Source organism: Patella vulgata, chromosome 1 (genome assembly GCF_932274485.2).
Source record: "Patella vulgata chromosome 1, xgPatVulg1.2, whole genome shotgun sequence".
Lineage (NCBI taxonomy): Eukaryota > Metazoa > Mollusca > Gastropoda > Patellidae > Patella > Patella vulgata.
The window spans coordinates 87643292-87908175 of NC_065879.2; the positions used below are offsets into that span (position 1 = coordinate 87643292).

At 37.8% G+C, this 264884-nt stretch overlaps 7 protein-coding genes and 4 long non-coding RNA genes across 19 annotated transcripts; 4 read left to right on the top strand and 7 right to left on the bottom strand.

Annotated features, from left to right (window-relative positions):
* Positions 1 to 20148: 20148 nt before the first annotated feature.
* Positions 20149 to 24920, top strand: LOC126817661 (uncharacterized). Its single transcript, XR_007679108.1, has 3 exons — positions 20149 to 20270; positions 23378 to 23463; positions 24814 to 24920. It is a non-coding gene; the product is annotated as an uncharacterized LOC126817661 (long non-coding RNA).
* A 5339-nt stretch (positions 24921 to 30259) lies between these two features.
* LOC126816953 (uncharacterized) lies at positions 30260 to 37120 on the bottom strand. Its single transcript, XR_007678703.2, has 4 exons — positions 37017 to 37120; positions 32093 to 32225; positions 31025 to 31157; positions 30260 to 30340 (listed from the first exon to the last, which is right to left on the bottom strand). It is a non-coding gene; the product is annotated as an uncharacterized LOC126816953 (long non-coding RNA).
* Positions 37121 to 37141: 21 nt separating this feature from the next.
* On the bottom strand, positions 37142 to 38395 carry LOC126817008 (uncharacterized). 2 transcript variants are annotated; one of them, XR_007678736.2, is made up of 4 exons: positions 38328 to 38395; positions 37995 to 38031; positions 37405 to 37593; positions 37142 to 37280 (listed from the first exon to the last, which is right to left on the bottom strand). It is a non-coding gene; the product is annotated as an uncharacterized LOC126817008 (long non-coding RNA). The 2 variants fall into 2 exon arrangements; XR_007678762.2 differs by lacking the exons at positions 37995 to 38031; positions 38328 to 38395 and adding an exon at positions 37747 to 37818.
* A 2634-nt stretch (positions 38396 to 41029) lies between these two features.
* On the top strand, positions 41030 to 74962 carry LOC126811332 (GTPase IMAP family member 9). Of its 2 annotated transcripts, XM_050536884.2 has the most exons (4): positions 41030 to 41154; positions 46273 to 46302; positions 71449 to 71736; positions 72536 to 74962. In XM_050536884.2, exons 2-4 carry the CDS (start codon positions 46281 to 46283, stop codon positions 73849 to 73851), a joined length of 1626 nt encoding a protein of 541 aa, XP_050392841.1. In that variant the 5' UTR covers positions 41030 to 41154; positions 46273 to 46280; the 3' UTR covers positions 73852 to 74962. The 2 variants fall into 2 exon arrangements, with proteins under 2 accessions (XP_050392841.1, XP_050392925.1); XM_050536968.2 differs by lacking the exons at positions 71449 to 71736; positions 72536 to 74962 and adding an exon at positions 51568 to 55847 and having other exon boundaries at positions 41037 to 41154.
* Positions 74963 to 83020: 8058 nt separating this feature from the next.
* LOC126810630 (zinc finger protein ZFP2) lies at positions 83021 to 90466 on the bottom strand. The gene is made up of 3 exons (XM_050535846.2): positions 90432 to 90466; positions 88624 to 88730; positions 83021 to 88109 (listed from the first exon to the last, which is right to left on the bottom strand). The coding sequence occupies exon 3, from the start codon at positions 88082 to 88084 to the stop codon at positions 86090 to 86092; it is 1995 nt and encodes a 664-aa protein (XP_050391803.1). The 5' UTR covers positions 88085 to 88109; positions 88624 to 88730; positions 90432 to 90466; the 3' UTR covers positions 83021 to 86089.
* A 2193-nt stretch (positions 90467 to 92659) lies between these two features.
* LOC126832686 (zinc finger protein 665) lies at positions 92660 to 99069 on the bottom strand. Its single transcript, XM_056099381.1, has 2 exons — positions 98941 to 99069; positions 92660 to 96752 (listed from the first exon to the last, which is right to left on the bottom strand). The coding sequence occupies exon 2, from the start codon at positions 96035 to 96037 to the stop codon at positions 93380 to 93382; it is 2658 nt and encodes an 885-aa protein (XP_055955356.1). The 5' UTR covers positions 96038 to 96752; positions 98941 to 99069; the 3' UTR covers positions 92660 to 93379.
* Positions 99070 to 111796: 12727 nt separating this feature from the next.
* Positions 111797 to 216112, bottom strand: LOC126815438 (GTPase IMAP family member 7). Of its 5 annotated transcripts, XR_008785864.1 has the most exons (4): positions 117496 to 117649; positions 113990 to 114081; positions 112356 to 113388; positions 111797 to 112309 (listed from the first exon to the last, which is right to left on the bottom strand). XR_008785864.1 is itself a non-coding variant. In XM_050541323.2 (3 exons), exons 2-3 carry the CDS (start codon positions 114012 to 114014, stop codon positions 112457 to 112459), a joined length of 957 nt encoding a protein of 318 aa, XP_050397280.1. In that variant the 5' UTR covers positions 114015 to 114081; positions 216094 to 216112; the 3' UTR covers positions 111799 to 112456. The 5 variants fall into 5 exon arrangements, 4 of the variants coding, with proteins under 4 accessions (XP_050397280.1, XP_050397138.1, XP_050397209.1 ...); XM_050541323.2 differs by lacking the exon at positions 117496 to 117649 and adding an exon at positions 216094 to 216112 and having other exon boundaries at positions 111799 to 113388; XM_050541181.2 differs by lacking the exon at positions 117496 to 117649 and adding an exon at positions 116539 to 116557 and having other exon boundaries at positions 111799 to 113388.
* Positions 143089 to 168385, bottom strand: LOC126815119 (GTPase IMAP family member 9). Its single transcript, XM_050540700.2, has 3 exons — positions 168254 to 168385; positions 145039 to 145121; positions 143089 to 144393 (listed from the first exon to the last, which is right to left on the bottom strand). The coding sequence occupies exons 2-3, from the start codon at positions 145061 to 145063 to the stop codon at positions 143444 to 143446; spliced, it is 975 nt and encodes a 324-aa protein (XP_050396657.1). The 5' UTR covers positions 145064 to 145121; positions 168254 to 168385; the 3' UTR covers positions 143089 to 143443.
* LOC126832597 (GTPase IMAP family member 4-like) lies at positions 194452 to 195508 on the top strand (the record flags this gene model as incomplete). Its single annotated transcript, XM_050563479.1, has 1 exon — positions 194452 to 195508. A coding segment is annotated over one exon (966 nt), but the record flags the coding sequence as incomplete, so codon positions are not given.
* Positions 198448 to 201677, bottom strand: LOC130010560 (GTPase IMAP family member 4-like). Its single transcript, XM_056098287.1, has 2 exons — positions 201625 to 201677; positions 198448 to 200461 (listed from the first exon to the last, which is right to left on the bottom strand). The coding sequence occupies exons 1-2, from the start codon at positions 201644 to 201646 to the stop codon at positions 199479 to 199481; spliced, it is 1005 nt and encodes a 334-aa protein (XP_055954262.1). The 5' UTR covers positions 201647 to 201677; the 3' UTR covers positions 198448 to 199478.
* Positions 203893 to 213951, top strand: LOC126816450 (uncharacterized). 3 transcript variants are annotated; one of them, XR_007678388.2, is made up of 8 exons: positions 206355 to 206505; positions 206635 to 206796; positions 206916 to 207104; positions 207229 to 207504; positions 210226 to 210316; positions 211612 to 211736; positions 211997 to 212084; positions 213230 to 213951. It is a non-coding gene; the product is annotated as an uncharacterized LOC126816450 (long non-coding RNA). The 3 variants fall into 3 exon arrangements; XR_007678400.2 differs by lacking the exons at positions 206355 to 206505; positions 213230 to 213951 and adding an exon at positions 203893 to 204529 and having other exon boundaries at positions 211997 to 212345; XR_008785868.1 differs by lacking the exon at positions 213230 to 213951 and having other exon boundaries at positions 211997 to 212342.
* Positions 216113 to 264884: the final 48772 nt, after the last annotated feature.

A 264884-nucleotide genomic window follows, 5' to 3' on the forward strand; every position in this document is an offset into this window, starting at 1 on the left:
GTAATTGAGTCAGCTGGCGTGGTTTCAAATCCCTGGTTGTACGTGACAAGGAGTAGGGTCGCCTGTCGAACCTCGTGGGTTTTCTCCGGGTCCTCCGGTTTCCGCCCACTGATAAAGACCCCTACGCGCAAGCGAATTCTTGAAATAAAATTGGACCATGTGTTAGTTCCGAAATGGCCTAGTTTCTGTCGAGTGGACATTAAAACCATCTCTCTCTCTCTCTCTCTCTCTCTCTTATTAAATATTCCGGATACATGACCTGCAATGGTCTTCTGCAATGAATAAAATGTTCTTTTTTTTATGCCCGAGCAGTAGAGCATGACAAAATTGTATTTTCCCACGAAAATACTGACTGCTTTCTGATTAACATCTATAATGTATGCGGGATATGCATTGTGTTGTATTTCTCGTAACCGTGTTAGGTGGGGGCAATTCAGAGACCGAACTATAGCTATGCAAATAACTTGTATAGATAATAAAACAAAATATCACGCTTGAACAAACATTAAGATACATTATGGGTGATTCGATAACGAGTTGACAGTTTTCACTATAATAGTTAAAAACTAGATAATGTAAAGGCAATTTGCTGAAAATTTCATTCAAATTGATCCACTATGAACCGAGAACTAAGCGATTGAAATTTCCGCCTAGCCTCGATCATCATTACTAAAGTCAGTACGATAAACAGCATATTCTCGATTATCCATTTAATCGTTAAATCGTGAAGGAAAGTTATGCAATAAATCGACTGATAATCAACTAAAGATCGCAGGCTAGCGATGCCATCTAGAGTTGATTATGGTCTGGATAGGTTAATTAATGTCTAATTAATAATTTAGACAACATTTCAGGCCCAAAGAAAGACCTGCAATAGGCAGATTTTGCTCTTGCATAATGTATGTTTAATATGATTAATAATGACATCATTATTAATGTGACGTCATAATGTATGTTTACAAGAGACAGTTGTATAAGACTGGCTATAACATTTACTTTGCCATATAGTGAAATTAAACAGAAATCAAGAACTAAGCTTATCGGACGACCTTCAGCTTTACGAACTAGCGAGAGAAAGGGAGAGATGTCAGAAACAGTCATAGACTATTTACAAGCCCTAAACGTCCCATACACGTTCAGTAAAACCATCAATATTATTGACCCAATATATTGACTCGATATTGACTCAATAATATTGATGGGAATTGCCCACACACGATTTAATATTTCCATCAATAATTTCATCATTTTTTTGTCATTTTTCAAAATGGATGCAACGGTCACTGTTGCGCTACTCATGGCAGTTGACGCAGAAGAACCGCGATAAAAACGATGGAATGAAAATATTGACGCAATTATTGACAGATTCTCCACACACGATCAATATTGTCATTCAATAAATTGACCGTCCGTCAATATATTGATGAACCATCAATAAAAATCAAAATTGTTTTGATCCGTCAATATATTGACGCAATGATGGTTATTGACAATATTTTACATCGATATAGCCCACATACGTTCAATATTATTGAGTCAATTTGACTCAATAAAATTGGGTGGATCAATTTGATTGAAATTTTCAGCAAATTGCCTTTACATTATCTAGTTTTCAACTATTACAACGAGAACTGCCATCTCTTTATCTAACCTCCCATAATGTATCTTTAATTATTTCATCAATTTTTCGGGAATTGTAATTTTTTTTTTGTGCGAGGGGGTCACGGTGGCTAAGTGGGTAAGACGCTGGCTCGCTAGCCTGGAGGTCGGGTGTTCGATCCCTGCATTGGCCGAGAACGTTCATCCAGATTTTCCGGCGTGGTCCCCCTTTGTCAGTGATACAGGACGGAGTGCCTGACAAGGACAGCTGTCTAGTCGTTCGGATGGGACGAAAAACCGAGGTACCGTGTATACATTGGCGTGCACGTAAAAGATCCCTTGACAGTTGGAATTAGATATAAGAGTAGGCCATAGTGCCGCTGTCCAGGCAAAATTTCCCTCTTAGCACACTGTATGGCGTATGCCCCGTCTTCATTAGCCCAGTTCGGAGTAGAACAGTGGGACGTTAAATCCCATTTTATTTCATTTCATTTCTAAATTCAAGATTATGTACGGATATGCATATACGTCGTGTATCTGTCCATGTAAGTTGATATGCAAACGTTATCAGGAAGTAGACATTTAATGTTTGTCAAAACAAGATACATTGATTGATAAATAATAAATTGTTTACCCCCCGGTTTAATGCAAATTGTATAATCTTTTCTGACACTTAAAGGGGAAATAGAGCTTTGGTTATATTTTCGCTATAAATCGATAAAATCACTCAAATTCCTCACGTATACGACGATATCCTAGTCTTTTTTTTATGTCATTTGTGTTCAATCGACCTTATTTGACCACTCAATTAGCCAATCAACAAATTCTTTTCTTTGGAGATGTTGATAGAGAGAGAGGGGGGGGGGGGTATACTGTTTAATCTAATTTCCATAATTCTTTAAAAGTAGGCGAAACCCGGAAGACACGGCGAAAACCCACGAGATTGGACAGTTGACCCTACTCTCCAAAATGCACCGTTTTTACACTTTTAAATAGGTAGTGAATGGCAATGGTTCCGAATTTTAAGCTACAATAACTTAAAATTGTTCGTTCTCTTAAACTCAAATTTGCAAATAGACGATAATGACACTTGAGAGACTGAAAGTAGGAGATTGCCCATAAAGTTGATAGCAAATGAAAGGAAATGAAATGAAATGGGGTTTAACGTCCTACTGTTCTGCTCCGAACTAGGCTAACGAAGACGTTCATACGCCATACAGTGTGCCATGAGGGAAATTTTGCCCAGACAGCGGCACTACGGTCTACTCTTATATCGAATTCCAACTGTCAAGGGATCTTTTACGTGCACGCCAATGTGTACACGGGGCCTCGGTTTTTCGTTCCATCCGAACGACTAGACGGCTGTTCTTGTCAGGCCCTCCGCCCTGCATCACTGACAAGGGGGGTACGGATACACGCAGGAAAATCTGGATGAACTTCCTCGGCCAATGCAAGGATCGAACACCTCCAGGCTAGCGTGCCAGTGTCAAAAGTAAAAAGGACATTGCCGTCTTATCCTTCCTATTTTTTTCTCAAATGTGTAACTCTATCATCGCCTACAGTACAAAAATATCATCATACTTTCACACTATTTTAAGAAAAGGCTTTGATGGCATTTTGAAATGTGTATTATTGACTTAGCAATAGGGAATGCGTTCGCAATAGGGAATGTGTTTGCAATAGTAACTGCTGTTAAAACAAAATTTATAACGTATGTAGGCACCACGAGGAGCCCCAGAGAAAACAGCTGTCAATCTCCAATGAGAACACAGACAAAAAATCTTTTAAAACCACTGATAACATGAATAATTTAAATATCTTGACAGTTGCTGACAACATCACTGTAATCAATGCTAGCTGCGGCTACTATGACATATGTGGTTGTTTCTCGGCTACAGAGAGAGAGAGAAAGAGAGAGAGAGAAAAACCTAGGTCAGTTCGGGACTAACACGTGTTTCAATTTCATTTCAATAGTTCGCTCGCACTTAGCAGTGGGAGGAAACTGACGGAGAAAACCCACGAGGTTGGACTGGAGACGCTACCCATATTCACGCACAAGCTGCGAATCGAAACCATACCTTTTGACTCAACGGCACGCGATAGGCCATTTGGCCATCCAACCGCCTCGGTTACACAGAGATCCGACAGAGAACATTTCGGGATTGTTTCTCCGACACAATGAGATGTAACAATGGTCATAGGCGTACGAGCAAGGGGGGCAGCTGCCCCCCACCCCCCTAACTTTCGGGCAAACTGACTTTTCTGGCAGATGGGTAAAGTGAAAAAAAAATTTTATTTCATCTACTTGGCAAAATAAAGTGCCCGAAATCTAATAAAACACTAATTTTACGGGCTGGAATAGCAGTAAGACGCGTTTGCGGCCGTCAAATATTCCGAAAATTTTCTTGGGGGGTCCTTACAAGGTCAGCTTCGCTTCCTCGCCTCTCGAAGAAAACCAGCGCCGCTGTCTGTAAACCTGAAATTTTTTCGGGCATTTCTAGTTTTGCTTCCCTGTCACCGAGCCCTAATAAAACACTAATTTTACTTATCTTTTAATTGAATACCACGAATTTGTACTGAGTTGACTATGGATTAAAACATTTTGTCTGGAGCCACTCTACTTTGTGAGACATTTTTCGGGTATCGATTATTATTTGTGAATGCAACTGCAACAGTCTGATTGAATGGTTGGAATTCAAAATGGGATTTAGGGTACAAAACCATTGGATACTGTTGGAGTTGCTTACACGGGCTAGAATAGCAGAAAACGCATATTCGGTGGTTAAATTTTCAAAATTTTCTCCGGGAGGGTGAGGCCTCCATACTGCGCGACAATTGATTGGTTGTTTGGAATTCGGGTCAGCCAGGTGGGCTATATTGGACCAAATTGAAGTTGCTGTATTCACAGACTGGAATAGCAGGAAAACGCGTTTGCGGCAGTTAAATTTTCAAAATTTTCTGCTAACGGTCCCGTCTTCGTGTACTGTAAACGATTGATCTTTTGATTGGAATTCGAGTCAGCCATCTTAATTAGGCTATAATAGACCACTTTGTTCAAGGACTGAAATAGCAGGAAAACGTGTTTGCAGCCGTCAAATATTCCAAAATTTTCTTGGGGGGGGGGGGGGGGCGGGTCCCTTGCAAGGTAAGCTCTGCTTCTTGGCCTCTCGAGGAAGACCGACGCCGCTGTCTGTAAACCCGAAATTTTTTCGGCCATTTCGGGTTCTGCCCCCCTAACTGTCATCGAGCCCGTACGCCTATGACAATGGTCAATATTCGAATCTAGATTCGTTTTGAAGCGAATTATATTTCTGACTAAATTTGAAGTTCTCCACCACGCCCCCGTTCTTTACTACATTAAGGATACGGTTAAAAGACCAAGAGGATTAGTGCACGATTTCTAAAGTCATTAAATATTAAATGTAAATAACGGAAATCCCATAGTGTGTCTGGCCTTCAATGATTGAAATGAATTCATATCACATTTAGGTTGCGTGAAAAACACAAAAAGTTATTTATGATCAAACTAGTCTTCGGCGATAGTTTCATATATTGTCTGTGGAAAGTAATGATTTGCTTGGATTTAAAGTAGTCAAGTCTCTAACTCAGTATCATCCACAGTCTTCGTCATTACAAACACGACTTATTGGTCAGTTTAAATCAACATTGATGTTGTTATCTTACCGTGAAAAGATGGGCTTCTGGTATCCAATATTTAAGACACACTACAACTTTTAAAGTAGCGAAGTCTCTAACTCAATATCATCCAAAATCTTCGACATTGAAAACACGAATTATTTGTCAATTTAAATCAACATTGATGTTGTGATCTTACGGAGAAAAGATGGGCTTCTGATATCCATTAATTAAGACAAAATAAAAATTTTAGCGTTGGTACACGAATCGTGTACCATGGTGCATTTCAGCGCTATTTTTAATGAGGGACTCGTAGAAAGAGGCTAGATATATTCCACAAGTCATGTCAAACGGTGACGTCATATTCTTATCTGAAGAGCATGAATATAACTGATTAGATATTGCAGTAAAAACAGAAACAATTGAATGTAAATCAGTTTATATACATTCATATCACATTAGTATATGCGTTGCGACCCATTTTTGTCCATTCCTAGGTACCAAAGAATAGCGATTACGCTCCTTTAAATATTTGCTGTAGAAATGTGTACTCGTGTATTATGATCGTCATTATCTCCGCCCGACACTCTGGCTTTCTTTCTATTACCAATGTAACCCAATAACCTTTAATATAATCTCATCTTCTGTCTTGATATCATTGACTTCATAAATCAGTCAAAATTGTTCATTGCAACCCACCATAATTCTAATAGACATTGATGCCAAGTAGCCCCAGTAACGCAGTGGATGTCGTCGAATACTGGTGATAGCACCAGTTTTATTGAGTACACTAAGTGTGGTTGCTATTTGTTAATTTATTGAGTGTAAAAGAAATCTCTACTTCAGACAGAAAAACAATAGAAATGAAATGAAATGTTGTTTAACGTCCTACTGTTTTGCTCCTAAACTGGGCTAATGAAGACGGGCATATGCCATACAGTGTGCTATGAGGGAAATTTTGCCCGAGCAGCGGCACTACGGCCTACTCTTATATCAAATTCCAACTGCCAAGGGATCGTTTACGTGCACGCCAAAGTGTACACGGGACCTCGGTTTTTCGTCCCATTCGAACTAGACAGCTGTCCTTGTCAGGCCCTCCGTCCTGCATCACTGACAACCGCGCCGGAAAATCTGGATGAACTTTCTCGGCCAATGCAGGGATCGAACACCCGACCTCCAGGCTAGCGAGCCAGCGTCTTACCCACTTAGCCACCGTGATCCCCTGCACACCTTGTAATCTTGTGATGAATTACGTCTGTAAGTTTCCCAATAATAATAATAATTAGTGGTTGTTCTATTTTTAAAACCTTATTAGCGTCATAGAGACTGTAATTTTTAACAGATTTGTTTTTTTTTCAAATTTGGCGTGGAACTTTGTGATTATGAGAGGACGAATCTCACCTATATCCAGCGTTACGCGATCTTCTGTTTTGATGCTTTAAACTGACAATTCGTGAGAATTGTAATATTTTTGTCAAAAAGGGCGATAGAAGGTATATATATATTTTTTTCCATTCAGAGGGAAAATATGGAATCTGCTGTCACAGTAACCGGTATAACCGGGTGTTTCTTGAACTCATCTTATGTTTTATGTCAGCTTGTTGATCAGGCACACATCATCACCTGCTAAACAATGATGTCTGCTTCTTCATGTGTTGTTCGAAGATCTGTCCTGGTTATAACTATACCACCATTGCTAATCTCAACCGGGACAGCGTCCCCACCTATTAATACCTATTTTTGGTTCCTGGTGTATTAATGATGGACTGATTCATCTTCAATTAGACCCCCCCCCCCCCGGTTCCCTTCAAATTTAATCTTTTTCCAAGGTATGTATATATAAGTATGTCAGAAAATTATTTACATATTTAAAAAGATCAAAGAACGTACTTTTAAGTGATTGCTGTATTTCCGTATTAAGACCCGTATTTTTTTACTTTAAATACCCCTACCCTCGACATTTAATAGGGTTTGTACCACCCTACTTTGATCGTTTTTTAAGATAAGTAAATATGAATGTGCCAGGCAATTATTTACATATTTGAAGAGAGCAACGAACAAGCTTTTCAGTGATATATAACACCATGACTGGAATTTCGTATTAAGACCCGTATTTTTACATTGATTAACCCCCCCCCCCCCCAACACAAACACACACACACACTCCCATAATCATAGTAATAGAGTTTAGTACCACCGAAATTTGATTGTTTTTAATTTATTTACATATTTGAAGAGAGCAATGAACAAGCTCTTCAGTTATATGTAACATCATGGCTGGAATTAGGTATTATGACCCATATTTGAACTTTAAATACCCCTACCCCCCTCCATAATCATAGTAATAGAGTTTAGCACCACCCAAATTTGATCGTTTTGTAAGGTAAGTAAATATGAATGTGCCAGAAAATTATTTACATATTTAAAGAGGGCAATCAACAAGCTTTTCAATGATGTGTAACATCATGGCTGGAATTTCGTACTAAGACCCGTATTTTGACATTGAATACATCTACCCACCTTCATAATAGAGTTTAGTACCACCCAAATCTGATCGTTTTCTAAGGTAAATAAATATGAATGTGCCAGAAAATTATTTACATATTTAAAGAGACCAATACACAAGCTGTTCAGTGATATGTAACATCATGGCTGTAACATCTAGCTTCTCTCTAGATATAGTTTGGTTTGGTAAAATAATCGCTCCCAATCGCCGCTAAAGGGTTAAGAGGCCATATTAGCCGCCATGTTGGATTTTACTATCATCTAATCACACCACAACATAATCAATGATTCCGGTGTATTCCTTGACCCCAAAAACGTACGGTTAGACACCAACATTATCACCCTAGATTAAATACTATGGGAGTTATAGGGGATAAATTGAATTGGCGGCCATCTTGGACGCCATCGTGAATTTCTCAAAACGCTCAAGGGTGACCGATGTTCACCCGGCAGATTCTGAAAGAGGACACTCTGGGCTACTAAAATCAATCTTAAAAAAAACTTTGTATACAATTTCCAGGTTCGCTCGAATTATTGGGTTTGGCGACCGGACTATTATGTCTTACTTAAAGAAAGATACATTATGGGAGATTCGATAACGAGTTGGCAGTTCTCACTATAATAGTTAAAAACTAGATACTGTAAAGGCAATTTGCTGAGAATTTCATTCAAATTGATCCACTATGAACCGAGAACTAACCTTAAATTTCTGCCTAGCCTCGGTCAACATTACTAAAGTCGGTACGATAAATAGCATAGCCTCGATTATCCAGTTAATCGTTAATTCGAGAAGGAAAGTTATGCAGTAAAGCGGCTCACAAATCACAATCCACTTAAGATCGCAGGCTAGCTATGCCATCTAGAGTTGATTATGGTCTGGATAAGTTAATTAATGTCTAATTAATAATTTAGATAACATTTCAGGCCCAAAGAAAGACCTGCAATAGACAGATTTAGCTCTTGCATAATGTATGTTTAACTTTGGTCGACATGCAAGTTTTCCTTTCGGTTAGCTATTGGTCGTGGCTATATTTTTGTTTTGACAAAACTACAATGTGGCTATATTGTCATTTTACAACTCTACAGATTACAACTCAATCTGTTTCATAGAGGATTACGAAAGTCTTCTAATGTTATCTCTGACACTGTAGAAGATGACTGCCTTCAACACCTGACGTCATATCACGCAGCGTCAATCGTTGGCTCAATGGCGCGTGCATTGTTTACGTAAGACTTTACTGGTCCGGGCAGAATGGCGCATTTTACCCATTTTAATACCCATTTACACAAAATAGGAAATAATGTTACCTACAAATACTTCAAACGTCTTTATTTTATTTTTTCTAATACATAAAAAAAATGTTTTAGAATTTAATTTGTCGGAGGAAAAAAGTTAATATTTGTGGCTCATTAAGTCGCATCAATGTCATCCTTATTAGTGATTGTAGCGGTCTAACGAATATTCACTGGTAATCAGTGTGACTGCAACCCTTTACCTTGGCCGAGAAAGTTCATCCAGATTTTCCGGCGTGGTTCCCCCTTGTCAGTGATGCAGGACGGGGGGCCTGACAAGGACAACTATCTAGTCGTTCGGATGGGACGAAAGACCGAGGTCCCGTGTACACATTGGCGTGCACGTAAAAGATCCCTTGACAGTTGGAATTCGATATAAGAGTAGGCCATAGCAAAATTTCCCTCATAGCACGCTGTATGGCGTATGCCCGTCTTCATTAGCCCAGTTCGGATCAAAACAGCAGGACGTTAAACACCATTTCATTTCATTTACAACCCTTTACCGATTTATGTTATTTTACAATAGTATAACACGCTTACTCTATTGTCGGTTACATTTCTGTATCAGTATCATTGAAAATAATTAAGATCTCTATTGATCTTCAAAAAGATCGGCTAATATTTCAGTGATATGTACATGGCACATATCAAAGAATTGAAACGTATTCCCCTACCCCCGCCTCCTCTCTGGTACTGCGTAGAATTCTTTATGAATTCTTTTTATTTTGCCATTGGCAATGCAAAAATGAACCGTGTTGGTTTTCTTTACTTACGCCCTAGATTACATATAAAGATATTAAAAAATAACCGTAATTATTTTTGTTTCCGGGAGTAAGTTCAATATTTTGTTCGATAAGGAACTGGCCGCTCTTTTTATAAAAATTAAAAATTAGATAATGCAAAATGAATATTGAGAAAATTTCATTCAAATTACTCTATTCTGAGCGAAGTTATCATTGTGTGTAGTTTTGACAAGATGGGTACAGTGATTGTTTATTATCGTAACCACGTTACTGGTATATTCGAGACTTAGCTTCTCCATTTTTTAAAATTAATTCAGTAAATGGCCGAACCGTTCTAATCTACTTAAAATCGGAGCCACCCCCGATGGCCCACTTGTCTACGATATCACCTATGGTGGAAGTGGACGTAAAACTCTAGAAACGAACGATGCACTAGAGAGTTGAATGTCTAATTAATAGTTTATAAAACATTTAAGGCCTAAAGAAAGGCCTGTAATAGACAAATTTATCTCTATCCTTAAACACTCATGGTTAAATGCTATTTCCAATTCTCCCATTTCTTGGGCGATATTTGTAAATTTGATTTGTCATTACATTTCATTTGCCTTACAAATGTAAGTATAATGTAAGTCTTAAACAAAAAGGCCCCGAGTTCACAAAGCATTCTCAGACTTTAGTTAAAGGAGCTAAATTGCTAATATTTGGAACCTAGAAATTGACACAAATGGGTAGCAACGCATATAATAATGTAATCTGATTGTATATAAACTGATTTACATTCAATTGTTTCCGTTTTTACTCTAATTTCAAATCAGTTATGTCCAGCGAAATATGGCATGAGTCTCAACCGAAGGACTGGGGTGGGGGTGGTGAAAGGAATAGTATCTAGTTGATCGGATGAGATGAAACCCGAGCTTTCGCGTACACGTTGCCGTTAACTTAAGGAATCCTTTCGAATTGGAATTCGAAATATGTGTAGGTCGTAGCGCCGCTATCTGGGCAAAATTTCCCTCGTAGCATAATGTCGAACATAAGGCCAGTTTCACTGGCCCGATTGGTGCATAGCAGTAGGACGTTAAATCCCATTTCAATTCATTTATCACCCGTATGACTTCACACGATGGGTAGATCGTCAACCGTGACATGGGAGATAATGTGACTTTAAAGAATAAGCTGTAGAGTTGCGTCCCTTACATTGTAACTCGTACGGACACATATGATAAATTCCTTTTATTGGTGTAGTCTCTCTGACTTTTGTTGTTTTTTTTTTTGGGGGGGGGGGGTGGCCGAATGGTTAGCGCATGCGCGTTGTATCATAAAGTCTGTCATTGAGTCAACTGGCGTGGTTTCGGTTGTACGTGACAAGGAGTAGAGCCGCCTGACCATACTTCGTGGGTTTTCTCCGGGTCCTCCCACTGTTAACGAAGCCTACGCGCAAGCGAGTAATATTGAAAGAAAACTGAACCATATGATAGTCCCGAAATGACATTCTTAGAATGTTACATAATAATAATAATAATAACTCTTTTGCGATGAATAAGTTATTAATTTCTAAATCATCAATAAAAGAGAACTAAATTTTATTTACTTGTACTATACACAACTAAAGACAGTTGTTTATGTAACTGTAAGGGGGTTGGGTGGCTGAATGGTTAGCACGTGCGCGCTGTACCATAAAGTCTGTCATTGAGTCAACTGGCGTGGTTTCGAATCCCCGGTTGTACGTGGCAAGAAGTAGGGTCGCCTGTCCAACCTCGTGGGTTTTCTCCGGGTCCTCCGGTTTCCTCCCACTGCTAAAGACCCCTACGCGCAAGCGAATTATTGAAATAAAATTAAAACCATGTGTTAGTCCCGAAATGACCTAGTTTGTGTCGAGTGGACGTTAAACCCCATTTCTCTCTCTTTATGTAACTGTAACTCGTGGCTTACTGTACTCCAAACAATTAGAGGGTTCGAGTCTTAAGATTTATATTTAATTGCCTAACTATAGACTCTCTGAATTTAAATTCGCTGTTAAATTGGACACATTCAAGAACGCAATATTTTTTTTATACAACTTTTACAAAGTACAATTGTGTGCCCAAATTTTCCCAGCATTTGGTGCCCAAAATGGGGGGAGGGGGCGGCCCTCATACGCCTATGGACCTATCTGGGGGTGGGGTAATAGTTGATTTTTTAATGCTGAGTGGGCCGACGTTTTGATGACTCACCCCCCCTGCAAAATATGTTCGTGCGCCCCTGCTAGGAGCTAAAAATCGAAGAATACGAGTCCAGAAATCAACGTACTTTAGTAATATGGTCTTTGCAACCATATTGTATCTTTAACGAATTCTTAGGTTCACATCTTGTTTAGAGTTAAATGAAATTGACTGCTGTGTTTACATATAAAAACAGTGATAATTTGTTAAAAACACGGGTTATGTCCTGTCCATTGTCAAAATATCTATCAAATACAATTTTGTTTATGTCACGTGTTTGGTAGATCAAATAAGGTAATGTTCTCCTCTCGGTCTTTGGGGTATGGGGATGTTTATTCCATATTTGGGAAGGAACTTAACACCAAGGTCAGTTTATGACATAAAAGAATAAAAGAAGATGTAGAGCGAAATTCAGGAGAGATCACCCGGTTTGTCAGAGCAGCCATCAAAGCTATATACAAGTTATAGAGAACGAGGAACATTGATGCAAAGCGGTTTTAAAGCGACCCATACACGTTCAATAAAACCATCAATATTATTGACTCAATATTTTGACTCAATAATATTGACGGGAATTGCCCACACGATTCAATATTTCCATCAATAATTTCATCATTTTTTGGTCATTTTTCAAAATGGATGCCATGTTTACTCTTCGAAGGTTTACGATGGAATGAAAATATTGACGCAATTATTGACAGGTTCTTCACACACGATCAATATTGTCATGCAATAAATTGACCGTCCGTCAATATATTGATGAACCATCAATAAAAATCAAAATGGTTTTGATCCATCAATATATTGACGCAATGATGGTTATTAACAATATTTTACATCAATATAGCCCACACACGTTCAATATTATTGAGTCAATATATATTGACGGAATTATTGAACTTGTATGAAGTATGGGTTCAAAGGTATCTTGACCCCTCCTCCTAGTAGCACCACAAGTTGTAACTAAAATATTGCCGCTAAAGAGGATTTTAATGCGTTTTCTTGATACACTTTCTCCTCTGAATAACAAAAAAAAAGAGAAAAAAGAACAAGCCAACAGTGAGGCTGATGTCCCCATCCGAAATCACCAAATAAATAGATGACACATATTAATTAATCGCACATCTATTTTTTTCAAAAATATCGAGCAATCAAACTGATTATCAACTATACACTAAGGTTCATCACTCTCTATCATATAGAATCAAAGTTATCTTGTCCCAAAGCATCGACCAAGGAAATTGCTTATCTCTGCTTAGCTTTAGCTCGATATGTTAACCATTGAATTCGGTCAAGACGAACATCAACATCAAGTTAGAAGCAGAGTTGTTATGTTCCAAAGTCTTGACCAATCAAAATGCTTATTGCTCCTTAGCCTAAGCAGATAATTCTCATCATCGAACTTAGGCAAGGTATTGATGTAATGAAACTATACACCAAGTTTCATCACTCTCACTTAATTAGAACTAAAGTTATCGTGTCCCAAGGCATCAACCAATCAAATCGCTTATCTCTGCTTACCCTAAGCAGAAAATGCTCATCTTCGAACTCCATCAAGGCAGTGACCTAATAAACACCTACACCAAGTTTGAACATTCTAGGTCAATTAGAAGGAGAGTATTGTGTCCCAAAAAGTGTGACGGACAGACAGACAGACAGACGAACCCATTTTAATAGTCCCCTGCTTTCTTCGAAAGGCGGGGGACAAAAAAAGAAACACGGATGCTAGCGGAAAGTACGAAGCGGCATCACCGGATGTAACTAAAATATTACGGCTAAAGAGGATTTTAATGCATTTTCTTGATACACTTTCTCCTCTGAATAACAAAAAAAACCCACACATAAAGCCTAGTGCGATCAGACGATTTGTTTTCGCTTCTTGAAGCAATGAGCCATGTTTACTTAATACCATCTTCATTAGCCCAGCCACTAAACCCTGGGTCCAAACACGGGGTTTCCACAAATTCAAATCATCTGCCCTTGACGTAGGTTGCTTCAACGAACCAATCAAAAACAGTTTGCATACCAGTCTTAGCGTGGTTATTGTTTACTATTACAGTACATCAGCTCGAGTATTGGGAAGTTTGCATGAAATTAATGTAAAAGAAGTGACATGCGCACAAAACATTCAGTGTTAGCACGTGCGTGCTGTATCATAAGGTCTGTCATTGTGTCAACTGGCGTGATTTCGAATCCCCGGTTGTGCGTGACAAGGAGTAGGGTCGCCTGTCCAACCTCGTGGGTTTTCCCCGGGTCCTCCGGTTTCCACCCACTACTAAAGACCCCTACGCGCAAGCGACTTATATAAATTAAATTGAACCATGTGTTTGTGTCGATGGGACGTTAAACCCCATTTCTCTCTCTCTTTTGATTAGACCTAATCCCACTCATACAATGCCTCCAATTACTAGTATCTGACCAAAAGTCGTGTCGACAACCACAAATTACAACATAACAAAATCATTCGCCGTTCAATGTAAAAGTATATAATGACAGTTGCGGCTATATTACGTCATAATGCGCGAAAGTTATCAATCTGTTTAACAGAGGTCTTGAATAGCGGGCCAGCGAATATTCACTGCTGATCAGTGTGGAATTTTATATTGCTGAATTTACTAGCGCATACATATTGCAGAATCTTCCAGAAAAACTAATTGTGTGACAAACGAGACTATCCCAACTAGCTACAAACATTGGGTAATCGCCACATTTGGAATGTTTTTATCATCTGTTGGAGAGAGAGAGAGAGAGTGAGAGAGAGATGGGGTTTAACGTCCACTCGACACAAACTAGGTCATTTCGGGACTAACATATGGTTCAATTTTATTTTCATAATGCGCTTGCGCGTAGGGGTCTTTAGCAGTGGGAGAAAACTCACGAAGTTGGACAGACGACCCTACTCCTTGTCACGTACAACCGGGGATTCGAAACCACGCCAGTTGACTCAATGACAGACTTTATGATACAGCACGCACGTGCTAACCATTCAGCCATCCCCCCCCCCCCCGCACAGCAGACAAGCAATATTTTCTAATACATCTAATCAACTTAATCCTTTAGTGGCATTTAATCAACTGTTTTATGTTTGTGTGACCTTATGGTTTGTATTAGACAAACTGAGATAGTAAAGGGTGCACGTAATATTTCCCTCGTTTCGATGGAAAGAGGGAAATTATTGTTTTATGTGTTGAACACTCGGAAGATTCGGTTATTCTACATCTACCCTCGGCTGTGTGACGGTAAGTGATATGCACCTACGCCTATTCAATGGCGATGCGACACTGGTTTACTTATTAGGAAAACTTGCCGCTATTAAAAAGAAGTAATCAAAATTATGTCGTTCGTTTGAAATATTTGTATGATATTGATAAAACATTCTTTATTCAAAGGCGTATTCATGGGCAATGCCGTTGGTAATCCGGGAACTTGAAAGTACAATAAGGTCTATGGTCATACAGCCGAGGCTAGAGGTAGGGTATGGAATCTGCTGAGGTTTGCCGAGTGATGAGTATAAATCACTGACAAGTAATCTTCGTCACGTGATAAAGTAGTTCATTCTTCTAGCCTTACTCTAGTCTCTATCATCCAGAAAAATATTCTACGATGTTGAAGACTAGGAGGTTCTGGGTGACCGAGACTAGCCTTACTCGAGTTGTCAAAAACAACAATGGACGACGTAACCAGGGACGCTATAACCAACGAAGTTCAAACAGACATCAAATTGGAATCAACAAGGTTTACTCAACGACCTAACAGAGCTTATCAATTCCATAGTGTATTTAGTAATATAGAACTGTATATATCCATCAGTGACATGAATATTTCTTTTCATTAAAAGTACACAGCATTCCATAATGTGCATACAACCTGACATATCTCTTTTGGCCACAGATCACTAATGATTACCCCATTGACTTTAATGTTAATTCTCGTCTTTTAGACCGGCTCTAACCTTTTCCAAAATTATGAGAGGGGTTCACTAGTCCGCGGGGTCACCAGTCCGCTGCTATTACAAATACTATATTATTATTATTATTACAGCATATTTATAGTGCACCCTTTCATATAACATGTTCAGGGGCACTTTACAAAGTGACAATGTAAATCACACATAAACAACAAGATTATGGGCATGTTAACGATTGTATACAGAGTCAGTTAAAAGCCTGATTAAATAAATGTGTTTTAAGTTGTTTTTTAAAAGAATACAGAGATGTACAACATCTTAAACTAAATGGTAGATTATTGCATAAAACAGGTGCTTGATAACTAAAAGAGCGCTGACCATAGGAGACTAGTTGAACAGTTTTGGGCTTTAAAAGTAGTTATCTGATGTACGTAATGTTCGACCAGGTGTATAAAGTTCTAAAAGATCTGAGAGGTAAACAGGAGCTAAATTATTTAAACATTTAAAAGTAAGTAATAAAATCTTAAAATCAATTCGATATTTAACAGGTAACCAGTGTAAATTATATAAAACAGGAGTTATGTGGTCACATTTCTTAGTTAAAGTAACAAGTCTAGCCGCAGTATTCTGTACTTTTTGTAATTTATCTATAAGCTTTAAAGGTAAACCAACTAAAAGTGAATTAAAGTTATCTAATCGAGAAGTGACCAGAGAATTAACAAGTGACTTAGTGGCCTCTACAGTTACACATTTACGTATTTTACCTATATTTCTAATATTAAAATAGCACAATTTAGAAATATTATTTACTTGAGCTCCCATAAGCATAAAACTATCAAAGATGGCGCCAATATTACGAGCAGAATAAGATGAAAATATATCACAATTACCAATTACAACAGGGGGTTTATCTTGTGCAGATTTACTTAATTGATGCCTTGAGCCTAATAACAAATATTCGGTTTTATCATCATTCAATTTTAGAAAGTTCTTTGACATCCATTTTCTAATTTCACTAATACAGTTCTCAAGTTGCAATTTTGATAAATTGAAAGAAGATGGACAATTAGGTGTAAATGAAATATATAATTGAGTATCATCGGCATACAAATGAAAGCTGAGACCATATTTTCTGACAATATCTCCTAATGGTGACGTATAGAGGGTAAATAAAATCGGACTAAGAACAGAACCTTGGGGAACCCCAGATGACAAAACAGATTCAGACGACGATTTGCAATTAACTAAAATACACTGTTTTCTACCCACAAGATAGCTCTCTAAAAGATTTAATGCAGAGCCATGTGGGTATCAATAAACCTAACCCAACCCTAGCCCTAATAATAGATATTGGTGGACTAATGAACCCGCTGACTAGTGCACCCGCGGAATAGTGAGCATTCCCCCAAATTATCGTTGGATGAACGCTTTCTACCGCATATGGAGCAACATGTGGCAACCTTTTGTTCAAATAATAGCTGATGATTCACAAACGACAGATATAAAAACGCGAAGAATGGAATGAAGCAGCAGTAAATGACTGTCGTTCAATTTGGACTGTTCAAGTATTTCACCGAAAATAATTAATTCGAAATGGCAAGATTTTGTTTTTTTATTTTTATAAAAATTGAATATAAATCAATCAAGTTACATTAATATCTGCTGTTAAACTTCCAAATAATATAGCTATATAGAGAATCTATTACGAGTCTTTTTTGATATCAACAAATAACAACACAAGTTGATAAACTAACAAACCAGCGGCTGCCAGGCAGGATACGCCCACATTTTCGAGAGATGGATAGAGAACAAGCTAAAAAGAAAGTGATTTTTCGTACAATCAGGGGCCATAATTCTGGAAGTTACGGTCCGATATGCGCGAACATCGAAAGGAACCGAGATCTTTGGGTTATCTATATATATATATTTGTGACTGTCGTTTGTCTGTCTGTCTGTCTGTTCGGGGTTGGCGGCTACACTAGGTCTGCCCCGAGTCTGAAATTTGGGGTAAAGGGGTAGCTCGGACCGGGGAGTAACATAGGCCAGGTGGCGTTAGTCTACCACTTCCGGTTTCGGAGTTATGACCCCCGAGCGAAGCCGGTCTGTTCGGGGTTGGCGGCTACACTAGGTCTGCCCCGAGTCTGAAATTTGGGGTATAGGGGTAGCTCGGACCGGGGAGTAACATAGGCCAGATGGCGTTAGTCTACCACTTCCGGTTTCGGAGTTATGACCCCCGAGCGAAGCCGGGTATCTGTCTGTTCGGGGTTAGCGGCTACACTAGGTCTGCCCCGGGTCTGAACTTTGGGGTATAGGGGTAGCTCGGACCGGGGAGTAACATAGGCCAGGTGGCGTTAGTCTACCACTTCCAGTTTCGGAGTTATGACCCCCGAGCGAAGCCGGTCTGTTCGGGGTTGGCGGCTACACTAGGTCTGCCCCGAGTCTGAAATTTGGGGTATAGGGGTAGCCCGGACCGGGGAGTAACATAGGCCAGGTGGCGTTAGTCTACCACTTCCGGTTTCGGAGTTATGTTCGGGGTTGGCGGCTACACTAGGTCTGCCCCGAGTCTGAAATTTGGGGTATAGGGGTAGCCCGGACCGGGGAGTAACATAGGCCAGGTGGCGTTAGTCTACCACTTCCGGTTTCGGAGTTATGACCCCCGAGCGAAGCCGGGTATCCTGCTAGTAAACTTATATTTCAAGTTTCAACAAAATCGGATGAAAATTGTGACCTCTATAGGGTCCACAACCTTGATATACCATATTTTTACGCTATTTGAGAACGAACGGCGGCCATTTTCACGAAATTCGAACTCAGCCGTCCTTAGGGTTTAACGGTGATATAATAATAGGTTTTTTTTTTAAATCGGATAAAAATTATGACCTCTATATGGCCCACAAGCTAAAAACGCGATTTTTCGTACAATCGGGGGCCATAATTCAGGAAGTTACGTTCCGATATGCACGAATATCGAAAGAAACCGAGATCTGTGGGTTATAATCATACATTTCAAGTTTAAACTAAATCGGATAAAAAGTGTGACCTCTACAGTGTTCACAAGCTAAAACGTGATTTTTCGTACAATCAGGGGCCATAATCCATGAAGTTACAGTCCGATACATGCCAATATCGACAGGAACCGAGATCTTATGGTGATAAACCTATATTTCAAGTTTCATTGAAATCGGATAAAAATTGTGACCTGTAGTCTGTTCACAAACAATTGTGGACGGATGGACAGGGGCGACGACAATGTACGTCCACATGAACATGTGGGCGTATAAAAACGAGGCTCTGCCGATTTTTTTTTTTTACTTTATCAACGAGTGTTGATATTTTTTTATATCAAAAATGACGAGTAGGAGATTTTATTTATCACCCAATCCTTTCTTACGTGCACAAATAAATAAATATAATTCTTTGCTATAGACTTCACTTTTACTGAACCTGATTACATTACGGCGTAGTGATACATCATTTTTTGGCAGCAATTCAATCATTGCAAAGTCTTTTATATTGATCCAGTGTTTCCATCAAAGTCAATTAAATAAAAATAATTCATTTTTAATAAAAAAAAAAGAAATGCTTTTTATATAAAATGAACTGTTCTTTGAAAATACAAAGAAGTAGTTCCTTTTTAATTGACCAAGGAACTGACCAATCAAAGTCATGTAAAGCGATATCTCCTAAGGATATGAAATTTATCACACAAGCGATAACTACTGTAGAATGTATTATTGGGTGATAAATAGCTATTAGTGTCTTGCTCTCGGTGTTTAAACCACGCTTAATCATACTATTACGATTCTCGGGGAAATGCTTGTTCACGGTAAAATAATAAATTCCCAGAGAATTGCGTCTTGTGTTGGTGATTTTTACGACACGATGACTCAATTCTATTTGTGAATTAAAGAGATCAAAGGTCAACGTATGAATGGGGGGTAAATTATTTCAAGTTATCAAATCACATTCCCCAAACTTTATGACAATTTATATTATTTTGTATGCATAGGCATCTGAGCCAAGGGGGTGGGTGGAGGTTATGGGGAGCAACGTATGAATGGGGGGGGGGGGGTGCACATTATTTCAAGTTAGCAAAATCACATTCCTCCGGTGACGTACTAGGACCTCCCAAGTATAGTGTAGGCAGAGCAAACTCTGGGCACTTATTTCGAGATGATAGGGGTTGGGGCGGGGTCTGCGCCAGGATATGTTTGACTTTCTTGTCATAAACTGACCAACACACCATTAAAATAGTTTTCCTTCATGGGAGACACAGTGCTTCAAGTGAGTAAGACGTTGACTCGCTAACCTGGAGGTTACGTGTTCGATCCCTGCGTTGGCAGAGAAAGTTTCCCTTGCCAGTGGTGCTGGAGCCTCCTCCGAAGGCGGGTAGGTAGACCAAATTTAAGATACTTCAGGGGGGGGGGAATGTTTGGTTCTGTGGCACATGACGTATATCTGAGCCATGGCATACCATACATTGACACTTGGTTGAAGGATTAGGAGTTGAACAAGTCCCGAAAATTAAAACAAGAACTTATAACGACCTACACAACACCACAAGTTAGGTGTCTCTATGTGTTAAATGTTGAAACAACACAAAACTTGTGTTAAAATTTGTCAAAAAACACAAACTTGTGTGAAAATCTACACAAAACTTGTGTTGAAATTTCTGAAACTTATGTTGAAATTTCTGAAACTTGTGTGGTTTCATACAAACTTGTGTATACCATCAACAAAAACTTGTGTTGTATTTTCCCCCAATTCTTATCCAGTATAGCAACCTTTCCCATTCAGCAAAACTCCTTTTGCTCTGTTTAACCTGTAAAGTTTGATAAATGAAGTAACAATAATTATTTTTGTTAAATTATTATTTATTCATAAAATGATAGGAAAAATTAAATTAATACCACCAAATCAAAACTAAATAGACATTTGGAATGTTAACAGGAAAACAGAAATAATATTAATAAAATTGTGTTATATAATGACAAAATCCCCCCCCCCCCCCATCACAAAATATAAATTAGGTATTTGAATTTTTGTTTACCCTAAAACAAGTACTGAGAATATAAAGACATGTACACAGTATCCCTACCCCATACCCGAAAAATACATAATTCAAATACATCTAAATTTAATAACATCCAAACCAAGGACTTATAGAGAAATTGTGCACTAAATTGAATTACTTTCAAAAATTGAAATGTACTACAAAGTCATGTTACAAGTTATTTGTGAAGCATCTAGAAATAACTAGCATACACAGAAAAGTAACAAAAGAAAAATGCACTATTTTGCAGGAGTAATAAAATGATGTAGAACCCGTTCCTCATTAAAAAAAAAGACAAAACAAAATGAATATTTTGTACATAGAAGGAGCAAGATTAAAATATAAAAATATCAGAGAAAATGTCAAATATTAAATAATATGTACAAAATATTTATATAAAATTACAAGTCATAAGCGGGGGGGGGGGGGGGGCACAGTGAGTATAGGGCTTTGGCAGAGAAATTTCAACTAGATTTCCCAGTATAGTTCCTCCATGTAAGTAGTGTAGGGCATGGCATAGGGACAATAAACCTAGGTCTCATATATACATTGCCATGCATTTTAAAGAGAAAGCGAGAAATGCGGTTTAGCGTCCACTCAACACAAGCTGGGTCAATTGGGTACAAGCCCTGATCAAAACCATCCCCACTGCGTTCACTTTAAAGAACCTGTGACAATTGAATTATTTGACTCAATGACAGACCTTCTGATCCAATGTGCGCGTGTTAACCATTCGCCCCCCCCCCCCGGTTCCGTTAAAAGAACCCTTAACAGTTGAAATATTTGATATAAGAGTAGGTTGTAGGACAGAAGTAATAACACAGAAAACTAGGATATTAAAACCTATTTGATCTCATAAGCAATGTAAAGGTTTTTTTTTGTAATTCTGTAATATTTGATCTAGGGACTCTCTGGAATCTAATGGTAGTCTAACGAATTCTCACTAGTATGATAGTTTTGTAGCTGTGGGTTTTGGACGTTCAATTATCTAATTGGTCAAATATCATGTAAATAAGTATAGAGATTGGTCAAACAAGCCGAATGATACAATCGTAATTTTCCGTCACGTGTTCTCTCTGTGGTATTTTATAGACACATGTAACTCTTTTTTATATAACAATTACAGACTAAGTTGATTTAGTACAATTCTACATATCTGGGAATCTACCAACTTGCCAAAGATATTAATTAATGAAATATATTGCCACCATTAATTTCAAGAGCAAAAATTCTAGCAATATTATTACACTTTCCGGGGATCCTCTCTATTTATATTATTACCATTTTTGTGTGTTGTGTTATATTAATTCTGCATAAACCCGGATTTGTTGTTGGTATTTGTTGTATAGGTAATATTACTGGTGCTAGGTAATTTCGGGACTAACATTTAAGGTTCAATTTCTTAAGAGATTGGATAGGCGACCCTTTTCCAAGTCACATATTTGCATATAAAGAAAGTACAGGCTTAAATATCACTAGAAAAAAAAAACTGGATTCCTTTAAACCAAAATGGGCATGCACAGAACAAAAATTTAAATTAAGGGTATCACAAATTGGCGGTCGAACTGTGACAGGGGTGCTACAGCCTACGAATTCCAACTACCAACCAAGGGATCGATTACAATTTACGTGCATGCCAATGTGTACACGGGATCTTGCTTTTTTGTTCCCTCGAAACAACTAGGCAGCTGTCCTTGTCAGGCCCTCCACCCTGCACAGCACCCCTGACAAGGGGAAACCACGCCAGAAAGTCTAGATGAGCTTTCTCGGTTGACACTGGCTAGCGAGCCAGCGCCTTACCCACTCAGCCACAATGGCTCTCTTCTAATTACTGTGATTAGTGTTCAATTCTAATAGAAAAGATTGTCATTATGGTATTTTAGAATCTCATTATTGGCATAATATATCCTGGTTGTGCTGATGTGACATAAAACTCAATTCCATTTCAGTTTAGTATAGTAAAACTCTGCACGTACATGTACATAAACATTGCATGTGCATGATGATGGTGAGTTTGCTCCGGATCTTGGCCGAGAAACTTCACTAGGATTTTCCGACATGTTATCTCCCTGTCAATGGTGCAGGCTGACATATGTCCATTTGTTTGAATTCAACAAAAAACTAAGGTTCCATATACAAATTGCTGTGCACGTAAAAGACCCCCTGGCAGTTGAAATTCGATATAAGAATAGGCCTTAGCGCCACGTTACCGGGCAAAATTTCCCTTAAAGCACACTGTATGACATATACCCATCTTCATTAGCCAATTCGGAGCAGAGATGCAGGACGTTAAACCCCCATTCCATTTCATTTTTTATCTCATCTTTGACAAAGCAAACCAACACACCACAAATAGGCCTACAATATAATTAAATTAACACTTTCATTTTTTAACTGTCTAGTCAATTTAAGTCAACTAATACATGGTTTGTTTTTTTTTCAGCTAACCAAATTGGAAAGATCCAGACAGTTGGAAATAGATATTCTTGTGGAAACTTTTTCTCGCAGACCTTGATAATAAGGCAAAATGTAAGTACCATACAGGAACTGGCTCTATACACTTGGTAATCTAGTTGTCCCCCGGCTTTCGAAGAAAGCAGGAGGCTATTAAAATGGGTTCGTCTGTCTGTTTAATTGAGCTAGAATGTTCAAACTTGGTGTTGGTGTTTTTTAGGTCAATACCTTGATGGAATTTAAAGATGAGCATTTTCTGCTGAGGGTAAGCAGAGATAAGCAATTTGATTGGTTGATGCTTTGGGACACGATAATATTAGTTCTAATTAAGTGAGAGTGATGAAACTTGGTGTATAGTTTCATTACATCAATACCTTGACTAAGTTCGATAATGAACTTTTTCTGCTTAGGGTAAGCAAAGTGATAAGCAATTTGATTGGCCGAGATTTTGGAACACAATAACTCTCCTAATTGAGCTAAAATGTTCAAACTTGGTGTAGGTGTTTATTAGGTCAATGTCTTGATGGGGTTCAAAGATGGGCATTTTCTGCTTATGGTAAGTAGAGATAAGTAATTTGATTGGTTGATGCTTTGGGACACGATAACTTTGGTTCTAAATTAAGTGAGAGTGATGAAACTCAGAATATAGATTCATTATACCATTACCTTGACTAAATTAGATGGTGAGAATTGTCTGCTTAAGCTAAGGAGGGGTAAGCAATTTGATTGGTCAAGACTGTCGAACATAACAACTCTGCTTTTAATTGAGGTAGAATGTTTAAACTTGATGTAGATGTTCATTAGGTGAATGTCTTGTCCGAGTTCAATGATTAACATTTCGAGCTAATGCTAGGCAGGGCTAATCAATTTCATTGGTCGATGCTTTGGGACAAGATAATCGTGATTCTACCTGAACATTAAGTGATGAAACTTAATGTATAGTTTGATTGCTCGATACTTTTGAAAACAAATAAATGTGCGATTAATTAACGTGTCATTTCGGCGGGGGACATAGCCTCCTATTGGCTTGTTTTTCTTCTTATCTTATGGCCATGCCTAGTATTCTGCTATTTCAAGTGTAGGGATTCTAGATTTGGAGACATAATACATGTTTGATCTGGATGAATAGCTGCCCTATTATTTGACTTCAATCCCAAATTTCAAGACATTTGTTCTGACTTCTGACCCATTTGAGCATAATAATCTGCCTGGGTCTGTAACTGGACAAAACATGATATATTTTATGCAAAGCTGTAACAAAATAGAGACTCAGTCTCGATGTGGCAAAATAAATTGTTTATTTATACATTGTGACATTTGGAATGTTGATAGAAAAAGTTAATTCCAATACTAATAAAATTGTGTTATATATTGACAATCCCTGCATAAGTTATAAAATGATGGAATTCATTCCTTATTTTTCAGAATCTTGGAAGAGTATAATGATGTATGATAACAACGAGAGAACCCAACCACACCTTTTGAATATTACACCATCAATTTAATTCTGGAAAAGAATGCATTTGAACCAATTTTTTTTTTTTTTTTTTGGGGGGGGGAGGGGGGGGAGGGTTAATGTTAAATATATCTGAACACAACTATATTTTAATTCTCTCCAGAAATTTGTGTATAATATAGAAGGTAACATTTAGTCAGAAATCATAAAGTATCTAATAGGCATTTCTGAAAACAAAATGTAGATCAAATATTACAGAATTACAAAAAACCCTTTACATTGCTTATGAGATCAAATAGATTTTAATATCCTAGTTTTCTGTGTTATTACTTCTGTCCTACAACCTACTCTTATATCAAATATTTCAACTGTTAAGGGTTCTTTTAACGGAACCCGGGAGGGGGGGGGGGGCGAATGGTTAACACGCGCACATTGGATCAGAAGGTCTGTCATTGAGTCAAATAATTCAATTGTCACAGGTTCTTTAAAGTGAACGCAGTGGGGGTGGTTTTGATCAGGGCTTGTACCCAATTGACCCAGCTTGTGTTGAGTGGACGCTAAACCGCATTTCTCGCTTTCTCTTTAAAATGCATGGCAATGTATATATGAGACCTAGGTTTATTGTCCCTATGCCATGCCCTACACTACTTACATGGAGGAACTATACTGGGAAATCTAGTTGAAATTTCTCTGCCAAAGCCCTATACTCACTGTGCCCCCCCCCCCGCTTATGACTTGTAATTTTATATAAATATTTTGTACATATTATTTAATATTTGACAATTTCTCTGATATTTTTATATTTTAATCTTGCTCCTTCTATGTACAAAATATTCATTTTGTTTTGTCTTTTTTTTTAATGAGGAACGGGTTCTACATCATTTTATTACTCCTGCAAAATAGTGCATTTTTCTTTTGTTACTTTTCTGTGTATGCTAGTTATTTCTAGATGCTTCACAAATCACTTGTAACATGACTTTGTAGTACATTTCAATTTTTGAAAGTAATTCAATTTAGTGCACAATTTCTCTATTAGTCCTTGGTTTGGATGTTATTAAATTTAGATGTATTTGAATTATGTATTTTTCGGGTGTGGGGTAGGGATACTGTGTACATGTCTTTATATTCTCAGTACTTGTTTTAGGGTAAACAAAAATTTAAATACCTAATTTATATTTTGTGATGGGGGGGGGGATTTTGTCATTATATAACACAATTTTATTAATATTATTTCTGTTTTCCTGTTAACATTCCAAATGTCTATTTAGTTTTGATTTGGTGGTATTAATTTAATTTTTCCTATCATTTTATGAATAAATAATAATTTAACAAAAATAATTATTGTTACTTCATTTATCAAACTTTACAGGTTAAACAGAGCAAAAGGAGTTTTGCTGAATGGGAAAGGTTGCTATACTGGATAAGAATTGGGGGAAAATACAACACAAGTTTTTGTTGATGGTATACACAAGTTTGTATGAAACCACACAAGTTTCAGAAATTTCAACATAAGTTTCAGAAATTTCAACACAAGTTTTGTGTAGATTTTCACACAAGTTTGTGTTTTTTGACAAATTTTAACACAAGTTTTGTGTTGTTTCAACATTTAACACATAGAGACACCTAACTTGTGGTGTTTTCAACACAAGTTTGTGTTGTTTCAACACAAGTTTTTTTTATGTGTAGGTCGTTATAAGTTCTTGTTTTAATTTTCGGGACTTGTTCAACTCCTAATCCTTCAACCAAGTGTCAATGTATGGTATGCCATGGCTCAGATATACGTCATATGCCACAGAACCAAACATTCCCCCCCTGAAGTATCTTAAATTTGGTCTACCTACCCGCCTTCGGAGGAGGCTCCAGCACCACTGGCAAGGGAAACTTTCTCTGCCAACGCAGGGATCGAACACGTAACCTCCAGGTTAGCGAGTCAACGTCTTACTCACTTGAAGCACTGTGTCTCCCATGAAGGAAAACTATTTTAATGGTGTGTTGGTAAGTTTATGACAAGAAAGTCAAACATATCCTGGCGCAGACCCCGCCCCAACCCCTATCATCTCGAAATAAGTGCCCAGAGTTTGCTCTGCCTACACTATACTTGGGAGGTCCTAGTACGTCACCGGAGGAATGTGATTTTGCTAACTTGAAATAATGTGCCCCCCCCCCCCCATTCATACGTTGCTCCCCATAACCTCCACCCACCCCCTTGGCTCATATGCCTATGCATACAAAATAATATAAATTGTCATAAAGTTTGGGGAATGTGATTTGATAACTTGGAATAATTTACCCCACATTCATACGTTGAACTTTGATCTCTTTAATTCACAAATAGAATTGAGTCATCGTGTCGCAAAATCACCAACACAAGACGCAATTCTCTGGGAATTTATTATTTTACCGTGAACAAGCATTTATCGGCGATAACACGTAGATTGACATGATTTACGGTGTCGACGTGCTATAAACGACATTCACCCTTTCATTTATTTAGGTCAATACTGCCAGTTTATGAAGAGAAGACATATTTTTTTTTTATCAGAGCGGAGTATAAACGCAATACTCTTTCGCTCTCTGTTAATTCTACGGAAGCGTAATAGGGCCATTAATTTATTCTTTTCTAAATTTTAAAGCCTGTAAGTCAATAACTTGAAAATTCCGGGTAGTAAAAGGCCATACAAGAAAGATAATACGCCCACACAGCAGCCTTGACACAAATATAGGCTACCAGAAATGAAACGGATAAAAGTAACTAGTAACTTCAAGTTAGTATCTTGAAAATTCAAGTTAGTATCTTGAAAATTCAAGTTAGTATCTTGAAAATTCAAGTTAGTAACTTGAAAATTCAAGTTAGTAACTTGAATTTCAAGTTAGTATCTTGAAAATTCAAGTTAGTATCTTGAAAATTCAAGTTAGTAACTTGAAAATTCAAGTTGAAAATAGAATAATAAAAAAAAAATATGTGGCCCTATTACGCTTCCGTAGAATTCACACTACTTGCTTAGAGGTCCAGTATCCCATCTATTGAATTTCACTTTTAACTAAAATCTAACTTTTATTAAGTGCAAACAATATTAATTGACATTACTCATTTCTTTCAACTATAGTTGAATGTTGATTTGACAACCGTCGTAAACAACTTTTTATAAAATCAGTTTCAATAGAATATTTGGCAGGTAACTTTTAACCCGGATGTTCCAGGTTTTTTGGGAAAAGTGTTCATTAATGTACATAAATTTTAAACAAAACACTAATTGTAGGTAAATAAGATTGAGATGTTTTACGTATTTGTGAATTAAATTATCACAGAGCGTTAATTTATCAAGCCACCAGGTAGTCGTTCCCCTTTTTTATTGAAGTACACTGAAAAAAAACTTGTGTTTAACAACACAAACTTGTGTTGAAACAACACAAACTTGTGTTAAATGTTGAAACAACACAAGACTTGTGTTAAAATTAACCAAACAACACAAACTTGTGTTGAAACTTGTGTGAAAATCTACACAATACTTGTGTTGAAATTTCTGAAACTTGTGTTGAAATTTCTGAAACTTGTGTTGAAATTTCTGAAACTCGTGTGGTTTCATAAAAACTTGTGTATAATCTTTCCCATGCAGCCCCCCACCCCTTTTGCTCTGTTTAACCTGTAAAGTTTGATAAATGAGGTAACAATAATTTTATTTGTTAAATTATCATTTATTCATAAAATGATAGGAAAAAGTAAATTAACACCACCAAATCAAAACTAAATAGACATCATTTGAAATGTTAACAGAAAAACAGAGATATTATTCTAATACTAATAAAAATTTTGTTATACTTTGACCCCCTCCCCCCCACATCACAAAATTCAAAATAGCTATTTAATTTTTTCTTTACCCGAAAACAAGAACTGAGAAAAGAAAGATCCCTACCCCATACCCCAAAAATATATAATTCAAATATATCTAAATTTAATAACATCCAAACCAAGCCCTAATTAGATTAATTATGCACTAAATTGAAATACTTTCAGAAACTGAAAATTGCTACAAAGTCATATTACAAGTGATTTGTGAGGCATCTAGAAATAACTATCATACACAGAAAACTAACAAAAGAAAAATGCACTATTTTGCAGGAGTAATAAAATGATGTAGAACCTTTTCATCAAACAAAATGAATATTTTGTACATAAAAGGAGCAAAGCATCAAGATTACAGGATTGAAAAATAAAAAAATATCAGAGAAAATCGCAAACATTAAATAATATGTACAAAATATATATAAATAATCACAAGTCAAAAGCAAGGAGGAGCCACTGTGGTTCAGTGAGTGCATTGGCCGATAAATTTCAACTGGATTTTCCGACATAGTTCCCACACGTCAGTAGTGTAGGACATGGCAAGGGATAATTGGGTATACGCCCAGAATTGAAACTACCCCCACTGCGTTTACTTTAAAGAACCCTTGACAATTGAATTATCTGACTCAATGACAGACCCTTCTGATCCAATGTGCGTGTGTTAACCATTCGGCCCTCCTGGGTTCCCGTTAAACAACCCTTGACAGATGAAATATTTGATATAAGAGTAGATTGTAGGGCAGAATCAATCACCATAATAACACAGAAAAGTAGGATATTAAACCCTATTTCATTTCATAAGCAAGGGAAAGTCACCTTAATGTAGGTCAAGGTTTTTTGTAATTCTGGGTATATTTGATCTACATTTGGTTTCTAGACTATGCCTATTAAATACTTTATGATTTCCGACCAAATTCTAAGTGATTTATATGTCACTTTACATTCTATATTATACATAAATTTCTGTAGAGAATTAAAATCTAATTGTGTTTGGGATGAATATTTAACAGTAAAAACAAAAAAAAATATTCAAAAATTGGGTCAAATGCATTCTTTTCCAGAATTATAAAATAAATTGATGCCTGGGATCTCTTGTTATCATACATCAAATAATCTTCCAGCCTAAAAAATAAAAAGTAGGCAATAAGAATACTTTCTTACTATTTATGGTTCACAATGTTTAAATAAACAATTTATTTTGCCACATCTAGACTGAGTCTCTATTTTGTTTCATCTTTGGGTAACACTTATTGTGTCTTGTCCAGTAACAGACCCAGGCAGATTATTATATTTTATTTCCATCGACAACAAATTGGATATTACCTATTAAAATCTATTTGAAAAGTAAAATATTGTCCATTTTTATACTGCTATTTACTGTAAAAATACACATAGGGTCTATCACAACTTGAAGAAAATCAATGGATGTGATTGTCAAAAATCAAGAATGCCAAGACTTGAATAGGAGAGTCCTAGGCATTGCCCCAAGAAGAATAACTAGATTACCAATCAAGTGTATAGAACTAGTTGATGATTAAAAATACAAATATGTATGTTACTTACATTTTACCTGATTATCAAGCCCTGTGAGAAAAAGTTTCCATAATATGAATAGGCATTTCCAACTGTCTTGATCTTTCTGATGTAGTTAACTGAGAAAAAAAACATACTATGTTTTAGTTGACTTAAATCGATTCAATATTTAAATAGACGAAAGTTTTAATTTAATTAAATTGTATTGTAATGTGTTGGTTTGCTTTGTCACAGATGAGACAAAATGAAAAAAATGAAATGAAATGGGGTTTGGCGTCCTACTGTTCAGCTTCGACTGGGCTAATGAGGTTGGGCATATACCATACAGTGTGCCACGAGAGAAATTTTGCCGGGTACCGTGACCCTAAGGCCTACTCTTGTATCAAATTCTAACTGCCAGGGGCTCTTTTACATGCACGCCAATGTGTACACGGGACCACGTTTTTTTGTTCAATCTGAACGACCAGACAGCTGTCCTTGTAAGGCCCCCCGTACTGCATCGTCTTACTGCAAACCCGCGACCTTAAAATATGCAAACCAGTGTCTAACCCACTTGGTCACCATGGGTCCCCACAGAGGAGATAGTCATATCTACATGTATCTGGACATAAGTAAGATTCTGTCTGTGCACATACATGTAAGTGTACAGTTTTACTATACTAAACTGAATTTTAAATTTCAAAATATTAAAATGAAATCGAGGTTTATGTCAGCTCCAACCGGGCTATATTGTGCCAAACACATTATGGTGAGATTCTAAAATACCACAACAACAATCTTTTCTATTAGAATTGAACACTCACCCTCCAAAAACACCTATGAGAAATCATAGGTGCTCAAATCACCATTTCTTCAGCTCTTTCTTTTCCCATATTTGGGTTTTTTGACTTATTTTATTATATGATCTTTGATTTGCTATGGCATCTAATATGGAAACTGAAAAATATGAATATGTGACATGTAATTAACTGTTTAAGATACCTTACCATATACAAACTGTGTGATATCTAAAACCATTTTAATGCCGAAGATCTTACCTAAACCGTGAAAATCTGTTTTAATAACCCTTGTTTGTCATGTGACTGGAGAGTCACAGTAATTAAAAGAGAGTCGTGTGGCTTAGTGTGTAAAGCACTGGCTTGCTACTCGGGAGGTTGCGGGTTCGCTCCCAGTGTTGACCGAGAAAGCTCATTTGGATTTTTCAGCATGGATTCCCTGTCTAGTCGTCATGGTGGCTAAGTGGGTAAGACGCTGGCTCGCTAGCCTGGAGGTCGGGTGTTCGATCCCTGCATTGGCCGAGAAAGTTCACCCAGATTTTCCGGCGTGGTTTCCTCTTGTTAGTGATGCAGGACGGAGGGCCTGACAAGGACAGCTGTCTAGTCATTCAGATTGAACAAAAAAACGTGGTCCCGTGTACACATTGGTGTGCATGTAAAAGATCCCCTGGCAGTTAGAATTTGATACAAGACAAGGCCTTAAGGTCACGGTACCCGGCAAAATTTCTCTCGTAGCACACTGTATGGCATATGCCCAACTTCATTAGCCCAGTCCTCCGTACTGCAATGTCTTACTGCAAACCCGCGACCTTAAAATATGCGAGCCAGTGTCTAACCCACTTGGCCACCGTGGTCCCCCACAGATGAGACTGTCATATCTACATGTATCTGGACATAAGTAAGATTCTGTTTGTGCACATACATGTACGTGTACAAATTTACTATAATAAACTGAATTTTAAATTTCAAAACAATAAAATGAAATGGAGGTTTATGTCACAACAGCTCCAACCGGGATATATTGTGCCAAACACATTATGGTGAGATTCTAAAATACCATAACAACAATCTTTTCTATTAGAATTGAACACTCACCCTCCAAAAACACCTATGAGAAAGCATAGGTGCTCAAATCACCATTTCTTCAGCTCTTTCTTTTTCCATATTTGGGTTTTTTGACTTATTTTATTATATGATCTTTGATTTGCTATGGCATCTAATATGGAAACTGAAAAATATGAATATGTGACATGTAATAAACTGTTTAAGATACCTTACCATATACAAACTGTGTGATATCTAAAACCATTTGAATCCCGAAGATCTTACCCAAGCCTTGAAAATCTGTTTAAATAACCCTTGTTTGTCATGTGACTGGACTGTCACAGTAATTAGAAGAGAGTCATGTGGCTTAGTGTGTAAGGCACTGGCTTGGTACCCGGGAGGTTGCGGGTTCGCTCCCAGTGTTGACCGAGAAAGCTCATTTGAATTTTTCAGCATGGATTCCATGCCTAGTCGTCATGGTGGCTAAGTGGGTAAGACGCTGGCTCGCTAGCCTGGAGGTCGGGTGTTCGATCCCTGCATTGGCCGAGAAAGTTCACCCAGATTTCCCGGCGTGGTTCCCCCTTGTCAGTGATGCAGGACGGAGGGCCTGACAAGGACAGCTGTCTAGTCATTCGGATGAAATGAAAAAACGAGGTCCCGTGTACACGTTGGCGTGCACGTAAAAGATCCCTTGACAGTTGGAATTCGATACACCGCAGTGCCGCTGTCCGGGCAAAATTTCCCTCATAGCACACTGTGTGGTGTATGCCTGTCTTCATTAGCCCAGTTCGGAGCAAAACAGTAGGACGTTAAACCCCATTTCATTTCATTTCTAGTCGTTTCAATGGAACACAAAACCTGAGGTCCCATTGGCGTGCATTTAAGCCGATAGTATGGTAGTTGGAATTTGTTGGCTGTAGCACCCGTGTCACAGTTCGACTGCTAGTTTGCGATACCCACTCGATATGAATGAGTGGTGATTGGCTAATGAATTCTAAAATCAGACGAATGCTTCGGCGAAGCGGACACACCACTCAAATACAATTCGGCCAAATATATCAAACATGTTTGATTCGGGCGTATGTCAGTGGATAAACTAGGTGAAGTTTAGCGCCAATTGATTCAGCCAAATCCTTTGGCTAGTTTATCCAGCACTGACGATTTAAGTTTGTACTTTCTTTATATGCAAATATCACATTTGAAAGAGGCTGTAAGCCTACTTTCTTTATATGCAAATATCTTATTTGAAATAGGCCATTATTATGTGATTCCCCACTTGAATGTGACTAGGAATAGGGTCGCCTGTCCAGCCTTGTGGTTTTCTCCGGGTCCTCCGGTTTCCTCCCTTTCCTAAATACCCCTAGGGTGTATTCGAAACAGTGTTCCGGTGCAGAGAACGGACGGAGAATGGGTTCTTGTCGGACTTGAGCAGTCTGGAATGCGTTCACGAACACATTCCCGTTCTCAAATCCCACACTACCTCATAGCTGGTGTGAGGGAGAACAAACATGGTCGACGTATCGATAACTGCTGAGAAAACAGCATCATGGGTGCATTTATTAATTTAAAAGTTTAATAACGTTCGAAAATTGGATGTAGTATGTGGCCAGTATAACATCAAGTAAGTTAGGTTGCCAGGCAACGAAACATATGCCCACAGCAGTTTAATCGTTTGCGCAGTCAACAGGGATTGTCGCATATTCATTCTTTTGTAGGTAATGTGGGCATTTACAAGAAAATTTCATACAAGATTATAATTTTCGTCGTTTGTGGGTTTACAAAGGTCGACGCATCGATAACTGCTGAGAAAACAGCATCATGGGTGCATTTATTAATTTAGAAGTTTAATACCGTTCGAAAATTGGATGTAGTATGTGGCCAGTATAACATGAAGTAAGTTACGTTGCCAGGCAACGAAACATATGCCCACAGCAGTTTAATCGTTTGCGCAGTCAACAGGGATTGTCGCATATTCATTCTTTTGTAGGTAATGTGGGCATTTACAAGAAAATTTCATACAAGATTATAATTTTTGTCGTTTGTGGGTTTACAAAGGTTCTACAAACTGAAACAAGGGCCTTAATTGTTGAAATTTGACAGATTTTTTTGTTTTGTGTTTTACTAATTTAAATAATGCATACAATTTTCATACAAATCGGATGATAATTTTGTTGTTCGTGCGTTCACAAGGTTCGAAAAAGTGAAACAAGGGCCACAACTCTAGACATAATTCACAGAAATCGCAGAAATTTAATAGACGTCTTCGTTTCACTAATTTAAAAGATTTAAATGAATTTCACAAAGTGAAACAAGGGCCATAACTCCAGAAGAAACTAACAGAAATTATTGAAATTAAATAGGATTCATCTCATTAAAATAAACAACATATCAATTTTAAAATAATCAGTTCTGTAGACGACGGACAAACCTACGGACGAGGGCGTATCAAAAGGTGATGTAATCGTCATCCAAAGAATTGAAAAGGAGTAAAACGGTGTCATAATTTATCAAAATTATGCTTAATAGCGAAGTAAATACTAAACAAGTTATCGTAACAGATTGTATGAATTTAATTCATCTTGTTACCATGGATACCGTTCTCTCATGTTCGAGACTCATGAAAGTGTTTTCATGTTCTTCAGCCGTTCTCGAACCTGCGCAAACACTGTTTCTAATACACTCCTACGGTACGCGCAAGCAAATCATTCAAATAAAATTGAACAATATTAGCCTCGAAATTACCTAGCGCCAGTAAGTATAAAGGATCTATCCGACAAACACTAACAACAACTCTAGGTTGATTACATGTCATTTGGGACTCACGTCATTTGGGACTCAAAAAAATATGACCACGACATTTGGGACTCCGGTATACGTCGTTTGGGACTCGGGTTAACGACGTTTGGGACTCGGGATAATTTATTAGAAATAGGCCAATTCAAACAAAACACGAAAGAAAATATTTATTAACATGAAACACGTGGTTAGTTAAAGGCTCAACCAAACGATAAAACATTAGTTGCACTTACGGTTCTTTGATAATCATCGTTTCTCATAAAAGTTTTATATTTATTTAAAACGAATAATATGCTGATGAATTTATTTGAAAATGACCTACACAAAAAACCAAATAAATATTTACACGACATGCAATCTTAAATAAAGCTATTTCACGTACAAAGACCTACAATAAAATCCAGGTGAATTGGGAAAAATATTCATGTATTTTCTTATTGAAGAGTAGCTATTTCAATTTGTAAATGCCCAGTCATCTTAGACAAATAATAATTCCAACTTCAAACCATACTATGAATAATTGTATTTTTCCACTTGCATAATAATAAAAACTTGACTTTTATTATTTTATTTCTTCAGGCCAAGAACATGGAAAATTGGTAATTGCCTTGTATCACTGCTAACTATAAGGCACAGGGAGCCTTGGGCAGAAATGATAATAATATGGTTCTCAGATATGTTACTGTGTACAGACTGAACAAAAAATATATATACACTATTACATGTACATTATATCATTGGCAATAATAAGATCCAATTTTAGTTTTTAGTTACACACTGTTAACCACCAATAGATGAAAATAAATCATAAAATGTATTCAGCTCGACGTAAGACTTAAATAAATAGATACAGTTGGTTTAACTTGAACAGAAGTTTTAATTATCTATGCTGCATATATGCATATATCACCTTGCAGCTGAATCACATTACATATCTTTTTAGTTGATGTTCATATCGTCTTATGTATTTGTCAACATCAATGTGACCTTGTTCTATGTCACATTAGCCTATTCACGTTACCACGAATTTACTCACCACACCTTCGCATAGTTATGAATTTATTGTTTCACTTGACTAAATAAATATTTTGTAGGAATGTATGCTTTTATAGATTGGACACTTGTTTGCAATATCATTGTCGGTGGAAACTGGCACTATACCTAAAGAATGACTGAACAAATAGCGGAGACGGGGTTTCAGCCGGCTGATTTAAATTATATCTTTAAATACAGTAAAGCTTGAAATATGTCAGTTTTCCCTCTTTAGAATGTTTTTGTAAATAAGTTTTTATTGTAGTTTCCGTGGCGTATTCCCAATAAGCGTTAGAAACAAAGATATACACCCTTAATCCCGGTGCCGATAAATGTTGGGTTGTGTGGAACATGCTAACAAATCTCAGGTACGATATATGTTTGATTCTGGTTGAGAACAGCATGAGAGCAACATGATTGTTTTCATTGGAGATGAGACGCAAATATTCAAAGGGGTCAGACAAACTCTAAACCAACCGCGTTCCCTTCACTGAGTCCCTTCAAAGGAGGCCCTGTCTGTCTACCTGTGGAATAACATGCATTTGTATCTGTTAAATTTGTGTGGTAGACAGATTGATATTATTTATATAACGTCTTACCCCAAACAAATTGCAAAAGAAACCATGAAGTTTCTGAGAGCGATATTTCGTAATTAGTGTGCTTTAATGGTGGGAGAATAAATAATTAAATTTTTCAAACACAAACTGGTCATATATAAAATAGCATTTTCTGACAAGACCAGCGATAATCTCGCAAGATATGACTTTTACTATGTCTATTAAATGGTTTTCGACGTCTCTTCAAGGTCACCGTCTTGCGCCAAAGTCGTGAAACGCACCGTCGGGGGATTTGTTGGGGCCTGTCTCCCCCAGGAAAATTTCTAGAAATTTCAAGTCGGTCTTGCCTGGCAGTGAATACGGCAACCTGAAAGTGGTCGATTTTAATGTAGACATCTGAACTCCAATCAACAAATCAATCAACCAGGCTGTTGTCGTTGCATTCACATGACACCAGACGTGTCACCGATGAAACAAATATGCCTGAAACAAATGTCCTGTTAGTGCGACCCATTTGTGACAATTTCAAGGTCCCAAATAATAGTCCTTTTTTACTATTAATAGTAATTCAATCAGTAAGTGCTATTTACCTTATAATAGTCGTCTTGGCTTTTACCCGACATTACACAAAACACCAATGGTAACTGTCGGGTGGTCTCTCCAGTCTTAATGAAGGCGTGTATGGAAAACAGCTTGTTCACCACCGGAAAAGTTGCATCCATATACCAAGTTTTTGCGCGTGCGAGTAGTTGCATCTGTCTATCAGTACAAAAAATGTGATGGCGCCTTTCCCCAACTTTTACTCTTTTTTGATAAAATCCCGGTGCACTATGATCGATGAAATCTTCGTCAAGCTAAAACAAAAAATAAATAAAAAAGTACATTTAAGTACATGTTAATAAATAAATATAATTGTACATTTAATTACATGTTAATAAATTCTTATATACATGGGTATTTAATTGCATGAGTACTTACGCTTGACGACACGTCAGTGGGATCTTTTGGTCGCAGAGTCTGTCGGGTTCTTTATAGCGACCTTACAAGTGCTGCAATGGGTGGTCTGCTATGAATGGGTTCTTCTGCAGAACCGACACTGGATAAAACTCTCTCCGCTATTGAGGAACATGCCTTGGTAAAAACATTTCCTTTGGCTTCATGCTTTGCCTGTAATGATAAGATAAAACATATTAAACTACAAATATATTATTGGTTTATTTATATTTTATTTATTTATTTATATATTAAATTCATTTATTATTATCGAGTTAACTAGGTTAACTAGAGTTAATTATGCAGAATTAATATAACACAACATACACAGATGGCAATAGAATGAGACAGTGTTCAGAAAAAGGGCGGAAGAAGACTACCTGTCCTACTTGATTCTAGGACCAATTTAATACAAGGAAATGAATGGCATAGTTTGTGTCAAGTGAATTTAGTGAACTTTAAACCCCATTTACTCGCCCTCTCTCTACAGAGATAAATACTTTTCGTGTTACATACAATAACAATTATTGGCCATTATTAAAAAAATATATTAAAAGGAAATGAAATTCTGTTACCTGTTTTTCTTTGTGTAGTACATGCTAACATCAATGACTGGGAAAAAAAATAACGAAACTGTAGAGAAACTTCTGAATCATTGAAAGTCTAATATTAGGCCTACACATTGATGACATTGATATAAAAAAAAAGGCTGATTTGTTTGTTGGTGTTTTTTTCTTTTACAGAAATAAGATTACATTTCAACTAAACAACTAACACAAAAGTTAGTATCTAGCTATAGTCCATGTCTGGATATACATTTCTCCTTTTGCCCGAACGTCTATAAAAATCAAAGATGGCGGCCAATAATTGCAACCGGGTATTACTATAAAATCAAGACAGATTCTTACCTGCTGGTCCTAGTCGGGGGTTTCTTGCAATTATAAGTATTTGAACAACGGTGTAGCGCCGATTAGCTAAAAATAATTAAGCACGATTTCAGAAAAATTAAGACAGATTCATTAGATTTCTGAATTAGCGGAACACTTTTAGAACACATCAAAAAAATTTTCTTTGTGGCGCCATTATATAAATAGACTTCCGGTGCAGTCAGTGGCAGTAGTTCTAAATCTGACTGTTTTAAACGAAACGAATTATTATATACATAGAAGCAATATATACATGCTAAATTAAATACACGGTTTTATTTTTTGTAAAAATTTACAAACCTGCGGTCTGGTATTCTATGTGACCATTATAATTTTTTTTAAAATATCACGGCTAAAGCACCCTGTTGATGCTAACTTCACTACATCTATCTAACTGAATGTCGCTGATATAATATCAAAGAAAGAATTTGTCGCAATGACTAAAGTATAGATACTTCTTCTTAGTTAGTTGTATTTTACGTCCGCTTCCACCGAAGTGATATCGCAGACAAAAAGTATAGATAACTTGGAGAACCATTATATCAATAAGTCGATTATGAGATACACGTGGATGATCAATTAAATTTGATTGGTTACTTTTCAGTTAACCAATACTGTCCAATTTCGATTACATCAACCAATTACATTATTAAGAGTTTTACTCATTTTTTTTGTTCATTGTACATTGAATCAATTTTCGAAAACACCAGGGTGCTGAAAATCACATGTACACTATATATTCATTTGATCTATCAGTTTATTGGGTCAATAAAAAAAGACAGACATTTTAACTTTACAGACAACTTAACATCAATTAACATTCAAGTCTGTCTGGCAATTGTCTGATTAATTGGTACTCACACCCTTCCAGTGAAGAACAGCATGTGATTTTCGAGATGTGAATTAAGCCCTTTATTACTTTTCTTAAAACTTGACGACTCCCGAATTCAGACTTTGTATGGAGTTTTTTTTTAAAAAAGAAAACAAATCTTGGAAGGTACACATTACTTGTGTTAATGATATGAAAAAAACACAAGATTTTATAAATCGACACAAGTTTGTGTTAATGCAATGCAAAACAACACATAACTTGTGTAGATTAGTTTTAACACAAGTACTTGTGTGATCCAACACAAGTGTTTTTTCAGTGTATAATTAATGTAAAATATAATTCACTTAGTTTGACGATCGACATAAACAGCTTTTCTAACGTAATGTCATAAAAACAATCAAAGCAACATTTGTCTCCATATTTTAACCAATGATGTTCAATATTTGTTCTACAGCTGTCTTGTTGCCTTAATATGGCTTTCTTGTCATCATTAAAATAGTTTTCCTTCATGGGAGCCACGGTAGCTCAACAAGTAAGGCGTTGGCTCGCTAACCCGGAGGTTCCGTGTTCGATCCCCGCGTTAGTCGCGAAAGTTCCCCTTGTCAGTGTTGCAGGCAGAGACGTGCTGTAGCCTCCAAAGGCAGGTAGGCAGAGCAAACTTAGGGCACTTCGGGGGGATTTGGTTGGTTCTGTGGCACATGTTAGAATCGATTTGACGTATATGGCATACAGTACATTGACACTTGGTTGGAGGATTATGATTAAGTCCTATAAGATCTGAACATAAACATAGTTAGCAACAATCGAGAACTAAACAAATTAAGGGCACGGAAGGGAGGGCACATACCCACGCACACTATAGGCTTTATTGAGAAATTGTTAATATTTTAATAAGAACTACAAAATTAACAGCAATAATTTAAATCGATAAACTATATATATATATATATATATATTATGTACACACATATATATATATATATATTATGTACATAATATGTTTAAATGTTCGTCCACTTTCACGTCTGTTTTGTCAAAATGTCCGTATATAAATGTCTATGTCTGTCTGTCTAAATGTTCGTCCATATTCATGTCTGTTTGTCAATATCTGTGATTGTCCCTACTAGCACCTCATTACTTTGCACTTGTTATATCATGTCTCGTCCTCCTATTTATTGTCTTCTGTACATATATATATATATAAATCTAACTATCCTTTAATTTTTTCCACTATTCACATTGTAAATATTTTCAGTATGTATATATAACATGTAATTGTCTGCGATATCACTTCGATGGAAGCGGATGTTTAATAAAGCTATTTCACACACACACCACGCCACTTGACTCAATAACAGAGCTTAATATGATACAACGCGCAGGCGTTACTTGGGTGGATTTAGAGACATAAGAACTTTTACATGAAGATTCTATCAAACGAAGAATTTCCCGGGTTCCCGTTGTCATTGGTGCGCGGGGGTGGGGGGAGGGGGGCTGGCAAGGGATGAAACGAAAAACCGAGGTCCCGTCTACACATTGGCGTGTACGTAAAAGAACCTGTGGCAGTAAGAGTTCGAAATAAAGAGTAGGCCATAGCACGCTGTATGGCGTAAACCCAGTGGGACGTTAAACCCCATTTCATATCCTTTTGATCTCCAGTTTTATCTGCTTAGTTACAAATGGTCTATCACAAAACCCTGCGACCCGTGACGTGTCAAAACATGTACGGTGAGTTGTGGGCATGTATTCGTGGAAAACTTCAGAACCAGTTCAGGTTTAAAATATGTCCTGGTGGAAACCTCACCTGCATAACACGCCCCGATTGAATTGCATTTAAAGAAAACACGTGATCGACACCCGTTATATTGCGCTGTGCGCGTTCTCATATTCTCAGTCCCGCTGTCTGTCTGATCAAGTAAGACCACCGTCTGCCAGAACAAGGTTAAATTCAGTTGAATAATAGCCGTTATCACTCAAGTAAGTTTAATTCAAAATATATTATCGATATTTGCGAAATGAGCTCCAAGGGTTGGGTCCAATCTCGTACCCCGCCTAAAGTCAGAGGTACCTCCCTAGAATTTTAAAAGAATCAGAAGCTCTGGGGCATTATGTCTGCTCATTTATCTGCCTCCACGTATAGGCACTGTCTAGCTTAAGCTAAGCAGTTGTCCCAGGGCTCCGTGGTTTAGGATTTCACGCGGTTCATGGCAAAAAGATTAAAAGATGAAAGTTCCACTGATTGGTCGTGCGGCGCGATGGGTGGTGAGTCATACTAACCCTATACTGCCTGTCTACAATTAGCTCTGCTTGAGAACAGTGACTAAGCTAGTTGACCGGGAATTTTGAGAAGTATTTATTCTGCTTCCATTTAATGAAGTTGAAAAAGTTTATTTAGTCTTTGTGTGTATGATAGATGTGAAACGGAGTAGAACCGCATTATGAAACAGTATACTAATTATTGGATATGGCGGTCATTTAGGGCAGAGATCTATTCTCGAAGTATGGGGTAGATGATCTCTGTGTGCAGAATGTGGGTGAGTCTGCGATCCCTGGAAACCGGTATCGTAGGCTATAAAGTAATCTATTCGTAGCGGTAGGGGAACAGCGATTCTAGCCTGGCCCAAGAACCCCGCCTGCTTAAACTGAAGTTTGTGTGCAGGGTTCGAATTAGTGAAGTATGGCCAAAACAGCGACGATGCATCATAAGTTGATTTCCGCGACGTTATCTCGATAAATGTAGAAGAAAAAATTACACTTGGCCCAAACCCCATTTATCTCTGGACATGCGGCTGAAATATAGTCTATAAAACCTTATTGAAGACATATTTATTTAGACGTTATGTTTAGTGGTGCATGGTATTGGACTTTTATTGTACAGAACTGAATCACAAGCGCTATGAGCATACTCTGCGTGGACTAGTGCTATATAAATGACATTATTATCATTATTTATTATTATTAATATGTAAAGGAGTTTATTTTGCCGCGTACAAGCATTTCTCCGAGAAATATGTGAGCGCAATATTAATAGCTAGAGGTAGGCTAATACTATCAGATCTGTAACTGTATCTCTCTGCCATAGAAAAGTACAGGGTGGTTTTTGGTATTAAATTTCTGCTTTGTGTGTGGCTTTACAACACTTTTTATGCGCCCACATTTTTATGTGGACGTATGTTATTTTCGCCCCTGTCATTCCAGACGTCCGTCCGTCCACAATTTGTTTGTAGAAACTCTACAGGTCACAATTTTATAATGAAACAAAGAAGCCTATTCAATTTCAGCAATTTCCAATAATTACTTTTAAAATTAAAAATGAATTTACAAAATTAAAAACTATTAAAAGCTATTCTACAAAATCCAAAATTAAAATTATTCTACAAAATTAAAAATAGAAATTAGAAATTACTTTTCAAAATTAAAAATACATATAGCAAATCGAAAAAGCAAAAAATATAGTTCGTATTTAAGTTTTTGTACGTATTTGAACTTCCGTAGAATAATGTGATCCAAATATCTAATATTTAAGACACGATGAACATTTTATAATCAGTATACATATATTATATGGTTTCCGACGCCATTTATAATGAACGCAGAAAAAATATCCTGTAAGAGAATGCGGAAGTAATTAGAAATGGCTGATTCACAAACGACAAATATAAAAACGTGAAGAATGGACTAAAGCAGGATTAAACGATTGTCGTTGAGTTTGGACTATTCGCCTATTTCACCGAACATAATTGATTAGAAATTACAATATATTTATAAAAAAAAAAAAAAAAAAAAAAATGAATATAAATCCATTAATATGTACTTAAGACACATTTTTGTCTATATAGTTCCAAAGAATAGAGCCATAGGCTCTTTAAAGTAGCTAAATCTCGAACTCAATATCATCCAAAGTCTTCCACATTGAAAACACGAATTATTTGTCCATTTACATTAACATTGATGTTGTGATCTTACCGGGTAAAGATGGCTTCTGATATCCAATATTCAAGACAAAATAAACATTTTACCATTGGTACACGAATCAGCGGCATTTGTAACAAGGGACTCAAAGAACGATCAGGCTAGCCATATTCGAGATTCGAGAAGTCATGTCAAAAGATGACGACGTATTCTTTTCTTGAGAGCATGCGCAATAAATAATATCGGTGTAGACTGGAATAAACAGACGTTAGAGATTGCCATTCGAATGAGACTGGTGTATTTCGTCGAACATAACTGATTATATATTACAGTAAAAACAAAAAAGATTGAATGTAAATCAGTTTATATACATTCATATTACATTATTATATGAGTTGCGACCCATTTGTGTCAATTTCTAGGTCCCAAATATAAGCGATTTAGCTCCTTTAAGGCCGCGTTCTCGTTCATGAAAGCACAATTAATCATAGTGTTACGATTCTCGGGGAAATGCTTGTTCACGGTAAAATAAATTCCCAGAGAATTGCGTCGCGTGTTTTTGATGTTTACAACACGATGACCCAATTTAAGTTATAAATTAAACAGATCAAAACTCAACGTATAAATAGATATGAATTGGGAGGCCAATTATTTCAAGTTGGCAATATCACATTCCACAAAACTATACTTTATAACAATGTATATTATTTTGTATGTATGGGCTAGGGGAGTGGGGTGGGCAGCTGACCTCCGCCCCCACTAACTGACCCACGTCCCCGCTCGGGTTCAGCCGGGTAATGTGTAGAGCTCGAATTAAGATAAAGGGAGACCATAACGGCGACGATGCATCACAAGCTGAGTTCTCTCTACAGATACGGCTTAAATAGTTTATAAAGAATAACGATGGCAGACTTATTTATATACGTCCACGTGTTATCTCTAGAAATCTGCCGTTTTGTGTGTTCTCTCCTTGCAAAACTTTGGCGTATCGGACCATAACTTCCTAGATTACGACCCCTGATTGTCCGAAAAATCGCCTTATTATATAACATGGCAACCGCTTGTTTTCAGATTTTAAAAACCGCTCAAACATATCACCGTTACACCATAAGGACGGTTGAGTTTGAAATCGGAACGAAACTGCCCGATATAATGGCAGCTCCCTGTACGCAATTAGTGTAAAACTAAATACGAAGGTTTTGGTCCCTCAAGAGGTCACAATACCTTGACTAAGTTCGATAATGAGCATTTTCTGCTGAGGGTAAGTAGTCGAGCGATAAGCAATTGGCCGAGACTTTGGAACACAATAATTTTCCTTCTAATTGAACTAGAATGTTCAAACGTGGTGTAGATGTTTATTAGGTCAATGTCTTGAGGGATTTGGAAGATGAGAATTTGCTGCTTAGGGTAAGCAGAGATTTTGCAATTTGATTGGTTAATGCTTGGTGTATGGTTTTATTACATCAATACCTTGACTTAGTTCGATAATGAACATTTTCTGCTGAGGGTAAGTAGAGCGATAAGCAATATGAATGGTCGAGTCCATGGAACATAATAACTCTCCTTCTACTTGAGCTAGAATGTTCAAACTTGGTGTAGGCATTTGGTGAATGCCTGGATGAAGTTCGATGATGAACATTGTCTGCTTACGGTAAGCAGAGATAAGCAATCTGATTGGTTGATGCTTTGGGGCACGATAACGTTGGTTATAATTAAGTGAGAGTGATGAAACTCCCTAGTATAGATTCATTTTAGCATTACCTTGATTAAGTTCGATGATGAGAATTTTCTGCCAAGACTAAGGGGCGATAAGCAATTTGATTGGTCAAGACTTTGGAACATAACAACCCTGCTTCTAATTGAAGTAGAATGTCTTGACTGATTTCAATAATTAACATTTCGAGCTAAAGCTAAGCTAAGCAGAGCTAAGTAATTCCATTGGTCGATGTTTTGGGACAACATAACTTTGATAGAGAGTGATAAAACTTAGTGTATAGTTGATAATCAGTTTGATTGTTCGATACTTTTGAAAAAAAAAATGTGCGTTTAATTAATATGGGGATTTGGGGATTTCGGCGGGGGACATCAGCCTCACTGTTGGCTTGTTTAATTTTGATGTAACTTAAAATGTTTTTATCCGAAAGATCTCGGTTCTTTTCGATATTCGTGCATATCTGACCGTAACCTCCTGGGTTATGGCCCCTGATTGTATGAAAAATCGCGTTGATAGCTTGTGGACCCACTGGATGTCCCAATTTTTATTTGATTAAAAAAACGAAAAAAAAAAAAAAAACGTTCGGATGTTGTGATAATTGGACCATTAAATGTCCTGATAAAATTACAGCTCCCCGTTATGCAAATAGTGTTCAAGCATGTAATGCCAAGGTTGTGGAGCCTATAAAGGTTACAATTTTTATTCGATTTTGATAAAACTTATATTGGCGCATATCGGACCGTAACGTAAACGCCACAATAACGCGTAGATGGACAACGTGCTATAAACTTGGCATAAAAAGAATTTTTGTTCCCCGCCTTTCGAAGAAAGCAGTGGACTATTAAAATTGGTTCGTCCGTCTGTCTGTCCGTCCGTCCGTCACACTTTTTGGGACACAATAACTCTCTTTCTAATTGAGCTACAATGTTCAAACTTGGTGTAGGTGTTTATTAGGTGCCTTGATGGAGTTCGAAGATGAACATTTTCTGCTTAGGGTAAGCAGAGATAAGCAATTTGATCGGTTGATGCTTTAGTTCTAATTGAGTGAGAGTGATCTGATTGGTTGATGGTTTGAGGCACGATAACTTTGGTTATAATGAAGTGAGAGCGATGAAACTCCGAATATAGATTCATTATATCATTACCTTGACTAAGTTCGATTGTGAGAATTTTCTGCTTAGGCTAAGGAGCGATAAGCAGTTTGATTGGTCAAGACTTTGTAAACTGTTTTTGATTGGTTCGTAGAATCAAGCTACGATCAAGGGCAAATAATTTGAATACGTGAATATCCCATGGATGAACCCGGTGTATAGAGGAGTAGAACGGTATGAGACCGCTGAGGATGAATTTCAGTCAACGCTTTTTTAACTTTAATTCATCGGTGGATTTATATTGCCCATACATAACTGTATATACAGGTCACAATTCTATGGAATACAAGTAACCCAATATTTTTTCTCTTCTTATAGGGATAAACATGGCTACCAATCTCCTGAATGGTGAGTATTTTAATATCGTATTAAACTTGGGGGTTGTATGACCTAATAGTTAACACCTGCTCGTTAGATCATAAGGCCTGCCATTGGGTCAAGTGGCGTATATTCGATTTCCCGCTTGCGCGTGACAATAAGTGGGGTCGCTTTTCAACCTCGTGGGTTTTCTCCGGGGTTCCTACCACTGCTTAAGACCACTACGCGGAAGCGAATGATTGAAATATAATTGAACCATATTTTAGTCCCGAAATGATCTAGTTTATGTGGACGTTAAACCCCATTTCTCTCCCTCTCTATAGTAAACTTACTACTGAACTTGGTATTGCTACGAAATAAAGTGTTTCGACCCATATTAATACATTACTTAACATTGTGTATTCTTCTTTCGTGTGTTTCTCCTCGTGTATCGGTAAAGTAAAATCCGTTATGCAATTGAATATCAACATTTTCAACTTGGCACCTATCACATGTTGAAAGAGACCAACCAAAGCTGTCACAGGGACGGGAATAAAGTTTGCCAGATTTTGACAACCACATGTTATAATAAAAACAAGTCACAATAAGTTCGGGCGTTTGAGTTTGAGCAACGGAAATTCAACTAACATTTGTATTGAAACAAATTATTACCGGTTTACCGGTGGGGGTGCTGGCTGAGAAGTTCATCGGGATTTTCTGAGGTGGCTCCCCCTTGTCGGTGGTGTAGGGTCCCATTTACACATTGGCCTGCATATTAAAGAATAGACCCATTGGCAGTTGGAATTTGAAATAAGAGCAGGCCCTAGCGCCGCTATCCGGGTAGAATATCCCTCATTGCACGTCGTATGGCCTATACCCGTCTTCATTAGCCCAGTCGGAACAGAACCCAATTTCATTTCTTAGTATTGAAACAACGGACAGCCGGTTAACTATAATTCAAGAAAACTTTTCGATCTTTGAAACTTATTATACGGTAACCCCCCCCCCCCCCACACACACACACAAAATTAGAAGTTAAGCTATCTATTTCAAACCTTATTTCTTAACAATTGCCCGAGGAAAGTTTTGTAAATAACAACGCTATAAAATGATCAATTCAGTGACATTGGGGGTTGTATAAAAATAAGATTAAATCTAGTCTGCAATAAAACGAAAAGAGAGTGTTACATATAGTGAGTATTGTGAGATAATCGGAGAAGAAATGTCCTCATCGAGTCAAACCAATATGGCGCGTGATATACTTAATTTGTATATATTGTAGTATGCCAGACAAGATAATATGAGAAATTTAAATCCATTCAAGCGCCTGTGGACAAAAAATACCCCAATAGCTTTCAAACATTAAAAAAGGGACTCACTGCACAGCGAAGCTGATTAGATTCTATATATAAGAAAAAGACTCACTGCACGGCTATAGGCCGATTGGATTCTGTATGTGACATATATGGCGATGACTTTCATTATTTCTTGGAGAAATATCATTATTTTGTGAAAATTAATTGAAAGAATACTCCAAAATATTTCAAACATAAGAAAAAGACTGACTGGACAACGAGGTCGATTGGAGTCTATGTGATGTAGGTTGGCGAATATCTCTATTTCGTGAATATAACAGATGATATTCTTAAACATGCATTATGCAAGAGCTAAATCTGTCTATTGCAGGTCTTTCTTTAGGCATGAAATGTTTTCTAAATTATTAATTAAGACATTAATTGTTAAAGGTTTTCGATGCAGGCTCTGTCTGACATGGTATTTTTAATTTCGGAAATAACGGTTTTACTAATTGGTCCAGCAATTTCGTCGAGATCTGCCAAAATTTCGGTTAATGTTTAATGTAGTTTGTGCAGATTTATCAGCCATTTCACGAAGACCAAGAATAAGTGGGGTATGTGTCCAGTCAATTGGAACCAAATTTTGTATGGCATTTTTCGCTGACTAAGGTTTCCGAAACATGTTATAAGGATACATCGACGGGCTGACATGGTATTCTTTAAACTGTAGATTTTAATGGAATGTAATTAGATTTTAGTCCCGCGACAGCCAAACATGCGGTTACAACCGCTGCTACGTTATCATTCGAAACGTTAAGATTTTTAAGTTCCATTACCAAATTTAGCATTCTGGGGGTGTATCTTTGATTTTCCAAATCCTACAAAAATACTTCGTTTTTCTTAAAAGGTTTGGACTTGCAACTATTTTTTTTACCTGCCAATTGTTTTTTTTTTATTTTCATTATTAGCCTATATGCGAATCATTTCTTTTCTAGTCTTTTCTAAGTCGATCTTTTAATTGGGCGATTGTTCTTTTATGACACTTTGACAATCGCCGCAAATACCTATTTTTCCTACATAAATCAGTCAATGTCGAATCGGCAGATGCCCATTCCTCTTTATTTATGAAATTAATTTTACTAGTATCTGCCGATGATGTATCGTCCGCTATCCCGGGGGAAAATGGGGTGTCAAGAAAATCGTCGCATGATCTTGTAGATTTATTGGACTTAGCCTTACTTTTACCCAATTTCCTAGTCTTTGTCTTCAGTCTGACCAGTCTAATTTGAATGTCTTTGTCACCAAAGATCACACAGTCGTCATGTAAAGCAGTAGTTGTCGAGAATTGATTAACAATGCCTGGTATAGGCCTATTTGTGATTAGTGCCATATGTAGTTTGGTTACAGTGCTCAAATCATAAGGGTACTTGTCCAATCCAATGCTTGTTACCAAATCATCCGGACGCCATCTTGCAGGGCTCAGTATCAGATCTAGAAAAAGTCCGTCCATCAACGCTTAAGGCCACAAAATAATTAAATAAGATACTCTAAAAATAATTTACAAGTTACCGAAAAAGTCTGGAAAATAAAGACTACAAATAAAAATTTTGTTTCGGTTATTTTCCGGTCTTAAATATTACTGCCATGCGAGGATGAACCCTATCGATATTTTTAATAGATTTTTTTTCATATTTGGGGGTTCGTCGATATTCACAATCCGCAGCCGTCCGTACCTGAGTTATCCTGGTGGAAGCAATGGGGTCATAAGAGGATGAACCCTAGAGATTATATTTATTCAAGGAACCTAGATCCTTAATATCAAATTTGTTCAACATCTAAATTTTCCTTTATGATAAGCTGCAGTTGTGATAAAACAGCGTTCAGGACGTATTCAACACTTTGTGACCCCACGAACTTTCAGAAAGCTGCTAGTGGGCTTATATCTTTAAGCTGGCAACGCTTTGGTTACAAGTTGTATAATTCGCCTACATTCATACAAAAGGAGAATATGAGGTTTAGTATCCTACTGTTCTCTTCCGGGGAACCACGGTGGCTAGGTGGTTAAGACGCTGGCTCTCTAGCCTGGAGGTAGGTTGTTCGATCCCTGCATTGGCCGAGAAAGTTCATCGAGATTTTCCGACGTGGTTTCCTCTTGTCAGTGGGGCAGAACGGAGGGTCTGACAAGGACAGCTGTCTAGTCCTTTGGATGAGACGAAAAACCGAGGTCCCGTGTTTAATTTTGAATGCACGTAAAAGATCCCCTGGCAGTTGGAATTCGATATAAGAGTAGGCGATAGTGCCACTGCCCGGGCAAAATTTCCCTCATAGCACACTGTATGGACTAAAAAAATTATTTCAAGAATCCGCTTGCATGTAGCGGTCTTTGGCTGTAGAAGGAAGCCAGGGGACAAAGAGAAAACCCAAGGGGTTGGACAGGCGACACGAAGAGGCGGTAGATCGAAAATAATGTATAAGTATGTTATTCCATGTCAAGTGGGCCAGGGGTGGGAAATCGAGCCTGTCGAAAAAATCTGGAAAAAATATGTTATTGTACATGTAAAAACTAGAAACTGTGCATTTCATGATTGCAGATCTGTTATCTACACAAAAGATTCTCTAATACTACCAAAGTTGAGCTGTATATTTACACTAGAAAAGTAAAAATAAGATATTTGAAGCTCGAGTAAATTATTGATACATGTTTTGTTTCGAAAACTTATCCGTAACTCTTGAAACTCATATGCCCGTATCGCGGTCAAAATTCAAGCTACAGACTATAAATTTTGCACAGTTTCTAGTTTTGACATCGACAATAACATATATTTTTCCGGATTTTTTCGAGGGGGATCGATTTCCCAAATTTCTGAAAATTGACCCACTTGACATGGAATGACCCTATACCAAGGTTGTGGACCCTCTAGAGGTCATAATTCCTATCCGATTTTAATTAAGCTTAAAATATATGTTTCTATCCCAAAGAGTCGGTTTCTTTCAATACTTGCGCGAATCGACCCCGGGTTGTATGAAAAATTGCTTTTTTTAAATCTTATTTTATTGCCCATTACTTGCAAAATGTAGGCGTATCTTGCATGGCAACCGTTGAATCTTTTTTGTCATACCACAAATAGAATTCGGATCAATTGAAAAATTGTTAATAGAATAACTGACTATATATATATTATAAACTGTATATTTTTGTCATATCAAAATTATAACTGATATCAGTCGAGTACTATAGTGAAGAACTCACCCGACTTAAGCATGAAAGATCAAACAACTCTTTATTTTGTGTTCTTAATTCGTTATTTGTCGGCGTATTTCGACATTTATACACTAAAATTATAATTTGTATAAGAGCTGTTTGGTCTTCCATACTTAAGACCTGGACAAGGTTTATTCCTCGTTATGGCTTATGCAAATCTACCAGCTGGTTTGAAAAGAAAAGCTTTAACCCGTAGTTTAATCAATAGACCAAATAGGGTATCGACTTCTGACTAGCTGAACAATCTATTTACGGCTGTTAGTTTAGGAAAGAATCATAAGAAGTTATTACCTGCTGAGCTTTAAACTTATCGTGGCCGGATATCCTGACTTACCTGTCAGGGGTGTAGTTTACGAAATGAAATGAAATGGGGTTTAACGTCCTAATGTTCTGCTTCAACTGGGCTAATGAAGGACAAACGCCATACAGAGAGCTATGGGGACATTTTCCCGGACAGTGGCACTACGGCATAGTTTTGTTTTGAATTCTAACTACCAAGGAATTTTTTCGTGCTCGTCAATCTGTACACGCGGCCTCGATTTTTGTTAACTTCTCCACGCCGGAAAATCCAAGTTAAGTCTCTCGGCGAACATCAGTTGCGAACCCGAGACCTCCCTTGTATAATTCATATGAGACATTAGGATGGTATCCAAGATTATCGCATTCGACTTTGAAATCGTGTGCAATTGTAAAGGGGGTATAAAGCTAATTGAATTTAATTGTCGTTTAGCATCGATGTTACTTTATTCTTTATTGCAGAAATGAGAATTGTAATGGTTGGTAAGACTGGTGTGGGCAAAAGTGAGCTTGGTAATAGTTTATTGGGGCAAAAGCATTTTAAATCTCAGGGTTTTGCTGGATCAGTTACATCTAAATGTAAATTTGGAACTCGGAAGCTTTCGCACGGAATGAAACTGGTTGTAGTAGACACACCTGGAATTTTCGATACAAGAAAATCGAACAAAGATACATCCATGGAGATAGTTCGCTGCTTTGGTTTGTCGTCTCCGGGTCCCCACATCTTTTTCTTTGTCTTGAGGATTGGTAGATATACACAAGAAGAACGGGACACCATCGTAAATCTTAAAAATATCTTTGGAGAGCAGGTGATGAAATTTGTGATTGTTATTTTTACCGGCAAAGACACCCTCGAACACTCCGATAACACATTAGACGAGTATATAGGTAGCGACGAAAACTTACAAACGCTGTTGATTGAGTGTAAAGGTCGTTGTAAAGCAATAAATAATTGGGCTGACAAGAAGCATCTCAGCATGGATGTTGACGCTATAATGGATTTGGTTCAATGTACGATTGCAGTCAACGGCGGTAATCATTACACAGGAGAAATGTACGCCGTCGCGGAAAAGGCCCTCAAAGAACGATTAGAACAGCTAGAAGCTGAAAAAAATAAAGAAAAGCTTGCACTCGAAAGACGAAAACAAGAAATCGAGGAGGAAAATAAGGCACAAAAACAACGACTTGAGAAAGAAATGAAAATGAAGCGTGCACAACTGGAAAAGGAGCAGAAAGAGAGGGAAAGGAAGGCCAGAGAAGACCACGAGAAAAAGCAACGTGAGCTTGTGACTGAAGCAGAGCGACTCCATCAGTTACGCATTGAAGACGATAGGAAGGCAAAACTCCAGCAGGACATTCTACTCCAAGAAAAGGAGAAATTGGAAGAAGAAAAAGAAGCCGAAAGACGCCGATCTGAACAAAAGCGACGAGAAATGGCACAAGAGCAAGAAAGGTTACGCAAAGAGGAAGAAAGAAGGCGTATTGAACAAGAGGAGGTAGAAGAGAAGAAACGATTGGAAGAAGAAGAAAGAGCACAATTGGAAGAAGAGCGGCAAGAGAGATTAAGGGAATTTGAAGAGCGGCGACAAGAACAAGAACGAATCCTTAAAGAAGAAGAGAAAAAATGGGAAGAAATGAAAGATTCGCGTGAGCGCCTCCGACAGGAGCTTGAAAACAATGATGGGGTTTTGAACAAAATAAAAAATTTCTTTGTCAGCGGATGGAAACGCTTCGTTTCATTATTTGGTTATTAACATAGCAAACCCATAATCAACTCTCGGATGGTCGTAATATTTAATGGAAGGAAACACGATCGCTATTTAACAATTTAATTTAGAAATGGATTAGCGAGACTTAGTTATCGTAACATCGGTCGAGTTTATATATACGCTATCCTTATGAAAACTTTCAACATTAATAACTTCGCCCATAATAATTTGAATGGAATTTTCAAGATATTCCTTTTCATTATCTGTCAGCTCTATATCTAAATCTTATAAAATGTATCTTTACAAATCAATTTATGGTAATTTACATACATTGTAAGATCGCTTCTCATGTTTTTTTTTGTTTTATTTAATAAAACTTGTAAACTTATTTTCTTTTAATATGGCTCTAATCTTTTGAACCTTAAAATATACGAAATACGGCCTAACAGCATATATTAATGTAATATGAATGTATATAAAGTGATTTATATTAAAAAAAAATTTATACGACCACATTTTCATGTGGACGTATATTGTCGTCGCCCCTGTCCGTCCGTCCGTCCACAATTGTTTGTGGACACTCTACAGGTCACAATTCTTATCCGATTTTGACGAAACTTGAAATATAGGTTTATCTCCAAAAGATCTCGGCTGCTTTCGATATTGGCATGTATCGGATCGAAACTTCATGGATTATGGCCTCTGTTTGTACGAAAAATCACGTTTTTAGCTTGTGGACTATAGAGGTCACAATTTTTATCCGATTTTGTTGAAACTTTAAATGTAAGTTTATAACCCAAAGATCTCGATTCCTCTCGATATTCGCGCATATCGGACCATAACTTCCTGAATTATGGCCCCTGATTGTACGAAAAATCGCGTTTTTAGCTTGTGGACCCTATAGAGGTCATAAGTTTAATCCGATTTAAAAAAAAACGTATTATTATATCACCGTTACACCCTAAGGACGACTGAGTTCGAATTTCGTGAAAATCGGCCCAAAATTGACAGACAAAATGGCCGCCGTTCGTTCTCAAATAGCGTAAAAATATGGTATATCAAGGTTGTGAACCCTATAGAGGTCACAATTTTTAGCCGGTTTTGTTGAAACTTGAAATGTTAGTTTATAACCCAAAGATCTCGGTTCCTTTCGATATTCGCGTATATTGGAACGTAACTTCCTGAATTATGGCCCCTGATTGTGGACCCTATAGAGGTCATAATTTTTATCCGATTTAAAAAACCGTATTATTATATCACCGTTACACCATAAGGACGACTGAGTTCGAATTTCGTAGAAATCGACCAAAAATTGACAGACAAAATGGCCGCCGTTCGTTCTCAAATAGCGTAAAAATATGGTATATCAAGGGTTTGGACCCTATAGAGGTCACAATTTTCATCCGATTTTGTTGAAACTTGAAATGTAAGTTTATAACCAAAGATCTCAGTTCCTTTCGATATTCGCGCATATCGAATTGTAATTTCCTGAATTATGGCCCTTGATTGTAGGAAAAATCACTTTCTTGTTAGCTTGTTCTCTATCCATCTCTCGAAAATGTGGGCGTATCCTTCCTGGCAGCCGCTGGTTATAAAAATATTCTAATTTCTAAACAATTATGTTCGGTGAAATACGCGAGCAGTCCAAATTAAACGGACACCTTTTACGTCTACCAAGCCCATTCTACACGTTTTTTAATATCATTTTGTCGTTTGTCAAGCAGCCATTAATAATTACTTCGACATTGTCTTGTAGGATATGTTTTTCTTTGCTCATTACAAATGGCACCCAAAATTACAGAATACACGATCCGTGTACTGATTATAAAAATTTTCATTGTGTCTTAAATATTGGATATTAGGATCCCACATTTTCACTGCAAGATAACATCTTGAATATTGACTGAAATAGACTGATATTGAATTTCAATTCGTGTTTTTAATTTCGAATATCATTGAAAATACCAAGTTAGAGATTTAGCTCCTTTAATAGGTGTACTTAATTTAACCATCGTGTAGACTTGTTATTGCATAACGGGGCGTTCCTTGATTGAAAGAGTAGATTGTCCGCTCTTCGATGGTTTTACAATTTAATTAATCAGATGTTTTTTTTATCTCGTTTTTCGTTTTATGTTCCATATTTTATGGGTCTCAATTTTAAATAACATCTAACAAGTTTTATCATCGTCTCCTTTCTTTTTTCTGGCCGATAAAAACACAGATTTTTCAACAATTATTTTCTGTATCAACCAGCTTTATGCATATTTCTTTATTCGCTTTTGTAGCAATCTTCTAATTAAAAAATAGTACATACTTTAGAAGTCGAATTTTTGCCCTAGAAAGATATGATCGCCGTTCTCTGGGAGCCATGTTGGCCTAGTATGACGTCGGCACAGGATGACGTTGGCTCAGTGTGTGTGAGAGAGGGAGAGAGAGAGAGAGTTTACCGTTTACACAACACAAACTAGGTCATTTCGGGACTAATGGTTCAATTTTATTTCAATTATGCGTTTGCGCATAGGGGTCTTTAGCTGTGGGGGAAAACCGGGCGTCCGGAGAAAAACCAAACCAAGCCACTTTACCCAATGACTGACCTTATAATCTAACACGCACGCGTTAACTATTCGACAGTCCAAGCCCCTCAAGTTTGATGGAAAGGGAATACAAGGTGGCAATATATCAGATCCAATAACTCTCTGAAACGCCGACGGGGCTCCGTTATAGGCTCCCTAATACGCTCACCAACAACGTTCCTCGTATCTGCTCCAAAATATTTGTCACAAATGTCCGCAAATATGTTAAAAAATCGAATGGAAACCAACCGTAACTATATTTTCTCCATTTCTGCCAAGATATAGCAGTGACTGACAATCACTGAAACTTGTACTGGCACTGAATGCCGGATTAACCATTAGGCAAATAAGGCACGTGTCATAGGCCCAGCCAAAAATCCAAGCCACAAAAAAATATAGTAAACACTTTTTGATAATTATCAGGTGATGACCAATATGCTTCCCTTTATTTTTATGTTAATAAATGGCATCGTTCTTCATCCATTGAAGGCTATTCATTTAACGGTCTTCCTTTTATCTGTTAACCCAAAATATCTGTATTTTCAGGACACCTATCGACATGTGCCTTTGGGCCAGCGGAGCCTTATTCTGGCACTGCTCCCTGCACACATAATGGACCTTAGGTCCAAGGACACACACGGCGATATAGCTGAATACCCAAACATGAAATGAAATGGGATTTACACCGGCTGGGCTAATGAAGACGGTATTGACTAAACAAACACGGCTTGTTGCTTCAAGAAGCAAAAAATTGAATAATAACTCAAATTGCTTGGATATCTATAACGAATATACATGTAATAATGTGAAAAACAATCTTAACAATATATTGACTCATGAAGTAGAGGGGATCACGATGGCTAAGTGGGTAAGACGCTGGCTCGCTAGCCTGGAGGTCGGGTGTTCGATCCCTGCATTGGCCGAGAAAGTTCATCAAGATTTTCCGACGTGGTTCTCCCTTGTCAGTGATGCAGGATGGAGGGTCTGACAAGGACAGCTGTCTAATCGTTCGGATGGGACGAAAAACAGAGGTCCCGTGTACACATTGACGTGCACGTTAAAGATCCCTTGACAGTTGGAGTTCGATATAAGAGAAGGCCGTAGTGCCACTGTCCGGGCAAAATTTCCCTCATAGCACACTGTATGGCATATGCCCGTCTTCATTAGCCCAGTTTGGAACAGAACAGTAGGACGTTAAACCTATTACATTTCATTTTCATGAAGTAGAAGGTATTCAATTAAGAACTAAAATAAATTGTTACGGTTTTGGCGAAAAAAAATACAAAACACTTTCTAAATTTAGAAAAACGAAGGAGTCAAAAAAACAACTATTAATAGATTAATTATAAACGGAAATACATCAGAGAGAGAGAGAGAGAGCAAAGAGCTGGTATGTGGTTTAAAGTCCACTCGACACAAACTAGGTCATTTCGGGACTAAAATATGGTTTAATTTTATTTCAATAATTCGCTTGCGCGTAAGGGTCTTTAGCAGTGGGAGGAAACCGGAGGACCCGGAGAAAACCCACGAGGTTGGACATCAGTTACAGACAGACAATGCATTTTAAATGAAGTTCGGTCTTTTTATGAAAATCTATATTGAGAAATGTAAATCATCTAACATAAACAATTATGATACATTTGACTACGAATATCTTCCAAAACTAGATATTGACCAGGCAGAAACATTAGAATATGACATAAGTAATGACGAATGTAAAAACGCAATATCATGTATTAAAAAGAATAAATCTCCAGGAAATGACGGTCTAAGTATTGAGTTCTACGAAGCATTCTGGCCAAATATAAATAAATATGTCTTAGCATCTTTTAAATACAGTTTCGAAAACAATAAACTATCTACCTCTCAAAGAGAGTCATTAATTAAACTATTACCTAAACCCAATAAGGACAAAACCAATTTGGCAAATTGGTGACCCATAACTAGGGTGCCCCAAGCTAAAAAAAATCGCGAAAACTATTTATGACACTCCATCTTAATAAACAACAACCCTAGATGATCCTTTATTATAAACTGTCAAGAAACTACCTGCGTGTATATTTCACAATATATCCATTCGACTGTACGTTAAAATACACTACTTTTGTGCACCAGCGGCGAACATATTCATTTTGGGGTTTGGAGGCAGAATACCATTAAATTTCACTATGTTCGTCTATTTATAGCAATTCTCTCTTTTCTCCCCTTTTGCATGCCCATTTTTGTTGATTTTTTGGTCTAGAATGGACGAAGAGGGTTCGAATAAACATTTTCTGCCAGGTTTTGGTAAATATTCATGATTTTGAGGCGGAATGATAACAGGGTTATCAGGTTGGCGACGGCGATACGTACGTCAACTAGTTACATGTTTTTAGTATGCTTCTTCAAGTTTGTGTATCTCAAAATTTTGGTGGTCAACCTCATACAAATTTTAGTGCAAAGACATGACCATTTGTTCCTCTGTCTGTTGTGAAAAGCATTCAGCCCAACGAAAATTTGGGGAAAAGTTGGAGGTGGGCAAAGAGGCCACAATTAACATTGAAGTCAATGGGGAAATTAATGGTGGTCTGCCTCCGTTTCAATGTTAACGGAGTTATGTTTTCTTGTTCATTTAAAATTATAGATTTCTTTTCCGAAATGCATGAACAACCACTACCATTCCGGACTATTCGTTTAAATTGTCATTTGCTATGTGACGAAATCTGCTCCATGAGACGCTTGAATTTCAGATCTCCGAGCATGCGCAACACAGCTCAGTTTTTGGATCAGCCATTCCCGTGTACGTATGTGTGCAGTCCAATTTAAATGTATTTACGTTTTTGTAGATATATTAGAACAATCTATTTATATTTTCTGTATACCCATAGGTCTATTTATATTGGTATTTATGTTAATATGCTTTTGTAAATTTATATTTGATGTCCCATTTAAGAAATAATGTTCGGAAGTATGTTTATTGATGAAAAGTTTCATGGAATAATTAGAGTATTAAATAAATAATGACAGACTATTTTAATCAATCTAAATGAAAAATATGCAATAGCTGATCAAGTTATGTACAGATTTGAGATGGACATTGACATTTTGAAGTTGGGTTTGAGTAAGTGAATACAAACTAGAAGATACATAATTAAGAACAAATTCAATTTCGGGATCACGATCCTTCTTGTATGATAACATTTACACAAGAATAAATATGCTGCTTATATTAATATGTATTTCCTATAACTTTATATAGGGACTGAAAGCGATCGATAACATTAACAAAAACACATCTCATCGTGACCAATGCCTTCTAAATCAACATGCCTGTATGTTAGATCTTCTTTCGTAACAGTATGTCGTCTAATACATATGTACAGTATAACATCTGTCTTGGCAGATGTTTTTTTTTATAAAAAAGTCAATATTATCATGTCAGCTATTATACGACAGAAATACAGGTTTTCCCAAAGATAAATAGGTTAAAAACTAAGGTAATCAGCGCAGGTGTATTCACTTTATCAAACCATGCATAACTCAAATCTTAGCCAAAAACACGATCTGTTGCAACATTTCACAAACCGATTGATAATAAATAATACATAGTCATTATTTACCAAACACAGATATGTAATTTAGAACTAATCTGTAATAAACATATATTCTCAATTGTTCCCCTTGGGACAAAATAAAAAGTTTACTTTTACATAGAGTATGTCAAAGGCAACTTTTCAAACACGATAACAAAGCTAATGTACAGTAGTAGGCGTACTTTGTAAAATAAATTGCCACCCGAAAATTAACCGATTGGTTTAAAGAAAACAGTTATTTAAATAATGATTTGTTAAAATACTATGAGAAGTGTCGGAATGTCGGTCTGCTGGGACGTCTGGATTGACAAATAAATTAGAAACGAAGAATAAAGAAATTGTATTTTTTATAACCGCTAAAAAGGGGCATTGAAAATTTAATCTGGTTAGGTAGGATCAGCCAGGTCAATTAATTTTTGTAAATTTTCTTTTAAAACTGGAATCGAGTGTTCCTTACCGGCCACAGAAAAACAAAATATAGACTTATTGGAAACTTGCTGATTTAAAACATACCTACGAAACCAGAGCTGTGCCTTCAGTGCCTCTTTCATTTCCCTATCTGTAAATTGTAAAAGTCCATTTTCCATACCCTCTTTATTTTTCCAAAGAACCACCCCGACAATTTCTGTTGTTAGGCGCTCTTTTTTCCTAATCTCACGTTCCCCTTTTCTATTAATTCATTCTTTTTCGCAAAAAGAACCGCTAGCTTTTTTCTTTCGATTTCTTCCCGTCTTTGCCTAAATTTAGAAAGTTGATTTTTAGTTATCGTTCGAGCATCCTTTAAGACCAAATTACGTTATCAGGTGAAAGATTTTTAGCCATTCATCAGATTTATTCATTTTATATAAAATGGACGCTTAGTTGCCAAAAATATTAGACGAGGGCGTGATCCTCATTAATCTATCGAGATGACTGAACACGGTTTCTGGTAATTTGTTTTGAGGCATGGCAGAACTCGAACACGAAGGATTAAAGTCATCTCGATACTCAAGTAAAATTTTTGCAACTCGGCAAAGAGGACTTCCAAAACATGGATCAGGGTTGAATTAAAAGTTAAATCAGAATTAAATTTCGTCAGGTTAGCAAGGACCGAATCGTTTTCAATTTTCAAATATTCGGGTTTTCGAAAAAATCATGTAATTTCTAATAAATAGTTTTCATGTCAAGTGCATTAATGCCGCTTTCTAAGATGTGCCACAGTGGAGCTGTAATTAATTTATCTATCAAGCCCAAAGCCTGGCACTCAATATGAAATAACGGAATTTTAATATCTAAAAATATGCTTTGGGTCAATCTATTTTCTGTTCCAAAATCACTAAGAAAATTTGTTATATGCTTGGCCATATAATTTACAATTGCGGCATTGTGGAAAATTATATTAAACCGGTTACCATGAAATGGCGTTAGCGGTAATTTTAAAATCCCAAGGGACTTGAGATACAACTGAAAAGGTAAATAACAACCCGACTTTTCATCCCCACCCTGTGTAAAGGCTTTACAGATGGTCCAAATCAATCGAAAACACCCAGGTTCGTTTGGCAGAAATGACGAAGCGGTTTTAAACGTTTGGGCCGAATACTTTTTAAAATACATTTCCTCAAATTTCTTCAATTCAGACACACTTTTATCGGCCAAACCAGTTAGTAGATGAAGACCGCAAAAGAAATGATTTATATTTAGGTGAATATTTCGCTCTGAATCTGATAAATCTGACCAGTTTTCTACTAATTTATAACAAATATTGCCTCTGTACTGTGTAAATAACGTGTTTTCGGTACTGGCTCTGTCTGACACTGTCTTTCTAATTTGGAAAATTACAGATTTGCCCAGCTATATCATCCAGGTCTGCCAAAATTTCATTAAAAGTTGTAAGAGTAGTTTGCGCAGATTTATCAGTCTTATATTTCGAAGACCAATAATAATTGGCGTATGAGTCGAGTCAGCAGTTATTGCATATGTACCGAATTTAGAGCCACATTTTGTAGTTTCATCCGTATATAAAGTGGTGTTTTTCGCTGACTTTAGTGTTTCCGAAACATGTTTTAAAGATACACCGACGCGCTCACATGATATTCTTTGAACTGTATAATTTTTTGTTGGAGTATAATTAGATTTGAGTCCCGCGACAGCCAAACATGCGGTTATAACCGCGTCGACGTTCCTATCGGAAACGTTGAAAATTTTTAGTTGCGTGACCAAATTATGGCATTCTGGAGTGTATCTTTGATTTTCGACATCATACAAAATTACTTCTTCCCCACGAGGTTGGGACTTACAACCAGTTTTTTTATTTGCCAAAACTTTATTATTATTTGCCTTCGCGCGAATAAATTCTTTTGAGGTCTTCCTTAGTCGATTTGTTAAACGGAAAATTGTTTTTTTTATATCTATTGATCCTACTTACTAAATTCCTATTTTTCCTATTTAACTTGGTCATAGTCGCACCGGCATATGTCTATGTCCCTTTATTTATTAAATGTATCGTGCTGGTATCAGCCGGTGGTGTCTTGTCCACTATCCCTGGGGAAAAAGGGGCTGTCGAGATACTCGTCATATAATTTTAAAGATTTATTACAATTCTTTATATGTTTACCCAGCTTTCTAGTCTTTGTCTTCAGTCTGACCAGCCCACCTCGAATACCGTTGTCACCAAACGTCACGCTGTCGTCATGTGAAGCATTAATTATAGACTGGTGCTCTGTATTGGTCGGAAATTTATTAATGATACCAAGATCATAATGTTCGCCCAAACCAATGCTGGATAGTAATTCATCGTTGGACGTCATGTCTGCTAACTGAATCGATTGACAACAAATTAAAAAGAGTCCGTCGGTCAATTCCTAAACAAAATAAAAAGATTTGTTTTCCCTTAACCTTAAAGCCAATATTTTCGAACAGTAAATCTGGTCAATCGAGACTACCCTTCGTTTCGATTAATTCCCGGTACAGCGGTAGCAAATGTAAAATACGAAACAATTTGTTAAATTTCCTAACTTGGCAAAAACTCGTCTTGGGCAATTCAACGACGATTTCACGATCCTTGCAAAATTAAAAGCAAAATACCGGTTGTACTCTTATCTTGCCCAACACACGTTATTGGGAGATGTGAAATCGCCGAAACTAAACGAAAGCACTCTGTTAATAAATAGCGAATTGAAAAATAAAAACGACAATAACTTTTAGAATTTTTAACGTAGTTAGCAATCCAATAATATTGAAAGACAAACGCGTGATGAAAATAATTTTAACATGTCTTTATATACCATTTGATGTTGTGACAATACCACGTGCATGGTTCATGTATTGTGAATATTTGCTCCGAGCACGTGCTCCCAGTGTGCCCGAGCCTGTTTCGTCATCATTGAGACATTCGTCTTTGCACAGTCAACACCTCTCCAGGTAAGACCAAATTTCTTAGAGGCTAAATTGGATTGCTCGGGGCACCCTACCATAACTCTAACAAATGTCGATGTAAAAATATTAAGTAAAGTTCTTTCTAATCGTATCAAACCTTCCCTAAATCACCTCATACATCCAAATCAAGCTGCATTTGTCCCTGGTCGGCATATACAAGAAAATATCCGCATTAAAGACGTTAGTATTCATTTAGCAAAACAAAAACGAATTACAGGATTATTATTAGCTTTAGATTTTCAAAAAGCCTTCGACAGAATATCACATAAATTTATGGTGCGCACTTTAACTATTTTTGGCTTTAAAAAGAATTATCTACGATGGATAGAGACTCTATATTCTGACATAACAGGTTATATCATTAATAACGTCTTTACAACACCAACATTTCAAATTAAAAGAGGAGTGAGACAAAGAGACCTAATGTCTAGCAATCTGTTCATTTTAGTTATAGAAATTCTATTTCACAATATACGTTTAAATAGAGAAATAAAAGGAATGATATTCGCAAAAGCAGAAATAAAATTAGCCGCATTTCCAGATGACTTGAGAGCTTAACTAAAAGACAGCGAGACATTTATTTAAAATAATAAAACTTTACAATAAAATATCTGGTTTAGAAATAAACATTAAAATCCAAAATCATGAACTTGAACTTCTCAAGTAACAACACCGCACACGGTTTAAACAATACTGGTTTTTCACATTGTTCAGACGAAATTAAAATTTGTGGCATTTTTTTCTCGAACAATCAATGTTCATCAACACTAAAAAACTTCCAGGTAAAAACTGATGAAATTATAAAGATACTAAATATTTGGAAACAGCGAAATCTAAGCCTCGTGGGCAAAATACAAATCATTAAAACATTTTGCCTATCGAAAATAATCTTTCCCATAATGTCAATAGAAACTTCAGAAAAAATTAAGAATCAATTTAATACATTAATTTATAAATTTCTCTGGAACGGTAGTGACAAAATTAAAAGAAATGTTATAACACAAAATGTTGAAAACGGCGGCCTAAACATGATAGACTTCAACGCATTTCTAAAATGTCGAAGTATCTTTGGATCAAAAAACTAACATCAGATGCGCAAACATGGAAAATACCCTTTCGATACATTTTGGAAAAATGTAATGGTGAAATACTACCAATGTGCAATTACGAAAAAAATATTCCAATATCTTCTCCATTTTATAAACAAATTTTAATCATTGGCACGATATATTTACAACACATATTGATTACCTAATACCATTTAATAATCAGGTCAGATGGAATAACAAACACATTAAAATTAATAAATCATCAATATATAATAATACATTTAAGAATAATGATGTAACATTTGTCACAGATATTATAAATATAAGAAATAATGCAAATAATTTAATTATTAGAAGCTTAAAGTCATCAATTAAATCTGTATCTAAAAATATATTATATATAGCAATCAACAAGTCATAAATGACCTAGAAACTCCAAACCCTAATCTATCTGATTATTTAACAAAAGTAACTGAAACGATTTATAATAAAGATCTATCAAAAGTAAAGATTTCTACAACACATTAATCTTAATTAAACTTAAAAAAGCGACATCAATAGAAAATATTTTGTTACTCATGTATTGAGGATGTTAACCGCCTATTCTACCTATGTACCCACTCCCAAAATATCTGGCAAGAAACCATCAGTATATTAAAAGACTATAACATCGACTTTAAACCAAAACCAATCGATATACACCGTGGACTTTTATAAACAAGATGATCACAATTATATTCAATTGCCAACACTATCTGTCACACTTCTAAACCACATAATAATATTAACAAAATTCTATATATATAAATGTAAACTAAAACATACCATACCAAATAAAAAAGAATATACATAATCAACATTAAAAAACTAGAACTAGAATCTGGAAATATTCATTTTCATGAAAACTGGAGAACACAATCAGAATAAAACCTCCTATATACAAGTAATACTATAACAACCGCAAAATATCTTATAATATCGAAAACATACATTGTTGTACACAAATTTAAAGATACAATTCCATTCAAAATAGATACTTCTTATTACGTATTAACATAAAATATATATTTTGAAATATGTATTTTGTATATTTTTAAGATTTTTGAAATATCTAGTATGTACATGTATTATAATATAAATATCCGAAATGTATGCCATACTACTAAAATATTTGAAATATACTATTCAAAAAAAGTAGGGGATATTTGATTTTTAAGTGTTATTAAAGTCACCTAATGAAACTGACGAAGAAACAAATGACAAAATGAAATGAAGTTCACATTCATCGATTTATTCCAAATGATCGTTAGACTAAGTAAGGCACCGACTGACCATTATAAGGGTAAAATGATACCCGGGGTCAAACAGCAAAGTTACCACAGCATCACAACCAAGTCAGTAACGGGTAAATCCTCCTCTGTTTGCCAAACAAGCATTGATCCGACGTGACATACTCCTAATGAGACGTCTAAGGTCATTTTGGTCCAGATTGTCCCATTCCTGTTGCAACGCAGCAGCAAGTTCTTGGACATTGGCAGGACGTTCTTGACGTTGACGTAACCTCTGTCCAAGCATGTCCCAGACATGCTCGATGGGGGAGAGGTCGGGACTCAGTGCTGGCCAAGGTAATGTGGTGATGTTCTGTTGTTGGAGGTAACCTGTAACGATCCTGGCCCTGTGACATCTTGCGTTGTCATCCTGGAAGATGAAACGGCGGCCATGACGTCGTGCGAACGGCACAACATGGACTGCCAAGATGTTGTCCCGGTAGTACTGGCCTGTAACACGCCCTGCAACAACATGTAAAGGCGTTCTTCCAGCAACAGTGATGCCTCCCCACACCATAACAGAACCACCCCCAAATCGATCATGTCTGATGACGTTAACGTCTTGGAAGCGCTCGTTTCGACGACGCCACACCCTCCTACGTCTGTCCAAAAAATCAACAGTGAACCTTGACTCATCTGAAAACATCACATTGCTCCATCGTCGATTATCCCAGTGTTGACGATCCCTACACCAACGACGTCTTGCCTGAATGTGATGATCTCTCAAACAAGGGATCACGCGAGGACGTCGGGCGCGAAGGTGACCCCTATGCAGTCGATTCCGAATCGTCTGGCCACTCACTCTCACACCAGTGTCTGTTTGAAGACGAGCGCTGATCTGATTTGCTGTGATGACACGATTTCTCAAGGCACGGATAAATCGATCCTGGGCTTGAGTTGTCGACCTGAGCGTGGTCTGTCCTATACAGATTGTGTATCACGGTATCTGGACCATAGCCTGCTTATGACAGACTGAGAAACATTCATCGTCCGCGCCACAACCGCCTGTGTTGTGCCGATCTGTAGCATGCCAAGGGCACGTAACCTTTCATTTTGGGTAAGCCGACGCATATCAAAATTTGTTTTCTGGTCACCAAAACAATTAAACTGATGTTTCCACCCTGGAATTCAATGCCACAATGACTGTAACATTCAAAGTCAGAGTCGTGCAAATCTTGGGTTGGACCCCCATGATGATCCCAAGCATCACCTGCATTCCATGCGGTAGCTATTGGTGCGTTTGGGCGTCACATGTAACTGGAAATGTTTCTTCTGTTAGGTTCTATAGTGACTTTTTTCGTAGTCATTTGCATATTTTAGTATTATGCCCCCAAAATCAAATATCCCCTACTTTTTTTGAATAGTATATGTATCGAAGCGAAAATAATTCGTCTGTGCGTGCTAGACTTTATGCCTCAATGAACGATCTCGGCAAATAAACATTTCCATCCGAAACTCAGTCGTGTATCGTATTTAAACGATTTCATGATTTTAAAAGTAAACTCCCACATTTGGGATGTAAAATCAAACAAGTTCGCAGCATTTCATTGTAAACTTTTCTTCATTCGAGTTCTCAACTTAAACATGTGGACGAAGAAATATCTCCGCAAATAGGCTACGCTCGATATTTACAATCGTGCTACTGCAATAGATATGTATTAAAGTATTTTTTTAAAATTCTGTCAAGTATCGCGTTCACAACATTTCAAAACGAGCGGTTGCCATCAATCTGATTAAATTACAGATCTATATTTCCTTTCGTTTTTTATACTTTCGATAGCCTACACTACAGGAGAACGCTAGTTCTGACAAGTTGTACTCGAAAGTCGTACCAGTGGCCTTTGATCCTATGACGTCAGACATTGATTAATCAATCAGCATTGGCGTTTCTAGTGGTTTACCTACAGTTCCGGCCGTGGCAGGCCAAGTGTAACACTATCTTAGTGATAACAGAGATCAGTTTAGTAAATATAGGATTTATTTACATCAGGTATATAACATAACTACATCAATACTACAGAAACTAGACTATACTGGAACTAGACTACATCGAGGACTAGACTACGACAGGAACACATCTAACAATATTAAATCCACCATTCCGCCCCTCTGCCAAGGCAGCGTCCGAACTCGGGTTAGTCCATGCACTCGTCCAAGCCTCTCATCTCCGCTCGTCTGTGGTCGTCTTTAGTTGTCTTCCTAACTGTCAGTAAACTCCTCATTATATACCTTCGGACACATACACATACATGCAATTGTCTCTTTTATCTCGCCACGGCAGGCTTACTGACCAGTACGCATATCCTTTGAAGTAACGCGGAGCTTGTACACAGAGCATATGTAGCTTGTAAAGGACATATTGAATTAATTAAATGTTTAATTACAACACAGACAATCGTGACTTAAGAACAGTGCATACAGAGTTTAAAGGTCAATATTATATATATTATCAAGAAGCATGGCTGGAGGTCAATAAGTTCAATTTGATAAAAGTTATTGATCACTTTGTTACACAAGAAGTCGCCGTAACAGACTGTTTCATTGGCTTATTCCTCACATCATCCAGAACACATCAATGATAAGAACTCTTCCAGGTCCTAGTGTAGTAAAGACAAGTAAAACGAAATTTCGAACTATAAAAAACGAAACGAAATAGGATCTGTGTTTTAATCAGATTAGGTTGCCATGCAAGATACAACTACATTTTGCAAGAGATGAACAGAGAACAAACTAAAAATGCGATGTTTAAGTACATAGTCATTATCGAATATCGAACGGAATTGAGATCTTTGGTTTATAAACATAGGCTACTTTGTAAGTTCCATCAAAATCGAATAACAATTGAGACCTCCAGAAGGCCCTTAGGCTAAAATTGAGATTTTTCGAAAATCACGGGCCATAATCCATGAAGTTACGGTCCGATACATGCCAATATCGAAAGGAACCGAGATCTTTGGGATATCAACCCATAGGCCCCATTTCAAGTTTCGTTAATTCGGATAAACATTGTGACCTGTAGAGTGTTCACAAACAAATGTGAACGGGTGGACATGGCGACGACAATATACGTCCACATGAGCGTATAAAAGGACTAAATCAAGTTACATTTAATTTCATTTCAATTCATTTCCCTTGACGACGATGTATATCGTGACGTCATTTCCTTTGACGACGATCAGATGTCAAGTTTATCTCCAATCTTTTTATTAGAATTCCTTGATTGAAAATACCTGGGCCCTGTTTCACAAAAACTTTTACTAAAATCACTAAAATAGATTTTAACTAAAATCAAACTGAAATTTTAAATTTTATGCGTTTCACGAAGATCGATTGTAACTTAAAATGCAATTTTAATAGATTTTAGTTAAAATTGCTTGCGCTCGCGCAGTGCACACTTCCGGTGGGGGCACTTAGGGTGTAAGCATACACGCCTCGGAACTGAAAACTTTTGCCAGGTTGAACTAACCGTTACACTACCAATGAGGAGTGTTTCATACGTTGTAACAATGTCTGCACATGGTCAGACAGTCGTAGAGAGATGAAATAAATAAGTTTATTGCGTGTTATTCGTTTTGAAATGTATCAGTTGGTTGGCCTTGAACTTGCATGTCGCTATCGTGACCTTTGCATTTGATTTACTCGCAGGCTTCAATGGAAATAATGCGTATCGATAAACTAAGAAAGCCAAAACGTAATTATTTCTATGTCTTTTGCTCAATAGATTGTCAACTCACAATTATACGATCATAGGTGTCATTCTCACACTTAAAACTCATTTACACAGGAAATAATAACACAATTACCTCCCTTGTTTTCTATTCTCCACCATGGAGTAGCTTTTTTCAAACGTTTGAAAATGAAGATGGAAATGATATTTTTGCCAATTTCTGAACTGGCAATAGTGAATTATAGGATTAAAAGGATTATTCTTTAACAAGGTAGGACTGTTTATGGATACCATCTATTTTCCGGCTTTATTTTAATAAATTCTAAAGATATAACTTAAAAAAATGAAATTTCCGCTTTAAGCTTTCCATGCAACACTGTGTCTTAAACATGATCCGTCGTCGTCCTCGGCTTTGTTAAAAAAAAAATTTTAAAACACATTTATATAATGTTCTAGTCGTGAGGGTGGGAGATTGAGAGGGACCTCGGAAATGAAATTGGTTAGGGCCTTTCTTTATCTAATTCAGCAGCGTAGCTCCCCTGTGAATATAGGCCTACTTTATAAATAACACATTTATGTTACCATTGAGACATAATATTTGATTAGCGCCCATGGTATATTTTGCAGAAATCAGAATTGTTATGGTGGGGAAGACTGGAGTTGGCAAAAGTGAGCTTGGTAATAGTTTATTGGGCTGTAAACATTTCCAACCACATGCTCTAGCTGGATCTGGTACATCTTTATGTAAATTTGGAACAAGAATGTTTCAGGATGGAAGAAAGGTGATAGTTGTGGATACTCCTGGGACTTTTGACACGCGGGAATCGGACTGGCGAAATCTTCCAGAGATAATTCGCTGTGTGGAATTATCGTCACCGGGACCCCACGTGTTTTTATTTGTTGTGAGAATTGGTAGATATACAAAAGAGGAACAGGACGCAATTGACAGCCTTCGGGCGTTTTTCGGAGAACATATTCTAAGTTACGTAGTTGTTGTTTTTACATGTAAAGATGTCTTAGTTCATGAACACATGACCTTAAATCAGTTTATCGCCAGTAACACTGAACTGGGAACACTGTTGGCCAATTGCAACTGTCGCTACGCTGCCATTAGCAACTGGGATGATGAAATAGATCGCAACAACGATGTAGAAGCCATATTTGATCTGATTCAATGTACGATACGGAACAACGAAGGAGATTATTATACGTTAGACATCAACGATTATTAAACCACTTAAAACATTAGTACAAATGAATTAATAAATATGTAATGTCAAGGAGTTTTAAATCAACACGTGTCAAAATACCCTGTGATGCCGATTTACCAAAATATTTTGTAACATGGACGGAAAATCTCCTTTTGTTCTTTTCGTTGAATAAGCAGATTGTTTCCCTTAGAGTCTAGTAGATTAGCTAGGGCTTAATCGTGCAATAACTAGACATGTTCAATGTTATTGCACTCTTTTGCTGGTTTATTGCACTCTTTTGGGGTGGGTTTTCTGTGCAATAACAACAAGCATGTTGAGCAGGTGTCAATGTTACAAGTGATTTATAGCACGCTTCATTCGTTAACAGGTTTAGCATCTCAGCCTACGGCCTCGATGTTTAAACCTGTTAACTCATCAAAGCCGTGCTATGCATATAACTTATAGAATTTTCATATAGCGCATCAAACAATATATACTTTTACTAAAAAAAATATAGGTGGATAGAGAACAAGTTTAAAAAAAACCCAAACGCGAGTTTTCGTACTATCATGGGCAATAATCCAGGAAGTTATGGTCTGAAATCAGAGGCGTAGCCGTAAAATATATATTGGGGGGGGGGGGGGGCGCAAAATGAAATGAAATGAAATGGGGTTTAACGTTCTACTGTTCTGCTCCTATACTGGGCTAATGAAGACGGAGAGAGAAATGGGGTTTAACGTCCACTTGACACAAACTAGGTCATTTCGGGACTAACATATGGTTTAATTTTATTTCAATAATTCGCCTGCGCGTAGGGGTCTTTAGCAGTGGGAGGAAAACCGGAGGACCCGGAGAAAACCCACGAGGTTGGACAGGCGACCCTACTCTTGGCCACGTACAACCGGGGATTCGAAACCACGCCAGTTGACTCAATGACAGATTTTATGGTACAGCGCGCACGTGCTAACCATTCAACCCCCCCTAATGAAGACGGGCATACGGATACAGAGTGCTATGAAGGAAATTTTGCCCGGGCAGCGGCACTATCGCCTACTCTTATAAGGAATTCCAACTGCCAAGGGATCTTTTACCTTCATTCCAATTTATACACGGGACCTTGGTTTATTGTCTCATCCGAAGGACTAGACAGCTGTCCTTGTCAGGCCCTCCGTTCTGCACCACTGACAAGGGGAAACCACGTCGGAAAATCTGGATGAACTTTCTCGGTCAATGTAGGGATCGAACATCCGACCTCCAGGCTAGCGAGCCACCGTCTTACCTACCTAGCCACCGTGACTCCTAGGGGTTCGCAAATGAAATTATATAAAATGTTGACAATGTGTGACACCGGAGGCAGGAGGCTGCGCAACAGTCGATGTAGCGCGATAGGGAGAGTGTGGGAGGGCCATCTAGTCAATCAACTACCATGTCCAAAAGACTTAAACCGCTGTGGGCCTTTAGACGGTAAACACAAAAATTGGTCTTTGCTCTGGCCCTGGGGATTGGGCATGGAACAATAATATATACATATGTACAACCTTGTTAATAAAATGATTGGTCACGCCGAATTTGAACAAAGTCTGTTAATACTTGCGACCTGTAGAAAATTTACAGTCAAAATATTAACAAAAATGGGCGTGGGCCGCGTGACTCTGCCTCTGCCAGTTAAGCATGCACCAAGAACAACAGGGGTCATCCTTATGGTACCCTATAAGGAAGTAGTAAATGAGTAGTAAACTAGGAGATTCGGGTTCCATAAATCTACCAGGATCCCAGAATCATTTGCTTCTTTGTTCTTACAGGTAATTAATTAATATCAATTTTTGTTTTAACATTTAAAGCAACCTCAAGAGGGCGCATGCCTGATAGAGAGTACAACAAGATCCAAGACCATTATAATGTACTTGTTAAGAACATACGGGAACCGGATTCTTTGATTGATTCTTTAAAGTCTAAAGGAGTTTTAAATGACAATGACGTAGAAGAAATTCGAAGACCACTTGGTACCGAGAACAGAATGAGAAAACTGTTGGATACGTTGATGGGGTGTTGTGCAGGGGGTTTTCAACCATTTGTCAACTCCTTACGAGAAAACCGTCTGCATTCTATGGCTGATAAACTTCAACCACGTAAGTTTCATTTGTTTTAAATATATCCTATTCGATACACTAAAACCATACTAGATCCGTTCTATACAAGCGCGGATTCCGTAATTTTGGGACGGAGATCCAACAAAATAGGGCACAATTGCTACACAGCGAGCGGAGATATACGAAAATTTGTTTCGAATTTGTACCCATAGATGTGACAGATTTATAGTAAATATATCGTTATCTCTTCTATAATCACATTTTTTAATATGTGTGGATAAAAAAAAACAGTTTTAAGGCGTTGTAAGTCCCGTGTTCGATCCTCGTAATGACAGAAAGTTCAACGGGGTTTTCCAGTGTGGTCCCCTCTTGTCAGGGGTGCAGTACAGAGGGCCGAGCAAGGGATAATGTGTAGTCGTTCGGATGGAACGATAACTCGAGGTCAAGAGTACACACTGGTGTGAACGCAAAAGATTTCTTGACAGTTGGAATTCGATATAATTGCGGGTCGTAGCGCCGCTGTCCGGGCAAAATTTCATAAAGACCATTTCATGGAGTAAGATCCGTTTCATTAGCCCAGTCAGTGCAGAAAGTTAGGGCATTGAACCCCATTTCATTTCACTGTTGGAATGAACTGTAGGGTGAACAAAACCCCGCCCCTTCTTATATAATTGCTCCTATTTGTTCAAACGAACCCCTATGATATTTTTCGAATGATTTGATATTACATTCATACAAATTACCACCTTTTAAGTACATTTTAAATTCTGTATACAGTGCATGACTGTGGAAAGGAAAGCTATTGCTTTTACTAAATGGCATGGCATATCTCTTGCAGAAATACGGATTGTTTTGGTGGGTAAAACTGGTGTTGGAAAAAGTCTACTAGGAAACAGGCTGCTGAAGAAAAAGGCTTTTGAATCTAGAGGACTTGCCAATTCCGAAACGTCAAAATGTAAATACGGAGAAACAGTACTTCAGGACAACACTAATCTTCTCGTTGTCGACACACCAGGTATGTTTGACACTAGCAAGTCCAATGAAGAAACCATTAAAGAACTTACTCAGTGTGTTGGTTTGTCTGTCCCTGGACCCCACCTCTTCTTCTTTGTCTTGAAGGCGTGTGCTAGATTCACAGAAGAAGAACAGAAGACAATCGAAGCTCTCAAAAAAGTTTTTGGTGCTGATGTTATGAGCTATGTTATGGTGATTTTCACATGTAAAGATTCGCTGGTACATGATAAGATGCCAATAGGATGCTACATTGATAGTAGTGATGAGCTGAAGAGAACAATTGAAGACTGTCATGGTCGGTTTGCCGTCATTGATAATTGGGGAGCAAGTCATGAAGCCGATACTGCCCAAATTATGGAACTAGCTTACAAAACTATATCGGAAAATCAGAACAAATTTTATACGACAGAGATGTTCAGAGAAGCAGAAGAAGCCATGAAGGAGAGAGTGCGAGTTTTGGAAGAAGAAAAACGACAGAAAGAGATAAAACTCGAAAAGCAAAGAAAACGCATTGAAGAAGAGAGGTCACAGAAGACACAAGAACTCGAGAAGCAGAGGGAATATCAACTTAATCAATTTTTAAAAGATATAAAGACAAAAGATGAACAGTTGGCGCTATTAAGGGAACAGCTCGACACACGTCATGCCAAATCAACTGAAGAGCTTCAACGGATAGATGAGGAAAGAGCATCTCGAGTGGAAAAAGATCAAGAAAAGCTCCTGTGTCTGGAGATGGAAAATGAAAATATAAGTCGACAACGTAATGAAGAGTTGCAAAATATCAAAACAGAAGAACAGCAGTTCGAGGCTCTGAAAGTGAAAGAAGAAAAACTAACACGCAAATGGGATAACGAGAAGAAGATAAACGAAGCCATGCTGCGGGAAGAGGCGGAAAAAACAAAGCTCGAAAAAGAGAAAATCGAGAAAGAATTTGAGGAGAAGATAAAAGAATTGGAAGAAGATCTTCTAAGTAAAAAGGCAGAAATCGAAAAAGGTATGAAGACGCTTCGAGAACAGCATCTGGATTATCGACAAATAGTCAGAGAAGAAATAGAAAACGGTAACAATTTAGGAATACTTGAAAAATTCTTCAAACAAATTGGCCGGTATTTTAGATTACTCTTTGGTATGGACGAATAACAATGCAAATGATTTAAATTACGTTTTGCCCAGATTTTATACAGGAATATTGATTGTCTTGAATAAAATGTTTTGTTATAGACCTTTCCGGTAATTGAGTTGTCTCCCCGTATAGTGGACGCGGTCTAATCGGCTAAAAATTTCCGGTATATCTGTGTGGTTAGATCATCTAACTTAGATCTATTTCAGAAGGCCTCCGGCAGATTTCCTCAAGGCCACGAGATATAAACCGGGCTAGCGCTAACTCTAACCCAAGATCTAGCACTAAGCCTTTAGCCTAACCCACAAACCTCGGCAACAATCACGGGCCCCAATCATGTTTACATCTCGTGTGCATGTGAAATAAATCTAACTAAAATATACAAAACGATGGCGAACAAAGAATGCAGCCATTTGGATCAATATACGTCCATAATCCAGTGTTATGGTCCGACATGCCTTAATATAAAAAGAAACCAAGATCTTTGGGATATAGACATACTTTTTAAGTTTCATCAAAATCAGACAAAAATTGTAACCTCTAGGGTGTCCACAGGTCAAAGACACGATTTTTCGTACAACCAGGTGCCAAATTCATGAGGTTACGATCCGATATGTACCAATATCGAAAGAAACCAAGATCACTCTACTTGCTATAGTCATGCTCCTGAAGCAACGACCAAGACTTCACAGTATCTAGACGTACTACACTTATAGCTGCGTTATCTTCCTTTACCGCATACTTATAGCTACGTTATCTGCTTTTACCGCAGACTTATAGCTAGGTTATCTTCCTGTACCGCAGACTTATAGCTACGTTATCATCCTTTACCACAGACGCGTGAAACGTACGTGGCGTTCAATCAGCAGTTGTGACACAAACACGCTTAAAACAAACATGGCGACCTCCACGGAAACCTTGACACTAAACGAACCTTGAATTTGCAACTCGATTATCACAGGTAGACATTTTAGCTGGAAAGTGCGAGACTTGGTATTCGTGATGATCGTGGAATCTGATAAGCTCCTGGGCCGGGTCAATACCCAATCGAAATTGGTGCCGAAATTACGTGAAGGCCTTGATAAGATGTATGGAGATAAAGCTAGACGAAGCCTTCTATTGAAGATGAGGTATACTATGCTTTTACACTATTTGCGTACAGGGATCGGTTATTTTGTCGGACAGTTTTGGTCCGATTTTCACCAAATTCGAACTCAATCGTCATTATGATTTCACGGAGATGTACATGTATCGGAACAGTTTTAAAAATTGTGATCTCTAAAGGGTCCACAAGCAAAATTTGGGGATACTCGAGACTGTGTTTTATTCTCGCAACAACAGTAGCAATGAAAATCGAGAAAATGCTATTCTTCATACGTTCGTAAATTATAATAATAATAATAATAATAATAATAAAACCTTTATTTAATGAGGCAACTTATTTAGTTTGCAAAAAAACTAATCTTCCATAAGTCCCTCCTAAGCTACAAAGACATATATACATGTAATATTAGGATAAATTCAAAATCATTTGAAATGCAATAGCATTTTAAAGTGGAAAGTTTGGGATTCGCTCATAATAAAGTAATTTGACTGAAATTTCCTATAGTTTAATTTTTCATTATCTATTTTTTAACTATTATAGCAATAACTTTCAGCCCTTTTTCTAAATCTTATATAATGCATCTTTAAAAATGTTGTTTCAAAAATATTTTCTCGTTTAGTTAGATCTTTGACTTGATATATTGGAAGTATATTAGCAAACCCCTGGCACTCAATTTAATATAATGGGATGGCGTTTTTTAGGAATATGGTGATACTGAAACACCAAAGGTTTGAAGAATTGAAGAATTCAAGTTGATGCAAATAATCAATGGATGCATTCGTCAGTGCTCAAAAATGACTTGAAAATAATGATATAGAAGACATATTTTCGATAGTTTCACCGCTCCTTTACCAGCTGTTTCCAGAAGTTTATTTCTGACATTCTGGTTATCAGGATGATCTCCTGAAATCCATTCATTCATATTCAGCAATTAGCTATGCCTGACTAGTCAGGCGCGGGGGGGGGGGGGGCATATTCCCGGGGGCGACACTTCTCGGAGGTCGAGGCAAATTATCAAATTGCATACCAGAAATAAGGATCAAATGGAGAGTTGAATGGGAAATAAACATAAAAAGTTTACATATAAGTTGATTTGATAAATAGTTATTTAGATAAAGTGTTAAAAGTATAAAAAAATGTTTTTTTTTAAATTTCTTTAATCATAGAAAATCAACTGAGCACAGGCTCTGAACATAGCAGTTACAGTATGCACGGGGGTTGGGGGATGGAAGCGTCACTGAAACTTTTGCCCTGGAGCGGCGTCCCCGAAACTCTTGCCCTGGAGCGGCGTCCCCGAAACTCTTGCCCTGGGGCACTACATTGGCTTGTGGGGACCCTGACAATTACCCAGTATTTACCGTATTGCACACGAACAGACTCTTTATTCTCAGTTCACAGTTACCTCGTGTCCACCCTAGGGTATCATTTCTAAATCTAAAAAAAACCTGTTTTTATTTGAAACGTTTTACAGTAAGCAATTTGTAGAGCCATATCATCTGTTGCTATCAATAGTGGATCTAGAAACCCTTAATAGTGGGGCGGGGACGTTCAAAATCTATAGCATCATACACAATCCCACCCCGCTATCAATAGCGGATCTAGAAACTATCAGTTCAAAATGGCAATATGATCTATCTTAAGCCTGATTCCTTGATTATACCACTATAAACAGGTATTAATTTGCTGATTAACCCTGGTACAGTGTATATTGTGGTTTCCCCTTGTCAGTGATGCAGGACATGGGGCCTGACAAGGACAGCTGTCTAGTTGTGAGGATGGGATGGAAAACCGAGGTCTCGTGTACACATTGGCGTGCACATAAAAGATCCCTTGGCAGTTGGAATTCGATACAAGCGTAGGCCGTAGTGCCGCTGCCCGGGCAAAATTTCCCTCATAGCACACTGTATAGCGTATGCCCGTGTTCATTAGCCCAGTTTAGGAGCAGAACAGTAGGACGTTAAACCTCATTTCATTTCATTTACAGTGTATATTATTTAACTTAAGTCTGTCATTTATTTGCCTTGTACTATACAATTATCTTCACATGTATTTTTGGAAATTGATTTTATAAATTATTAAGCCAATAAACTTATTTTTTAAAAAAAAAAGAAACTGTGATACAATCCCAACCTGCAATGAATTTTATCAAACTTTGTGAACCTTGTTGCCAGTGGTGAAGCCAGGATGTTTGTTGAGGGGTTGGATGGTTGGGTGGGGAGGGGTGGATAGGGTTTGGATTCCCAAGGCATACTGCATGAGCAGTCTGAAGGGGATTCCTGTGAGAATTTAGAAAATTGGAGTCAATTTCCTGGCATTTGAGGTCATTGCTTGTGAATGAGAGGATCAGAAATGGGACGGAATCTCAAGATCTGTCTGTCTATTCTGCCTGTTTTGTTAGTTGACAGAACATGTGTACAGTCCTTCACCCGACGACCCTCTCACTAGTGGTACTACTAACTGGGCGGTTCACTATAACCGTGAATATTATATTGATGAGATAGCAGAAGACCACAGAGGAGTGAAAGAATCGAATGATGTAGGTGCGAAAAAGCTTCAGATAGCAAGGCATAACATGTAATATACTGAGCTTTTAATTTTATAGAACTGGAGATGAGGGGAGGGGGCAATGTCGCCATGAAGACGCCCCCACCAACTGGCTACATCACTGCTTAGGGGCATTTACTCGGTCTCGTTCGGGGGTGGGGGGGGGTGAGTGCAGGGTTGCCATGATACCATGTCACTGACAATTGGAAGAGGGTCACACATACCATCAACATAATCTGCATCATTTCAATTTGGTTCTGGATATTCCAGACTTGGCTTGGCTTATTCATTTTAAATTAAATTGGCTGAACGTTCTAATCTACTTAAAATCGGAGCCATCTGATGGCCTATTGAGTTAATAATGGTTTGTCATTGAACTAAATAAAAGTATACCCGTGTCGGCCGTGTGCCAATCTCTGGGCTGTTGTCACTCCCACCTTTGAACAAATGAGATGCTGATGGATATTATATACCCCATTGAATTGAATTGAATTGAAATGAGGTTTAACGTCCTACTGTTTTGCTCCGAACTGGGCTAATGAAGACGGGTATACGCCATACAGTGTGCTATGAGGGACATTTTGCCTGGACAGCGGCACTGCGGCCTACTCTTATATCAATTTGCAACTGCCAAGGGATCTTTTACGTGCACGCCAATGTGTACACGGGACCTCAGTTTTTCGTATTATCCGAATGACTAGACAGCTTTCCTTGTCAGGCCCTCCGTCCTGCATCACTGATAAGGGGGAACTACATCAGAAAATCTGGATGAACTTTCTCGGCCAATGCAGGGATCGAACACCCGACCTCCAGGCTAGCGAGCCAGCGTCTTACCCATTTAGCCACCGTCACCGCCCATTGAATTGAATATGGAAGCTTTGCACAACTGTTCATATTTTAACATATTAAATTTGTGTTTGTTTTTAGCAAATATTTTCAAAACGACAAATAAAAACAAATATTTTGTTGTGTTTTTCAATGTAATACATGCATATCATTAAGTACATACAATTCATAAATCAACAATTACAATTATTAACATAATCTAAATTTGTTTGTATATATAATAATGAAACAATTATTTTGTCTGGGGAGAGATACATAGCAACACATGGTTGGTTAAAGTAGCCAAGTCTCGAACTCAATATCTTCCAAAGTCTTTGACATGGAAAACACGAATTATTTGTCAATCTAAATCAACATTGATGTTGTGATCTTACCGGGAAAAGATGGGCTTCTGATATCCAATATGTAAGACAAAATAAACATAATGCGTTTCAGAGCCATTTGTAACAGGGGACTCGAAGAATGAGGCTAGACATATTCTACAAGTGACAAACGGTGACCTCATACTCTTATCTGGAGAGCATGCGCAATAAATACTACAGGTGTAGACTGAAATAACCAGACACTAGGGGTGTATTTGAAACAGTGTTCCAGTGCAGAGAACGGACGGAGAATGGGTTCTTGTCGGACTTGAGCAGCCTGGAATGCGTTTGCGAACACATTCCCGTTCTCAAATACCACACAACCTCATTAGCTGGTGTGAGACGAGAACAAACATGGTGGACGCGTCGATAACTGCCAAGAAAACAGCATCATGGGTGCATTTATTAATTTAAAAGTTTAATACCGTTCGAAAATTGTGGTCAGTATAACATCAAGTAAGATAGGTTGGCAGGCAACACAACACACACCCACAGCAGTTAAATCGTCCGCGCGGTCAACAGGGATTGTCGCATATTCATTCTTTTGTAGGTAATTGGGGCATTTACAAGAAAATTTCATACAAGATTATAATTTTCGTCGTTTGTGGGTTTACAAAGGTTCTACAAAATGAAACAAGGGCCTTAATTGTTGAAATTTGACAGATTTTTTTTGTTTTTTGTTTTATTAATTTAAATAATGTATACAAATTTCATACAGATCGGATGATAATTTTGTTGTTCGCGCATTCACAAGGTTCGACAAAGTGAAACAAGGGCCACAACTCTAGACGTAATTCACTGAAATTGCAGAAATTTAATAGGCGTCTTCGTTTCACTAATTTAAATGATGCAAATGAATTTCACAAAGTGAAATAAGGGCCATAACTCCAGAAGAAACTAACGGAAATTATTGAAATTAAATAGGCTTCATCTCACTAAAATAACAACATATCAATTTCAAAACAATCAGGTCTATAGACGACGGACGAGGGCGACGACAATATGCGACCACATTTCCATGTGGGCATATCAAAAGGCGATGTAATCGTCACCGAAAGAATTGAAAATGAGTAAAACAGGATCATAATTTATCAAAATTATGCTTAATAACGAAGTCAGTACTAAACAAGTTATCGTAACAGATTGTATAAATTTAATTCATCTTTTTACCATGGATACCGTTCGAGACTCCTGAAAGTGTTCTTATGTTCTTCCGCCGTTCTCGAACACTCTAGAGATTGCCATTCGATTGAGACTTTCGCCGTACATAACTGATTTGAAATTACAGTAAAAACAGAAATGATTGAATGTATGTAAATAAGTTCATATAATATTAGATTATTATATAAGTTGAGACCCATTTTTCTCGATTTCTAGGTCCCAAATATTAGCGATTTAGCTCCTTTAAAACACCATTTCCCAAAACAGTGTGAGTGATATGACTATTATAACCTTTCCTTTTACAGACTAGATGAGATGAAATGAAATGGGGTTTATCGACATATTGTTCTGCTCCAACTGGGCTAATGAAGATGGGCATACGCCATACAGTGTGCTATGAGGGAAATTTTGCCCGGGCAGAGGCTCTATGGCCTACTCTTTATATTGAATTCCAACTGCCAAGGGATCTTTTTGGTGCGCATCAGTTTGTACACAGGATCTCGGTTTTTCGACCCAACTGAACGACTAGACAGCTGTTTTTGTCCGGCCCTCTATCATGCACCACTGACAATGGAAAACCACGGCGGAAAGTCCCGATGAACTTTCTCGGACAATACAGAGATCGAACACGCGACCCCCAGTCTTACCCACCATGGTTCGCACACAAGGCTAGATGCTAGAAAATGAAATGGGGTTTAATATCGGTGGTACAGGACAACATCTAATCATAGAAAATCAACTGAGCACAGGCTCTGAACATAGCAGTTACAGTATGCACGGGGGTGGGGGGATGGAAGCGTCACTGAAACTTTTGCCCTGGAGCGGCGTCCCCGAAACTCTTGCCCTGGAGCGGCGTCCCCGAAACTCTTGCCCTGGGGCACTACATTGGCTTGTGGGGACCCTGACAATTACCCAGTATTTACCGTATTGCACACGAACAGACTCTTTATTCTCAGTTCACAGTTACCTCGTGTCCACCCCAGGGTATCATTTCTAAATCTAAAAAAACCCTGTTTTTATTTGAAACGTTTTACAGTAAGCAATTTGTAGAGCCATATCATCTGTTGCTATCAATAGTGGATCTAGAAACCCTTAATAGTGGGGCGGGGACGTTCAAAATCTATAGCATCATACACAATCCCACCCCGCTATCAATAGCGGATCTAGAAACCCTTAATAGGGAGGCGGGGTGTTCAAAATCTACAGCGCCATACACAATCCCACCCAGCTATCAGTAGCGGATCTAGAAACTATCAGTTCAAAATGGCAATATGATCTATCTTAAGCCTGATTCCTTGATAATACCACTATAAACAGGTATTAATTTGCTGATTAACCCTGGTACAGTGTATATTGTGGTTTCGCCTTGTCAGTGATGCAGGACATGGGGCCTGACAAGGACAGCTGTCTAGTTGTGAGGATGGGATGGAAAACCGAGGTCTCGTGTACACATTGGCGTGCACATAAAAGATCCCTTGGCAGTTGGAATTCGATACAAGAGTAGGCCGTAGTGCCGCTGCCCGGGCAAAATTTCCCTCATAGCACACTGTATAGCGTATGCCCGTGTTCATAGGCCCAGTTTAGGAGCAGAACAGTAGGACGTTAAACCTCATTTCATTTCATTTACAGTGTATATTATATTACTTAAGTCTGTCATTTATTTGCCTTGTACTATACAATTATCTTCACATGTATTTTTGGAAATTGATTTTATGAATTATTAAGCCAAAAAACTTATTTTTTAAAAAAAAAAGAAACTGTGATAAAATCCCAACCTGCAATGAATTTTATCAAACTTTGTGAACCTTGTTGCCAGTGGTGAAGCCAGGATGTTTGTTGAGGGGTTGGATGGTTGGGTGGGGAGGGGTGGATAGGGTTTGGATTCCCAAGGCATACTGCATGAGCAGTCTGAAGGGGATTCCTGTGAGAATTTAGAAAATTGGAGTCAATTTCCTGGCATTTGAGGTCATTGCTTGTGAATGAGAGGATCAGAAATGGGACGGAATCTCAAGATCTGTCTGTCTATTCTGCCTGTTTTGTTAGTTGACAGAACATGTGTACAGTCCTTCACCCGACGACCCTCTCACTAGTGGTACTACTAACTGGGCGGTTCACTATAACCGTGAATATTATATTGATGAGATAGCAGAAGACCACAGAGGAGTGAAAGAATCGAATGATGTAGGTGCGAAAAAGCTTCAGATAGCAACGCATAACATGTAATATACTGAGCTTTTAATTTTATAGAACTGGAGATGAGGGGAGGGGGCAATGTCGCCATGGAGACCCCCCCCACCAACTGGCTACATCACTGCTTAGGGGCATTTACTCGGCCTCGTTCGGGGGTGGGGGGGGGGGTGAGTGCAGGGTTGCCATGATACCATGTCACTGACAATTGGAAGAGGGTCACACATACCATCAACATAATCTGCATCATTTCAATTTGGTTCTGGATATTCCAGACTTGGCTTGGCTTATTCATTTTAAATTAAATTGGCCGAACCGGTCTAATCTACTTAAAATCGGAGCCATCTGATGGCCTATTGAGTTAATTATGGTTTGTCATTGAACTAAATAAAAGTATACCCGTGTCGGCCGTGTGCCAATCTCTGGGCTGTTGTCACTCCCACCTTTGAACAAATGAGATGCAGATGAATACTATATACCCATTGAATTGAATTGAATTGAATTGAAATGAGGTTTAACGTCCTACTGTTTTGCTCCGAACTGGGCTAATGAAGACGGGTATACGCCATACAGTGTGCTATGAGGGACATTTTGCCTGGACAGCGGCACTGCGGCCTACTCTTATATCAAATTGCAACTGTCAAGGGATCTTTTACGTGCACGCCAATGTGTACACGGGACCTCAGTTTTTCGTATTATCCGAATGACTAGACAGCTTTCCTTGTCAGGCCCTCCGTCCTGCATCACTGATAAGGGGGAACCACACCAGAAAATCTGGATGAACTTTCTCGGCCAATGCAGGGATCGAACACCCGACCTCCAGGCTAGCGAGCCAGCGTCTTACCCATTTAGCCACCGTGACCGCCCATTGAATTGAATATGGAAGCTTTGCACAACTGTTCATATTTTAACATATTAAATATGTGTTTGTTTTTAGCAAATATTTTCAAAACGACAAATAAAAACAAATATTTTGTTGTGTTTTTCAATGTAATACATGCATATCATTAAGTACATACAATTCATAAATCAACAATTACAATTATTAACATAATCTAAATTTGTTTGTATATATAATAATGAAACAATTATTTTGTCTGGGGAGAGATACATAGCAACACATGGTTGGTTAAAGTAGCCAAGTCTCGAACTCAATATCTTCCAAAGTCTTTGACATGGAAAACACAAATTATTTGTCAATCTAAATCAACATTGATGTTGTGATCTTACCGGGAAAAGATGGGCTTCTGATATCCAATATGTAAGACAAAATAAACATAATGCGTTTCAGAGCCATTTGTAACAGGGGACTCGAAGAATGAGGCTAGACATATTCTACAAGTGACAAACGGTGACCTCATACTCTTATCTGGAGAGCATACGCAATAAATACTACAGGTGTAGACTGAAATAACCAGACACTAGGGGTGTATTTGAAACAGTGTTCCAGTGCAGAGAACGGACGGAGAATGGGTTCTTGTCGGACTTGAGCAGCCTGGAATGCGTTCGCGAACACATTCCCGTTCTCAAATACCACACAACCTCATTAGCTGGTGTGAGACGAGAACAAACATGGTAGACGCGTCGATAACTGCCAAGAAAACAGCATCATGGGTGCATTTATTAATTTAAAAGTTTAATACCGTTCGAAAATTGTGGTCAGTATAACATCAAGTAAGATAGGTGGGCAGGCAACACAACACACGCCCACAGCAGTTAAATCGTCCGTGCGGTCAACAGGGATTGTCGCATATTCATTCTTTTGTAGGTAATTGGGGCATTTACAACAAAATTTCATACAAGATTATAATTTTCGTCGTTTGTGGGTTTACAAAGGTTCTACAAACTGAAACAAGGGCCTTAATTGTTGAAATTTGACAGATTTTTTTGTTTTTTGTTTTATTAATTTAAATAATGCATACAAATTTCATACAGATCGGATGATAATTTTGTTGTTCGCGCGTTCACAAGGTTCGACAAAGTGAAACAAGGGCCACAACTCTAGACGTAATTCACTGAAATTGCAGAAATTTAATAGGCGTCTTCGTTTCACTAATTTAAATGATGCAAATGAATTTCACAAAGTGAAACAAGGGCCATAACTCCAGAAGAAACTAACGGAAATTATTGAAATTAAATAGGCTTCATCTCACTAAAATAAACAACATATCAATTTCCAAACAATCGGGTCTGTAGACGACGGAGACGACAATATGCGACCACATTTCCATGTTGGCGTATCAAAAAGCGATGTAATCGTCACCGAAAGAATTGAAAAGGAGTAAAACGGAGTCATAATTTATCAAAATTATGCTTAATAACGAAGTCAGTACTAAACAAGTTATCGTAACAGATTGTAAAAATTTAATTCATCTTGTTACCATGGATACCGTTCTCTCATGTTCGAGACTCCTGAAAGTGTTCTTATGTTCTTCCATCGTTCTCGAACCTGCACTGTTTCGAATACACTCTAGAGATTGCCATTGGATTGAGACTTTCGCCGTACATAACTGATTTGAAATTACAGAAAAAACAGAAATGATTGAATGTAAATCAGTTCATATATATATAAATATTAGATTATTATATACGTTGAGACACATTTTTGTCGATTTTTAGGTCCCAAATGTTAGCGATTTAGCTCCTTTAAAACACCATTTCCCAAAACATTGCGAGTGATATGACTATTATAACCTTTCCTTTTACAGACTAGATGAGATGAAATGAAATTGAGTTTAACGTCCTACTGTTCTGCTCCAACTGGGGTAATGAAGACGGGTATACGCCGTACAGTGTGCTATGAGGGAAATTTTGCCCAGGCAGCGGTACTACGGCCTACTCTTATATTGAATTCCAACTGCCAAGGGATCTTTTTCAGTGCACACCAGTGTGTACATGGGACCTCGGTTTTTCGACCCAACTAAACAACTAGACAGCTGTCTTTGTCAGGCCCTCCATCCGGCACCACTGACAATGGGAAACCATGTCGGACAATACAGGGATCGAACACGCCCCCCCCCCCCCCCAGTCTAACCCACTTAGCCACCATGGTTCGCACACAAGGCTAGATGCTAGAAATGAAATTTAATATCAGTGGTACAGGACAACATCTAGTTTTTCTGATGGGACAAAAACTGAGATTCCTTGTACATGTTGCCATTCACGTAAAAAAGAGAGAGAGAGAAATGGGGTTTAACGTCCACTCGACACAAACTAGGTCATTTCGGAACTAACATATGGTTCAATTTTATTTCCATAATTCGCTTGCGCGTAGGGGTCTTTAGCAGTGGGAGGAAACCGGAGGACCCAGAGAAAACCCACGAGGTTGGACAGACGACCCTACTCCTTGTCACGTACAACCATGGATTCGAAACCATGCCAGTTGACTCAATGACAGACTTAATGATACAGCGTGCACGTGCTAACTACTAAACCATCCAAACCCCTTCACGTAAAACAACCATTGACAATTGGAATTGGAGCTACGGTGGCTAGGTGGTTAAGAGGCTGGCTCACTAGCCTGGAGGTCGGGTGTTCGATCCCTGCATTGGCTGAGAAAGTTCATCCAGATTTTCCGGCGTGGCTCCCCCTTGTCAGTAATGCAGGACGGAGGGTCTGACAAGGACAGCTGTATAGTCCTTCGGATGAGACGAAAAACCGAGGTCCTGTGTATACATTGGAATGCGCGTAAAAGATCCCTCGGCAGTTGGAATTCGATATAAGAGTAGGCGTAGTGCCGCTGCCTGGGCAAAATTTCTCTCATAGCACACTGTATGGCGTATGCCCGTCTTCATTAGCCCAGTCTAGGAGCAGAACAGTAGGACGTTAAACCCCATTTCATTTCATTTCATTTCGACAATTGGAATTCGATATACTGTAAGAGTAGGCCATAGTGCCACTGCCCGGGCAAAATTTCCCCTCATAGCACTTTGTATGGCATATGCTCCTTTGTATGGTTAAGCCCATTTCATTCCAGCAATTATTCTCGCGTAACTAATAACATAAATGCAAAACTGGAGACAATTTTCTTAATATTTACAGTCTATTTACCCTTCATGGCAAAACAGCCGAGGGTTCAATTTTTGGAATAGCAACTAAACATGTATGATTCTGCAAATCAGCATCTTGCGAGAAAGACTTCAAACACAAATTACATTTATATGTTTTTTCTTTGGTATGTATCTTCATGTGTTCTCGTAAGATTATACTCTGGGCAAACGCCACGTTACAGACGGTGCACTTATACGGTTTCTCGCCGGTATGCGTTCGAACATGCTCTTGTAAAGTGTAACTTCGCGTGTACGATTTCTGACATATATCACATTTGAAGAGTTTCTTTTCCAGATGTACGACCTTGTGCGCTTTTAGCGTACTTTTCTGGGTGAAAAATTTATGACAGATATCACATTCGTGTGGCTTTTCACCGGTATGAATTCTTGCGTGTTCTTTAAGACTATGTCCCTTCTTGAAGGTCTTAAAGCACACGTCGCATTCAAAGGGTTTTTCACCGGTGTGATTTCGCATGTGTAGTGTCAGTCCCGAACTCTGCGCGAACGATTTTCCACACACCCCGCACTCGTAAGGCTTCTCGCCCGTGTGCGTTCTGATGTGCATAAGCAAATTGGGCTTAAGTCGAAATGGTCTGTCACAAACATCGCACTTAAAGGGTTTTTCACCTGTATGTATACGAGCGTGAATCTCAAGTTTTTTCTTACTTGGAAACGAGTGATTACACACGCCACATTTAAAGGGGTTGTCGCGTGTATGAATCTTATTATGTCTTTGCAAATCGGCGCTACGAACAAATCCCTTGTTGCAGATTTTACATACAAAGGCTTTGTCACCGGAATGAGTCTTGCTGTGGATATTCAGACCAGCGCTTGTGTTGAACCACTTTTCACAAACTGTGCAATTATATGTTTTTTCTCCTGTGTGAACCCGTAGATGTTCCTGTAAACCACTGCTCAGTCTAAAAGCTTCATTACAGACACCGCAAATAAATGGTTTTTCTTCGCTGTGGATTGTCATATGCCGCTGTAGACAGAGATTGTCACGGAAAGTTCTATTACAAACTTCGCAGGACACCGGGTTGGGTTTTTTCGGAATTTTGAGATGGATTTTAAGATGTGCTTGAAGTCCTATTGGATTACTAAATGATTTACTGCAAACTCCACATTTATAACCAGAAGACCCTTGACCCAGATCTTGTAGCAGATCTTTATTATTAGTTACAACCCCGTCGTCCATCTCCACTTCATCATCACTCATCAAGTCCTCCTCACTTTCACCATCTCCTAGGGGTATCTCATCATCTTCAAGTTCATCATTAGTTTTATGTCGATCTCGAATATCATTAGTTTGGAGCTCATGCTTATCTTCATCATCGCTCATTAAGTCCTCATCACTTTCACCATCTCCTTGGGGAATCTCATCATCTTCAAGTCCGTCATTAGTTTTATGTTTATCCCTAGTTTTTTCCCAATTAATGGAGTCATCATTAGTTCCATGATTAACACTTTCCTCGTCACTTGTCGCGTCACCATCACTGTTCAATTCGTCGTCACTCGCTTCATCTTCCTGTGGAATCTCGTCATCTTCAAGTTCATCATTAGTCTTATGTCTATCTTTTATATCATTAGATCCAAGCACTTGCTTAGTTTCGTCATCACTGATCAATTCGTCATCACTCTCTTCACCTGCCGGGGGAATTTCATCATCTTCAAGTTCATCATTAGTCTTACGTCGGTCTCGTATATCATTAGATCCAAGTTCATGCTTAGCATTTTTAGATTCTCGAATTTCTTGTTCCATGTCGCTATCATCAAAATCTTCTTCATCATCATATTCACTGTCTCCATCGCCCTGTAAATTTGCAATCTGGTTTCCTTCTTGTCGCCATCTACCTCCCATAACCTGATGAATTTGGTTGTTAGTTTTCTTTCGCTCCCGACAAATTTTTCTATGTTCCTCTAACTCAGAGTCTTTCTGGAATTTTGCAGCACATACAACACATTGATGTACTAATTTCGTATAACCCATCCTCTCCATTTTAGTATCTTTGCATCACCAAAATCTGTAAAATAAAATTTCAAATAAACCATGCATGAAAATGTGTTTGAAATATCAATCATTAAGATACTATTTTTGTTAAGTGAAAAATTAAAATAAAACAAAGCTTAGCAACATCAGGGTTTGGGTGGCTGAAAGGTCTTTCATTAGGTCAAATTTTGTGGTTTTGATTCGTTTCAAGGAGTAGGTTCGTCTTTCAAACCTTGTGGGTTTTCTCTGGGCCCTCTGGTTTCCTCATACAATTAAGACACCCTACGTGCAATCGAATTATTGTAATAAAATTAAACCATATGTTAGTCCCAAAATGTCCTGGTTTGTGCAGAGTAGACATTAAACCCAATTTCTCTTTTTAGCCGACAACGTAGAAAGCCCATACAAATAGGGCATACAATGTACATATAACAAAACACACTTTAAAGAAAATAATGAAATGCATGGGGTTCAATGATCTAAATTTCTGCTATGACTGGGCTAATAAAGACGGTCCAAGAAAGCTAACACATAAAAAAGCAACTGACCTTCAAAAAAAAATGATCTACATACAATACAGAGAGCTGTGTTAAGTCTTCAAATACTGGCCTGGGTAAGTTGAGGTGAGTGTAATATACTGCAGAAATCAGATGATCTGAAATAGGAAATGAAATGAAATGGTGTTTTAACCGTCCTACTGTTCTACTCCGACTGGGCTAAGGCTGACCTTAAAAATATCTTTGTTTCACCAAACCCGACCCACAATCGAGGAGAAGGGTCGGTAGGTCGGTTTTTTTTTCAGATTTTTTTTTAAAGTCAGAGAAATCAATACAGAAAACTTATTAGCTGTATACTACAGATTCATTAATTTTGTTTAATGAATTTGGGGTCTGACGTAAAGAGTAACGAACTGAAAGTTTTTATTAAACTTAAGAGCTAATTTGACAGCTTAATAATTTTCCGGGTGGAAACATTCGTCTTCTTTATTGGCAAACAAATCAATGACATCGGGATTTTTCGTGATGCCCGACTCGCACACGATTAGCCACGAACTTGAAGTGTGAAACTCCTTCAACACGTTTTTAACGATAGTGCGCGTTGTGCTTTCATTTTTCTCGAAAACGGATATTGAAAATATCGTCGTCATGTTTAAAACTATGCACCACAGACATAGAGGCAGAATTATTTCGTGGGAATGGACGTGTATTCGTCTGCAACCATTTTGTTGAGAAGCGACACCTATGACGCTTTCGTCTTGATCAACCAGTTTCAATAATGAATCAAACCATAGCCATAGTATAGGGAAATAACTCTCATGATATATTTCAGGTTGACACGCAAAATAAAATAAAAAGATCGTGGAAAAGTGCAATAAAATAATTTAAGTCGGGGGTGGTTTTAGTTAGTCGGTCGCGTTAGGCGAAACAAAGATATTTTTAAGGTCAGCCTAATGAAGACGGGCATACGCCATACAGTGTGCTATGAGGGAAATTTTGCCGGGCAGCGGCACTATCGCCTACTCTTATATCAAATTCCAACTGCCAAGGGATCTTTTACGTGCATTCCAATGTATACACAGGACCTCAGTTTTTTGTATCATCCGAAGGACTAGACAGCTGTCCTTGTCAGACCATCTGAAATAGGATAACCAAAAATAAATCACTAAAATTTTTCAAATTATGTGGTAAGGTAGATAACCCTACTATAAAATAATCATCTAAATAAAGCACAGGTTACACCACTCGAACACCCAAATTAACCAACATCTCCTCTCAGGACTAACATATGGCAGGCTACAATTTTATTTCAATAATTCTCTTGCATGTACATAGCTCGATGAGTAGTTGGAGGAAGCCAGCGGACCCAGAGAAAACATGCGCTTGGGCAGGCAACCTTGTCCTTACCCCTTGTCATGTATAAACTTGAGATTGAAAGCATGCCACTGACTCAAATCATACTCCAATGTGAATAGCACATGTTTGATTGACCAAATGACCACCCTCTTATTCACAGTTTGATGAATAACGATCCTCTGATGAGCATAAGTAAGATTCCTTTTTTAACCCTTTAGGTGGAAACAGTCATTAACGGGTAGGGCCGTGGGGCAATTTACCCTGGCCAATACCGGTAGCACCTGCATGCAAGTCACGTGAGGGCCAGACCAGCTGGCTGGACTTCTTTGTTTTTTTGGAACAATTTCCAGTACAGTATAACAAATAAAACTCTGCATTGAAGACTGCAACAAACGTCTAAGTATTTAAGAAAAGGTTTAACTATTCTGTCTTGACAAAATTCTCATGTTTTGGGTCCATATAAGATACAAATAAAAGTTATTATCATTTATAAATTATTCTACCTTCAATAAGACGCCATGACAGTTTTAGACTTCCGGGTAAACTTCGGGCGTATAAGTTATGAATGGCAATGGACCTTGTTTTGTTGTTTTATCATTTTCAATACGGCAATATTTTTTTGTTGTTAATTACTTTCAATACTGCTATCTTTCCAGTCTCAGCAACACTTTGAAATAAACTACCATCAGAAAGTTAAAGTCATTAAACTTTTTGTAGCAGTTTAGCACGTTAAAAGTGCACTATTATTATTATTATTATTATTGTGTGTCTTGTCGGCGGTAATGGGTGTTTCGTGTAGGCGTATGTGTTGCTGTTCTCGTGCACTTATTGGGGTGATTTTATCACTGTATCACAGACACAATTCTCTTAAAAACAGCTCCTTTCTTTCAAATTAGAAGACTCCTCCCATTCTTGTTTTTGTACCTTGTCATAGTAATTATAGGGTTCAAACTCGAAATTATAGCATGGTGCCTAGATAAGGAATCATGTAGTATCCAGTGTGCTGAGAGAGAGAGAGAAATGGGGTTTAACGTCCACTCGACACAAACTAGGTCATTTCGGGACTAACATGGTTTAATTTTATATCAATAATTCGCTTACTCGTAGTGGTTTTTAGCAGTGGGAGGAAACCGGAGGACCCGGAGAAAACCCCTGAGGTCACGTAAAACCGGGGATGCGAAACCATGCAAGTTGACTCAATGACAGGCCTTATGATACAGTGCGCACATGCTAACCATTCGGCCATCCAACCCCCCATCCAGTGGGGGGGTTGGAAGCTCCAATTTTGGCACACAATAAACCTATTCCAACTTGTCACAATATGCTGAAGTGTGTCCAGGAATTTGAGCAACGGTAGGGGAGGGGGTTTAGAGCATAGGATTAGAGCAGAGTAGGATGAAATGGGGGGGTGGGGGGTGGGGGGTGGGGGGTGTTGACTGAACTGCAGTCAGGGGATCCCAGTTAATTCTAAAAAATATTGGCACCATAAATAAATATGTCATTTATTATGTTATATATGTTTGTGCCATTGTGCCATATAAATCTATCTGTCTACCATACTGCCATACAAATTGTATTTTTAATATTAAGACATTGGCCCCAGTGACAGATCAATACATAATGGCTGGGATGTTCAAATTGACTGGGTAGCAGCCAGGGCCCCAAATTAGTTCTAAAATAACTTTTGTACCAAAATAAATCTGTCATTTATATTATGTTTGTACCAAATAAATCTATACACCATACTGATGGGGGGGGGGGGGTTGGATGGCTAAATGGTTAGCGTGTGCGCGCTGTATCATAAAGTCTGTCATTGAGTCATCAGGCGTGGTTTCGATTCCCCGGTTGTACGTGACAAGGAGTAGGGTCGTCTGTCCAACCTCCTACTGCTAAAGACCCCTACGCACAAGTGAATTATTGAAATAAAATTAAACCATATGTTAGTCCCGAAATGACCTAGTTTGTGTCGAGTGGACATTAAACCCCATCTCTCTCTCTCTCTCTCGCATACTGATATACAACTTGCATTTGTGTGAGTGTGAGTGAATAGGCTCCTTTTTCACTGTTGATGCAAGGGACCCAATGACGTATTCAGCCAAGGGCTCAATGTGCAAGCATAATCTAGCCCTAGATGAGAGTGAAGGGAGATCAAAACAGTGACAATGCTTCATACGTTTGTTTGTTCAACATTATTTTGTTGAAAGTAGGACAAAATAAATGATCTGTGCATAGGATTATCTCCCTTGTCAGTGGTGCAGGACTTAGGGCCTGACAAGGTTTCCGCGTACAGTGGCATGCACATAAAAGTCCATTGGCAGTTGGAATTCGATAAAGAGTAGACCATAGCACCGTAAATTTGTCAAAATTTCCCTTCTAACACATTAAATGGCATATGCCCATCTTCATTAGCCCAGTTGGAGTAGAACAGTAGGGCGTTTCATTTCATTTCATTTGTTTTGCACATAGGGGGTTAGGGGACCTTTTCTCGCCCCAGGTACAGAAACGATTTAGAATTTTTGCAAACCTTAGTGGTGTTTTGGGGCTATAGAACTAAAAACTGGTGGTTTTCACTTGGCCCCACTGATTCTTTTATTTCTTTACAAAGCACTGGGAAAATTGGCAAATTTTGTTCAACAGTGGGAAATCCCCCCCCCCCCCATCCCCCAACACCCTCTACCTACTGTACTAACAGATGCCCCGCTGCCCCCCATTGTAGAGATAATACAGGAAATACAAATTCTATAAATTATATTTTAATCAAAGGTAATTATACATATAGCCACTAACATTATCTTGTTACAAAACGGAGGGCCTGACAAGGACAGATGTCTAGTTGTTCGGATGGTACGAAAAACCGAGGTCCTGTGTACACATTGACATGCACGTAAAAGATATCTTAACAGTTGGAATTCGATATAACAGTAGGCCGTAGTGCCGCTATCCGGGCAAAATTTCCCTCATAGTACACTGTATGGCGTATGTCCGTCTTCATTAGCCCAGTTCGGAGCAGAACAGTAGGACGTTAAACTCCATTTCATTTACAAAATTGATTGATAATCTGTACTTAAATGAAATGAATGTCTGACATTAAAGATACCTTATTCAAGAGCTTTTATTAATTAGACATTTATTAACAAAACAAGACCATAATCAACTCTTGATGATATCGGATACTCAAGATTTTAACTACATGTAGATTAGAATGGTTCGGCCATTTAATGATTTAATTTTAAAATGAGAAAGCGAGGCTAAACCTTGAATATACCAGTACCCCAGTAACGATAATACACGATTGATACACACATCTTGTCAAAACTGCAAACAATGATAACTTTGCTCAGAATAAAGTAATTTGAATGAAATTTTCAATATATTAATTTTTCATTATCTATATTATAACTATTATAGCAAAAACGACCAGCTCTTTATCTAAATCTTATATAACGCATCTTTAAACCTGAACCGATGTGTGTGAATGTACAGGCCAGCATGTGTGGGATCTCAGATCACACGGTCTGCCAAACGCTTCGTTACAAATTTTACACTTATGAGGTTTTTCGCCCGTGTGCGTTCTGACGTGTTCCTGAAGGTTATAGCTACGTGTGTAGGCTTTCCCACAAATATCACACTTGTAGAGTTTGCCGTCGACATGAACGGTCGCGTGAGCCTGTAGTGTACTCAATTGCGTAAATGATTTACCACAAACATCACATTTATGGGGTTTTTCACCAGTGTGAATTCTGAGATGCTCCTTTAAGCCAATACTCTGTTTGAAAGCTTTGTAACAAAAATGGCACTTATAGGGTCTCTCGCCGGTGTGATCCCTCATGTGCAGAGTTAACCCTCCACTCTGAGCGAAGGATTTACTACAGACGTTGCACTTGTAGGGTTTTTCTCCGGTGTGAATTCTCATGTGTATCTGTAGACTTGATGGAGCCTGTAGAACCTTATGACAAATATCGCATTCATATCTCTTCTCATGGATTTTAACGTGATCCTCTAGTTCGCTCTTCTCAGTGAAAGATTTGCTACAACCAAGACATTTAAAAGGCTGCCCTTCGGTATGGCTTTCATTTCCCGGAGTACCCGAAACACTGGAATCATGTTGGTCCGCAATCAAAGCATGATGGAGTCGGATATGATGCTGTAGACTGCTCTTTTCACTGTAAGTCTTAGAACAAACATCACATTTAAAAGGTTTCTCACCCGAGTGAAGAACCCGATGCCTCTGTAGATGAAAGTTTCGTCCAAAGGCTCGACCACAAACTTCACAAATATACGATTTTTCTCCTGTGTGTATTTTGCTATGATTGCATAGCCCAGTACTAAATCGAAACATCTGACCACAGATGCTACAAATATAGGGTTTTTCCCCCGTATGCGTTCGCATATGTTTTTGAAGGGTGCTGCTGATCCTAAAGGCCTGATTACACACACTGCAAATATGGGGTTTTTCTCCTGTGTGAATACTCATGTGTTTTTGTAGACCGTTTTTAGAACTAAATGTTTGCCCGCAGAAATCACACAAGGGCCTAACAGGCATGGGGTTATTATCATTTAAATGAGTTTTTTTATGAGTTTGTAAATCAGATAAAGTTTTGAATGATTTACTACAAACATCACATTTCTTTTCAAAATGGCTCTTTTTGTTTTCTAATTCGGTGTCGTCACTAAATGATTTACTACAAACATCATATTTATTTTCAAGATGGCCTGATAAGTCTGATTTACTACAAACATCATATTTATTTTCAAGACGGCTCTTTTTGTGTTTTAATAATTCCGTATGATTGCTAAATGTATCACATTTATTCTTAAGATGGCTCTGTTTATGTTCTAATAATTCTGTGTGATTGCTAAATGATTTACTACAAACATCACATTTATTTTCAAGATGGCTCTTTTTGTGTTCTAAAAGTTCCGTGTGATCACTATATGATTTACTACAAACATCACATTTATGAACATTCTCCTTAATATGGATCTGTTTATGGGTCAGCATTTCTAACGGATCGCTAAATCCCTGCCAACAAACATCACACTTAAAAAGTCTTTCTCCTGAATGGCTTTGCTTATGAATGAGCAGATTCAGTGGAGTACAAAACGATGATGAGCACTCGTCACATTTAAACAGCATCACTCCGGTATGGATTTGTCTGTGGGTCAACAATTCCAACGGATTACTGAACGAATCACCACAAAAATCACATTTGAATGGTTTATCTTCTTCGTGGGTTTCTTCGTGGGTTTTCAAATCGGTTAAACTACTAAATGACTTAGTACACACATTACATTGAAAAGGAATCTGTAGAATGTGATCCCGTTTGTGTACTTGTAGTTCCAGTGGATTATCGAATGATTTATTACAAACATCACATTTATAGTGTGAAGAATTGTTTAAACTGTATTCAGAATTTTTTGTAATTCTTTTTGGATCATTAGTTCCTTTCTCCTCTCTTACTTTATTAGTGAAAGTTCTTCGTCTTTTACATGAAATTGTTTTGTAATCAATAAGTTCATCATTAGTCTTTAAGCTTTCTTGGAGGTGAATAGTTTCTTTGTATTCGTCATCAGTTTCTGAGCTTCCATGAAGAATTTCTTGTTCAGTATCTTCATAATCTATTGCTTCGTCATTAATGTTCTCGAGTGAATTCCCAGCATTTCTTCTAATACATATGTAACTTGCTTCATTTTCGAATGAATCATTCAACTGATCCATGTGGGGTTCTTCACAATCAGTGGTCTCATCTTCCTGTAGAGCCACATCACTAGTTTGTTGGTTGTGGTGATCCATGTGCTGTACTTCATAATCAGTGGTGTCACCTTCCTGTAGAGGCACATCATTAGTTTGTTGGTTGTGGTGATCCATGTGGGGTTCTTCACAATCAGTGGTCTCATCTTCTTGTAGATCCACATCACTAGTTTGTTGGTTGTGGTGATCCATGCGCATTTCTTCACAATCAGTGGTCTCATCTTCCTGTAGAGCTACATCACTAGTTTGTTGGTTGTGGTGATCCATGTGGGGATCTTCACAATCAGTGGTGTCATCTTCCTCTAGAGACACATCACTAGTTTGTTGGTTGTGGTGTATAGTATCATCATGGTCCATCTTATTTTTTTGCTCAGAAGAAATATAGTGCTCAGTTTGCTGGCAATCTGGTTAAAACACAGATCCTATTTCGTTTCGTTTTTATAGTTCAAAATTTTATTTAACTTGTCTTTACTACACTAGGATCTGGAAGAGTTGTGGGTAAACCATTAGAAACGTCAATGCTTATTAAATAATCAATGTCTGACTTCATAGGGTCAAAAGCCGCTCGTTTATCAGATGTTGATGTAGTGTAGGCCATTGAAAATATAAAAAAAAAACGAAACAAAATATAGATCTGTATTTTAATCCGATTGAGTTTGCTAGTTGTGTATTGTACGGATCAAATGTATTGAATTATGATCCTCGAGCTGACTGTCTTGTACCAATCAATAAATCGCTTGTCTTGATGGGTCTTTAGCAGTGGGAAGAAACCGGAGCAAAACCCACGAATGGTTTGTCTTTGTACAAAACACTGATGAACAACTTTAACGCCTTCTATATTTTGTAACAGGATCAGATCTACAGACTCAGTGTATAGTTTATTGTAACTTTGTAAAAACTGAAAGGAACGGAACCATTTTTGGACTGATATTTCCCTTTCACTGATATTAGAGATAGACCTTTCACAATATGAGATCTCTGGTATTGTTCTTCAGTTGTAATGATGTTTCAGAAGGTAAGTATATCCATGTACTAACTTTGATGCTGTTTTGTGGACATTACTTCTGTTCATCTGAAAGATACAAAAGTTTACATATAAAATATTACAAATGTTACGGCAAGTTTTTGGCGTGAGGTGCATGGAACTGTGGGTAATCCACAAGAAACATCAATGCTGATTGGTAAATCAAATGTCTGACATCATAGGGTCAAAAGCCGCTCGTATGACCTCCCACTAAAACTGAAATGAAATGAGGTTTAACGTCCTACTGTTCTGCTCCGAAACGGGCTAATAACAACAAGCATACGCCATACAGTGTGTATGAAGGAAATTTTGCCAGGACAGCGGCGCTATGGCCTACTCTTATATCGAATTCCAACTGTCAAAGGATCTTTTACGTGCACGCCAATGTGTACACAGGATCTCGGTTTTTCGTCCCATCCGAACGACTAGACAGCTGTCATTGTCAGACCCTTCGTCCTGCATCACTGACAAGGGGGATCCACGACGGAAAATCTGGATCGAACTCCCGTCCTCCAGGCAAGCGAATCAGCATCTTACCCACTTAGCCACCATGACCCCCCCCCCCCCCACCGCCCATTACAACTGGTCAGATCTTCATGTAGTATTTGGAATTAGAGTAAAATCGAAATGTAAATCAGTTTATATAAGTCATATAACATTATTACATGTATAAACGTTCCGACCCATTTGTGTCAATTTCTAGGTCCCAAATATTACAGATTTAGCTCCTTTAACCCCTTAACTGTGTAATTAATTTGACGTTAACTACCAATATCCAATATTTAGACACAATTAACATTTTAAAATCAGTAGGCCAACGCTCGAGAGACATCGTGTATCAGTACCGGTGGTACTCTAAAGATGTAATTGTATGGTTTCGAGCGCCATTTGTAGGCCCAATAAACAAATAAAAGAGAGTTAGAGAGAAATGGGAGAGAGAGAGAAATGGGGTTTAACATCGACTCGATACAAACTAGGTCATTTCGAGACTAACACATGGTTCAATTTTATTTCAATAATTTGCTTTGCGCGTAGGGGTCTTTAGCATTTGGAGGAAACTGGAGGACCCGGAGAAAACCAATTGGATTCACCAATACAATTTTAACGTCTCCTCGACACACACTAGGTCATTTCGGAACTTACACATGGTTCAATTTTATTTCAATAATTTTTTTGCGCGTAGGGGTCTTTAGCAGAGGGAGGAAACTGGAGGACCCGGAGAAAACCCATGAGGTTGGACAGGCAACCCTACTCCTTGTCACGTACAACTGTGGATTCGAAACCACACCAGTTGACTCAATGACAGACCTTATGGATTATGATACAGTGCGCACGTGCTAACCATTCGGCCACTAGGTCACTTTATCAAATTTTTGGGCTGACCTGTATTTCATCAACATGATTATTAAACATTACAATAATTTTTTAAATAAATGTATATAAATCAAATTAATCTACGTTCATATTACATTAATATGCGATGTGCTTTTACACCCATTTAAGGTTCCAAATATTCAAGTCAGTTGGACAAACAACTGTGATCTTGGATTCCGTAAAAATAAAAGTTATATTAATTATTATACTGCCTGGGCTGAAACAACTGCCTTAACATCCAAGTAGGCAGAAATGACTCGAGCCAAACCAACGCCTCCTCCCTCTTCGACTCTTCCAGATAACTAGGTTAAACATGATTGATGTTCAGTAGCTCGATGTAAGCAAACCACGATTTTTTGAGAGAGAAAGGTTAGGCTATATAGCTTGATCTGAAATTGGTTCCCTCGTTCAAGAAAGTAATGGGATGGCAATTCCGGGTATGTCACTAAGTTTTAGGTGTTTTAATTAAAAATTGAAGAAATGGCAAGCAATTTTCCTGTCGTAGGCCTACTCGGAGTGTCACCTGGAACAGACACTACAGTAGGCCTACCGGTAAAGATGAATTCCAAATTTTAGTAGATACTTCAATTTTCATTTGCTAAGCACTAAAATCAATCTAATATTATCCAATCAAATTACTAAAATTTAGATTTTATCTTAGTTAAAATTTGGTGAAACAGGCCTCTGGATCACAACTTCGACAAATTGCAATGCAACGAATGAATGATTTACTGCACCAGTTCCCTACTCCCTTCATTTTTTTTCCCAGTCTTAGACGCCTTCAAATCGTGTTGGATTCATTTATATGACACTTTCAAATTCTTTAGGTCACCATGCAAATAATAAATCTATTTTCATATACCTGTTCTCTTTATGTTGTCCAAGAAACGAACCCTATGTATCGTTCTTATTTTTTTCTTCATTTCAGACGCCATGACAGTTCAGCAATGGCTAGATTCGGGCGTTTCAATTTATTTCCGATTAGAATGAAACTTGTTATTCCCAGGTAGCAATGTGCTTTCCACTTTGAAATCTATTGAGAAATTGACATGGATCTAAATTGTTATTCCCGACGTGTGTGAAAGCCTTCTTCTAACGCTGTTTTAGTTCAAATTAATGCCTTCTGCACGCGACGTCACATACGTTTAGACAGATTTTGTTATTAATATGTAGCCCATATTTTCATTCATATTTATATTGTAAATGTATTTTCGTATATCCGCCTTAACGCGTGTTGTCGCTGACTCGTTGTCTATTGGCTGCATGTGCTTATGATTGGCAGGAACAATAGGTGTGTCTTATATCACGCGATCTTGGGTATATAGTACCTTGTCTTGCCCGTAGCAGTGGGTGTTAGCAGAGGTAAGACCGAGACCATTTCTCCAGTCGATTTCACTGACGAGTTTGACCCCGACTTATAGGGAGCGATGCAGCTGAGAGCCCTTATAGGGGCGTTATAGAGAGCCCGAAAAGGAGCGTTAAGATTATAGAGCTCTGAGGAGAGATCCATTTTGAGAGCCGTTGCTAGGAGTGCGATTCGAGAGCACGACAAGCTTGAGACGGAGTTGGCCGTGTATACTTAGAGTATAATAAAGAGAGTTGCTGATTAATCAGGTGTTAGTCTTTCTAAGCCAGCTGCTTGGTTGACTACTCCCACACCTCTATCGTAGTGAACCCTCAACGGAACTAACGGATAGAGCCGGGCCCATTCTACCACAGTAATCCGCTCTATCCAGAGATCTGGTTCACTATATACAGAAGTTTTCTGCTGGCAGAGGTGGGATACAGATTGACAAACCCCGAGACGGATCCAGATAGAAAACCCGGGATACAGATCAGCTACTCATTTTTTGTGTTGGCTCAAATGTAGAATCCATAGAAGAGCCAAAGATCCAGTTCACTACAATACCAACTTGTACATCATACATGTACATTGAATTTAAAGGACAATATTGGTGCCAGTCATTATCACATATGTGATAGAACTGGTTAAACACGTTCCAAATATTATTTTATTTTAAATATAAAATTACAAAGATTTAAATAAAAAATTCATAAAATTAACAGCCAAACATTATATGCACCAATGCGCTACCCGACGAGGTAACGGGTCGCTAGGCTGTTAATTTTATTACCTTTAAAAACAATATTTATTACATAGAAAATGTAAAAAAGGTAATATAATGTATACGTTGTTGTCAACGCTAAATACTTTATTATATTATAGTCAGGTCAAAATACAGTTTAACCCACAAAAGGTTTCTCTGGTAAGGTTTAGTGTACTTTATAACATACTAAAAGTTTACCAAAGTAGGACCCCCGGAAAAGTGGGGTTTTTTTTAATATGGCGTCAACTCAAATTTGATGATCTTGGTGTCTTTCCCTGGGTTTTTGGGGGCAAAGAACACATTAAGATCATTAAAAATGACGTTGGCCTATCATGCTAAAAGTGACCGCTAACACCTCCAAATGACCGCAAGTCCATCGTTTTAATAATAATAATAATAATAATAATATAATTAATAATAAAAATTACGACCCATTTAGTGTTTTGGGTTGGGTTTTTTGTTTTTTTTTTTTGTTTTTTTTTGGGGGGGGGGGGCTTTTTTTTTGGGGGGGGGGGGGTGTTTTTTACTGCATTGCATGACATTCTAATTTTGGAAAGAGGTTGGTTCGCCTGTCCAAAGTCGTGAGTTTTCTCCGGGTCCTCTGGTTTCCTCCTACTGCTAAAGATTCCTACGCGCAAGCGAATTATTGAAATAAAATTGAATCTCTAAGAAAAACATCAGAATAAAAACGATTCAATTTCATTCAGTATTTACAAAGATATAGCACAATAGGAATCCCTTGGATGGTACGAAAACCTGATGCACCGTGTGCACATTGGCGTGTGCGTTAAAAGGACCCTTGACAGTTGGAATTTGATATAAGAAATATCATTGTGCTACTGCACTTTCACAATTCCACTCATAGCACACCGTATGGCGCATGTCCGTATTCATTAGCCCTATCGGAACAGAGCAGTAGGACGATAAACCCAAATTCAATTCATATCGCTGGACAGCTACAATTTACCTTTATAGGTGACAGTGTCAGACTGGCGGGCTACAGTTCAGGACCTCAAGATCTAGGGGCGTCTCAATTTTCTTGAAGTAACGACTGTGAGTTTTACAACATCTAGCCGTTGCTACATTTGTCTGAAATTCCCGAACTTATAGGCACGTTAGCTCCCTTTACCGCAGACACGTGAACAATAGCACAGTGTCCAGTCAAAGCTCGTGACACAAACACACTTAAATCAAACACGGCGACTTTCACAGAAACCTTTACATTGAAAGAACCTTGAACTTTACAACTCGATTATCCGAGGTAGACATTTTAGCTGAAAAGCGCGAGACTTTATATTCGCAATGGTATTTTCTATCGAGGAATCTGAAAGGCCACCAGCTTGGTCAGTAGCCAATCGAAATTAGTAACACAATATTCAGTGTATTACGTAAAGGGCTTGATAAGATGTACAGAGTTAAAGTGAGATCAAGCCTTCTATTGAAGATGGGGCGTCTCTGGCCAAGGTATATAATATTAAGCCTTTCTTACACACACTGTACATCGTCATCATCATCAACAAAGACAAAAAATACTTTCAGCATCCCCTAGTCATGACGTTAGAGGATATTGGGATGGCGGTGGTTTGGAAGGGTCCATGTACATACATGGAATAGCATTAGATCCCTCTTTATCTAAATTGTGGACTTCTAAGAAATGATGGCGTTAGAAATATATAATCGGATAAATAATAGATCGCCGAAATAGTTCTAGAACTCCAAACTTGGTTATAAATCTTGAATCGGATACAAATCGAGCTGAAACCTGGGTTAAACGTCTAACTGTAAATCACACTGTTGTCTATGACGTCGCATATGGTGCCTATGCACGTGTGCAGCTTGTTTCCTTTTACGCTGTTCTATTTCTTGTCTTCTCAGTTCTTTTTCTCTCTCGAGTTGTCTCCCTCTTTCTAGTTCTGCTTCTATTTCCTTTGCTCTTTGTTCAAGCTCCAGTTCCCTTCTGCGAATCTCTTGATCGACTTTCACCTTTTCCTCCTCATCTTGTTGTTTGATTTTGGATTGCATGGCCTCGTTTGCTTTGTTGATCATTTCTTCAGTGTAATGAGCGCGGTTATTCTTGTGTATAGTTTAATTGGCTAAAAACTCTCTCTCTCTCTCTCTCTCTCTCTCTCTCCCTCTCTCTCCCCCCCTCTCTCTCTCTCGCGGGTGGGTAACGGAAGGGTTTCGAGGGAGCACAGTATTGCCATCAGGACAAAGACAATATGATGACATTGTTTCGAAATTCGAGGGAACTTATTCAGAAGAGAGGATAGGAAATTAAATGAGATTATGGATACCATTATACGTTGCGAATGAAATGGGGTTTATTTGTCTTCACCGACTGGGTTAATGAAAACAGGGGGCGCAATGACACGGTTTGCAAATGAAATACATGCAGTGTTTAATTAACGTCCTACTATTCTGCCCCGTCTGGGCTAATGGCTACGGGCATACGCCACATAGTGTGCTATGAGGGAAATTTTGTCCGCGCAGCGGCGCTACGGCCTACTCTTATATCGAATTCCATCTACCAGGATTTTTTTTTACGTGCACGCCAATGTGCACATGGGTTCTCTGTTTTTCGTCCCACTCGAACGACTATACACTGTCCTTTGCAAAGCCCTCCTTCCTGCACAACCGACAAGGGGTAACCACGCCGGAAAATACCGATGTACTTTCCCGGTCAACGCAGGGATCGAGTCAACGTCTTACTCACTGAGCCACCGTGGACTCTGCCAAGCTTTGTGTCATGGGATTAGTGTTTGTGCTGCCTTCAGTTTTTGCGTCCACTCTCAAATGGAAACAATCAATGTTTTCGATGCGGATTTCAGTGCTCTGACCAAGTAGCCCAGGTATGCTACAAATCGACTCTTTTTACGTTCGGCACAGCCTTAAAAATACCCCCAGCCTCCCCGACCTCTTAAATGACATAAATCTGGGTTTTTGTGCACATACAGACTCTTGCACCTCGTGTATAATTAGAATTCACCATGCCCCTGTCTTGAAATGATTTCAAGGAACAGCTTCTAGCCATGCAGATCGATCAACAAATTTAGATTCCTTGTAGACGGTTGGAATTTGATGAAGTGTGGGCAAAAATAAATTATTTTTCAAATATGTATAATCACTGTAAAACTATTCAAAGTTTGTATAGTTTATAGCCTGTATTGAATTGTTTCAATAGCATTTAGTAATTAGACTGGAATATACAGGTCACAATTCTATGGAATACAATTACTGCTTATTACTGAACGACGTTTCGACTAGGCTTCTCTATTCATTATTAAGCAATGATAGGATGTGAAAATATAATAAGAAAATATATACATGTACACAACAATACTTGGTTAATGTTGACCTACCACATCGATCATTTAAATATACATTATGTAAGATTTAGATAAAGAGCTGGTCATTCTTGCTATAATAGTTATATTAAAGATACATTATGTAAGATTTAGATAAAGAGCTGGTCATTCTTGCTATAATAGTTATATTAAAGATACATTATGTAAGATTTAGATAAAGAGCTAGCCATTCCTGCTATAATAGTTCCCAAATAGATAATGTAAAATGAATAATTTGAAAATTTCATTCAAATTACTCTATTGCGAGCGAAGATGTTAGCCTTTGAAGGTTTGTGAAGACGTGTGCAATGATTTCAACCACCGTACTGGTTGTTCGAAGATAAGTCTCGCTCTTCCATTTTTAGCTTAAATCAAAATATGTCTGAACCGTTCTAATTTATTTAATACCGGAGAAATCCGATGCCAGTGAGAGTTGATTATGGCCTGGATAAGTTAATTAATGTCTAATTAATAATTTAGAAAACATTTCTGGTCTAAAGAAAGACCTGCAATAAACAGATTTAACTCTTGCATAATGTATGTTTAAAAAGCAAAATATAAGCCTAAATATTAAAGATACATTATGAAAGATTACATAAAGAGCTGGCAGTTCTCACCAGAATAGTTAAAAACTAGATAATGTAAAGGGTATACGCTGAAAATTTCGGTCCATTGCTTCACTTTGAACCGAGATATTAGCGATTGATTTTTAGACCTAGCCTCGATCACTATTACTAAAGTCGGTACGATAAAAAAACATAGTCTCGATTATCCAGTTTTGGATTAAATCATCAATGAGCGTTGAGCAGTAGATCGGATTCAAATCCAATGAAACTCGAACAGATAAGATGACATCGAGAGTTGATGATTGTCTTTTCATGTTAATAGATGTCTAATTAATAGTTTATAACATTTAAGGCCTAAAGAAAGACCGGCAATATGCAGATTTAGCTCTTACATAACGTAGAACAACACTTGCTAGACTGATCTAGACTGTAGAACAACACTTGCTAGACTGATCTAGACTGATCTAGACTGATCTAGCTATTTTGTTTATTTTTCAGAAATACAAGAGCAGAAAATTTAAAATAATGATTAACAAAAAATCAAGATTAAAAAATGTCAATTTTTTCTGTTGGTGTCTTCAATGCTCACAATTTCGAACAAATTTACTAACAGTAATAGAAACAAAAGGATTGCATGGGCTCCTGCTTTTGGTGGGCCTTTGCTCTTGGCGGGACCTTAGTCTTCAGTCTGATCAGATTAGGATACTACGGCAATAAGTGTCATGTGCAATTTTCGAATTTGCGATTGCTTTCCATTGGGCGTGGTCATCATCCTCATAGGCGTACGAACAATCGGGCAATCTGATTATTGGGGCAGACGGATAACAAAAACAAACGTTATGATTTCATCTTGTTGGCAAAATAAAGTGCCCGAAATCTAATAAAACACTAATTTTATTTACCGCAAATTTTTACTGAACTGACTATGGATTAAAACATTTTGTCTGGAAACGCTTTACTTTACGCGACACTTTTCGGGCATCGTTTATTATTTGTGAATGCAGCTGCGTCAGTCTGATTGGTAGGTTGGGAATTCAAATCGGCATAGAGTGGGATCTAGGTTGCAAAACGATTGGAAAATTTGAAGTTACTGCTATTCCAGCCCAATACCCTATGGTAGACTATGCAGGACCACATTGAAGCTGCTGTATTCACGAGCTGGAATAGCAGTTAAATTTGCGGCAGTTAAATTTTTTAAATTTTCTCCCGACGGTCGGGTCTCCGTTGACTGTAAACTGTTGATTTGAATTCGATTTCACCACCTAAGGTAGGCTGTATTAGATCACTTTGAAATTGTTGTATTCACGGGCTGGAACAGGAGGAAAATGCGTTTGCGGTCTTCAAATTTTCCAAATTTTCTAGGGAGGGGGGTCCCAACACGTTAAGCTTCAATCCTCCGCCTTTTGACCTGAATATTTTGGGATATTTGAGGTTCTGACCTCCTAACATTTATCGAGCCCATACGCCTATGACCATCCTGAACCTAAATGTCGTCGTTATTGTATATTACATTGTGGTTCTTCATGACGCACGTATCTAACTCTCGTCTGGCAAACGGTTGTAACTACTCTAACCCGTCGCGGGCGTCCCAATTGCATTCCCCGAATCGCCTGTTCTAGCGCCAATTCTCTTGAACGATTCTCCCGTTGTTCCAGCTCCAATTCTCTTCTGCGAAGCTCTTGCTCCGCTTTCAATTTTTCCGCCGCCTCTTGTCGTAGTCGGGATTGCACGGCCTCATTGGCTGTTTCAAACATTTCTCCGGAGTAATGCGTACCGCTATTCCCTTGTATGGTTTGCTTGACTAATTGAATGACAGATGACACATCAGCTTGAAGAGAGTAAGGATCAGCCCTGTTATTGATGCTGGCTATTCTGTCTTTGCATTGGTGGATTACTGATCTCAGCTGTTCTGGGCTGTTCTTAATATGTTCACGAAGAGTCATATCCTCGTAATCAAGTGCATCCTTACCCGTGAATACCACAATTACATATCTCATCACGTGTTCGCCGAAAAGATCTTTGAGATGTTGAATGGTTTTCATCTCTTCTTGGGTATATCGACCAATCTTCAAAACCAAGACAAAGATGTGAGGACCTGGTGACGACAGAGCGATGCATCTTGCAACCTCTTTTGATGTTTCAGTGACGTCATTGCGTGTATCGAATATTCCGGGTGTATCTACTACATCCAATTTGCTTCCATCTTGAAGTCGCCTCGATCCCAATTGACAGGAGCTGGTTACGGAAGTAGCGTAACTGTTTGACTCAAAAACCCTTTTCTGTAGCAAACTGTTTCCCAAAGCACTCTTTCCAGTGCCAGTCTTTCCAACCAAAACCATTCGAATTTCTGCAAGTAGAAGACAAACCAAATGATGGTCTTTGTTGTGTCGATTTGGAGAATGAAGTTATCTCCCCTTAACAAATTGTGTCACTGTTTGTATAATTGGATGTGTATATTGGCCATGGGTGTATTGGCCTTACTGATAACGTGATGTGGCAGACATTCTTTTTTTGATTTGGTACCCTTTATGTAGTCTAGGTATGCTTTTGTATCTGATGGGGCGGGGTGGGGCGGGCGGGGCGGGGCGGGGGGGGGGGGGAAACGAGTCAGATCATAAGATCCACCATTGACTTAAGTGGCGTGGTTATGATTTTCCCGCTTGTACGTGACAAGGAGTAGGGTCACCTGTCTGGGACCTCATGTTTCCTTTCACAGATCAAGACCCCTACACACAAGGAATTATTGATATAAAAGTGTACCATATGTTAGTCCCAAAATTCCCAATTTAAAACCCTCTAAAGGTCAAGAACTTACTACGTATATAATATAACCCCCACGAATATGTGAACGAGAGGACATCACTGTTCATTTAAAGGGACTATCCCGATATGAAAAGAGTCTCAAAAATAAAAGTCCGAGTACGAATGGAATTTAAGCACCAAAATATAGAGGAATTGTGTATGTATCTTGTCTCAAAATTTCAACTTGTCTCAAAATTTTGGACGTGAATGTCAAAAATGCTTATCCGGACTCGTAACCCTTTTAAGATTTTAGGTCAATTTGGGTGACCTGATAATCTATTTAGAGGTCTATACAGAGCATGACCCATGTGCTGTACTTGATGAGGAAAGGTAAATTTCACCTACACATTATTTTTATGATACAACTTGGCACACCGGTCTTCATTTCCAGATGAAGACTGGCGGGTTTAAGTTGTTTGAAAACGTATCACAAATATTGAGTTAGTTGCTAAGCCTTTAGGTAGAGGATTTTCACACAAAATTAAGCAGTTTTATTCTCCCAAAAATTATCGGGATTGGCCCTTTAATGATTAAAAGAACAAGTTTGATACACCGACGGTTTAAGGGGTCGCGGTAGCTAAGTGGGTAAGACGCTGGCTCGCTAGTCTGGAGTTCGGGTGTTCGATCCCTGCATTGGCCGAGAAAATGCATCCAGATTTTCCAGCGTGCTTTCCCCTTGTCAGTAATGCAGGCCGGAGGGCCTGACAAGGACAGCTGTCTAGTCGTTCGGATGGGACAAAAACCGAGGTCCCGTGTACACATTGGCGTGCCCATAAAAGATCCCTTGACAGTTGGAATTCGATATAAAAGTAGACCGTTGTGCAACTGTCCGGGCAAAATTTCCCTCATAGCATTAGGAATGGCGTATGCCCGTCTTCATTATCCCAGTTCGGGGCAGGAGAGTAGGGCGTTAAACCCCATTTCATTTCATTTCATTTCCAACGGTTTTATATTAAATTAAAATAAAATACTTACCGGACATGATCGGGTCGGCGTTTTATTCTTTGCTTTTAAAGTTTCTAATTCGTTGTCGTTGTTGAGTACCTAAAGAGAAACGAACGATGACAATAGTTGCGTAATTTATGTACAAATGTAAAACCGATTGGTTATTATATGTATGGACTTTATAATACTATTATTTGGTCCATCGTTATACCATTAAAAATATAAAGCTTTTGTGTTGATTTTAGAGCCACTCACTGTTTGAAGTCATCGTTTAAATTTGCCAGACGCGCGTAAACGAGATCTACGAGAGGTTGCAGCAAGTTCCACAAAAGCAGGTTTTTGTTTTGGTGGGGCGGTACGGTTTCCTAACCAAAAAGTAGTGTTGGTTGGTTAATCAAATCCGATGTTTGACTTGTTTTTCTTAGGTAAACATACAAGGAGAAACGACACCATAAAATCCGGAGAAACTTTCTCGACGAACACTTGGGGCGAACCAGAGACTTACTGGTTAGACTACCAGCATCTTACTCACTGAGCCATCGCGGCTCCACTGGGGTACATGTATATGGTTATATGTCGTTTGTCACTTATCAGGACATTAAAAAATCTAAAGATTCATTCCCACATGGGGGGTTGGATGGCTTAGTGGTTAGCACGTGCACGCTGTATCATTAAGTCTGTCATTGAGTCAACTGGCGTGGTTTCGAATCCCCGGTTGTACGTGACAAGGAGTAGGGTCGCCTGTCCAACCTCGTGGGTTTTCTGCGGGTCCTCCGGTTTCCTCCCACTGCTAAAGACCCCTATGCGCAAGCGAATTATGGAAATAAAATTGAACCATGTTAGTCCCGAAATGACCTAGTTTGTGTCGAGTGGACGTTAAACCCCATTTCTCCCTTTCTCTCTCCCCCTCTCTCTCTCTCCCTCTCTCTCATTCCCACATATATTACCTGAAACAAATTACAAAAACTAAATATATAAATGTTACCTGGCTAGATAGATATAATATAACGTTTTCAAGTCGACGCACTTACAATCGTTGAGTCATGGTTTTAAAAAAATAATCCCACTTGATCACGGGTGCGAATACATAACAAAGAATGTACAGTTATGTTAATTTCGTGTGTCTATTGTTGATTCAATTTATTGGGAAAAACAAATTCTCTGGGAATACCCATTACATGGAAAAAACCCCAAAGTATTGATTACATTATTCATAAAGGATTATCTCACCTATTGTGTTGTTGTAATTTACAAGCTTACGTCACATTTTGGTACACAGCATGGGCAATTGTTGAACATCATAAAATATTTGAATTCTTATATGTTCTAATATATACACAGCCATATCTCAACTTCCATGCACAGGTATACCTAACAATCTGCACTCAACCATTTCACAAACATCGTAACTTTTATCTATTTGGTTTCGTGTGTATTTTTTTCTAACACTTGTTTTCACATTTAAGCTGCCGATAGATTTGTTTAGACGAACTATCAATTTTTACACGGGACGTGAGTTTTTCGTCCCATCCGTAGACGTACGCTTTTTAATCCCAGCTGGTAGCCACGATGGCTCATTAAGGAAGACGTCAGCTAGTTAACGTCTAGCTTGTAAATCCCAGACTTAAGAGAAAAGTATATAGACAAATACTATTGAAAAAGAAACATTAAACATGCATTATGCAAGAGCTAAATCTGCCTATTGCAGGCCTTTCTTTAAGCCTGAAATGTTTTCTAAAGTATTAATTAGACATTAATTAACTGGTTCAGGCCTTAATCAACTCTCGATGGCATCAGATTTCTCCGATATTAAATAGATTAGAATGGTTCAGCGATACTTTGATTTAATCAAATATGGAGGACCGAGACTTAGCTTCGATCAACCAGTACGGTGGTTGAAATTATTGCACACGTCTGTCAAACCTTCAAAGACTAATATCTTCGCTTGCAATAGAGTAATTTGAATGAAATTTTCAAATTATTCATTTTACATCATCTACTTTCGAACTATTATAGCAAGAATGACTAGTTCTTTATCTAAATCTTACATAATGTATCTTTAATCTTTAAATTCATTGAACTGCTGAATAATGAAAATTGTATATTGTTAAATATTTTAGGAAAATTTGTAAATTTTGTAATGAAATCTCGCTTATAGAGATATCCTACATAATTGTACATATCCGCCATCACTACTTTATTGTTTTGTAAAACCGATAATACTATGTATTTGGTAATAAACAATTACTACAATCTGGAGATCCTGTGCTCGATCCTGGCGTTGATCGAGAACGTCCCGCTGGATTTTCCGGCGTGGTACCTCCTTGCCAGTGGTGCAGGACGGTGGGCCTGGCAAGGGACAATGTATAGCCGTTCGGATAGGACTAAACACCGATGTCCCGCGTACAGATTGGCGTACACGTAAAAGAACCATTGCCATTTAGAATTCGAAAGAAGAGTAGGTCGTCGTAGCAGACTGTATTCCGTCTGTCTGTATTCATTATCAGTGGGTAAGACGCTGGCTCGCTAGCCTAGAGGTCGGGTGTTCAATCCCTGTATTGGCCGAGAAAGTTCATCCAGATTTTCCGGCGTGGTTCCCCCTTGTCAGTGATGCAGGACGGAGGGCTGACAAGAACAGCTGTCTAGTCTTTCGGATGAGACGAAAAACTGAGGTCCCGTGTATACATTGGAATGCACGTAAAAGATCCCTTGGCAGTTGGAATTCGATATAAGAGTAGGCCATAGTGCCGCTGTCCGGGCAAAATTTCCCTCATAGCACACTGTATGGCGTATGCCCGTCTTCAAGAGCCCAGCATAGGAGCAGAACAGTAGGACGTTAAACCTCATTTCATTTCATTTCATTTCATTTCATTTCATTATCAGTCGATGCAGAAAATAGGACATTAAAGAAGCTAAACCTGTTACTCAATATTTTTCACAATATTCGAAATTAAAAACACGAATTTGAATTCAATATTGGTCAATTTCAATCAATATTGATGTTGATATCTTACGAGACATTGAGAATTGTATAATCAGTACAAGGGTCGTGTATTCCATGGTTTCGGGTGCCATTTGTAACTAAATATCCTATAAATGAAATGAAATGAAACGGGGTCTAACGTCCTACTGTCATATCCTATACGACAAGACGGAAGCAATTAATATGGACCCAGCAGGCGCAGACGACTGTACTGTTCACGTATTTAACCGAACATAATTGATTACAAATTACAATATGTTTTAAGAAATTGAATATAAATCACTTTATATACACTCATATTTCATTAATACGTGCTTTTAAACCCAATTTCGTCTACTGTAAGCTTCCAAAGAATCCAGACAATGCGACCTTTAATCTCATTTTCTTTCATATGAACTGTTTTATTAATGTGTGTTAAAATGTTTTTGTGATCTCAATCTGATTAAAATACAGATCTATATTTCGTTTCGTTGTTTTTTTATACTTTCGATGACCTACAGTAGTAAAGACAAGTAAAACGAAATTTTGAACTATAGAAACGAAACGAAGTAGGATCTGCGTTTTAACCAGATTGCACTTTTACAATATTGTAGTTGGCAAGGCATTCCTATATCGCTAATTGACCCATCAAGCCTTTAAATAGTTACGACGATAAATGAAAAGATATATCTTGTTTGTTGTTCAGATGTTTATATTCTTGTTTAACAATACATCAACATAAATTACAGCAGAACATAAATAATAATGTAACGTATTGATGAGTTAACAATATTGGTACAAATTCTTAATGTTTGATAAGTTAACAATATTAATAAAAATTCTTAATGTTTGATAAGTTAACAATATTGGTACACATTCTTACTGATTGATAAGTTAACAATATTGGTACAAATTCTTACTGATTGATAAGTTAACAATATTAATACAAATTCTTAATGTTTGATAAGTTAACAATATTGGTACAAATTCTTACTGATTGATAAGTTAACAATATTAATACAAATTCTTAATGTTTGATAAGTTAACAATATTGGTACAAATTCTTACTGATTGATAAGTTAACAATATTAGTACAAATTCTTACTGATTGATAAGTTAACAATATTAGTACAAATTCTTAATGTTTGATAAGTTAACAATATTGGTACAAATTCTTACTGATTGATAAGTTAACAATATTAATAAAAATTCTTAATGTTTGATAAGTTAACAATATTGGTACACATTCTTACTGATTGATAAGTTAACAATATTAATACAAATTCTTAATGTTTGATAAGTTAACAATATTGGTACAAATTCTTAGTGATTGAAAAGTTACAAATTCTTAGTGATTGATAAGCTACAATATGGATATGAGAATTGCAATTAAAGTTTTGTCTCCAAAAACAGGTACATTAACTTGGTCCTTAGGAATGTGACCTGAAGCTGATCTCCTAAGGACGGCTTGTAACAAGGTTCTCCTCTGGACTGACTACTTGGGTTGTACACAAGAATCTCTTGTAGTCTAACCAGTGAAACCAGTGGCAGTGTGCGGATTAGCGAGACATATTTATTGAAATCATAAAGAGATTCGGTCATTTTGACATAAAGCGAAACTGTTTATGGACCGTATACAAATCATGTCTTATTAACTGATAGTACACCGGGAAGCAACAGCAGTGACAGCGCCAACAATCGCAGTTCCAATAGCCTTGAACAGTGTTGTAAGAAAGCCATCCGACGACTCCATCTCTTCTCGCACTTGTTGACGAGGATTAGAATTCCTCAATGCCGCCATCTCAGCCACTAGTCTCTGCCTTTCATTTTCATACTGCTGTGTTTGTTTTGTAGCAGTCTCCTCTAGTTCTTTCTCTCGTCGTTCAAGTGCATCATATCTCTTTTTGAGCTCTCTTTCCTTTCGCTTTTTTTCTTCGTCAATCAACCTCATTTTTTCTTTGAGTGCCTCCTCTGCCGCTCTGTACATTTCTCCTGTATAGTGAGTTCCGCCATTTTGGTTTATGGTTTTACGAACCATCTTAATTATGCTATCAACATCTGCTTGAACTTCTTCGGCCACTCTAGAATAATTGTCTATGGTGACGCAACGTGAGCCACATTTCCGAATTAAAGCGTTGAGTTTCGGTGGAACCTTTTGCAGAAAATTCTCGAACGTAAGCCCATCGTGTGATAGATTGTCTTTACCAGTGAAGACGATTACAACATGGTTGATGACGTCCTCTCCAAAGATAGCCACTAGATGATCTATGGTTTTCAGTTCCTCATCGGTGAATCGGCCGATTCTGAGGACAAAGAAAAAGACGTGTGGACCAGGGGACGACATGCCAATGCACCGTACTATTTCCATCGTCGTTTCCTCGTTACTTTTTCTGGTGTCAAAAATCCCTGATGTGTCGATAATGCAGATCTCGGTGCCATCACGAAGCTTGCCTTTCCCAAATTTACATTTAGACGTCACGGACGTTCCAGTAGCACTCGATGCAAAGTGTTTTTTTCGCAGTAAGCTATTCCCTAACGCGCTTTTTCCCACACCCGTTTTACCGACCATAACCATTCTAATTTCTGAAATGAAAATGGAAATTATAATTATAATTTCTAAGTTTTTTATATATCCATTTTTAAATTTGATATATGCAGATACCAATAATATTAGGAAACTACATATTCAAAAAACAATGTACCTGTCAATGAACTTTGTCTTAACGAGGGGGGGGGGGGCACGTGGCTAAGTGGGTAAGACGATGGCTCGCTAGCCTGGAGGTCGGGTGTTCGATCCCTGCATTGGCCGAGAAAGTTTATCCAGATTCTTGCACGTGACAAGAAGTAGGGTCGCCTGTCCAACCTCGCGGGTTTTCTCCGGGTCCTCCCACTGCTAAAGACCCCTACGCGCAAGCGAATTATTGAAATAAAATTAAACCATATGTTAGTCCCGAAATGACCTTGTTTGTGTCGAGTGGACGTTAAATCCCAACTCTCCCTCTCTCTCTCTCTCTCTCTCTCTCTCTCTCTATTTCAAATATTTTATAAGATTCCGTGAGGACTGCCAGCGATGTTGTACCCACCCCCAAGCATAGATTGACAGAACACCATGATGACTGAAAGTAGTTTTGATTAAAATGTAGTGTAATATCACGAAATATAAACCTAACAAAATTACACCTACCATTTTTTATACTGGATTCCGCCATAATTCTTTAAACTGCCTTACAACTAATAAATCTATATCAATGTATTCGTATGGGTTGATAGTAAACTCTGTAATAAATGTTATTGAATTAGTAAAATATTTAAAGCCATAGAGAAAATTATAAAGGTCAGGTTTGTGTCGAGCCATAATTTGGAAAATAGGCTGCTTATGAATCTCTAAACTATTATAGGTCAAATTCTAAGTGTGTTGTCGCATACCATTTGGTAGAGGAATGTGTTGTCTTTCAGGAAATGTAATCATTTTCCTGGCACATTAGTGTCTGCAGGGTGGGTTGTGGCGTGTGGGGGGGGGGGGCGTACCTTGGGGCGGTGTTTGTGCGGGATGCTGTCATTTGCGACAGCGTAAGGCTATATGAAAAATCAAATTCCAAGTGTGGTATCATGTACCGTTTGGGGGAGAAATTTATTATTGTTCATAAAATGTAAACATTTTCCTGGCACAATAATATCTACAGGGTAATCTTTATACATGTATTCCATAAATTGTTGTATTTACACAGACTTCCGACTGCCATCCTAATATATTGTAGTTTAATTTTCTAAATAAGACATTGTTCCTGACCATGTTTAATGGTTTATTACTTTATGTACATTATATGAATTGTAAAAATTTTAGTACAAACAGTACTTAATCTTACTTGCATTATTTTGGGAGATGTTTTATAATATATGTTCTAGACATAACTATAGAAACAGTTGATGCATGGATTGAACAAGAGAAAGCAGAATCCAACTTTATCATAGGGCAACATTTAACAAATTAAATATAGTAATTATCAAATTGTTAACATTAACTTTATCATATATATAACAGCATAATATACTGTTTAAATATAATGGTCGTACACAACTCTTTGGATTATTTTATTTGCAAAATAAAGTCTGATTTCTGAAATAGATATTATAGGTAAAATTAATTATATTTATGATGTGTTCGTTAAAAAAGTATTAACATTAGTGTTACTTTGCTCTTATTTTTTTTAACAAATTTTCACAAGTTGATTTCCTTTATTTTGTTAATGTAGAATGGTAATGAACTGCTCTTTTCATTTTCTTTGTTTTATTTGTTTCGTTTGAATTTGATTTATCAGTTTAGTTTTTGATTGTTTAATTTTTGTTAATGAAGTTGATTCTTTTAAACTTCGTTTTTATTTTTGAACTCTACTTGGTGTAGGTGTTCATCAGGTAATACCTCGACTGAGTTCAATATAGAGATTAGCCGGTTGATTTGTTGGATATAAACCTTTGAATAATAGCGCCTAACAGGCAGCTGTGTTTAATTATGTTCTCCTGATTTTGATTGTTTTTGTGTGTTTGAAGTATATGTTTGTGATATGCGCTTAGAAACACTTCACGTGTAATGAAGCGCTATATAAATCGAACAATAATAATAATAATAATAGAGAAAACGACCAGCCCTTTGTCTTAATCTTACACGATGCATCTTTAAATTCGATTACGATGAACAATACTGGATATTGACGCAAGTAGCGTGGACTATTTTTAGAATGTAGGCGTGGCTTCTAATAAGCATGCTGGAGTGTTTTAAATTTGCATGTTTTGTTTCTCTGTTGGAGGAGCCATGGTGGCTAAGCGAGTAAGACGCTGGCTCGCTAACCTGGAGGTCGGGTGTTCGATCCCTGCATTGGCAGAGAAAGTTCATCCAGATTTTCCAGCGTGGTTTCCTCTTGTCAGTGATGCAGGACGGAGGGCCTGACAAGGACAGCTGTCTAGTCGTCTAATGGGACGAAAAATCGAGCACGTAAAATATCCCTTAGCAGTTGGAATTCGATATAAGAGTAGGTCGTAGTGCCGCTGCCCGGGCAAAATTTCCCTCATAGCACACTGTATGGCGTATGCCCGTCTTCATTGGCCCAGCTTAGGAGCAGAACAGTAGGACGTTAAACCCCATTTCATTTCATTTCTAAATTTAAGTAGCAGTCAACTTACTATATGCTTATTGTGGGTTAATTGATAAACTGCAGATGTCAACGACGGTAAATAACTGTACAGCTGCCAAACACTCGAATGAAATCGCCAGCTGGAGACAGGTTATTATTCTGTAGAATACTATTTCTCCAAAAATGACTCTTACTAGAAAAATCTTTTTATGAAAATATCCTTCTCATACCCTTTTTTTATATCTCCTATTCGTCATACTTACGTAACATGGCTTTTCTGGAGAATACTATTTCTCCAAAATCAAAGTTATTTGTTATGAGCGAATAGCTTTCACGAACACGCCCCCAACGTCATGTACCTGTATTAAAGGGCTAATCCCTATAATATTTTGGAGAATAAAACTGCTTAATTTTGTGTTAAAATGCCTTAAAATCCTCTACCTAAGTGCCGAGCAACTAACTCAATATTACATACGTTTTCAAACAACTTAAACCCGCCAGTTTTCATCTGGAAATGGAGATCGGTGTCGCAAGCTGTATTATGCGGTGTCTGGATAAAACCAGACATTTTTTTAATAAAAAAAAATGTGTAGTTAAAATTTACCTTTCGTTATCAAGTACACCACATGGGTCATTCACTATATAGACCTCTCAAGAAACGGAAATCGATTATCAGTTCACCCAACGAAAAAATTGACCCGAAATCTTAAAAGGGTTACGTGTCCGTATAAGCAGTTTTAACGTTCACGTCCAAACGACTCAATATTTTGAGCTGAAATTTGGAGACAAGGTACAAGCCTCGTTCTTTGAGACCCTTACCACAAATGGCACTGAAACGCATTATGGTACACGATTCTCCTCATACCATAACACGGGTCGGTTCAGAAAAGTATGAAGCCGATCCCCATTTCATATCATTATATTTCGTTACTTATTAAAGATGCATTATGTAAGATTCTGGACTGTTATGATAAATACATAGATACGTACTCGTAAATGGTAGCTCTTCACGTGAGTCCTGATTTATATTCAGGTGACACGTGTAATGAAGATGGAAACTAATAAATAATTTCCGCCATCATGACATAAACACTTAGTAAATCTGAAGGTCCTCGCTGTGATCTAAGCTCGATATCAGATTCTCCAGAGGAACTTTCTCGTCCAACAGGGGATTGAACCCGGGACTCAGCGCCGATTAACCTTGTGGGGGGGGGGGGGGGGCAGGACATACCAACTGTGCGGGGGCCCCATTGTTGTTTGTTCAAATTGTTCGTACTGATCGCGGATCGTACTAGTATGTACTCCACCCCCTTGAGTGTATCGGGCCCCCAATATCCCTTACTGCCCGGGGCTCCAATCCTCGCCCCCTTAGCCCAGGAACTGGTTGGCTCCGTCCGGGATGAAATATTAATATGACCCAGAATTTTTTTTTTTGGGGGGGGGGGGGCCTGAAAGGGGGCGCAGGATCCGGTACTGCCGGGACCTCTAAGTTATCCAGTCAGCGTTTTACTCTCTGAAACACCGCGGTTTTAAATTCAATGAAATGAAATAGTCAACTTACGTTTTATGCTTATTGTGGGTTGATAAACTGCAGAAGGCAACGAGGGCAACTAACTGTGTGGCCGGTGAAAACGGGAATGACAAGTTATTATACTAGTATGCGTCATATGTTGTTATGTTATTTGGCATGATTAGACTACGCCCCCAACGTCACGTGTTATAATGCAGGTGTCTTTATAAACAACTCAATGGGACAGACAAATGACTATTTCTAGAAAAATCCTTTTATGAAATGGGTAGAATACAGCTCAAGGTCTCCCTGCACATCAAATTCGATATAAGAGTAGGCCGTAGCGCCACTGCCCGGACAAAATTTCCCCCATAGCACACTGTATGGCGTATGCCCGTCTTCATTAGCCCAGGTTAGGTGCAGAACAGTAGGACGTTAAACCCTATTTAATTTCATTTCAATTTATCCGTGGGTTTGTCTTATCGGTTTTGTTTACGTGTGGTGCGGTCCTATTGACTGTTGGCGTGTGTTGGCCAGAATTACACAAGAAGCGACACGATGATAAAACTTATCAGATGTTATTTAAAATTTAGTCCGATAAAATACAGAACATAAAACGAAAAACGAGTTAGAAAAACATTTGATTAATCAAATTGTAAAACTAGTCTACTCTTCAAGCAAAGTTACTTGCCACTATGCAATAACAACGAGTCTTTGTACACATATTGTTGAATTGATTAGTACAGTGGTTCTCAGCCCTTTTTTGCCAACCGCACACCTTGAAACACATGTATACATAGCGGCACACCTGGCTAAATATATATGAAAAATATTTGAATTTTTCAAAATAAAAACATGGCAAGTCAGACGGCATACAACCGTAGGCAGAGACTAGTCATAGACACATATAGAATGACTCAAACTTAATAATGAAAAACATAACTATGAACTTATAAGTAAACAACAGTTAATACTCAATTGAGATCACCTGGTTTTTCACATTTTCTTAGTGAGCCGTTCAAATTTTCGGCCAAGCCTCGCTCACCATTAATTACTAAGTCGGCAGGATAAAAAAAACATAGTCTCTATTATCCATTTCATGATTTAATTATATGAATGGAAGGCAAACAGCAAATCGGAACCTAATCCAATAAACATCGCCATGGAGAGTTGATTATGGGCTGGATAAGTTAATTAATGTCTAATTAATAATTTAGATAACATTTCAGGCCCAAAGAAAGACCTGCAATAGGCGAATATAGCTTTTGCATAATGTATGTTTAATGATTAATACAATGACATCATTATTAATGTGACGTCATAATGTATGTTTGAATAAGCATCTTATTCAAATAATGAACGGAAGCCTCCCCATGCACTGACAAAGAATTTGTTTACTTTGTTGACAAACCGATCGTTATTTTCAAGCTCACGACGGAGGCACTCACGCGAATCTTGCAATGTTTGCTCTTCTTCTTTAATTATTCGTTCTTTTTCTTTTCGCTGCTTTTCAAACTCCATTAGTCTCTCGTGTCGCTCTTCTTCCAATTTTGTCATTTCTTCTTCGAATCGTCTCTTCTCTTTTAGTTCCTCTTGTTCAATACGCCTTCTTTCTTCCTCTTCGCGTAACCTCTCTTCCTCCTGTGCCATTTATCGTCGCTTTTGTTCAAGTCGTTGTCTTTCAGTTTCTATTTTGTCTTCCAATTTCTCTTTTTCTTGGAGTAGTGTGTCCTGCTGGAGTTTTGCCTTCGTATCTTCTTCAATGCGTAATTGACGGCAGGCGCTCTACTCCAGCTGCATTTTTTCGTGCTCTTCTCCGGCCTTCCTTTCCCTCTCATTCTGCTCTTTTTCCAATTGTGTACGCTTCCGTTTCATTTCTTCCTCAAGTCGTCGTTTTTGTGCCTTATTTTCCTCCTCGATTTCATCTTTCGAGTGCAAGCTTTTCCTTATTTTTTTTCAGCTTCTAACTGATCTAATCGTTCTTTGAGGGCTTTTTCCGCGACGGAGTACTTTTTTCCTGTGTAATGGTTACCCCAGTTGTCTGTAATCGTACATTGAACCAAAGCCATTATAGTGTCAACATCGTTGCTAAGACGCAGCTGGTCAGCCCAGTTGTTTATTGCTTTACGTCGACCACCACACTCAACCAACAGAGTTTGTAATTCTTTGCTGCTGGGACAGAGAAATGACTATTTCTAGAAAAAATATTTTATGAAATGGGTAGAATACAGCTCAAGGTCTCCCTTTTCATTCTGCGCATAGATATCCATTTACTTATTCATACTTCGAGAATAGATCTCTGCCCTAAATGGCCGCCATATCAACAATTGGTATACCCTTCTTAGAGCGGCATTTAGCAATTGACATACGTAATACACACAAAAAATATAATATGGAACACAATTACTATTTTAATTAAAGTGACGTTTCGTTGAGGGTTCTCTCAACGTTTTGAAGCAAATTAGTATACTGTTTTTTAAAGCGCCCCTTCCCTGGTTCAGATTTGTTATACACAACAAGACAAATTAAACGTTTTCAGAATTTATATTTCTAAAAATTCTCGAAATATATTTTGTGTTTTTCGACTAAATCGTCGATTTAGGACTTAAATGTCGGTCAACTAGCTTAGTGGCTGTGCTCAAGTGTTCGCTCCCTGCATTGGCCGAGAAACTTCATCCAGATTTTCCGGCGTGGATTCCCCTTGTCAGTGATGCAGGACGGAGAGCCGGAGAAGGACAGCTGTCTATTCGTTCGGATGGCACGAAAAAACGAGGTCTTGAAATGGTTTCAACGGACAGCATCTAGCCATGCGGATCGGTAAACAAATTTAGGTTCCTTGTAGACGTCGACGGACAAACTGACTAACCTTGCATGGCTGGTATTTGATGAAGTATAGGCGGTAATTATCGTTCAAAATAGGAGCAAGTCACTGTACTACTATTCCAAGTTTGTGTAGTCTAAATATTAAGAAAGAACAACACTTTCTAGTCTGATCTATCTATGTTGTTTATTTTTAGAAATACAAAAGCAGAGCAGAAAACTTAAAATAGTGTTTAACAGAAAATAAAGAAAAAAAAAATGTCAATTTTTCCTGTTGGTGACAGAACTACACCTCACCCCCTACCCCTTGAATTCTGTAGCAATATTGTCGTTGCGACATTGTTTTCAATTTATAGGCAAGGAATAGAGAATAAGATGGCATTTTATGGTATTAATTAATGATTTGGCAAGTTAGTAGATTCAAACATATTCACATATAAATACTTAAATCAAAATGAGTGAACGAATGACATTGTTATATAAAAAAGGGTTATAGAACCAAAACATAGCTGGTTCTATATGTCAACAACATGATAACAGATAGCTCATGGGAAGTTTCTCCAGTGAATTTCCATTTAACCATATAAGGGTGGGTTTCGACGCCATGTGACTTAATTAACCAATAGCTATAATTATTTACATCATATTTGACCAATTAGATAATTGAACGTCGAAAACGTACAGCTACAAAACTATCATACTTATGAGAATTCGTTAGATAACAGACAGATTCTGGAAGGGAAAAGATGTAAACATTTCTATTAAGCAGACTCGCCCATATCGAGTCTGGCTGGCTAGGGTTTGAGAATGACTTTAGTATTGTAATCTATACTATGCTTATATGTATTCAGATTGATATATAAAATGTAAAAACGAACTGTTGCATTGTTATAACTACTGAGAAGACAAACGTCTTAAGAAAACAGTAAGAAGTAAATAAACAACGTGAAGCAGAAGTAGAGACAGCTAGAGACAAATTCTAGACGATCACAAGGCTACTAATATATATAGTAAGAAAAGACGCATGGGTCGTACGCAGGATTTGGCGACCGGAATCAATGGCCCGCTTTCCACGTCTAACAGAAAGACTCATGGTAATACAATTCCACGCTCACCTTCCGTACAATTTATTACAGTAAAATAAACAAAAGTGTCGCATGGGCCCCTGCTCTAATCAGATTTAGAATAATACGGTACTGGATGTCTTGTGTAATTTTCGAATTTGCCATGGCTTTCCATTGTGATTGGTCATCATCCAGTACCTATACGTGTTATTATAGTATATTACACGTCGATTCATCGCGTTCATTGGGGCATTCTATGCCCTGAAACCCAAATCGCATTCTCCCGATCTCTTGTTCATGCTGCATTTGCATTTGGCGAATAAATTGTTTAAGCAGCAATTGCCTTCTGAGACTCTCTTGTTCCGCCTGTTCCGCTTTCAGTTTTTCCGCCGCTTCTTGTCGTAGTCGGGATTGTACGGCCTCGTTGGTTGTTTTAAACAGTTCTCCGGTGTAATGCGTACCGCTATTATCTTTTATGGTTTGCCTGGCTAACTGAATGATATTTGACACATCAGCTTGAAGACAGCCTGATTCAGCCCTGTTATTGATGCTTACTACCCTGTCTTTGCATTGGTCGATTACTGATCTCAGCTCTTCTGGACTGTTCCTAATATGTTCACGGAGAGTCATATTGTCGAATTCAAGCGATTCTTTACCAGTGAATACCACAATTACATAGCTCATCACGCGTTCGCCGAACAGATCTTTGAGATGCTGAATGGTTTCCATCTCTTCTTGGGTATATCGACCAATCTTCAAAACGAAGACAAAGATGTGAGGGCCCGGTGACGACAGAACGATAGACCTTGCAACTTCTTTTAATGTCTTAGTGATGTTAGTGTGTTTTCGTGTATCGAATATTCCTGGTGTATCCACGACAACTAACTTGCTTCCATCTCGAAGTCGCCTCTCTTCTAATTGACAGGAGGTGGTTAAAGACTTCCCAAATGTGTTCGACGCGAAAACATTTTTATCCAACAAACTATTTCCCAACGAGCTCTTTCCATTGCCGGTCTTTCCAACCAAAACCATTCGAATTTCTGCAAGTAGAAATAAACTAAAGTGATGGTCTTTGTCGTATTGCATTCGATTTCTTAAAATTTGAATATTTTGACGTATTATGCCATCGCCACTGCCTGTCTGTGTGCCCGCGCGTTTGTTCACATTTTGTTTGTGGATAATCTCTACATGTTACAGTTTTTATCCGATTTAGCTTTATTTAACGTCTGGACCACCGAAGTGATATCGCCGATAGAAAGGTTCAATATATTGATTTGAAAAGATTTATAAATCATTGCGTCAGCTTATGCGTTTGATAGTCGGATTCGGTTTGTTACACAATCTGATTAAAATACAGATCTATATTTCGTTTCGTTTTTTTTATACTTTCGATGGCCTACACTACTTTAAGATCTGACAAGTTATAGCGATAGGTCACGTCAGGGGTCAAAAGACCGACTTATGACCCTATGACGTCAGACATTTGATTAACCAATCAGCATTGATGTTGCTAGTGGATTACCCACAGTTCCGTGCAAAACACGCCCAAAGCTCGCCGTAACAGACCATTTCATTGGCTTATCCCCGACACCATTCAGAACACGAGTTAAATAACAACTCTTCCAGATCCAAGTGCAGTAAAGACGAGTAAAACGAAATTTTGGACTATAAAAACGAAACGAAATAGGATCTGTGTTTTAACCAGATTGGTTTGTTACATAATTCCCATCCGTCGGGTTTTTGGGTAGAAATCATGGAATAAGCTTTATTTTGTAGGCTTTGATGTTTGATTACAAAAAAAAATGTTGACATTTTTTCTGAGTAGGTCTTCATAGTATGGGAGGCCATTATTTGAGGGTAGCCATTTTGCGATAATATTCCAACTTATTTTATTATTTTCACCTTATTTATAATGTTATGGACATATCAACTGTGATTTGGCAATGTATTAATATTGGCAGGGTTCATGACTATACTTCAGATTGTTTTCCATCATTTCAGTATGATATTTCCATTTGGCGGGAAAATCGGACAATGTGCTGATTTCGATTAAGTAGTAGTGCTTGGTGTCAATATATACTATTCAAAAAAAGTAGGGGATATTTGATTTTTAAGTGTTATTAAAGTCACCTAATGAAACTGACGAAGAAACAAATGACAAAATGAAATGAAGTTCACATTCATCGATTTATTCCAAATGATCGTTAGACTAAGTAAGGCACAGACTGACCATTATAACGGTAAAATGATACCCGGGGTCAAACAGCAAAGTTACCACAGCATCACAACCAAGTCAGTAACGGGTAAATCCTCCTCTGTTTGCCAAACAAGCATTGATCCGACGTGGCATACTCCTAATGAGACGTCTAAGGTCATTTGGGTCCAGATTGTCCCATTCCTGTTGCAACGCAGCAGCAAGTTCTTGGACATTGGCAGGACGTTGTTGACGTTGACGTAACCTCTGTCCAAGCATGTCCCAGACATGCTCGATGGGGGAGAGGTCGGGACTCAGTGCTGGCCAAGGTAATGTGGTGATGTTCTGTTGTTGGAGGTAACCTGTAACGATCCTGGCCCTGTGACATCTTGCGTTGTCATCCTGGAAGATGAAACGGCGGCCATGACGTCGTGCGAACGGCACAACATGGACTGCCAAGATGTTGTCCCGGTAGTACTGGCCTGTAACACGCCCTGCAACAACATGTAAAGCCGTTCTTCCAGCAACAGTGATGCCTCCCCACACCATAACAGAACCACCCCCAAATCGATCATGTCTGATGACGTTAACGTCTTGGAAGCGCTCGTTTCGACGACGCCACACCCTCCTACGTCTGTCCAAAAAATCAACAGTGAACCTTGACTCATCTGAAAACATCACATTGCTCCAGCGTCGATTATCCCAGTGTTGACGATCCCTACACCAACGACGTCTTGCCTGAATGTGATGATCTCTCAAACAAGGGATCACGCGAGGACGTCGGGCGCGAAGGTGACCCCTGTGCAGTCGATTCCGAATCGTCTGGCCACTCACTCTCACACCAGTGTCTGCTTGAAGACGAGCGCTGATCTGATTTGCTGTGATGACACGATTTCTCAAGGCCAAGGTACGGATAAATCGATCCTGGGCTTGAGTTGTCGCCCTTGGTCGACCTGAGCGTGGTCTGTCCTGTACAGATTGTGTATCACGGTATCTGGACCATAGCCTGCTTATGACAGACTGAGAAACATTCATCGTCCGCGCCACAACCGCCTGTGTTGTGCCGATCTGTAGCATGCCAAGGGCACGTAACCTTTCATTTTGGGTAAGCCGACGCATATCAAAATTTGTTTTCTGGTCACTAAAACAATTAAACTGATGTTTCCACCCTGGAATTCAATGCCACAATGACTGTAACATTCAAAGTCAGAGTCGTGCAAATCTTGGGTTGGACCCCCATGATGATCCCAAGCATCACCTGCATTCCATGTGGTAGCTATTGGTGCGTTTGGGCGTCACATGTAACTGGAAATGTTTCTTCTGTTAGGTTCTATAGTGACTTTATTCGTAGTCATTTGCATATTTTAGTATTATGCCCCCAAAATCAAATATCCCCTACTTTTTTTGAATAGTATATATGTTTTCGGTGCCACAGATTCCATTCCTGACATTTACAACCTTATAAAATGATCACATGTTCATATACTTAGCATATTACCAAGATGGCGGGAAAATAAGACGATGTGCTGATATAGATGAAGTAGCCGTCGTTGGTGTCAATATATGTTTTCAAGGGCACATAATCCATTTCGGTCAGGAACAACTGTGTAAAATGATTATTTTGCACATTAACACTATGACGGCCATTTTTGGCGGGAAGATGGAACGATGTGCGGATATTGATTAAGTAGTCGTCTATGGTACCAGGATATATTTTTTGGGGAGCAGATCCCATTTTTGCCGTTTACAACTGTGTAAAATTATCACATGTTCACATATTTAGCATATTTCCAATATAGCTTTCATGTCGGGCGTCAAAATGGGACGATGTGCTGATTTTGATTACGTAGACGCGTTTTTGTGTCAATATTTGTTTTTCGGGGGCGCAGATTCGATTTCTGCCATTTACAACTGCGTGAAATGGTGGTATGTTCACACATTCAGCATATTTTTGTTTGTGGCAGGACGTTTTCTAAACACATTACTGTAAAGGTTTCTGAATCCAATGCTGCTATGTATAAGCTTGTAGCATGTTCCTGGAAACCTGTGCCGAGTTCACCCATTAGGTATATTATCCAACAATGTAGTAGTTGAACTCCAGCACAATATCATTCCACATGTTCGTTCTACATTCATCTTGGATGTCAGTTGATAACATAATCTATGCTATGAGGGCTTCTTGGCCTTCTTGGCAAGTATTTCATTTACAGCCATGTCCGCACCACTTTCATCCACGTTGCTGTCAGGCTGGAACGAAGCTCCTGGCCATATGCTTGCTACGCTGTTACGACCTATATGTATATATAGGGAAGATACTGAGCCTCGTCCATCAGCTCCAGTCTTGCACCCAAAGGGGAAACCTCAAGAAAACTATGAAATGTCCTTGGTTGCTTGACTATTGGTTGTTTTCTGCTTTGAAAGTGAATGAGGACGGGTGAGCATGGCACAGTCTCTATAGGCGTGGCGAGAGAACGCCTTACGCCTGGTAGGCACATCACTGGAGTGTGGTGAGAAATTATCCCGGTCTGACTACTAACCGTGAGATCATGGTGGGAACACTTTTCGCGCAGCCAGATCTCGGCCATGAGCGAAGAAAGACCTTGTAGTAAGCGCTTGGTGTGGTCATTGCAGGCGTAAGATGGGCACATGGCGTAAGCACGACGCTGTCGCTATGCTCTGTTTGCCTTCATGCCATGAATAGGCTTTACTTCCCAGGAAAATCGATGATAAATAAATGCTAATAATGTGTTTAGAAAACGTTCCACCATCTTCGAAATATACTAAATTGGTGAACATACGACCATTTTACGTAGTTGTAATGACTGAAATCGAATCTGCCTCCCCGAAAACATATATGTGACCGGTTGATATATTAACTTGTATTGGCCTTGTGTCTTGTGTTGGCCTTAGTGCTGACTGCAGATCTATTTTTAGCACACTCGGGAGTAGACTGACAGAGAGGGACAGAAGAAGGTTGGCTATCGGACAGCGCTGCTGTTATGCCAAATGTCTTGATTGTATCTGTTGTTAATTTAATAAAGTTTTCTTGAATGACTTTGTCAAACTGACTTTGTCACATATATATTGTCACCAAAGACAGCTACTTAATTGAAATCAACCCATCGTCCGATTTTCCCGCAACAAGTGGCAGAAATATTGGAAATATACTAAATATGTGAACATGTGATCATTTTACAAGGTTGTAAATGTCAGAAATTGATTCTGCGCCCCCCGTAAACATATATATTGACACAAACACTACCACTTAATCAAAATCTGCAAATCGTCTCATTTTCCCGCCATCTTGTAAATACGCTAAGTATATGAACATGTGATCATTTTACAATTTTGTAAATGTCAGGAATGGGATTTGTGACCCCGAAAACATATATATTGACACCAAACACTTCTACTTAATCGAAATCAGCACATCGACCGATTTTCCGCTAAAAATGGGCGCCATCTTGGAAATATCATCACGAAATGATGGAAAACAATCTGAGATATAGTCATGAATGCCGCCAATATTAATACATTGCCAAATCACAGTTGATATGTTGATAACATTATAAATAAAGTGAAAATAAAAAATAATTTGGAATATTATCGCAAAATGGCTACTCTCAAATAATGGCCTCCCATACTGTGAAGACCTACTCAAAAAAAACGTCAACATTGGTTTTTGTAATCAAACATCAAAACCTACAAAATAAAGCTTATTTCACGATTTCTACCCGAAAAGCCGACGGATTTACATTAACGATCGGACTATGATATGCCCACTTTAGCATGTTAGATGAGTTCTTAAATTTTCAGAATATCAACTTAATTACGTGTTTCGAGATGGTCCTATATAGTTCTACATAGCAAAGCCCAACGCGAATCGCATCGGAATCAGTAAGCAAAATTGACAATAATTTTTCATCAAAACAACGATTGATTAATGTTATTTATAATATTTCTGCCACATCCAACTACAATTAAGCATTATAATCCTACCTGCAACAGATATAAATCATCGTATTTAAAACCGAGGCGTCAAGCCGTTACTAAGAACGACATTTTTAAACGGGAGATGTATGACGGCGTGTGTCGGATAAAAACAACGCTTCATTAATTTAAACGTGAATATTTGGAGTTAGGCGATAGTTGTGCCTCTACATTGGCCTTTGTAATTTTAATTGGTCATAATAGTATAAAATTATCTTATTTTAAAGATGTTACGTGCATTAATAAAGAAACTGAGTTTGCCACTTGTAACTAAAGGCATCCAATCGTAGTTAAAAACAAATAGTCTGGAGGCTCAGCGCGGGGGGGGGGGGGGTGTCCATCAAATGGGCACAAAACCAGACCCAACTTTTCTAGAGTAAAATTTTGCGTAGAATACGATGCCGAGTGGTAATCAGTCCGCCGTTTGGGCGTTTTCGAGATATTCGGGGTCAAAGGTCAAATGGGCTCATTTGCACTGAAAGTGAATGCGCGGTCATTCTTGTATCATGAAAATAAGCTGAAAATGATCGAAAGTAATCACACTTTCAATAAAAATGTACACTTGCTAAATTCACCATAGTTCTTTGTGACCCCAGAGGTCAAAAGGTCACATTTTCGGTTTAGCACTAGGAAAATTTAAAGTAATAAATGTCGGCGTAAAATATAAAAAATAAAGCGAAACCTGTTCTAATTAATAATAGGAACATTTAAAATTTATCTTTAGGTGGTCTTAGCACCAAACTTTTACTTTGGAACATCGAAAATGATCTTGCATAACAGAACCAATACGCATCGGAGCCTGTTTCAAAAATATGTAAAAACTGTTAAATCAAAATCTCTCCGAATTAGTTTTACAACGAATGCTATACATAATGATACAAGTTGTCTGCAAAAACCTATTAAATAGTTCCATGGCTGGACTCCAGCCTGCAGGCCGCGTCACAAAGCCTGCCAAAATTTCCCCCGCTAACATTTACCAATACGACATATATATCCTGTGAACTACTATGTACAATGCATTCGTCGGTTTTATCTGCGTCCATGTTCCGGCGAAATTCATAAAAACTCATAAAAGTTTGCAAACTTTTAATCTCGTCGCCAGATGCGTGTTTTCCCGTCACAGATTAACGTCGGTTTTCCTAGACTGGGATTCTCGGAAATCCACGCGGCCTGCAGGCTGGAGTCCAACACAAACTATTCAATTGTTTTTCAGATAACTAGTATCATTATGTATAACAATCGTTGTGAAAATAAATCAGAGAGATTTCGATTTGACAGTTTTTACGTATTTTTGAAACAGGTTTCAAAGTGTGTTGGTTCTGTTATGCAAGATCATTTTCCACGTTCCAAAGTAAAAGTTCGGTGCTAAGACCACCTAAAGATAAATTTGAAATGTTCCTATTATTAATTAGAACAGGTTTCGCTTTAATTTTTATATTTTACGTTGACATTTTATTGCTTTAAATCTTCCTAGTGCAAAAACGGTAAATTTCACATTTTGACCTCCAGGGCCACTAAGACTAAAGGTGAATTTAGCAAGTTTACATTTTTATTGAAAGTGTGATTACTTCCGATTATTTTCCGCTTCTTTTCATAATACAAAAATGACTGCGCATTCACTTTCAGTGCAAATAAACTCATTTGACCTTTGACCCCGAATATCTCGAAAACGCCCCAACGGCGGACTGATTACCACTCGGCATCGTATTCTACGCACAATTTTACTCTAGAAAAGTTGGTTCTGGTTTTGTGCCCATTTGATGGACACCCCCCCGCGCTGAGCCTCCGGTCTAAAACACATCAGTACCATATCTCAACGTTTTTAGCTACGTTCTCGTAGCTACACACGGCGATTTGGAAAATGAAGTTATCTCCCCTTTACAAATGTGTCACCAGTAAATTGTATAATGGGATGTATTGACCATGGTTACAGCGGAAGTTGGCTTTTATGATAACGTGACGTGGCAGATATTTTTTGAAAATAATTTCTTGATTTGATACATGGTTGTGGTTAGATAACGGATCTGGCGGTACCCTTTGTGTAACCTACCTATGGCTGACCTAATCGCTTAAGATTATAAGGCATGTCGTTGTTGCAAGTGGCGTGGTTTCGATTCCCCATTTGTACGCTACAATTTATTTTGTTTTTTTCGGTTCTTCCGATTCCCTTCAACTGATAGAGACCAGTACTTGCAAGCGAATTGTTGAGATAAGATTGAACCACGTATTAGTCCCGCAATGACCTAGTTTATGTCAAGTGAACGCTACCTCCCTCCCCCAATCTCTCTCCCTCTTTTTTTATGATTTGGAATTTGTTCTTGACTTGGATACATAAAATGAACTGGAATTTTCCTCCGCACACTGTATGGCATATGCGCGTCTTCATTAGCCCAATATAGGAGCCGACCAGTAGGACGTTAAACCCCATAGGCCAAGTAACTTTAATTGCAACACGCTGTACCATTAACGGTATTACCTGCGAACCATTACTTGAATTAGCCACCTGCAGATAGGTACAATAAATTTATAGAAATTTCAATATTGTTTTTTTTTGTATATGCATAGATGGGCTTGGTAGATGAGCTTGGTGAATCTGGGGTGGGACAGAAATGAAATGCCACAACAACTTGCGAGTACCGCAAATTGAAAGTGGTCCAATATAACCTTATTTATGTGGTTTTACAACAGAAACCCAACATCAACCTAAAGTCCAGATGTTGGAGGAGGGCAACATAAAGTAAATGCAGAACAAAATATCTTTTTAGAGTTCACGGATCCGCGATCTTCGATGCTGGTCGTATGCTAGTACCAAAATAAATAATAAGCTCAAATAACCCTTGGAATTCGATATAAGAGTAGATAGTAGTGTCGCTGTCCGGTCAAATTTCCTTCAGCACACTGTATGGCGTATGCCCGTCTTCATTGGCCGAGCAGAACAGTAGGACGTTAATCTCCATTTCATTTCATTTTATTTTATGTTTCCAAATCAAAAAACAATATAAAATGGGGGAAATAATTTAGGATAAGTTGAACTTAAATTTGAATTACTAGCACTGTGTTACACTTTAATCAATAATGAAAAAATAAACTCAATAGATTACATAGTTTTCTGCTGATAACGTTTTTTTGTTTTGTAAATATAATGAAATAAAATGGGTTTACCGTCTTCCTGTTTTGTTCAGACTGGGCTAATGAAGACTGTCATACACCACACGTGAGGGAAATTTCGGCCTGACAGTCGCGCTACTGCCTAGTCATATATCGAATTCCAACCGCCAAGGGGTTTTGTACGCGCAAGCCAATATATACATGGTGCCTCGGTTTTTCGTCCCACCCGAACTACGATACGTTGTTCCTTGGCAGATCCCATATCCTGGACCACTGACATGTGGAAGCCGCGCAAATGTTGTCAAATCGACATACTGTCTAGTCAGCCACCACACCACTACCTTTTATAAAAAAAACAACACTTTGCCATATCACGTGTTCTCTAAAGTCAATACACTCAGCTTCCATTGTAATATATTCAACACGTCCCATCATACAAAATGGTGCTATGCATTTCTGGGGTAATCAGCATTGCTAAGGGGGGGACAACGCTGTTTCAAAACTATCTAAGGGTCCAGTCCTTACTATTCAGGTAATATAACAACCCACGAATATGTGAACTAGAGGAGTCCACGGTTCATATTTAATGATTAAAAGAATAAGTTTGAAATACAAACTTTTTTGTATTTGATTAAAATATGATATTGTACTTACCGGACATGGTAGGGTCGGCGTTTTCTTATTTGTTTTGGAAGTTTCTAAGTAGTTGCTGTTGATGAGTACCTAAAGAGAAACGAATGATGAGAATAGTTACGTAATTTATGTCACAGCAATTAAACAATAGTTTACATTACAAAGCGTAAAACTAACTTGTCTTTGTCTCCACCCCACTCCTGTAAAGTATAACCTGCTTAGGGAGACCAAGAAGACCACTACATTCTGACTCTCTCAAAATCAAATGGTCGTCTAAAAAACCGAGCGGTGTCTGATTATCAGAGCATTGTTTTTGCTCTTTTATAGGTGCCAACTGTGACACTATATCTTACAGATAACAGAATATCAGCATAATTATAAGACTTTTATTGAGAACATGAAATAGACATAAATCGAGAGGAGCTCTATTCCAAGTCTTACTTGCTGACAGTAAACGCCTGCTTATAAAGCCTTTAACAATTAGCTGAAGTGGACAGGACTGATAATCATATATGGTATTGTTTATTCTCAATTATGGTGTTTGTAATTAAACTGCATATTTCTTTGAAAGTCATTGTCAGGTCAAGGTATAATGAACTGACCACTAATACATTCTCTTTGAAGTTCAGTCTAGTGTTACACGCGGATCATGTGTAGCTTGTTAAAGAACATCTTGAATAAACTAGATGTTTATTAAGAACCTGTCTTCACAGAAGTTGTCGAGAGTTTAAACGTCAACTTCAGTTATAGATCAGTTTCGTCACACCAGGTTACTTATGAAAAATAAATAACGAACATAATATAAACGTCAACTTCAGGTATCAAAATGCATGTCGAAAATAAAAAAATATTAAAAAAAAAAGACGCAGTGCATAAAACTTGACAAATGTACTTTTATTATGTATTAGTGACCACATCTCCAACTTTACCTGAGCAATAAGACTCCTTCCCGAACACAGAATTGAACCCAGGAAATGTTCTCAAAGACGCAACCTGACTTCTGAGATGATAATGGGTTCTCCATGATTTTCATGGAACTCGTGCTGCACGTGTTGTTCACCGGGACCAGCCCTATAAAATGCACCCCCATACCTGGTTGAATCATTCACACTACCACGTCAGGATTCGACGCTAGCCACACTGCCCAAGCCGTTGCCAATCACTTCCAGGTCAATGTTCTGACCATCTACAGGCTTCAGCAACGCTTTAGGGCCACCAACACCACGGATGATCAGCCCCGAACTGGTAGATCAAGGGTTACAAGGCGACAGGCATCTTAGACAGCACGTTAGACAGTGGAAACACACGGAAGACCCATCAGTACCGATACAGTGCGCCGACGTCTCACCAGAGAGAACATCCATTGCCGTAGACCTTACCGTGGACCGATCCTCATCTATCGCCATCGGCGTGAACGGCTACAGTTTCCCCAACAACACCAGAACCGGCGACACAGGCAATGGAGAACTGTTCTGTTCACAGATGAGAATCGGTATTGCGTATCACCTGCAGATGGCAGGACCTGAATATGGCGTCGACGTGGGCGGCGTTATTCTGACCAATGTATCATGGAACGAGTCTCATGGGGATGTCAAAACATAATGGTTTGGGGTGGAATCGACCTGGACCAGAGAGTGGGTCCTGTGGTGTTCCAAAATCTTGGTCCAGGGAGAGGAGGCGACATGACAGCAGTGCGTTACATCGATCAAGTCCTCAGACACCACGTCATACCTCATTTCGCACGTTATCGAAACAATGTTTTCCACCATGACAACGCCCGTGCCCACACTGCCAGAGTTACTCGGGAATTTCTACCGCAAAACGGTGTCGACGTTATGCACTGGCCAGTCCTTAGTCCGGACTTAAACCCGATTGGACATCTTTGGGATGAAATTTGGAGGAGACCAAATGGCGTTCATCAATCGTCTGGTCTAATCGATGTACAGACGCTGCGCTGCTGTTATTGACACTCGCGGTGGACACACGAGATACTGATGTATAGACTGTGTACAGACTCCAAACCTTCTCATAATGTCTTGGAATTGTGATGAATTAATCACTAATGTTTCAACATCTTGTTCACAAAAAATTGCTTTGGTCCATTTAGTAAGTCGTTTTCTAGAATGATTTGATTAAAGTGCCTCTCTGAATTTGAAATCGTACTGACGTTTTTTTGCTGTTTAGTATAGTTAGTTTTACACCTAAAGGACGCGAGCAAGCAGGAACTTCGTTGCATTCTGGAGAGAAGGTGTGTGTGCGAGAGAGAGGGGGGGGGGAATTCGATATATAACTAGGCAGTAGCGCCACTGTCCGAGAGAAATTTCCCTCATAGCATACTGTGTGGCGTATGGCAGGCTTCATTAGCCCAGTCTGAGCAAAACAGGAAGACGATAAACCCCATTTTATTTCATTTCATTTACAAAACAAATAACGTTACCAGCAGAAAACTGTATGTAATCAATATTTTTTTCATTATTGATTAAAGTGTAACACGGTGCTATTCAAATTTAAGTTCAACTTATCTTCCAAATGAAAAACTTGCTCCAAACTACCAAAACAAAAAACTACTTTACCAGTTAAATTATTTTCCCCATTTTATATTGTTTTTTGATATGGAAACATAAAATAAAATGAAATGAAAGGGAGATTAACGTCCTACTGTTCTGCTCGGCCAATGAAGACGGGCATACGCCATACAGTGTGCTGAAGGAAATTTGACCGGACAGCGACACTACTATCTACTCTTATATCGAATTCCAAGGGTTATTTGAGCTAATTATTTATTTTGGTACTAGCATACGACCAGCATCGAAGATCGCGGATCCGTGAACTCTAAAAAGATATTTTGTTCTGCATTTACTTTATGTTGCCCTCCTCCAACATCTGGACTTTAGGTTGATTTTGGGTTTCTGTTGTAAAACCACATAAATAAGGTTATATTGGACCACTTTCAATTTGCTGTACTCGCAAGTTGTTGTGGCATTTCATTTCTGTCCCACCCCAGATTCACCAAGCTCATCTATGCATATACAAAAAAACAATATTGAAATTTCTATAAATTTATTGTACCTATCTGCAGGTGGCTAATTCAATTAATGGCTCGCAGGTAATACCGTTAATGGTACAGCGTGTTGCAATTAAAGTTACTTGGCCTATGGGCAAATAAGAGATATATTACGCAGGTTGGCGTGCTCGAAAAAGTACCCTTTGCAATGAAGAATATGGGGAAATGCTGCTATCCAGGCAATATGTCTCTCCTAGTACACTGCGAATGTACAATCGTCAGTAGAAGTTTTTATTTCTATTTTTATACGTAGTTTGGGCACACATAGTCATCACCTGACCCGTCTGTCTGTCAACAATTTACTTGTGTACAGAAGGGAGGCTACAGTTTTGACGGAGCTGTTTCAAATTTGATGTGAAGCATCGTGGTCATGAGGAAAAACGTATTAAAATGCGACCTGGCAAATTGAAACTACAACCACTTCCGAGGCAAAACTAGAAAAGTCACCAGTACGACAGCAAGCTAATTGCGTGTGTGTTTATTTTCTAATTTCTACTTTTTGAGTTGCATTATGGCTTGGTATGCGTGTTGGCTCCTTCTTACTGACATCAATAAATACAAAAATATGACTAAGTCGAGAGTCGACAAGAGGGTACACAAGTCAAAATGCAAGTCGAAAATAAGAAATTAGGAAAAAACGAGGGGCGCTATTATCGCAGTGTATTATTTCTTAATTTTCGAGTCGATTTTGGCTTGTATAGCGTGCTGTCGCCTCACATTTTGTTGTAACTTCTACTTTTCGACTTATCGACTTTCGTGTTTTGAAGGGACGAAAAGTAGAAATTATGAATGGTAGTTATAGGCTTCCATACCTTATGAAGCAGGGCGTCACCTCGACATCATTTCTAAAGTATGTCTCAGACGAAGTAACAGTTCTCTATTAAGTTTCAGGGGAAGTAACAGTTCTATAGTAAGTCTCAGCAGTTATATTGTAGGTTTCAGTGGCAGTTCTAAAGTAAGTCACGGACGGGGGTATATACCAATTTTTCCACCATACATATGTGATAATGACTGACAACAATATTGTTCTTTAAGATATGCGGTCTGTAGGCGACAAACAGACAACGTAAAAAAACCCATAATATTATCAAAATATAATATTATTCATGTAAGATTAACGAAAATGTTTCAAATACCAGAACTTATATATTTCATGTAGAGAGTGAAAACTAAAATAATACACAACACAATAGACGGATAGAACATATTGCAAATAAATATCGAAATTAGTTAATAATGATAGTTAATTAAATGTTTCTATCATTTGCAGTTTCTTATTGTTTCATAATGTATTATTAATTTTCATCAATAGTTTTCATTGTCAACAAATCAAATTATCTTCCTTGATACAGCAGCTGTTGTAAACGACTGATTAGGAGATAAGGACAGCATTTAATTCATAGGTAAATAAACTTATAAAAAAAGCAAGAAAAAAAGCATAAATTTCCCAAAACTGCATACAATAATATATCTATGTGATAACTCAGCGTGCTCATTAAGTCGTCGCATAGAGAATTCCAACACTATTTCCTCTACTGTAATAACTATTCAGCCATCAGAAATAAAACGTAATATACTACCATCTGGTTACCTAAAGGTAACAAAAACCTCGGTGACGATGTAAATGAATTTAACGTATACCTTAGCTAATATTTTGGCAAAGGAGAATCAAAACCATAATATTATTTTACATAGATGTTTCTAAGCACAAATTCTTGCCCTTCATATTACTACAAACGCGAGGCAAATTCTAGACGATCACAGGGCCACTAAGATATGTAGTAAGAAAAGATGCATGGTTCGTACGTAGGATGTGGCGACCGGTTTCGCAATTCCCGCTCTCCACGTCTGACATAAGGCCCATGGTACTACATTATACCTGCTTTAATAAGATACGTAAATATGAATATGACGGAAAATTCTTTACGATTTTGATAAAGTATTTGGACTTTTGTAGTGGTATGCATCCCGATATCTTTTATTTCGTATTATAGCCCGGATGATGACATTAAATACCCCCCTCCCCATTTATTACAGGTTAGTGCCATTTAAATTTGTTCTTTTTTCATTTCAAGGTATGAAGATTCGTTTTATGACTTTAAATACACCTCCCCATCCCCTCACTTAGTACTGTGAAGCTTTTTTCAAGGTATGAAATATAAATGTGCCAGAAAATAACTTGAAAAGTTGAACAGTATTAAGTGATGGATAATGGCCGAAGACTGTCCATTATGTAAATAGAAAGAACAACTGAGGGGCGTTAGCCCCGAAGTTTTTCTTTGTATTTACATAATGGACAATCTGAGGCTATTATCAAACTTAAAACATAGCACCATAGAGATACAAATAATGGATAGTTTTCTAAAACAACAAGCCATAAAATAATGGATATATTCTTAAAACAACATGCACATGCTCATGAATGCATGTGACAAAACACACCAGTCATACAATGCAAGCATACACAGGCAGTCCAAAATATTCTACATGGAGACGACATGTTTACAACACAGTCGAAAACAAATATTAATAATGAGAATATATGTGATAAGCATTTGGATACTGATTACATGGGTAATGTACTCGATATGGAAGAGAATTGACGTAAAAATTGTGATGTTCTTGATATGGGGGATAATAACCGTCAAAGTTGTGATGAAAAGGCTGCTCACGAGAATGATTTAGATATTTATAACTTTCTTAATACTGTGGTTAATATGGAGGGTACTAGCCGTCCCAATTTTGATTTAAAATTTAATATATACTCTGATATAAGTGACAGGACACAGGATCAAAGGCACAAACCAATTCACGAAATTCAAACTCAACTGTCATTATGGTGTAACGGTGGTATATTTGAACGTTATTTTATAATCGGATAAAAATTGTGATCTGCATAGTTCCACAGGCTCAAAACACGTTTTTTTGTTCAATCCGGGGCCATAATCCAGGAAGTTACGGTCCGATATGCGCCAATATTGCAAGGAATCGAGATCTTTGGGTTATACATGTAAATACACATGTTCAGTTTCATCAAAATGGGCTAATAATTGTGACCTCTAGTGTGTAGTCAGGGGCCGTAATCCATGAAGTTACGGTCCCATACAAGCCAATATCGAAAGGAAACGAGGTGTTTGGGATATAAACCTAAATTTCAAGTTATGACCTGTAGAATGTCCACAAAGAAGGTGTGAAAATGTGGGCGTATAGAAACGTATCACTGATCTAGTGCCGAACGTACTATTAAACGGACAAGTGACATATAACGGATGGATTTAAGTGGAATTCTTTATGTAGACAAACACGTGAAATCAACATTCAGCCATGTGACATTTCGGTAACTATGAGGTTTTAAAGTAATTTCATTTTCCGTAATTTAATTTGTTCAGAGAATAAATTATCCCAAAATACATGTTCATTTTTCAGATACTATTATTGGTATTTTCTTAAACAATCGTCTATTATTTATAAAACTGTCCATTATTTATTGAAAATAATGGACAGTTTTATAAATAATAGACGATTGTTTAAGAAAAGCTACATTCTCCTATATAATGATTAAAAACATCAAAGGGTGACGTCATATCTATGTTTTAAACTCTATTAACTGATTAGAGGTGTGTGTGTCCCGTACCGAAATGAAGTGTACACTTCCTCCGAAGAGTTCATTTCCAACACACTTCTATAGACACTTCAAACGAAGTGTTAAAAAAACTCCACCGAAATATTCATTTCTAGCACACTTCCAAAAGATGGCCTGTTTTCACAACATTTCATCGTCACTTCTGAAAGATGGTCATTTTTCACAGCATGTCATTAACACTTCTGGGAGACGGTCTTTATACAACTACATGCCTTTCACACTTCTGGGAGATAGTGAAAATAGATGATCATTTCATCGTCACTTCTGAAAGACTATTAAAAAAACAATCATTTCTTTCACACTTCTGGGAGATACATCATATAGATGATCATTTCATCGTCACTTCTCAAAGATAGTCTATATAGAACTGCATGGCATTAACACTTCTTGGAGATAGTGAAAATAGATGATCATTTCATCGTCACTTCTGAAAGACTATTAAAAAACGATCATTTCATTCACCCCCATCGCCCCATCGTCATTTTGGCGTATATACATACACATTGAGCTTTTTAAACAGAGAAATTCAACACCTCGTTTTACGTCAATTTTTATTATGAATTAATACAATGACATTGTGATTCAATTTCATGGATGCAAAGTGTTAATTGTGATATCACATAATGTCTATATCATTATCTCGTGCTTTGAGTGCCCATCCTGTCCCACATCTGACGATAAAGGATAAAGCACACGGCCGAGAAACTTTTCTCATAAGTCGATCTAAAAATTGGTCATTAGAGGGGTTCGCTCTTCACGGAGTCCAAGTACTAGATACGCAGCTTATTATTTCGATATCCCCCCTTTTTGTATCGGGGAAATGTAATCCTGTATTCATTATTTACACATAATAATTAATCATATTGGTGGTTATTCGCTGTTTCGCTTCGTCTAAAGTCCAGTGGTACGGAACTCGTATTATTTGACGGGGATATGGCCGGGTATTTAAATTAAAAATATGGGTCTTAATACAAAATTCCAGATGTCATATTACATATCACTGAAAAGCACGTTCTTTGCTCTTTTCAAATATGTAAATTATTTTCTGGCGCATTTATATTTATTTACATTGAAAAACAATCAATGTTGGATGGTACTAAAATCTATTACCATGTTTACGGAGAGGTGGTGTGTTGTTGTCCACCAACATGGCGGCGTCCTGTATCTAGGTCATGTATCGGATACCGGTACGCTCTATATATAGGCATAGACTATAATCAAAATGGCCGACGAGAATTGAATGTTTTGATAGTTGAATTTCATTAGGACCTAATGTGGCTTTGAACACACGTAATGCAAGCATGCCTGCCTTATTTGACATTATATTATTTCAAATTATACTGCCACCATGGGTCGTAGGCGTTATATAGCGATTAGCGACGATTCCCGAATGATCGAGATTTACGGTCGGCATTTCTTTTATCACTCTACCGCTTAAAAATGTACACAAGTGAATGACGAGTCTTATGTAAAGCTCGTCTTAAATTTGCTGGAAATTTGGTAATCCTTGTAAAATTTGATGTGTTGTGTAGGCTGCACGGTAGTTTTACATCTGACTGAAAAAATAGGGTTGGCTGTCATAAAATTTTGTAAATGTATATGATAGCCTAATATTGCTGTGATATTTAAGCAAAACTTTATTAATATAACCAAATAATAAACTGGATCTTAGTAAAGCATCTAAAGAATGGGCTAATGTAAAGCAAAGTAAGATTTGGCAAATAAAAATTCTATTTCGCCATAAAATATATAAACAATTTTGCATGTGAAAGTGATAGCTATTAAATTGCTATATCCTATGTTTACAATATTATGCTGCTGACATTTTATTGTTGTTGAAATGAGTTAGTGCATATTGCTTTAAGCGGGGGACGCCTTAGCCGAATGATTCTGCCGAATGAATCCGCGCCAAAATTGGTCACTGTCATTTGACTTAATGATTCGCGAAATCAAACATGTTTGATATATTCGCCCTAATTATATTTAATCACCAATCATATCGAGAAGTCAAGTGATTGTTTGAAGACATGGTTGCTGCCATGTTTAATCATGCGATGTCAAAGGTGATGCAATCTACTAGTGAATCAGGTGGGAGTATGCCCACTTATTTGTCCGAATGGTTCGGCTAGTGTATCCACGACAGACCTTGTGATTTCATGCGCACACATTAAGCACAAGACCATTCAACCCCCACATTGAAAAAATGAAATGAAATGAAATGGGGTTTAACGTCCTACTGTTCTGCTCCTATGCTAGGCTAATGAAGACGGGCATACGCCATACAATGTGCTATGAGGGAAATTTTGCCCGGGCAGCGGCACTATCGCCTACTCTTATATCGAATTTCAACTGCCAAGGGATCTTTTACGTGCATTCTAATGTATACACAGGACCTCGGTTTTTCGCTTCATCCGAAGGACTAGACAGCTGTCCTTGTCAGGCCCTCCGTCCTGCATCACTGACAAGGGGGAACCACGCCGGAAAATCGCGATGAACTTTCTCGGCCAATGCAGGGATCGAACACCCGACCTCCAGGCTAGCAAGCCAGCGTCTTACCCACTTAGCCACATGACCCACTCCCACATTGAAAAGAAAAGACACAAGCAAAGAACTAAATGTTAGCCCAGAAGTTACCCGGTTTGTGTTGAATGGACATTAAACCCCATTTTTCTCACTATCTCATATACAAACACAAAATGTGCAGTGTGCTGTGGGAAATTTTACCTTGACAGCTGCCATATGACCTACTCTGCCATGGATTCTTTTACATGCTGGTTTCGATTCCCCGGTTGTACTTGACAATGAGTAGGGTCGCCTGTCCAACCTCGTGGGTTTTCTCCGGGTCCTCCGGTTTCCTCCCACTGCTAAAGACCCCTATGCGCAAGCGAATTATTGAAATAAAATTATACCATATGTTAGTCCCGAAATGACCTAGTTTGTGTCTAGTGGACATTAAACCCCATTTTTCTCTCTCTCTGTCAGACAATTTTGGAGAATGCACAGACAGCGGTGCTATATGAACAGTATGAACAACTAGATGCTGTTTCTTGCCAGGACCTCTGTCCGACACCACTGTCAATGGTAAATTATTCCAGAAATCCTGAGTAATTTTGTTGACATGCCGGGATCCAACCTGGGATAATTGAAGCATTTATTCTTAACCCATTACATATGCCATACAGTGTGCAATGAGGCACTAAGGCCTTATCTTATTTCAAAATCCAACTGTCCAACTTTTACATGCACGCCAATGTGCATGTGTGATGTCGGGTTTTTTGTTGTTGTGCCATTCGAATGACTATACAACTGTTTCCTCCTGGTCCCCATGGTTTTCTCCCACTGCAAAAGACCCCTACAGCCAAATAATTGAAAAAAAATTGATCCATGTGTTAGTCCTGCTATGGCGTAGTTTGTGTAGAGTGGACATTAAACTTCATTTCTCTCTCTTCTTGCCAGGCCCTATGTCCTGCACCACTGGAAAGGGGGGAACCAAGGCGTAAAATCTAGAAGAGCTTTCCTGGGCATTGACAGGATCGAACACGGGACGACTCGGATAGTGTGCCAACGTCTCACTCACTGATTGGGGGTGGATGACCGAATGGTTAGCACGTGCGCGCTGTATCATAAAGTCTGTCATTGAGTCAACTGGCGTGGTTTCGATTCCCCGGTCGTATGTGACCAGCAACCTCGTGGGTTTTCTCCGGGTCCCCCGGTTTCCTCCCACTGCTAAAGACCCCTACGCGCAAGCGAATTATTGTGTCGAGTGGACTTTAACCCCATTTCTCGCTTTCATGACTTCCCAGGTTCGAAACTACCTCGGGATTTACAAGGCTATATCCCCTTGACGGAATATGCCATGAAGAGCATCTAACGCCACTTTATTTCATTTCTAACAGCTTTATCATTTTGGAGGGCCTGACAAGGACATCTGTCTAGTCGTTCGGATGGGACGAAAAAAATGAGGTCCGGTGTACACATTGGCGTGCAAGTAAAAGATCCCTTGACAGTTGGAATTCGATATACGAGTAGGCCATAACGCCGCTGCCCGGGCCAATTATCCCTCATAGCACACTGTATGGCGTATGCCCGTCTTCATTAGCCCAGTTTAGGAACAGAACAGTAGGACGTTAAACCCCCATTTCATTTCATTTCATTTAAGCTTTATCATTTCATTTCGGATTAGTATGCTCATCCTCGCATCTTGTGTTCCATTCATTTTCATTTTAATAAATAGTTCCTTCATAGTGACGCACTATTTACCATGGACAATATTACAATAGTTGATTGCTTTGATTGCATCACAGGAATAACTATTCATATTTTACTGGCTAAACGATAAGGGAGAGAGAGAGAAATGGGGTTTAACGTCCACTCGACACAAACTAGGTCATTTCGTGACTAACATATGGTTTAATTTTATTTACATAATTCGCTTGCGCGTAGGGGTCTTTAGCAGTGGAAAGAAACCGGAGGACCCGGAGAAAACCCACGAGGTTGGACAGGCGACCCTACTCCTTGCCACGTACAACCGGGGATTCGAAACCACACCAGTTGACTCAATGACAGACTTTATGATACAGCGCACGCACGCTAACCATTCAGCCATCCAACCCCCGGGCTAAACGATAAAGAAAGACAACCTGGGCGACTAATAAACACGGCAATTTGTTCTGTTAATCTGGATATTTTACTGTCTAAACGAGAAAGAAAAGTGACCTGGGCGACCCTACTCCCCGGTTGTACGTGACAAGGAGTAGGGTCGCCTGTCCAACCTTGTGGGTTTTCTCCAGGTCCCCCGGTTTCCTCCCACTCCTAAAGACCCCTACGTGCAAGCGAATTATTGAAATAAAATTGAACAAAACAAATTTGGTTTTGTAAAATAAAAAGTTACTGTAGGCCCTATTGAAATTTTCTCTTTCAGTATTTGACCAAATTTGTTATTGATGATGACAAAATTTGGTTTTGATACCATAAATTAACCTTCCTATACACCCATGTAAACTTTTGATAATACCGGGGGTGGGTTTTGGATGGCTGAATGGTTAGCGTGAGTGCGTTGTATCATAAGGTCTGTTATTGAGTCAACTGGCATGGTTTTGATTCCCCAGTTACGTGACTTAGAGTAGTCGCCTATCCAACCTTGTGGGTTTTCTCCGGGTCCTTCGGTTTCCTCCCACTGCTAAGGGCCTGGCAAGAACAGTGTCTAGTCGTTGGGAAGGGACGAAAACACGTGCATTTAAAATAACCCTTGACAGCTGGAATTCGAAATAGCACACTGTGATGTATGCCAGTCTTCATTAGCCCAGTCGGAGTATAAAAGTAGCACTTTAAACCCCATTAGTGTTATTTTATTTAATAATTATCGCAATAATACAACTATAAAGTTTATAAAAGGCTGATTATTTACAACAAAGCATTTTGAGAAGGAATCGGTGACATTCTTGTATCCGGCAAAACAGGACAGTCGCGTTTAACCACTTGTTTCATTTGCGATTGAAAGCTCTTTGTAGTCCAGCATTTGCAAGGCCAGACAGAACGCCCCCTATCACATTGCCAACAGCTTTAAGTAATGTTTTAAGGACGCCACCTGACGACGACTGGATCTCATTTCGCGCGTCTTGACGAGTATTAGACATCTGCAGTGCTAGCAGATCAGACGCCAGTTTTCGCTTCTCATTTTCATGCTCCTGTGTTAGTTTTACAGCAGACTCTTTTAGTTCCCTCTCCTGTTGTTCAAGTTTTTCTTGTTTCTTTTGGAGTTCTCGTTCCTTTTTATGTTTTTCCTCGTCGATTAACTTCATTCTTTCTTTGAGCGCCTTCTCTGCCGCTTCGTACATTGCTCCCGTATAGTAAGTTTCGCCATTTTGACTAATGGTTCTTCTCACCATATCAATAATGCCATTAACATCTGCTTGACGCTCGGGGTCTTCTGCACGATTATTTATGGTGACGCAGCGTGAACGACATCGTTGAACTAAATTGCTGAGCTCCTCATGAGCATCCTCTAAATATTTGGCCAATGTCAATTTCTGGAAGTTCAGCGATTCTTTACCAGTGAAGACGATTACAACATGGTTGATGACTTGCTCCCCAAAGAGACCCAACAGCTGATTTACGGTTTCCTGCTCCTCTTGGGTGAATCGGTTGTTGATGTTGACGACGAAGAGAAAGGCGTGTGGACCGGGGGATGACATTCCAACGCACCGTACTATTTCCGTCATGTTTTGTTCGGACGATTTTGTGTTGTCGAATAACCCTGGTGTGTCGACGATGCAGAGCGGGGTCCCATCAATATGATTACTATGCCCAACTTTACATTTAGCCGTGACGGACTTTCCAGCAATACTTGATATAAAGTGATGTCTTCCCAGCAAGCTGTTACCCAACGAGCTTTTTCCAACTCCTGTTTTTCCGACCATAACAATTCTAAGTTCTGAAATGAAAACATATTTATAATAGTATATTTTATCTCCGTATATCAATTTGTAAATTTTTGAGAGAGAGAGAGAGAGAGATTCTGACGTCCACTTAACCCAAGCTTGTTCATCTCAGGACTAACATATGGCAGGCTACAATTTTATTTTAATAATTGTCTTGCATGTATAGGTCTTGGGCAGTTGGAGGAAGCCACGGGACCCAGAGAAAACATGTGCTTGGGCATGGGCAACCCCCCATGCAGTGAGTAAGACACTAACTCACAATTCAGGGGGTCTCGAGTTCGCTCTCACTGTTGGCCGAGAAAGTTCCGACCCTATTTCTCTCTGTCAGTAGTGCAGGACGGAGGGCCTAACAAGGTCCGTGTCTACTTGTTTGAATGGGTCAAAAAATCGAGATCGTATGTACACATTTTCGTGCTCTTTAAACAAAATAAAAAGTAGGCGGTGGGGCCGCTGTCTGGGCCAAATGTCTCTCCTGGCACATTGTATCTTAAAACACCGTGAAATGTGTAACTATGTCTTCATCAAAAAATGCTTGTTAAGACTGCAAGCGATATTGTACCCACCCTAAGCATAGAACACTATGGTGTTTGAAAGTAGTTTACATTATAAATAGATAAACAAAACAAAATTTCACCTACCTTTATCTATCACGGATCCTGCCATAATTATTTAACAAATCGTAAATCTATATCAAATTATTTGTGTGCTTTGATGTTCAACTCTGTAATAAATGTTGTTAAATTAGTAATTATAGAGAAAGGTGTAAAGGTGTGTTTATGTCAAGCCATATTTGGAAAATAGGCTGCTTTTGAACCTCTAAGGAAGGGTAGAATTAGAGAGAAAGAGAGAAATGAGGTTTTACGTCCATTCGACACAAAGTAGTTCATTTCGAGACAAACATATGGTAGGGTGACCCGTACACCGCACAGAAAGTTGGTCTAGACACGGCGAAAGTACACGCTTCAGTGGCTTATCTTGAAGTGATTTCTCGCATACACTACGCACTATGATAGCACTCAGCGGAAGAGTCTATGATAATATAAATAGCCATCGCACGTCCTATTCTCTACACACCTATCAACTATTACAGCCGTAAAAAATCTATTGTTGACTATTCTGAATAGCAGTAATATTTAGCTTATTGGTTATTACAGCAGCTTTAGAAATTACGTTCATTTTATTTTTTAAATTGCTTTATCATTAACTGTACCATTAGTAGCGGCATCTTTTGGTTTAGTACAAATAATATCCCTGAAATACTTGCGTTGGGCAAGAACATGATACTAGCAGTAGTTGCATTACAAGGTTCTTAAAACAATTGTTGAGTTGCCGAACGTGCGTGTTTCTAAATTAAATTTATTGTTCAAGCTTTCTGTTATGTTTCGTAAAAAAAGTAGTCTTGATTATCCCGGCCTGTTAATCAAACGTAGAATGGTCGGTAGACGGGTTGGGCGAGACTACTTTCAAAACATGAGCGCGTAACCTATTTTTTACTCACACGTGCTCGGATGTTATGGCCGACACTCGGAACCATCTTTCAGTGTATTATTTATGGATGATTAAATGATCATAGCTTATTAAGTACAGCATGACCGTTTATTTTGTGACTATAAATGTTTGAAGCACATAACAGAAAGCTGGAACAATAAATTGAATTTAGAAACACACACGTTGGGCAACTCAACAATTGTTTTAAGAGAGAGAGAAATGGGGTTTAACGTCCACTCGACACAAACTAGGTCATTTCGGAACTAACATATGGTTCAATTTTGTTTCCATAATTCGCTTGCGCGTAGGGGTCTTTAGCAGTGGGAGGAAACCGGAGGACCCGGAGAAAACCGGGGATTCGAAACCACGCCAGTTGACTCAATGACACGTGCTAAACAGTCAGCCACCCAACCCCCCAATTGTTTTAAGAATCTCGTAAAAGTAAAATGAAACTACTGCTAGTATCATGTTCTTGCCCAACGCAAGTATTTCAGAGATATTATTTGTACATATAAAAGATTCCCTGGCAGTTGGAATTTGATATAAGAGTAGGCCTTAGCGTCGCGGTACCGGTCACAATTTCCCTCAAAGCACACTGTATGGCATATGCCCAACTTCATTAGCCCAGTCGGGGCTGAACAGTAGGACGCTTAACCCCATTTCATTTCATCTTTTCATTTTGTCTCATCTGTGACAAAGCAAACCAACACATTACACATACAATGTAATTATATTAAAACTTTCATCTTTTAACCGTGAGTCAATTTAAGTCAACTAATACATAGTATGTTTTTTTTCTCATTTAACTACATCAGCAAGATCAAGACAGTTGGAAATGGCTATTCATATCGTGGAAACTTTTTCTCACAGAGCTTGATAATCAGGCAAAATGTAAGTAACATACATATTTGTATTTTTAATCATCACCTAGTTCTATATACTTGCTTTGTAATTTAGTTAGGGCTCTATTATTTCAAGTACTTGGCATGCTTGATTTGTGGCAATCACATCCATTGATTTTCTTCAAGTTGTGATATGTGTATTTTTACAGTAAATAGCAGTATAAAAATGGTGGACAATATTTTACTTTTCAAATACATTTTAATAGATTTTAAAAGGTAATATCCAATTTGTTGTCGATGGAAATGAATGGGAAAAAAATTAGACATTGCCAAGTAAATATGCACTGCCATGATGTAGCAGGGAATCTGGATTTAGAGACACAATACATGTATGAACCGGGTGAATAGTTGACCTATTATGAGACTTCAGTTCCAAATCAAAAGACTTTTTTCTGACTTCTAACCCATTTGATTTGAGCATAATAATCTGCCTGGGTCTATAACTGGACAAGACACAATAAGTATCACGCAAAGTTTAAACAAAATAGAGACTCAGTCTCGATGTGACAAAATAAATTGTTTATTTATACATTGTGAACCATAGAAGGTATTCTTATTGCCCACTTTTTTTTAGGCCGGAACACCCTTGGAAGAGTATTTGATAAGAGAACCCAAGCATCAATTTATTTTATAATTCTGGAAAGAATGCATTTGACTCAATTTTTAAATATTTATTTTTTGTTTTTAATGTTAAATATTCTTCCCAAACACAATTAGATTTTAATTCTTTTCAGAAATTTATGTATAATATAGAAAGTAAAGTGACATATAAATCACTTAGAATTTGGTACGAAATCATAAAGTATTTAATAGGCATTATCTAGAAACCAAATGTAGATCAAATATACCCAAAATTACTAAAAAAAACTTTACCTACAATAAGGTGACTTTCCCTTGCTTATGAAATGAAATAGGGTTTTCTAGTTTTCTGTATTGTTAGAGTGATTCTGCCCTACAACCTACTCTTATATCAAATATTTCAACTGTCAAGGGTTCTTTTAACGGAACCCAGGGGGGGGGGGGGGCGAATGGTTAACACGTGCACATTGGATCAGAAGGTCTGTCATTGAGACAAATAATTCAATTGTCAAGGGTTAGACCTACAGATTTACAGTAATGGTTACTTGAATATATAATGAAAGTTAACTTGATGTGAAATGACTACTTTGTCATGTTGATTATATACCTATATGTACCATATTACGCATGCAAATTCAAACCGTGGAGTTATACGAAATAGTACGAAATTTATCTTCCAGTTCCACCTGAATAATTTTTGTGGAATAAAGCACTTAGATCCAAATCGAGTATTTATAACAGCTACAAAAATCGTATATTTAATGTTCCTAATCCGTCATCCATATGGCAGGTTAATATGATCTTAATTATCCTGTTCTAGCATTCTTAGTCTACACTGACTATCACGATAGACGTGACCCATGTGGTGACACCGTTATATCTTCATGCGAGGATAATATTGCCCCTAGTTATGTCATTTTCTAATGTATATTCTTATTTACTTATATATATGTATGTATGTTCTTATTCATGTTATATTACCAATGCACCTTTAAATCGTCAGTCAGTCACCAATACCGGGATCTTACCTTATTGAACCCATCATTAATTTTGATACTTGGCAGCCCATCTCGAAATTGCTGCGGTGCAAGGTCCATATTTGTTGGGTTTTTTTTAGTCCAAAGTTTTTCATGACCCAGTCACCATACCCAAATGTTGCAATGCCAAAGTGTTTCCTAGGTTTTGTAGGATCATACTATAGAAACGTCCAACCAGTGATTCAAATCCTCCTTTCTGTTTTATCAATTATTCAAGATTACTATTAAGTTGAGATGCGCATCCAAATCCTGGGCCATCAAACCTCTCTATTTTACACCTTAACGCCAGAAGCCTACAAAACAAACTTGACGAAGTCTCACTTGAGCTAAGTAAATATGATATTCTTACTTTTTCTTAAACATGGTTTAACGATTCAATCATATCTGGCGATATAAATCTTGATGGATATCATAGTCCGATTACCCTCAACCCGAAGATGGTAGAGGCGGTGGTGTAGCTGTGTATGTTAAAAATAACATTTTCTTCAACCCAAGACACGATCTGACAATTGAAAACTTAGAAGTTATTTGGATTGAAGTTAGATACAGAAAAGATCTGTTTTTGATTGGTACTTTTTATCGTCAACCTTCTGCAAACGCCTCCTCCTACTGGGACTTAATTGAAGAAAGTTTTAATTCCCCTACGGACTTATAGAAAATCTCGGCTTCACGATCTTATAACCTTATTAGATTACAGACAATTAATTAAAGACCCAACTAGAATTCAACCGGATTCCAAAAGTCTCATTGATTTAGCGATTGTCAGTTGTCCTGATTTTATTAAAGATGTTAATATTCATGATTGTAGTATTAGCGACCACAGTCCTATTGTTCTCTGTTTCAATACATCGAATACCAAATTAAATTCGTACCAAAGGACTATCTGGAAATATCAAGATCTGGGTGTAGATGGCATAAACACATATATTTCATCTTATTCTTGGCATATTTTCTTTAATGCGTTCACTGATCTCCAATCACTTGCAAATGACTTTTCAAACATGAAACAGAAAACTGTAACAATCCGTCTAAGTCAAACAAAATGGATAAATGGCCATATACGCAAGTTATTGCGACACAAAAATAGAATTCATAAACGGGCAAAACGAACAAACACCCCGAACCATTGACAAGAAAAGAATTTAGGAAACACAGAAACATAGTAACAACCGAAATTAGAAAATGCAAACAGGAATACCTTGATAAAATTGACCTTGAGGTGAACTTAAATACATACAGTGAATCTAAATGGAAAAAGCAGACGCCTTGAACAAATTTTTTGTTTCTCAATGTTCATCTAGTAATAATTCCTCATATCTACCAGAAATACCCTTTTGAGACACGCTAATTCAAAATTTAAGTACTACCTCAACCCAAATTGATTGTATACTCGCATCTTTAAAAAGTAAAAAAGTCTGTGGTCCTGATAATATTAATAATTATATTCTTAAATCAATCTCTAAATCATCTCTTTAAAACGCGTACTTGACATCGTTGATTTAAATAGTATTTTCCCAAACTGTTGGAAGCTAGCAAATGTCGTACCGATATTCAAAAGGAGTGATGCTACCCTATGTTCAAACTACCGCCCAATCTCTTTGTTATCCTGTCTTGGAAAAGTTTTCGAAAAATTATTTACAACCATATACATGTATACAACTTTACTGTTAGTACACAACTTATTTCCCCCTTTCAGTCAAGATTTCAACCGGGTAATTGTGCAATATACCAGCTAGTAGAAATGTATGATTACATTGGGAAAACATTAGATAGTGGAAGGGAAGTAAAATCATTTTTTTTAAAAGTAAAGCATTTAACCGCGTTTGGCATGACGGTCTACTCCATAAATTGAACGCTGTTGGTAATCCGAAACAAAACACTTGAATTGTTAAAAGTTATCTTTCTGACCGTTTCCAAAAAGTAAATGTAGGTGGAAGCTCTTCTAGTTCAAGACATATAATCTCAGACGTCCCACAAGGATCTATACTAGGCCCCCTATTATTCTTAATATTCATTAATGATATTTCTGTAGATTTGGAATCAAATGTGAGACTTTTCGCTGACGATACGTCTATTTTCTTAATAACTGACAACCCAACAAATACGCAGACCATACTTAATAGTGATATTGAAAAAATATATAAGTGGTCAAAAGCATGGAAAGTCGATTTTAATCCAGTAAAAACCACAAGTTTAACTTTTTCTAGAAAAACCGTGACATACGATTTGAACCATACTTTTAACAATGTACCGATTATTGATAGTTGTATCCATAAACACCTCGGTGTCGTTTTTAACTCTAAAGCTAACTTGGAAGATCACATAGAGTATCTAACGTCAAAAACCAGCAAATTTTCAAAACCCAGCAAATTGATCAACTGTTTTAGATCCCTCAAATATAAGTTAAATCGCAAAACCTTAGATATTATCTACAAATCATTCATTTTATCGATCTATGATTATGCCGACATTTTATGGGATAACGGTTCGTTTGAGGAAGCTACAAAGGGGTACCTCACATAGCATCCTGTATGAAAAGAATGGACTCTGTTCACTGAAGACAACATAAACTCATAGCGTTTCATAAGATTGTTCATGACGAAGTTCCCAATTTTTTATCAGCTAAGAAACCCCATAGAGTATCAGCAAACCAGCCCTACCATCTTTGAAACAGCAATTCTTTTAAAAACGTGCAATGTAAAACAAATCTTTACAAAAATTATATTTATAGCCCACATTTTCATGTGGACGTATAATCTCGTCGCCCCTGTCCGCCCGGGCGTGGAGCCACGGTGGCTGGGTGGTTAAGACGCTGACTCGCTAGCCTGGAGGTCGGGTGTTCGATCCCTGCATTGGCCGAGAAAGTTCATCTGGATTTTTCGACGTGGTTTCCCCTTGTCAGTGGTGCAGAACGGACGGCCTGACAAGGACAGCTGTCTAGTTCTTCGGATGAGACGAAAAACCGAGGACCCGTATATACATTGGAATGCACGTAAAAGATCCCTTGGCAGTTGGAATTCGATATAAGAGTAGGCCGTAGCGCCGCTGCCCGGGCAAAATTTCCCTCATAGCACACTGTATGGCGTATGCCCGTCTTCATTAGCCCAGTTTAGGAGCAAAACAGTAGGAAGTTAAACCCCATTTCATTTCATTTCATGTGTAAGACTATATGTAAATTATATTGAATAAAATATTGTTTAAACCAATTGTCAAGTGAACGCAGTCGGGGTGGTTGCGATTCCCGGTTTGTGCTCAATTATTTCTTGCCATGTCCTACACTACTGACATGTGGGAACTATGCCGGAAAATTGAGTTGAAATTTCTCGAACAACCACTGTGGTTCCCCCTTGCTTATGACTTGTGATTGTATATAAATATTTTGTACATATTATTTAATATTTGCCATTTTCTCTGATTTTTTTTTTTTATTACAATCCTTTAATCTTGATGCTTGGCTCCTTTTATGTACAAAATATTTATTTATTTATTTTTTTTTAATGTGGAATGGATTCTATATCTTTTTATTTCTCCTGCAAAATAGTGCATTTTTCTTTTGTTAGTTTTCTGTGTACGCTAGTTATTTCTAGATGTCTCACAAATCCCTTGTAATATGACTTTGTAGCACTTTTCAGTTTTTGAAAGTATTTCAGTTTAGTGCATAATTAATATTATTAGTGCTTGGTTTGATGTTATGTAAATTTAGATACATTTGAATTATATATTTTTGGGGTATGGGGTAGGGATACTGTGTACATATCTTTATATTCTCAGTTCTTGTTTTAGGGTAAATAAAAATTTAAATAGCTATTTAATATTTTGTGATGGGGAAGGGGCGGTGGCGGGGAGGGGGGGCATTATATAACATGTTTGTAAACGCCCAAACTCATTACTGGGTCCGAGAGCAATTTGAATTGTCGTAAAAGAACCAAACACAATTACGATTGACAAGCCTTGCTTAGATCCCCTTATATGAAATGATCTATCCCGAAAGGTGACGTAATTAGCTTTCATTTTTGTATTTTCTCGGTGTCCAGGTTTGTGATGCGTTCAATTTTACAAGAGAGAACATGTTTTTTCGCTGGGATATTTAGTTGTACAATGGATTTTATTTAAGCGGAGGTAATTTCAAACACACAGGTAAGTTTATAATAACCAAAGCTAAGTAGTTTGTTTATAATCGAAGAAATATGTTTATAATTTACGACGGTTCAGACAGTAGTTGAAAAGTCGCTCAGTAATAAGCAGTAACTGTATTCTGTAGAATTGTGGCCTGGATGCCTTATGTGAAAACTAATTCTGGCTCCCAATGATGTAAAAAATATTATTTAGACATTTATTGACATAATAAGCCTGTAATCAACTGTCTAGATCATAGGATGGTCGAGATTTAAACATCCGAGAGATTTAAGAATTTAACAATGGAAATTATGCATCTTTAATACCGACCTATCTTAAATGGAATATAAAGGTCACAATTCTATGGAATAGAATAAGCAGTAATTGCATCCCGTAGAATTGTGACCTTTATATTCCATTTAAAGATACAATTTCATATTTTCTAAGAAAGTCAAAACATAATTATTGCTATGTCTTTTGCTCAATAGATTGTTAAATAACTATTATACGATCATAGGTGTCATTCTCACACTTAAATAATAACACAATTACCTCCCTTGTTTTATACTCTCCACCATGGAGTAGCTATCTTCAAAAATTATATTTTTGCCAATTTCTCAACTGGCAATAGTGAATTATAGGATTAATAGGATTATTCTTTAACAAGGTAGGACTGTTTATAGATACCATCTATTTAAAGGCTTTATTTTAATAAATTTTAAAAATATAACTTAAAAATATGAAATTGCAACTTTAAGATATGTCGCTATTAAATATGCATTGTTCGAAAGGCCATTGCAGGTCTTTAGTTTGTTTTCAAATGTTATATGTTATGTAGACATTTATTCACATGACAAGCCTATAAATAACTCTCTAGCACATCAGATGGTGGATATTGAAACATAATTTTGCATTATCTATTTTTGAATTATTATAGCAAGAACGATAAGCCCCGTATCGAAATCTTACATAATGCATGTTAGATTAAGTTGGAAATACTGAATATTGATGTGAGTAGCTTGGTCTATATTTAGAATATGGGCGTGGCTTCTGTGCATGATGGAATGCTTTAAAATTGAATTTTGGTATGAATTTCATGGTCCTTTTGAAAAATGTAGGCGTGCCTTCTTCTGATCATGTTGGAGTGTTTTAAATTTGTGTGTTTTCTATGATTGACTGGATCAGAAACCTTTTTGTAATACGTATTGCGGGATTAACAATTAAGCGAAATAAGCAAGTCTTCAGGGCATCATGGTAATGGGGGAACCGCAGAATGTCTGCTTTGTTAGATGCCAAATTTATAATATTTAATTCAAAAATGAATTAAGAACTTTTCATCAGTTTTTCATGGTGGTTGTCTTTTCGTAATGTCACTTGTTTCGTCGCAATTGATAATGACATGTATAAAATCCCAGAAAAGCTTTAATCGCGTGCTTGGCGGTTGTCCGTAGATTATCATTGTTTATCACCCAATAACACATTCTACAGTAGATATCGCTTGTTTGGTAAATTTCATAATCTACGGAGCGATATGGCTTTACGTGAATTTGATTGGTCAATTAAAAAGGAACTATTTGTTTTATTAAAAAGGAACTAATTGTTGGGTTCAGTCATATTGTTGGCGAAAAGTTCTCAATTACCATAAACAATAATAATACTCTCCGTAACCTTAAAGGAAACACCGGGCAAATATATTGGAATTCGCAACGGGTAACTTGCTGTTAAAAAATTAAGTATCACTACGCCGTAATGTTATCAGGTTCTGTAAAAGAAAAACTATACCAAAGAATTATATTTATTTTTCTGTGATTTAAGAATGCCTCGCTTTTTTTACTTTATCGACTTGTGTTGATATTTTTTGATATAAAAAAAAAGATGAATAGGAGATTCTCTATTAACATCTTGAATTACATATGGGGGCACTTAAATCTTTTAAGTGCTTAGGGTCTCTGTGGGCGCGCTTTAGAAAATATGGCCATTTAGTGAGCCAAGTAGCGTTGTTGTAATTGCACGCATTTACCTGACAAGGGTAGAGCGCCATGGCTAACCTCGTGGGTTTTCTCCCCCCGCCCCTGTTTCCTCTCACCTCACTGATAACGATCCTTACGCGCAATCACGAAATGACCTAGAATGGACGTTAAACCCCATTTCTTAACTTTGTCCATAAATACAAATTAACATTATTATAAACTCCGAATTAATGCAAACCCAACCAAAAACTCCCATTGACATTCAGATAATTCTACAGTGTATCCGTACCATAAGTCCCAGGGCTTGAATATTGGAATCCTTTACAAACTACAACACGTCCACCGCCATCCTTCCGAACTAAAATCTTATTTTAAATTGAATCCAAGCCGGGAGATTATTTAGTATTTTGAATATGAGTAAATATCAGGGTGAATTAAGCCTTGAAAAATATTATATTTTCCAAGAATATGCTGATATGTAACATATCATTTCTTGTTGGTCACTTTTTGGAATACTTTTGACGCTACTGACACCACTCTTGTCGATCATTGTCGGTGATTAGTGGAACCCTTGAAAAGCAGAGTGTTAATTATAAACGGAGCTAAGATTTCCACAAAATTTCTTCTCAGGTCTTCTATATGCCTGTGTGGTTTAGGGGCATTTGTGTTGATCTTTTCACCACAACAAGAGTTCCACAAGATATTGGAATCATTGTGAAATATTTTCGACTTATGTGCCATATTTAAGGGTAACAATAGTTTATAATAATATTAATAATGACTTTATTTTCTGAGGGAACATATTTAGTACACGAGTTCTTATTTCCAACATGTCCCTCCTACTAGCAACTACACAGTAACAATATTTACAAATTGCATATATATCATATTGTATAAGTTTATAAAGGAGAAATATCAACAAACAAAAAAGGCAAATAAACATATAGTCAGAGGACAACAGTGATTAACAGGAGTTAAATTGACATGTTTAACTCATTTTTGAAGATAAAACATGAAAGCTGATCAGTAACAGTTGCATGACATGCCCCTAAGACTACTCGTTCCTTTCGAAATTCCAGATAGTATCAATTTTGTTTAATTGTATTTTTCGGAGGATTAACCTATGGTCTAAAAGATCGAGATAATCACCCCGGTCATATTAATTGAATCTATTTCTTACAAAGATAGAGAGAGAGAGAGAGAGAGAGAGAGGGGGGGGGGGTTAACGTCCACTGGATAGAAACTAGGTCATTTCGGGACTACTATTTCTTTCATCCATAAATATTGTTATTTGGTTTTTTCTTTCAGTTTTTCACGGTGATTAGAAAGAAAGAAAGTTGTTTTTATTGACCATCATCCGTAAACTCTACCCACCCACTGATAAGAAAGTATGCTTAAAAAAGAGAGCCCAGAACAGCATCTCATTAACTTGGAAGGGGTAGATATAATGGGAAATATTTAGTGGTCCCGGTGAGCATGGGATGGAGTTCGGGGAGAGTGGGGGGGTATCCCCTCACAAGTTAAGGGGTGAGTAAATCAGGGATGTGTGAGAGCATGGCCCCTGATCGTACAAAAGATCATGTTTTTAGCTTGTGGACCCTATAGAGGTCATAATTTTTATCCAATTTAAAAAAAGTATTATTATATCACCGTTACACCCTAAGGACGACTGAGTTCGAATTTCGTGAAAATCGGCCCAAAATTGACAGACAAAATGGCTGCCGTTCGTTCTCAAATAGCGTAAAAATATGGTATATCAAGGTTATGGACCCTATAGAGGTCAAAATTTTTATCCGATTTTGGTGAAACTTGAAATGTAAGTTTATAACCCAAAGATCTCGGTTCCTTTCGATATTCGCGCATATCGGACCGAAACTTCCTGAATTATGGCCCTTGATTGTAGGAAAAATCACTTTCTTGTTAGCTTGTTCTCTACCCATCTCTCGAAAATGTGGGCGTATCCTGCCTGGCAGCCGCTGGTTTTAAATCGGATAAAAATTGTGACCTCTATAGAGTCCACAAGCTAAAAACGCGATTTTTCGTACAATCAGGGGCCATAATTCAGGAAGTTATTGTCTGATAGGCGCGAATATCGAAAGGAACTGAGATCTTTGGGTTATAAACTTACATTTCAAGTTTCACCAAAATCGGATAAAAATTGTGACCTCTATAGGGTCCACAACCTTGATATACCATATTTTTACGCTATTTGAGAACGAACGGCAGCCATTTTGTCTGTCAATTTTGGGCCGATTTTCACGAAATTCGAACTCAGTCGTCCTTAGGGTGTAACGGTGATATAATAATACGTTTTTTTAAATTGGATAAAAATTATGACCTCTATAGGGTCCACAAGCTAAAAACATGATCTTTTGTACGATCAGGGGCCATAATTCAGGCAGTTATGGTCCGTTATGCGCAAATATGGAAAGGATCCGAGATCTGTTGGTTATAAACATACATTTCAAGTTTCATCAAAATCAGATATAAATTATGACCTCCAGAGGGTCCCCAACCCTGATACACAATATTTTGACACTATTTGCGAACGAGGGGCAGCCATTTTGTCTGTCAGTTTCGGTCCGATTTTTACTAAATTCGAACTCAACCATCCTTAGGGTGTAACGGTGATATATTGTAACGGTTTGTTTAAATCGGATAACAATTGTGACCTCTATGGGGTCCACAGGCTAAAAACGCGATTTTTTTGTACAATCAGGGGCTATAATTCAGGAAGTTATGGTCCGATATGCGCGAATATTGAAACGAACCGAGATCTGTGGGTTATATACATACATTTCAAGTTTAAACCAAATCGGATAAAAATTGTGACCTTTTCGTACAATCAAAGGCCATAATCCATGCAGTTACAGTCCGATACATGCCAATATCGAAAGGAACTGAGATCTTAGGGTGATAAACCTATATTTCAAGTTTCATCGAAATCGGATAACAATTGTGACCTGTGGAGTGTTCACAAACAATTGTGAACGGACGGACATCCGAACGGACGGACGGACGGACAGGGGCGACGACAATATACGTGCACATAAAAATGTGGGCGTATAAAAGTTACTTTTAATACGAAATGAGCTGTTCTTTGAAAATAAAAAAAGTAGTTCTTTTTCAACTGACCAATCAAATTCATGTAAAGCGATATCTCCTAAGGACATATCGCAGTGGATTATGAAATATATCACACAAGCGATATTTATTGTAGAATGTATTATTGGGTGATAAAGCATTTAAATAAATAATTTTTAATTTTTCTGCATCATAAAGGTTAGACAGGAAGAAAATAAAATTTCACCCAATTTTTGTCTTAAGATCATGAAAAGTTCTTTGAAATTCTGTCGCAACCCAATATTTATCTTTTGTAAAATGAACCAAAATGCTTTTATTTCATTGTTAAATAGCTTGGATAGGATCTATCTCTCAAATATTGATTTTAAGATACAAATGTTAATTTCGGTGTACAGATGTAAAAATGAAGATATAAGAATGAAGGACTATGAATTAAGAACTAAGAATTAAGAACACTGAATAAAGAGCTGTGTGATCTTCCATAAGATATTGTACTTTGACTGCTTTTTATGGCCAATTCTATTGTTCAAACATGTTTAAATAGAGGATTTGTGTACAATTTACAAGAAACGTTTAATTCTACATCTCTTTTGAACTTTAACATTGATAGACCTTTTAATGCTACATTTCTTTACACTATTTTGCTTCGAATGGTGAAATGGACAATAAATGAAATGGGGTTTAACGTCCTACTGTTCTGCTCCGAACTGGGCTAATGAAAGACCAGTAAATCTCTTTTTCTTCAAAAATGCAAAACGGAATCCATGAAACGTACTTTTCATTACTCTGCATGTCTTTTATGGAACAATCTGCATTTTGATATAAAGATGTGTAAAAATGTTGAAAATTTTAAGATTAAACTGAAAACTCATTTATTTTGCACACTGAAGGAACCAAAATATTCAACCGATGACATACTTATTATTGGGTGCACGTAAACGACCTCTATTAAACTCTGTTAAAATTATATGTATATTTACAGGTATAATTATACTTAAACTATCACATACGATAAACGTGATGACTTTGACTTTCCGATTGTTTACTTTCCATTTATTAGTAGTAACATTCCAATATCACCAGCTTATGGAGTGTTTGTGTCTCCGCTAATTCGTTACTCGAGAGCTTGTTCCCTTTATTCTGATTTTTTAAGTAGATCGAGGCATTTGTCATCTAAGCTTCAACTACAAGGATACTTGCGCACTAAACTTATTAAAACCTTTAAAAAGTTTTATGGCCGTCATATTGATTTGATTGGTAAATATAACGTGTCTCTCTCGGCTATTATTCTAGATATATTTAATTGACACGTATACTATTACTATCTCCCTGATAATGTCTACCACATCGTTAACACAGTTCATCGCGTGCATTTTGCATACCGATAGTTCATTGGCCAATCACGCTATTTTACCGACATTTCGCCTAATAGTTTGGATGCCGCTATGGCGGGTGTGGCGCCAGGCAGGGTAAGCTTACTCTTCCTGACACCTGTTACCACTGTTTGTCGTTTATTTTGTACACGGCGAGCAGTCCATTTGCTGATTACACTATTTTGCCTGATTACACTATTTTGCCTATACCGTTTGTTTTGGGAACACATCCGGTGTAGGCTGTCATTGATAGTCCATTGGCCAATCACGCTATTTTGCTTAGATTTCGTCTAATAGTTTTCATGCAGCTATTGCGGGTGTGGCGCCAGGCAGGGTAAGCTTACTCTTCCGGACACCTGTTACCACTGTTTGTCGTGTATTTTGTACACGAGGAGCAGTCCATTTGCTGATTACACTATTTTGCTTGAATACTCTATTTTGCCTATAACGTTTTTTAGGACTTCGAATTCTGTCTTATGGTTTGGATTGTTCGTACTTGGTTTATTTTGTTATTAACTTGCATTTAAAAAGGTGTAAATGCACTTGAATACAAAGCTTATGTAAGAAATACAACCATATGTCAGTTTACTTTATGTGAACTGTATATTAACAGAAATGCCATTTGAATTATTATTTTTACAGCAAATTTAACTTTCAAATAGTGGCAACATCGGTTATTCCCTCTATGGCCACATGTAAGATTACATCAAACGTAATGTAGAAATACAACCATATGTCAGTTTACATTATGTGAGCTGTATATTAACAGAAATGCCATTGGAAATAGTATTGTTACAACAAATTGTAAATTTACTGTCAAATAGTGTTCAAATCGGTTCTTCCCCTTCTGCAAATTTTCTGCAAAATATTCATTGTTATGTCAGTAAGATTAGTCTATTTTAGAGAAATAGGTTATTCAAAATCTGAATACCCCTAACCGGTGTATGGAGACAGTGATATGCCATACATAGGGTTGTGTGGGACATTTTGCTTCGTGTGATGCCTCCTACTCTTTTCATTGTAAGAAGCAGAACAGTAGGACGTTAAACTCCATTTTATTTCATTTTTCATTATCGAATGATGTTTTGCATGCTCAGCTGAAAGGTCCACAAAACTTTTGTGTGTTCGCAAGGTTTAAACCTAAGACTAATTCGCCGAGTGGGGACAAACACATTCCCGTTAAAAATGTCACATTTTAAAAGTATATTTCAAGTAAATATACACTTCAAATTGTATTGTTACCGTAAAATGACTGGTAGAAAGTTGCCAGTAAAATCACTGTATTTTAACACTGACTTAAAAAAGAAACCTTTTATATTTTTGTGTATTTATTATAATACCTAAGAGTAGTTATCTTTAACTTTTCATATATCTAAAATATATACAAAAAGTTCTGGAAACAGCTCTCAGGTGATATATAAATAAATAAGATGTTGGAAAGAAAAACAAACTACATATTTCAAGCTAGCGCTTTCAGTTCCATCGGAACCTCTTCAGGTGGAACCTTTTGTAACTATACAAAACTTCACTGGAAAAGATTTCTAGATGATTGATTTTTATATTAAAGCAAAACGAACACACAATAACTATACTGCTTCATTTGCTGAACTCGTTAGACCAAAGTATAAAGTTTACAATCGAACAAAGTAATATATCTTTAAACATCCTGGATGTAACAGTCAAATTATCAGCAGGGGTACAATAGAAATAGATTTATTCTTTAAAAGTACAGATACACACCAGTACCTAAATTTCAAATCTTGTCATCCACCCCATACAAAACGAAACATCCCGTTTAGTCTAGCTAGAAGAATGTGCACAATTGTATCGAACCATCAAACTAAACTCGTCAGACTAAACCAATTGAAAGGTTATCTACTTCGACAGAATTATCCTATTAAAATTATTTTGGAGGCAAACAAAAAAGCCCTCTCCCTTGATCAGACACAATTAAGAGAACCGAAAATTTACCAAACTGTTTCAACTAATAAGGAAATAGCGTTAGTTACAACTTTCAATCCATAACAAGAGAGGGGCAAATTAATATACGACAAACACCGTCATATTCTTCAAAATGGTAAAGAAAATGAGCCAACTTATTAATAAAACCACAATAATTAACAGTCTTAAACAACCACATAGTTTACGAACAATGTTAACATCTTCAAAATTTGATTCCATATCTTCTACACCCACAGTTTCTAAAAGTAATGATAATCGATGTTTAACATGTAATGATATTATCGAAGGGTCGTCTATAACTGTCACAAATCATCAAATATTTACAGTCAAACAAAATATGAATTGTAAATCAAATAATGTAATTTATTTGATGATATGTGCAGGTTGTAAGGGTAGATACATCGGAAAAACAGAATTGCAATTAAGTAGACGAATGAACCTCCATCGTTCTCAAATAAAAAACGCAGAAAATAGAACTATTCCTTTAAGCGAACATCTAGATCTCTGTGGCGGAGGTAGATACACTGTTTTCCCTATGTATAAATTAAATATAGCAAATCAAACGCTATTAGAAATAAAAGAAAGCGTGTTTATACGGAAATACAATCCCGAACTTAATGTTAAAGTTTAACTGATGTAGTTTATAAATATATTTCATAGCATTTGTATATTTCATTGTATATTTAACTAAATTTGAACATAAATTGTTATTAATAACAGTAGTATACTCAACGTATTGTAAACGTCGGATGTGACGTCTTTCTATTGTTATTATTGTTGTTTATATAGTTAGGCTATCATATTAAAGCCTGAAGAGGTTCCGATGGAACTGAAAGCGCTAGCTTGAAATATGTAGTTTGTTTTCTCTTTTCCAATAGTATGTACAATAGTATCTTCGGAAGAGGATAAATCAAAACATCTGAAAGAGCTAAGAGAATTCCTTACAAAACAACATTATCCTTTAAACTCAATAACTTTTGGTATAGAAAACGCCTCTAAGCTTAACATTGGTGATCTCAGAAAACCCAAAATAAAAGACAACGATTCTAATAATATAACACTTGTGACAACATTTAATCCTTCTCAAGAAAGAGAGTTGTCCATTGTAAAGGGGCGGTTGGATATTTTAAAGAACAATAGTCGTAAATTAAAATACATCCTAAATAATTCAAAAATTATAATGTCTAAAACAACCTTAAAATCTTAGAAGAATATTAACATCATCAAAGTTTGATTCTGATATTTCTGTACCCCGATGTATGACATGTTCTGATATATAGAAGGAACATTTGTCCAAATTACTAAAGATGTTAAACAAAATATGAATTGCAAATCGAAGTATGTAATTTACTTATTAATATGTAATGGTTGTAATGGCAAGTACATTGGAAAAACTACTGATCAGTTGAATTTACGAATTAACCAACATCGTTCTAATATAAAACTCGCAAGAAATAGAGTTTTACCGGTGAGCGAACATTTGGATATTTGTGGTAAAGGTCAATTCAAGATTTTTCCTTTGTACAAACTCAATATTGGTGATAATGATCTCTTGGAAACAAAAGAAAGCAACTTTATCGCTAAATGTAACCCAATTTTGAATGCTAAGGGGTGATTATTTTAATTATGTTTGATATTTAATTAATGTTATTTCGTTTTAATTTTTATATTTCACATAGTCATTGTCCTCTGTTATGACGCAACGTTATTGTAACAGCATAGTAACGCATTAAAATGGCCTGACAATTCGTTTGATAACGATGAAAGTACTAGCCAAAATTTTAATTTTTAGTGTTTTTTCTCTAATACTTGAATTTTACTTATATGTTTAACTGAGAGTTAGATCGTTTTATATATTTTTTTTCTTATATATATATATATTAGAACCTTTATTTCATTTCATTGTTCCTATATTGGCCATTGTCAAACTATACCAGGAAGACTATGTAGATTTATGTCATGTTATGTATTATATACTTTTAAACCTTTTGTTGTACGTTATCTAATTTTATTTATAATCCATTGTCATGGAAATCTATTATTCTAAGAATGTATATATGTATCGTATTTGTAATATTTTGTATACATTATTAATATCTGAAGACGCCCATAGAAGGCAGACAGCTAGCTTATATGATTTAATGTATGTCAGAATGAAGTAAAGTGGAGAATTGTTTTATCTGGACGGATTTTTTTATTTATTTATGCATTTATCTACCGTAAACAAAGAAGTACTTGTACTTTATTTACTTTAATATATATATATATATATATATATATATATATATCCAAAATTATTAGCACAACCGCAAAGCTGCACTACTTTGTTTCACATTAAATGATGAAAAGATAAAAAAAGGTATGCCGACACAAACTGATTTAATATATATATATTAATTGAACAAAATACTTCAAACTCTTTCAAACATCACTGCGCAGTGAGTCTTTTTTGATTTGGGTGTATTTTCACAAGCTATATTCATAAAATATTGGTATACTTATTCCTTATACCCTGAGAACGGTAACTATTGATGTTGGTGCACGCCCCCCCCCCCCACCTTGCCCTTTCGGTGGTGGCACCCCCACTTTTTGTTGATACTTTGTCTGTAAATGATATACAGGTTGCAATTATCAACAGATTTGGATCCAGTTCGGAATGATCCAACATAGGGTTGTACCTATATATATGTCCATGCCCAACCCCCAGAGGCAGAGCCACGCCCAATTGTTTTTTTTTGTCTGCTGGCTTGAATTCTAAATGGATCATCTTGGAACTTGGCATATTTATTCCTTATACTGTAAGGATAACAACTATTTATTTTGGTGCATGTCCCGACCCCCAAGGTTATGGTTTCGCGCCCACTTTTTGTTAGTTTTTATCTGTAAATACTCTACAGGTTGCAATAATTAACAGATTTTGTTCAACCATTTCAATAACAGGGTGCTGCCTATTTATATTGTTCCATATCCAACCCCCAGGGGCAGATCAACGCCCATTTTTGTATTTATCGTCTACAGATTGCAATTCTGAAAGGATCATCTTGGAACTTTGCATATTTATTCCTTATACCGCAAGGACAGGAATTAATTCTTTTGGTGCATGCCCCAACCCCCTGGGGCGGTGTCACACCCACTTTTGTGTCCATATTTTTTTCTGTAAATTTGGCAAAACAAACCCAACTCGTAGCCTTTTTTGCATTCTTCTCCTATTACAGCCATTTCATATTTCATTCTCTTCATTTTAATCAAAGCAGGAACGTGGACGTATATTACAGCGTTAGCGATGCTCTTGTTCAAAGGTGTTGGGGTATATTTGCTCAATTAATTTTCATGTTCTTTAATTCCAGAAATAAAACCAGCGGCTGCCAGGTAGGATACGCCCACATTTTGCAAGAGATGGATAGAGAACAAGCTAAAAACAAACACGATTTTTTGTACAATCAGGGGCCAATATCCAGAAAGTTATGGTCTGAAATGCGCAAATATCAAAAGGGACTGAGGTGTTTGGAATATAAAGATATGTTTTAAGTTTGATCAAAATCGGATAAAAATTGTGACCTTTGTATTACGTACTTATACACAATTTGCATACAAAGAGCGGCCATTTGTCGGGCACTTTTATTTCGATTTTCCCGAAATTCCAATTCAACCTTCATTATTGTGGAATGGTGATATATCTAAACGTTTTTACAAATTGGAAAGAAAATTGTGACCTCTAGAGAATCCACAAGCTAAAAATGCAATTTTGCGACCAATCAGGGGCCATAATCCAGGAAGTTACGTTCGGATATGAGTTTTTCTTAACACTATCTCAACAAATTTACAGTTATCAAAATCAAGGATTATTGTGTATTTGTGGTGATTTCAATTCACGTATTGGAAATAATAGTGACTTCATTGAGGGTGTCGACGATGTCTCATCAAGATCATGTGTGGATACGACTGTTAACCATTATGGTGATTTATTACTAGATTTTCTAATAGATAATAATATGTGTATGCTAAACGGACGAGTTGGTTCTGGAAATGATTTCACGTGTATATCTATAAAGGGAAAGTCAGTTGTGGATTATGTATTCGTTCCCCATGAACAGTTATCGATTTACACTGAGTTTAAAGTTAAAACAATTTAGCTGTGCCTATTACTACACCATATCACTCTGTTCTTCAGTGGTCAATGAAGACACCTGAATTATTGTTACCGAACATCAATAAAAACGAACCCAAGCGATTAGCAAAAGTGAACTCGTATAATGTGAAAAACTTTCCATTAAATTTCTTACAGAATGAGTCCACTCAACAGATGATACACGAAACAATAGCCAGAATAGAAGATGACATTTTTGGAAACCAAAGTGTGAATTCAGCTTATGAAACTCTTGTGAACTTTCTCAAAGTAGAAATGGATAATTGTGGATTAAAGAGAACTATTCCCTCGGGTGACACGAACAAAAGTAAAAGTGTGTTTAAACCTTATTGGGATGAAACATTGCAAGCTATGCGTGACGATATGTGCAGGAAAGAGAAAGTATGGTTAAGATGTAAACATAATAGCGCTGAGAGACAACTATTCAAACGAGAGTACTGTGACAGTCGTCGAGACTTCGACAAACTTCACAGGAAATATAAGAGACGTTATCAGCTACAAAAGCAACAAGATTTAACAGACAAGCTGATGAACCCAGGTGTTAAACACACACGTGATTTCTGGAAAACGTTCGGAAAGATCGGAACAGTGAATGACCGAAAGTTAAGCTTACCCCTTGAAGTCATTGATGATAATGGAACAATCAACAGTGATCTAAACGATGTATTGAACAAATGGAAAACAGATTATAGTGAACTATATAATAGTGAACACATTAACTTCGATGAACAACATAAACAGTCAGTCAAAGAATATTATAAAACTTTGTTTAATATCGATATGAATAATGCAATTCTAAACGAAGAAATAACAAAAGATGAAGTGAAAGATGCTATATCACGACTCAAACGAGGAAAAGCCGTCGGGTTTGACGATATTCCATCAGAGGCTTTAAAAAACACTGTTTGCATCGACATGTTATTCAACATAATTTCGTATTGTTTTGAAAATGGAACTGTACCGGAGCTTTGGACGACAGGGATTATAAAACCCATTGTTAAAGCGAACTCTACTCACCCTCTGGTCCCTCTCACCTATCGTGGATTAACACTCTTATCTGTGCCAAGTAAAGTGTACTGTGATATTCTCAATAAGAGGCTAGCTAATTGGACTGAATCACAGAATCTGTTGGTGGATGAACAATGCGGTTTTCGAGAAAAACGTAGCTAAATGGATCAACTATATACCCTACACAGTGTCATTAATAACAGGAAAAATGTCAAGCAGTCCACATTTGCATGCTTTATAGACCTGAAGAAAGCGTTTGATAATGTCGATAGAGAGTGCTTGTGGTTTCAACTGTTGCAATTTCTAGCTCAAGAAATAAAGAACCTCAATTTAGGTATAGATATCGATGGATTTAACTTAAGTATTCTTTTATATGCGGATGATATTGTGTTGTTAGCCACTTGTGAAAAGAACCTTCAACTGATGTTAAACTGTGTTAATGAATGGTGCTATAAATGGCGTTTACAGATCAATAACTCCAAATCAAATATTTTACACTTCAGAACTGTAAACACTGAAAGGTCAAAGTTCGAATTTAAATGTGGACAGGAAACTCTTTTGTACAGTGAGAAATATAAATATCTAGGACTTTGGTTTGACGAACATTTGTGTTATAAAATAGCGGTTAAAGAATTAGCTAAATCAGCCAGTCGTGCTTTAGGGGCTCTCGGAAATAAATTCTTTGCACTTGGAGGAATGTCGTTTACTGTATTCAATAAGCTATATGAATGTCTAGTTGAACCTGTTTTGTTGTATGGTGCTGCCATCTGGGGAACTAGTGAACACAGTGCGATTAACAATGTGCGTACAAGAGCTTGTAAGCTATTTCTAGGTCTACCAAAACGCAGCTCTAACGTAGCCGCATACGGAGATGTGGGGTGGATAACTTCAAAAACTAAACAAGCGCTAGAAGTGTTTAAGTGGTGGCATAAACTTAAAAAGAGTGATCCGGACAGACTAGTGTTCAAGGTCCATCAATGGTCATCGCGAATATCCAAGTCATGGGAGAAACGCGTCCTCACATTAGCCAAAACATTTAATGTCTCTAATGAGATCGCTCAAGCGCATACTAATTGCTCATCAAAACTGTTCATCAAATCTATGTGTACTAAGATTTTTAATTATGATGAATTCGTATGGTTTAGTAAATTGTGGAATGACAGACAAAATGTTTTAAATGGAAATAAACTGAGAACTTATAGACTGTTTAAAAAGGATTTGTATCCAGAATTTTATGTAACATGTGCTTTGACCAGACCACAACGTAGTGTTATTGCCAAACTCAGATGTGGAGTTCTCCCCCTTGCCATAGAAACTGGTCGTTACTGTAAGCCCCCCATTCCTTTAAAAGATCGTATCTGCCCTCTTTGTAATATAGAAATTGAAAACGAAATTCATTTTTTAACTAATTGTGAATTTTTAGATGATATTCGATACAAACTTCTTAATGCCTTCAATTTTGATGATTTTATAAATTCTGATTCTATGAACAAGTTTTTAACCATCATGATGTCTTCAGAAAATATTCCTTTAATTGCTAATTGTATTTTAAATATGCTCAAAACTAGACGATTTTACTTGTAAATATATCAATGACTTTTAATTTAATGTATTTAGTCCGTTCAAAGATACTGTTGACTTTTGTCTTAATGTACATATTTTTTTTTTAGATCGTGTCTCATAAGTCGATAACGGCTGGGTATTATTCATCACTTTTATTGTAATTGTATGTTTGTATGTATATTTTGGATGTAATACGTGACACGTAAATAAAATAAATTATTATTATTATTATTATATAGTGATATCAATAACAATATACCGCCCCTTCTAAACTTGATCTTCAAAAAGTGGGAGGATCTTAACGCGTCATGTGACACATGTAATTAAGATGGCAGCTAATCGATAATTTTCGCCATCATGACTTAATACTATGTAAACGTGACGGCCTTCGTTGTGATCTGTGCTCGATATCAGATTTTCTACGATTCTCCAAAAATAAAACTTCCATCTCATGAAATAAAGTGCCAAATGCAACCCTAAAAGGGGAAACCTCTTCGGAAAATCAAGAGGAACTTTCTCGTCCAACACCGGGATTGAACCCGGGACCTCCAGGTTAGCAAGCTAGCGTTTTACTCTCTGAAACACCGCGGGTTTAAATTCAATGAAATGAAACAGTCAACTTACTTTATGCTTATCAAGGGTTGATAAACTGCAGCTGGCAACGAGGGTAACTAACTGTATGACCGCCAAAAACTGGAATGAAATCGCCAGGTAGGGGGGAGGCTATTATACCAACAGTCACGTGGTTTACTATTTCTCCAAAAATCTAATAATATAACACGAATAGCTCCCACAAACACACCTCAACGTCACATGCTATATTGCAGGTGTCTTTACAAACAAGTCAAGGGTGCAGCACAAAAACTATTTTTTTTTAAAAAAATCTTTTTGTGGAATGACTAGTCCTGTTCATACCCTCCTTTTAAATCTCCGGAAATCGTTTGTATGCGTCATACTTACGTAACAGTTTTCTAGAGAATAGCTTCCACGAACACGCCCCACCACCACCCGTTTATATTATACCATAACTGTCTTGTGAGTCTGTACTTTAAAATCACGATTCAAGAATTTTAACTTTGTCAATCAATGCAATTTATTGGTGTGCATTTATTTTAAAGAATTACGTTTGTTATTAATTCATTAACAATTTATGATGTATACAATATGGGTTTGGAAAATATGGGGTCAGTACATCTCTTACTGGTCTGTGCCACGTTGGGTACCATTGCGTTCTTATAGCACAATAAGCCATTAAAGTGGTGTCATTGCATTACATGGCGTGTTTATCTACTAGAGGTGAACACAAAAATTACTGACTTGATTTTTACCGTTTGCCGGCGTAAAGTGGTCAATGGCCCCGTGGCCAGTTGTGTGGTTAATCACGTACCCTGCCAAAATGTCCAATCATGCCAAGAATCACATTTCAGCCACATTAAGTCTCGCTAGCACTTTCAGTCAAATCAGTGTTTCGCGTCTCAGTGTAAGATCCTCAACCACCCCCCGCATGACAATAATAGATGCCTTAACTACGTGCTAAAGGGTCAAGATAATTTTAAGAATTTGAAGGCTTTGTAGTGTATGAGATAAATATCACCCTAATCGAGGGTTCACATGTCAAAGTGCCGAATTTAATGTACTTTTTGGGACAGAAACCTCTTGGTTTTCTCGTTAGCTTTTTCGTTTAGTACCAAATATTAAATTGTAATGTTACTTTTCAAGAGATCTGGAAATGTACATAAAAAAAACAGTAAATTAGAGACATGTTTAGATATTAGTTTATTCTTAGTCTTCAAAATCAAAGTTCATAATATGAGCGGGATAGATATCTTCTTGATGGCTGATAAACAGATCGCATATATCCTTTGGATATGCTTCAGATTCCCATTTACATTATAAATCTTCATTCCAGCCTTATATCGCAGGGTCATCTTGTTCGATCATTGGTTTTGCAGCCTGTCTCCATATTGTTGCAACATAATTGTTGCGTTTAATGTCAAGCAAAAGACTACTCGGGCAAGATGGTAATAGAGTAAGAAAGGTTTGTTATTTTTCATCACAATTAAAATTCTTCTAGTGTCATCTACTTTCGCCATACAAGGTACAAACATTTTATTTCTAAACCAGCTATTACGTCATCAGAAACATCGTTTGTGTGTCCCAGCTCATTAAAAATTATTAGAAGGTTCGAATTATCTTGAAAAAGAAAGGCAGCTAGTCATTACCATTGACAGCATGTACCGTAGGCCGAGATATTCTGGACACTTTCAATACTAATCTTGATAGGATCAAAAACTCTATCAAGATTAGTAATAAAAGTGTCGAGAATATCCTATAACTGACAACAAACCACGAGGACACCAGAATAGCTTACCTACTTACTCCTCTTCGCATTGCAAATTAATGGAGGCGCTAAAACAAATTGTTTTTGCGTACTGGCTTGGACGACATAAACATCACAATCATTCTCCTCGCAAACAATGATCCAAATATACACATTCTGATCGATAAAGGTAGAAAATATCGCGGAAGGCGCCTTACATCAGTAGATGAGGCTGGAAGAAAGATTTTCTGGGTGAAAAAATAACATTATCTTTCTTTATTACCACCTGGCCGTAGTGGTCTTTTGCTGCATGGTTGGAATGAAGATTTGCTATGTGAATTGGTATCGGAAGCATATCCAAAATATGTGCGAGCTGTTGGTCAGCAACCAAAAAATATTTATTTCGCTCATATTGTTAACTTTTGATTTTTCATCTTCTGATGAAGACTAAGAATAAACTAACTTTTAAGCTCAATTATGAACCAAATGGTTTCTGTCCACAAAAATACATGTTGCCAGCGCCCACCACCACAGAATGGGAATCTTATAAACATATTTAGAAATCTTTGATCAAGCTCTAAAAAAATCATTATTTAAATGATCGTGAACTCATTTCCCGCCCATTCCCCCTTAACACACACGCACACCTGGAACCACCCAACCCACCTCGCCACAAATCATTGGGTGGGACATTGGACATACCTCGAAAATGACCCCTCAAACGCCTGATCACTAGATTCGGAATCCAGAAGAACTTGGTCTCATAAATTCACAGCTCAGATGGAGATCCGGCCTCCTTCAGCCACCGGACTATATGAAGAAACTAAGTAACATAGGCCTGGAAAAGTTCGTCGTTGTGCAAAAAAAGTGAATAAAATGTTAAAAGAAAGAATTTGTGTCCTTTTCCATTGCAGAGAGATGTAAACCTGTTGCGACGTCATCAGAGAGTGATATCGGATATCGTCGTACTAGGGCCGATATCAGATATCACCCTCTGATGACGTCGCAACAGGTGGATACGTTTTATAACATGAATGGGAGATCAATGGAAATAACATCTAAAGGTGTGTAGCTGTTTAGATTTGTGAAAAAAAGCCACGTCTGATCTTAAGGAAGAAAAGGGGTTTATTTGTTCTTATTCAAATATGCAAATAAACTTCTGTATTCTCCAGAAAATTAGTTATGAAAGCAACTTCTGTATTTTCCAGAAAATAAACACTGTTAACAATAAATACCATAGCAATAGTAGCGTCAGACCGAACAGTCATGCGTGACCCCATGCCCCGCTTTCCAAGGTATGAATACATTGAAGGTTATTTGAAGGTTTAAAATTTATCATTATCGATTTCGATTGGGAGAACCACGTAGGATGCTTTGTTTGGATATAACAATACGCGCCAGTTTTGCCAATCTCAAATTAGTAACAACTGTTATGCGTTCAGTAATGAATTCTTTGAATGCCATTTAGTAATTGGAACATAATCAAAAACACACTTTTATGGAATAACAATTACTATGCTTGATAACGACTTGTGAAATCTTGTTGAAACGTCGCAGTGAAATAAACCATAGTAATTGTTATTCCATAAAAGTGTGTTTTTGATTGGTTCAGTAATGAAACAGGAACGCCTCAAACTGAAAATATGAGGAGTTAGTCATATCTTTGCTGATTTATGTTTATTCACCACAACAATATATCCAAGATATAGGTCCATGTAAATGATGTAATTATTATCACTTTCATAAGTTGTCACAGATTCACAGTACTTTGTACGTTCTTGCAAAATTATTCATAAGTACTAATAAAGTCTACATTTTCTTTTCACCCGAAAAGGCTTTATTGAAATTTGCATATTTAAGTATTATAACTATTGTTCTCGTGATAATCAACGAAATAATATAGTAATTAGAATTGTTTAAGTTGTTGGGGATTAACCACTTTACGTAATCGTAGGGAGGCAATTGATAGGTTTGTTTATAGGTTAATAACGGTTTCTATAGATTTGGGAACTTAACAACTCAAAAATATATAACCCCCAAAAAAACATTCAGTTCTTTAGTTGCGTTTATTAACTATAAACTTATTAGAGTCTTACCAGTTGTTCACGTGTTTAGGGGGGGGGGTTGAGATAAGGGGAGGGAGGTATGATTATGTATTAATAAAACATAAACAGATTCCGAATCTGTGTGGCGAACAGGCGTTTGAGGGGGGGGGGTATGATTATGTTCACATAAATGATGATCATGTATTAATAAAACATAAATTTCTAGGACGGTCCATTTCTAAAATTAATAAGTGTATTTGATGTCCCCGGACACCTGTTTTGATTTGTGGGGAGGAGGGATGGGGGGTTGCAGGTGTGCGTGTGTGGGAAGAGTGGTGGGGTGGGGGTAAATTGGCGGGAAATGAGTTCACGTTGATATAAATGATGATTTGATTAGAGCTTGGTAAAACATTACTTTTTAATGCCGCTGCACATCTCTAAATATGTGTATAAGATCCCCATTGTGTGGCATGGGGTGGGATCGGCGGCAAAATGTATTTTTGGGGACAGAAACCGCTTGGTTAAATATCGACCCGAAAAGAGGCTTCTCGTTAGTTTTTTAGTTCAATACCAATTTCGCTATTCAAAATATTAAATTATAATGGTACTTTTCAAGAAAATTGGAAATGTAAATAAAAAAATACATGTTTAGATATTAATTTATTCTTATAGTCTTCATTAGAAGATTCAAAATCAAAATTCGAACGGGATAAATTAATATCTTCATAATGGCTGATCAACAACTCGCATATATCATTTATGCTTCAGATACCTATTCACATTGTAAACCTTCATTCCAGCCACGCACGGCAGGGTCATCTTGTTCGATCATTGGTTATATAACTGGGCTTTTAATGTTTTGAAACTGAGTCTGAGGTAGTTACCTTAGTGGGGTGAGACTTAAAAGAAATCGGACTACAACACAAGCCAAGCTGAACGACAGAATCCTTAAACCCAGCGAACAATAAACATGATGATTCCATGCCAAAGAACTTGATGTCACTTCTGTGCTGGAGTAATGTTTGTCCAGGAAGCTATTGGTCAGGTATAGAGTTCCAGAGGAGAAATATGATTTCACCAGTTGTAATTAGACAGAATATTGGGAATGTGGCCGTTACCAATAAGAATATATTTTCAATGGCTGCCAGAAGATGTAATGCAGATGGTATTTATTTTAGAACTCATCATGTCAGATTTATGATTGTTTTGAATCAAAAAGCTATACAAGTTACTCTATTTTATTCATGTTTTCTTACCATCAGAATTCGGCAAAACTCCCCCAAAGTCCATGATAATAGGAGAATACCCCCGGTCCACCCTACAATGCTGATTCGCGCACATGCTTCATATATATTGCTTTCAAGAGTTTTACAGGGTACTGAACATGGCTGAAATTAGATTTGTGACACAAATTGTCCGGTATATTGTGGAACAACTATGTTAAGACAGAAACATTCATCAAAATTATTTGAAGACAACGATCTTGTGGAATATAAGGGGTTTATAAAAACACCACTGATAAATTGGCTAGTCAATCCTGTATAAAATATTTTCTCACGATCCAAACTTGATCCGAGTAATCCAAATATGTCAATAAACGATATGATATTCAACAAAGATTATACAGGATATTAAATGGAGAATAATAGAGCCTTGAAACTAGTTATGAAAGAAACTTCTGTATTCTCGAAAAAAAAACGTTATTCATAAATATCATGCCATAGAAATAGTAGCGTCAGAACGATTGCATATGCCTCCTCCACCCTCCAATATATGAATACACGCCACAATATTCATTGTTTACCGGAGGTCTCTTTATAGACAAATATTTTCTCACGACCCAAACTCGATCTTAGTAATAGAAATATGCAAATAAACTTCTGTATTCTCCAAAAACATTAATGAAAGAAAATTCTGTATTATATGGAAATAAAAGATTTGACAGTCAAGAAAGATTATATGGGAAATAAAAGGAAAAATATTAGAAGCTTTCTATCCCTAAATGTTGTATAGATTGTTCGCCCGGAAATTGTATACAAAGTTTTTTTTATGATTGATTTTAGTGGCCTAGAGTAAATCTCGGTCACCCTGGAGCGTTTTGAGAAATCCAAGATGCCGTCCAAGACCGCCGTCATTTCAAATAATCCCCTATACTCTCGTAGTATTTAGTCCAGGATGATAAATTTTGTGTCGAATCGTATATTTTTGCCGTTAAAGAATACAATGAAATCGTTCGCGATGCTGTGGGGTGAGTAGGTGATATTAAAATCCAATCTAGCAGACAATATAGTCCTTTATTCGTTAGTGGCGGTAAGGGCGATTATTTCGCCAAACCAAACTATATCTAGAGACAAACTATATATTTCCACACATAGGTGCATTGACTGATACCATAATAACCCATACATGCCTATCGGGGGCTTGTTTTTTTTTTTACTTTTTCGAAAAAAAAATATATTGATTTCTACCCGCAAAACATAAAAATAACCCCCACAAAACTAGATAATATTCAGTTTAACCATTTAGTCGTTTTTCTGGCTGCAATCTTTGGCAGCACAGGTGCAAATACTGTATATTCTAAGCCATCCCTAATGCAGCTACAAGCACGCGTACTACATGAGATAGCACTCGTGCACCCACATCTGATGAGCCGCAGGACAGATGGACCGGTTGCAATATTTTCAATTTAGTGTCTTTTCAGCCAGTCATTCAGTTCCTGATCAAGTACCAGAATTGCAATCTGTCAGTGAACGCCACACAATAGCTTGGCGATGAGCGCTTTTTACGTTTTCAGCAAGCAAATGCATCAGTTGTGGTGATGATGGCGATACATTTCCAGTTATAACGGGGTATGGGCATTGAAAACTGGAAATGAATTGTCATCATCCTCACCTAAACCATATGGCCTCGCTCCAATGAATGGTGCATTTACAGTGAACGTGAAAATAGTTCATCACAAAGCTACTGCATATATTTTCATTTATTCTTTCATGTCAACTATTAAGTTATTGCATATTTACTTAATGAACGATGTTATATTTTAAAACAAGATGACTAAGAAGGCATAAGGAAAAACAACTTCTTGGAATATCAATGGGACTAGTCAGAAGATTCATACTCTGATCACAGTAGCCCGGCAAGACACGGTCGCAACCTTTTCCTACCTTATTCACAATAAGCTTATACATCCGAAAATAAAATACTATAATAGGCTGGTATTTGTACAAAGTTTCAAAATGATTTCTTTAACGGATAATGCAATATGCTACGGAAACGAAATCAGGACGGAGAGAGAGAAATGGGGTTTAACGTCCAGTCGACACAAACTAGGTCATTTCGGGACTAACATATGGTTTTTAATTTTATTTCAATAATTCGCTTGCGCATAGAGGTCTTTAGCAGTGGGAGGAAACCGGGGGACCCGGAAAAAACCCACGAGGTTGGACAGGCGACCCTACTCCTTGGCACGTACAACCGGGGATTCGAAACCACGCCAGTCGACTCAAGACTGTCTGCATGCATTTCTGTCAGAAACGAGGTTTGCATCCTGATCCAGAACTTTACTTGGATGGTAATCGCCTTCCCGTTGTGGATGAAACCAAATTTCTGGGGCTGATATACCCCACATTAAAACCGTTAGGAGATTGGCCAAGCTCTATCGTAGTAACAGGAGAGATGAAGTTGTTTTGTGTCGCTCTAGCATTGATAATACTTTTTTAACACACATTTTCATCTCAATTGTTCCTAATTTTTAAAAGATTCCAAATTTTTCGCCTGGTTACCTAAATTTCGTTCCGACGCTCTTAAATTTGTGCGGTGCCCTATATTTCGACTACAATGGCGGTTGCCAAGCTACTGAGCAGGAGAGACGTAAAACGACCATAGCTCTGCACTGCCATATTATGTATCAACTCATTTATTTTATTTTATTTTAGACCCTCCCCACCCCACCCGCCTTATTAGACGACGAAACAAACTTTTTGTAAGCACAAATACTCTCTTTTTTCTGTCTGTTCTCTTTTCAAGTACTGGATTTTTTCTTCAGAGAACCAACAACAAAGGAACGAACAATAGAAACGAAGACGAAATCAACTTCCTTACAGGACAAAAAGACCAACAAATGGAAGACAGGATGGACCAAGCCACACACTTACCAATACGTCCCAAGACAGAGTTGCACCGCCCTGTCATTCAAACGGACAAACCGACCAGACCGACACAAATGACCTGTATAAATATGTTCATTTGTCTAATATTTATCTACATATATTCGTTTGCCCCATGTTCGCTTTGTCCAGTGTTATGTTTGTCTGTTCGTCTTAATCTATGTCACACTGATCAGCAGTGAATATTCGCTAGGCCGCAACAATCACTGAAAGGGATGACATCGGTGCGTCTTAATGAGCTCGCGATATTAACTTTTTTATTTCTGCAAATTAAATTCTAGAATATTTTTTAAGCATTAGAAAAATAAATAAAGGTGTTTGAAGCATATGTATGTAAAATGAGTAAGAGGCACCATTCTGCTCGGACCAGAACTGTTGTATGAACCTAAGAATGACGGCGCGTGATGTGACGTTACATGTTGAAAGTAAGCATTTTTTTACAGAGATATTAGAAGCCTTTCACAATACCTCTGTGAAACATATTGAATTAATGTCTGTTTTTTTTCTCAAATATTCGTGTTGTCCAGTGTTATGTTTGTCTTAGATTGATGTACATATTATCTGTAAATATAAGGACCTTGGACTCTATCCTATTCCCGGAGAATCGTCGATATCGGATATAGATTATCTGCCACAACTCATGCCATTGATCGTCAGGTTTACTGTGTTACGTGAGCGGAAATTATAGATTGATTTCGGTTTCCCATTACACATGTCACATGACCGTTAGTCGGAGGAACCAGTGTCGTAGTTTAATACGCTAAACGTCCGTCCGGAAAATCAGAGAGAGCCTGTCATTGAGTCAACTGACGTGGTTTCTAATCCCCAGTTGTACGTGACAAGGAGTAGGGTCGCCTGTCCATCCTCGTGGGTTTTCGCCGGGTCGTCCGGTTTCCTCACACTGCTAAAGACCCCTATGCGCAAGCGAATTATTGAAATAAAATTTAAAAACCATGTTAGTCCCGAAATGACCTAGTTTGTGTCGACTGGACGTTAATCCCATTTCTCTCTCTCCCCGTCCGGAAAACGTCCGTGCAAAATGTCCGTTCGGAAGTGATATGACTGGACAAACTAGAAGTAAGCGACTGCAATTCAATTTAGACTGCTCAAGTACTTTTCCCAACATTATGGGTAAAATGATATTTCACGAGAACGTTTTCTGGATACTGATTTCTAAAGTTAGGTTCACACCAACGGCGCTTTGATGGCGCTTTAAAGCGGCGTGCAAAGCGGCACCAAAGCGTAACAAAGCTCGACTAAAGCGTGAGGGTCGTAATAGATCGTTGGAAAGCTTTGAGCAAAGCGGGACATTCGGCAAGAGCGCCAACAAATTTTAAGACTGTTTCAAAATTTTGGGAGCTCTGTCACGAATTGATTAAAGCGTATCAAAGCTTAACAAAGCGTAACAAAGTTCAGCAAAGCTTGACTCAAAGCTTAGGAAAGCTTAACAGAGCTTTGTTGAAAGCGGGGATCCCAGTCTTCACGGTCTGTCACCACTCAACACGCTTTGTTAAGATGTCTCAAGATTTGCTACGATCTGGCATAAAGATCTGACACGCTTTGTTACGCTTTCCCACGAATTGAGACGCTTTGATCAAGGATTGACACGCTTTGCTAGGCTTTGTTACGCTTGGCAAGCTTCCTCACGCTCTCCTACGATACCCAAGCTCTGTCTCCAGCGCTGCGACTTGAGTACCACTCATTGTATTGTTTCAGAAAAAGTATCCTGAACCTGAAAAACAACACAAAGATGGGACGTGATGTGCTAGGCATTCAAAGAGCTCAGAGTCTATGAATATCTGGGAGTCAGACATGTGTCCTTTACCTCCCAGCTCAATCCAGATTAACTTGTACTGTGCATCGACCAAGGCCAGCATTGGTATGAAGAAGAACCCCTTGTAGCTATGGTAGAGACTGCCTGTGTTTGCTGGCTTCTTGATGGCTATATGTTTTCTATCCAAGGCACCAACTGCATGGGGGACATGCCACCTCTGTTCAAACTGCTGGGCAAGGTTTCTCCATGCTTTAGGGGAGGTAGGTGGGTTGAAGACCCCATCTTTATACGCCTGTACAATGGCCCTGCACACTTCCGGAATCAGCTCTGAAATGGTGGAGATACCACATCGGAATCCATATGCCAGTGGCCTGTAGTTGTTCCCAGTGGCCAGATGTCTCAAGGTGATTGCCAGCGTGAGGCCAGCAGACAGGGGGGGGGGGGGGTGCCTGTAGTTAGTCTGCTGCTGCTGGTTGACTGGTGCCCTCGGAGGTAAATCTGGCGAAGTTTCTGAAGGCAGCAGGGTCTTCTAATCTGAGTTGTGTATCCAGGAGGCTAGTGTATTGACCACACTGTTGTCTTCTTCCTCCGCCTCAGGGGCTAAGATGTATTTATACAGTATGGAGACAAACATCATGTCTTCTTCGGATAGATTATGCTCTGGTACATCTGGAACTTCTGGATCTTGTAGTTCTGCCATCGTGTTGTGGAGTCAAAGATGCAATGATTTTGTGGATCTGCTCTGGATCGAAATCGGTGATCTCGAAATTTTCCAATGCGTAACACAGCTTAACAATGCACAACAGAGCTTTATAATCGTATCCTAGCGTGATTTAAAGCGTCATAATCGCATCAAATCGTAATAAAGCTTATCAAAGCGTGATTTTTAAGCGTAACAAAGCGTAACAAGGCCTGATCCAATCGGGAAATAATTCGTCCCCAAAAGCGCAACCAATTCGTATCTGAGCTTATCAGAGCGTAACATTTCTTAGGAGATCGTGATATTTTTGGAAAAGTAAACAAAAACGATGGCGCTTTGCTCGCCGATGTAAAGCGCGACATTCGCAGTTGGTGTGAACTAGACTTAAAAATACACCAGACTGTGGAAATTTCGTATTATTGATGACACACCGCGTGTTTTTGTTCTATTTATTAAATGAAACGTTGATGTACTATAGAACTATAAGTATTTCAAAAATAACATTAAAGCACCATTAGATAAGATTAGATAAAGAGCTGACATTTTTCGCTATAATTTCAGTCAAATTACTTAACCACAAGCCAAGCTATCGCCGATACAAATTATATTCTAGCCTTGATAGTCATTACTACCGTTGTTACGATAATAAACAAAATCTCGATTATCCATTTTACTGTTCTTTATAAGACATATGAGGTAGATTTCACAAATTAAAACACTTATATGGATATACTACTTCTGAATTTATTAACATGCTACGTTTCGATACACATGCAGATATCGTTATCAAGCAAATAATGATATATAACAAAAAATGTGGTGCAATATAAGATGACAATTGGAAGCCATGTAACAGATTAATCATTAATTAAGAATTAACAAGATGAGAGAAGTAATAATATGGATAAACAATTACAAAGGATTAACAAATTGAAAGATTGTAATATCGAGGACGAGAAGACGAGAAGTCGAGGGCGAGAAGACGAGAACACGAGGAAATAGGGCGAGAATACGAGGATCTCGTCCCGAGAACTGGGGATTACTTTCACCTCGACTTCTCGCTCCCTCGTCCCTCGACTTCTCGCTCTCCCGTGTTCTCGCCTTTGAAAAACCTCGTGTTCTCGCACTCTCGCCCTCGACTTCTCGTGTTCTCGCCTTTGAAAAACCTCGACTTCTCGTCTTCTCGTGTTCTCGCCTTTGAAAAAACTCGACTTCTCGCTCCCTCGCCTTTGAGTTAATCTCGTCCTCTCGTGTTCTCGCTCCCTCGCTTAGTCACAATCTCGACTTCTCGTCTTCTCGCCTCGGAAGTGCAGTTTATACGCATGTCCACTGACTACCGTATCGGCATTTATATTTGGACATGGATTATAATAAATGGAAATGTTTGAAGTTCTAGAAAATTTAATAGTCCTAAACAATTTTAATCTGTTCTTTCACAGATAGTATTGTATTCTGTAATCGATTTTAAGTCTTCAGTCGAATCTTTCTTTGCTCTCTAACCTCAATAACCTTCATCGGGTTTTTGGATGGTGTAGGACGGAGGGTCTGACAAGGAACAACGTATAGTCGTTCGGATTGAATACAAATAACCTAGATCCCGTGTCCGGAATCTAAATGAAGTGGGGGCTACGGTGGCGCAGTGAGTAGGACGTTTACTCTCTAACTTCATCAAAGTGCATCGGGATTTTTCTGGAGATGTCCTCCCTTGTAAGTTGTGTAGGATGGAGGACGTGGGGCCTGGCAACGGATAACGTGTAGTCGTTCAGATGGGACAAAAAAAACCGGGGTCCCGTGTACACATTGGCGTCTGTCATTGAGTCAAGTGGCTCGGTTTCGATTCGCCGCTTGAACGTGACAATGATAAGGATCGTCTGTCCAATCGTGTGGGTTTTCTCCGGGTTCTCCGGGTTTCCCCTACTGCTAAAGACCCCTAAACGCAAGCAACTTATTGAAATAAAATTGTTAGTCCCGGAATGACCTGGTTTGTGTCGAGTCTATCTCTCTCTCTTTTTCTCTTTCACACTCAATGGTGTCCACGTACAAGAACCCTTTACCGTTAAATCGAATTAAGAGTAGGCCCTCGTAGCACACTGCATGACGTATATTCGCTTTCATTAGCTCAGTTGGAGAAGAACAGTATAGGTTTTGGTAGCCTAATGGTTAACGCGTTCGCATTTGTTCATAAGGACTGTCATTGAATCAACTGGCGGGGTATCGATTCCCCGCTTGTACGTGTCAAGGGATAGGTCGCCTGTCGAACCACGTGGGTTTTTTCCGGGTCCTGAAAGTTTGCAGTCTGGTAGTTGATTCTGTGAAATAAATAACATTTTGCCACCAAGGCTCATTTAGGTGGTTTAGATGCAGCCTGGACGTAACCTTTGATTAATAAATCCCAAAAGTTTGTCCCGAATCCGGGTCATGAGAACTTTGCGGTGATATCTATATAAATAAAACCAAGTTGTGTATGTATGTATGTAGGTATGGATGTATGGATGTATTGGTGTATGGATGTTCGCCCATCACGCTTCGTGGCCATGAGAACTTTGCGGTGATATCTATATAAATAAAATCTAAGTGTGTATGGGTGTGGGTATGTATCTTTGTATGTATTTTCGCCCATCACGCTTTGTGGCCGCGCTCCACCCACACATTATTATGTGGTAATAAATTAAAAAGCACGACCACGTGAATGTTTTAGGCCATCGAATTTGGGCCACGAACGAATTGTGCCTCGGGCGAATTTTGGTTCCGTGCGAATTTGAGCATTGGGCGAATATGGGCACCTGGCAAATTTGGACCAAGAGCGAATTTAGGCCCCGGGCGAATTTAGGCCCCGGGCGAATTTGAGCCCCGGGCGAATTTGGGCCCGTGTAGAGCGGGGTATCCTACGAGTAATTTGATAATGCATCATAGAAAGGTAATGAACAGTGGTATGTTCACAACTTATTAATCCGTTAATTCGAAAACATCTTGGAGCCACCAAAGCTAGTTAAGAAGTTATTATGTGCGCAGTGAGCCTAAAATAACCCGATTTTCCCAAATTTGTGGTATGTCTTTGGTAATATATGTCGACAAAACAGCAAAGGAGGCTTCTGAAATTTTGCAGTCTAGTAGTTTATTCTGTGAAATATTAAACATGCTGCCACCAAAGCTGGTTTGAATACTTTTTGATGCAGGTACCTTTTTCTGCGTGCTCACTTAGTCTAGTGTGCGAGATTTTAATGTGTGTACAGTAATGACTTAATGTGGTTATTTTTGGTCTAGTACTTATATTATGTATTAATGTGTTTAAAAACGTTATTTTCTAATACAAAGTAAACAATTATTATCGGTTTTTGTTGACGTTCGAAATGAAAATGAAATGAGGGGGGGGGGAGTGAACGTCCACTCGACAAATCAAGCAATTAACAGTTTTTTTTAGGGGGGGGGCTGAAGGAAACCCACAAGGTTGGACAGACGACCCTACTCCATGTCACATATAAGCGGGGGATCGTAACAGAGTTCCCCCCCCACACACACACACACCACCACCACGCCAATGTGTACACGGGACCTCGGTTTTTCATGCCATCCGAACGACATGCTGTCCCTATGCCTTCCGTCCTACACCACTGACAAGGGGGTACCTCGCCAGAAAATGTCCGATGAACTTTGAGCGAGAAGTCGAGATTCTGAAATGGCCGCATTAGGCTTCCATAGGTCACCGTTTGACATGAATGGTTGAATGTCTAACCTCGTTTTCTCCGGGTCCTTCGGTCTCCTCCCACTGCAAGCGAATTATTGAAATAAAATTGAACCATATGTTAGCCCTGAAATGACCTGGTCTGTGTTGAGTGGACGTTAAATCGCACCTCCCTCTCTCTTTCTCTCTCTCGCTCTTTAGGCGAGTTATTTTCCCCTGAATTAGGAAATCGGGTTCAGACCAGTCTTGCTAAACATGAACGTAATAGACTTTATACTTAGTCACACTCAACTAAATGAGGCTATATCAGTCAACATCATGTTGTAATATTTCCGTATGGTTTATCTTAAGTTATTTTTCGAAGAAATGCAAAGTCACCTCAGTCTCTGGGGGCTAGATCTATTTCTGAATGCCAACTGAAGATTTCGTCAAGGTCGCTGATAAGATACAAATATGGTAAGGGCACGTGATTGTTGGCGAGATTGTCTAAATACAAAATTACGTGGGAATATCGATAATATTGATAACTTTATTTTTTTTACATTTTACTTAGGCGACCTGATGTCTCGTCTGTTGTCGAGTCAAATCATTGAAAAAATTGATTTCGTTTTTATGCAGAATGAAATACATTAGAGATAATTTACTACACGAACGTCAAAAACTTTAATTTTTGGGAACAATTGATGATCATACTAAACTTAGGCTGTCTGTCTACAATTACCTCCGCTTGAAAACAGACACTAGGCTAGTTGACCGAAATTATAATTCCTAAATCGACGATTTTAGTCGAAAACACTAAGTATATTTAAATTTAGTAAAATTGAAAAGGTTTATTTAGTCTGTATGTGTATGCCAGATGTGAAACGGAGTAGAAACGCATTACAAAACAGTATACTAATTTTGGATATGGCGGCCACCCAGGACAGAGATCTATTGTCGTCAATTCTCTGTCCGCACAAAGGTTTATGATATGAAGTAAAGTCTTAACATGGTAGAATAAAGGTCCACTGTCCAAAGGAACTTTCTTTAAAAATATATCATGGATAAAGATGCATTATGTAAGATTTAGAAATAGAGCTGACATTTCTTGCTGAGCGCCATGGAAAACGCATCACTTAGTTATTCCTATAACAAAATGATCCTGTAAACATATCTTCTTTATTTTGCTTCTTATTGTGAACAATATTCAAATGGGAACACATCAATAACAACACATTTGTACACTTATAGATGTTTAGTCTGTAATCAACGGTACAAAGTCAGAGGGGTCAAAACCAAAAGTACGACACAGATGTCAGTAGCGCGTGTGTCCGCCACGGGCTCTTACGCACGCTGTGCAGCGACGTCGCATGGAATTTACCAATGGCTGAAAGAAGGCCTGGGGCAAATTGTTCCATTCTTGGACAAGAGCAGCTTCTAAAGTAGCAATGGTGTGTATCTGTGGTCTTCGATACAAACGGCGTCCATTCTCATCCCAGACATCGGTTATATCGGTGCCATGTCCGGAGACATGGCTGGCCAGTCCAAGACATTGATGTTGTTAGCAGCCAGGTAGTCCATACTAAAACGGGCGGTATGCGGACGTGTATTATCCTGTTGGAAGTGCTGAAGTTGTGGGTGCGCTCGCCACATCGGAACAACAATTGGTTGCAAGACATCATCACGGTAGGCTACAGCATTAACGCGACCCCTGCAAATGTGTAGGACGGTCCGGTGATGAAATGTGAAGCCTCCCCACACCATTACACTTCCCCCACCCCATCGATTTGTTTCGAAGACGCAGCAGTCTGCAAGACGTTCCCCAAGACGTCTCCACACACGTTGACGGCCATCAGCGTGATACAGATGAAAGCGACTCTCATCACTGAAGAGCACACTTTGCCAGTCTACTCTTCTCCATGTCTGGTGTCCTTGAGCCCATATCAAACGCCGCTGACGGTGATGATCCCTGAGGATAGCTCCAACATAAGGTCGCCGTGCACGGAGTCCTACTTGTCTTAGACGACGTCTTACGGTGTTGGTCCTTACTGGTCCTTGTCTTCCGACGACTGCTGCACCTGTTCGAGTCGCTGGGCGGAATCTGTCACGCAGATGAGTGACCCGGATGTAGCGGTCTTGAGCCTGGGTTGTAACGCGTTGTGGACCAGGACATTGACGGTCACGTGTTTATCCAGTAACTCGAACACGTTCCACCAACCTTACAATAGTGGACTGACGACAATTGAAGTGTCTGGCAATAGCACGTGTAGACATGCCAGCCCTGGACATTCCCATGGCTTCATTCCGTTGATTTTCAGTAAGTCTCGGCATCTCTAGCTCGATTCCTTCACACGTCCAACAACAAATTACGACAGATTGACGTTTCACAGTTCATGTACTGCACATTAAGTTGAAAACATGCTTTTAAAGGGCTCACACACAAGGCTGCGCGTGAATATACAGGTCATAATTCTTATCCGATTTTGACAAGACTTGAAATATAGGTTTATCTCCAACAGATCTAGGTTCCTTTCGATATTGGCATGTATCGGATTGAAACTTCATGAATTATGGCCCCTGATTGTACGAAAAGTTACTTTTTTAAGCGTGTGGACACTCTAGAGGTCACAATTATAATCTGGTTTCTTTCGATATTCGCGCTTATCGGATCTTAACTTTCTGAATTACGACCCTTGATTGTACGAAAAATCTCGTTTTTTAGCTTGTGGTCCCTCTAGAGGTCACAATTTGTTTCCGATTTAAAAAAACGTTTGAATATATCACCGTTACGCCCTAATGATGATTGAGTTCGAATTTTCTGAAAATCTGATAGAAACTGCCGTAGGGGTCTTTAGCAGTGGGAGGAAACCCACGAGGTTGGACGCAAACTTTGATGAAACTTAAAATATATATCCCAAATATCACAGTCCATGTCGATATTCGCGCAATCAGACCATAACTTCCTGGATTATGGCCCCTGATTGTATGAAAAATAGCTTTTTTTTGGCTTGTTCTCAGTCCACCTCTTGCAAAATATGGGCGTATCTTGCCTGGCAACCGCTGGTTCTCATACTGTCATTAGCAAATTGCAATGTATTATGTTTTACCTTATATTAAAGAGATATTTTTCTCATTCTGTAATTACATGTATCAGATTGTAATAGATTATGATTTACCTTATATAAAATATTTATTTTTCTCATACTTTTATTATCAGTTCTTGTTTAAATTATATATGTCACCAGAAAAGCCATTACTAGTGTAATAAAGATTTTTGATATTATAACATGATGACTTTTTAGGTAAACACAAGCAGGCCTGTGAACGTATCAGAGCCAGAAATGAGGCCTGTAATTACATTTGATTTATACTTTATGGACTGAATTATCACAAGATCTCTAAATCAAAGGGAAGAAATCTTGACTTTCAATAAATTTTCAGAATTGAAAGGGGGGGGGGGGACGAATTGTTAACGCGTGTGCATTGCATCATAATTCAAGTGGCGTGGTTTCGATTTCCCACTCGTACGTGGCAAGGAGTAGGGTTGTTCGTCCAGTACTCCAGTTTCCTTCCATTACTAAAGACCACTACAAACTGACTATTGAAATGAATGAGTTATAGTCCTGAAATGACCTAATTTGTGTCGAGATGGATGTTACGCATCTTGCGAGAACCTCCCTGTGGAGATTTGCTATATAAATAGGCCTATATTGGAAAGTGTAATAAACTTTTTTTTTGAACATATCCAAAAATTAAACTGAAAGGAAAACACCAAATCCAGTTGAAGTGCCCCAAGTCCAAGAAAAGAGACCCTCTGTGTCCTGTAAGAAAAGAGACCCTTTGACTACATGGCAAAGCTATCTGTGTTTGTTTCCAGTAGTAAGGTCAAGAGCCATGCGTGTGAACCATCATTCATTAGTGCACATAGGCCAAGTTGTTTTTTGTTATCTCTTTCCAACAAACTGCGCTAAATTCTATGTATGGATGTTCTGTAGCGTTGTCTATGATGGGTGCATGCTTATATCAATACCCAGGCCCCTAGTACATTGGCGAGCATGTAAAATAACTCTTGACAGTTGGAATTTCATGTCGTGCCGCTGACAGAGGAAAATTTCCCTTCTGGCATACTGCATTCAGTAACCCAGTCGGAGTAGGAAGTTAAACCCCCATTTAATTTTATTTCAATATGTATCACTGTCAGATCCCGACTTAGATTGTGTCGACCCCTGCACGTTTATTTTCCTAATGGCGGGCGAAAATTAATGTTTTGGAAACGAGGCTAATTGAGATGACATCACGCGCTGGGTGAAAATTCAACAGAATTGAAATTATATTACAAATGACTTGGGTGAAAATTAAAATTGACTTGGGTGGAAATTAAAATTGACTTGGGTGAAAATTATAAAAAACAAATTATATTAAAATTGACTTGGGTGAAAATTATAAAAAAAACAAATTATATTAAAATTGACTTGGGTGAAAATTATAAAAAAACAAATTATATTAAAATTGACTTGGGTGAAAATTATAAAAAACAAATTATATTGAAATTGACTTGGGTGAATATTATAAAAAACAAATTATATTAAAATTGACTTTGGTGAAAATTGAAATTGACTTGGATGAAAATTATAAAAAATAAATTATATTAAAATTGACTTGGGTGAATATTAAAAAAAAACAAATTATATTATTTTTCATGTCCCTTATCAGCCACCGTAGATACCGGAAAAAACCTATGATACTAACAATAGTTCTGTATGGTTAGTGTATACAACCTTATATAATAGAGTGCAAGCAGATAATGATTTTATTCAAGCAGACAACTTTAGTTCCTGCAATTATAGTTATATGATCAATTTACATGACACACGATAAGCAGACGGTAAGCTGACATTTTCATTTTATTGAATTACAATATATTTAGCCTGACAAGAATAGCCGTCTAGTCGTTCGGTTGGTACGAATAGCCGAAGTCCCGTGTATACATTGGCGTGCACGTAAAAGATCAAAGATCCCTTGGCAGTTGGACTTCGATATAAGAGTAGGCCGTAGTGCCGCTGTTCGGGGAAAATTTCCTATTGAAGCATATGCCCGCATTCATTAGCCCAGTTCGGAGCAGAATAGTTGGACGTTAAACCCCATTTCATTTCGCCTGTCCAACCTCGTGGGTTTTCTCCGGGTCCTCCGGTTTCCTCCATCTGCTAAAGACTCCTACACGCAAGATAATTATTGAAATAAAATTAAACCATATGGTTGTCCCGAAATGACCTAGTTTGTGTCGAGTGGACGTTAAACCCCATCTCTCACTAGTCGTTCGGATGAGACGAAAAACCGAGGTCCTGTGTATACATTGGCGTGCACGTAAAAGATCCCTTGGCAGTTAAGATTCGATATAAGAGTAGGCCATAGTACCGCTGCCCGGGCAAAATTTCCCTCATAGCATACTGTAAGGCGTATGCCCGTCTTCATTAGCCCAATCGGAGCAGATCAGTAGGACGTTAAACCCCACTTCATTTCATTTATTGTAAACTTAAGATTTAATGATGTAATGTTACATATTGGAAGAGAACTTATATAGGCCTTTTGCCTGTTGTTCAATCCAATTCAGATATATTGAAGAAAATATTATTTAAACAAATAAACAACATTTCATTTCATTTTCGATATCGGATACAGGTTATACATGCCATTGGTCGACAGTTAGGCGGAAACTTAAGATTGATTTCGGTTTCCATTACACATGTCATATAGGGTGACACGGTACCCGTTTTGACTTGGTTGCTGAACCTCGTACCTTTACTCCGGGTACTTCGGTTTCTTCCCACAGGAAAGGCGCAATCACTAAACAAAATAAAATAAGACAACTTGTCTGCGATATTAAAATGGTTGGAAGCGGATGTTAATTTACTATTGTAAGATTATTGCTCTTAAAATTAAACATACATTATGACGTCACATTAATAATGATGTCATTATTTTAATCATAATTAAACATACATTATGCAAGAGCTAAACCTGCCTATTGCAAGTCTTTCTTTAGGCCTGAACTGTTATCTAAATTATTAATCAGACATTAATTAACTTAAATCCAGACCATAATCATCTCTCGATGTCATGGCTAGCCTGCGACATTTATTAATCAGACATTAATTAACTTAAATCCAGACCATAATCATCTCTCGATGTCATGGCTAGCCTGCGACATTTACTGGATTAGAACCCGTTCTGCTACTTCTGATTAAATCAAAAATGGATAATCGAGACTATGTTTTTTTATCGTACCGACTTTAGTAATGATGATCGAGGCTAGGCCCAAAATTCAATCGCTAAATACTCGGTTCAGGGTGGATCAATTTGATTGATATTTTTAGCAAATTCCCTTTATATTATCTATTTTTTAACTATTATAGTGGGAACTACCTACTCTTTATCTAATCTTCCATTATGTCTTCAATTAATGTTATGTTTTTACTGTTAAATTGTTTTACTCGTGGATGTACTATAAATGTAAGGTTGTTATTCATTATTGATCATTGCTTGATAAAGATACCTGTAAGAGTATTGAAACGTTGCATGTAATAAACCAAGAAATAGTAAATCTATAAAGTTGTGTTATTATGAATTAATTAGAATTGTTTAATTAATAGGATTAACCCCTTTGAGGTATAGAGTATACATGTAGTAGGTAGCAAATGAAATGAAATGAAATGGGGTTTAACATCCTACTGTTTTGCTCTGATACTGGGCTAATGAAGATAGGTATACGCCATACAGTGTGCTATGAGGGAAATTTTAGCCAGGCAGCGGCACTATGGTCTATTCTTATATAGAATTCCAACTGCCAAGGGATCTTTTACGTGCACGCTAATGTATACACGGGTTTTTAGTTCCATACGAACGACTAGACAGCTGTCCTTGTTAGGCCCTCCGTCCTGCACCAGTGACAAGGGGGAATCACGTCGGAAAATCCCGATGAATTTTCTCGGCGAATGCAGGGATCGAACACGCGACCTCCAGGCTAGCGAACCAGCGTCTTACCCACTAATCCACCGTGGCTCGCTAGTAGGTAGCACCCGAGAAGGTTTGTTTTTGAGTTGGTAACGTACGATATATAAACCCAAGAAACAGTCAGTTCTTTAGTTACGTTTAACAACTATAAACTTATTAGAAACCTGACCAGTTGTTCTCGTATTTAGTTCCAGCCCCATATATAGCATTATATTGTATCTTTAAACATACATTATGCAAGAGATAAATCTGACTATTGCAAATCTTTCTTTATTAATTAGACATTAATTAATTGATCCAGGCCATAAGCAACTCTTGATGGCATCGGATTTCTCCGATATTAAATAGATTAGAACGATTCAGTCCTATTTTGGTTTAATTTAAAAATGGAGGATCGAAACATAGCTTCGAACAACCAGTACCATGGTTGAAATTATTGCATATGTCTTGTCAAACCTTCAAAGGCTAATATCTTCGCTCGCAATAGAGTATTTTGAATGAAATTTTCAAATTATTCATTTTACATTATCTATTTCCGAACTATTATAGCAAGAATGGCTCTTTATCTAAATCTTACATAATGTATCTTTAACTATTGTAGCAAGAATGGCTAGTTCTTTATCTAAATCTTACACAATATATCTTTAATATAACTATTATAGCAAGAACGGTCCGCTCTTTATTTAAATCTTACATAATGTATCTTTAACTATTATAGCAAGAATGGCTAGCTCTTTATCTAAATCTTACATAATGTATCTTTAACTATTATAGCAAGAATGGTCAGCTCTTTATCTAAATCTTACATAATGTATCTTTAACTATTATAGCAAGAATGACCAGCTCTTTATCTAAATCTTACATAATGTATCTTTAACTATTATAGCAAGAATGGTCAGCTCTTTATCTAAATCTTACATAATGTATCTTTAACTATTATAGCAAGAATGACCAGCTCTTTATCTAAATCTTACATAATGTATCTTTAACTATTATAGCAAGAATGGCTAGCTCTTTATCTAAATCTTACATAATGTATCTTTAACTATTATAGCAAGAATGGCCAGCTCTTTATCTAAATCTTACATAATGTATCTTAAACTAATTATTGGATTCACATATTCTATAGAAGTCAGATCTCGTGCACTCAAGATAGGGGGAATTACCTTTGGGAATCAATCGTTAAAACTAATAGCTTTTGCAGATGATATGACAGTTTTATTGAAAGATTTTAAATCAGCTAGGCACCTTTTTGAGGTTTTAAAAATTTTTAGTAAGGTTTCTGGGTTAGAATTAAACGCTACTAAAACTGAAGCGATCGATCTAAACAGTGGCAACGCACAACTACCTGATAATATTAAAGGTTTAGGCCTTATTTACCGTGAGAACTATATAAAAATATTAGGCATTACCTATTCACTAGACGAAAAAACTTCGGAAAAAATGAATTTTGAAAATTGTATAGACCAAATTGAAGATACTTTGAATACCTGGAAAAGACGAAACTTAAGTTTAATAGGGAAAATCCATATAATAAAAACATTCTGCGTATCTAAAATATTATACCCTGCATCAGTCAAAACTATACCTGAAAATGTAATTAAAGGCATTAATAAATTATTTTATAACTACATATGGAACGGGCCTGATAAACTAAAGAGAACAGTTATAAATCAAGATATAAATAAAGGGGGGCTAAATATGATTGACTTAAAAGAAATGATGATATGCCGTAGCGTATTCTGGATAAAAAAGATACTATCACACGATGTTCAATCATGGAAAATTCCGTACGCTTATATATTGAACGAGTATGACGGACAAATATTACCGGCATGTAATTATGCAACATCTTTTTTAAAATTATCTCCCTTCTATCAAGAACTTTTCAATAATTGGTTCCATATCTACACCTCAAAAATCGATAAGTTAATAAGCCCTCAAAATCAAATCATCTGGAACAATAAGCATATAAAGATTAACAAAAAACCTTTAATAGATAAAGAATTGATGAATGATAATATTTTATTTTTGATTGACTGTAGAGAAGACTTTTTAATCAATAGGATAATGAATAATAATAAAATATTAAGAATGAAAAGCGTTTGCTTAGCAGTTAAAGAGTTTTTGGATACAATCGACTACGAACCTACGCCTATAGTAAGAAAACAAAGCGTGTTTGATATCATTAATAACAACTGTATAAATATATATAAAAAATCACTAGATAAGATTAAAGCAAAAGACATTTATTCAATACGAGTAGATTCTAAATACAGTAAACCATTAGCAATAAGTAAATGGGAAGAAGAGAATAGTTTTATACTTGAAGAACGTGAAACCTCATGTATATTCAATTTGGTCTATAAAACGAGCACTGATACTAGATTACAAAATTTTCAATTTAAATACCTCCATAAAATTATATATACAAACGACCGTTTATTTAAAGTCCAATTAAAGGAGTCTTCATTGTGCGATTTTTGTTATTCAAATATAGAAACCCCGGAACACCTTTTTATATACTGCAATTACGCCCAGGTAATATGGAATGATTTACATGAAATCTTCTCAACTAATGACATTTCATTACAATTACAACTTACGAACATTCATTTCGGTTTTCTGAAAGAAACAGTTTTTAAATCATATCGTGAATTCTTATTTGTAAATCATTTAATATTTTTAACAAAATACTACCTCTACAAATCGAAAATAGAAAATATCAGACCGACAATTATTAATTATCGAAACTACCTAAAAGGTAAACAACAGATAGAAAATGAATTAAACGAAACCTTAGTAAATAAATGGGATTATACCATATGAATATTATGCATACCTCTAGTATTCCATTCCTAGTATTCCAACCTCTTAATACCTGTAGCTATCTCTGTATGTTTTTTTTTTTTTTTTGTTTAGTTTTTTTATTAGATTTTATTTTCTTTGTGAATATATTTGTTATACTCAATGTAATATAGTATAGCCTTCAACATTAAACCGACGCTATCTGTATGATGCTTCACACTGTGATTGTAATATGTGAACTATGTACTATGCTGTTATTGATTATTTGAAATAAAGATTTTTTTAAAAAAAAAAAAAAAAAAAAAAAAAAAAAAATGAGTGGCGAATTTCGACATAAAAAGAGTTATAATTTGGTAAACATTTAATTCTGGGTTAATAAAAAAACACGTGTGACACTTCTGGTGGTAAGTTTCCGCTGGTGGTTTTCGACGTCATTAGGCTAATTAACACAGCAATATCATTAATTACGTCATATTTGTCAAATTAGACAATTGAAGGTCCAAATCCAAAGCTACAAAGCTATCATATCTCTCGGCATTCGTCAGACAGCCGTTAGATTTCAGAGTGAGGAGATGTAGCAATTTCTATCAACAGACTCCCAGCTAGTTTGGGTAGATTGGGATTAAGAGAATTAGGCATTGTACCATTATGTAACCAGTGCTTGATGTATAAAATGTAAAAAAGAACTGATGCATTGTTATTCCTGGCAAGACAAACGTCTTAACTACTGAGAAGACAAACGTCTTAACTACTGAGTGAGAAGAAAATACACAACGTGAAAAGGGAGCCAAAGAAGAGAATTAAAAAATGTCAGACGATCACAGGGTTATTAAGATATGTAGTAAGAATAGAGTGCATTGGTCAATAGTAGGATTTGGCGACTGGATTTGCTCGTACGCTAATAAATTTATTTGATGAACTTCATTTGCTCGGCCCGCTTTCCACGTCTGACAAACGACCCATGGTGCTACGCTCTCCACATACACCAATAAATTTATTTGCTGAACTTCATTTTTTATTTTGTAGATTAAATAATTATGGCGACATCCAGTATAAATAATGGTAAGTGAAAGGATTGGCCTATACTGTGATATATTGTCGTCGTCATCTTTGTTCGACTAGTCGTCCGTCCGTCCACTCGTCGAACTGTCAACCGTAATTACTTGTGGACATTCTGGAGGCTAATGATATCATCCAAGACGTGACATTTAGACATTTTTTTTTCAATTCATGAGATGCTTAAGAATTCTATATTTCAAACAGCTAAAGTTATCATCTGCTTATCCCTATATGTTTTATATAATGAATGTTATCTCCAGGAAGAACTAGAAGCCAATCAGTTTCGAATTATTTCTGATAATTACTCCATGATTTGTTAACTGAGATCAGTTTTCATTGTCGCTCTTTGATTTGGAGTGATGCAGGACGGAGGGCCTGACAAGTATAGCTGTCTAGTCGTTCGGATGGGACGAAGAACCGAGGCCCCGTGTACACATTGGCGTGCACGTAAAATATCCCTTGGCAATTGGAATTCGATATAAGAGTAGACCGTAGCGCCGCTGCCCGGGCAAAATTTCCCTCACAGCACACAGTATGGCGTATGCCCGTCTTCATTAGCCCAGTTCGGAGCAGAACAGTAGGACGTTAAACTTCATTTCAATTCAATTGTTTGTTTGGGTGCACCCCTAGATTGATATGATACTCCCTCTACACAATTCTTTGTTTGGGTGTACACCTGGAATGATGCTCCCTCCTCTCAATTCTTTGATTGGGTGCACACCTGGAATGATGCCCCAACTACCCACCGCTACCCAGTCCTATCATAACAGAATAATAAGCAGACGAAATTTCCACCGTCTGCGTGAAGTCGTCCAAGTTATTCACCTGCAACATAAACACCAACTCACCACCACCCCACCCCCACCCCCACAACATCTAGAGAGAGAGAGAGAGGGAGAGAGAGAGAGAAAGAAATAGGGTTTAACGTCCACTGGACACAAACTCGATCATTTCGGTACTAACATATGGTTTAATTTTATTTCCATAATTCGCTTGCGCGTAGGGGTCTTTAGCAGTGGGAAGAAACCGGAGGACCCGAAGAAATACCACGAGGTTGGACAGGCAACAATACTCCTTGTCACGTACAACCGGGGAATCGAAACCACGCCAGTTGACTCAATGACAGACTTTATGATACAGCGTGCACGTACTATTTCGCCAATTTGACTGAAATTTCCAATAATATATTAATTTTTTCGTTATCTTTTTTGAACCGGTCAGTTCTTATCTCAATCTTACAAAGGCTTAGTAAATGTAATTTTCATTTTCATTTTAGAAATTAGAATTATAATTTTCGTTTTCATTTCAGAAATCAGAATGGTTATGGTCGGTAAAACAGGCGCGGGAAAAAGCGCGTTGGGTAATAGCCTGCTGGGAAGACATCAATTTGAATCAAGTACTATTGCAAGGTCTGTCACGTCTAAATGTAAATTTGCTCAAGGTAACCTTCGCGATGGCACCCAGCTCTGCATCGTCGACACACCAGGATTATTCGACACCAGGAAAACTAACGAAGAAAACACGATGGAAATAGCTAGATGCATCGGCCTGTCTTCACCCGGTCCACACGTCTTTCTCTTTGTCCTCAGCATCAGCCGATTCACCAAGGAGGAGCTGGATACCGTAAATCATCTGGTAGCTGTCTTTGGAGAGGATGTCATCAACCATGTTGTAATCGTTTTCAATGGTAAAGAATCTCTGACGTTCGAGAAGTTAACATTGGCCGATTATCTAGAGACCGCTCCACCGGAGCTCAACGAATTAGTTCATCAATGTCGTTCACGCTGCGCCACAATAAATAATCGTGCAGATTACGCCGAGCTTCAAGCAGATATTGATGGCATTATTAATTTAGTGAGGAGAACCATTCATGACAATGGCGGATCTTACTATACGGGAGAGATGTACAGGGCGGCAGAAGAGGCACTCAACGAAAAAATGAGGTTAATCGACGAAGAAAAGCATAGAAGGGAAAGAGAACTCCAAAAGAGACACGAAGAACTTGAACAACGGGAAAGAGAAATCGAAGCGTCTGCTTCCAGGCGAACACAAGAGCATGAGAACGAGAAGCAGAGACTAGAGGCTGAGTTAGAAGCACTGAAGAATACCGATACTCGTCAAGAAGTGCGACAAGAGGTCGAGTCGTCGGACAGTATTGTAAAACTGATAATTAAGACTCTTGGCGATATTTTAACTGCAGTTCTGGCTAAAGTTGCTTCTGAAGTAATAAGTAAAAAGTTCTAAATCTTGAATAGACGTACATAAAAACAATTAATATCCAGATGTTAATCAAAGTTTAGCTTGTACCGTTTTTTAATAAAATATAATGGAAGTCTCTCAATAGTTTGGTTTCCAATCCCCGGTTGTACGTGACAAGGAATAGGGTCGCCTGTCCAACGTCGTGGGTTTTCTCCAGGTCCTCCGGTTTCGTCCCACTGCTAAAGACCCCTACGCGCAAGCGAATTATTGAAATAAAATTAAACCATATGTTAGTCTCGAAATGACCTAGTTTGTGTTGAGTGGACGTTAAACCCCATTTCTCTCTCTCTCTCTCTCTCTCTCTCTCTCTCTCTCTCTCTCTCTATCAATAGTTGAAACTGGTGTAGACACATTAAAGTCCCGATGCACCACTTAGCGATATAGGATACACTTGAAAGATGAATCTCTAATCGGAATATCAGTCGCAATCTGATTTAAACACAGATACTATTTCGTTTCGCTTTTTATAGTTCAAAATGTCATTTTACTTGTCTTTACTACACTAGGATCTGAAAGAGTTGTTATATAACCCGCGTTCTGGTTGATCTGAGGGATTAGTCACGGCTCCTACGCTTGTGCTAATGGAACGACAGTTACGAAATGAAATGGGGTTTAACGTCCTACTGTTCTGCCCCGAGGGAGCCACGGTGACTAAGTGGGGGAGACGCTGGCTCACTAGTTGTTCGGATGGGTCGAAAAACCGAGGTCCCGTGTATACATTGGCACGTAAAATATCCCTTGGCAGTTGGAATTCGATATAAGAGTAAGCCATAGTGCTGCTGCCCGGGCAAAATATCCCTCATAGAACACTGCATGGCGTATGACCATCTTCATTAGCCCAGGTTATGAGCAGAATAGTATGACGTTAAACCCATTCCATTTCATTTCATTTTGCCCCGACTGGGCTAATGTTATACCGAATTCCAACTGCCAAGAGCTCTTTTACATGCACACGCCGGAAGATCCAGACGAACCCAGGGATCAAACACGGGACCTCCAGGTAAGCGAGCCAACGTCTTACTCACTGAGCCACCATGGCTCCCCGGCAGTTAAGAATGCAGCTCAGTTCAAAATGTATGTCATTGAGTCTAGTGGCTTGGTCTCGATTTCTGCTTGTCCGTGACGAGGAGTAGTGTCGACTGTCCAACCTCTTGGATTGTCTCCAGCCCCCCCACCCCCACACACACATAACATTAACCGTTGTGGTGGCCTGCACAACCTAACACAAGTTACCAGAACTTCGGCAGTAATGTTTCACACACATGAATGTAACTACATCAAATCTAATAATTTGAAGTCGGCCAGTGATAAATAGGGGGGAACCTGTCATATTCGTAACGTTACGGGATTATAGTTAACCGACCGGAGGTGATTTTTGACGAACGTTGAACACGGCTGACCCAAATTCAAATGCGTTTTGTTGGAATCAAAGCGTGAAATATCGTAAGTAATGTCTATACAGAAATTAGACATAATATTATACACGCCACATTTCAAACAATTATAGTTTAGTGACTAACCATCGAAGAATACGAGTCCAGAAATCAACGTTCCTCGATTCAAAGGCAACAAAAAGATTACCAATGACAGTTTTGACAGATTCTACGTTGAAAAATCGAATATATATGGATTCAAAGTTACCTTGCTTCCACCTCCTAGTAGCACCACAAGTTGTAACTAAAATATTGCCGCTAAAGAGGATTTTAATGCGTTTTCTTGATACACTTTTCCCGCTGAATAACAAACACAAAACAAAACACGGATGCCAGTCGAAAGTACGGCGCGGCATCGCCGGATTACATCGAATTCTCGGGTATCAACCGCAACACGAGCCCACAATGAATGGAGGGGACCCCACTGTCCAGAACTTTGAAAATCCGATCGAGGGCCTCGAAAGGCCCACCTCCAGCCACTAGCAGATGTAGTGCTCGGTCCGACCATGATCACATCGCTTTTCCTGCAACTGAGACTTTTTTTTTGGGGGGGGGGGCGTGACGTCGGAGGTCTGGGGACCTGGGCCCCACCATGCCCCATTGTTAATCCGGCCCTCACACATACAGCTAAAGCCATCTATTTGTTATTTGTAAGCCAATTATTGAAGAAAAATTGAACCAAATGTTAGTTTCAACATAACATAGGGTGTGTCGTGAACGTTTTAACCTCCCCCCTCTCTCTCTCTCTCTCTCTCTCTCTCGCTCTTCATTTCTCTTAATACCCCCCATTCACAATCCCTGTAGACTACACGGACGACTCAGCTACTGTGGGTGTTTGGGGGGGGGGACGAACACATCTACACAAGAACACATCAAGAAGTTTGGTGTTTTATCAGTGATTCCGGTGGACAAAGCATTTATAATTATTAACTGGGTTCAGTTTGTCGCTGGACTCTCAACAGCAGTAGCTGTAGAAATTTATGGATGGATGATAAAATCAGTACGTAGTCAGGCCCTCGGTGCTGCACCAATGACACGTGGAAACAATACAGGAAAATCCCCCGAGGATCCTTCTCGGCCAGCAGTGGGAGAAAACTCGAGACCGCGTGGTTAGCGAGTCAGTGCCTTACTCGCTGAGATAGCGAGGCTCCCTTAAGTGCACTATAAGTCTATAGCCATAAAAGAGGCGGGGAGGGGGGGGGGCATATGGTTAACGCGTGCGTGTAAACTCATAAGGTCTGGCATTGAGTCAAGCGATGTCGCCTGTCCAACCTCGTTGGTCTTTCGGTTTCCTGCCACTGCTAAAGATCCCTGCGGGCAAGGGAGTTATTGAAATAAAATAAAACCATAGACCTAGATTCTGTCACTTTTAGCACGTTCATTATTTAGCACGAGATTAGTTTTATTTAATAATAAGTAGATTGCTAACTGTAGCAGCTTATATGTAGTTTGCTTACTAGAGTCTCAATTATTTAATAATAAGTAGTTTGCTAACCGTAGCAGCTTATATGATGTTTGCTAACTAGAGTCTCAATTATTTAATAATAAATACTTTGCTAACCGTAGCAGCTTATATGATGTTTGCTAACTAGAGTCTAAATTCTGTTACTTGAAGCATGTTTACGGTAATAATGTTTTTAATAATAAGCATAAGATAATTTAAAGATGCATTACGTAAGATTTACATAAAGATGCATTACAATGTATGTAGATTTACATAAAGATGCATTACAATGTATGTAGATTTAAATAAAGATGCATTACAATGTATGTAGATTTACATAAAGATGCATTACAATGTATGTAGATTTAAATAAAGATGCATTACAATGTATGTAGATTTAAATAAAGATGCATTACAATGTATGTAGATTTACATAAAGATGCATTACAATGTATGTAGATTTATATAAAGATGCATTACATTACAATGTCTGTAGATTCATATAAAGATGCATTATGTAGATTTATTTAAAGATGCATTACATTGTATGTAGATTTAGATACAGAGCTGACCGGTCCTGATATAATAGTTTAAACAGACTGTGAAAAATGAATATATTGAAAATTTCAGAGTTTGAAATTTTAACGATACAGTCTCGATTTTCCAGTTTAAAATGAAATTATTAAATGGCGATGTGTTTTATCCGTTTAATACCACGGCCATCCGATGGTCTCGGGAGTTGATTTTCGGTTTGTCATGTGAATAAAGTGATTAAAAGACCTGCCATAGATAAATTGAGCTGTTACATAATGTATCTTTAAAATATTTCATTTGACATAAAATATACAACACAGTCTATAGTTTTAAATGAAACAGTAACCATTATTATCAGCTTAAAGGTTTGCTAACTTCAGTTCCATTTCGTGTGTTGGGATACGGGTAAGACCGACTTCGGCTAACTTACGATCTAACTAAACCAACCAACGATTCCATTCCACGCGTCTTTGGCGCCCCGTCCAATGATGCATCTTTTATATATTTCATTTGGCATAAAAAAAAAACACAGTTTATAGTTTTAAATCAAACAGTAACCATTATTTTCAGCTGATCAGTTCGAATTCGTGTGTTGGGATACGGGTAAGAACGACATCAGCTAACGAAATATCTAATCAAAAAAAACTAAGGAATCCATTCCACACGTCTTTGATGCCCCGTCCAATGCCACGCCCAACCTTTTCTATACCTCGAGCAATCTCAACAATAGCGCCATCTTTCGCCTGCACATCCTCTCGATATTCTTGTCTCGGATCGATATTCTTTATTTTCTCGCGTTCGTCTTCTAATTCCTGCTCTTTTTGACGTTGTCTTTTCTTAATTCTCTCTAATTCTTTTTTCTCTTCATTGTGTTCTAGTTTCATCGCTTCAATTTCTTTCATCTTTCTCTTCGCCTCTTCCTCAATTTCCCGCTCTTTTTGTTCTAGTTCCCGCTCTTTCTTGTTTTTCTCTTCCTCGAGAAGTCGAAGTTTTTCTTGATATGCCCTTTCTGCTCCTTCAAACATCTCTCCAGTGTAGTACTTTCCGCCATTTTGTCTCACGGTCTCCGCCATTAAATCTAGAATAGCTTTAACATCCCTTGCTAATGCCGGTGGTTCTGCTCGGTTGTTAATGGTAGCTATTCTCCCATGGCACTCGGCAACCAGTGATTGTAGATCTGGTGGACAGTGCTGGATATGTTCATGAATGGTCATATCATCGTAATCAAGTGAGTCCTTACCGGTGAATACAATGATCACGTAATCGACAACGTCTTCTCCAAACAGATCTTTGAGGTGTTGGATCGTCTCCATCTCTTCCTGGGTAAAGCGACCGATCTTCAGAACGAAGATAAAGACGTGGGGACCTGGTGAAGCTAGACCGATACACCTTATAACCTCTTTCGACGTTTCAAGGTTGCTTTTCCTGGTGTCGAATATACCTGGTGTGTCGATAACTACCAACTTTTTCCCATTGTCAAGATGCCTGTTTCCAAATTTGCAGTTTACGGTGACAGACGCGCCATAATTGTTGGATTTGAATAGCTTAGTCTGCAGCAGACTGTTTCCAGTGGCGCTTTTACCAGCTCCTGTTTTCCCTAACATCACCATTCTAAGCTCTAAAATAAACAAGAAAATACACAAATTACTGACACAGCAATAGATTCGGTGCCGCGGTGAATCAATGGGTAAGACGATGGCACGCTAACCAGGTCTCGGCTCGGGTTCATTCCCAGTGTTGGCGGTGAGGTTTCCACTTGTCAGCGGAGCAGGACAGAGAGCCTGGCAAGGACAGTGTCTAGTCGTGCAGATGTGACGAAAACCCGAAGTCCCGTGTACAGTGTATACATTGGCATGCACGTAAAAGAACCTTGACAGTTGGAATTAGATGTAAGAGCAGGCCATAGCGCCTTTGTCCGAGTTCTTTCATAGCACACAGTTTGAGCAGAAAAGTCGGACGTTAAACCCAATTTCATTGTCACATATATACGAGGTATAGAAACCACGCCACTTGACTCAATGGCATACCTATTGATACAACGCGCACACGTTAAACCATTCCGCCATCTAACCCCCTCAGATTGAATAGGATTCTTCATCGCATGAATATAAGTCAATCCGTGAGAACTATGGTCCGTATATTCCCACTAGGGCGATAACTCTAAAATTAAAACCAATAGGATGCTGTGTTGCGTGAACTTAAACACCGTGTAAAAATTTCAAGCCAACTTCAGCTTCTAGAGTATTCATGATATTTCAAATATTGATTAAGGGCCATAACTCCGACAGTAACTATCAAAAACCATTGAATATCGATAGGATTTCTCGTCTTTGTAACATGAAAACTGTGTATAAATTTAAACTAGCTCCTAGAGAGTCTGAGAGCAGGGGGGTTGTATGGCCGTATGGTTAGCACGAGTGGGCTGTATCATAAGGTCTGTCATTGAGTCAACTGGCGTGGTTTCAATTCACCGTTTGTACGTGACAATGAGTAGGGTCGCCTGTCCAACCTCGTGGGTTTTCTCCGGGTCCTCCGGTTTCCTCCCACTGCTAAAGACCCCTACCCGCAAGCGAATTATTGAAATAAAATTGAACCATGTGTTAGTCCCGAAATGACCTAGTTTGTGTCGAGTGGACGTTAAACCCTCCCTCTCTCTCTCTCTCTCTCTCTCTCTCTTGAAAGCAATTGTCTGCGACGAACCGATGGATGAGCGGGGATGACGACAATATGCGACAACATTTTAATGCAGGCATAGAAAAATCTAATAAATATTTAGCCTACCTACTGGACTTGTAAAAGGCATCTTCTATTCTCTTTTTTAATCTACAAAAGTAAACACAAAACAAAATATAGGAATGTTTTTATATGTAATGGCCGTTTACAGGCGTTGCTATAACAACGCTATAAGATGCAACTTTATTATTTGCACACTGTGGAATACAAATGGCAATTTCAGATTCAGACATTTTGGACCAGAAATTAGGTCCAATGCGCTCCTCGTCTTGTTGTTCATGGGGGTAGCGCTCTCATAAAAAATCCCACGGCTCCGTCAATTTTGGTACGCTCGACATGAAATTTGGTATTCTTGTTCCTTTGTGCATAGGGGGGGGGGGGGGGTGGATTGCCTAATGGTTAGCGCGTGCGCGTTGTATCATAAGTTCTGCCATTGAGTCAACTGGCGTGGTTTCGATTCCACGGTTGTACGTGACAAGGAGTAGGGTCGCTTGTCTAACCTCTTGGATTTTCTCCTGGTCCCCCGGTTTCCTCCCACTGCTAAAGACCCCTACGTGCAAGCGAATTATTGAAATAAAATTAAACCATAGTCCCGAAATGACCTAGTTTGTGTCGAGTGGACGTTAAACCCCATTTCTGTCCCTCTTTATTACAGCGTGTGTGTACTTTGTAAAGTTTGTTCTTGCAGACGTCAACGATCGTTAACACATTCACGTTGTCATTTCCGAGTCTGAAATTTGGGGTATAGGGGTAGCTCATACCGGGGAGTAACATAGGCCAGGTGGCGTTAGTCTACCACGTCCGGTTTCGGAGTTATGACCCCCGAGCGAAGCCGGGCATTCTTCTAGTATATAAATAAATATATAAATAAATCATCTTCATGGTCATCATCATCGTCATCATCATCGTCATCATCACTATTTAACACCAATCATCGTCGCCTGACAATTACCTTATCTATTCAAAGCGCTTGTTTAGTTTTAAATACTTGTGAACTTTACTAAAACTCACTTTGTTGAACGGGTTACTTTCGTTGGTATCGCCATATAGGAACGCTTTTGTATTTATGGATTTAAATGGGAGGGTATTTAATGTTGAGATACGCTGAGACGAATAATTTGGGCAGTGCAGAAAATAATGGTCGCTGTCTTCTTGAGTATGACCACAACTGCATGTCGGGTTATGTGAAATATGCATTAAAAATCTATGGAAGTTTAGAGCACTTTTACAATTACGAAGTCTGGAATGTATAATCTGAAATTTACGTTCTCCATAGTAACATCTTACTGACATCAATAAATACAAAAATATGACTAAGTCGAAAGTCAACAAGACGGTATACAAGCCAAAATGCAAGTCGAAAATAAGAAATTAGGAAAAAAAACGAGGGGCGCTATTATCGCAGTGTATTATTTCTTGATTTCCTATTTTCGAGTCGATTTTGGCTTGTATAGCGTTGCTGTCGCCTCACATTTTGTCGTAACTGCTACTTTTCGACTTTCGTGTTTTGGAGGGCGAAAAGTAGAAATTAAGAATGGTAGGCTTCTATAGTTAGACGTTTGTATATATGACTGTATACTTGACACATGTACGACCTGAATGGCTGAATGGCCGGTAACCAAATATGTTATTGTGAGTGTTAAACGACATCGTAATTATTTTATATTTTGCAAAAAAAAACAAACAACAAAAAACAAAACAAAAAAACACAAGCCGTGATTGCCATTACTACAATACGGATTACTAAATATACTTTGTGTTCAATTTTATATTTTAATACTGAAGACAGGGCCGGACTATAAATGAACAAGGCGGATCCTTTTGGCTTATATTGAGTAATTATTGCAACGTGTTACAGTTGAAAGTTCCAAAGCATTTTCACATTCCATGTCCGATAAATTTAATCATCATGCAACTACTGATTGGTGGGTCGTCGAAACATTTAGATGCATACATCACAGCACCGTGGTTTAGACAACTTGCAATTGAACTAGTTTTATTGTTGTACACATAATGAAAGAAACTGTGTTATTTCACAGCTGGATTCTATGGTAAGAACCGTAGAACCACCTTGTAGGGAATAACTTTTAAACTTTAACACCCTATACACACTCTGCCAGCGGCAACTTTGACCCACATTAATCCAAACTTTAAATCTTTCAACGGTTTAACAAGAAGGTGCTAAATATTTCCATTTAAATAAATACAAAAAGCAATTCGAAAAATAAACTATAAGTAAAGGAACCATCTCAGTGAATAAAGCTATTAATATGCCGTTAACCCGTGAGGCAAACCGAATGATGTTTTATATAGTAAATTAGACGAATAAAACATATAACGTTGCCATCTCGACCCTGATGCCCATGAACACAAATGACGAGTTTAAGACAAACCAATGGCGGAATGGAATTGATTAATGGAATAAAATATTTATTATGTATGGACACTAAGTTTTATGGTTAGACTTTAGCCTAAAAAAACATGCGCGCTGATTACAATTTTGGCAGTCATATCTGAATGGCTCAAAAACTGGTTATATTTCTTTAACTTTTGGTATACTTAAATTCGGGCTATTATTTAATATATATATTGATCAACAGCGGCGATAAAAATCATTAGTCTCGACAATGACTAGTTGTCAGTGAAAGTCTCTCAGGGGAGCCAGGCGGCTCTGTGAATAAAGAGCTGGCTTGAACGCCTCGTGTTCATTAGCCTGAATAGTGAAGGAATGCGGTCATTAAACCCCAATTTCATTTCATAAATCTCTCGGCTCAATAATGAGCTACTCGGGTTGGTTAGATCCACGCCTTAATGCATATACAACCAATAGAGAAATAGGTCAAATATGGCGACAATGATCAACTTGCTCTTCTTCTACTAAATTAAAGATTCGTGTGGAGATTCTGTCGATATAATCATATATTTATATCTGCTCTTTCTTAAAATGGAGACGGTTAGTAAAATGGTCTTCTTTACGTTCCTAAATATCAGTATGACCTTAGTGAATACCGCACGATTACGATCCGTTCCAGACTGATAACTTTACGTCCCTAAATTATTATCAGTCTGACCGTAGTGAATACCGTACGATTACGATCCGTTCCATACTGATACCTTAATTATAGGCTAATTATAGAGCCTTCAATTTCAAACACATTTTTATTATCATATGCTCTTATTTTTTTTTCATCATTATATGATTAACATTTCCTAAACTTTACGATTTTCAACTTTTTTTTTAAATAATAGTCCATCTCTGAGACAACAAAAACGTAAATAAATGGAAGATAAAAGCAAGAAAGACAACCCTAATAAAGGAGTCAGCTAGTAGGCCTAATTCTCTCCCCCTAATTGACTTCTATTTTAAATCCATGATGTAATTTTCTTGGTCTATGATATTTCTTTGAACATTTCAATGATTTTTTTCTTTATAATCACAGAAAGCCCAACATAGAAAAAACCTCAATAAGTATACCGGTATTGATAAACAACAGTTTTAAGCAAAATATGGTTGTTTTTTGTAATTCTACGGGGCCATACGATGATATTATAACCTCCTTTGTCGGCCACATTACAATACACAATATATATACTTTCTAGGACCAATCTATGAGACTATTTTGGTATCCATTCGTTATCTAGATTACTAATATTTGATCTATGCTATTTCCTATCAATGCATTGGCCGAGAAAGTTCATCAGGATTTTCCAGCGGGGTTTCGCTTTGTCAGTGGTGCAGTTCAAACGGAGGGCCTGAGAAAAACAGATGTCTAGTTATTCAGATGGGACAAAAAAAACCCCAAGGTCTGTGTGTCCCTTGGCTGTTGAAAGTCGATACATGTATAACAATAGGCCATAGTTCCGCTGCCTGGGCAAAATTTCCCTCATAGCACATTGTATGGCATATGCCCATACTTATCTAAGCATTAAAACAATCAACCATTTGTGGTTATATTGAAATCTGTAAAGGACGCATTCTTTTTGAATATATTTCAAAGTAGGTTTTGCTTCATTGGAAAAAAAAACATATTAGTAACGCCTTTTCAACAAGCAATTGTTATACTTTTAGTGATTTGTAGAGCGTCAAATCACAATGTTATTGTATTTTTTTAAATTGTAGATTTTATTCATTCATGTAAAACATTTATTACAATTTTATAATAAAATGTATAAAACACTGAGTTCTAGATTCAAATCACAAATCCACCTAAGCTAGAAAACTGCAAATCCGAATATTTTTGTTTATAAAATATTCACTTTCCATTCAATAAATATTCCAGTCATCTAGTTTTGGATTTGGGGAAATTCATTCTCCTTTTCCCATAAATACAGATTACCGTATTATTTAATAATCAAACCAAACAGCATGTAATCAAAGAGCGCTTGTATCCGCCGTATGTAATATTGTCACGTGACATTGTTATGTTTTGTTTCGCTTGGGAAGCGTTTATTATACACAATAGAACTCCAGTGTAGTAAGCCATAACTATGAACAATATCATGTCCCAAATAAATAATCTAATTTGTAGATCTGCAATTGGTCACATGATGGTCCGAACATTATTTGTATGGCTCTATTTGTTGACAGCAAATACCGCTAATAATTATCTTGGATAAAATACCTCGTTTAGTAAACGAGGCAATTTTACCCAGCCTCGTTCTGAACAAAATACCTCGTTCCAAAAACAGGGCAATTTAAAAAAACCACGTTTTGGAACTCCAGAGAAACGAGGTATTTTTTTACCTCGTTACAACGAGGCAAAATCGAGGCAAAATCGGGGCAAAAATTTTGACACGTTTTTGCCTCGTTTGGACAGAAATGCTGAACGAGGCATTCTGCGGTTTATAGTGTATACGCAGGTAGAAGCTGGTACCTCCCGTGGCAAGTCCAAGTTGTTTGACAACCAAGGGTTTAGTTATACAATTAAGGTAGGGTGATTTATTTTACCTAGTTAACTACCTTGTATAGAAATGTATTTCAGCTACAAAATGTAAAGATAATTAACTCTAGTTAACCTAGTTAACTCTATAATAATAAATGAATTTAATATATTTTAGACAGAGAAGAAAACTACGATTTGGAGGTGTTCCAAAAGAAGCGGACCAACACGATGTCCGGCAACAGTAATCCAAGATGGTGATACATACCAACCAGGCTTAAAGAACCATCTTCACCCAGCAGAACCCGGTATACACACGGCTACCAAGATAAAAGTTACAGTAGGTTTAAAAATTATATATCAATTAAATTAAAAATTTATATATGTGTGTAAATAAATAAAATATAAATAAACCAATAATATATTTGTAGTTTAATATGTTTTATCTAATAATTACAGGCAAAGCATGAAGCCAAAGGAAATGTTTTTACCAAGTCATGTTCCTCAATAGCGGAGAGAGTTTTATCCAGTGTCGGTTCTGCAGAAGAACCCATTCATAGCAGACCACCCATGGCAGCACTTGTAAGGTCGCTACAAAGAACCCGACAGACTCTGCGACCAAAAGATCCCACTGACGTGTAGTCAAGCGTAAGTACTCATGCAATTAAATACCCATGTATATAAGAATTTATTAACATGTAATTAAATGTAAAATTTTATTTATTTATTAACATGTAATTAAATGTACTTTTTTATTTATTTTTTGTTTTAGCTTGACGAAGATTTCATCGATCATAGTGCACCGGGATTTTATCAAAAAAGAGTAAAAGTTTGGGAAAGGCGCCATCACATTTTTTGTACTGATAGACAGATGCAACTACTCGCACGCGCAAAAACTTGGTATATGGATGCAACTTTTCAGGTGGTGAACAAGCCATGGTCTCAGCTATTTTCCATCCACGCCTTCATTAAGACTGGAGAGACCACCCGACAGTTACCATTGGTGTTTTGTGTAATGTCGGGTAAAAGCCAAGACGACTATTATAAGGTAAATAGCACTTACTGATTGAATTACTATTAATAGTAAAAAAGGACTATTATTTGGGACCTTGAAATTGTCATAAATGGGTTGCACTAACAGCGACATTTGTTTCAGGCATATTTGTTTCATCGGTGACACGTCTGGTGTGAATGCAACGACAACAGCCTGGTTGATTGATTTGTTGATTGGAGTTCAGATGTCTACATTAAAATCGACCACTTTCAGGTTGCCGTATTCACGGCCAGGCAAGACCGACTTGAAATTTCTAGAAATTTTTCTGGGGGAGACAGGCCCCAACAAATCCCCCGACGGTGCGTTTCACGACTTTGACCTTGAAGAGACGTCGAAAACCATTTAATAGACATAGTAAAAGTCATATCTTACGAGATTATCGCTGGTCTTGTCAGAAAATGCTATTTTATATATGACCAGTTTGTGTTTGAAAAATTTAAAAAGAAATTATTTATTCTCCCACCATTAAAGCACACTAATTACGAAATATCGCTCTCAGAAACTTCATGGTTTCTTTTGCAATTTGTTTGGGGTAAGACGTTATATAAATAATATCAATCTGTCTACCACACAAATTTAACAGATACAAATGCATGTTATTCCACAGGTAGACAGACAGGGCCTCCTTTGAAGGGACTCAGTGAAGGGAACGCGGTTGGTTTAGAGTTTGTCTGACCCCTTTGAATATTTGCGTCTCATCTCCAATGAAAACAATCGTGTTGCTCTCATGCTGTTCTCAACCAGAATCAAACATATATCGTACCCGAGATTTGTTAGCATGTTCCATACAACCCAACATTTATCGGCACCGGGATTAAGGGTGTATATCTTTGTTTCTAACGCTTATTGGGAATACGCCACGGAAACTACAATAAAAACTTATTTACAAAAACATTCTAAAGAGTGAAAACTGACATATTTCAAGCTTTACTGTATTTAAAGAAATAATTTAAATCAGCCGGCTGAAACCCCGTCTCCGCTATTTGTTCAGTCATTCTTTAGGTATAGTGCCAGTTTCCACCGACAATGATATTGCAAACAAGTGTCCAATCTATAAAAGCATACATTCCTACAAAATGTTTCTTTAGTCAAGTGAAACAATAAATTCATAACTATGCGAGGGTGTGGTGAGTAAATTCGTGGTAACAAGTCTGAAAAGGCTAATGTGACATAGAACAAGGTCACATTGATGTTGACAAATACGTAAGACGATATGAACATCAACTAAAAAGATATGTAATGTGATTCAGCTGCAAGGTGATATATGCATATATGCAGCATAGATAATTAAAACTTCTATTCAAGTTAAACCAACTGTATCTATTTATTTAAGTCTTACGTCGAGTTGAATACATTTTATGATTTATTGTCATCTATTGGTGGTTAACAGTGTGTAACTAAAAACTAAAATTGGATCTTATTATTGCCAATGATATAATGTACATGTAATAGCATGTGTATATATATTTTTTGTTCAGTCTGTACACAGTAACATATCTGAGAACCATATTATTATCATTTCTGCCCAAGGCTCCCTGTGCCTTATAGTTAGCAGTGATACAAGGCAATTACAAATTTTCCATGTTCTTGGCCTGAAGGAATAAAATAATAAAAGTCAAGTTTTTATTATTATGCAAGTGGAAAAATACAATTATTCATAGTATGATTTGAATAAATACAACTGATTTGAAGTTGGAATTATTATTTGTCTAAGATGACTGGGCATTTACAAATTGAAATAGCTACTCTTCATCAAGAACATACATGAATATTTTTCCCAATTCACCTGGATTTTATTGTAGGTCTTTGTATGTGAAATAGCTTTATTTAACGTCCGCTACCACCGAAGTGATATTGCAGAAAATTAACAAATTCGGATTCCCTTTTAAAGGAAATTGACTGCACTATCGCTGGATTGTATTATATAGGTCATGTCAGTTTTTTTTCAAAATGGCGCCCAGAACACAAAACAAACATTGCAATTCATCCACCAAAGAACCGTTAGGTTTCTTTGAACATACTGTAATAACATTGGGATTATCAGCTTTAATTATCCCGCTTTGTTCGTTGCCATTTCTTATATTTTCCACAAAAAAACTTTGCCTTGTACGCACTAATTTATCAATTGGTATTGCCATCTACGACAAGCATGTCAACGTGCAGCTCACGGATTATCGTTAACAATTTCTAGGGGCTTGTAAAAAAAGATTGCATGTCGTGTAAATATTTATTTTGTTTTTTGTGTAGGTCATTTTCAAATAAATTCATCAGCATATTATTCGTTTTAAATAAATATAAAACTTTTATGAGAAACGATGATTATCAAAGAACCGTAAGTGCAACTAATGTTTTATCGTTTGGTTGAGCCTTTTACTAACCACGTGTTTCATGTTAATAAATATTTTCTTTCCTGTTTTGAATTGGCCTATTTCTAATAAATTATCCCGAGTCCCAAACGTCGTTAACCAGAGTCCCAAACGACGTATATCAAAGTCCCAAACGTCGTATACCCGAGTCCCAAATGTCGTGGTCATATTTTTTTGAGTCCCAAATGACGCGAGTCCCAAATGACATGTAATCCGTTGTTCAACCTCTGTGAGTCTGTGTAATATTTAATATTAGGCCCCATTTTTGCCTGATTCAGTCACAGTTAATAAATAATGGAACTAGAATCAGCCTGTGGAAGTTTCTCTATAGTTTTATTATTTTTTCCAGTCAGTGATGATATGTGACTCTTTCCATCTTCCAGCAATAATTATTGAGAATTTACCAAGGACTCCATTGGCATTGAATCGAAGAAAAACAGGTAAAAATTTCAATTAATTTTTATATTTTCTTTTTTTTTTTTTACCAATGTCCTACAATGATTAGTGTATGTGAACATACAATCCAAAATAAAGTATTTATATGGCACTTACATGCAACAGAGAGAGAGAGAGAGAGAGAGAGAGAGAAATGACATAAACAAGGCCTTACATGTACTTGTATTTGAAGAATCAAGTAGTCCATGCTGTGCCTATATGCATACCGGTAATCAACTACGACGAGGATTAGCCTACTTCTGTTTCCACCCTTTCCCTGCACACTGTCTCATTCTACATGTATTAAAAATTGGTATGTTACTGTAATATTAATTATGCACGAACCTACATGTAGAGTTGTTGCAAGATGGGTCCTTATATCTACTTAGCCTACAGACGTTAGGTCGTTTCAGGAAAAAGGACAGGTAAGGTTAAATTTAATATGAATAATTCGCTTGCGGGTATGGGTATTTAGCAAAAGGAGGAAACAAAAGGACCCAGAGATTAGAGAAGGTATGCTTCAATTTAATATGAATAATTCGCTTGGCGTAGGGGTACATGTATTTAGAAAACGGAGGAAACCGAATGACCCAGCGAAAAAACTCAAGAGATTGGACAGGCGACTCTACTCCTTGAAATTGAAACCATGCCACTTAACACAATGACAGACCCTGTGATTTCATGCGCATGCATTACCTACTAGACCATTCCCCCCAGCCCCACCCCATATCGAATAAAAGTATGACTTATTTCAAATATGATATTTACATATAAAGAAAGTAGAGAGACTTCAATCTTACTAGAAAAATACTAGATTACCTGAAATGAAATGGGGTTTAAAGACAACGTCCTACTGGTCAGCTCCGACTGGTCTAATGCATTGTGCTAAGTGAAAATGTTTGTCTGGGCAGCGACACTATGGCCTACTCTCATACCGAATTCAAACTGCCAAGAGAACTTTTATGTGTACGCCAATGTGTACATTGGATCTCAGGGGAAACCACTCTGCAAAATCAAGATGAGCTTTCTCGGTCAACCCCAAGAGATAACCTGTGGCCTCCATGCTAGTGTGCCAGCACCTAATTTACTCAGTCACCATGGCCGTCTTCTAATTACTGCGACAGTGAAACCATGTGACAAACAAGGATTATTAAGATAGTCTTTTACGGCTTGGTAGTTCCTTGGGATTAAAACTTTTGATACATATAGATACATTAGTTTCAATTTCATATCACACAGTTTGTATATATGGTAAGGTAGCTTTAATCGTAAATTACATATCATGTATTTATTTTTTCAGTTTCAATATTGGATGTATATGCAAATCACCCAGAAAAATATCATGTAATAACAAAAGAAATTATAAAAGAAAAAAATGGAAGAAGAAATGGCTGGAAAAAATGATGATAGAGCAGCTTTTTCTTGGTGGGTAACTATTCAATTCTAATAGAAAAGATTGTTATGCTATTTTGAAATCTAAAATTCAGTTTAGTATAGTAAAACTGTACACGTCATGTATGAGCAGAGACAGAATCTTAGTTATATGTAGATATCACTGTCTCATCTGTGGCAAAGCAAACCAACACATAAAACAAAACAAATGTAATTAAATTAACATTTTTTTAATTAATCAAAACTGTCTAGTCAATTTAAGCCAACTAATACATTGCCATTTTTTTTTTCAGTTACCCACCTCGGAAGATCAAGTTGGAAAGGGCTATTGATATTGTGGAGACGTTTTCTCACAGATCTTGCTTATCAGACAAAGACTATGTAAGTACCATGCATATTTGCTTTTTAAATCAGGAACTGGTTCTATACACTTGGTGGGGGGTTGGATGGACGTTAAACCCCATTTCTCTCTCTCTCTCCTAAATATTGAGATTTTTGTTTACTTTTAAACTGCATATATTCAAGGTATCAGGAGCTTTTTATGGCTCCCGTACAATTTTATAAACATGAAGGACTGTACCTTTTGAATATTAAGCCATCAAATTATTTTATAATTTTGAAAATGAAATGAAATGGGGTTTATATTCCTACTGTTTTGCTCATAAATTGGGCTAATGAAGACGGGCATACGCCATACAGTGTGCTATGAAGGGAATTTTGCCCGGGCAGCGGCGCTACAGCCTACTCTTATATCGAATTCCAATTGCCAAGGAATCTTTTACGTGCACGCCAATGTGTACACGGGACCTCGGTTTTTCGTCCCATCCGAACGACTAGACAGCTGTCCTTGTCAGGTCCTCCGTCCTGTATCACTGACAAGGGGAAAACACGCAAAATGTAAGTAACATATATATTTGTATTTTTAATCAGGAAGTACTTCTATACACTTGCTTGGTAATCTAGTTATTCTTCTTGGGGCAATGCCTAGGACTCTGCTGTTTCAAGTACTTGGCATGCTTGATATTTGCCAATCACATCCATTGATTTCCTTCAAGTTGCGATAGGCCCTACATTATGTGTATTTTTACAGTAAATAGCAGTAAAATAATGATGGACAGTATTTTACTTTCAAATAGATTTCAGTAGATTTTAAAGGGTAATATCCAATTTGTTGTCAATGGAAATAAAATAAGAATGGGTCCAAAAATAATTAGACATTGCCAAGTAAATAGGTGCTGCCATGATGTAGTAGGAAATCTGGATTTGCAGACAATACATGTATGAAAGGGTGAATAGTTGACCTATTATGAGACTTCAGTCCCAAATCTCAAGACTTTTTTCTGACTTCTAACTCATTTGATTTGAGCATAATAATCTGCCTGGGTCTGTAACTGGACAAGACACAATAAGCGTTACGCAAAGTTTAAACCAAATAGAGACTCGGTCTCGATGTGGCAAAATAAATTGTTTATTTAAACGTTGTGAACCATAGAAAGTATTCTTATCTCCTACTTTTTATTTTTTAGGCTGGAACACCATTGAAAGAGTATTTGCTGTATGATAACAACAAGAAAACCCAAGCATAAATTTATTTTATACTTCTGGGAAAGAATGCATTTGACCCAATTTTTAAATATTTATTTTTTGTTATTAATGTTAAATTTTCTTCCAAAACACAATTAGATTTTAATTCGCTTCAGAAATGTATGTATAATATAGCAAGTAAAGTGGCATATAAATCACTTAGAATTTGGTCAGAAATCATAAAGTATTTAATAGGCATTACTAGAAACCAAATGTAGATCAAATACACCCAGAATTACAAAAAACCTTGACCTACATAAAGGTGACTTTCCCTTGCTTATGAAATGAAATACGGTTTAGTATCCTACTTTTCTGTGTTCTTAGAGTGATTCTGCCCTACACCCTACTCTTATATCAAATATTTCAATTGTCAAGGGTTCTTTAACGGGAACCCGGGGGGGGGGGGGGGGCAATGATTAACACGCACACATTTGATCAGGAAGTCTGTCATTGAGTCAAATAATTCAATTGTCAAGGCTTCTTCTAAGTGAACGCAGTGGGGATGGTTTCGATTCCGGGAATGGGGGAGGGGGTGGTGGATGGCCGAATGGTAAGCACGTGCGTGCGGTATCATACGGCCTGTCATTGAGTCAACTGGCGTGGTTTCGAATCCCCGGTTGTACGTGACAAGGAGTAGGGTCGCCTGTCCAATCATGTGGGTTTTCTCCAGGACCTCCGGTTTCCTCCCACTGCTAAAGAAATAAAATTAAACCATATGTTAATCCCGAAATGACCTAATTTGTGTCAAGTGGACGTTAAACCCCATTTCTCTCTCTCTCTCTTTCGATTCCGGGCTTGTACCCAATATTATTTCAATTTTCACGGTGCAAAATGCATAAGTCAGCAGTTCAAAATACGTATTTTAGTTTTACAATTTACAATTTCAATTGTCACAGTGTTAAAATGCAGAATACACTTTTAAATAGTACAAAATACAGTATAAGGCCGGGATTCCATATGTACGCAGTGCGTGCGGAATGCGTGCGGAATGCGTGATGCGTGTTGCGTAACGCGTATTGTCAGTTTCCATGTGTGCGTGAGTGGCGTATTATATGTGGATGAGAACCGAATATTGCCATCTGCCGATTGGAAAACCCCTGGGGAATCCCCGTTTCCGGTCTCCGTATACACGCGTATTGCGTATTCGGACACTCTTGTGAGCGTCCCGAGAAACACGTACTACGCGCTGCGCATCACGCATTACGTGTACATGGAATCAACTCCTACCATTTTAGTGCAAAGTGTTAAATACGCATTACGTACTACGCATTCCGCATTACGCAGTACATACACATGGAATCCCGGCTTAATAGTTATTTTGCACTTTACACTTCTCCGTTCTGCATTTTGCATAATAGACAAATGCATAATAGAACTTAGCATATTAGAACAAATACATTATAGGGGATCTACGACGAAGCTCATTTGCATACAGAAATTAATAATTTACGCGATCGATCTTTTCAGTAGAAGGGGGCGGTACTAATATTTACAGACCTTCAGAAAACGATGAATGAAATGACACGAAATGGGGTTTAACATCATACTGTTCTGCTTCGACTAGGCTAATGAAAAACGAGCATACGCCATGTACACAGCCTATTCTTGTATCGAATATCAACTGCCAAGGGATCTTTTACATGCATGCTAATGTGTACACGGGACCTTGTTTTTTCGTCCCATCCGAACGATTAGACAATTGTCCTTGTCAGGCCCTCCCGCACCATTACAAGGGGAAATAAAAACGATCATAGTCGGGTGGTACGAAACTATATTAAACATACAATTATCATGTTACTTATCACTAAAAAGATCGTTCATTTCTCTTTTCAAATATTTAAATAATTTTCTGGCACATTTATATTTACATACTTTGAAAAAGTGAAATGGGGTTTAACGTCCCACTGTTCTGCTTGGACCGGGCAAATGAAGACAGCCATACGCCATGCAGTGTGCTATAAGGGAAATTTTGCCCGGGCAGCCACACTATGTCCTAGGGATCTTTTACGTGCACGCCAATGTATACACGGGACCTCGGTTTTTCGTCCCATCCGAACGACTAGACAGCTGTCCTGGTCAGGCCCTCCTTCCTGCACCACGGACAAGGTGAAACAACGTCGGAAAATCCCGATGAACTTTCTCGGTCAATGCAGGGATCCAACACGCGAAATCCAGATTAGCGAGTCAGCGTCTTACCCACGTAGCCACCGTGGCTTCCTACTTTGAAAAAAAAGATATAAAGATTACAGTTGAAGCGAAGGGGGGGGGGGAGGGTGAAGTAAAAATGTTGGGCTTATCGAAGGCTCGGATTAGCCATACCGAGCGCATGATTTCACAGAAGTCATGGTCATCCAGCGAATTTCTTATTGCATGCTATCTTGATTCGCCCTTATTACATGGTAAGCCGACTTATTGTATGGTGACTTATTGTATGCCAGATTAATCTCGGTCACTTCTACTGACGTTGACCGTGTAGATTAGTCACGTAAATTATTAATTTCCGTCATAGTCCGAACTTTTTTCCGTATGCAAATGAGCTTCGTCGTGGATCCCCTATAAGGTATATGTTCTACTATGCGAAGTTCTATTATGCATGTGTCTATTATGCAAAATGCGGATGCTGACATATGCAGTTAGTTCAGTGAACATTGAAATAATCTTGACAACGTTATCATTCCATAGAAACCAAGAGAAATAGGCAGAAACATTAACAAAACAATTCCCGACTGTTTTAAATAAAAAAAAGTTACATATCAAACTAAGCCACCGCGGTTCTAAATTCAATGAAATGAAACAGTTAACTTACTTTATGCTTAGCATGGGTTGATAAACTGCAGATGGCAACGAAGGCAACTATCTGTAGGATCGTCGAAAACAGAAATGAAATCACCAGCTAATACTAGTAGTTAACACGAACGCGCCCCAAAGTGATATGTTTATGTAATGTTGCAGCTGTTTTATAGACAAATTAATGGAGCAGAACATTCTTGTAAATCTTGTCATTGTAGAACAAAGGAGCTACCTACAAAAATATAAAAAAATTACCCCAAAGCGGGCCTATACTGTAATCATATGAATAGAATAATAGAACACCTATAGTTCACTTGAAATTTGATACTACAGCTATATTGCCCGGCCTAAAGTTCTCCGCGTAAATCTTAAAGACACTCTTCTACCCTCAAGATGATATCGACGGGAGAAGTCGAAGAAGGAAATTTCTGAAAATTCAGCCATAAAAACCCTGCCTGAGGCATTTCAATTTGAGGCCCAGGAATGCACTCAGATGCGAGGAGAGAGCACCAGGGGCTATGTCTTTTAAAATCGTTCGAGATTGGTGTGAGAGCCCCCCACCCCCTCTGGCCGAGTTGATTGTCCCATGGCCCAGATGTCTCTGTTACGGGCCGTGGATATGTGGCAAATCTGTATGTTTACTCTAGAGACTAATTACATCACTTCCCGTTTAAATAAAACAATAATTTCTGACTTACAAAATCTTTTGTGCTTTTGTTGTAACAGTGGGGATTATTTCTGAATATATATTTATTACTTATTGAAACCTTGTTGATTATCGTTGGTCTTCCCCTTTAAGTATAGCTGTTATAATGTCAAATGCAAAAACAAAAGAATTCGGACATATTTGATGACGCTCGAATCTTGTGAGAAGTGCCCTCATTTCTGAAAAAGTGATCTCGAATTTCGAAAGGCCCCCTTCAATTGCTTCATACTACCAGTGCACTAATTCTTGAAATGGGCGTAGTGTCTGTTAACTCCTAAGAGTTACCCCTCCCCCATTAGCAAACAGAATCGAATGAATACTAGTCCCTTTTGATCCTTGTTTTTCTTTACCCGTATGTCGTTTAGTTCTTGATTGTTGCTAATTATGTTCATGTTCAGATCTTTAGGACTTAAATCATAATCCCCCAACCATGTGTCCATGTATGGTATGTCATGGCTCATATATATAAAAAATGTACCACATAACTATATATTTTCCCGGCGCCCCCGCCTAAAGTGCCCTAAATTTGGTCTGCCTCCACTCCTCCCGACGCTCCAGCACGCCTCTGAACGTGCGACGGATTAACACATAGTGGCAGGTGTTTATTCCCGCGCTTTTTAATTGGTTACCCTATTTAACTGTACATGTCTTTTTAATCATTATTCAGGTCAAGCTACAGGTATGTGTAGAAACCCGTTTATAAGAGACGAGGACAATAGTAGAAATAAGATAACTATAATCATCTTGATATTATGATAGTTATATACACGTAATTATGTAATACAATATCACCTTGATAATATCTGAGTCATACATGTCTAGACGAAATTATTCCTGTTTTTACCAATATTATTAATTCTCGCCTATCATCTTTCTAATATTCCAAACGTTTTCAAACAAGCTTAAAGCTGCTAAGTCTCCAACTCAATATTTTCCATGATATTATAAATTAACAACACGAATTAGATCTCAATATTGATCAAGTTCAATCAATATTGATGGCGTTATCTTGCCGGGAAACTATAGGATCCTAATCTTCTATATATATTTGTGACTGTCGTTTGTCTGTCTGTCTGTCTGTCTGTTCGGGGTTGGCGGCTACACTAGGGCTGCCCCTAGTCTGAAATTTGGGGTATAGGGATAGCTCGGACCGGGGAGTAACATAGGCCAGGTGGCGTTAGTCTACCACTTCCGGTTTCGGAGTTATGACCCCCGTGCGAAGCCGGTCTGTTCGGGGTTGGCGGCTACACTAGGTCTGCCCCGAGCCTGAAATTTGGGGTATAGGGGTAGCTCGGACCGGGGAGTAACAGGCCAGGTGGCGTTAGTCTACCACTTCCGGTTTCGGAGTTATGACCCCCGAGCGAAGTCTGTCTGTTCGGGGTTGGCGGCTACATCTGCCCCGAGTCTGAAATTTGGGGTATAGGGGTAGCTCGGACTGGGGATTAACATAGGCCACGTGGCGTTAGTCTACCACTTCCGGTTTCGGAGTTATGACCCCCGAGCGAAGCCGGTCTGTTCGGGGTTGGCGGCTACACTAGGTCTGCCACGAGTCTGAAATTTGGGGTATAAGGGTAGCTCGGACCGGGGAGTAACATAGACCAGGTGGCGTTAGTCTACCACTTCCGGTTTCGGAGTTATGACCCCCGAGCGAAGCCGGTCTGTTCGGGGTTGGCAGCTACACTAGGTCTGCCCCGAGTCTGAAATTTGGGGTAAAGGAGTAGCTCGGACCGGGGAGTAACAGGCCAGGTGGCGTTAGTCTACCACTTCCGGTTTCGGAGTTATGACCCCCGAGCGAAGCCGGGTATCCTGCTAGTATACTAATATTTGTGACTGTCGTTTGTCTGTCTGTTCGGGGTTGGCGGCTACACTAGGTCTGCCCCGAGTCTGAAATTTGGGGTATAGGGGTAGCTCCGACCGGGGAGTAACATAGGCCAGGTGGCGTTAGTCTACCACTTCCGGTTTCGGAGTTATGACCCCCGAGAGAAGCTGGGTATCCTGCTAGTATCCAATATCTAAGACACAATTGACATTTTATAATAGGTACACGAGTCGTATATCCTATGATTGTGGGTGTCATTTTGTAATGAACAAATAAAAACATATCCTACAACATAATGTGGAAGTAATTGGTAACGGCTGATTCACAAACGACAAAATAATAATATTGAAAAAGGTGTAGAATGCACTAAGCAGATGTAACCAACTGCCGTTCAATTTGAACTGTTCACGTATTTCACCGAACATAATTGATAGAAATTACAATATAAATCACTTTACATACCTTCATTTTACCTCTCTAGGTTGAAAACTCGCTGAGGTGTGGCCATTTGAAATTAGGGTACTTAAACGGATCATCTTAAATTCAGCAATTTTTTTCAGGTTTTCGGATGCTTTAAACTCACATTTCTAATAGGAGTGGGTTCTCTCTAACTATGTAATCTAAGACAACTTTTGGTGAAGATTATGGATTTAGCATCACATTCATTGTCCAATACATACTGTTCGCGCCACCAGGTGGCAAAATGTAGAATAAATGAACTATTCACTTTTATTTTCAGGATTTTCAGCTTACATGAACACGCCCCAACGTGATATGTGTACAGATGTACGAATGGTGGTGCCATCTATTAAATAGTCTAATACATGACCGTTATTGGTGTAAGGGACACGGCAATGTATTAAATAGTCTAATACATGACCGTTATTGGTGTAAGGGACACGGCAATGTCTTAAATAGTCTAATACATGACCGTTATTGGTGTAAGGGACACGGCAATGTCTATTAAATAGACTAAGGCATGACCGTTATTGGTGTAAGGGACACGGCAATGTCTATTAAATAGGCTAATACATGACCGTTATTGGTGTAAGGGACACGGCAATGTCTTAAATAGTCTAATACATGACCGTTATTGGTGTAATGCGCACGGCAATATCATTGAAGAACAAAGGAGCTACGAATTACGTACATAAATCACAATTTTTAACCCCAACGTCGATTTCTTGAAAACAGGTTTTTGTTTTCTATTTCAATAATCGTGTAGACTTCGTTGGGAGACAAATTGGCAAATTATAACGGTATATATGGTTATCATGTTTGTTTTGTTTGGTTTTGGTGTGTGAAGATGCTGAGGCCGTCTTAATTGTAAAGTTCACCTTGGGGCAAGTTTTCGAGTTGATTAATCCGATGTTATTATGTTGTATCTTTAATTGAGCAGTGATATTTAAATCCATTATTAGGCCTATAACGATGTACTCATTTTCAGTTTTTTCAATACTCTAATGAACGAACGACAATTTAGTGCTGCTGAATCTATAGCCTAGTCATCCATTTTTCGTTGGTGTTCTTAATATATGAGTATGATATCACTGTAAAGCCCAATGGCCAATTGGAACAACATGATGAATGCCCACTATTTTATTCCGCAATACCGGGGGGTGGATGGCTGAATGGTTAGCGTGCGCGCGCTGTATCATAAAGTCTGTCATTGAGTCGACTGGCGTGGTTTCGAATCCCCAGTTGTACGTGGCAAGGAGTAGGGTCGCCTGTCCAAACTCGTGGGTTTTCTCCGGGTCCTCCGGTTTCCTCCCACTGCTAAAGACCCCTACGCGCAAGCGAATTATGTAAATAAAATTAAACCATATGGGTTTTCCCGAAATGACCTAGTTTGTGTCGAGTGGACGTTAAACCCCATTTCTCTCTCTCTCTCTCTCTCTCTCTCTCCTTATTCCGCAATACACAAAAACACATACTTATGGAAAAACAGCTACTTATTTATTTCGACGACGTTTCGGACAGTATTTTCTCAACGTCATCAAGCTGATACCGCAATACAAAAATTATGAGGCAAATATATACAGACAAACTATAACAACATACCCGAAACCATTGATGTACTGGTTGATATGTGTGGGCTTTCTATATACAATAATAGTATTCAGTTTGTCTGCAGATCTCTTTACTAGGACGTCCAGGAACGGGAGGGATTGGTTCTGTTCTTTTTCTATTGTGAATTTAATTCTGTTGTTTTGAGGTGGTTTAGGAGGAGGTTCGGGTCTTCATTCTGCTTGAGAATACAAAAATATCATAGAGATCTCGTTGAGGACTGGGGACTAAGGGCTTCCCATAGGTAATCCATGTATTTGCTCATCAAAATCATCTCCCCAGGAAAAGTAGGTGGAATCTATACAGGTTAGTGATGTCTTCCGTACTGAGGTTGGTGTTAAGTGGGTTCTCTAAGGAAGTTATTTGTGGCATATTGCTTCAATGGCTACTGTATCCATTCTAGCGTGGGCTTTTTGGAAAATACAATTTCTCCAAAAATCTGTTATTTCGCATAAAAAGCTTACACGAACACGCCTCGACGTGACATGTTTATATAATATTGCAGTTGCCTCTACAAATAATTCAATGGGACAGAACAATAACTAATTCTAGAGAAGTCCTTGTAAATCTCAGAAAATCATTTTTAGGTAGAGGGGGATAAGTTGATCCTCGGGGTAAGTCGAGCCACCCCCTCCCTTGCCTGTATGTGTAAAGATGTACGAATGGTGATGCCATCTATTAAATAGTCTAATATATGACAGTTATTGGTGTAGGGGACATGCAAGTCAATGTCTATTAAATAGTTATTGGTTTAAGGGCCACGTCAATGTCATTGGAGAAGAGAGACAAACTGGCAAAAGATAACCACTTTATATGGTTGTAATTCTGTCATTTTGGTTTTGTTTGGTTTTAAAGTGTGAAGATGCTGAGGCCTACTTAATTGTAAAGTTCAACTCGGGTGCTCCCCTCTCCCCTACTTTTAAATCATGATTTCAAGAATTGTAACTAACTGTGGGAGCGATACTATAATCTATCTATCTGTCGCTTGAAAAGTCACTTTCTAAAATAAGGTACATATCAAATTTCCCCTTGTTTACATTTATTTTCTTTCATGTAAAACATAGACGATCATGATTCCCTTGATCTGTTATGAAAGTTATTTATTTGGGATGTTTTTATATTGTGTCCTGTCCGTAGTTTTATATTGTTTAATTGTTTGTGTGTAGTGCACTTACTATTCAACATTAAAGTAGCTAAGTCTCTAACCCAATATCATCCAAAGTCTTACACGTTGAAAATACGAATTATTTGTAAATTCAAATCAACATTGATGTTGTGATCTTACCAGGAAAATGCAGGCTTCTGATATCCAATATTTAAGACAAAAAAAAAACATTTTACCATTGGTACACGAATCGTGTACCATAGTGCGTTTTAGCGTCATTTGCAACAAGTGACCAGAAAGAACGAGGCTAGACATTATCAACTGGAGAGCCTGCTCAATAGACTGGAATAACAAGACGCTAGAAATTGCTATAGGGTTGAGACACATGCCGTATTTCGCTGGACATAACTGATTTGAAATTAGAGTCAAAACGGAAACAATTGAATGTAAATCAGTTTATATACAATCAGATTACATTATTATATGCGTTGCGACCCATTTGTGTCAATTTCTAGGTTCCAAATATTAGCTCCTTTAAGCGATGTTTTCCAGAGATAAACAAATGAGCCTTATTTGTTCAATTCACAAAATGATTAATAACGTTTTGCACGATGATTGAATTGTAATGGGGTTTAACGTCCTAATTTTCTGCAGACGATGATTGATTATATTTTATTCATATGTTTACTTCGGGTTGTTGGGTGTCTTTGTTAATTGTTTTGCGAATTTATAAGCAATAATTGCCTGTAATTTGGTCATTTTTCCCCGAACCCCCCCCCCCCCCAGATGAATTTGGGTCTTCTGACACGATGATCATGATATATTTTAACCAACGGAAACCTCATTTTAAGAGATTTAAGTTAGCAAAGTGGCTTCCAGTTACCCAAGATATATGCCAAATGACGCCAGGGACTATGTCTTTTAAAACCTTTCGAGCCCGGTGAGAGACCCCCACCCCCTCGCCGAGTTGATTGTCCCAGGGCCCAGATGTCTCTATTGCGGGCCGAGGATATGTTTAATATAGAGACTAATTACCTCACTTCCCGTTTAAATAAAAATTAATTTCTGACTTACAAATACTTTTTGTGCTTTTTTTGTAACATAGGCGATTATTTCTGAATTTATTACTTTTTGAAGCCTTGTTGATTATCGTTGGTCCTCCCCTTTAAGTATAGCTGTTATAATGTCAAATGCAAAAACAAAAGAATTCGGTCATGGTTGATAATCTGACGAGATTTACTACCAGGGTATAGGGATGTGTTGGGCTATGTACCCTTTCTTCTGAAAAAGTGCCCTCATTTCTGAAAAAGTGATCTCGAATTACCAGTGCACCAATTCTTGCAATGGGGGTTGTGTCTGTTAACTCTTAAGCACCACCCCCACTCCCATTAGCGAACATAATCGAATGAAACTAGGCATGTAACCTTTGTAAGGAATACCAGTCTCTTTTGATGCTTGCTTTTCTTTACCCGTATGTCGTTTAGTTCTTGATTGTTGCTAACTATGTTCATGTTCAGATCTTCAGAACTTAATCATAATCCCCCAACCAAATGTCAATGCATGGTATGTCATGACTCATATAAAATAGTTGAAATAAGATAACTTAAGTTCTCCTTGATTAAATGATAGATATACACGTAATTAATATCTATGTTTCAGAAGTGCCAAAATCATAAAATGAAATAGATACCGAACAATTATCAAAACTTGGCATATTACCAAATTGAAATGAATATGTTTATATAGATGAATAGAGTTTCTAGAACAATTAAACAATGGTCAAGGAAGTTCTTTCTGCTCGGTAACCCTATAATTGTGTAATCTTGAGATCACGCGTTTTCTAGTTCGGCAGCCCATGTGTTCGCAAATTACAATTTAGTCCCTTGATTGTGCGCTGGTTGGCACTGGCTCGAGGCATTGCACTTTAACCTTTGCATCACGTGATTAGAGAGGTGTTAGAACTAACCAATCAAGTCGTTCCCAGAACGCAAATATAGGGTTTTCCCCCACAGAGCTGAAGTCCAATTGATCATGTCGACATTCTATAAAATGATTTTTAAAGTTGTTTCTCTGCAATGGGTATGATTTCTGTTGTGTTGACCAATGTTGTTGCTAGGATAGATCACGTGATATAATAGATAACGCCCATACCGAGTAAAAGGATCACGTGATATAATACATCACGCCCACATTTTTGTTGTGAATAGACATGTTTGAACGCAACCTTTATCAGGTTGTGATCTTGTCGGGAAAAGGTAGGCCTCTGATATCCAATATCGTGTACCATAATGCGTTTCAGCGCCATTTGTAAGAAGGGACACGAAATAACGAGGCTAGACACATTCAACAAGTCATGTCAAACGGTGAGCATAAGCAATAGACTGGAATAACCAGACACTAGAGATTTCCATTCGATTGAAACTTCTTGCGTATTTTCTCGTTCATAACTGATTTGAAATTAGAGTCAAAATGGAAACGACTGAATGTAAAATTAGTTTATATACATTCAGATTACATTATTATATGCGTTTCGTCCCATGTGTGTCAATTTCTAGGTCCCAAATATTAGCGATTTAGCTCCTTTAATTTAGATCAAATTAACCAAGCGCAGGAGACCAATTATGGGTTAATTCCCACAGCCAAAGTCAGTGTCTTGTTTCCGAAAATTAATCTTAATCTTATGCCACCCTGCCAGTAATCAGGAGCTTGAGTGAACCGAGTGGCACGGGCTTTACTAAGGGGTATGACGTATTGTAGCCCAAAATGGAAATTTCTTGGATTCTGACTGGTCGAAAAGTGGCGTCGAATGAGTATAACAGTCATCAAAATTTCCTGGGCGACTCACTGTGAATGAATATTTTCTGGCCTACTAGACTTACTAGACTCTGTTTGCAGTGGCCAAAAATTCTACACCTCAAAACTTAATTCTAGGAAATCTTCATGAATTTTGTCTTGTATGTCATCAACAATGAAATTCAACAATTGGCTTATTGAAACACGCACCTGAAACACACAAAATACAAAGTTAGTGAGTGTATTTGAAAGATAATTAGTAAATTTCATTTCAAGGCTGGTCTGACACTAATGGTTGCTATGGTCATTCTGTCATAATCAGACTGGTCAAAATCGAAGATTTTCAACACGTGAATAAAAATACTACAATTTATTGAACTCCATATGGACCGTAAATAACTGATGGTGATATATATTAAAAAAAAAACAAGGCGGCTGATACTGCTATGAATAGGACAGAGACTAGTTTTCATACACAGGGTTTTTTTGCGAAGAAAACAAAATCACACTGTCGAAATGACAACAGTGGTACAGTTTTTAAACTAGCATAGCAACCACATGCGTACGCTACACAGCTTATATCTTCACGGCCACACGGGGGATCGCGTGGCTAAGTGGGTAAGACGCTAGCTAGCTAGCCTGGAGGTCGGGTGTTCGATCCCTGCATTGGCCGAGAAAGTTCATCCAGATTTTCCGGCGTGGTTCTCCCTTGTCAGTGATGCAGGACGGAGGGGCTGACAAGGAAAGCTGTCTAGTCGTTCGGATGGGACGAAAAACCGAGGTCCCGTGTACACATTAGCGTGCACGTAAAAGATCCCTTGGCAGTTGGAATTCGATATAAGAGTAGGCCGTAGTGCCGCTGCCCGGGCAAAATTTCCCTCATCGCACACTGTATGGCGTATGCCCAGGTTAGGAGCAGAACAGTAGGACGTTAAACTCCATTTCATTTCATTTCACGGCCACACGAGTGTATGGACATTTATCAAACATGATATGCAATTTATTTCGAACCTAGTCACTACTGGAGTTCAAAATCATTTAAAAAGTACATAAAATACACTTACGATTTCTGTTTCGATCTTTAAAATTATTACAGAGTGACCTCCCTTTCCAAATAGACACAATTAACCCAGTCGCTTAGTGAACCACTAGCGAATGTTATCTTATTACGTCACGGATATTTTCATTACGTCACGGATATTTTCATTACGTCAAAATTGTTTTCTTTGTTATTTACGTCATTAAAACCAAAAAACGACCATCAACTATCGCGAAAGAAAGAATTCCAAGAAAAATGTTAAATATTTTGGGCTACAATATCGATAAACACCGACTGTTTAGATTTTATCGGACTGTTATTTTCCATTTGATACCGCTTAAATTTTTTATTAGAGGCGCTCTAATGATTTAAGCGATATCAAATGGACAATCACAGTCCTCTAAATCCTAAACAGTCGGTGTTTATCTCCTAAATAACCAACGATGTTCTGTTTACTGTTACACATCATCAGTGTTCTGGTCTGATTCCAAGCTGTTTCTCTTTTTGTTGTTGCACATGCTTTTTCAGCTGTTAAGAAAGCGGCCTGCGTGTCACTTATTATTTTGTGTAAAACCGTTCTCTGCAGGAGCGAGCAGTCCCGCCATAGAAGTAACTATATAATTTACTTAATTCTTATTTATTTGACATTAAATATATATCGGATTTAAAGTTAATTGAAGTTAATAGTTGCATATGTATATCTATTTATGTGTCAGTTTGTAAGCTAGATATATTTTGTTCTATTTTAGATCAAATAACCAACCAATAAAACCAATATAACCATGTAACCATGCAATGCTGTATAACAACTGCCATTAAATATATTAAAACATCAGAACAGTGTTTTCAACAAAAAATTAATCCGGTTATACGATTAGTCGGGACTCTGCAAGCTCACCCCCATTTCCGTCTTCTTCAACGGTCCAAACGTGTCATGACCGCTATCTGTTTGAATTCGTTTGTTAATTAAATAGTTGAGGTTATTTTATCGGCCTAAATTGAATTATACTATTTATACTAATGGACAAGGGAGACGATCTCGTGATTTGACAGTCGGAATCAACGACCAGTTATTTAATCATTTCACTTACACGAACATGGGTAAAATAAACTTTAGACATAAGTCACCGCATAAGATTATTTTTGCAAGAGATCGTTCTCGTTACAGGCGCCTGTGGGTCAGACAGGGTACCGTAGGTCTTGTCACACGCACAACCCTGCTAGAGTCGCCAGTAGTTCTAATACCAATCCCATTAAATACATTCTGAAAAATCACATGTAAAACATTTCCATATCTGGAAATGGTCATATGGCGGTGTTAGTTAAAATGGTCTTAAAAATATTTGTGCAAAACGTGGATAAATCATATTGATAAGAACATATATTTGGATAAATAGCGAGAGAGATCATGGTGATGTCTGCCGAGTGGCGTTTCGCGGCTTAATTCCCGTTAATATGTACTCAGATTGATTATTGAATATTTAATTAAGAAATCAAAATACCAACGCTAGATAATGTTCCGGCTTGGATTCAATTGGATTTAAAACATAACTACCAATAAAATTCACGGACAACAAAATGGTGGCAGGACAGGCATACCAATAAATTTGGCCGACAGCAAAATGGCCACGTGCTTATTACATTGCGAAGCAGCAAAGATAGACAAAATGTCAATTCAACATATCTTTGTAAATACTGAAGGGAATTGAACTATTTTTTGGACTGATATTCATATAAGAGATTCATCTTGCAAATGATTCATATAGCGCAAAATGACGCATCAGGACTTTAAGTTGTCTATACCAGTTACAAGTATTCTAAAAATTCTATACTTCTAAGATCTATGATATTGAGAGCCAGCGTCTTATACCCACTAAGTCACCGCCATCTTATCAAGAAAATATGGAATGACACAACTAGAAAATAACACACTGGATTATACAAATCATAAGATAGCCTATTTTATTATATATTTCACACATTAATATTATCTTATTAAGAATTTATGGAATGATACAACCCTTAAAATATCATACACATTAATATTATCTGATTAAGAATTTATGAAATGATACAACCTATAAAATATCATACACATTAATACTATTATGATGTTATACAACCTATAAAATATCATACTACATGTAGCTTATACAACTATAAAATATGATACTGGATTATATATTTCACAAATTCTAATATACTTAAAATCGGACATACCCGATGGCACCCATGTGTATAAGGATATAGAAACTATGTTTTTTTTTATTATCTTATCAGGAGATTATGGAATGATACAACGCACAAAATATCCTACTAGATTATACAACTATAAAATACCATACTAGATTATATGGTTATAAAATACGAGGGCTGGCTGAAAAGTTCTAAGCCTTTCTGTGAAAGTCGATGGTTTCATTTAATTTTCTACATAGTCCCCTTCGGAGAGTACATACTTTTGCCAACAATGTTGCAAGTCCTGGATGCCGGTCAGGAAGACATTTTCTCTAGCCACCCTAAAAAAGGTCGTTCACAGCCGACATGACGTCATCAAAACTAGGAAAATGACGACCGGCTAGTTCCTTTTCATTTTTCGAAATAGGAGGAAGTCTGACAGGATCAAAACATTATCAGGATCTGCTTCAAAACGACGCAGATTGTCACAGGACGTCAGGAATCTGACACGTTTCTGATCCGCAGTCAAGAGATTTGGCACTCATCTTGCAGAAACGGTTGTCATTCATAACTCGTTGGCGATAATGTGCTCAACCCTCTCATGATGAGATATGCCCACAACACTGGCAATATGTCGAGTGGTCAATCGTCGATCAGCCATCACCATGTCATGCACCCGGGCAATGTTTTCTTGAATGATTGCTGTTGATAGGTTTCCAGGACGCGGGTCTTCGCCAAGGCTCTCTCTGCCAAGCTTAAATTCCGCAGCCCACTACTTTACTGTGCAAAAGGACCGGGTATCATGTCGGCATGTATCTGTGTTGGGGTTAGTCCTTTCTGTTGCAAGTACTTGATGACTGTCCTATAGTCTGTTCTGTCCATTTCTGGTGATTTCAGTCGGTAGGTTCACAAGATGGTCTGGTAAGAAGACAATAATAACACTACAGCGTTGCAGTTCTTATGTCTATGATTCAATCAATGGTTGTACTTGTTGGTGGCAAAAGTTTGTTTCAACCCAATTGATATATCCTTTTCAGGATTAGGACTTTTCAACCAGCCCCCATACCCTACTGGATTATATATTTCACACATTTATATTATCTTATTAAGAATTTAAGGAATGATACAACCGATAAAATATCCTACTGGATTATATATTTCACACATTCGCGTATCAAGCGAAACCGGACATTGGCCTTTAATCACTTCTACGATTTGTGAGCTATTGCTTTATTCATTACAGCAGTTGCAGCACCAGATACAGCGGCAGACAGGACATCGCCAGCCGTCTTAATGATTAATCTAACAATCGTGTCAGACGACTCGACCTCTTCTCGCACCTTTTGACGAGTATCATAATTCCTCAGTGCTTTTATCTCAGCCTCTAGCCTCTGCTTCTCGTTCTCGTGCTCTTGTGTTCGTATGGAAGCAGACTTTTCGAGTACTCTCTCCCGTTCTTCAAGTTCTTCGTGTCTCTTTTGGAGTTCTCTTTCCCTTCTATGTTTTTCCTCGTCTATTAAACTCATTTTTTCTTTAAATGCCTCCTCTGCCACTCTGTACATCTCTCCCGTATAGTAAGATCCGCCATTTTCATGAATGGTTCTCCTCACCAAATTAATAATGCCATCAATATCTGCTTGAAGCTCGGCGTCATCTGCACGATTATCTATGGTGGCGCAGCGTGAACGACATCGATGAACTAGTTCGCTGAGCTCCGATGGAGCGGTCTGTAGATAATCGGCCAATGTTATCTTGTCGTACATCAGAGATTCTTTACCAGTGAAGACGATTACAACATGGTTGATGACCTCCTCTCCAAAGATGGCTACAAGATGATTTACGGTATCCACGTCCTCTTGGGTGCATCGGCTGATGCTAAGGACGAAGAGAAAGACGTGTGGACCGGGGGAAGACAGACCAATGCATCGTACTATTTCCATCGTGTTTTCTTCGTTAGTTTTCCTGGTGTCAGATAATCCCGGTGTGTCGATGATGCAGAGCTGGGTGCCATCACAAAGATTACCATGAGCAAATGTACTTTTAGACGTGACAGACCTTGCAATAGTCCTTGATTCAAAGTGATGTATTCGCAGCATGCTGTTACCCAACGCGCTTTTTCCCGCTCCTGTTTTACCGACCATAACCATTCTGATTTCTGAAATGAAAAGGAAATTTATAATAGTTAAAAAAAGATAACGAAAAAATGAATATATTATTGGAGTCAGCTTACTTTATATTGAGCAAAGTTATGATAAGAATCCGTCCAAATTGTTTCCGACGATTGCCAAGTGACAATTTATGTTCTCGATTGTCAAGTATCGTTGCCACGATAATAAACAAAGTCTCGATTATCAGTCCTTCGACCGGCACTCTCCGTGAGTGACGTCCATATTATCAAAGCCATTAGCGGCTGACCCGGCGCAGCACGGGTATAGCCTTGAATTGGGAGTAGCATAACTCCGAAACCGGAAGTGGTAGTCCATCGCCACCAGGCCTGTTACTCCACGGTCCGAGCTATCCCAACAACAACATTCAGCCTCGGGACAGCCCTAGAGCAGCCACCAACCCCGAGCAGACAAACAGATAGACAAACAAACGGCATTCACAAACATTAGCATAGATTAGTCGTTTCGGGACTCACATATGGTTAAATTTTATTTCAATAATTCGCTGCGCGCAGGCGTCATTAGCTGTTGGATGAAACCGGAGGACCAAGAATGAAACAACTCGAAAATACGAGCGATTCTGTTGGGTGACAGAACGCGGCTGGGGTTGAAATTTAAGTTAGGAACAATGCAGTCTAAAAACCAAACGAAGCGAGCTTGTATTGTAATTTCACCTACCGTTATCTATTCTGGATGACGTCATGATTCTTCAATCTACAAAATATAAAATAAAATTCAACACATTCAATCGATGAAAAGTTCTTCGTCTATTTCCAGTTGGAATTTGAAAAAAAAGTAGTCCGTAGTGCCGCTATCCGAGGAAAAATTTTGACCATAGCCCACTGTCTGGTGTATGCCCACCTTCAATAGCCTAGTCCGTGCAGACCGGCAGGACGCTAAACCCCATTTCATTTGAATAATTTCCACCTAGATAAAATAATAAATAGTAAACCTAATGATCATCGGTGTCAAAAGTGTCATCATTGCTGGATAACCTATGTCGCTATAAACAGAGCAAACAAGATCCAATTTATGGTGGCCGTTAGAGGCCATTCTAAATCATCGCCTTATAAAGGCGACACAATCAACCTGACAACGCGAGAAAATTACCCGACAATCATCGCCTTCATTTTGTCGTCTTTTTCGGGTTAATTCTGTCGACTTGTCTTGTTTGTGAAGATATTGAGTAATTTACTCTCGTTGTCGTGTTGATTTTGTGGATTTAGAGTGGCGCTAACAGTCACCATACCAAGGTCCTTATATTCCCAAAAGCTCCAATTTCTTAAAATGAAGTTTCAACTGGTTAACATTGAAGCGTAGACATGAGTCGGGGAGGGGGGTAGCGGTGGCAAATGAGTCCAAAGATTTCTTTTTTCGGGTGGGTAAATGAACAACGTCTGTAACAAAATAACCAATGTTCAATATCCAAATCTACAATGAATCTTTAATACATTTCAATAACAGGTAAAAACAATAGTAAGCTAACTATATTTAAATTAAAATGTCTACTCACCATTTGATTATTTTGCGCCGATAAACTGCAGATGAAAATTTCGTGTACCAGTCGGGAATGTCGTGGGCTTAAATGAAATCACCAGCAAGATGCGTGATATATAACAATTATTTTATGGAAGCCTATTGCCACTATTCCATAATCTCTTGTTCTCGCCGCAAGAAGTCGAGGGGGGGGGGGGGAGAAGTATATGGAAGCGTATAGGGGTCAATAGCGCGAAAGATATCACGATATTGATATGGTAATATGTCTACATATTGTGATTGTTGCGGTGCTTTTATCACTCAAAAGACATTTGTGTCTAGTTAATTTTATTAACGCACTATGTTGTATGTCGCCATTATGATATTCCTCTTTGGGGATTTTGGCAACATATTCCATTATCACCGTGCGCTATGTCGACATAATATACTACCGCGAAATGGAATATGATGACAATGCTTCAGAGTAGCAATGTCTTAACGGAAACGTGCATATTTGTTTGACGTGCTAACTCATGACGTCAACTGGCAGACTATCGCCATTGAGGAGACGACCACTGTCAAGATTGGTCGCATTGTTTCTGTTACGTCTTTTTTGTATTCCTGATTGTTTTCAAATTTGAGTGAAATCTGTGTCACTACAGATCCGGGACTGTACAGCGCAGTGGACGCTTACGGCTCCATTCACTTGATTTGATATTTGTTTATTTGGTGCTATGTCTATTTTCTGTCTTGTCCGCAGGTTTATCTTATTGATTTTTGTTTTGCGTGTTGTGCGGTCCTCCTGCACTTACCATTAGAACGAAATGACGGCACACAACATGGTGCATTGGTTCAAGTAACTCAGAGCAAAAATTGTCTTTCCGGGCTTATAATCATTTCAACAATGATAATATCTTGACATATTAATATCAGGGTATCTTTCGTGATATTGACCCCTGTATGCTTCCATACATAATGTATAACATAAGTTCATGAACGTTCTATTGCTTTATCGAGTTATATCACCGCAAAGTTCCTAGCACCCGGATTCCTGGGAGCGAGACGTCGAGATTATGAAATGGCCGCAATAGGCTTCCATAATTATTACTAACATGTTTTTCCAGATATCTTTTATGGAGAATGTAATTTCTTGAAAATCGTTGTTCTTGATCAGCTTAATGTGACCCACCTTTTACCTCGACTATGATAAGGCCTACTCGTCGTTTGGCAACACAATCGGGGGGCTTCTTAAATAAATAGTCACTTGAATCACGTGAAATACGCTTTCCTTAAAATTTCAAAAAATAAAAATTTATAACTAAGAGCTCTTGAACAGCACATGGAAATACTTTTGGTTTTTAAATAAATCTTTTTCCCCCAAAGGAAAAGAAAGAACTTTTTTACAGGTGTTCCCGATGTTAGAGAATCTAATTGATGTAGCCTCGTTTCCAATTTCCTAATTAAATGGTAGGAAAAACCGAGCTCCCGTGTACACATCATCATACAGGTCAAAGAACCCTTGACATATGGAATTCAAAACAAGAGTAGGCCTTAGTCGGTGCAGAACAGTAGAACGTTAAACCATATTTAATTTCATTTAATGTTTACAAAATCTTAACGTCAGTGTATGAGCAGAATCATGTTGTTTCATATTAAAGATACATTATGTAAGATTTAATTAAAGAGCTGACCGTTCTTGTTATAATAGATCAAAAATAATTTCATTCAAATTATTTTACTCTGAGAGAAGTTATCACTGTTTGAAGTTTTGACAAGATGTGGTGTAGATTGTTTATTATCGTAACAACGGTACTTGTTAATCAAGCCTCGACGGGTTATTTTCATCCGTGTTTAAATCCTTTAAAATCTCGGCCATATTCATAAATGATTTGAAACCAAAATAAAACCCTGCAAGAGGTAGATTTAGCTCTTACATAATGCATCTTTAAAATAATGTATAATCCTGAACTCCAAGCTGAACAATAGCCATGTATATGGGAACAGGAACGCCCTTATTTATTATGCCCCTTTATCAAAATGTTTGAAAATTCACACAATGGCACAATGAGGAGTCCAAAATAGCCCCAAGAAGTCGTGTGGTATTTTCATATTGCAGCTTAACAGGAACGGTCCGTAACAAACCAGGTGGCCCGGGTTCGATGCCGTTGTTGGCCGAGATATTCTAGCGTGGTATACCCTTGCCAGACTGTTTAAGTCAGCTCACTGCTTTAAACAGGCTTCTAGAATAAGCCATAATAACATATATGTTATATCAACCGTAGATACACCCACGTAGCCTACATAATAAAATAAATTATTTTAGATATTATCTCGGGATTGACTGAAATGGAATGTTTGTTTTTTTTATTTTATTAAAAACGTGGCCTGTGAATGTTAGGAAACGTTGTGTTTTGTGTCAATAGAAAATGTCACGTTATCATTAGAATCTATCTGGGGTAGGCAAAGCAATAAATGACTGATCATTCTAATGTTTTCAAAGATTCCAATTTTTTTCGCCTGGTTACCTAAATTTCGTTTCGTCTTTGTATCGCCGACGCTCTTAAATTTGTGCGTTGCCCTATATTTCGACTACAATGGCGGTTGCCAAGCTACTGAGCAGGGGAGACGTAAAACGACCATAGCTCTGCACTGCCATATTATTTATCTACTCATGAGCGGAAATTATAGATTGATTTCGGTTTCCATTACACATGTCACATGATCGTTAGTCGGAGGAACCAGTGTCGTAGTTTAATACGCTAAACGTCCGTCCGGAAAATCATAAGACCTGTCATTGAGTCAACTGACGTGGTTTCTAATCCCCAGTTGTACGTGACAAGGAGTAGGGTCGCCTGTCCATCCTCGTGGGTTTTCGCCGGGTCGTCCGGTTTCCTCCCACTGCTAAAGACCCCTATGCGCAAGCGAATTATTGAAATAAAATTTAAAAACCATATGTTAGTCCCGAAATGACCTAGTTTATGTCGACTGGACGTTAAGCCCATTTCTCTCTCTCCCCGTCCGGAAAACGTCCGTGCAAAACGTCCGATCGGAAGTGATATGACTGGACAAACTAGAAGTAAGCGACTGCAATTCAATTTAGACTGCTCAAGTTCTTTTCCCAACATTATGGGTAAAATGATATTTCACGAGAACGTTTTCTGGATACTGATTTCTAAAGTTAGGTTCACACCAACGGCGCTTTGATGGCGCTTTAAAGCGGCGTGCAAAGCGGCACCAAAGCGTAACAAAGCTCGACTAAAGCGTCAGGGTCGTAATAGATCGTTGGAAAGCTTTGAGCAAAGCGGTACATTCGGCAAGAGCGCCAACAAATTTTAAGACTGTTTCAAAATTTTGGGTGCTCTGTCACGGATTGATTAAAGCGCCGGGAGCGTATCAAAGCTTAACAAAGCGTAACAAAGTTCAGCAAAGCTTGACTCAAAGCTTAGGAAAGCTTACCAGAGCTTTGTTGAAAGCGGGGATCCCAGTCTTCACGGTCTGTCACCACTTGACACGCTTTGTTAAGATGTCTCAAGATTTGCTACGATCTGGCATAAAGATCTGACACGCTTTGTTACGCTTTCCCACAAATTGAGACGCTTTGATCAAGGATTGACACGCTTTGCTAGGCTTTGTTACGCTTGGCAAGCTTCCTCACGCTCTCCTACGATACCCAAGCTCTGTCTCCAGCGCTGCGACTTGAGTACCACTCATTGTATTGTTTCAGAAAAAGTATCCTGAACCTGAAAAACAACACAAAGATGGAACCCATCTGCTAGGCATTCAAAGAGCTCAGAGTCTATGAATATCTGGGAGTCAGACATGTGTCCTTTACCTCCCAGCTCAATCCAGATTAACTTGTACTGTGCATCGACCAAGGCCAGCATTGGTATGAAGAAGAACCCCTTGTAGCTATGGTAGAGACTGCCTGTGTTTGCTGGCTTCTTGATGGCTATATGTTTTCCATCCAAGGCACCAACTGCATGGGGGACATGCCACCTCTGTTCAAACAGCTGGGCAAGGTTTCTCCATGCTTTAGGGGAGGTAGGTGGGTTGAAGACCCCATCTTTATACGCCTGTACAATGGCCCTGCACACTTCCGGAATCAGCTCTGATATGGTGGAGATACCACATCGGAATCCATATGCCAGTGGCCTGTAGTTGTTCCCAGTGGCCAGATGTCTCAAGGTGATTGCCAGCGTGAGGCCAGCAGACAGGGGGGGGGGGGCCTGTAGTTAGTCTGCTGCTTCTGGTTGACTGGTGCCCCTCGGAGGTAAATCTGGCGAAGTTTCTCAAGGCAGCAGGGTCTTCTAATCTGAGTTGTGTATCCAGGAGGCTAGTGTATTGACCACACTGTTGTCTTCTTCCTCCGCCTCAGGGGCTAAGATGTATTTATACAGTAGGGAGACAAACATCATGTCTTCTTCGGATAGATTATGCTCTGGTACATCTGGAACTTCTGGATCTTGTAGTTCTGCCATCGTGTTGTGGAGTCAAAGATGCAATGATTTTGTGGATCTGCTCTGGATCGAAATCGGTGATCTCGAAATTTTCCAATGCGTAACACAGCTTAACAATGCACAACAGAGCTTGATAATCGTATCCTAGCGTGATTTAAAGCGTCATAATCGCATCAAATCGTAATAAAGCTTATCAAAGCGTGATTTTTAAGCGTAACAAAGCGTAACAAGGCCTGATCCAATCGGGAAATAATTCGTCCCCCAAAGCGCAACCAATTCGTATCTGAGCTTATCAGAGCGTAACATTTCTTAGGAGATCGTGATATTTTTGGAAAAGTAAACAAAAACGATGGCGCTTTGCTCGCCGATTTAAAGCGCGACATTCGCAGTTGGTGTGAACTAGACTTAAAAATACACCAGACTGTGGAAATTTCGTATTATTGATGACACACCGCATGTTTCTGTTCTATTTATTAAATGAACCGTTGATGTACTATAGAACTATAAGTATTTCAAAAATAACATTAAAGCACCATTAGATAAGATTAGATAAAGAGCTGACATTTTTCGCTATAATTTCAGTCAAATTACTTAACCACAAGCCAAGCTATCGCCGATACAAATTATATTCTAGCCTTGATAGTCATTACTACCGTTGTTACGATAATAAACAAAATCTCGATTATCCATTTTACTGTTCTTTATAAGACATATGAGGTAGATTTCACAAATTAAAACACTTATATGGATATACTACTTCTGAATTTATTAACATGCTACGTTTCGATACACATGCAGATATCGTTTTCAAACAAATAATGATATATAGCAAAAAATGTGGTGCAATATAAGATGACAATTGGAAGCCATGTAACAGATTAATCATTAATTAAGAATTAACAAGATGAGAGAAGTAATAATATGGATAAACAATTACAAAGGATTAACAAACTGAAAGATTGTAATGTCGAGGACGAGAAGACGAGAAGTCGAGGGCGAGAAGTCGAGGGCGAGAAGACGAGAACACGAGGAAATAGGGCGAGAATACGAGGATCTCGTCCCGAGAACAGGGGATTACTTTCACCTCGACTTCTCGCTCCCTCGTCCCTCGACTTCTCGCTCCCCCGTGTTCTCGCCTTTGAAAAACCTCGTGTTCTCGCACTCTCGCCCTCGACTTCTCGCCCTTGGCTTCTCGTGTTCTCGCCTTTGAAAAACCTCGACTTCTCGTGTTCTCGCCTTTGAAAAAACTCGACTTCTCGCTCCCTCGCCTTTGAGTTAATCTTGTCCTCTCGTGTTCTCGCTTCGTCACAATCTCGATTTCTCGTCTTCTCGTGTTCTCGCCTCGGAAGTGCAGTTTATACGCATGTCCACTGACTACCGTATCGGCATTTATATTTGGACATGGATTATAATAAACGGAAATGTTTGAAGTTCTAGAAAATTTAATAGTCCTAAACAATTTTAATCTCTTCTTTCACAGATAGTATTGTATTCTGTAATCGATTTTAAGTCTTCAGTCGAATCTTTCTTTGCTCTTTAACCTCAATAACCTTCATCGGGTTTTTGGATGGTGTAGGACGGAGGGTCTGAAAAGGAACAACGTATAGTCGTTCGGATGGAATACAAATTACCGAGATCCCGTGTCCGGAATCTAAATGAAGTGGGGGCTACGGTGGCTCAGTGAGAAGGACGTTTACTCTCTAACTTCATCAAAGTGCATCAGTTGTGTGGGATGGAGGAGGGGGGGGGGTGGCAACGGATAACGTGTAGTCGTTCAGATGGGACAAAAAAAAAACGGGGTCCCGTGTACACATTGGCGTCTGTCATTGAGTCAAGTGGCTCGGTTTCGATTCGCCGCTTGAACGTGACAATGATAAGGATCGTCTGTCCAATCGTGTTGGTTTTCTCCGGGTTTCCCCTACTGCTAAAGACCCTTAAACGCAAGCAACTTATTGAAATAAAATTGTTAGTCCCGGAATGACCTGGTTTGTGTCGAGTCTATCTCTCTCTCTTTTTCTCTTTCACACTCAATGGTGTCCACGTACAAGAACCCTTTACCGTTAAATCGAATTAAGAGTAGGCCCTCGTAGCACACTGCATGACGTATATTCGCTTTCATTAGCTCAGTTGGAGAAGAACAGTATAGGTTTTGGCAGCCTAATGGTTAACGCGTTCGCATTTGATCATAAGGACTGTCATTGAATCAACTGGCGGGGTATCGATTCCCCGCTTGTACGTGTCAAGGGATAGGTCGCCTGTCGAACCACGTGGGTTTTTTCTGGGTCCTGAAAGTTTGCAGTCTGGTAGTTGATTCTTTGAAATAAAAACCCTAAATTTAATGACATCAATTAAAAACAAATCGGCCAACAACTGACTGGATTATAACGAGATATTTCAACCAGGCATCACTTCACGTCAATTGTTCGCGATGTTGTCAAGAATCTAAAAAACTAAAAGGAGTTATAACTAGAAACATTTCAACTGGGCAAAATTTAACATTTTATAAGTTGCATAGACGCTTGGGTTACCAAATGATTTAGATAAAACTTTCAAAATAAGCACCTGATTTCAAATTTCTGCAGTTTTTAAAAAAATATGGAGATAATTTCTTGATTATATGTAAAATGCACAATGTACAAAGTCCTAATACCGCTAATGATAAAGTCAAAATACCCCTACAGCAAGAGTAAAAAGAAAAAAGTCAAATGTTATGTGCCAGAAAACAAATGTTTTGTGGGAAAATGTTTTTGTTTTTTTGACGTGTCCATATTTTACATTTCTCTCATTACATTTTACATTTGGGCTCTGCCACATCTCATTTGTCCTTCAAGGTTTCTACATAGCATATTTCGCACAGCATCAAATGTAGGATATCACATGACTTATTAACATATACGGAAACCTGGCACACTGTACACCAACCCACTATAAGGATATTCACCGCACGATAAAAGGTAATCAAGCTGGCACACTATAAGAAACTGTCTGAACGACCGTGCGTAGTCATGAATGTGCCAGGAAATAATTGATGATTCACGGAGCCAAAGAAACATACTTTCCAGTAATTTATAACACTTTAACTGGATTTTCGTATTAATACCCGTCTTTTGACATTTTAAACACTCCCCCCACTCTTTCCGGTCTCTTTTATAAACAGAGTTGAGTACAGCCTAATTAACTTTGATCTATTAAAACAACAATATATAAGCATTGTGCAAGCCCCGTATCTTTAGTTTAGTTTAATTCCCCCCACCCTTTCCTTCACATTTTACTTCCGGGATGAGATGTCAATGATGTAATATTTGAATTTCGAAAATCGGAAAAAAGCAGATTGATATTAAATGTTTCAAGGTACTTCAAGAAAAAGGAATTAGTAAAATAGGTCAAATAGTCACAAAGTTACTGCTATTTAGGTCAATTTTAACATCAGTAAATTTCGGTGATTTCGTAATCGTAAAACGTTTTGAAAATATATTGATTCCAAAGTAACCACCCATTCTTGGAAGGAGGCTAACCAGAAATGTACTAATTTCGGAAATAGCCGACGAAATTTTTTTCAAGTCGTTAATGGGAATTTTTCACTCGTAAACAACTTTGTCAGTACGAAAAACGTCAAAGGCGAAATTCGAAATTTTGATTTTTTCAAAAACCAAATATTTGACCATGAGAACGGCTATCCAGACATGTATTAATTTCAGAAATAGGAGACAATTCAACAAAGTGCGGCCTATTGTGTTTATTTACAAGCCTGTTAATTTAGATATTTCATATTCAATTCAAAATGGTGACCATCAGTTGACCTAAATCAAAATTCTGCTCTGAACGTTTTTTAAGCATTCCAACGAGGATTCAGAAAAATGTAACTCCCATGTCTGTAAGTATATTATCGCATTGCTCCAGCCATATGCTCAAATTCGCAGCCTCGAATTGGCAGTGAACGCTGCAAAGGACTGTGGCGTCAAGATTCTTCCACACACAGCCTATTCTCCAGATCTAGCTCACACCGTCTTCGTCCTATTCCAAAACTCAAATCGGTCATTTGGTGCAGATGACGATTTCAACCCTGCTGCTATAGACGATTGTTTATGGTCACGTTGCAAACATCGGGGTTTTCAGAATAACTAAATATATTGAAGAAACGGTGTAACAAATAGAGAGTCCAGGGGAACAACGATATAAGTCACATTTTTGTCTTTTCGCATAAAATGCAAAACAGACTTTTGGACGAGAATGCTTGACATGAACAGAACAACGAGTGGGTTTAATTACAACTTCAAAGTGATGTTAACACGAACCATAATTATCAGTACAACTGATTTCAACTTTTCAAGCAAATTAAGGTTAAATAAAGGGTCCGATGGACTTGTATTTGTCCGGGAGGCCATTTTAGAACGGCCTTGGTTCGATGTGACTCCGATCGGTTTTACTTAAAATTGTTCCACAGAAAGCTTATACAATTTGCTACCAGATGGCGCCATTAACTTAGATCGTTCTTCCCCTGGGCTCTTCAAATGCATTAATGTAAAAAGTAAGTCACATATAAAACGTATGGAAAGCAGATCAAACTAATTTAATCACCCACCTATGTCACGCTTTCCCATGTAAGTACTGTCCTCATTAACATCTAATAAACCATGACCTATTTGTTGTTTTATTCAGCAGGATCTTGTTCAGTTGTCCATAGAAACTATGGAAGTGAAGAGAAATAATGACAGGGTTACAGTAACTCTAGATAAAGATGACAAAGGCACAACCAAAGTGTTTTTTAGGTTACGTAAATTGACGGAGGAGGATGTAAACTATTATTCATAGAATTTAGACATAGTGATAGCTGCTCCACCATTAGTGAACCAATCCAGTTGAATAACGGTAAATTGCCTTAATTAGTTGACACATAACTTCCCCAGTGGTGTAAATGAAATATTAATGAATTTATAAAGACCAATTAAACAATATCACATTAATATATTTAAATACACAAATTAAAACAAATAACACAGATATTAAATGTTATTTAAAATAAATACTAGAATTCTTAAGGGGTACTGACGTGTTTCGGTACGCCATGGCACGCCTTTTCACGTCAACGTCATGAATTATTGAGTATAGTAACATCCAATACTTATTTAAGTGGCAAACCGTCTAGATATTCATCACTGAGCAACCTTCCGTCCAGAAGTTACCCCCCCCCCCCCGCCCTTTTTTAACGGGACATACGCAACAGTTTTAAGAGCCATTTTCAAGTTTGAAGTAAATACATTGGGGCAAGGTGAGTTGCCCCCCCCCCTTCTTGTCCAATACAATGTTTCCAAATTTGATGTGAATATTTGGTGTCATGAGTGGAAGAACCCCATCCACATTTACCCATCTTTTTCTGAAACCTTTTATCGCTATAGAGGTTGCACATGCAATTTTGAACACTTCTTTTTCCAATTTGGTCTGAACAATTTGGGGATACAAGAGGAATAACGCTATCGTTATTTATACATCCGAGGCCTTCGATTCCCGAGTTAACCGACCTTTCGGAAAATATAGTAATTTCGCGATATTATTAATGGATTTTCTTTTGCTTCCCATTTTGTTAAGATTAAAAGCTGTTATCTGTTGCTATATTTTAACTATACAATCTATTTTACAGAACCTAGATTTGTTGTTCCTAACAGACCTGTTGTGGGCAGAATTGGACAAAATTTAAGAGTAGCATTTACATACAACTATAGATTTCAAGCAGCCAACGTTACTGTTTCACGTATAGATCGAGCGGGAGTATCCGTAAGATATATTTCTATTTTTAAAAACTACCTGCATGTTTTTACCTTTTACTGGCGACAGACTTCAACAGGGGATAAATAGTAATGTAATACAATACAAAGACGAGAATAGGCTCATATACTATAAACAATAACGGTCTTATATGTATACGCCTACATGTCAGCACGGGCATATTATGTCTTCTCCCTGTCCCTTTTACCGAAAACCTGGTGAACGCGATGTAGACTATAGATTTAATTGGATCTTTGACATTTTGGTTTGAAAAATTGGGGGTCACCGTCTTCATTAGCCAAGTTTGGAGCAGAACAGTAGGACGTTAAACCCCATTTCATTTCATTGGGTGTCTAAAGAGTATGCACACTATCTATTACCAACTTAGAGGCTACAGTTTTAAAACGCTGGCTAGCTAACCAGGTGTCGGTTTCGCTCCCTTATTGTGCCGAGAAAGTTCCTCCGAATTTCCCCCTTTCAGTCTTAGCAAGGGCAGTGTCTAGTCGTTCGGATGGAACAAACAACTGAGGTTCCGAGGGATATTTCCTCCATAGCCAACTGTGTGGTGTAAACCCGTCTTCATGTCAGTGCAGCAAAGGAGGGCTTTAACCCTTTTTTTCATTTTAGGTTGTACGTTTGTCTAAAATACAAGCAAAATGTTTTATTTTGCTAACGAAGGTCTTGTATTGGCATTATAATTATATTTTTAAGTGTTAATAATCATTGCCAGTTAGAATTTCTCTAGTGTTAACCACTTAACCTTTAGTAACCATTGTTTAATAAGAATGAACGTTGTAAGCACCATCAAAATCTGTTATTGCCCAATGAATAATTTTTAAAATTAATGAAGCCTAGTGTATTACTGTTTATTTAGGAAGTCTGGCATTTCGTTTCATAACGCTATCATAGGCGTACGGGGAAATTTTTGACTGGGGTGGGGGGCGGTGGTGGTTGGTGCCCAAAAAATGTAGTTAGGTTCTTAGTATGTTACATAATAATAATAAATTCGCTGTTAAATTGGACACATTCAAGAACACAATATTTTTATACAACTTTTACAAAGTACAATTGTGTGCCCAAGAAACCTTTTTACCAAGTTGACACTCGGCTGTTGTTCCGTAAAGAATCTACACCTCGAGAACAACGACATATATCACTAACCATACTAGATACAATTCTTCAAGATTATGATGCTACCTACAAATTTGATGTCATATTCCAAAATGGCTATACAGCTTCTGTAGAGATCGAAGTAAATTTGCAACCCGAGAAAGGTTAGTGGATCATAATCTGACAATTCCTAAATACTGTTTACGGTATTGCGCCAAACACACAGTGAAATGGATATTAATATGCATAAAAAAATCAATCACGGTTAAGGATTTTTAAAAATCAAAATATTATATATCATAAATCCTGTACACATTTAAAATATGAAAATTAAAAGATAGATGAAATATATGCCATTTTAATTCATAATAGAAACCTGTCTCACGCCGGTTGGGGTTGGCAACGGTAGTACGTATGCTGATGTTATGTGCAGGATCAAGCAGGACACTGGGGTTATGCTCGGGGAAGATTGGAGAAAATAACCAGAGAAAAAGAAAAACCAAGGACGGCATAACTAAACATGTCACTTCAATTATCGTCATATTTAGTTTGTCCACACAAAGGTGCGGACGTGCAATTCTCCCTTCTTAAATGAACCTCGTATCGTGGTGTCAACCAGCCTATCCCCCTATATTTAAGCCTAAAAATCACATTATTATCATAGATTTATAAAGCGCCCTTTTCATACAATATTCAAAGGCACTTTACAACTATGCATCGTAAAATGTCATTGATTCAATTTGTAAGTGAAAACCCCAATAGAACGCCACGTACTCGTCTGTACTCGTATAACCCACTTTCTTGTAATTTGTAACTTAAAGATGCATTATGTAGATAAAGAAAATGATTAAAATAAAATACATCATTTAAAATGGAATTGTAAATCGAACGGTAAAATAGATACAAAACAATCATCTTAAAGCAAAAGTAAATATGTTTTCAGACGTATTGGAAAAATAGAAACTAGGGAGCTCTTTCTGATGATATAGGGGAGAAAGCCCTTTCTCAAAATGTCACCATATTGGCTATATTTTTTCCATAAGATATACATTTGCTGAAGACCGTAAGATTCTAGATGTTGTATAAAAGCGTAAAACACCAGCGAGATATAATGGCACTATACATTTAAAAGTTAAGAGGTCTGAAATGGAAGGCAACCAGTACAAATTAAAAAGAATAGGAGCAGTGTGGTCAGTAAAAGAAGGTCCTTTTATCATTCTAGCAGCAACCACGGAATTAACTCCACCACATGTACCACAGCACTTTACGTAGAAGTTCCGTTTTTCTGTTCATGTATTTTGTATATGCCGCATTATACATATCTATTCTTCTCAATTTCATATATCAAACACTAAACTTGTTCTTTAATAGAGCACAACTTTTCTCATAGCGAATTCCCCTAAGCGCATAGCCGTCTTGTACCTACAGCGCTTACATATCCACATCCATACGTTTTTCAAACTGGATAGAGGGACCGTTCTAAGTCTTTTCAATTCTTACTTCTGTGTTCACAAATGCTGTTTTTGTATTCCCAATATTTCGTGGATTTGACCTTATATAATATCAAAACAATTAACGAACTTTTTTTATTTAATATAAACAAAATTCCTACCAATGTATGTTAAATAGTGAGCAGAGTTTTGTCATAAAACTATATTTTTTTTATAGTGTTGCCTGAAACAATAATGACGAAGTTTGAGATCAGCTTGTTGGCCGTGTTGCTGACAATAATGATATTGATATGTTTGATTATTGGAGTTTTTATTCGTGGTAAGTGTTAAAATTTAAGAATTATTTTCAGATAACAGTTTCCTTAGGGAATATACTCATCAGTAGTCGTAGTGGCATTATATTCTAAAGGCCAAAAGCAGTAGTATCATTATACCACAGAGCCGAAGATCAATAATTAAATACAAGGCATGGAAGGGGACAATTAACCGCTATAATTTTAACGACCTTCATCCGATCTCGATGTCTTTGACCCTTCAAAAGTGCGATCGACAAAGGTAAAAAAAAATGGGGACAATGCGGCTTGGTTATCGGGCTTAGTTTATTTTCTGCGTATTATTTATTATGTTGCAAAATTTGAAATATCGGACATTTCACAACGAAACGAAGAATTGTTGCGTGTTGATATATATATATATATATATATATATATATATATATATATATATATATACGATCAGGAGGTGTATATTTAAATACAATTTAATCACCCCATTCATTAAATATTTCCTTATCTGTGTTTAGTTTTTTTGTGATTTTTGTTTATATGTTCAGACAATTAACCCCACAGGGATTACATTATTTGAAAATATAATTTTGATCATGAAGCTAAAATAATTTAACAAACATATAATGCAGTCTGGGAGCCGATTGGTGTGGATGAGAACGTTCCGTACTGACACGCTAAATTTTCCACAAATGTTACTTTGGATTTTCATTTTTGTTCGACACCACTTCCTTCAAATATGCTAGGACGCCCCCCCCCACCCCTGGATCTTCCACCTTTTCTGCTATGCAAAACCGTCATAAATCCAAGATGGCCGCCCTAATATTTTTGGCGGACGTGGTGCCTATCACAAATGGAAAGCTGGGGCAATGACAAGCGTCTGGAAAAAAGTGATGCCTTTGTCCAAGATGGGTTTAACGTCCATTCGACACAAACTAGGTCATGACGGGATTAACATATGAATCAATTTTATTTCAATAAATGGCCTGCACTCAGGGGTCTTTAGCAGTGAGAGGGGCCTGGAGAAAACCCACGAGGTTGGACAGGCATCCTACTCCTTGTCACGTACAACCGGGGAATCGCAACCACGCCAATTGACTCAATGGCAGACCTAATGATACAGCGCGCACGCATTTACCATTCGGCCACCCAACCCACACCACCTGAAAGGGAATTTATTATTATTATGCCCAGTACATCTTTGTGTTACTTCTTCCATCGAAAGCCAAACCGCGGGCATTTTATTTAAGTAATTAACTGCAGTAAATTAATAATAACCGATCTATTCACAACCTATTGGCGTTAAGGTTAATCACCTTTCATACTCGTTTACACCCATTATGTTGTTTTTTTTACAGGCTTTAAACGTAGATCTCATGAAACAGTGAGACAGGAACCCGCCAACATTTCTGCAAATAGTAGTATTAACTTCCACAACTCTGAGGGAATCCGCACCATCCCTGATGCTACAGCCAGTGATAGGGATACATCATCCGATGACACGGATGCGACATCCAATGACTCATATGAAAATCCTTACGATCCTGTCAACAGGGATGACATTGATACCAGTAAAAACATTTATTTGTCACTAATAAATAATGGAACTCGTGAGACTGAGCACGATGATGTCCAAGAGACAGATGTTGACGATATCTCGGTAGTCAATATAGATGATGACCAGGATTTCGTGATAGCCAGTGATGATACAGATACATCATCCAATGACACATGCGCATATACCAATCCTTACGATCCTGTCAACCGAGATAAAATTGATACCAGGGAAAACTTTTACATGTCACTGCTAAATCGTGCAACTAATGAAATTGAGCAACATGATATCCAGGAGACAAATGTTGACGATAACTCAGTAGTGATACCCGATGATGATACTGCGATACGGGATTTTAATCCGTACGATGCCTTGAATAAAGATGCCGTCAATGCCGATGCGCATAGTTATATGTCGCTACCACAATGTTCACGATCAATGTGTGGTGAGGTCAACGGCGGAATGATAAAAAAAACGACCCTCAACCATGTAGGGTGGCTTTTGGCATCTGGAGGAACCCTTTATGCTTTTGTTTTTACTTTATTTCCTCTTAAGTTTCCTTTTTTGGGCCTGTAGTCGTTTACAATAGCCGTGCATATGTCATGCAATTCCATTTCAAAAATTAATTTTTGGTACCGGTAGCTTCCACCACATCAGATTTCGGTCACAAGTTCTTACGGAAAACAAAATGTTGGTGGATGTGCAATTGCGATAGCTTAGGACTATATGTTTTATATAATGTATATTTTCATTTGTATTTTAATGCCATTTTTAATATATTACTTTTATTAAAGTATGTAGATGTTGCCTTTATTACGTACTTATTTATGATTTATATACTGATGTCCAAACGAAAGTATACACACTAAAAGTATGACTAAGTTTTGTTTAGATTAAAAACATTTGATAAAGCATTACTGAGTTTGTCTCTTGTGTCCACATTCATCATTTCTAAGCAAAATACAATGTGAAACAAATTGACATTCTACCGTATACCATGGAAAAACGACTTTGGTTGATGCAGCACAAAATGCACAGTGTATACTTTCTTTTGGACATTAGTATATTCTCTTTAGTCGTTTTTTCTTTATATTCGTTAAATAACTGATATGTCTATTTTTTTTTTTTTTTTGCTACCGATATTTTTTTTAAAAATATAATAAGTTTATTATTTAAAACTGGTTTCAATAATTCGTGTTTTGCATTATTTGACAGTGAAGTAATTAATGTACATAATTTAAAATGGTAATGATTTCGGTTTCCTTTTTCAAATTGATGAATAATATATTTATTGTGTCTGCTAACGGGTGTCGTGTAGTAACTTTCATCTGTTATGTTGGCTTTAATTAGAATATATATGTTGTTTTACATAACTGATATATTAAATTGTATTTTCGATTAAAGTAATACTTTAATTTGCTTTACTGTATTGATATACATGTATTTGCAGTGATATTGTTTTGTTTTTTGTTTTGTTTTTTAATTTAATAATGCTTGTGTTTTTTTTTTAATTTGTTTTGTTACACGCCCACATTTTCATATCCGATTTAAAAAAAAAACACATTAAAATGTATCACCGTTACACTTTAATGACGGTTGTGTTCCGTGACAATCGGACCGAAACTGCCTGACACATTGGCCGCTCCTTTTAATACCAAGGTTGTGGGCCCTCTAGAAGTCACAAGTTTTATCCAATTTTGATGAAACGTAGGTTTCTATCCTAAATATCTCGGATCATTCGATATATCGCGCATTTCAGACTATAACTTTAATATATTGCCCTTTTCAAATAAAACTAATATGATTATTTTTCTTACCTTAAAATTTCTTTTCTTTTCATTTAAATCATCAGATATCATTTACATTGGGTGCACGTTACGACAATCGTTATATGATTAACAACTAAAAACGAAGTAAGCCTTCATTTATTACAATATGGACACGACAGATATATTTTCAAAATATCATTCAATGTTAATGGAAGATTTAAAGGGATTGATTGTAACAGACACGTGTAATGTATACCACTTTAAAGCCGGTCCATTACAACATACATAATCGGTGACCGCTGTTGCAACAGTGAACAGTAGATCTCGCAATACCAATATTTGGACATGCCAAGACAGGACAAATGACGACTGGAAATTAATCTAGTTGTATTTAACAAATCAACATTGGGGCTGGTGTCCTTAAATAGATGACACTTGGTAATTACTTGGACATCTAACTTATTTATAAAACATCTAACATTGAAATTGTTCTTCAATCTGTGTAACCTGAGCAATAAATCTCATTGCAGAGGCGTGCTGGGCAGGTAGCCAATCGCCTACCCTGCCTTCATAAATGCAAAAACAAAAGAAAGTGGAAATGGTTGATAACGCTCGAATCCGATGAGATTTCCTAACGGGGAATAGGGGAGGGAGTGGAGGTGGCTATGTGCCCTCTCTTCCGAAAATGTGCCCTTGAATTTCGACAGATTTACCTTAAATACTCAAGGAAATGCCCAAATGATAACATTCTGCCCCTTTTTTCTGCTGCCCTTCCCTTGTTCCAACCAAATCCAGAGATACAAACAAATTGCACTCAATGTCAGTTTTTTTATTGATGATGTAAGGGCCCCATACAAGTGCAAATCACCAAAATGTTTATGGAAATGGATCCAGCTACACCGAAAGAACATACTTTGATACCAACCTCAATCATGTTATGTTAAGTGGATAAAAATTGCCATTTTTCAGTCAAATCTATAGCGACCATTTTGCCAATTTGATCCATTTGTGCACGGATTTCGCACTGGGACTTTTTTGGGTGATAATATAGGTATATAGATCGACCATAAACCGTGGTCCCCATTTCTATTGCAGCAACTGCCCGGAATGATACGAAATTGAGTTAAAATGCCTGGACTATATGATTAACTAAAAGAACATTCATAAAAGATTAAACAGAGGATTTACAGAAATATATTAAACCATACTCTTATGCATTCAGTGATAACAGTTTCAGAATATAAAATTTGAGGGTTATGTTTTATAGTTAGTAAGTTGCATATATGTTTATACAAAGTAGATATATATATCAAGAGTTTGAATAAAATCTATATATATTTATTAGGATAATTTGTGCAGAATGTCCCATGGTGAAAACATTTGAGAAATAAAAATGTGAGGGGTCAGGTATAGGAATTAAGTTACATAGGCATAACATACTGTGATAAGCTAATTGTATTTATTGAGAATAATTGAAACGCACAAATTTTCACATATTGATAACATTTAGGTTATTATAAATATGAGGGTTGTGGTATGGAATGTACAATAAATTCGGTATTGGATCATGCCAAAAGTTATATATGGTTTTTACATGGGGAATTACTTTAGAGGAACTGTGTTTACAATTTAATGATGATGTCATTAAAACAAAGCCCTAATATGTGATTGTTTAAATATAGATTAAGAACACATTTCTTTAAACTTGAATGTTTTGTAACCTACATTTAGTTTATATTTTTTATATTAATTTTTCAAATCATGAACAATTATGTGAAACACCACAGAGCCGTATTACATACTGGAGGTCACATAGCTATAAAACCTACAAATTTACATAAATGCTTTATTCACCGTAGAATATAGATTCTAGACATTATAATTTCCAAGACCTATGCCGTGTCAGTTAAGCCTAGTGCATACGGATTAACAGAAACAGAGTGTAGTTAACGTTTCGCCCTTGCTTACCCACTTAGCCACCATGACTCCCCATTTTTGTTTATTGAAATCTATGTGCGCCATAGTGTGTAACTCAATTTGAAATGTCCATAATGTTAACGCATAATATATAGCGTGGTCATCAGTATAATGTCTTCAATTGCACATTGCGTGACTAATTTCAGAAACATTTTTCAAACAACACGAAGAATTTAAAAAGTCAAAATATATACAAACACTTGTATTAAGTTCAGTGTATTGTGTTGCTCATACCATACATTAGATCAAAATATAACACCTGCTGTATTGATCAAGTGGTAATTAAATACTGCTGTATATCATTATTGGGCTACTCATACTTTATAAACACTGGCTGGGGCTTCTTATACTTGAAGTAATGTCGCACTTAATTGCGCGGTATGTATTATTAAACTTCCATATTCCCCGGGATTTTCAGTTTCTACGAAATCTATACCCTGTTTGTGCTATGAGTCATACGTTGCTGAATGCATTCACGGAGTAAATTGAACCCTGTATACACATGTTTATTACATCAAACTAACAAAAGCTTGTGTCGGCTTTGATCTTATTCGAATACAATTTTTAAAAGTTGTATGTTTAAGTTGCTATGTGTCATACAGACATACATTTGTTTCAACGGTTTATTTGAAAATGAACAATCGTCTTACATATTTAGTAATCACTTACTATTGTTGATAGCGTAATACTACTACTAATAATAATCGTTTCTATAGCGCTGAACATTCAGTCAGTCAGCGTAACAAATGGAATGAAATAAATGAAATGGTGTTTAACTTCCTAATGTGCTGCTCCGACCTGGGCTAATGAAGACGGGCATACCCATACAGTATGCTATGAGGGAAATGTTGGCCGGACAGCGGCACTACGGCCTACCCTTATATCGAATTCCAACTGTCAAGGGATCTTTTAAGTGCAACCCAATGTGTACACGGTTTTTCGTCCGATCTGAACGACTAGACTGCTGTCCTTGTCAGGCCCTCCGCCCTGCATCACTGACAAGGGGGAACCACGCCGGAAAATCTGGATGAACTTTCTCGGCCAATGCAGGGACCCCCAGGCTAGCGAGCCAGCGTCTTACCTACTTAGCCACCGTGATCCCCCGCGTACTAGTTACTAGTATAATGCTACATATTCATTTTTGTGTCGTGAGAACCAGGATGGTTTTATGAATCAGATTTCGTGCGGCTCTGCTGCTGGCCTCTCTTCATCTGAATCTGTGCCTTGGGGTTATTACTACTTTAAATAAAGACGATATCAACACTATCTTGGTTTATTCCCGCATAAATACATGATACTTTAAAGCAAATATTCCTACTTTTAACAAACAAAGAGTGAGGATGATGTCCCCCGCCGCAATCCCAAGATGAAACATTAATTAATTGTACATCTATCTTTATCAAAAGTATCGAGCTATCAAACTGATTATCTATACTTAGTATCAGAAGAAAATGTTCACGGTGAAACTCGGTCAAGGTTTTGAAGTACCCGGGCCCTGTTTCACAAAAAAACTTAAATCTCCTTTAAAATATTCTTTAACTAGAATTCCATCCTAACTTAAAGATGCATTATGGGAGATAAGATAAAGAGATGGCAGTTCTCGCTATAATAGTTAAAAACTAGATAGTGTAAAGGTAATTTGCTGAAAATTTCAGTCAAATTGATCCACTATGAGCCGAGAAAGAAGCGGGTGAAATTTTTGCATAGTCTCGGTCATCATTACTAAAATCATTAATATAAACAGCAGTCTCGATTATCCACTTTTTCTGATTTAATTATCAACGGCCGTTAGCGGCATATAGGAATCTAATCCAGCCAACACCGAAGGCTAGCCTTGACATCGAGAGTTTATCGCCTTCCAGTTGTGGATAAAACCAATTTCTGGGGCTGATATTTGATTAGAAATTATCATTTATCCCCCACATTAAAAACCTTAAAAAGAAATGTCTGAAAGCCCTCAATATATTGAGAGTCCTATCAAATACTGACTGCGGAGCAGACCGCAAGGTCTTGCTCCGATTATATCGAGCACTTATAAGATCAAAACTCGATTATGGGTGTATTGTGTATGGGTCTGCCCGCGAGTCTTATCTCAAAGAGCTCGACACCATACACAACCAGGGACTTAGAATCAGTTTAGGAGCATTTCGTACATCTCCAGTGGACAGTTTATACGTCGAGGCGCATGAGCCCTCACTGCACAACAGACGTGATAAACTGGCCTTGCAGTATGCTACGAAAATTGCATCACTTCCAAACCATATTTCATTTAACACCATATTTAGACCTCTTCATGAGCATTTGTATCTTGTTAAGACTAACGCCATTCCATCTTTCGGTATTCGTATTCAACTCCTTTTGTCTGAGGCTGGTATCAGTCTTGACAGTATCGCGTTTACCCCTCTCTTTGAGACTCCACCATGGGCTGTATCTCCCCCAAAGATCGATTTCGATCTTTCGCAACATAAAAAGAGAGATACTAGCTCGACGGTGTTTCAGTCTCTCTTTCGAGAGCTAAGGTCTAAATATGGTGATTATGCTCCAATATATACAGATGGTTCGAAAGATGATGATCGGGTAGTTTCGGCTACTGTGACACCATCTGAGACAATTTATGTCCGCCTTCCACCTGCTTCTTCCATCTTTACAGCTGAACTTCAGGCCATTCTACAGGCTTTGGAGTTCATTCAATCATCATCTATATTAAAATATATAATCTTTACTGATTCTTTGTCCTCACTACAAGCAATAAACAACAAACAGCTTGATCACCCATTAGTGGCAGACATTTATCGTCTGCTACTATCATACGAGTTAATCAGCAAAGACATTGTCCTTTGCTGGCTCCCCAGTCACATGGATATTAAAGGGAACGATCAAGCAGATTTGGCTGCCAAGTCTGCTCTAGATCTTCCCTTATCCTATTTTTTAATACCATTCACAGATTTATTTATGACCGCTGGTAACGGTCTTGGGATCTTGCAGGCACAAACAAACTTCATCACATCAAGCCTCTCTTAGGCGATTGGCCCAACTCCTACAGAACCAACAGGAGGGATGAATTTGTTTTGTGTCGCTCTCGCATAGGTCATACTTTTTAACACAGTTTTTCATCTTAAAGCGAGAGCCTCAACCAGAATGTGAACATTGTCATGTTCCTTTGACAGTGAAGCACATTTTGATTGAGTGCAAGCATCTCAAAGATACAAGATTACGGCATTACCGTTGCCAGTCACTTCATCAGTTGTTGCCCAACCGGGTATATACAGTAAAGCGCTAGATTTTTTAAAAGAGTCAAATATTTATCGAAAATTTTAATTGTATATATTTGATTTTCACCTTCATGTTTTAAATATATATACATAAAGTTTATATTTAGTTTTATTTGATATTTACTGTGATATTTGTTTTTATTTATGTATATATAGATATTGTGATTATTTGTTTCTAGTTTGTCTCGTAACATCATCATATGTTTGGCGCAGTATATCCCGGTTGGAGCTGACGTGCCATTAAACAACATTTCATTCATTCATTGTATTATCTAATACAATTAACTTGAACATACCGCCGAGACATTTGCAGCACAGAAGTGTCTTAATTTGAAGACAATTGGCTTCTGTATATCTGACGTGCGGCAAACTTTTAGATAATTTTTGCTGTTCGGTAAACTACCCGATATCCATTGAGGAATAATGGCAGCATATACTTGTGACTATCTAGCGTCATCCGAAATGTACTTCCATATACTGCTGCGTTATTATATGACATGGGGTGTCTATAGACAGGCTTCACTCTATAACGACATACCCTGGAACAATTCCCGAGCAAATGGACCCGTGAAAAACCACAAATAAATATGTATTCGCGAAACATTGAAATGATATAATATTTTCAGCTTAATCTTATTTTTTTTATTCACCTCTTGTAATACCATTATTATGTCTATAGGGGTTATTTTAGTTCTATGAACGGTGGTCTGCTTAATGTATGGATGGACCTACAGGTGGGTGACAAAAAGAATTGGGCTAATTAGAGCGCCCTAACGGCTAAAGTTATCATTCGATCTGTATTTACATCCATTCTTAAAACGAAGAATTTTATTGAATTAATAACTTCTAGAGTTGTAGCCCAGTTGTGTTGAATCTATGAACGCTTTATTACCAGAGCTGCATTACGTCTAAAGTTATGGAGCTTGTTTGACTTTGTTGAACCCCTTGTGAAATCTCTAACGACTAAATTAATCACCCTATCCGTATTAAATTTATATGCAGATAGTAAAAGCAATTAAACCTACTAAAGTTTAGAAATTTCCATTATCAACCGATCTGTATTAAATTTATATGCATTATTTAGATTAGTAAAACGAAAACGGCCATTGAATTTCAGCAATTTCTAGTTATAACCCAGTTATCGATATATTATATAGTGTAATAAATCTATACACAAAGTTCATAACACCCCAAGGCATAGACCAATCATATTGCTTATCCCTGGTTAGGCTACATGTGATCAGACCTCAGACAAGGCATTCTATAAAAACAAGTGTGACGGACAGGCAGACAAGCAAGCAACGGGGCGAACCAATTTTATACGCCCCCTGCTTCAAACCGGTCAGCAATCCCGAAAGGTATATCCCCGTTTGTTTGTATCTTTGAATAAGTTCGAAAACAATGGCACATATCATGTAATTGGCATAGACCAAAGAAAGAGGTTTGTGGGGGTAGGGGATAGATTTGACGGATTTTGAGAACCATTTGCTGTAAAAAAAAAAGCGATATATTCTGGCAATGAAAATTTGATCAACGGCAGATGCGAACTTAAGAGGAAGGGGCGGCAAAGTTGGGAGCCCCCCACCCCCCACCGACGTCTTAATGAAATGAAATGGGGCTGAACGTCCTACTCCTGACTGGGCTAATGAAGACGGGCGTACGACATGCAGTGTGCTATGAGGGAAATTTTACCCGGGCAGCGGCTTAATGGCCTACTCTTATATTGAATTCCAACTGCCAAGGGATCTTTTACGTGCACGCCGATGTGCATACAGGACCTTTGTTTTCGTCCCATCCCAACGACTAGACAGCTGTACTCTCCGGGCCCTCCATCCTGACCACTGACAAGGGAAACCACGTCGGAACTTTCTCGGCCAATGCTGGGATCGTACACGCGACCTCAAGGTTAGTGAGCCAGCCTCTTACCCACCGCCTTAATGAGACGAAGTAAGCGCTCCTAAGGTCCACAAAAAAATAAAAGCAAAAGTGAATAACATAATCCTTATAAGACATATAGAGGTAGATTTCACAAATTAAAAACACTTATATGGATATACATTCAGAAGTAGTATATCCATATAAGTGTTTTTAATTTTTAAAAAAAATGAATAACAATCCTAATATGACCTGTAAACTTAAAGGGCCAATCCCGATAATATTTTGGAGAATAAAACTGCTTAATTTTGTGTTTAAATCCTCTAACGTAGGGCCGAGCAACTAACTCAATATATGTGATACTTTTTCAAACAACTTTAACCCGTCAGTCTTCACCTGGAAATGGAGACTGGTGTCCTAAGCTGTATTATGTGGTGTCTGGATACAACCAGATTTTTATTTAATAAAAATAATGTGTAGGTGAAATTTACGGTTCGTTATGAAGTACAGCTAATGTGTCATTCACTGTATAAACCTCTAAAGGAACGGAAATCGATTATCAGGTCACCCAACGAAAAAAATTGACCCGAAATCTTAAAAGGGTTACGTGTCCGGATAAGCAGTGTTGACGTTCATGTCCAAGCGACTCAATATTTTGAGCTGAAATTTTGAGACAAGGTAAATACACCATTCCGCTATATTTTGGCGCTTAAATTTCATACGTGCTCAGATATTTATTTTTGAGACTCTGTTCAAATCGGGATAGTCCCTTTAAATAAGAAATGCTTTCCGCTATATTTTGGCGCTTAAATTCCATACGTGCTCAGACATTGATTTTTGAGACTCTGTTCAAATCGGGATAGTCCCTTTAAATAAGAAATGCTTTCCAGCGAGGCACTGGTCGGCGACCAACTATAAAGGCAATACGATCTATGTTTTTGAATAACGATTGTATTACGTATTTCTAGGGTGTGTTTGTGGATGGCGTCTATGATTAAGAAAAGCCCCTCCCTGCTCACTACCTAAAAATCTACACACAGATGAAATTATCCACATATGTAACTTTCTGCCAATAGAATTTAGTCACTAAAGTATTATTTTACTGGGAATTATAACATGTTAACCATATATCGGCCAACGGACATCTATGCATATAACCGGCCCTTTGTGCAAAACGATACATCTGGTTGAGAGAAATAATTACTAACCATTATAGTATATTACTCAGTGTCAAAGATTGCGAAGCCTTCAATAATTTCACGTCCCTTAGCTACAGAAAAATGTTTGCAAAACAACACTTTTATATGAGAAAAGTGTCTCGGTCGGGTGCTTCATCCTTTGTTGTCAGCTGGTCGGACGGGATGGACACTCAAAGCGCGAGATAATGATATAGGTACATGTACACATTATAAATATTTACATACATACATACATAATTACATAATTATAGAGCATATATGATACATCATGGATAATATAGAGACTTAGATGATTATACAGAGTGCAGGGCTTGGAATGACTTAAGAGTTGTTTATGGAGATTTAAATCTTTTTGATAAGGAAATAAATTGTTGGACTTCTTGGAAAATAAGTGTGTTTATCTCTGGACTAAGTTTTGTTGACTCATACAACAGACAACTGATTGTTTTATGATTATGTTGAAGGTTATGGATTGTCCGTTTTCTTGCATCTGAATATAAGTGGCATACGAGTAAATAGTGTTCGGTATCTTCGAATTTGTGACCACAGAGGCAAGCAGGGCTATCATCGACGTGTCTGAGGAATTTATGTCCTTGTAGCTTCGAGCAGCATAATCTTAGTTTACAGTGGATTATTTGTAAATTTCTTATCCCAGTATAGTAATATGATGGCACGATGGTGTCTAATTTATTTAGTGAATTTCCAAAGATAGCAAGGGATCGAGAGTTTCTAATTTCAACGTTAAGTTTGTTCCATTCTCGTATACTGGAAGGGATGAAGGACTCTGAGAAAATTTCGGTTCTGCATCTGGTTTCCTTTAGTTTATCTTTGTTTCTAAGGGTATAATTGATAGGGGTAGAGGACAGTTCTAATAGGTCAGAGAGATATGATGGAACGAGGTTGTTAGTAATTTTGTACATTAATTTTAATTTATGACGTCGACGTCTTTCCGAGAGTGGAACAAACCCAGTCTCTTTATAGAGTAAGGCATGGCTAGTACCTCTTACCGCCCCACAGATAGTGCGCAGTGCATCTAATTGTAGGGATTCTAGTTTGTTAGCTAAATAATCACTGCACCCATCACAGATAATGTCGGCATAATCAAAGTGTGGAAGGATAAAAGAAGAGTATATTATGTTTAAAGATTTTCTATTTAATCGATATTTTAGAGAACGAAGGCAATTTACTAGTTTGGATACTTTGCTTACAATGCTATCTATATGATTATTCCATTTGCAGTTAGTTTAAAAGATTAGACCTAGATGTTTATGTTCACTTACTTCTTTGATTTGTACCTGGTTCATAAATAATGGTGGGTTAACTATGTGGGGTTTAGTAGTAATAGTCAGTGTCTCTGTTTTTAGGGGGTTAAAAGTTACCAGCCATGTCTCAGCCCAATTTCTGATTCGATTTAAGTCATCGTTAATGGTAGCAGCACTTGCCTCTGGGTCTTCAATTTTTAAGTATAAAGAGGTATCGTCAGCAAATAATCTAATGTTTGAATTTATATTGTTCACAATATCATTTATGTATATTAAGAATAAAAGAGGGCCTAGTACAGATCCCCGTGGAACACCAGCAGGGATGCTTCTGGGGTCCGAGGAGGTGCCACTGATGGTTACACATTGTTGTCTATTTTTTAAATAATCTACGAACCAGAGCAGTAGATCTCCTCGAACCCCCGCAGCATCCAGCTTGTGACAGAGTCCGGCATGCCAAACCCTGTCAAAGGCCTTGCTGATGTCACAGAAGACTATTCTAGTATATTGATGTTGGTCAATGGCTCGACAGAAGAAGTGTGTTAGGTCGATTAGTTGAAATATGGTAGAATCACCTGGAAGAAAGCCACTCTGGACAGGTGTTAGTATTGAGTTATCTCTAAGGAAGTTAAATGATTTTTCAAAAATTTTGACTATTATACTTAAGACATGTATGTGATATCACAATTAATGCTATGCATCAATGACTCACAGTGTCATAGTATTAATTCATAATAAAAATTGACGTCAAACGGGATGATGGAATTCTATGTTTAAAAAGCGCAGTGTGTATATATGTATATACGGCAAAATGAAGATAAGAGACCATTTATTTCTCAAAAAATTTCAGGGGGGGGGGGCATACATTGTTTCTGGAACCTGGCAACCCCCCCCCCCCCCCCGCAAAAATCCTGGATCCGCCACTGATATGTAACGAAAACGCATTTTTAAAGGTTTTCGAACAGTATACATAAAGTTGGCATCCACTAATATTACACACATTCCAAAATTAATTTGATCATAGAGATTGCTATTAGTACCCTGTGTATATCCTAATATGTGTACACCATATCAATAACTAAAGAATGTTTGTTCTTGTCCATTCTTACCTTCTTCTACGTGAGCAGCGAACGGATTTTATAGTAACCTAACGCGATCAATCCGTCCGGCACGGCAGAAAGTTGGGGTTTCAGATCCCGCGAATACGTCTAAGAGGCATATGTACATAAATGTGTTTATTGGTGAAATTAAAAATATCAATTATGTCACTGGGGATCCCGAAGGGGGTAATTGAAATATCATGAAATGCTTAAGTTTGTGATATTATTGTTGTTCGTGTCACCCCTTAAGAGATTCAAATTACATACTTTATATTTACGTTTTATTTCTTTTTTCCAGAAATTTATTGTGAGTATGAACGATTTCAATATGGCGAAATTAAAGACTTTGAAGGTAATCAAGTCATTATCATTATTAACCATTCTAGTAAATATTCACGAAAGGCGATGGTTTATAATTGTTAAAATGGACTTATAATCTATAATCAGTAATGTCAACTACATGATATGTGATATCAAGTTTTCAAGTATTAGTAAATATAGCCATCCATACACGTTATAAGTAAGATTTAACAAGGTCATTGGTCGAAATTGTTTAATAGACGCTAACATATGTATAATAACATTGCTTCTGTATCTACATCAAATGAACTCCAAATGTCCATTTAGTGTGTATTATTTATGAAAAAAATGGGTGTCACCCCATAAACATTGCAAGACAGTTTTTTATGGTTTCTGGTCGTCAATTTTTAAGATAAAAACATGAAACTGACGCCTTGCATTGTTGGGTGCACTGAGTGGCATACTAAACGTTTACCACCAATCCGTCTTCATTAGCCCAGCATAGGAGCAGAACAATAGGACGTTAAACCTCATTTCATGTTTTCGTTTACCACCAAAATTGGTGTGTGTGTGTGTGTTTGGGTTCCCAACCAAAATAACCCGATGTCCTGGAACAGAATGAAGCGAAACAAGCAAAGAATGCGCCTGCAACAGCTCGCAAAGCTAAAAAGAGAACTTGTGATTAGTGTTGCCCACATGACAATTAAAGTCGCCCTGTGTAACTAGGTCCAGACTGCATTTTGTTAATTGATTGATCAAATCAGATAATTCATCAATAAACTTTGACTTAAAGTCATTGTCAGGGGTTTGTATAGAACAACAATACGAGACGCTGAGCATAAAGAGCCGACAACACAATCAAGATATTCAAATGACGAATATGAAGTCTGTTTCTGGAGCTTAAATGAGGTTTTGTAACAACAAGCATAATCAAGCATCATTATTGGCACCCAGCCATTTTTCGGTAACAACCAAAATATGAGGGTCATGTTCATATACGAAATCATTCAGTTCGATAGCCGCGGAATTCAGAAATGCCCTTGCAGACGAGTCTTTAACTTGCGTGACTGGGGGTTAGATGGCTGAATGGTTAGCGTGCGCACGCTGTATCATAAAGTCTGTCATTGAGTCGACTGGCGTGGTTTCGAATCCCCGGTTGTACGTGACAGGGAGTAGGGTCGCCTGTCCAACCTCGTGGGTTTTCTCCGGGTCCTCCGGTTTCCTCCCACTGCTAAAGACCCCTACGCGCAAGCGAATTATTGAAATAAAATTAAAACCATATGTTAGTCCCGAAATGACCTAGTTTGTGTCGAGTGGACGTTAAACACCATTTCTCCCCCCCCCCTTTAACTTGCGTGAGATAGGAAAAGTTTGTAAAATTTACTGCACCACTCTTGGTCATGAAACAATCCTCAGATCTAATAGAAGTCACTACCTTGATTTTTCTCCTACGATTTCTAACTGCAGAAAAGCCCTTTGTCTTCTTCTTATGTTTAATTAAAGCGCGTGTTAGATTATTAAGGGTATCACAATCTGCTTTACTTAAAATGTTGACTGTAAAAATTTGGATAAAGTTGATCACTTTTGTAGGTTATGTGAGGTAACATCATGATCAGAAAACACCATATAAATTTTAACTCCAGTGACAGCCTGGTCGCAAACAACGATTTCATGATTCATTACTCACTCATAACTTCTTAGAAAAATCAAAAGATAAAATACCTTTCAAAATATATGACATTGTAACACCTAAATCACAAATGTGAAATCCTCAGTTCTTTGTTAAGGTATTGATACAACTTTTGACACTTACAACTTAACATAAAAGGGTGAACACTCACTTTTCCTTACAGAGATATGAAGGCGAATGTCAGCCATCTTGGATTTACTTATTTCTTACCGCTTTAAGGCGCCAGTTAACACAACTGGCCATATCTGCAAATGGAAGAATGACCACAAAAGCATTAATCTATATGTTCATAATATATTTTAGGGTTTTAAACAACAGTTTAGGATTGTCTTGTACATTGATTGTGCACATTTCTGCCATCTTGGATTGTACCGCTTTCCGGTGTGCAAAATTTGGTCAACTTTAGCATTTTATGAAGATTAGCTAAATAAACGCAAAAAAGTATAAATATGTTTACTTGCAATTTGTTAGGTTAAATCATAAATTAAATGGAATAGTACTTAAAACTACAAAACAAAACATCGTTTTACCTGTTTGTATAAATATTGAATAGGTCAAAGTCTACACAAACTAATTATAATATTTATAAGCTGTCTTTTCTTAACAGATATGGATCTACTATATGAACATCTACTATGGGAAGAAATTAAAGATATTGAAGGTAACGTCTCTAATTAATATTTTATAAAATAAAACGTGAATTCCTTTACGAATTTTGATCTCATATCTTGGCATATTATCAGTGTACAACAAATACCATATAGAAAATAGTCAATACTGGCAAACTACAAGCCCAAACACAGATAGAAGAAATGAAACCACATCCCAAATACGTATTGTGGTCTGGGGCCTAAACAAGATAGACTGTGAAATGTGAACGAAACTCGTCCAAATTGTGCCCCCCACTATTTGGAAATCCACCAAATACCAATAAGGAACTTACTACTAGTAAGGGCGTTCATCACAATTTAATGAGAATCCTGTCCAAACCTGTTTTAAGTACAAAAGGTGTTTGAGATTGAAATACGAAACATTATATTAGTGTCTTCAAGGCTGTTATTGGGTCGATAATTTGCATTTATATCAACTTATATCCAAATATTGATGCCCTAGCTCATTAGATTATTGTAAAGGATTCGTTGGCAATTTTAAGAGCAAACCATATTACTGATTTGATATATATCTCTTTTTATAATTGCCATCGGCAATTTGAATGTGTATATTGTGATTTGATGTGTCGATCTTGTGAAACACCATAATTATACGCTTGGTGAACAATATATTATCTTAATAATAACTGTATTGATATACCTTGGGTTGCGGGAGGGCAACGCGTCTAGAATAGAGCGAAACCTTCGGGAATTTTCCAGACTGATTCTCTTTTACAAAATTGTGGCAATTTTAAAATGGTCAATTGGTCAATGTATCATGTTGACGAGACGATTAAGAGAACAGTTTGCTAATGGTCAGCCATATTTATACCCATTTGTAAAGAAACTCCCTTCACCCCAGTCTGCATTACTAACATTTTTAATCTGCAAAGAACAGAACCACAACTTATGTTGTTTGGTATTAATTAAATATAATAGTTCTGAGCTACAGCTGATCGAAGGATACCCTCAAATATATACTGATGTATTAACCATTGTTAGTTTGGTATTTAAAAGTATTTCATACATTCTCTAGATCGAGAAAAATTATCACCCAATTTTGATGTTTATTTTTTACAGAACGAAGAAGTCCAATATATATAACTGTACATAATGAAGACAATGGAGGTATAGTAATAATTGTTGATAAACCTTAATAGGTCAGCCTTAAATCGTATACAACATTTTGTGTCAGAATTTAGAGAAAAATTATGATATAATGTGTTGGAAGTGTGACCAAAAAACGTGTGTTTCAAAATTGGAATATACAAATAAGTTGGTACTGATAAAGAACCATAATCGAAATATTGAAATAAAATTGTGCCATATTATGTAAGTCCCGAAATGATCTATGCCTCTATGTTTGGATACGAGGTGACGTGACTGAACTAACTCGCAGGCACCACCACAAGTACCACCGAAGCCAGTAACGGCATCACCGGAGCCTCTAGTAGTTCTGATCTAACAGAGTTGTCAAAAGCTGTAGATTTTAATAATGTTAATGTTAATACACGTGTAAAATCATGGACACAGATAAAGGCCATAGTGCATGCCATGTGTTGCTCATATTATGGCAGATGAAAGGGTGGTGAAGAAAAGTCGTCTTGGTATTCCTCGCGAATTGGTTATTAGTTTTAATGTTTTCATTCTTTACAGAATGCAGCAGTTTACTAAGTTATGATGAAGAAAATGACGAAACAGCAGGTATGGTCATAGTAGATAATTAAATTTTGTAGATCAGTCACTGATTTATATAATATAAAGAGGTAGAAAGAAACAATGTAAGACTGTAATTATTCATATTTTAAGAGTTGTGTCTTTTATGCTACTTATCCATAATACATATGTATTTCGGGTGTGTCACGCCCTCAGATTATGGATGATCGGAAACTTGAGCTATGTAACTGGAATAAAGATTATCTTAAAGGAATCATCACAGAAAACCTGTCAATATTAAAAGAACATCTTTATAAAGTAGCAGTTATAAATGAGGTCGACATGGAAGATATTGATGTTGCCGTAATGGGAAGCAAACAGAATGGTGTAGAAAAACTGATAGCAATTTTACAACAACGTGGCCAAACCAGTTTGCCACAAATAATATCAGTATTTGAAACATACAATCTCCCTTATGATGTTGAAAAACTAAATAAAGGTATACCTTTCTAATTTTTTCCTAAATTCGAGGGAATGAAGACAGGAAACTTTGGACTTTGGAGAGATCGTGGAATTCAGGAAAAGCGCCAACTAGGGGAGATCTGTAACAGTCGCGTCGCTATTTATAATTAAAAGGTGCGATCGTTTTGCACATCCTCGTTCATATTGAGAACCATCTAAACGAACCTGGTTACTACTCCAATTAGTAGTATCAGTTATACATATACTTAATGTATGATAATATATTTATTTGTTTTCAGGCAACATCACAAGATTGACTGAGACAACATCACGAGATTACGCATCATATAAACAAAAATATATAACAATTGATCAGTAAGTTGTTTGCTCCACATCTTTAAACCTTTCTAAAAAAAGAACAAAACTGTCGCTTCTTGGGCAAAATATAATTAACATCAGTTATAAAATAAAATTTGAATGTACTCAATTTTAGATAAACATCCACTTGTCTTGTTGAAACAATACATGTACTTCAGTGATTAGAACACCAGATAGTTCATTTTATTTTAGGTTTCCACAAACGCCACACATTCCTGTTGTCCTTTTTTTATCATGAATTAAATAATTGGCATTTCGGGGAACAATATTTTAAATTACTTATTGATCTTTTAAAATTATAATGATTATATTCGACCTATGTTTCAATGTAATTCATTAACGTTGCTGCTATTTATATGTTAACTTCCTTTGTTTTTACTTCAACGCCGGGGAGATTACTCCAGATTGAAACTGACAAATACAGCCGTAGTGAAATTCAACTATTTTATGTTTTGTGCAAATCAGACGAAACAAAGAAGCGATGTGAAATTAGGTTGTGGTTTGTTACTCGGGAATAACGAACAATGACCTAATAAATAATATAATAACAGTGCTTGTATAGGGAATACGCCGGATGCGGGTTTTTATGTGTCCAATGGATTAATAACACAAGGTCTTGAGGAAAATGATTCTAAAAAGAACGAACAGCGAACTAGTTTGTTGTTCGTTATTCACCATTTGTTGAATTAGTAATATAATACAGGCGCTTTTATAGTAGACTAGGCCCGATTCTGGAAAAAAGCTCTAATAAAAGATAATGAGGCATTTTTAGTAGGATTTGGTATCCATTCTTTTTTACCTATTTCAAGGGTGCTGATTACGGAAAAAATAGGATACCAAGTTGAAAAAAGTGTTTTTGACCCTCAAAATTGAAAACAAAATGGCCGCCAAAATTGCATCAAATTGTGACGGGCGCGCACGGTATTTGTGTCTAAAATTGCTATTCATAAATAGATAGGATTTCAACCTAAAAAAAAAAATTGGGACCCCCAAATTTGAAAAACAAAATGGCCGCCATAGTGATGTTATTTATGCATGGTACATCATCAGCTGAGACTGAATTCTTGTTGATAATCTTTTTAAATGTGATTTTTTCAGACATTTTATAGCTGCTAACAACAGTGAAATTGTTTACCAAGCTAAAATAAAGTTTTTTGGACCATCACAAATAAAACAAATTGTTTAAAGAAATTATTTTCGTTATGAAAATACTGATTTGTTTTCATATTAACACATTGTAAATTTATACCATTAC

What these genes read in the sequence shown, in the direction of transcription:
- LOC126832686 (XM_056099381.1), bottom strand. Translation starts at nt 96,037, where the DNA reads ATGGACCATGATGATACTATACACCACAACCAACAAACTAGTGATGTG.
- LOC126810630 (XM_050535846.2), bottom strand. Translation starts at nt 88,084, where the DNA reads ATGGAGAGGATGGGTTATACGAAATTAGTACATCAATGTGTTGTATGT.
- LOC126815119 (XM_050540700.2), bottom strand. Translation starts at nt 145,063, where the DNA reads ATGGCAGGATCCGTGATAGATAAAG. An exon ending in AGGATCCGTGATAGATAAAG is followed by an intron (nt 144,394 to 145,038) that starts GTAGGTGAAATT and finishes TTTTCATTTCAG; the next exon opens with AACTTAGAATTGTTATGGTC.
- LOC126815438 (XM_050541323.2), bottom strand. Translation starts at nt 114,014, where the DNA reads ATGGCGGAATCCAGTATAAAAAATG. An exon ending in GGAATCCAGTATAAAAAATG is followed by an intron (nt 113,389 to 113,989) that starts GTAGGTGTAATT and finishes TTTTCATTTCAG; the next exon opens with AAATTAGAATGGTTATGGTC.
- LOC130010560 (XM_056098287.1), bottom strand. Translation starts at nt 201,646, where the DNA reads ATGCCTTTTACAAGTCCAGTAG. An exon ending in GCCTTTTACAAGTCCAGTAG is followed by an intron (nt 200,462 to 201,624) that starts GTAGGCTAAATA and finishes TGTTTATTTTAG; the next exon opens with AGCTTAGAATGGTGATGTTA.
- LOC126811332 (XM_050536884.2), top strand. Translation starts at nt 46,281, where the DNA reads ATGGCTACCAATCTCCTGAATG. An exon ending in GGCTACCAATCTCCTGAATG is followed by an intron (nt 46,303 to 71,448) that starts GTGAGTATTTTA and finishes TAACATTTAAAG; the next exon opens with CAACCTCAAGAGGGCGCATG. An exon ending in GGCTGATAAACTTCAACCAC is followed by an intron (nt 71,737 to 72,535) that starts GTAAGTTTCATT and finishes TATCTCTTGCAG; the next exon opens with AAATACGGATTGTTTTGGTG.